The sequence below is a fragment of the Megascapheus bottae genome, chromosome 22 (assembly GCF_031878675.1).
Source record: "Megascapheus bottae isolate mThoBot1 chromosome 22, mThoBot2.hap1, whole genome shotgun sequence".
NCBI classification, from domain to species: Eukaryota; Metazoa; Chordata; class Mammalia; order Rodentia; family Geomyidae; genus Megascapheus; species Megascapheus bottae.
The window spans coordinates 17,444,166-17,732,523 of NC_143530.1; the positions used below are offsets into that span (position 1 = coordinate 17,444,166).

The 288,358-nt window shown below is 41.1% G+C and overlaps 2 protein-coding genes and 1 pseudogene across 7 annotated transcripts in view; 2 read left to right on the forward strand and 1 right to left on the reverse strand.

Annotated features, from left to right (window-relative positions):
- Positions 1-79,289, reverse strand: part of Carmil1 (capping protein regulator and myosin 1 linker 1) — a 270,455-nt gene extending 191,166 nt beyond the window's left edge. For all 6 annotated transcript variants that reach the window (XM_090356285.1, XM_090356284.1, XM_090356283.1 and 3 more), the window contains exons 1-2: positions 78,888-79,289; positions 73,699-73,796 (exon numbers count right to left, since the gene is read on the reverse strand). In XM_090356285.1, the coding sequence (XP_090212411.1) occupies positions 73,699-73,796; positions 78,888-78,927 (138 nt within the window). In that variant the 5' untranslated portion in view covers positions 78,928-79,289. The remainder of the gene's footprint in view (positions 1-73,698; positions 73,797-78,887) is intronic.
- A 24,625-nt stretch (positions 79,290-103,914) lies between these two features.
- Positions 103,915-241,078, forward strand: LOC150048318 (cytidine monophosphate-N-acetylneuraminic acid hydroxylase-like). The gene is given in 15 exon segments (XM_090355276.1): positions 103,915-104,148; positions 151,656-151,897; positions 155,555-155,646; positions 165,344-165,453; positions 167,979-168,169; positions 172,423-172,570; positions 173,028-173,109; positions 173,823-173,960; positions 176,152-176,287; positions 187,784-187,924; positions 189,043-189,217; positions 189,982-190,098; positions 193,921-194,036; positions 198,048-198,151; positions 240,912-241,078. Coding segments are annotated over 15 exon segments (2,193 nt in total).
- LOC150048319 (myosin light polypeptide 6 pseudogene) lies at positions 161,623-162,068 on the forward strand (annotated as a pseudogene).
- Positions 241,079-288,358: the final 47,280 nt, after the last annotated feature.

Consider the following 288,358-nt stretch of genomic DNA (forward strand, 5'->3'; position numbering starts at 1 on the left):
TAGTAAACCTAAATATTTGCTATTTGCCTCTTGAGAGGAAAAGTTTACCCTGTCTATTCCTTTAATACACACATCAATAAGAACACTCACACCAAAGCAGCACTGGGCTAGTCATTGTACACACCATCTAATTCTCACAGAAATCTCATCGGTTCAAAGGATCACCATTTTTCCAATTTAACTGATGTGGAAACTGATAGATACAAATGTGAAATCTGCTGGAGAAAATAGCTTATCTAGGACTGCTACCAAAGTTAGCTTGATTCCCAAGGCTAATGTCTTCGGGTGCACAGTGCCTCTCCCTCAGAAGGCAGAGTCACACCAACAAAAAGGCATAAAGTGACACAAAATACTACCTCCCCACTTCTCACTGGCCTGTTAAGTCTTTCCATGTCTGAACTTAGAACAATTCCCAAGGAGGCAGAGCTTAAGACAAACAAATCCATAACATTCTATTAGTTCCCACAAATACTATGGCTGTAAGACTCCATTGGGGCAGTGTAAATAACAAAAATATTCCTGTACTTTACCCCCAGGAGCAAGCTCATCACACAGGCAGCTTACAATTCCCTTCCATCCAAGCCTTTTCTATTTGACAACTGACCACACCCCTTCAGAAGTAGACATTGTGAAGACAGGCTGGCCAATTCCCTGCTAAGTCATGCAACAAAGCTGCTCTTAAAGAAGTTTGGTTCTGTGTTCACAACAACCCCCTCCCTCTCTCTTCTTTATATCCCCCACCCAATGAAGGACATGAGGAGAAAAGGTGGGGGAAGGGGAAATAAGCCCCACAGATCCCAGGTCTGAAATGAAAACAACTACTTATAAATGCATTAAGATCCCCTATTGCGCTCATTTCCAATGTTTAATTGTTGTAATTATGCTCATACATACTTTATCACTGTTTTCTAATGAGGTTAGCCAGGGAATAGAAGCTTGGTGTTTTAGTCCTCTTTTTAAGGTGCTTGTTTTTATGCTTCTGTAACAGCTGGCTAGGCGTACCAGGAGGTACAAATACACAACAGACAGACAAGGAGACAAGGTGACAAGGACCCAGCTGCCTGTGGATATTGGTGGATATTACACACACGTGGGAAAAAAGGCCAAGAGTGGAGACAAACACCTCCTGCTCTTAGGAAGAGATATTATCCAAGGTAAGCATCATCATTCAGAAACAAGAAAGCTTAGAGCATAACCCAGGTAAAATTGGAGTTCAAATCAAGTGGTTGGTGTTGTGGGGGGGGGGAGGGGGGAGGGAGTGAGGTTAGCCACAGCTGCTTAATCTGAAAGCACCTTTTCAGTTGCTTTGCAAATGTTTCCATCTGAAGGCATGAAAGCACACACCAGAGGCAACTGGGTACCTCTGAGAGCCATGATACACCCCAAACTGGTCTCTACTTAGGAGAGCTCTGCCCATGAAAGCAGCTCCTTTGAGCCCTCTCTCCAGGGCACAAAGTACACAGCTTATCTGGGAATTTGCCACCTCAATGCATTAGTCAGTGAGGAGGCCCTGAGAAGGGACAGATGGAAGAGGGTGGGGGGGGGGGGACAGGAGGCAAGCCCCACAGCTGGGGTGTTATAAAAACCCAGCAGACAAGCAGTGTAGAAACAGGAGTCTTAAGCATCTGATTAGCGGACAAGCAGCTGTGGTTAATTTCTAAAATAACTTGAAAATCAAAATACAGCTTTATATTCAACTGCAAGAATGATCAATGGATTGGAGAATCTAACCAAAAGCCAGAGGCACTGGGCCTTGCTCTAATGGTGTCTATGGCATAGGGCCATGCTATGTGGGTAAAACCAAGTTATAATGAGTTCCCTGTCTGAGATTTCTAAAAAGCAGTCCCCTATGCCCTACAACAGGATTCAAGTCTGAGCCAAAATCCAGTCTCCCATGAAGGCCCTGGAAAATAACATACTAACTAATCTGAGCCTAAGAGTAGATGCTTTAAGAATTTAGATACACTTCATTGCTCTTTCTTTAGTGCAAAAAAAAAAATATTTTTTAAATGAAAGACCTATAATGTAAAGGGGTTGAAGTTTAGCCAAAATAACTGGCAAATATGACCATGTAGACTTTTCCATGCTAAAATTGCCAAGAAACCAACCACTGCTCAGAGAATGGCTTCACTGAATTCATAATTCTTCACTGTAAATCAATAAATGCATCAATATGTATATCCATACAGTATTAGTCAATCCAACGTATTTTGACCAATTAAATAGTTTCTTTTTTTAAAAAAAATCAGAGGAGGCTGGGAGTTTGGCCTAGTGGTTAAAGTGCTTGCCTAGCATGCATGAAGACCCGGGTTCGATTCCTCAGTACCACATACATAGAAAAAAGCCAGAAGTGGTGCTGAGGCTCAAGTGGTAGAGCTCTAGCCTTGAGAAAGTCCAAGGACAGTGCTCAGGCCCTGAGCCCAAGCCCAGGACTGGCAAAAAAAAAAAAAAAAAAAAATCAGAGGAATCAGAGATAAAAGGCAATGTCATTAGTGGCTCAGATAATGATAGCTGGACACTAGTGGCTCACCTCTGTAATCCTAGCTACTCAGAAAGCTAAGGTCTGATTATTAGGGTTCAAAGCCAGAATGGGCAGAAAAGTTACATGGGAAAAAGCAAGAAAGAGCATGAGGATTTGATACCTACACCCCAAAAACAACAACAACAAAACAAAAAATAAAACAAAAAATACAAAACTAAAAGTCTCATTCATTCTACATCTATCTGCTTTGATCATCTACTTCTGGAGTATGGAAAGAAGCTATATAGAATAATGTAAGATTAGGACATTTTCACCAGAAAATTCCCAAAACTGGCATTATCAGTTCATTATCAGTTTTCCCTTATCATTTTATATCCTCATGTCCCTTCAGATTATTGACTCTGTCTGTTTTGTTGACTGCCCATGTTTGGTATCATTTGAACACACTGATCTATATGTAGTTGGTGCTTATTAGAAGGTGTGAGTTGTCTGCTCAATAAGTTCTCAGTGATGTAAAAGGCTAATTTAGCCCAAATGGCATTGTAATTCTTTCTCAACCATTCCATAACTGCCTATTTTTCTAGGGCAGGAAAATGGAAATTATTTCAATAAATGGAGAAAGTGTGACTTAAGTAACTCCACTGAGCTTATTTCCCCTGGGAGAAGGACAACTAATGACTACACTCCGAAATTAAATAAGTCCTGTCTGACCCCATTCATTATTTAAGTTTAGCAGTATCTTTAACTAAGAGGAGATGTCCCAGACAACTTCAATGAGCATCAGGGAGTACTGAATGATTGAACTGTCTGAATCTCCTTCACAGTTGTGTTCAGAATTTTCAGTACAGTTCCAGCTGACACATAAAAGCCTGAAGCCAGCCAGCATAGAAGAGGTGGTTTAAGGATACATAATGGAAACGTGCCTTCATTTTGGAAGTCAGGTATTGACATAGTCCAACCTACTCCAAAATATACATTCCTTCTTTGTTGCATTAATATTGTCCCTTAACTCTCTCCAAGTCTTATCTTTCTGGTCATTTGTAATTCAGATAGGACCTAGTGACAAGGAGGGCATATACATAGCTACATCATAAACATCTGTGCATCCTAGATGTCACTGGGAGAGGAGGAGTCTTTCTCAGGAGTACCCTGCAGCTGCTTCCTATAGCTACCTCTCAGAGCACTCTGCAAGAACCAAACCACATAGAGGCCCAACTTTATCAAAGGCAATATTGTTCTTTATAGCCCAAGTATATGTGACCTAAAATATCCCTAGAGCAATATTTATTTCCTTTTTCCTTCCTGGCACTAACAAAACCAGCCCAAACATGAGAAGTGGAAACCAAAAGTGTATTTCCACACAGATCTCCCTTCACCAAGAAAGTAAATGTTATATGGCTCCTCACCACACCCACAAATCAAACAGCAGCAGACTTCCCGAACACAGGAGACAAACCAATTTTCACAGTAGCAGCCAACATGTGAAAATACTTTTATTGCAAGATTGAAGAGTGTAGCTCAGCAAATACATGCTGGAATGCTAATATGAGTAATTACACAGGTGGTTATGCAAACACCAAACTCATGCTTCAATTTGGCAGAAATATAAACATTTGCAGGAGAGTATGTGAGATTCAATTACCTACATCTGCTGGTTAATTTCTTTCACATCTCAGAGTCACCAAAATTCAAGCATTTTCCACCAACCCCCCCCCCAAAAGTCCATGTTAGAAGCAGGGCTGAAAAATGGAGAAGAAAAATAAAGCACAATTGTACTAAACTGACTAGACCATTTTTAAGAGAACTGACACACTCAAACATGATTATTCTCTTGTATCCTGCTGTTGTTAATTATCTGCTCTTAAAAACATTCATTACGCAAATAGTATTCTCATTGGCACTGAGTATGTGTTAGGCACTATTCTAAGATGCTAAAGATACAGTAGTGATCAAAACAAGACTGCCTGTCCTCAGGAGGTTTATAATCTAGCTGGAAATAGAACACAGGACATTTTTTTTTTTTTTTTTTTTTTTGCCAATCCTGGGCTTGAGCTCAGGGCCTGAGCACTGTCCTTGGACTTTCTCAAGGCTAGAGCTCTACCACTTGAGCCTCAGCACCACTTCCGGCTTTTTTCTATGTATGTGGTACTGAGGAATTAAACCCGGGTCTTTGTGCATGCTAGGCAAGCACTCTATCACTAGGCCAAACTCCCAGCCCCCACAGGACATATTTAATGCTAACAGAATGTGATGTTAAACCAGGCACTGGTGGCTCATGCTTATAATCCTACCTATTCAGGATACTGAGATCTGAGGACCAAGATTTGAAGCCAACCAGGCAGAAAAGTCCATAAGAGTTTTATTTTCCAGCAAAAAGCTAGACATGAAGGTGTGGTTCAAGTGACAGAACACCAGCGTTGGACAAAAAAGCTAAGCAAGAAAAGTGAGGTTCTGAGTTCAAGCCCCAGTTACTGGCACCAAAAAACAGGAAGAACATGATGGAGAAAAACAGTAAGAAAGACATGGAAAGGGTGAAATATTTTTCTCCACGGAGACCTTAGGAAAGGTTAAGTGAGTAGGCCAACCTATATTGAAATTTTAAAAAGAATTTTCCAGGCAGAGAGTTTAAATGTCTGGGAGGTTCCAGTATTATCTACAAAAACCTACATTTAGCTGTCTCTTAATCTTCTTTTATTTGAAAAAAAAACTATCTCAAAAAACATATTACTTTCTAGTTGTGAAGTTTTCTCTTAAATATATAACATCTGGCACTAGGATGATTCATAGAAACGTATGTGTTCCCTCCACCCACTCTATTCCTAAGAGTGCTGACAGCTTCTTACTTGCAGTGGTGAAATCCCAAGGGCTTCTGGGAGTGAGTTTAGCACTACAGCGACCAAAGCTAGCAGGCCAACTACTACAGATAGATATATGGAGGGGCGGGGGGGAGAAGAAAAGGAAAAAGAAAAGAAAATGCTTGTGTATGAATTCAAGAAACACAGACAAGATGCTGAAGGATCAGCCCAGAAAACCATGAAAACCATTAACAAGGCACTCGAACTAGAGCAGCTGGACTGAAAACAGACCACCAGTCTCTATAACCTCCAAAGCAACATAATCCAATCCTCTTTCTCGAAAGTTAAGATTAAAAGAGGGAGAATTAAAAAGAGAGAGAGAGAGAGAGAGAGAGAGAGAGAGAGAGAGAGAGAGAGAGAGAGAGAGAGAGAGTATAAATGGTAGCCTTGAACATGCCACTACCCTTTAGAGGCTCACTTCCTCCTGGTTTATAAGATTAATGCAAAGACTGCTCAGGTATCAATTGAAGATCTCAGGAGGCTGAGATCTGAGGACTATGGCTCAAAGCTATCAGGTATCAATTGAAGATCTCAGGAGGCTGAGATCTGAGGACTATGGCTCAAAGCTATCAGGTACCAATTGAAGATCTCAGGAGGACTATGGTTCAAAGCTAACCTAAAGCTAACCCAAAGTTAACCTCCAGTTAACCAGCGAAAAGCCACAGTGGATATGTGGCTCAAATGGCAGAGTGCTAGTCTTGAACAACAACAACAACACAAGATTATGGACAGCACTTAGGCCCTGAGTTTAAGCCCCAGTACAGGAAGGAAGGAAGGAAGGAAGGAAGGAAGGAAGGAAGGAAGGAAGGAAGGAAGGAAGGAAGGAAGGAAGGAAGGAAATAAGGAAGGAAGGAAGGAAGGAAGGAAGGAAGGAAGGAAGGAAGGAAGGAAGGAAGGAAGGAAGGAAGGGAGTGCGCCTAGTGCAAGGTAAACCCATGGAGTCTGAGAGAAGGTTGATAACACATCCATGCTAATTTCCTGATTACAACACAGTAGGTGGGTAGTATGTTATCACAGGGGGCAGTGAGTGAAAGGTGCACAGCATTTCTCTGCTACTACTTACATGTGTACATTAATGTACAGTTATCTCAAGTAAGTGTTCTTTAAAAACAAGTGTTTGGTATGTTGTGAACCCCTGTAAGTGGCATATTGGCCAGGGTATCCTCTCACCTACAAAACAAACTGCTAACACCCACTTCCCACCGATGAAATTCCCTTCCACCCTCCTAAGGGTAATTCACATTCCTTATATAACTCATTGGGAAACTTACAGATGCAGATCTGTTATCACAATATTAAATACATATAAATATAGCAAATATATAGCCATCGATATATTAAAAGAGTTCAGATGAAGAATTAATTTCATGGTCTACAGTAGCATTTATGAAAATATTCTCCATGAAGCAGTAATCCCCTACAATGTTCCAACACAGGTAAATTTGATAAATACTACTCACATCATCTCCAACAAAAAGGAAATTACCCATGCAACTTCACTTAATCCATCTTTTTTTCCAAATTTTCCTATCCAAAAATCATTTTTCACTCATACTGTTATCCTGAGAAATGCTCCCAATAAAGAATTTTATGTCATTCTTACAGCAGTCAGATACTCAGGACCAACCATGATATTATATTTCCTCATCTCTGCATGGTACAAAACAACCTGGTAGTTTTTTAGTGGCTAGTGCAATGGCTTTTAAGTCCATGTGGTTGGTCTTCGGTAAATGTTTGCTAAGTTGGATTTAATGCAGTACAATTCCAACATGAAAATTCTACATAATGCCAATGATCCTAGCTACTTAGAAGTCTGAGATCTGAGGATTAAAGTCAGTCCAAACAGAAAATTGGATTCATCTCCAATTATCCAGCAAAAAGCCTAAGTAGAGGTTTGGCTCAAGAAGGCGAACTCCAACCTTGAGCAGAAAAAAAAAAACTAAGGATGAGTGTAAGACCCTGAACTTAAGCCCCAGTAATGCACACACAGAGGAAGGCAAAAGGAGAAGGAAGGAGGGAGGGAGGAGGGAATAAAGGAGGGAGAGAGGGAAGGACAGAGGGAAGGAGGGAGGGAAAGGAAGGAAAAAATGAGAAAAGGGGATTTGGGGTGTTTTTCTTATGTAGTTCATTTGGAGCAAATTTCAATGACACACATCTTTCATATAAAGTTTTAGAAGAAGTATTTATCCTGAGTCTCTACATTTTGAAAAACAGTCCCATTCACTAAAGGATGGGAAATTACAGGCACTAAACACCCCACCCTAAATCATTCCCATGTATTCCTAGGGAAACTTCCAATGCATTTGAAAATAATATGTTCTTCAGGTTTCAAGATAAATTTAAAAAATACAAAAACCCCACATGCAGTCAGGAGAGCCTGACCTCCTGAGCATTCCAGTACATCAAAGTTGCTGTGGAAAATAGAGTGATGCTTTGGATATTCTGTTGGAAGTTCTTAAGTCCTAAATCACATGTATATGGCTGACAACACATCCATGCTTCAATATGAATGAAGACAGGTTTAATGACATGACTTCAAATGAAGTAACATGCCAAGGGGAAAATCTAGGCTACCAACTTCCCAATGTGATTCTCTGATCAGCTTTCTGCTGAGGACCTTGACATTCTTCCTCACACTTCTCCCCCCTCCCCACTCCCCTCTTTCCCTCCATCCCCTAGCTGGTCTTGGGGCTTGAACTCGGGCCTGTGTACTAAGCTTTCTTTGCTCAAGGCTAGTGCTCTGTTTCCAGATTTTTCTGCATAGTTTATAGGTGATAAGAGTTTCATGAATTTTTCCTGCCTGGGCTGGCTTAGGACCCTGATCCACAGATCTCAGCCTCCTGAGCAGCTAGTATTACAGGTGTGAGTCACCAGTACCTGACTGACCTTCTCTTCTTATTGTCTTTTAAAAATATAACGAAACAATATATAGATATTTCGGCAAAGAAATATGTTCCAGTCATTCAGATAAATCTGACATAATTTTAAAAAAAAACATCTGTGGTCTAGCAGAGATCTAGCTCAGTAAGTGTTTATAAATCAAGGACTCTACAAATTAAACTAGTTGGGAATGTGGGAGATCCTGGGATCCATACCCACCCCTACCAAAAGAAAAAAAAAATCAACAGAAGATTAATAACCTGCCTGCTGAATCTCTTGAGTGGCAAAGGGGAGTTTTGTTTGCAAGATTTCCAACATCATTTAAATTCCCACTCCTCTACTGTAAGATGCTCTTTTCTTTCTTTTCTTTTTCTAAAGACTGGCACTTTACTACTTCAGTCACACCCACTTCTGGGTTTTCGCTTGCTAACTAGATAAGTCTCCTGGACCTTCCTGCTGACAAGGCTTTGAATTGCAATCCTCAGATCTCAGCTTCCTTAGCAGCAAACCTAATAGGCATGAGACATCAGCACCCAGCTTCTATGTCTTTAATTTGATTTTTTGATTACCTTTAAATAGTTGTACAAAGGAGTTACCATTCAACAAGTCAGTTAATGAGTACAAATGACCTTAGTCGATATCACCCCTTTCATCATTTTCCCCTATCTCTCCAAACCCAACCTCTCCCTAAATTGTTCTTTTTTTTTCTACTGGCAAGACAGAAAATCATTGTCTCTCCTTCCTTCTCTCCCTCCTCGACTCATACACACACAGAAAAGAGTGGCTTCCTGAAATTTCTCTTGAAACTGATGGAAAGAGGAAAATGCATAGATACTGGCGTTCCTAATCCAGTAGTGTTCTAGTAATAGCAGTTTAAATGCAGTGCCGCCTCAGAACACATTAAGTGGGAAGACAATGAACAATGGCTGCACTGTGCCTCACCTGCTCCCTCATCCCTAGGGAGGCTGACTGATGTCTTCTTTGGCAACCTCCATTTGGACACCCATGCACCTGCCAAGTGACAGGCCCTGCTAAGGAGCAGTGAAAAAGTTCTCTCTTTTACTCCTTTTCCATATCTGAGTACACTTAGCCCAAAAAGGTCTGGTTCAAAAATAAAACTAACCCTCATTTTCCCCCTCTTTTTAAAGAGTTCTTTACATTTTCTTGTGTGTGTGTGTGTGTGTGTGTGTGTGTGTGTGTGTGTGTGTGTATTTGTGTGTGTGGTGTGGACTTTTTTTTTTTCCTAAGACTAAACCATTCAGCTAGACTTGGCCAAACCTTTCATTTACACAGTGGGAAACACTATAACAACTGACTTGAATACTCCAAAGGGAAGAGCCAGACTTAAGACTCAGAAATGAGAAAAATGCCCCTGTATTGGCCTCCTGGTACCCCATGGTGCACACAGGGGGGCCCCATAAGACATTATTCCTATTTCAGTTCCTCTGCTGAAATAGTCAAGAAAAGGCAATCTCAGTTTCTGAAAAGAAAAGCATACAAATTAGCATGCCACTGGAGCGCAGAGGCTGCTGGATTTTGAGACTGAGGGCCTCCTCTCAAATTCCAAACACAAACCCACATGCTTGAAAAACTAGACTGAGCCAGAGTCTGGGTGCCAGCCTCCCCAGTCTAACTCTGCTGTGTCTCTTCTTTACCTCTGAGTTCTGGGCTACCTTACACGCTGATACTTTGACCTTCGTGAGTCCAGTGTCAAATCTGCCTGGATGACCTGATCGATAGTATGAGCCTGGGTGAGCTGAGGGAAGCCAGAAAACAGAAAAGCATACATCTGGGAAAGCTGCCTGCCCTGTCACGCCATTCTAAAACACCAGCTCACTGCAGACCACATTAAAGGCCTCCAGAAGCGGGACTGGATGGGTGTCAGCTCCAATCAGCCAGTTCACATCTTTTTGGCTACACTTTTTAGCCAATGCAGGAGATCCTTAGCCATTGTGCCGTTCTGTGTCCATCCTAGTGGAACAAGGACAATTCATGATTCTAATCATAACTGCACAAACATCAGTAAACACATCATACATAGCATGATTAGACATGGGCATATGGCTTCCAAAACTGTGCTTAGATGATCAGTATTCTTGGCCACAATGATCACATAATAAAACTGCTGTCATAAGCTATTTCTATAGTGCAATGCTTTTATAAATATATGATCACTGTTTCCATCTGTGGTTCCTTCTTGAGTCATTTTATTTCTGAAATGGCACTCATCCTAAGTTCCCCTGTGCCGCTGTACACTGCCAGGCATCAGCTCTCAGAAATGCATGATGCACACTGCTTCTGCTGGCTAGCGTAGCAACCTTGAACATGTGATATACTCCCATACAAGCAGCTAGAGATGACTTAGTCCTTATTTGAGAGATGTATCACTTCTTTATATCAGGATGGTTCACCCAGGATCAGCTTTATAAATTACATATGTGTATATATAGTACGTTTTTTTGGGGGGAGTAGGGGGTCATAGGGCTTGAACTCAGGGCCTGGGTACAGTCCCTGAGCTCTTTTTGCTCAAGGTCAGTGCTCTACCACTCTGAGCCACAGCACCACTTCTGGTTTTGGGGTAGTTAAGTGGAGATAAGTCTCACAGGGACTTTACTGGCCCAGCAGGATTAGAACCCTGATCCTCAGATCTCAGCTTCCTGACCAGCTAGGATTACAGACATAAGACACGGGCACCCAGTTTAGTTGGTAATATCTTAATGGTAGTGTTATAATAAAATGCCTGAAACTGAGTAATCATTTAAAAAAAAAAAAAGACATTTTCTCAGTTTCTAAGGCTGGTAGGTCCAGTATTAAGGTGCTAGCGCTGGGTCTCTCACTACATTCCCACATGGCAGGTGAAAGGGGAAGACAGTGGGAGAGTAGCTCTAGCCAGAAGCTTCTTTATAAAAGCCTCAGTCCCATTAGCAAAGGAGAGTCTTTGTAATCTGGTCCCTTTCTAAAGGTATCACCTTTAGAGCACTATCATACTAGTACCACCCAAATTTTGGAGGGTACACATACAAACAATAGGAGATGACACCTACTCTAAACAATGAGTTTTCTTATTTTACCTCTTCTTTATTAATAATGTCTGTTCTACCTCTCGGCAAATAACAGAAAACCACATAAATTTTTATAGGTCACACTAAAATAATACTTCCATGACCTTCATGGTTCCATCTCTTTTCTACTCAATTTTTTTTTTTAATTTTTTTGCCAGTCCTGGGCCTTGAGCTCAGTGCCTGGGCACTGTCCTTGGGCTTTCTCAAGGCCAGAGCTCTACCACTTGAGCCACAGCACCATTTCTGGCTTTTTTCTATGTATGTGGTACCAAGGAATCGAACCCAGGTCTTTGTGCATGCTAGGCAAGCACCACTAGGCTAAACTCCTGGCCCCTCTACTGAAATTTTAACATGACCAGAAACAGAAGGCCACAAACAATTGAGAAAACCCAAAGACAGTGCTCAAGCCCTGAGTTCAAGCTCTAGGACTCACACACACACACACACACACACAAATGCATTTTAGTTGAGAAACAATGTGTATACTGGATTGGCTAAGCTTTTTAAATTAATATTTATTTTTACTTCCACAAAGATCTCTTTAAAGATATATAAGGTACTTCTGCCATGCAAAACTCAGGAAAAATAAGACAAGATAGACCATGTTTTCATGCTGAAAGCTTACAACCAAGTTAATTAAACTAGTAAAGCTCAACTTTGTACCAATATAGAACGATAAAGAATATAATTTCAAATTCTTTTTTTTTTTTTCCAGTTCTGGAGCTTGAACTCAGGGTGCCTGAGCACTGTCGTTGGGCTTTCTCAAAGCTAGTGCTCTATCACTTGAGCCACAGCACCACTTCTGGCTTCGTCTGTGTATATGGTATCAAGATATTAAACCCAGGGATTCATGCATGCTAGGCAAGCACTCTATCACTAGGACATGCTCCTAGCCCCTTATTTCAAATTCTGAGATGATCACACCTTGAAAAGTAATAGTACTCATGGCTGGAAGTTTGGCCTAGTGGTAGAGTGCTTGCCTAGCATGCACGAAGACCCGGGTTCGATTCCTTGGTACCACATACTTAGAAAAAGCCAGAAGTGGTGCTGAGGCTCAAGTGGTAGAGCTCTAGCCTTGAGAAAAATCCAAGAACAGTCCTCAGGCCCTGAGCTTAAGCCCAAGACTGGCAAAAAAAAAACAAAAAAACAGTAATAGTACTCATAACTATTCCATCAAAATAATATGCCTGTCACATTCTATCAGTCCATCCCTAGTAAGCCAATGGAACAACTGTTCCTTTGCTTCATTACTACCTACCTGTCAGAGCAAGGTATATCTGCAGAAAATAGTTCATTGCTTGAGTCCTTGATCAAAATTACTCAAAATTATCCTGGCCTAAACCATTACAAACAGATAAATGAGGCTCCTAAATATTAAATAGCATCATCATAGATAACTATGTACTCTTACACTATTTATATTTTCATCATTGGTACTGTTCAACCAATTGTTTTTTTTTTTAAAGAGACAATTTGAAAACCACTACCCCACGAGGAAATTTCCATTACTCAATTTAATTTAGTTCATTCTAGTGGTGATTCTCCCTGAAAAGGAAGTGGGGGAGACAAGAAACTGAGCTTCCTTAACCCTATGGACTACCACATACAACTCTAAGAACAAAACACCTACCCCACCCTGGTGGATAACTCCACTGAAATTATTCCTAAGAAATACCCCTTAAACCCTCCTGTAAAAGTAAGAGTTGGAAGTAAAGGCTGCAATTAAAGGGTATCTGAAGAGGAATCTATTTTCCTGCCATCTTTTACTAAAGCTTGCACACACACACATACACAAATATGCTTCACAGTACTGACCTGTATACTTAAACACAAGTAAGGAGCTAAGAGTGTAGAGTAAGTAGAGTGTGTGTTTCACATATGCCAAACCTCCGGATTGATACAAAGCATTAAATAAGTAAGTCTGAATGGTTTGAATATGAAATGTTGTCCATAGACTCATGTGAGGAATGGTTGGTCACCAATTTGTGATGTTATTTTGGGGAGCTTCTGAAAACCTGTGGAGGTAGGAGGAGCCTAGTAAGAGGAAGAAGGGCACTGAGGACATGTCTTTGAAGGTCCGTCTGTCACTTCCTCGTTCTGCTTCCTGTCCACCATGAGGTGAAGAACATCCTCTACCATGTTCTCCTGAAGCTATGATGATGTTCTACCTAAACATGAGGCACATGGCATCAAGTGACTATAGATTAAACCCTCTAAGATTAGAATCCACCTTCAACCTTACCTCCCTTTAATTGTTTGTCAGGTACTTTGGTCACCACTATTACAAAAGCTAACTAACAGATATAGTGAATTTATGTGCATTTGGGGGGGGGGTTGTTTAGTTGGTTGATTTTTTTTCCCCATAATTAAGAAAATACTTTAAGAATCAGCAGCATTAGCCTCCTCTATTGCACCTCCTACAACAGGTCAAGATGGTAGTGCTCCAACACGTCCTCTCAGAGGTTGTAAGGAACTCAAAACCTTATGTATGGACTTGTGCATACAATGGATCAACAAGAAATGCAATCAAGGAGAAAGCAGTCATCTTGGCACCTGACCCAACACAGGAAGGACAGAATAAGTGCAGTTAAGATACTCCTTCCTCAGCCCTCTTCATATGACCACAACATCAGAAGCATCTATAGGATATCTGTGCTGATTCTGAAGTCCTAGAAAGGAAACTAAAGTGCTGGTGGTCCCGGAGATGACATACTCTGTTCTTGCTGGTGACTCTGGCTTCAGACTCCACTGTGTGAGCTCTGGTCAAGCTAAGGGTGTTCTTCCAGAATGTGTTCCTGTAGAAAGCATATCATTCCAGAATATGTGAAAGAGACCATCTATCAGCTAACTTGGCAACTTGATCAGGACAGCTTTTCACTGACATTTCTGAATGTCCAGGCTATAAAAGACTGCCCAAGTAAATCCCAAGTGAGTGCGCAAGCAGTTCATGAGCAGACACTTCACGGGTCAAATTCTGCTTGTGGTAAGGGAGGAGGTATGAATGCTTTGGAATAATTATAAATCTACAACTTGTTACTATTTCCCTAAGCAGAAGATTACTTACGTTGGAGTAGACATCCTTGATTAGATGAGATACTGGGCTTTAATTCTTGTTTCTATGGTATGGTATGGTATCATACAATTTCCTATCTTTCTTTCACTCCACTATCCTTAATTTGCTGAGTTTTATCTTTTCAAATGTTATCATTTGATAAGAAGATAATATTTCTTATCCCCAGGCAGAAGAAGCTGAAAACAGAGGCAGCAAATTTTTTTCATTAATTTGTATACCAACACTGATATTTCATTAGCTAGAACTTTTCACCTAAGTACCTCTAGACTAGAATTTCTCAGCCTCAGTACTACTGATATATAGGGACAGATAATTCCTTTAAAACTGTGCATGCTAAATGTTTATGGGTAGCCTCTACAGACTAGCCACTACCCCTAGCATCTCAACCCAATTAAAATGATCAAAAATATCTCCAGACATTGACTCATGGCCCCCACAGGGCAAAATTGCCCTTAATGGAGACTCACTCTTAGGATTAAGTCCCAACTCCATAAGCTAAGATAAACAGCCTGGTGAATAAATGTGATGGGCTCAGTTACAAATTGTCTACACTTATTTTCAAAAGCTTACTCACTATTAAGCTAAGTATTTTAGAAAATTTAAGAAAAAATATACCAAGAATTCCCATGTTCAAAGTACTGTCAATGAAATGTGAAAACTCAAAATTAATTCAGACTAGCTAAAACATAGTGGCAAGCAGGACATCATTCAACTGGCTCACATCAGGGTAATAAAAAGTCCCCTAAATCCAACCTAGAGTCCTTAATGAAAATGCCACTTCAAAGTACAACTTGTGTTTGAAGACAAGAAACACTTAAGACAGTAAGCACGGTGGAAGGAAAACAACAAAAACAAAGATCAGAAAGTGAACGCAGATAAGAGCTCAGGATCTCAGAGGCTCAAGTCAGAGACTGAGTCAGCTGACCTCTCTGCACCTCAGTTCCAACTCTGAATAACTGGGATAACAATATCTATTTCCAACTAGCATTTACAGGATATAGCATATCATATATAATCAGTTACTTTCTATATTATGACTAGTTACATATATGTTATTTAATATAATAAATACTCGAAGCTGGGCATGGTGCCTCATACCTATAGTCCTAGCTACTCAAGAGATTGAGATTTGAGGATGCAGTTCAAAGCCAGCCTGGGCACTAAAGTCTGTGAGACTGTTATCTCCAATTAAACAGCAGAAAACTGGAAGGGGTAGGGTGGTAGCCTTGAGCTGAAGCACTCAGGGACAACACCCTGGACCAGAGTTCAAGTCCTAGGACCGAAAATAAATAAATATAAATAAATACTAAATACTCCAACCACTATTACTATCAGCCAGCTGGCACACCATATACAATCAGCTACCCTCTATATTAAGACTAGTTACATGTTATTTAAGGTAATAATAATTCAGGAAGAGAGGTCCAGGTATCAGGAAACAGGATTCTTACAAGAGAGGAGTTGTCACATCCTGGCAATCTATCCCATCAAATACTGATCAGAACAGCTAGAACCTATCATTATATGGTAGCCACGAAATTCCAGCTCAGATTCAGGCAGGGCAGCTGAAGGAGCAAAACAAGAAATATCTAGCTCTACTAAGAAGTGGTGGTCAAGTAAGCTTAGCTGGAATCTAGATAATCTCAAGTGAGCTGATAGTCAACATTATGGGCAGATTAGTCATAAGACTCTGCCTGTCATACAGGACTGTTGGTCAGAAGGCATTTCTACACATACCATCTGATTAATGTGGATATAACATATGATAAAAGTATGCAGATAACTTAAAGTTTGAAGGCACATAACCAAAGTTTGGCTTTGTCCCATTATGCCTGAAAAGTCACAAATGAAGAAGGAATAATAGCCAGAGATTGTGTCTAGGCCTCAGTGACTAGGCCTTTCCTCCTTGTCTGTTTTCTGGACTAACATATTAACTAATGGATGCATGCACACGCGCGTGCACACACGCACACGCGAGCGCACACACACACACACACATACACACACATTACTATAACTAATATCTATGTTTGAACCTTCTGTAAAATTTCCAGTGTTCAAAACATTCTTGCCCACTACTGGGAACATGGAGCAACATCAAGGAAAGATACTAATATACTTGGAATACTAACCTGTGCCATGAATACCATAAAGAAGAAAACAATCCACTTATTGAGTGTAATTTCTTTTGTTTCTCTTTTGGTTCCAGTACTGAGGTTGGAACTTGGGTCTTGATGTTTGCTATCTCTTAGCTTTTTTTGCTCTCAGGTAATATGCTTAAGTTACAACTCCACTTCCAGCTTTTTGATGATCAGTTGTAACTGAGTATCATGGACTTCGCTACCCAGGCAAGCTTTGAACCACAGTCTTCAGATCTCAGCCTCCTAAGTAGCAAGGATTACAGACCTAAGCCACCCATGCCTGACGTTGAGTGTGCTTTGTAGCTGACTCAGTATCACATAAAATAGGCAAGAAGAAGATGTACTCCTATTACATAAAAGTGATATATAAGGATTTTTTTAATGCTACTGTTCTAAACGGCAATTACAACAAAAATAAAAGTTATTGTGCTAATACTGATTCCTTAAACATGACACTGGAAGTGCGTCATTTTCCTCAATCTTCACATAATAAGGCGACCCATCATTGCCCCTAATGTACAAGGACAGACTATGAGACACAGAGGTTAAAATCATTAACCTAAGGTTAATTATCTGAGCTGGAATTCAAACTAGCATGTGTCTGACTTCAAGTTCCTTTCTCTTAAGGACTGCATATCAGTGCCACACCACAAACACTATGCAGTAACTTCAAATAAAAAACGATTTAAACATTTTTAAAGGAACTTCAAAACAAACTACCCCCAAACACTGAAGATAACAGTTAGGAAAACTATTTGCCATTCTCAGTCTATGTTTGACCTTCATGGTTGACCAGGGCCTAGAGGACAGGCTGCTAGCTGTTTTCCCTTCCTCATCATCAAATAGAGTACAGATGGGAACAGTTTGGTCCAACTGAAACCCAATGTGAGCTGGACATTTATACTGCAATTTTCTTATAGAACATTTTTTAAAAAATAAGATGAAACAAATCTTAATAATATTGTATTTCACCTCACATCTCAAACATTATCAGTTAAATTCATAATCAACTTTAAATGACTAATACAGCATTTTACATTCTTCCAGAGGAAACCTTTGAAATCTAGTCTGTTTTTGTTGCTTTGTTGCTTGGCTGATTTTGTTTGGTTTTTGGCAGTACTGGGATCTAAATTTAAGTTTACTAGGCAGATGATCTACCAGTTCTCTTGTTTTTTTTTTGTTTTTTGTTTTTTGTTGTTGTTGTTTTTGCCAGTCCTGGGCTTGAACTCAGGGCCTGAGCCCTGTCCTTGGACTTTCTCAAGGCTAGAGCTCTACCACTTGAGCCTCAGCACCACTTCTGGCTTTTTTTTTCTATGTTTGTGGTACGGAGGAACCCAAACAGATCTTCGTGCATGCTAGGCAAACACTTTTACCACTAGGCCAAAATCTCAGCACCCCTGTTTTGGTTTTTTTTTTCATTGTTTTGTTTTTTGCCAGTCCTGGGGCGTGAACAAGGGCCTGAGCACTGTCCTTGGGTTTTCCTCAAGGCTAGTGCTCTACCACTTGAGCCACAGCATCACTTTTGGCTTTTCTATGTATGTGGTATCGAGGAATTGAACCCGGGTCTTCGTGCATGCTAGTCAAGCACTCTACCACTAGGCCAAATTCCCAGCCCCTGTTTTTGTTATTTTTAAAGTAGGTATACATTTGTTGCTCCAGCCAAGCTTATATTTTTTATATACTTGAGATCACAGGTATAAATTAGCATGCTGCCTCTTTTTGTCACCAACTCTTGGTTCAAACTGGCCTGGAATCTTGATCCTCTCAATGTCAACCTTCCAAACAGCTGGGATTATAGATGGGCGCCATCACACTCAGCCAAAATCCAGTGTGTATCTTATACTTATGGTGCATCTGAGACTAGCCTATTTTTAAGTTCAATAGTTACATATGACTAACAGCAGTTTGGAGCTAGGACTCCAAAAGTAAGGCTCTAACATCACGCCCATGTAGAGCATGAACTTAACTAGAAATTCTGGCGTTCTAATGCTGCTTGAAGTTATGAGGCTGTCTAGGTTTAAGGCAGAGAAAAAAATGACAAGCATATGGACAGGTCACTATGGGCTAAATTTGGTTCACACAGGGATAAAAAATATGATGCAACTAGGCACTGGTGGCTCACATCTGTAAATCCTAGCTTCTCAGGAGGTTGAGGTCTGAGGACTGTAGTTCAAAACCAACTCAGGCAGGAAAGTCTACAATACTCTTATCTCCTGTTCACCACCAGAAAACTAGAAAGGGTATTGTGGGTCAAAGTAGTAGAGTGCTAGTAAAAGAGATCAGAGACAGCATCCAGGCCCTAAGTTTAAAAGGAAGGAAGGAAGGAAGGAAGGAAGGAAGGAAGGAAGGAGAAGGGAAGGGAGGGAGGGATAAAAGGTATAAATTATCTTCCAAATATTAATGAATAGAATCATTTATTTCACACTGCTCTAGTGATCCCTAGTGTTTCTATGCTTATTCATCCCAGAATGAAATTACAGAGATCCAACTGTGAATAGCTGAAATTCAACAACTATAGCTTCCACGTAATTCCTTCAAAACAATGCTTTGAGTTGTGATCAAACAAAAACAGACCCTGAAAACATTCTAAGCTGTCATTAAGCCTTAAGTTCCATAAAGGGAAGCGACAGTACTTCCAGGGAGAAATGGTAGGGACAAAGACAACAAAGTTCTAAAACTACTTTAAGCAAGCCTCAATTTGGAATCCTATCACAAATCTATGGCTGGAGTTTCCTTTTGCTTCAAGAACTTGAAGGAGTTCAATAACTCCTTGTCCAGAATAACTACAGTCAAGAAACACAAAAAGATAACTACTGGGATTCCTGTGCCTTCTGATCTAATAATCTCAAGCAAACACTTCAAACTCAAAAGCCAAAAGGGGTCTCCATAGAAGAGGCCAAGTAAGCATGTGTCTGACAGAGGGGCTAACCGCCACCTGGAAATCATACCAGTCAAGGCCAACTAATTTCTCAAAGGAAATTAGTCATAAATATGGATTTCTTATTATCCTTTTTTTTATCATGAGGGTTTGAACTCAGGGCCCCAAATTTATTTGCTAGGCAAACACTCTACCCTTGAGCCATAGATCCACCTGTCTGTGGGACCAAAGTGCCTCCCCCTCCAACAATGCTCCTGTTTTAATTACCCTAATTTGTCTTCATCCTGGTAGTCTACATGACTACAAAGTAACAGGAAAAGATGGAGAGGAACCAAAATGTTCACTCCTTTGCTATACAGTTCATATGCCATAGCCAGTAGGGCATGGAATCAATAGACTCTTAGTAAAATATCAGATGGCTCCTTTTAGGTAATTATGATTAATCTGACATGAAGTAAGAAAGTTGCCAAGCACTCCATTGCCTTTTCGCTTTAGAATATAAATGAGCTTACATTTGGAGGAGTGGAGACATCATTACCCAAACAAGAGAGGCAGAAACAAAGTAATAAATACAAAAGCACTGGCATGGACTATTGAAAACTGCACCACAGGCAGATACCAGTACCTCCTGGAGATGAAGTGACTGGCATAAATAATGTACAGCCCATTCAAAACACCCAGCATGGGAAATAGCAAATTAACTCACAACATCCTGACATCATCACATTTCTAATCAACTCTCTTAAGTCTTTTCTTTTGCTTTTATAATAAGGGAGAAAACATATAAATAAACAAGCTGCCACATTTCCAAATCTATGTAGAGAAAGCTGTACCGTGAATGGCTCTTACTTAACTGAAGCAGTATTCATCAGAAAAAAAAAAATTCTCTTGTGTTCTATCTACCACCCTTGTTATTATGGTCTTCAATCAATCTGGCCTAGATAGTAAATAGACTTTAAGCGGATACATGAAGTAAAATAATTAGCTTTATTAATGCTTTGTGAAAAGATTTACAATGACTTTAACCAAAAAAAAAAAAAAAAGAATGCTCAGAGCAAGAAAATAGTTATTTTGCTGTTTAAGAAATATTTAGGAGACTCTAGTCATAGGAGCTGTGCAGGGAGCAAAAACCAAGGGCCTAGGGCCCCATGGAATTTATACTCTAGTGAAGAAAATTGAAAAAGGAGACAAAAGTTATACTGTTAGGTTACAATACATGCCAAGGAATAAACAAGTATACTAGGGACAGAAAATGTCAAGAGGGTATCAGGATTTAGATGCATAGACCAGGGCGGGCTTCATGGAAATTGATACCTGAGGAAGGACCTGAAGGAGAAATGAGGAAGCCCACCACATGGGGAAATGGCAGAAAGTGCCAGGGAATTCCAGGCGATGAGAGGAGCATGCCTGAGCTTGGAGGCCAAAGCAGGCCTGGACTGTTTCCCTTACCACTGAGGAGACAAGAGCATGACATAAAGAAAACCTACTGGAAGGACAGGGAGGAGTCAGGCAGTGATGGAGGGATGGATCATGTGTAGGTCACAGTCATAATGATGGCTTTATGAGTTTGATAGGAAAGGGAAAGGAACCATATACCTCCACCTGATCATAGACTCAAGGAAATAAAGCCAGTTAGAACACGTTACAGCAAGTGAAAATGTTTGGGTGGTACAAGTGACAAACTGATAGTGGCTAGGTGATAAGAAACAGTCTCTGATATATTCTAAAGCAGAGCCAACTCAGGCACTGGTGGTTCACATCTATAATCCTTTGCTACTCAGGTGGCTGAGATATAAGGATTGTAGTTCCAAAGCTAGTCTTGACAGAAAAGTCCATCAGACTCCTAGCTCCAATAACCAACAAAATGCCAGGTAGAGCAGTGGCTCAAGTGGTAGGGGCACCCTAAGGTCAAGCCCTAGTATGAGGGGGAAATGCTTAATACATTTCCAGATAGAGTATGTGAAAAAGATAACTCAAGAATCATTCCAAATGTCTTCTCCTAAGCTGAGGTGTGAGAAAAGTAGGAAGGATATAAACAGAGTAGAGGTGAGTGGAGAGTACAATTTCCCTTTGGGATGTGTTACAGTTGAAATGCCCATTAGACACATCCCGGTGGAGATTTCCAGCGAGTCTGGAGCTCAGCAGGGAGACCTAGGAAGATATGAATGTAGAAGCCTTCATCCTATATTTGCAATTTTAATACTGAACATAAATGGAGTAGTAGAACAATTACCCTGTAGTGCTCTGCCCTAGTAGGGGCTGGGGAGATTGAGGACCTCATTTCTAAAAAAAAAAAAAAAGCTTAAAAAGACCAGCCAGAGAGAAAAAAGGAAAGCCAGGAGTATGTCAAGTGAAAAATATATTGCATGGAGAACAATTTGTGTTAAGTGCTGTTGGTAGGCAAAGTAACAGTACAGAGCTCTTGACCATGATTTCAGCAAGAAATGCCACTGACAGCCTGGTAAAAGCAATGCCAGGGGAGGGGGGGAGGGAGGGAGGGAGGGAGGGAGGGAGGGAGGGAGGGAGGGAGGGAGGGAGGGAGGGAGGGAGGGAGGTGCATACCCAACTACAGGGCTTTCAGGATAGAGTGGGAGGGCAAGATACCAGACATGACAAACACAGATTCAAATGTTCCATTTTTTAAAAGGAAGAAAAGAAACTGGCTGGTAGCTGGAAGGGAAATCAGAGCCAAGAGAGGATGTTTTATTTAATGGGAGAAATAATAACTATGTGCCAGGGGGAATTCAGTAGAAGGAAGAAAACTTGTGACACTTGTGCAGCAATGTCCTTGAAAAGTGTGTGGAGATGGTTAGAAGATACAGACCAGTGGTAGGAGAGAAGAAAGAGGAAGAAGGGAGAGAAGAAAGAAAAAAAGAAAGGAAGGAGAGAAAATGGAGGAGGGGGAGGTGGTGGTGGTGGAAGGAAGGTAGGGAGGGAGAAGGCGGGAGAGAGGGAGAAGGAGGGAAAGAGAGAGAAGGAGGGAAGGAGGCAGAGAGGGAAGGATTAAGGAAGGGTGAGTCCAAGGGTGTCTAACCAAGTACAAAGTAGGCACCAATTGTCAAAATTGAGAGAATGAATGGATAGCAGAAACAGAGTATGATATCCAGGCAGTCACAGGGCCCGCTTAGGATCTGTGTTCAAGTTACAGTGAGTCAACCAATCTGATGCTATAATTTTTTTTCCCAGGCACATTCAGTCACATGGGTATAAGTGCAGGGAAAGAGATGCATTTACCTAAAAAGTGGGTTCATCAAAAAAGAAAACAAAGAGGAAGGGGGAAGGGAATACACAGCACGGTGAAGAGGATAGTAGTTGACCACAGACTTCAAGCTGGGGAGGAAAGGAGGAGAATGTGGATAAAGATGGGAGCTATGGAAAAATGGTGGAGTCAGTGAAGCAAGTCCTAGTCAACCCAAGTGTGCTGAGAGTGGAGGTTCCACATACAACAAGCAGAAGAGAGAAGGCAGAGGTCAGCTGGGATGGAGCCTCTGGGGTTACTGGTAATGAGAGGATCAAGAACTGACCCCAGGATGGCATGAACCTGGTTAGGGGAACTTACAATAAGTTCAAAGGACAACCTAGAGACCTGAGATTCAAAGTCTGGAGAACACAACCCCATCTCCACTGTAGGTCAAAAATAGAGTGATGCGTATCACCATCTTTGAGGCTGCAACAGATACAATACTATCAGGGGAGACTGCAGTGTTCAAGAGGCACTGAGGGAGTCTAGGAGGGTTAGGGGAGGTGCCCCAGGCAACAAGGGAGGTTGCTGAGAACTGACATTAGGGCTTGGAGTTCACAAGGAAGAGTCTGGGAAGGAGCAAATGGACTAAAGTAAACAGCCAAACCCCATCTTAGAGATGATTTCCGACTTCCTGTGGTGACTCATGCAGACAGGAATAAGAGGGTGATATACAGTCAAGGTGGGTATTAGGAGCGGGGCTACGAGTATAAATGGGTCTTGCCTGGAACAGAGTGCTTAAAGTAGAGTAACATGGGTATGGGAAGGTTCTAACATACACTTCATTCATGGACCAGCCAGGGACATTTTGTAAAATTAGGCTCTAAAAAAAAATTAATCAATTTAAAAAAGTTGAACAGACTTGGGTTAACTATCTTAGCACCTGCTAAGATAGTTGGATTGGCTAAGATAGTTGCCTTGGATTCTTTTGGTGGAGCCATATCTTTTAACTTTTCTTTTTTCTTTTTTTTTTTTTTAGTTATCTGTAAATAGTTGTACAAGGAGTTTCAATTCAACATGTCAGTTTACGATACATCTTGATCAATGCCATCTCTTTCATGGTTTTCTCTATCTCTACTCAGCCTAGGATTCTTTATATCCAAAGTAAATTTAAATCCTTATTGGCTGGGTGTAGTGGTATACATCAGTAATCCCCGCCACTCAGCAGGCAGGTCTAGACCAGTGCAGGAAAATTAAGGAGACTTAATCTCCAAAACAAGCAAGGATAGTTGAGGATTAAAATGCTTCCTTAGGCAAGTACCAGACCCTGAATATATATGTCCCTTAGCACCCACTCTTCTGCATTTCCTAATGCGACAGTTCAAATTTTTCAAAATGTCATCATCAACTCCAGAAAGAACATGAAAGCACACAATTTTTGTTGCAATGCAGTGGTCACTGACGTTTGCAAACATTGCAAGTTCAAGACACACCCACACAGACTGTTACAATCTCATAAAACAGCAGAGCAAGAAGGATCACATGCACAGTCAAGCCAGACACTTGGAAGAATTCTTAGAAGGAAGCTGTTTGCTTGTTTCCTGTCTGGAAAATCAGATGAGGCAGATCATTGCATCATTTTTCCTGACAGAATTATTGGAGTGTGGTTACCATGGTGATCAGTAAACTACAAGCACAGCTGGAGAAGGAGGAGGGTTAGAAGGTATCTTTTTCAAAAAGAGTTAAGCCTCCTCATTTCAGAGCTAGAAAACATTGCTGAAAGTGTTTTGGGGAATGGGTCAATCCCTTTCACCCTAGAAATTATATAATTATATCATTTTTTTTATATACATAGTGATAGTGGGCTTGCTTAGCATGCGGGAAGCCCTGGGTTTGATTCCTCAGTACCTAATACACAGAAAAATGTTGGAAGTGGTGTTGTGGCTCAAGTGGTAGAGCACTAGACTTGAGAAAGCCCAAGGACAGTGCCCAGACCCCGAGTTTATCACTTTTTAAAAACAACACTTTCACCAGGCACATGTGGCCCAGGAAGCTGAGATCAGGGTTCAAAGCTAGCCCAAGCAGTTTTAAGTATCAGAGACTCTCCAATTAACCAGCAAAAAGCTGGAAGAAAAGGTGTGGCTCAAGTGGTAGAGTATCCATCTTGAATGGAAAAGCCAATGGAGAGTTCAAGCCCCCGTACCAGCACAATACAAAACCAAAGGAAAAAACAACAACAACACCTTCCTTAACGGTTTCCCCAGTAGTCATCTTTGAGGCTGGCTCTCACACTAACCCCACAAACACTGACACAGGGGCTCTCCACTTAGTTGGGGGGGTCCATAGCCTTCTGATGATCCATTCCGTCCCTTCACCAATGACGACCACCCAGTAGCGAATGGCCTAGGTTTCAAAGATACAATGCCAATGTTTGGAGTTCAATCTGAACTTGTAGGACAAATGTAGATTAATTGGCCTACGTGGGAATTAAACCTCTGGTCTTTGGCCTCGTGAAGTATCAGCAGTATAACCAAATGAGCCGATATGCTTGGTCTCCAGCCAAAAGCAATATATTCTAATCAGTCGGTGCCTAGTCATTTATGAAGTCCTCCAAGTCGAAGGTTGTCAAATAATGAACACTCTATACTCAAAATGTTGTGACATAACCAACTGCTCAAAAACATAATCATTTCAAAAGACATTAAGGTATACTCTGAACACTGAAGATATTAATGGAAATTGACTTGGGAAGAAACAGGAAATCTCTGTTTCTTTACCATGTGACTTGAAAATTAAATAACAGTTCTGAGGAAGGTCTGCCCACCTGGGTTAATTGGAGGAGACAGTCACAGTACCGATGCTTAGTCAAAGTCCTATTTTAGTGCTACTTTAAACATGTCTGTCAGGCATGCTAGTGCATAGCTATAATCAGCACTCAGGAGGCAGAGGCAAGAGGACTGTGAGTTCAAAGCCAGCCTGGGTTACACATCTTGGGGAAGAAGGGGAAAAGGAAGAGGAGGAGGAAGAGGAGGAGGAGGAGGAGGAGGAGGAGGAGAAGGAGGAGAAGGAGGAGGAGGAGGAGGAGGAGGAGGGGAAGGAGGAGGAGGGGAAGGAAGAGAAGGAGGAGGGGAAGGAGGAAGAGGAGGAAGAGGAGGAGGATCTCTATAGTAAGGCTAAAGAAAAACAATACAAATACAGTGTGTTTGTAAAGTGGGAAACATAATACAGGCTAAATAGATCGTGAATTTGACATCTTGGGGGGGAGGGGGGAGTTGCACCAATACTAGGGCTTGAGCTGAGGGCTGGAGCACTCTTGTCACTGTTTCTCTCAAGGCTGCTGCTCTCCCACTTGAGCCACACTTGCACTTCTAGCTTTTGGTGATTACTTGGAGATAAGAGTCTTATGGACTTTCCTGTTTAGGCTGGCTTCAAACCACTATCCTCAGATCTCAGCCTCATGAGTATCTAGGATTATAGGCCTATGCCACTGTTACCCAGCATTTACGGTTTCTGTAAGTTCAACAAACAAGCTGAACAAAAATGATGCTAGGATCTCAGAGAGTGGGCAAAGAGGGCATCTACAGACAATTCTGTTTTAATAAAACTACCACATTCTGTGCCACTTACTGACCACATGCTAATAAACAGCCCCATAAGAGGGCTTTACCCTCTAGTCACTGATATTTATAACCCGCTATGGCATAGGTACTAAAGTTTTGACAAGAGCAAGGAACTTGTCAAAGGTCACAGGAGAGCAAGGTTGGAAACTGGGATTCAAACAGAAAGCTCCCAAGCCCTGTACCAGCACCAGCATCCCTGAGCTGGATACCCCGTCCCTGCCCATAGCAGACCTGACGCTGCTGGGACCTGAAGCTTCTGCTTGGGTAATTTGTCCACTGTGGACATGGCAGTGGCTGAAAAGACTAAAAATCTGCTATTGTGAGAGTTGCTATTATACTCAAGTAAGAATATCTGCAGTGTTCAGCCAGGTACCGGTGTTTCACACCTGTAACCCTAGCTACTTTGGAGGCTGAGCTCTGAGGACAGGGATTCAAAGCCAGACCAGGCAGGGAAGTTCACGACACTCATTATCTCCAATGAATCACCCAAAAGAAAGAAAGTGGAACTGAGGCTCAAGTGGTAGAGCACTAGAGTTGACCAGAAAGCTCATGGAGAGAGCCAGCCCAGACCCTGAATTCAAGCCCAGGACCAACACACAGACCACACACAGACACAGACAGACAGACAGACAGACAGACACACACATACACACACACACACACACACACACACACACACAATATCCTTAAATATCTACTATCTGAATATGGCCACATATAAAAGAATACTGAAAACTGGATAGACTTCATAACAAGATAATCAAGTAACCCCAGGAAACAACCAGGCAGGAATCAAGAAAGCATCTCCTTCCTGATGCTACACTGAGTGACTGATTATCTTGTGCTAGGAGGACTTCCCTCCACAAACCTCATGGGGAAGGAGAAGAAGGACAAGGAAAGTGGAGGTGGGAAAAGGTCACCTTTATGCGCTAACTAGAAGCCCATCACTTATCCACCAGGTCCAATGACTTCCCGAGAGGATTCAAATACACATATAGGAAAATACTTTCCAGGCTTAGACACTGTGGATTTTATAACATAATACAAGTAACAACTACTCAGGAAATGCTCGAGTTTGTTGTGGTCATTCTAATTTATTCTTTTTTGTTGTTGTTTTTTTGGTTTTTGGTTTTGGGGGTTTTTTTGCCAGTCCTGGGCTTGAGCTCAGGGCCTGCGCAATGTCCTTGGACTTTCTCAAGGATAGAACTCTAACACTTCAGCCTCAGCACTACTTCCAGCTTTTTCTACATATGTGGTACCAAGGAATCAAACCCGGGTCTTTGTGCATGCTAGGCAAGCACTTTAACCACTAGGCCAAACTCCCAGCCTCTAATTTATTCTGATTGGCAAGGGAACACAAAAGAATTTGGATAGAAAAAAAATAATGAATTCTGCAATATTTGAATTTTTCTCATTTATTTATGTATAAATTGAATCAAAACCCTATTGTAGCCTTCATGGGAGACTGACTCACAGGGGGCAGAGACTAACTCAGAAGCAATGGGGTCATCCTTCTCATTGTATCGCAGAAAGCTTATGTGCCAATGTCTTTTCATTTTAAATAGCTTTCAAAGGAGAAAAATGGTATAATCCAAGAAGTACTACTTGGGAGTGTAAAATCATCTCTTCAACAGAACTCATCTGTCAAAATAGTTGTTAAAACCCAATCAAAGGATCACTTATTGAGAAACAGCTGAAGAATTTCATAGGGACGAAATTCACTGAGCTGAGATTTACATTTGTTCATAGGTAATGACTTCATTTTAAAACTACAGATTCTCCTAATAAAACCAGTTAAGAAACAGAAAAGGTAGGAAGAGCAGGTATCAATAAAATGAACATGTAAAGATATAACTTCCATTGAATTCTTGCAATTCTGGGTGGAACTAAGGGCTTCACACTTGCTAGGCAAGCACTCTGAGCCACGCTACCAGTCCTTTTTCGTTGTTTTTGGGGGGGGGGGATTTTTTGTTTGTTTTGTTTTACTACTCTGGTTATTTTTGAAATAGGGTCTTACTTTTTACCCAAGCTGGCCTGCAACACAATCTTTGTTGCCATAGCTAGGGTGGCAGGTATGTATCACCATGCCCAGCTACTGATTGAGATGGTGATCTCATGGACTTTTTTACTGGGGCTGGACTGTGATGGTTCCAACCTCAGCCTCCTGAGATAATAAGCGGGTCTTAATATGAGCGAGAACCACCTGTCAGTCCCAGCTAAAACCTGTGAAATAACTTGCTTGCTGTCTCCATGTAACAGTTGGAATCTCAGGGCAGTGAACCACCAAGTAACCTGTACAAGGCAGACCAGCTGCGGACTAAAGTCAAAGAGACCAGCGTACAGTTACAGAAGTGGAACACTGCTTTTCCTGTCATATGAAACACAACTGAATCTTCACAACTATAATAGCACCCTTTTATACATAATGAGACTTTGCAATTCACTGTCTTTTATACCTTACTGAACCAAAATATTGGTCACAAAATGAAAGTTTGCCAATATTCTCCATGAGGTCAAGTCATCTTTGACAGGAGTACTCTTTTTTTTTTTTTTGGTGGGTCATGGGGCTTGTACTCTGGACCTGGACACTGTCCCTGCGCTTTTCAGCACCAGGCTACTGCACTATCCCTTGAGCCTTAGCCCCACTTCCCGTTTTCTAGTGATTAATTGGAGATAAGAGTCTCATGTTCTTCAGTGCCTAGCTGGCTTTGAACTATAATCCTCAGATCTCAGCCTCCTAAGTAGCCAGGATGACAGATGTGTGTGCTCTTAAGTTTCTCATGTTCTTCTCTATATAGACTCTTTCATGACAGGATCCCACTTGTAGCTGGTCCTGTTCACTGAACGAGCAGTCTCTGACCCATAGCCACCATAGTCACACTCATACTTGTATGAGTGCCTCTCTGATAACAGATCTACTCAGTTGAGTCAGTGATATTACTGTAGACAGGACTCTTTCCGATGACACTGGCTGCTTACATCATGGTGTGAGAAGACAACTAACCTCACAATCCATTTCTTATGCCTGATCCTGATCTTGTTTTTCTAACCCAACATCTTGATGTTACACAGAGAGAAGACCATTGGAATCTGAAGAAACCTGCCCCATTAGTGACTGTCCTATAAACATAGAACCAGAAATATTCAAATTAAGGCCAAGGGCTGGCAGTGTGACTCAGTGTGCAAGGCCCTGGCTTCGATCCTCAGTACCCCAAAATAAAGTGGGGTCAGATGCTAGGAACTGAACCCCACATACGGATTTTGAACAGATAAAGAAATGGTTGAGGGCCGGGAGTTTGGCCTAGTGGTTAAAGTGCTTGCCTAGCATGCACGAAGACCCGGGTTCGATTCCTCGGTACCACATACCTAGAAAAAAGCCAGAAGTGGTACTGAGGCTCAAGTGGCAGAGCTCTAGCCTTGAGAAAGTCCAAGGACAGTGCTCAGGCCCTGAGCTCAAGCCCAGGACTGGCAAAAAAAAAAAAAAAAAAGAAGAAATGGTTGACTTGCTATAAGACATTTATTAACTTGGAAGTTGAGACAGATGACAATAAGGAAGTAGAAAAAATGTACTTGGATATCTCTATATTTTTTAAAGCACAAATAAATGATAAGTATTTAATCTCCTTAAGCTTCATGATACCATAATCTAACACAAACTGCCCCCAGAGATAAGTACTTCACTCATTAGACCAGACCAAGAGTTTATTTAAATCTAATGTATTTATGTTCAAGCAACAGACTGTCTTTTAAATGCAACTAGACCAAAATCCTAAGTCTGTTAGTGAAAAGAGAATTTTCAAATGCAATTCTAAACAGCTCCTTGTCTCTAAGGAAGACAGGGATAGTCAAGCTAATATTATGTGTTATTATTCAGAAAGCACATCTAACATGATCCTTTTCTACAACTAAGTAGAGAACAACTTGACAGTAAGATAAGTGCTGTTTAATGATCATTTTGATTCACTTATTCATTTAGGCAACATTTATTGAGTGTCTACAAAAATGTGTGAGGGTATGAAAATCGAAGATAGAAAAAAAATCAAAAAGGAGGATTAGAATGTAGTTCAATAGAAAAGGATGTGCTTAGTATGCAGAAAACCCAGTTCCAATCCCCAACACCCAACAACATCAAAATAAAATAAATAAAAGTGAGACAAAGCTAGGTTTTTTGGCTTACTAAAAGTTAATCATATGCAAAATATGGTGATATAGGCCTATAATCCTAATCCTTAGGAATTCTATCCCAGCCTGAGATACATAGCAAGAATCTGCCAAGAAAAAAGTAAAACACTAATCAAACATTAACATCAAAATAACTAACAAAAGGCCAAACACAGTGGCTCACACCTGTAATAACAGTTATTCCTGAGGTGGAGATTGGAAGTACAAAGTTTTGAGGCCAGCCCAGGCATGAAGCTACCAAGACACAAGCTCAACTAATTAGCCAAGTGTAATGTCTCAGGTCTGTAATCCTAGCTGCATTAGTGACTGAAGGTAAGATGATCATGGTGTGAGACCAAAAGCAAGACCCTATCTTATAAAGAACTAAAGCAAAAATGGCTGAGGATGAGGCATGAATGTAAGAGTGCTTACTTAGCAAGTTCAAGGCCTTGACTTCAAACTCTAGTACATAGATAGATAGATAGATAGATAGATAGATAGATAGATAGATAGGGCACTTTCATGAATGCTTAAACTCCTTCTATCTATCATAACCACCTCCTTAGACATAAATACTATTATTCGGCCGGGAGTTTGGCCTAGTGGTTAAAGTGCTTGCCTAGCATGCATGAAGACCCGGGTTCGATTCCTTGGTACCACATACATAGAAAAAAGCCAGAAGTGGTGCTGAGGCTCAAGTGGTAGAGCTCTATCCTGGAGAAAGTCCAAGGACAGTGCTCAGGCCCTGAGCTCAAGCCCAGGACTGGCAAAATAAATAAATAAATAAATACTATTATTCATAGATGAGAAAGCTGAAGGTTATGTGACTCATCCAATAACACACAGCCCATATTCCTCACTCCAGATATTGTAGTAAGCCCCTCACAGGTTGGAAGCCCTTCCCAGAAAAATATTCAAGAAATGTGTAGATGAGCAAGTAAGTGGGGGTGGGGGGAGATTATGTGCAGTCACTGGCAGGAACAGTAAGTGTGGGAAAGGAGGGACAGGAGAAATGGATAAGAAGGCAAGGCCATAAAGTAGTCCCTGGAAGCTAAAGTAGGAGGAGCTTCTCCTGAGGACATGAAGGGTAGACAGAAGTGGGTGAGGTGGAAGTGACAGGTTGGCAAGGGACAAATCACCCTGGTGGAAATGGTCAAGAGACTGATAATTATAGTCACAGAACAGAACAGAGTCCACCAGGAAGGAATAATTTAGATATACTAGGTATAATGGAGCAAGCCTGTAATTCTAGATAGGATGGAGGCGTAAGTAGGAGGATGGCAGTCCAGGAGAGGCAGGAAAAAAGAATGTGAGATCCTATCTGAAAAATAAATAAAGCCTAAGCATGGGAGGAGGCAGGAATGGAGCCATGGCTCAAGTAGTAAAATGCCTTCCTAGCAAACTCAAGGTCATAAATTGAAAACCACAACACCAGTAATAATAATAATTATGTTATTATTATTGTTATTATTGCATGCACACCCTTCATATAAAAGACACACAATATTCCACATAAATGAATTTATCTGCCTGCAGAGGATTCAGTATCTAGAGATAATAAGCAAAAGCGATGCTTATCACAGAGTAAGAAAAACCCCATGGGCCAGGAACACAAGCACATTCCCAGAAAACATACTTTTTTATTTTGCCAGTCCTGGGGCTTGAACTTGGGGCCTAAACACTTGAGATTTCTCAAGGCTAGAGTTCTACCAACTGAGCCACAGCATCACTTTAAGCTTTTTTCTTTGTACATGGTACCAAGGAATCAAAATGGGGTCTTTGTGCATGCTAGGCAAGCACCCTACCACTAAGCCAAACTCCTGGCCCACAAAACACACTTTAATAAACACTGCATCAAAATGAAAAGTGTCTCATACCATTTTCAGAACCAAGAATTTTCAGAGACCTTATTTCATTTTCACAGTTTAACACATCTATATAATTTAAAGCCAGGAAGCCTGTGTTATTATACATCCCTTACCTGATAACAAAAATAATAGAACTACATGTGTTCACAAATTTTCCAGGATTAACTGCCCTTCTACAGAGAAGACCTGAGTAATAGAAGAACAACCAGAATTGTAAGTTGTGAGACACACACACACACACACACTCATGCTTGCAAGACAATGAAACAAATGAGAAAGACAGGAAACCTGAGTTTATCCTTCACCCACCATTTACTTGGAAGACCACAGGCAGATACTGTGCCCTAGATGTAACTCCCGTAGGACTCTAGTGAAGACTGGACAGATGAAAGAATTTTGAGGGTCTGTGATTTCAGATCGCTACTACTTGGGCTTCAAAAACTGTCCTATCTTCACCTGGTCCCTGCAGGGCTTGGGTCAGGCGAGGACATGATTAAGACCTGCAGCTTTGCCAGCAAACCTGTACTCAGACCAACAGGCAGCTTCCTTGCTCTCAAAATACACCACAAAACCCAGGTCCTTGCTGAAGTTAGTCAACTGTCCCCCAGTAGGGCTAGTGATATCTCAGAGCAGAGGGAAGAGAGGGAGGAGGAGGGGGGAGAAAAAAGGGCAGAGAAAGAATGCTAGAGAAAGGGAGAGGGAGAGGAGGAAGAAGGGGAAGTGGCAGAGCTGGAGAGGGAGGGAGGGAGGGAGGGAGGGAGGGAGGGAGGGATAAATTGCAAACAGCCTGGAGCTGATGACTCATGCCTATACTCCTAGCTAGTCAGGAAGCAGGATTTGAGGACAGCTGATTTTAAGCCAGGCCAAGCAGAAAAGTGAATTTTTATGAGGCTGGGGAAAACCAGGTACTCTGTAACCAAAATCCCCTAGAGCAGAAAGGCCACTGGTCTTTGGTCCTCTGTCTTGGACCCCTCAGCCTGAGGCAGCTGCCACCACAGGCTGTGAGGAATCTCACCTGTGACTCTAGTATCATGACTCCACACTGAGATGCATCAACCAACCCTGTATGACATAGCCTTTAAAGAAAGAGGAACTGCTTTATGTGTTCACACGCACATATACACAAACTCAACAATACTAGCAGAGTAGAAAGAATATGGAGAAAGCATTGTAAGGCCAGTTCTGTGACTCATCATTGGTGTGATTCTGAGCAAATCTCTGAGCCAAAGTGACTAACCAAAGTGTAGAGACAGTTTGGTACAAATAGGAAAAATGAAGAGAAAGGCTGTGATGGCTGTGATCTCCTTTATAAATCTACCAAACATCCCAACGTGACAAAGGGAATAGTGCCGGCTTCCCCAGAAAGAAAGAGCAACCACCATCAAGAAAATGGCTGTTGCCTTTGGAGCAGTATTCAAACTGTTCCCACTGACAGTTTAACTCACAGACAGCTCATAGAAACAAACCAAAACCTGCACCAGCAGACATTCAGGAAGTACTTTTCCCAAGCAACATACTAGACCCCTCCCCCTCCACTTTTCTCCAATCTCTGCTTTCCTGGAGAAGGGCCTTGATCTTCTATGTAGTAGGCTTCTCTAAGGAGGTCCAGCATGGTGGCTCTGAGCATGTGCCACTTGGTTTCTCCAGCAAACAGAATGGCCTCTTTCTCACCAAGGTACTTTCAAAAACCTCAGTGAAGGACCCTGGCTTGTGTCACATGGACAAGCATGGCCAGAAAAGTAGGGCACAGGAATGGGCAGGCATCACAACAGTGGATTGTCTGCAGCTGTCAACATGAAGCCACACACAGTAGCCAAGAGAAGTTCCTGTTCCTTTTTTTAAAATATATTTTTATTGTAATTAATAAAAGGGTAACATTATATTCGCCAGATAGAAGGTGCATTACTTAACAATCATTGCTACCATTTCTCATGTTTTTGACCCCTTCCCCTCCCCTCCCCCTCCCCTCATCTTGTTTTCCCCTCTTCCCTATCCTATTTCAAATAAACAAATAAACATGTATGCAATATATCAGATAACAAGGTAAGATACTGTAACAATATAAGAAACCAAGGGACAACAAAAGAGATGAGAAACATCAATACATTAAGAACAACAGACACATATTATATGGCTCTTGTTTCTATATCCTGAGAAGTTCCTGTTCCTTTTAAAAGTAAGTGTGTGTGTGTACTTAGCTATTCAGGATGCTGAAATCTGAGGATCATGGTTCAAAGCCAGCCCAGACACTAAAGCCCATGAGACTCTTATCTTCAATTAACCACCAGAAAACCGGGAGTGGGGAGTGGCGCCAGTGGCTCAAGCTAAAGATTTCAGGGACAGCACTCAGGCCCAGAGTTCAAGGACCACAACGAGGACTTAAAAAAAAAAAATCTCCACCTTAAAGTCCAGGGCTAGAGATACAAATGCATAATAAGATCTTAAACTAAGGCTGGGAGGTGGCTCACACCTGTAATCCCAGCAACTCAGGCTAAGATCTGAGGATCAAAGTTCAAAGTTGGAGGGGAGAGGGGTGGTACAAAAGGACCTGAGAGTCTTATCTCCAATTAACCTCTAGAAAATGGGAAGTGGGGCTTGTCTCAAGGGTAGGGCAGCAGCCTTGAGCTAAAATGCTCAAGGACAGTGTCCAGGCCCAGTTAAAAGTGCCACAACCCACAAAATAAAAAAAATCTTAAATTATAAAATGTTCAGCTCTTCCTCTACACCCCCCCCACACACAATTTCTTTTCCAATAACTCAGCAGTCATCATCAAAGTCTCAAATTCACAATTAAGTCTCCTTTTTCCCTTACCTTCAACCACATTTCAGCCCCAACTAATCCATCTATCTTAAAAACACATCTGGCCTGCTTCACTTCTCATTTCTGCCCATCTTCCCAGTCAACACTCATCCAGTCCCCATCGTGTGCCTACTGATACCCAACCATCTCATTCCTTTCTTTGTTCTCAATAAACACCTGAAGAATCCAAGGTACTCTGCATGAGTAGCATCCTGGATGGATAAAGAAATGGATAAATAGCAAATGGGCTGAGGAGCTGGGCAGACAAAACAAAAACAGCAGATTACCAATCCACTAATGGATTTTTCTGATTATTATCACTGAAATCTTTAGCTCTGATTTAGCTTTGAGGCTACTGGCAACAAAAGCAAAAAGTAAACACAGGCTAGGCTCCGGTGGCTCCTGCCTATAATCCTAGCTACTCAGAGGCTGATCTCAGGATTGTCATTAAAGCCAGACCATGTAGGAAAGACTGTGAGATGCTAATCTCTAATTAACCACCAAAACAAAAAACAAAACACACACACACACACACACACACACACACACACACACACACACACAAAACAAAAAAAAAAAAACAAACCAGAAGTAGAGGTCTGGCTCAAGTAGTTCAGTGACAGTCCTGATCAAAAGAGCCAAGTGAGACTAAGAAGCTCTAAATTGAAGCCCCAGACACGCACGCACACGCGCGCGCACGCACACACACACACGCACACACACACTTAAAAGAATTTTAAATAATGGAAGCAATAAGTTTATTCTGCATTCACTTCTTAATGAGAAAAGATATTGTTTTCTGGCACTAAAAGCCATTATAAGACTATTTCACTCAATAAATATTCCACAGGTCCTTTGAGCATTTCACTGCAAAAGAGACCACAGCTTCCTTTAATTATACATAGATACCGTCTTCATGCTAAGATTCTCCTATCAACTTTTGCTAAAGGCCAAAGGGAAACATTAAAAATTAAAGTAATGGGCTTGGGAGGGTAAGATAATGGGGTCCAGACAGGTAGCTCTCTCTAATAATGTAAGAATAGAAGAGCTCGGTGTTGACTGTTGGAGATGGAAGCCCCTTAGGTCCCACAGGGGGCAGTGAGGCAGAGGAAAAAGATGGCCATAAGGGTGCATTTCCCCTGATTTGTTTGGGGGAACTGTTGAAGTATTTGAGGCAGGAAAAATGATGCACTTAGACTTACTCTTCAGAAATCACTTTTGAGCAGCTGTGCTAGGAATGAGGCCACAGGCCAGAAAGGGGCCAGTTGAGAGGCTGTTGAAGTTTGAGAGCAATGATGACAAGTTAAAACTAAATTTTAATGGAACAGAATACTCACAAAATCTCTTTAACCTCCCACAAGAGACCGTATCAGTAGAGTGTACTGGAGTAGCAAGGCCCAAAAGCATACAAATCGTTTTCGGGAGAAGGGTTATTCCCCCAGCCACTACTAAAGCTCTTACAGAGCAAGTATTTGGATCTGTGCACCTTCTATCTGAAAAAAAAATAGAAGAATCATTTTGACAGCAAGCAAACCATTCCAGAATATGATAGACGGAGATGCCGTGCCTTCTCCCAGTAAGTCTGCTGGTTCTTCTTAAAAGGGATTTCCCAGAGAAACAATGTTATCACCTTTCTTGGGCAATTTATCTTGATTGGTAGATACACTTCATGTCTGTAAAACTTAATCAAAATTACATACAATAAATCCTCTCCTCTTCAAAAAAAGAAAGAAAGAAAAGAAAACCCCTTGAAATCTATGTAAGCAAAAGGATAAAACTGATCAAATGGCCTGAATCTGTCTAAGCCCATAATAGGGGATTTAAGCCAGATCTTCAAAATGGCTAAGACCCAGCACTTCTGAACAGTATCATACCTAATGTAGCAGCCAATTGGCCCTTTAGACATACCACATCCCTTTCTCTAATGTCTCATGAAACAGAAGTTTTCTAACTGGATTACAATTTTCTGGTCTACCTAGCCTCCCATCTATGCCACACAATGATCAGGTTACCACATTGCAGTCAAAATGGAAATGTGATCGTGTCGCCTTCACACCCTCCCTCTACGCTAGCCCATCCAGCATCCTATCCCTCCATCCACTCCCCAAACTGAACCATACTCTTTATGTTCTTCTCCTACCTGTCATCATCACTTAAGATTCTACAGGAGCAATATTCTACTCCAAATTCAAGCACATGCCAGTCTATAATCCCACAGAAACACGGGTACCTCTCTGTACTGTACTAAAATTCTTTATGAGTTTTGTTTAGGAAAAACTTGATGAATGAAAAGTGATCACCAAAGCTCAATAGTCTTGAGAGATGGGAGAAAGAGGTAGGGCTGTGCAACTGATTGGGGACTTATGAGTAGGAATGTGCCCTGGCTGATACTAATACAGTACAGGAAGATTCCACATTCTAAGGCAGAAAGACAGGGCTTACATGTTAAGCTATACAAAGGTGGATGGTACTCAACCAGACTTGGAATTTCTCAAAAAGTACTGAAAAGAGACCAGGGGCTAGTTTCCCATCACTCATGTCTACAATTCTAGCTGAGGCTGAGATCTGAACATCTCAGTTCAATACTAGCACAGACAAGAACGTCTGTGAGATTTCTTTCTCCAATGAACAACCAAAACATTGAAATTAGAGCTGTGGTTCAAGTGGTAGAACACAGCCCTGAGTGAAAAAGCTAAAAGGCAACACTCCAGTCCTAAGCCCTAGTAATGGCATAAAAATACAAGAGGGAGGGAAGACACAGAAAAAAAGAGGAGGGAGAGTAGGGGCATACTTCAATGTAGAAACAGTACTTACCATGTGCAAGGCTCTGGGTTCAATCTCCAGCACCAAAAACTATTAATATCCCTTAAAAGAGCCCAGGAATAGCACAAAAATGCTCAGCTACCTTAGTAACTAATGTTTGTCGTAAAGAGTTAGAATACCAGCAGTATTGCTTAGCAAGCAAAATGGTAGTTACAACCAAGAAGGCTGTACTCAGGTAAGGATGGATTCATAGAAGTAAGCCTGTTCACTAACCTTATCTTCCTATTCTTAGTAACAACAAAAGGCTAGCCCCATCAATTGATCTTACTAAACTAACTGCAGCACAAAACTCTATTCTCCTGCTTCCCCCTCTACTCCCTATCTTTAATTTCCTGACACATTACAGTGGACCTCAGTGGGTTTAAATGCCATATTTTATCCCAGAGTCCCCTCTGCTGAACAGGATCATATGATTCTCACAAGTTCATTATGACACAACTCATCTAAGAAGATCTAAGATCTGTCTGGATCAATGGCGTAAACAAATGTCCACACTAGAAAAGGAGACTTTGCAAGTACCTTTTATGTGGAACATCTTGAACAACCATTTAGGAAGAAGATATCTCTGCCTCTCTTCTTTCAAACCACATGTACCAAAGCAGCTGAGACATGGTGAGGATTAAGTGGGAGGAGGGGGGGAGAGGTGTGCAAACTGTGGGCCAAAAATGGCTCATGTCTGTAATCCTAACTACTCAAGAGACAAATGGGGGATCATAGTTTGAAGCTGGCATGGGCATGAGATTTTTACCTCTAGTTAACCACCAAAAAGCTGGAAGTAGAGGTATGACTTAAGTGTAGAGCACCAGGCTTGAGTGGAAAAAGCCAAGGGAGATGGCAAAGCCCTGAGTTCAAGCCCCAGTAGCAGCATTACAAAATAAAAAGGAAAAAAAAAATCTGGATTTGGATTTAGATATGATCGAACATAATCAGATTCTCTCAGTCAACTTCTCCACCACATCCCTTGAGCATTACACTTAAGTAATATGTGTGTCTTCTCACTCACACTTCTTGATGTGAATAGCAGCAATGCCTCTTGTAGGTACAGGAAGACTGCGCTGATCCTGGGCTTTGAAAGAGTAACAATCAGCCTTCAGTATCTGTGAAAGATTGTCTCCAGGAAATATCAGAGATACAAAAATCTGAAAATGCTCAAGGCATTTTCTCACATACTTAAGATCGCTGGAAATACTTACTACAATAAGAATGCTGCATAGCTGTTATAGTGTGTTATTCAGGGAATAAAGAGTGGGAGGGGGAGTCTATACAAGTTCATGAAAGGCAAACATTTCTCTGGCAAACATTTCTTCTACTTTGAGCAACAGTGTCACTTCTGGCTTTTTCTGAGTAGTTTATTGGAGATAAGAGGCTCATGAACTTTTCTTCCCCGAGTTAGCTTAGAACCATGATCCTCAGATCTCGGGATCTCAGCCTCCTGAGTAGCTAGGATTGCAGGCTTGAGCCTCCAGTACCCGGCTCTCTGAATATTTCCGATCTGTGGTTGTTGTACCCAAAAATGCAGAGGGCTGACTATGCAGACTTCAGAACATGCCATATCTTTACCATTTAGGCTAAACTTTGGCAAACACAAAGGTATAAAGGAAGCCAGAGGGCCTTTATAGAACCAAGCAAAAAAAGAGCAAACAGATGAAAGAGAAACCATTGCTGGATGAAAGGGACAGCATTATCTTAAGGAAAATGACAAAAAAAGAAAAGGCTAGCATTGGGGGTTTGGGGACCAAGGAGAAGCTCTAGGGTACCTGGGCTCAGAGTATTGGAAGAGAGCATATTATTTCTTCCAATCTTTGTAAGAAGCAGTTGTAAGGCTAATGTTACTAGGTCTGGTTTTTGTTTGTTTTGTTTTGTTTGTAGAGGATAGACTCTAGGTTTACAGCTGAAATCTCCCAATTTGTCAAAGTTGGGCACCAATTTCTATTTTTTAAACACTATATTCAAAGTACAGTAGAACCGCCTGCAATCCTATACCAATGAGGCCTGTGGCCTCTTTTGTTTTGTTTCGCATTGTTTATCAAGGCAAGGACTCACTCTGCAGCCCCACCTAGTCTCAACATCACAGTCCTCTAACCTCACAAGTGTTGGGATTACAGTGGAACACCACAACGCTCAGCTTCACTCTCATTTTAAATGGCCCCACTGCCACTAACGAACGTTGTCACAGAAAGACCTTCTATGAAGAAAAGAGAGGAAATGAGATGAGAGAAGGAAATTTACACATTAAATCAAGCATATATATACACACACAAACACTTTAATTATCTGGATCACTGTTTTTGCAAGGAGCCAGGGAAGAAGAGGTGAAAGCAAATAGATGGGTCTCCAAAGCCCACATGACAAAAGAACTGTGGCCAAAAAAGGAGAGAATGATCCCGTCTGCATAGCCTAACTTGTGAAAGACGAGGTGATGAAGGGTAACATGTGAACTCTGAGAAACATAACTTCTGTAGGAAAGAGCAGCCTTGTGGCTCTACAGGGAAGAAAAGGTAAATAAATTAAACATGCACCCAAGGAGGAAAGAAATGGCATCAAAGTAGAAAGGAAGCTTTTAATGGCCTGCCCACAGAGCACAAGGTCTGTGGCCACTTTAATGTAAGATTCATGGCACTACCTAGGGAACTCCAAGGTCAGTCTATCAGGACTAAGCCTGATGCTGAGCATACTATTTGTGAGGAAAACTAAATGTTGAGGGCCTGGCCAGGATTCCATCTCCTTTAAAGAATCTTATGAGTCCTAGATGCTTTCACATACCTCTGCTGGTCTTGCTGGACAGAGTTTTCTGAGTCCTGTTCCCACAACTCCTCCATAGTCAAGAGCTTGCCATACAAACAAGATTCATGTTAGACCCAGATTTAAGTAAGAGCTCTCTGGGGATATAGCTCAGTGGCAGCACTTTACCTGGCATACCTATGCACGCATGCGCGTGCACACACAAATACACAAATACACACACACACACACACATAATATTAAAAGCTTTCTACTAACTCATTTCCTAATCACTATATTTTCACATTGAAGTTAAATGAAATAATAAGTCTAAAGACCCTAGCTAGCTCCATGGATCAAACAGTGTTTATTCATCCATCTCTCCCAGCTCACAAACTCCTACCTGAGCCCCAATAGGTTACATAGTTTATGCCCCCAAATGTCAAAATTTCTAACAAAATGTCCACACTAAGCAGAAACCTGAAGAGATCTACAAGACATAAACCTCTTTTTTTTTCTTGTTATCATTCATCAATACGAATTTGTGGAGTTACCTGATTAACTTGAAGACTGTCAGTTCCAAGAAACAGGATTTAATAAGGACATGAGATACACAATAATCCCATCAAGAGCCAGCAGTGATTTTTTATTGCAGCCTGTTATGCTCCCTGCCAGAATTTTTTTTCCTCTTGAATGTTGTTTCTAATATAGTAATAAAAGAAAACATGACCGGCTGGTGAAGCCCATATGCTCCTCCTCTGCAGGACGACAAAATGCTCATTCAGAGTTGGTTTACACTCAGTTAAGTGGCAAGCCAGAGGGGAGCTAGGGAAATGAATGAAAACTCACTATTTCTAAAACCAGGCAATAGAACATTGGAGCTCTTTTTCTCTTATTTCTTCTAATTTCAAACTCCTCTTTACATCAAGTAGATCTTATATTTTAGTTTTAACTGTGTGTGTGTGTGTGTGTGTGTGTGTGTGTGTGTGTGTGGTGTGTTTTAACTGGAGATAAGACTGGAGATAAGAGTCTCCAGGACTTTCTTGCCTGCTGGGGCTGACTTCAAATCATGATCCACTGATCTGAGCCCTCAGAGTAGCTAGGATTACTGGCATGAGCCACATGAGCCACAGGCGCCTGGCTTTCTTTTCTCCATGAGTATCCTTCTTGTTCCTGATCTCAGTGGGTCTGAGATAAGGCTGGGAATCTGGTTTTCTGGAGAGTTCCTGGGTGATTCCAATGAGACTCTACACCGTAAGACTATATTCTGAAAGGCCACTGTCTTTGTGAGAATGTAATAAGCAAGGTTATGTAGCACAATCTTGCTTTTAACTTGTTTTCTACTTTGAAGACCTCAATCATTTTTTGACATATCAGACTGTGTTATTTTCTGTTAGAAAAAAAAAATAGGGGCCAGGAGTGTGGCCAATTGGTATCCTTGGTTCCATTTCACAGCACTACATACATAGAAAAGGCCAGAAATGTCACTATGGCTCAAGTGGTATAGCGCTAGCCTTGAGAAAGCCCAAGGACAGTGTCCAGGCCCTAAGGTCAAGCTTCAGGACAGGCAAAAAAAAAAAAAAAGTCTGTGATCCAGCAAGATTTCCTTGATCTATTATGCCCTAAACTCATTATTCTTTTCCCCTAAAACTCTAAAACAATAATTAAAAAAAACCCTAAAGAGAAGTTTAACACACACACACACACACACACACACACACACACACACACACGCTTCCTTAGGACCTTTGCAGATTGATAAATCTGCCTGGAGTGTGAGGGAGACTTTGTCTTCACTCCTGGAAGACTTGGCTTTCCCTTTTTAAGCCTTATCTCAAAGGCCTAAAAATTATGTCATCTGACCTTCATATCTACTCTGATTCTACTCCAAATTCCAGGTACAGTACTGAGTATTTTCGGTGTTTATGTGCACACATTGCCATGCCTTAAACATGATTTGTCCCTCCAAAGCTCATGGCTACAAGTCTGGTCCCCTTCACATGGTCCTAACTAAGACAAAGAAACCTTTAAGATGGCAATGCTGGACTTAGAAAAGATTAGTATAGTTCTCAGAAAACCACAATTAGTTCCCAAGAGAATGAATGCATTGGTATACAGAGCAGGCCTGGCCCCTGAGTCTCTCTGCCTCCCTGTCTCATCATGTGATCTCCCCACTCTGCCACATGTTCTCAACTATCCAATAGAAGTCCTCAGGACAGCCTGATCTTAGCCCTTTTGGCTTCCATGGCTAAATAAACCTCTTTCCTTTAAGAAGTACCCAGGCTTCTAGGAGCTTATTATAGCAACAGGAAATAGAACAAGACATATAGAGGTGCTGTTCTCTCTTGCTGCCTACCTAGATTACTAATCAAAACCTGGTAGATTGCCGCCTACCCACAATAGGGCTTGCTTCTTACTACCCGCTGAACAAATTTCTATTGTGGCTACATGAATAATGAATCTTACAATAAAAGAAAATAACATCAAATTTCAACCTAATATAATTAAGCAACCTTACCAGACTATTTCAATCAGCCTCTTTAAGATAACACATCATCTAAACAAGTCAAAACACCACCATATGAGAACGGTGGGCGAACAGACCCACAACAGAACCCTAAAATCTGGAAGTTGATTATCTTTCTCATTTTTAAAGTAATTAAATATCAGCCTTCACACCAGATGACACTTCCATAAATACTTGCAGATTAAATGGCTCATGGTATATGACAATATGTCAACACCCTTTTGCAGAATGAATATGCACTCCTGCCTCATATAATGGAAAATATTCAAGTTTCAACAAATTCTTCACCAGGTGCACAATGGAAACCTCATTTCAGATTTGCTCCACAGAAATACTCAGTTACCTTCAAGCACATTAACACAATGATCAAGCAAGGTGCACCACCAGCCATAGTTAGAATTGTCTATTCATCTAAGCTCCCAGGGAAACAAGACTACTGCTTTGTTTTCATTAAACAAATATTTGTAGAGCATGGAATAAATAAAACAATATGTCATGGGGCATTCTCAGCAATATTCTATAATGACCCTACTGCCAATATACACCACTGAAAACCTGATATCAGTTCCTCTAATGGCTCCTCCAATGGTTCCCAGGGTTTCTTGCAAGAAAAACTCTGTTCTTGGGAATGAGACTGTTCTGTCTTCCCTGGATGTTTTTTAAGCTCCCAGCTGCATTTCTCCTCCCTCCCTTCCTGCCCTTCTCTCTGCAGGCTGATCTGCTCTAATCCCGTATCTCAATTTATTTTCCTTCAGATCAAGACCTCTGCACATACCATGTCCCCTGCTATCAGACCCACTGTAGTTTCCTTCCAAAGTGTAGTAAGTAGGTGAACTGAACACAGACCAAATGCCAATGTCTGTTGACTTCCAGCAGTCTGTTCAGAGAGTATGTATGGAATCTGCCTTTCTTTTCAAATGCACTATCACAATCTTTTAGGGTCACATCTGAACTACATTGATTTCTTTTCCTAGCACCAAGTACAGTGTCTGATAAAAGCCAAACTCAAAAAGAAGTCCTTACAGGCAGGTGCCAGTGGATCACGCCTATAATCCTGAGATCTGAGGATCGCAGTGGGAAGCCAGGGCAGGAAAGTCTATGAGACTCTTATCTCCAAATAACTGCCAAAAAAGCCTTAAGTGGAGCTGTGGCCCCAGTGGCAGAGTGCTAGCCTTGAACACCAAAGTACAGAGACAGCACTGAGGCCCTGAGTTCAAGCCCCAGGGCCAGTACAATAAAAGAAGGAAAGAAAGAAGGGAGGGAGGGTGGGAGGGAGGGAAAGAAGTAACTACAGAGGGGAAGCCATCCCAAGATCTATCCACAGTGAATGACAATTACACTTAGTGAATGATTATTCAGACTTCCAAGCCCCTGTGCATGGCCATGTGATTGCTACATAGATAACAAACCAGTGGAAGTTTAGGGAGAGTAGAACAATTTTAACTCTCCCTCTCCTCTCCTCTTACAGGGAAAAGCCTACTCTCCCACAAATGCCTCCCCTGGGACACTGAGACAAAATAATATGTTGAGTACTGGGAATGAAAGAGATGTCCCTTGAGGGGTCCACAGTCCAGAAGGTCAAATCAACCCGCTTAGAATTTAACTTCCCACACTCCACCAGAGACAATCTACTAATCAATGTTAATGCCTGGCTGTGGACATCTCTTTCTGTGAGAAGAAATGTCTGTCAACACAGACCTGATGTGAGGTTGGCATCACAGAAAACACAAGGAAGCCAGGAGGGCTCCTTCTCACTGGAGAAGCCATCAGTCACATTCTTTTTCTCTTCTATTTCATTGCCTCCTTGGTCAGATCTTCATGGTTCTTCCTTCTTAGGGTCTTAGCTGCTCTGTAGCACATTCTGACATTTATAACAATTATCTGTAGGCTGTAAGCACTTCATCTCATATTGATATGCAATCCCCACAGAAGGAGTGAGTGATACAAATTATGCACAGCATTCACTGACACACATTTTGCTACCTAAACAGTGTGTGTGTATGTAGGTGTGTGTGTGTGTGACACAGAGAGAGAAAAAGAGAGGTGGCTTTAACAACTGCTTTTATTCCTCTACATTAAATAAACTGAAAGAATGAAAGGTACAAAACAATGCCAAATGCTTAAATTTCATTCCAAAAGAGAAGGCATAAATTCATGCTGTTTTGTTGATTCAGCTATCACCATTTTTACAAGGCATTTCTGTTCTTTCACTTGGAAACTCACATTAACCCTTCTATTTGCATGAGGAATTAACATTCCTGAGCCTTAGAGTAACAGTTTATATTTTCCATGAATCTTATTCATTCAAATTCCTCTCCACACACCCACAACACCCCCTCCCCACAACACATACATACACACTTACACGCGCACACGCGCGCACACACGCGCACACACACACACACACACACACACACACACACACACATCTCTCCCCTTTAGATTCTAGGAGCATCTTCTGTGGCCTGTATCTCTGCCACTTCTCATATCAGAACCCTTTATCACCCTCATAGACCTGGATCAAATCAAATATAAATTCTTCTATTCTTGTGTTATTGAGTTTGCTCACTTGTTTGCTGGTGCTAGGGATTGAACCCGGAGCCCAGCACATGCTAAGCATGCACTTGGCCTCTGACCTATGCCTCCAGCCACCGAACCTCCTAAACTCCTGCAGCATAGAAAAGAGGGTCTCAACAATGACTGAAAAATATGAAACAATTATAGTATATGCACCTTACTAGCCAACTACCATATACCATGTTATGAGGTTATAAATCCCTTCTGGAATAATGTCAGAGGAAAAAAAAAACAGTAGGAAGCTAATTAAGGAGCAGCCAGGTGACCATTGTGTGCAGAATGATGAAAGACTGTTGAGGTTCACACATGGAGGAGACAGGCAAGTTGTTTCCATTCCTGAGTCTTTGGAACAGCCAGTGCTGGTCCCTTCAGGTAGGGCTCCAGAGCCACTAGAAGCAGCTGTGGGCTAACCCCTCACCTATATCAGGAATGCCCAACACCAGAATGAATGTCTTATCCACCCTGCCTGTCTGTAGGAAAGAGATCTGCTTTGTTTCCTTTTATATCTGCATAAGGCCTGTTCGAAGGATGAAACTGGAGAGTGGGGAGCAAAGGGTCGTTTAAATGAGTTTTTATGTGTAAAAAGCCTCAAAACATTCCTAGCTAAAGGAAAGCAGTCATAATTATTACTGTTAATGCTAATTTTTTATATTTAATAAAAGTAAAGCATGACATTTCAATGACAGATATTGTCCTTCCCTCCAAAAAGCCTAGCTTCATTATTCAGATACATATGCAAATGAAAACCCTGGGAAATGACTATTCTAAAGCAAGCACACACATCTTCCTCTGCAAGTGGAAGGCAGTGTCTTTCCTGAACCCTGTGAGAAATCTTTCCCCACGGTGACCCCCAACCCCTAACACTCTTGAGAGTGTTAACACAGTTACTACCTCCTGATCTGAAGAGGAGCTAGGTAGTCTTCATCACATAACCTTCACTAACTTGAACATAATCTCTGCAGGTCCCTTTGTGAATGGATACCCAGGCAGGGTAAGCAGCTTTTAACTAATCTGGGAGACATCCTCCCCGCCACTCTCTATTTTTAAAGAGGTGAAAATATTTGAAGATTCCGTATTTCTCAAATATGAAACAGTGCTCTCTCACCCGAGAAAATATTTTGCAAAGATCCCTAGCTTTTAGGAGTCATCCACTGTTAGAAAAATCTCACTGAAGCAATAGGTTTCAGAAGAAATGAATATATAGTACATTTCAGGAGGTTAATGGGCCCTAGATTAGGATAGTTAGAAAGAGACTAAGACTAAACTCTCTGTGTAGACCCTGCTCCCTACTGCAGGCTATCATCTTCCCTTAATTAGCTGCTGCCAGATTTATATTCTCTTCCTTTTAAGGAAATCCAGTCCTTTGAAATTAGCATAGCTTTTGATATCAAAGGGCATAGATTAGAAGAATGCATGCTAATATACCTTGTAAAAACCTGTCCTAAATTATACTAAATCACTACAAAGTAAAAAAATTATAAAAAGTCATTTTCTTATAAACAAATAGAAAATCAGAATAAAATAAGACAGCGAAGTGAACCCCAATAAGGGCTACAAATAGTGTGATTTCTTTGATTAATAAACTGAAACAAATCACAATAAAGTCTAAATTAATTTACTCCATAAGCAAACTTAGTCCTCCCTAGTTTAGTGAGGGACCCATTTTTAAAGATCTGATGTCCTTTGCTGTCTTAAACAAGGAAACCCTACCTATTTGATTTAGCTTGCCATGGTCATAGTAAATAGAGTAATTCATGACTGAAAAGTTAATGCAAGTTAAAGAATCCAGTCTCAGAGCCGGAAAGGAACTAGTATAGTGGCTCATGCCTATAATCCTAGCTACTCTGGAGGTTGAGATCTAAGGATCAAGGTTTGAAGCCAGACTGGTCAGATAAATCAGAGAGTCTTATCTACAATTAACTAGAAAGAAAAAAAATGAAGCTGGGAACCAGTGGCTCATGCTTGTAATCCTAGCTACTCAGGAGGCTGAGATCTGAGGATCACAGTTCAAAGCTAGCCCAGGCAGGAAAGTCTCTAAGATTCTTATCTCAAATGATTTACAAAAAGCCAGAAGTAGGACTATGGCTCAAGTACTGGAGCAAAACAAGTTCAGGGAAAGTGTCCAGGCCTTGAGTTCAAGCCCAAAGCCAGCCAAAGAAAAGGCCAGAGGCAGAGTTGTAGCATTCTACTCTCAGATAAATGCAATTTTCAAATGTTGATATTCACTGTATAAATATGTCAGGCTTCAGTGACAGGTCTAACAACAATAACAAAAAGCATTTTTACTCTTCTCTGATTGTACTGGTGCATGTGGTAAGCATCATACAAACCACAGCACACAATGACCTAGAGGGGGTGAAGCTCAGGTTCTTCTTTGGCCGTAAGACCAGATTCATATACCTGGCACCCCAGCACAGCCTTCTGAACTCGTCTTAGCTCCCACATAGGGTGCCCTGGGTGGGTTCCACACTGTAACTGTGGATCAAATGCCCAAAGAAGAATGAGGAGCTTTGTGGGGAAGTTCAGTTTACCTCTACTCCAGTGGTGGCAAAGGAGAAAGAAACACGAAAAGTAAAGCAATGTCAATCTCTCATGGTGGGGATTTATGACAAAGAACTCAAAAAATTTAAAGAAAAAGAAAGAAAGAAAGAAAGAAAGAAAGAAAGAAAGAAAGAAAGAAAGAAAGAAAGAAAGAAAGAAAGAAAGAAAGAGGGAGAGAGGGGGAGAGAGGGGGAGGGAGGGAGGGAGGGAGGGAGGGAGGGAGGGAGGGAGGGAGGGAGGGAGGGAGGGAGAAGAAAAGAAAACACATAAAAAGTAACTGCTGGCCCAAAGTTTGGTTTCTCAAGTTCTCTAGATGCAAAAAAAAAAAAAAAAAAAGAGTATCAACATTGAGATAGGATTTTCCCACGAGCACATCAAGAGTACAAGTGATAGGAAAAAAAAAAAAAGCAAATTACAGATCTGGATTCAAAGCCAGCCCAGGCAGTAAAGTCCAAGAGACTCCATCTTCAATTAACCAGCAAAACTACTGGACTGGAGGCATGGGTCAAGTGGTAGAGTACCAGCAGTGAGCAAGAAAGACAAACGACAATATACAGGGCCCCAGCAATATTTTAAAAAAAAATGAAGAGGCTAGGCTAGTCAGAAAAAAGGAAAAGCACACATGAGAACTGGGCCCCATCTTGCACTTTATACCACAGATGGGGCACTTGAGAATGCTACCATTTAAACCTGAGCAGCTCTTGTTCTCAGTGATCTACTTAAAACAGAAGATGCCATCAAAACAAAGGACTGAAGCTGGCTCTATAACTGAGCATCACCTCACCACAATAGACAGGGAAAAAGTCCTCAAGGGCAATAGGTACCATCCTTATCACCTGAGGCATCAATCTTGATCCATTCTGACTCTCAAACCTGGGAAACCGCCTGAGGCCTCAAGCTTCCACACAAAGAAGATAATGACAGGACTCACCTCAAATAGTCACTGAGACACTTAAAATAGTTAAGAATGTATGTGAGCCTATGGGCTCACATCTCCTGTTCCTGCTTCCATTCTACAAACAGGGTGTGGCTCCCAGCCAGCACCCTCCCTTGCTATTCTTACTATACAGTCTATGACTCAGTGACACCTTTCCAGCCCCCTCTCAGAGTCACTGCTATTTTTTTTTCTGAGTCTAAAAGCAAAGTAGTATATACAGTAAAAACTGAACATGTAGGCAAAAGTTAAGCATCCTAAAAATAAAAGCATTTGCACATACGACTTCTGTTTCTGTTGGGCTGCCAGTACACATCTGAAGGAAAGATGGGGTTTCGATAAGGGAAATGAAGATGGACTGAGCAGAAAACAGCATGGAGAGACCAGATATAACCGTAGGGAAGAGATGTAAAAATAGCTTAACTATGACTGTGTGTCAGCCTCCTGATTCACTGCGATTACAGGAATGAGCCACCAGCACCTGGCTTTTTTCAGATTTTAGTAGTTTTTTTTCTCTCAATGATTCCCACACACATGAAGATTAGTACGTTGACTGTGGGTGGGGTAGAGAGGTATTTCCTAACTAAATTGATGGGAGGAAACTCCACTCACACACAGTTTTGTGGAGATCCGACATACTGCTTTGGAAAAGGGTTTCTTGGAATCCATCACATGCCTTTATCCACTAGAGGCCACACAATCTTCACAAAAGTCTTTTGCAAGTCAGAAAGGGAAATAAGGATTTCTTCTTCCCACACTGACTCCACTGCCCTGGTGTTTTTTGGTTTTTTATTTTGTTTTGGTGTTTTGGTGTTGTTGCGTATGTGTGTGTGTTTAAATCATGCAAAGGAAATTTGAGGCTCTGCCAGGAACAGAGGTGGGATATTATAGAGGATTTACTGACTATTTCCCTAAGTAATGAAAAATCTCCTTACAATCTGATAACAATCCAAACTGTTCTCAGTCATTTCTTGGGGAGAAAAAAAATGTTAAAAGTAATTTAAATGCTACCCCAATAAGACTGAATGACAAATTTTTTTAAAAAGACACCAATTATAAAAAATAAATGTGGGGCCGGGAGTTTGGCCTAGTGGTTAAAGTGCTTGCCTAGCATGCATGAAGACCCGGGTTCGATTCCTTGGTACCACATACATAGAAAAAAGCTGGAAGTGGTGCTGAGGCTCAAGTGGTAGAGCTCTAGCCTTGAGAAAGTCCAAAGACAGTGCTCAGGCCCTGAGCTCAAGCCCAGGACTGGAAAAAAAATAATAAAAAAATTAAAAAATAAAAAATAAATGTGATCCTCAACTAAAGACACATATAGAACATCTAAAAATAAAGAATTGGGATTTGATATTAAAATGGCTAATTTTTTTAATGGGTGTTGGCTTTCAAGACAATTCACTTTCTTATACTGGTAGAATTTTGCCTTTTTATATTTTGCAGTCATCCTGGCTGTTTTCCCAGGAAAGAGGGATTGGGGAATTGGTAGAACAAAAGGAAGGATGCCCTAAAATTTGGAAAACATCCTTGGCATCTTAACCACTGAAAGCTCTAAGGTCTCTTGTCTAGGAATATATACTACTGTGTATCACAACCAGATTCCAACAAGGCTATTTTCAAACAGGAAGCCCAGCCTTTTGGCTAGACTGCTGTAAAGAGCACTGGGGTTAGAGCTTATGAGTTTGGACAAAACGAGAGAGAGGTTTATTCACCTTGACAAGATGTCTTATTGTGTACTTAATTCAGAATTAATATAATAATTTATAGCAATCTGAAGTTGCAAAAGCATAGGGCAATATTTTATCCCCTCACCCTCCCATCACCTTCCTCCCACCCTCCCTCCCTTTTCTCCCTTTCCCCTTTCCACCTTTCCTCAAGGTGTAAACTCATGGCCTTATGCTTGCTCTACCACTTGAACCACACACCTGACCACCCAATATTTGGACTTTTCTTTGTTTACAATTTTGCATGTGGCCAGGCACACATATACACTAGGGATGATCTTATTAGCTAAAAGGAAACTACAGGTGTAATAACCTGTCAAGCTTAGCAAATTCTGTTTTTGTTGTAAAAATGCTTAACGTGCCTGTGGCATTTCCCTTGTGATTATGATCACTTGTGTGTGGTGCTTTTCTTTAAAAGCCCAGTTCCATCATAGCTATTCTCTATCAGCCCGAAGGCAGGGAACAATCATCACTTGGTCCTCTACCAGCCAGCCCTATGTACCTACCTCTCTATCAGCCAGAAGGTAGGTAGAGAGTAGTCCTTGAGTTCTGTCTCCCAGGCACTATCTCCCGCTGAGAGTCCCTCAGTGGGGGTAGACCTTATCTTTTAGGTGTGTGCTTTAGGAGAGTGAAGGGAACTGGTGACTAATGATTTACAGCTTCACAATATAACATAGTGACCTCAGGGGGAAATGTCACCTGGGTCCGAAGGTGGAGTAGAGACACAGGTTTAACGGCTTTTACAGACCTTCACTTAGAGCCCTTCCTTCCAGCTCCACAATCCTACAACCCTCTGCAAGACCTCAGGTTTCTAACTCCTGGGACTCAGCAGGGTCTAAGACTGGCTTCTTGTGTCACACAGTGGTTGAGTTTCCTCTAGCCTGGCATGGTGACTTGAGTCTGTACTTATTTTTAAGTCTATTGCCTTCACAAATCTTTTGGAGTTGCCTCTACTTTGTTCCTATCTTTACTGTGCTCATATCTTTCTTGTTTCATTTTTGTTATTTTTGTGCTGATACTGGGACTTGAATTCAGGACTGTTTGTTCTCGATGGGCTTCTTCGCTCAAGTCTAGAGCTCTACCACTTGAGCTACACCCTCCTCTTCTGGCTTTTTGCTGGAGATTACAGTCTCACAGACTTTTCTACCCAGGACAGTTTCATATTGGGATTCTGAAGAGATCTGGGCCTCCTGGATAGCTAGGATTTCAGGTGTGAGCCACCAGGGCCCAGCTTATACCCAGCTCAAGTATCTTGTTACAGTAACAGGAAATGGACTGGTACAGGAACAGAGCTGGGAAGCTGGACTAACTTATGGGCAGCAGAACCAGAATCTGGCTCATGTATTTTCATTTCTGCATTTTCACACCGGGCAGGAAAGGTCCATATTTATTTCCTGAATTAATGATTACTGATTTCCTGAATGAATGATTATTGGAACTATGAGGATGACTGAAATGTTCTGAGTCAAGTGTAAGCTTCCACTTCACAGAGCATCCAATCACTTGAAGCAGGAAAAGGGTGTGACTTTTATGAACTGACCTCTACCTCATCAATAAAATACTCCAGATTCCAATACCCTAAAAAATGTACATTTCAGGATTTGTTTGGAGAGTGGAAAAAATATTGTTTTTCCATACCCCACTATTTAAATTTAAAAATGGGACAATAATTCTGTTCCACAGAACCTTCCATGGAATTCTACTATTAAAAGCTTTCTCAGCCACAGTTGAGGGAAAAGCAGTGCTGGAAACCACATTAACTCAAAGCTCTGCAAGTACTCCCACAGCTGACTACAACCTCCAAATGCCTATTTTAAGCTGAATTCCAGCAAATAACAGGTCGGTCATGATCAACACTTGACCACCAAAAGAGACAAGAATACAGGCTTGGATTTCCTTGAGGAAATATAAGGTCCCCAAAGCAAGGCACTACTCTTCTTGTAAATAGTTGCACTTTTATTAACATCAGTGTAATGCACACGGCTAAATCCGCAGGCAGCTTAATCAGCTGGGCATCAGTAGGCAGCTACCTCATTTAGCTTCTCATTCTGTGTTTTGATGCCAACATCCACAGCCACCTGCTATAACAATCCATGCTTGCTATAACTAAGTACCTCACATTCTGACCCACGAGAGATTAAAACTCTGGGCATTCAATAAAAACAAAACTATCAATCACTCTTCAACTAGTGAAAGAAATGTTTTAATTAACTTTGAAATTTCAGATTTAGATTCCAAAGGAAAAGTGGTATCTAAACAAAATGACTAATTTAAATAGAATTAAGCCAACACTATAATTCCCTTGCCATTCAATTTTTAACTCGGAGCAAAGCTAACCCTCCTTCCCCACTGGCTATTTTTCTATTTACTGTATTCTTCTTTTTCAACCTTTTGTTTTTGTTTTTGGGGTTTTTTTTTTTTTTTTTTTTGCCAGTCTTGGGCTTAAGCTCAGGGCCTGAGGACTGTCCTTGGATTTTTCTCAAGGCTAAAACTCTACACTTGAGCCGCAGCACCACTTCTGGGTTTTGTTGTTGTTGTTGTTGTTGTTTTTCTAAGTATGTGGTACCAAGGAATCGAACCCGGCTAGGCAAGCACTCTACCACTAGGCCAAACTCCCGGCCCTCAACCTTTATTTTTAACAGCAGTAATACTTATTCTGCAACCAAGAGAAATTAACCAGTGAAGATTGTTTTTGGTGCCAGTCCTGAGGTTTGAACTCAGGGGCTTGTACTCCTACTTAGCTTTTTTTTTCCCTCTCCAGGCTCGTATTCTAACACTTGAGCCACATCTAGATTTCCAGGTTTTGGTGGTTAATTGAAGAGTCTCAAGTAAGCTGGGCGCAGTGGCTCACTCCTGTAATCCTAGCTAGTCAGGAGGCTGAGATCTGAGGATCTTGGTTCAAAGCCAGCCAGGGCACTAAGGTCCGTGAGACTCTTCAATTAATCACCAGAAAACCAGAATGGCACTGTGGCTCAAGGGATAGGGTGGTAGCCTTGAACTGAAGAGCTCAGGGACAGTGCCCAGGCCCAGAGTTCAAGCCCCAAGACTGCCAAAGAAAAAGCCTTATGGATGTTGTCTGGGCTAGCTTTGAGCCGTGATCATCAAATCTCAGTTTCCTAAGTTATTACTATTACAGGCATGAGTCACCAGTGCCCAGTGATAGCCCTGTATCTTTCTTCAGTGAGATGAAAGATATCCTTTGTCTTCTGCTACTAGAACAGGAAGGAGAGAATTCTTGCAGTAAAATTCAGAAATGCTTAAAACAAACCCTGCCAAACATGTCTAAAACAGCTTCTCACATATCCAATTGAACTAAAAGCAGCAAACAGCAGCAGGAAGCCAAAAGGCCAGACTTCCTAATTTGATTTTAACTCCATCAAAGTAAGTCTATGTATTCAACCCTAAAATACAGAACCCCGTCTTACCCTCACTGTGAGACCCAACTGTCCTTGGCAACTGTTTGGTCAAATACCACTAAGAGACATTTTTTAAGTGTTGGCCATAAAATCATGACATTTAGTAAGCTTTAACTAGCATAGATGATTCAATACCAGCCGTGAAAATTATGAATCCTATAATCTTACATCAAAGGAAGTATTTTCCTACTTGAATATGTTACAGGACTTCTTAGCAATCTAGACTTGAACTTTCCCAGCTGCTGGGAACCAACCCCTTCTCTCCCACTCATGGGCATATTCCATTATTGGGCAGCTCGGATTGCTGGGGAGATTCTTCCGGGTTTTCATCCATTGCTCCAGATCCAGCCCAGAGATAAATTTAAGTCCTGTTCTCTGTGGCAGCCCCCTCCCCTGTGTGGCTACAGATTAGCCTTGCTAGCTATGGAGGAGTCTCAAAATAGCAACTGTACAACAAAAGCAAATGTCTTCAAAGAGGCTGAAGAGGAAGACTGCAAGTTCAAGGCCAGCCTGGGCTAAATAGCAAGACTATTTAATCAAATGCCAGTGGTTCACGCCTGGGAAGCTGAGATTTTTGCCCAGGCAAAAAAAATCCCAAGAAACAAGAGCTTTATTTTGTATGGTTGTTGTTCTTAATGTACTAAGTTATTTCTCTTCTCTTTTGTTGCCCTTTGTTTAATTTCATATTGTTACTGTATTGGACTTTGTTACCTGGTATATTGTATATACGTTTATGATTATTTAAAATAGGAAAGGGAAGGGGGGAAAACAAGATGATTGGGAGGGGGTGGGAGGAGGGAAACAGGGACAAAAACATGAGAAGGGGTATCAATGTGTGAGAAGTAATGCACCTACTACCTGGAGAATGTAACTGTAACCCCTCTATACATTACAAGAAAAAAAATTAATTAATTAAAAAAAGAAACAATGATAATAAATATAACAAAGGAAAAAAAATCCCAAGAGATTTCATCTCAGTGGGGAAATTGGGTGTGGTAGCTTGGGCAAGGTGGCTCAAGCCTGTTATTATCTCAACTAAGATAAGAAACAAAACACAGGAGGATCTTAGTCCATACAACTATTCAAGCATCTAAGAGGCTTTCCAAAATTAATCTGTGTAAAACAATGCCAAGAAGCATGGCTTATCAGAATGCCTAAGTTCAAGTGTGGGTGTGGAGGGTGTTTTTAGTGAATTTTTCCCAAACCTAATTTCCCAATACTTTTTTTTTGTCTGTTTGTGAGTCATGGGGCTTGAACTCCTCCTGGCCTGGGCATTGTTCCTGAGCTCTTCAGCTCAAGGCTATCATCCTACCCTTCAGCCAAGCTCTACTTCCCTTTTTCTAGTGATTAACTGGTGATACAAGTCTCAGGTTTGTTAGTGCCAGGGCTAGCTTTGAACCACGATCCTCAGATCTCAGCCTCCTAAGTAGCTAAGATTACAGGTGTGAGCCACCATGCCCAGCCCCAATACTTTTCAAAGCAAAGTGATCTCAGATTCTGTGAGTGTGGACTTGCTAATACTAGAGCTTGAAGTCAGGGCCTTGAGCTCTCACTTGGCTTTTTCATTAAAGGTTGGTGCTCTACCCACTGAGCCACAGTTTCATTTCTAGCTTTTTTCTGGTTAGTTGCAGATGAGTCTTTTTTTTTTTTTTTTTTTGCCCAGGATAGCTATGAACCACAATCCTTGGATGTCAGCCACCAGGTAGCTAGGAGCACAAACCCAGGAGCCACTGGTGCCCAGTTCAAGATTATCCTCAGCAGTTTTAATATGCAGACTACAGTCTTAACCAATTTGTTCCCAAGCCAAATCTAATAAAGAAAGGTCCTTAAAAGTTGGGCTTCATCCTTGATTAACCAAAGTCAATTCTCAAGTCACAGCATCTTTCTTTTGATATATAGCATCTTTATGCACCTTATACACATGATTTATTAGATAAAACAGCTCAATAATCTTAAAAATAGGATGAACAAATGTGTGTTCTTAACATATTTCCCCACACTTGCTATTTTATAAATTATCAGAGACAACTATGGTGACAGTCTAAAGGGTTATGCACATCTGAATCTGTGTAAGGTTCACTTGTATGGAAGATTAAACACTGAAATAGCTAACTTGTCAGCTTCTCTGTGGTCCCTAGAACACTGACAAGTGCTAGATATTAATTGATGCTTCAAGAAATGTACAACCCGGGTTAAGTCAGAATAGCTAAAAGTTCTGGGGATAGAGAGGTGGAGTCACCTATGTACATTTGGGAAATGCAAAGTCAAAATCCCATGAACAATGGGGATCCACGGGAACGGGTCTTAGGAAATCACAGATCAAGAGCTATGAAAGGCTTTCTTGTTTTTTTCCAATAATTTACATAAACATTAGATAACAGTTTTGCTTGCTAAAAATAATAAGAACACACCTTGTAATGTTATCACACAAAAGAAATGAAGTGTCATCTTTGAAAACATAAGAAAATAATTTTTTTCCTTTGAGTTGACATAAACAATATTCCCAATGGGGGGATGAACTCTCCCTTCAAGCAAGGGAGAACCTTGTCAGTAGCCAAAAGGTGAAAGGACATCCAATTTCTTCTCCCATAGGACTAATGGCATCCAGGAAATAAAGCGCGTGCCCTCTCTCTCTCTCTCTCTCTCTCTCTCTCTCTCTCTCTCTCTCTCTCTCTCTCTCTCTCTCTCTCTCTCTTTCTCTCTCTCTCTCTGAAATGACAGGCAGAAGAGGAAATGGCTCATCTGCACTATGATTCACATTCCCAAGACAGAGACACACACACTGCTCAGTACCACAAGAGGGGGATGTGACAACCTTTCTCCTCAAGCATCCTGTAATCTCCCAGTTGAGGAGCTGGGTGCAACACCAAACAGAGCTCAAATTCACAAATCAGAGAGCACTTAATAGCTTTCCTGACTGCACTTATGCTGACCAAGGCGGGGTCCAGTTCAAGTGCTGTCAATGAGCAGATGCTTGCAGCTGGCCAGTCTCCTTCATCTCCAGTGCTTTTATTGATCCCAAAGAGGCACAGTAAAGATGGGTTACATCAGATAAGGCTGTGAAATCAGTTTGAGCCTGAACTCTGAACACCAGACCCAAGTTATATTCAGAACAAAAAATCTGAATACTATGAAAAGACTATGATTAGGGTTAGAAGCACTTAATACAAAATACAGTAAAGAAAAATATCTTGGGCAAACTCAAGAATGTTTGGGATTCTCGTAATGAACAAGAGAATCGGCTAAGTACCAATGGATCCGACTCAGCTTTCTACTCACAAAGCTAAGATATGGAGGACCACAGTTCAAAGCCAGCCCAGGCTGGGGCAGGGAGTTTGGCCTAGTGTTAAGAGTGCTTACCTAGCATGCATGAAGACCTGGGTTCGATTCCTCGGTACCACATACATAGAAAAAGCTGGAAGTGGTGCTGTGGCTCAAGTGGCTGAGTGCTAGCTATGAGAATAGCCCAAGGACAGTGCTCAGGCCCTGAGTTCAAGCCCCACCATTAGCAAAAAAAAAAAGAAAGAAAGAAAGAGCCAGCCCAGTCAAAAAAAGAGTCCACTAAATTCCATCTCCAAAATAACCAGCAAAAAGCACAGTTGGAGGTAGGATTCAGGTGGAAAAGTACCAGCTAAACAAGCAAATGTGAAGCTCTGAGTTCAAACCTTAGAACTGGCAAGAATAACAGAGAGAGACAGAGGCAGAGACAGAGAATTAATTCTGGTTATGCTTTCAATTGGATCCCAGATCCTTTAAGCTAATCTTGGAAGCAAGCACTGGAATACATTCCTAGAAGCTCTTACCTATGTAGAAAGAACTCAGCCAACCATCTAAGCAATGATGTAAAATAGTCTGCATCTCTACCTATTCCTCTTTGGATTGATAGGATCCTTTCTAAGCATGGTGTAAGATCAGCTACACCAGAAGCAAAGATGAGAGGATTGAGGTTTGAGTCTAGATAGAGGAAAAAGTATGAGACCCTAAATCAAAATAACCAAAACCGAAAAGGACTGAAGTATTGTTCAAGTGGTAGAGGGCCTACCTAGACCTACAGTCTTGAGTGTAAACCTCTGTGTAATACACACACAAACACAAACATACACATACACACACACACACACACACACCAATAACTTGCTTCATTAAAGATAAAAGTACTTGTACATTTTCCCTGCTTTCAATGGGAAAGAGATGGAGGAAGAGATGACAGGAAAAATGAAAACACTACCCCACTGGCTGGAGTCAATGCCAAAAATTCAAACTAGAAATTCTATAGGCTCATTGGTCTATGAGAAGATGATTCCCAATTTCCACACTCTATTTCCAATAGAGTTTTTAATGTACTAACTTTCAGCACTTTCCTCCAGAGATGCCACTAAGATGCCTAAAGAAGAGATAACATAAACAATAGGGACTGGAAGTGAGCAATTACTTGCCTAGTAGACAGAGGCAGGCCCTGATTTTATCCCCCAGAACCTCCCTCCAAAACCCCCAAATAAAATGTAACTGGAATCAAATCAATAAATATCTAGAACAAATATGGTAACCTGGCCTCTTGGTTTCAATGTAAGCAAGTGAAACACAGTAGGAAGACTTCTGAAATATATGCCTTAGACAAGCCTCATGCTAATCATACCCATTTGTTAAAATAAATAGCTGCTGTCTCCCAATGTTATCAGTAGTGTATACTTCCACTAACTGTCAAAATCACAAGTGAAAAGCAGGGTGTGGTGGTTCACACCTGTAATCCAAGCCACCCAGGAGGCTGAGATCTGAGGATCCAGGTTCAAAGCCATCCCAGCACTAAAGTCTATGAGACTCTTATCTCCAATTAACCACTAGAAAACCAGATCTGAGACACAGGTAGACTAGGAATCACTGCATTAAGAAAGTAGCATGCCATGAAACCTATCTGTAGAGAATACCTGTTTTATAATAGGTATCTACATATAAGCTCTTCAAGTCCAGACACTAAGACTTTCTTCTCTCTAATGTAACATTATCAAGAAGAGTAAAGGAAAGAAGGAAGTGATCAAGACAAGAAACCTCTCTATCAGCAGCTGCCTAGCAGGGCCTTGCAAACTATTCATGGGATATATTGAGATCAACTTCAACTTGAGCATCATCCTTTCTGAAGTGGCACCCTGTTGTGAACAGTAGTGAGAATGGGATGACAGACAAGTGGCTCATGAACAGCCTCCTCTTCTCCTCATGGCTTCTGTTTATCCAAAGATTTTTTTTTAACACATTCTGATTATGCTATCGTCAAGATTGTGTCCATTCCTGTGTTTCAAAGACCCAAGAGAGGAAAGATCCTTCTGCAGTACTGATCAACTCAGGTGGGCTGTGCTATGAGGTACAGGCAGCTGGTTAGTCGTCCAAAGATGCTCACCTTGGGGTCAAGGTCAAATACAACCATTCCTAGGTCACTGAAGCTCTAGGCAAAATGTGGAATTTCATGGTCAAAGTTCAAGGACACTGTCAAAAGGAACCCATCAAAAGAAAGTTATGGACAGGGAAGGTTATTCAAAGGACAATGACCAAAGCTCTCTATATAAGTCATGGTTACTTCTCAAGCTTATTTTACAGGTCTCTAACTGGAGTTTCCCTGTGTAACTAACTCACTTTATTTCAAACTAGAGTGTGCATCCAAATTACCTGAAAGGCTTTTTAAACACATTGCTACTTAGGTGTGCTAATGTGCACCTGCATCCCAGCACTCAATCCAATCTAGCTAAGAGTTCTAGGACAGCCTGAGTAAGTTGTCAAAAACCCACCTTTTTAAACAAATGTATTTCTGGGTCCTACTACCAGAATGTAACTTAATAGGTCTGCACAGGAATCCTATGAATTTGCATCTTTTTTATTTTTTCCAGCCTGTCCCAGACTTGACCTCTGGGCCTGAGCACTGACCTTTTTTTTGTACTCAAAGCTAGTGTTCTACTACACCTCCACTTCTGGATTTTTGTGGTTACCTGAAGATCAGAGTTTTATGGACTTTCTTGCTGGGGCTGGCTTTGAAGCTCTCAGCTTCCTTATAGGCATAAGCCATAGGTACCAGGCTTGAATTTGCATTTTTAACAAGTTCTTAAGTGATGTTAACACTGCTTTTCCAAAAAAAAATCACATATTAAGAACCACTGGTCTAACTTCTTAAGCATTTAAGAGATAGAGACATGGTGGGATTCATGGCTCAAGTGGTAGAACGTCTGCCTGAGAAGCACAAAGCCATGAGTTCAAATCATAATACCTCCAAAAAGAAAAAGAAAAAAAGATTACAGCACCACAAAACCAGCCCCGGGTGACGAATACCTCTAATCCAAGCTACTCAGGAGGCTCATGTGTCAAAGCCAACCTGGAATGAATAATCCACAAGACTCCACCTTCAAAATATGCAAGGCTGGAGGCATGGCTCCAGTATCAAAGTACCAGCCAAACAAGGAAGTGGAGAAAGTATGAGGGCCTGAGTTCTAACTCCAGTACCAAAAACAAAAACCAAACACAAAACAAAACAACTCCTAAATGGATGGAGAGCTGCCAACAAATAGGGGTAATTATTAGTATTACTAATAATCTTACTAGGTAACTTGAAAGGGAAAGAGATTCATGCATATTTCTGACTGCAATCATTTATAGTAAAACCAAGATACAACGTTACAGAAAGTTCGCAGAAACGTCTTCTTTTTAAGGAAGACTGCTCAAAGGTAACACATCTTCCTACAAAGCAGCAGAAAGGAAAACATGCTAAACACTTTACCACAGACAGCCTGGAGGAAAACAGCTCTGCACAGAAAATAAATCACAACAAACATCATGCAAAGCCAGAAAGAGATGCAGAGTAGAAGTTCATTCTGGAAATATTTACATAACATATACCTAAATAATTTGTGGTGAGGAATGGGTAAACAGATCCTCTTTCTGAGAGCATTTAGTCTACACCAATAGGCAAGATTTACAGTAATTACAGCCAATATACTCATAGCTATGCATATTTAGATCTCATTTAATTTTCAAATCAAACCTACAAAGTAGGTTCTGTTATTACCTCCATTTTACAGGTAAAGAAAGTCAGGCCAGAGAGGTTACAGCAACTTACCTATCTATGGCCAAGAGATAGCAAATGGCAGTTTCCAGATTCAAATCCACGCAGACTACTCAAGAACAGAAAAGGGCACTTAAAGGAATGCAAAGGCTAAAACACCCATGATCACACTGAAAAAAAAAAAAAACCCACTGTTCCTCTATTCAAAGAAAAGACACACGGAATCTCTCTCTCTCTGGAATTCCAAGATTGAATAAGGAAACCTGTTTAAAAAAAAAAAAAAAACAGCAAGGCAGGCAAGAAGCCCTTTTGTCTATTACATGGCATGGCTATTCAGCTCTGCAGATGACCGGCTTACATGTGTCAGACGTAACAACAGATGCCACTTTCATTACATCTCTGCAGTAAAACCACACAAATGACTTAATACTAACGAATCCTTAAGTGACAAGGTGTTAACAGCCTCTCCTTTGCTTCAGATGCTTTGCTAACAAGCAAAGCTAGACAGCAAAAACTGGACCATCTCCTGGCTTCCTGCCTTGTCACAAAAGAGTGAAAGGCCGGAGTGCAAGTGCCAGCCCTGTATCCAGACCCCAGGACTCTCAAAAACAGAGAGCAAGATGAAGCTCTGTATGGTGGTGCACATCTCTAATCCCAACACTGGAGGGACAAAGGCAGAAGGATTAAGAGTTCGAGCCAGGCTGACTATCTTAGCAAGCACTTGTCTCAAAAGAGTATTTTGTTAAGGCTGGAGATTTAGCACAGCAGTATGCTGTTTGCCTGAGTTCTCAGTACTGTGACAAGGAAGGAAAGAAGAAAGAGACAGAGAGAGGAGGGAAGACAAGAGCAAAAGAGGGAAGGAGGGAGAGAAGGGAAAGGAAAAGGGAGGGGGAAGGGGAGGGGGAAAGGGGAAGGGGAGAAGGAAGGAGAAGGAGAAGGGGAGAGAAGGGAAGGGAAGGGGAACAAAGGGGTGGAGGAAGGAAAATAGAGAAAGGGAGAGAGGCAAGAAGGCAAGGAGGCAGGCTAGGGGCACAGTTCAGTGGTACACCTAGAATGTAAAAAGCTCTAGGTAGATGTCTAGTATGGCCACTGAGGGGAAGGGTAGGAGAGAATGGAGGAAAGGAGAAAAGAATGGATGATAGAGACAAAGAAATAATGGATGAAGAAGACCCAATGAGCACAGACCACTTTGGAGAAAATAAAATGGTAAGAGTCAAGGGTAACCTAAACTGCAACATGTTTTCTATTGCCCTAGGGGAGAGGTGGGGAAAGGAGGGGAGAGAGCCTGAGGGAGTAAGAGAAACTAGCTAGTAGCTAATTCACTATGAACATGGAGGAGGTAAAAGTTCTCTGATAAGGAGCAGGGCCCAAAGAGTCTTAAATGGCCACATCAGAACAAACCCACCACACAGGAGACTGCAATAACCCTACAGCTAGTGTTATCACCAGAACAAACAGTGCTTCAGTGCCTGTGACTCAATGCACAAAGCTGGACACAATGTTTCCCTAAACCACAACACAGAGGCTATCCTGCTTGCAGGCACAGAGAAGAAACCTCACAGGGATTTTGAAAGGGGAAGGAGCTGGATGCTAGAAATGCCAAACTAAGAGACAAAACACATAGCCCAGCTGCTTCTCTCCCTGTCCTGATGATAGGAGGTGATAAGAGCTGTATTTGGTGACTACTGACAATTGATTTAGAACAGATGGAGTCAGGAAAACAAAAAGGGTCCAGTGATATTAACATTTCTCCCAAGCAACTTGACCTTCTAACTAGCCTTTCACCAGCACAGATTCAATGAGAGAGAGAGAGAGAGACAGAGAGAGAGAGAGAGAGACAGAGAGACACAGAGACAGAGAGACAGAGAGACAGAGAGACAGAGAGACAGAGAGACAGAGTGGGTTGCTTCAGCCCATAGGAATCAAGGAGTGGAAAGAATATCAAAAGAACCTTGAAAGGATCCTGAAACATCATGTGCTTCCAACCACATCTGGCTCTTATTTCTCCCTCATCTTCTCCACAGTAACTAAGACTGTTTCTGACACTGGAAAGGGTCCTGTGTGTTTTGTGTTCTGAGGTAGCAAATAAGGGGCCCCTGCGCAGTGGCAGTCTTAGAAGAAAGGACAATTTTCAACTCTCCGAAACAACTCTCCTGAACCCAGGAGAGTCTCAGAAAGGAAGAAGGCTCTCCAAGAGGAGCTGCTAGCAGCAGATGCAGGGCCACAAGTACTTCTCACCTAGGACTCCCTTACCACTACCACCACAGACCCCCACCCTCACCCCCAGCCCAAAGGCATGGCATCAGGGAAAAGGTCAGGGAAGTGAGGAAGGTCACTGATGAGAAGAGAAGGAAGGAAAGTCCTGTTTCTGGTAGGCTAAGGAAATTGACCACTGCATTTAGATTTGTTTCTATTTACATTTATAGCTACACATGCTAAGTTCAAATCAACCGCCTTTGGAACTGTCTGGGAAGAAAAGCAAGGCTAAGATATCCCAATGCTAAGATGCATTAGCTATGGTTTTCATTAAGTTCATTCTGTAAGCTGAGCACCAGTAGCTCATGCCTATGGTCCCAGCTACTCAGGTCAATAAGACCTGAAGTAACCAAAAAAGCCAGAAGTGGAGCTGTGGCCCAAGTGGTACAGTGCCAAGCTTGAGCAAAATAAGCTAAAGGACACCACCCAGACTCTGGGTTCAAGCCTCAGTACCAGCGCACGCATGTACATGCACACACAGGCGCACGCAATTTCTATATCAAACAGAAGTGAAATCCATGTGTCATCCATTTGTACATCTACTATCAGAGTTCAAAGACTTAAGGAAAGAAAGTTCCACTGCAAAGACAAAAACCTATGTCATTAATCAGGAAGCTGAGGGCTATAAATTACAGTTCTAAGCCAGCCCAGGCAGGAAAGGTCATGAGATTCTTATCTCCAGGCCCTAAGTTCAAACCCCACAGATAACAACAATTATGTCACATAAATTCTCACACCTCGCCAAAAGAAAAAACTGGGGGTTGATTCTACCATGAGTGGCACCACGGCTCTGTGATTCCAGAGCCATATTGGCTGTCATCAGTAACGCCACCCAGGACTTCACCATCTCTGCAAACATACCATAGTAACAACGTGCCCATATAGGCAGACCAGAAAGGGTCAGAAATGCCCTGAAAGAGCAGTGAATCATGCCTGTAATCCTAGCTACACAGGAGGCTGAGATCCAAGGGTCTCTGTTCAAAGCAGAACAGCCATCCAGATAATACAAAGCTGTGAGACTCATCACCAATTAATCACTACAAAATGGGAAGTAGGGCTATGGCAAAAGGGTAGGGTGATAGCCTTGAGCTGAAGAGTTCGGGGACAGCACCCAAGCCACACGCAGGGCAGTAGCCTTGAGCTGTAGAGCTTAGTGACAGTGCCCAGGCCCAAAGTTCAAGTTCCATGACGCGCCCCCTCCCCCAAAAAAAAATGGCATGAAAGAAACTTGCCTCAGGAGCTAGGGTCCAGGGAACACTGCCCTAAGAAATACTAGGACAGGGGCTGGGAGTTTGGCCTAGTGGTAGAGTGCTTGCCTAGCATGCATGAAGACCCGGGTTCGCTTCCTCGGTACCACATACATAGAAAAAAGCCAGAAGTGGTGCTGAGGCTCAAGTAGTAGAGCTCTAGCCTTGAGAAAGTCCAAGGACAGTGCTCAGGCCCTGAGCTCAAGCCCAGGACTGGCAAAAAAAAAAAAAAACTTTTATATCTAAGATTAGAGGATACCTCATTTTTGCTTTCCTATTTCATTTGTTTCACTACTGAAAATGTCACAGATAGGAGCCTAGTAATGGAGTGCTCGCCTAGTATGCACAAAGCCCTGGGTCAATTCATTGGTACCACATGTGTAGAAAAAGCCAAAGCGGTGCTGTGGTCCAAGTGGCAGTGCACTAGCCTTGAGCAAAAAGTGTCCAAGAACGGTGCCCAGGCCCTGAATTCAAGCACCAGAACTGACTGGCAAAAAGAGAAAAGAAAATGTCACAGATACTTTCAAAATTCAAAAACCACCAATACCCAATCACTATACATACCTAGTATTTGTCCAGTACAGAGAATCCCTATATCATACTCCATATACTGTCTGCAGGAATGCAAATTCTGGGCTGTCCAATTAAATTCCCCAACTTCAGGAGACATTATTAACTGGAGATGCAGCTCAAGGAGTTTGCCTAGCAAACACAAAGCACTGAGTTCAAACCTTAGCACCAAAAAGAACAATAACTTTTTAAAGTGAAGAAGCAGCATTTGTTTAAGACAATTCAAGACTATTTTCCAAGCACGTAGCACCCTAAACACCTACCGTGTCAAAGTCTCACTGATAAAATAAGTGTTAAGATACCAAAGCAAAGTGATGAGAATAGGGACAAACTTGAAACCGATATTGTCTAGGGAATGAAATGAGACATCAGGAAATGAGGTTGCTTTAGCCTGAGGATTACAAGACCTAGCAAAAAACAAAACACTGGAACACATTCATGGATAAAAGACAGCAAAACTGCCATGTTCCTGAAGAGCATGTCAAAAAAAATAGGAAAAAAATATTGAGAAGCTGAGCCCAATTCAAATAAAGAAAGGATTTCCTGAGACTCATCACAAGTGGAAGCTTCTCCTAGGCTAGGAGGCATAGTGGAATGGCCACCAGGCGTTCTTTTGGCAGCAATCAAAGAGGGAGGACACAGTCTGAATAAACCACCACCAACCCTTCCCCCTATACAAGTCCATGTGTCTACAGAAGATCCTATCTGGAGGAAATGTCTACTAATTCCATAAATGCAGAATCTGTAATTACTGCTTGGGGACATTTGTACATACTGGCTTCCAACTTCAAAGAGGACTTCCGCACCAACTCCTACCTGAAAACAAAACCAAGATATCTGCTGACCAAGGTTCAGTAAGACATGGTGTGGGGGAAAGGAGAAGTGGGGAGGGGTGTGCCACTTAATTGTCTAGCATGCAAGAGGCACTAAGTTCTATGTCCAGCACCATAACACAAGAAGCAACAGAAAAGCCAAGTGAGGTGGCTCACACCTGTAATCCTAGCTATTCAGGAGGCTGAGATCTGATTATCCTGGTTCAAACCCAGCCAGGGCACTAAAATCCATGAGACTCTTTGTTTGTTTTTGTTTTTTGTTTTTGTTTTTGTTTTTTTTGCCAGTCCTGGGCTTGAGCTCAGGGCCTGAGCACTGTCCTTGGATTTTTCTCAAGGCTAGAGCTCTACCACTTGAGCCTCAGCACCACTTCTGGCTTTTTTCTATGTATGTGGTACCGAGGAATCGAACCCAGGTCTTCGTGCATGCTAGGCAAGCACTTTAACCACTAGGCCAAACTCCGGCCCCTCCATGAGACTCTTATCTACAATTAACCACCAGAAATCCAGAAGTGGCACTGTGACTCAAGGGGTAGGGCAGTAGCCTTGAGCTGAAGAGCGCAAGGACAATGCCAGGCCCAAAGTTCAAGTCCCATGACTGACAAAAAAAAAAATCCTTCACTCAACTGAAGTGGGGAGGCCTCCATAACTGTTTGATACTAATTCTCATCCTTCCCCACAATGCATGTTCCAAGCGTCTTTTTCTCCCTTTTCAGGTCTTAGTAAGTTTTAGAAAGTGAGTCCGAGAGAGAAACAAAAACGAAGCTCAGAAAAAAAGACAGGCCAAGCAGTAAAGTTTTTGAGACAGTCTCACTATCTAGCTCAGACTACCTTTAAACTCACTTTGTAATCCAGACTAGTTTCAAGCTTTGGTTTGTCCAGCAACTGTTTCCCAAAGAGCTGCAATTACAGGTCTATACCATGACACCTTGCCTAAATTGGTGTACTCTGTTACTACACCCTCAAGCACCTTAGAAAAAGGGACATAACTGTAGAGGGAAAAAAAAAAAACCTTTTAAGCTCAAATATTTAACCACAGTGCATAACTGGGCAACATGAGAGAGCTTACTTCAATATGAAAAAAAAATAGAAAAGGAGGGAGGAGGAGTGAGAGAGACAGAACAGGTTGCAGTTTTCAATCTACTTTGACAATAAATTCACAGTGTTGCCAATTCAATGACACCCAGAAGTACTACAGTAAAGTTTTATTAATGTCTGTTTTATTTCCTCTGTAACTATTTTACAACCATGAAAAAAAAAAAGAAAGAGTTCTCCCTATTTCATATTTTGGTTAGCTATCCTGTCGCCTCAATTAATACAATGCCCCTTTCATGCTCCCACCCTCCTATCTCTTTCTGTTCCCCCCCCCCCCCCCAGTGCTCCTTTCCCAGGGAGGCTAAATCCCAGAGGCTGGAAAAAGAGTATCTTTTTAAGAACAATGTAAAGTTACACCCAGGCTGGTATATGTACAAGGGCTTCCTTGCCCAAGGTCATTTGACTCGCCTCATCTAACTACTGAAGAAAGTGGGGCAGTTGCAGGTGAGAAGAATGTAGCTGCAGCTCAGGTAACAAGTTCAAGCGAGCCAGAACAGTCTCCTGGAAATGTATGCCAGGAGACAGAACCAGTACTACCCCCAAAGATCAAGGGGAACAAGTGGGAGATGACCCTAGGTATGAGTTCAAGTACATTCTGAAGCATTCAAATACAGATTCTTTTCTTGTGACTTTCCCAAGCTTTTGCCAGGATTCTTGGCAACAGTGCATGGTACGATACTCACTCCTGAAGATGGTTTCCACATAGTTGCTGTTTTCTAAAGCTCAATTTTCTACAGCCATGTAACTTCACCCAGGTGCTTTGAAAATCACCTATGCTCTGAATTGTAAGTGATCCTTAAAAGTTGAGACTCCTAATGGTACCACAAAGGAAACTGTTCAAATTACCTGACAAGTGGTACAAGAGCCTTGCACAGAAGGACAGAGGCCTTAATGGGGATTTTCTAACAGGCTGCTCTAGAAGCCATAGTAGTTTACAAACCTTTCTTGTGACTTAAGAACTAGAGCTTGAAGTCAGGGCCTGGGTGCTGACCCTTAGTTTTCTCCACTCAAGGCTAGTACTTTACCATTTAAGGCACACTTCCACTTCTGGCACTTTGGTTAACTGGAAACAAGAGTCTCCAAGACTTTTCTGTCCTGACTGGTTTTGAAACTTGACCATCAGATCTCAACCTCCTAAATATCTAGGGTTACGGGCAAAGGTCACCGGAGCCTGGCTTCTTTTATCTATTTTAACTACTACAACAAAATGCCTACACACCCTTGAATGTGTTACACTATATTTAACCTGTCAGAGATCAGACACCGGGTTAAGTTATGTTGTTGGCATCAACCATTTGGGAGCAGAGATTTCAGGAAGATTTTCCTGCCACCATACTTGGAAAGTCCTGTGATTGAAAACCTAGCTATTTCCAGGACTGTGAAATTCACACTGCCCCCATGGGGCCTCCATAGCATGAAACAAAACAGAAACTGACTCCCATCCCATGCATTTATAACTTGTGCACAGCAACAGCCTCACTGTACGACCAGGTTCACTACTTGGGTTTAAGATATACCCTTAAATAATCCCCATTTCATAGGCCATTGGGAGGAAAAAAGTATTTTCAATTTCCAAAAATTACTACTAGAAACAAGATCCTGTCTCAAAAAGAGAAGGGCGAGAGGAAGAAAGAAGAGAAAAACTTCAATCCTACTATTAGGCTTTTTTTTTTTTTTTTTTTGTCAATCATAGAGAGCTTAAACTCTAAGCCTGAGCACTGTTCTGGAGCTCTTCAGCTGAAGGCTATCGTTGTACCACTTGAGACACAGCACCACTTTCAGTTTCTGGAGATGAATGCCTCACGGACTTTAGTGCCCTGGCTGGCTTTGAACCATGATCCTCAGATCTCAGCCTCCTGAGTAGCTAGGATTACAGGCATGAGTGACCAGCACCTAGCAAAGCTTTTTGATGGTCTAAAAACCACTAGCTAAAACAATGATCCCACTGCACAAAACATTTCCCAACATGGAAAATAAAGCTGTTGCAGTGTTAGGCATTAAGCTGGGGAATTAGAAAATATAAATGCCTTAGCCAGGCAAAATGTACAACAAGGCCTAAGCTTGATGTGGTGGCACACAACTATAATCCCTGCACTCAGGGGACTAGGCAGGTGCATCTCAAGCTCAAGGCCAATCTGGGCTATGTAGTAAACTACACACCAGTATGTAAACTACATAGTGAAGTCTTGTCCCAAAAAAATTAAGTAAAAAGAGAGGCTGAGAGCTTTGCCTAGCATGCATGAAGACCAGGTTTTGATTCCTTGGCACGACATATATAGAAAAAGCTGAAAGTGGTGCTATGGTTCAAGTGGTAGAGCTCAAGCCTTGAGAAAGCCCAAGGACAATGTTCACACCCTGAGTTCAAGCCCCAATACTGGCCAAAAAAAAAGAAAGAAAAAAAGAAAAACTAAATTAAGTAAAAAGAAGCATGGCAAGTTTATAGAAACCATTCCCAGGCAGGAATATATCTGAAATCTATAAGAAGTGATGCCTAATTGAACCAAATGCTTAAAAAAATTTTATCTCAACTATTTCTCCTTATTTAGAAAAATTATATTAAAAGGTAATAGAATGTTTATTTTGAATTTATGAGAAGTAGCACTGACACCAAAATATTTTAGAACATGTCATCTAAAATCACATCCCTTTTTTTTCAACATGTTTAAAGTTAGCTTACAGTCAATTCAATCAAATCTAATTAAGATGTGCAAAAGGCATAACAATATCCAAATAAAATATTGTTAAAGACATTCCAAGTAAGTTTTTGCTTTTGTTAGTCATGAGGTTTGATCTCAGGGCCTGGGTGCTGTCCCTGAGCTCTTTTGCCCAAGGCTAGCATGCTACCATTTTGAGCCCACAGCTCCACTTCCCCATGTTATCATTTGAAAATAAAACAAATGGACAATGAATACCTTAAAATGTATTTGTCTCATTTATTTATTATTTGTTTCTTCATCCATTCATTCATTTCTTGTGCAATATCAGAGTTTGAACTCATGGCTACTGGTACTTGCTAGGCAGTTGCTTTTTCATCTGAGCCATGGTCCCAGCCCTACATGGGGAGGGGGAGTGTTACATTGTTTTTTGTTGTTGTTGTTTGGGATCTTTAAGGATACATTTGTGTAGGTACTGGGATTTCAACTTAAGGCCTTATGCTTTCATTCAGGTTACTTGCTCAAGGCTGGCCCGCTCTAATACTTGAGCCATGGCCCCACTTCTGGCTTTTTGCTAGTTAATTGGAGATAGAGTCTCATAGATTCCTCTGCCCAGGCTGACTTAGAACCACAATTTTCAGATCCCAGCCTTGTCAGGTGTGAACCATTGGCCTGGCTACAATGAACAGTTTCAAAGAGGAGAGTTCCACTTGCAGGCTACTTACTTGTGATGCATTTTATGAGGAGTACAGAAGAACAAGGACTTACCCCAAAAAAAGTTACAGACTAAATTGCAAGCAAACACACACACACACACACACACACACACACACACACAGAAGTGGGTCTCCCACACACTTCTGAGCCACCATCCTGCAGAGAAAGGATACCACCACATTTCTCCCTGTAGCAAGCAAGAAAATAGCAGCTATGTGGATGGAGAGGGGCCCTTGCTCCTTCCTTTCTTCCAACCATCAGTCCAAAAAAATGTCCAGACCATACCACATGCTGCCGAGGCTATAGAGAGGTTGGATGGTTAAGGCACTGTTTGGTAGGGCTACATAATGAATACTACTGCCACTCTGGGAAAGCTTGCCAGTCTGACTACATACCATTGCCAGTTTGAAAAAAAAATGCAATTCCCATGCAAACCAGCAACTGAAATCCTTTGCACAGTATCACAGAGAAATAGAGACGTATGTTCACTCCAAATTCTGTATGTGAATGTTTATATCAGTTGTATTCCTAATAGCCAAAGGCTGGAAACAACCCAGCTGTCTATCCGTGATGAATGAATAAACAAATGGTGGTACATCCATGTGGAAGAATTCTCAGGACAAAAAGAAGGGAGATGGTCACACTTGGTTCTTTAAAACCTCTAATGCACAGAGGCATGTTAATGTTTTGGAAAAGGCATGCAGAAAAGAAACTGATTCATCAATAACAATCTGAAGGCCAAATTTATTTCCACATAGAACACTCTTCTTCCATGAGACCCTAGCACTTCTTTTTTCTTTTTTTGATGTAAGAGTTTATTTTTTTTCAATTTTTTATTGTAATTAATAGAGGGGTTACAGTTATATTCACCAGATAGAAGGAGCATAAATTCACACACACACTGGTACCTCTTCTCAAGTTTTTGTTCCCGTTTCCCTCCCCTTACCTCCTCCCATCAGCTTTTCCCCCCTTTCCCTTTCCTATTTCGGATAAACAAATAATCGTATACACTATATACCAGATAACAAGGTAAGATACTGTAATAATATGAGAATAACCAAGGGACAACAAAAGAGATGAGAAATAACATAGTACATTAAGAACAACAATCACATATTTTATGGCTCGTTTCCATATCCTGGAGGTCCTTTCATTTAGCCTCATCCTATATGGCCTTATGTATCTAGGTTTTGAGCTACTGTAATCCTCTGCTAGGAGAATCCAAGGTTTGTACTAATTATTACAAATGAGAGAAACCATTCAGCCTATGTTCCTTAGGAATTTAAGACCTTGTTTGTTGGCTTATATCCTGGTCCTATGGTTTCACAAAGAATGAACAAACCCTCTGGACCCTAGGACATGTGGCAGATTCTTGAGATCCAGAAGCAATGACATTTTCTATGAGCAAACAGAATACAGGATCCCTTAGTTCCTGATGAGTAGTCACTTACTAGATGTTACCATGTGCTAGGTAATGGGGAACCCATATTTAAATAGGTCCCACTTATTATCCCTGAAATCAAGTTGTACACAAATATTCACTGTTACTATGTCCGTTTCATTAGAAAATGGAAGTAACATTTGTTGCAAGGTAAAAATCCCCCATGTTTTCCCATTTCAATATATCTGCCATCTTGACCTGTGCCCATAGATAGGAGATTTAAAAACTATCTATCAATTCTTCCAGACCTTAAAAATAAATGACAATCATACATATCCTGGAATTAGAAATTCTAAAAAAATTCTAAAAACATGTGTTACTAGGCAGATACTTCAGATTCTGTAGCAAATTCAATGGAAACCAATGAAATACTAGAAATATTCTTTCAATAGAATATGCTTGTGATTTATTTTAAACACTCCAAAAAAAATAGGAGTGTTAGGTGAAGAAATATTGATTGGCAAAACAGTAAGAAACGTTGGAGCTAAATGATAAATTTGCAGGATTCAGTATTATTCTCTAATGGTGAGTGCATTTTGAAGTTTCTATGATGCAGACTTAAACAGTGTTCTCTCAATCATGCATGGTAACTGGTAGAAACCCAGCTGCTTGGGAGGCATTAGTATGGGAATTATATAGGTAAAACAACCATGGTCTGTGACAGCCTGAGAAAAAAATAAGTGAGAGCCTATCTGTAAAGTAACTAAAACCAAATGTGTTGGAGGAATGGCTCAATAGTAGAGCATTTGGCCCTGGGTTCAAACCCAGACACCCAGGCACGAGCACGCGCACACACGCACGCACGCGCGCACGCGCGCGCACACACACACACACACACACACACACACACACCTCTCCACTCACATTCAATTTTGATTTGCCATAACCTCAACCTAGAAACACCACAAAAGGCTTTCACACTATACTAGTAAGCCATTATAGACTCCCTAAAAATTTGTTCACGTGGGTCCAATTCTTCAGCCCCTAACAATTCATTTCACGAACTGAATGCCCAAGTCCAATGGCCACACCAGCAAATACTACCACCAAACATTTATCCAGGAACAGCAGAGCCTGGTAGAACCTGACAAACACCTTATTCACATCCTCTACTCATTACCCTTCAAGAAAGTTTAAACAATTAAGCCAGAATCACTTGAAACATTTTAAACTCCTCCCTAAACTGTAGTAAGTAAGTCATATGATCAGCTACCACATCAAAGATGATGTCATAGATAAATGCCACAAGATGGGGGCATGGCTCAAGTGTAAGAAAGCCTGTCTAGTCAGTGCAAAACCCAGTGTAATCCCCCAAAAAAGCACTGTTGCAACTTGAAGAAAAACAACTTAAAAATTCCATCTCTAAGTGATCTTTTAATCCCAACTTTAAATAATCATACTTTTTAACTTTTTCAACAAAGATTCCCATTAATTTAACAATAAAAAAGAGTGCCAGACTTTTTAATGAAATACAAAATACCAGATCTAATGCTGTGCTAAAATTACACAATCAAAACAGTGGAGGAAAAAGACATTTTCACTTCCAAATATTTCAATTAAAAAATAAAATGGCAGTACTTACCAGCACTTTATTTTCAACTTTGTCTCCCTTCAGTTCCAACTTTACTTTCTTCTTCACTGCAATTTTTATCTTTCTGCCAATCACATCTTTGATGCTTTCTGAAAGAAGGAAATAATTTCATTATATTCCTTTATTAGTAAGAGAAAAAAGCATTGGAGAAGCTGTTTTTGTCATCTGTCTTTTTTTCTTTTCTTTTTTTTTTTGTTGTTGTTGTTGTTGTTGTTGGTCATGGGACTTGAGCATAGTCCCTGAGCTCTTCAGCTCAAGGCTAGCACTCCACCACTTGAGCCACAGAATCACTTCTGGTTTTCTGGTGGTTAATTAGAGTTAAGTCTCATGGACTTTAGTACTAGAACCATGGCTCTGAACTGTGATCCTCAGATCTCAACCTCCAGAATAGCTAGGATTACAGGCTTGCGCCACTAGTGCCTGGCCTCTTTCTTTTTTCTTTTGTCAGTTTGTTGGGCATGCTAGGCAGAGTTCTACCATTGAGCTATATCCCCAGACCATTTCCAGCAAGAAATGCATCACTTTATACACTGGTGGCTCACACCTGTAATCCTACCTATTTAAGAGGCTGAGATCTGAGGATCACAGTTCAAAGCCAGCCTGGGCGGGAAAGTCCAAGAGATTTCTTATCTCTAGTTAAACAACAAAAAGTCAGAAGTAGAGCCTTGGCTCAAGTGTAGAACACCAGCCTTGATGGGGGGTGTGGGGCGGGGAGGGAAATGGGTACCAAGACATGTGAAAGGGTATTAATGTATGTGAATTAATGCACCTTCTATCTGGCAAATATCATGTAACCCTTTTACTAATTACAATTTTAAAAAAAGTGGAAATGGGAAAAAAAAAAAAGAACACCAGCCTTGAGCAAAAAAAAAAGCTAAGGGACAGTACCCAGGTCCTGAGTTCAAGCCCCAGTACCGACCCGGCTTTCCCCTCACACATACACAGAAGTAGTTTATCAACAACTACTTTGGGCCTTGTCCTGTGGAAAAAATACAACAGCTCATGAAGAGCATTGCGTAATTCTGCTGGGAAAACAGGCTACACACACACACACACACACACACACACACACACACATTGAGCTATGCAGGGCAGTATGGTGGAGCACGATGTTGGATAATGAAGCACTATCTACATGCAAAACATAAACACAAAGGGAATTCCAAAGGTCTTTCAGTATTAAGTTGGATATGTCTGACTCCAACCAACCAGCCTCTGAGTTGACCACAGTGACATATAAATAAATATCACTTTCTACAAGTGGCTTGCCAGAAAGGTTAAGAAACCTGGCAAGAACCAGAACTGGACCAAATGATTTATCCAAAGAAGGGCACACCATCTGTTCTAAAATCACCAGAGCACAATATCCAAAAGGTGGTTTAAAAAAAAAAAAAAAAAAAAAAAACAGCAAGGAAAAAGGAAGGAGGAGAGGAAAGACTTCAAAATTCAGAGGAAGAGAGTACAAAAGTCTTCCTGACACTCCCATGAGTATCTAAACCTGAACTAGCCCCACATCAGATTCATCCTCTCCTCTGCTGCCTACTATATTGCTCAGCTCCAGATTATCCTCTCAAGACACCATGTTTTTTAACCTATCTGTAAAACAGCTCCCCCTTCTCTGGGCATAACTGCATTCAAGGCCTTAGATTCCATCACAGAAAGTAAACCATGGCATCTAAGGCTCTGCCTTCATAACCTGAGGGGCCCTTCTAAATCCAAAAGTCCCATCCTATCACTCCTGGTCTGAGTGTCATTTTTTTTGGCTCAGCCCAAATCTCATAGTATGTCACTGTGGTCTTTCACAATTTTCTACTTATCTCCTCAGTACATTCAACCAATCCAATCATCCGAGGCATTTCCACCTTTTATACCTCTAGATTATGTGCATATTCTTCTTGCTGGGATGTCCCTCTCCTATTCTCCTGCTGGTTATACTCTACCCATCTTTCCAAACATAGCTTCCTCCTCTAGGTTTTCATAGGTAATCATTTTGGCTTATCCACACATTTTATTTATTTATTTTTTTTTGCCAGTCCTGGGCTTGAGCTCAGGGCCTGAGCACTGTCCTTGGACTTTCTCAAGGCTAGTGCTCTACCACTTGAGCTTCAGCACCACTTCTGGCTTTTTTCTATGTATGTGGTACCAGGGACTCGAACCCAGGTCTTCATGCATGCTAGGCAAGCACTTTAACCACTAGGCCAAACTCCCGGCCCCTTATCCACACATTTAACAAATATGTATACATACCCCAACTGTGTACTAGACAAAGATGGTCCCTGCTTTTCAAAGCTTACCATCTACTAGAGGATGGGAAGGTGTCATTAAAACAAGTCTAGCCAAGTGCTAGTGGTTCATGCCTGTAAGCCCAGCTACTTAGGAGGCTGAGATCTGAAGATCAGAGTTCAAAGATAGTTGGGGGCAGGAAAGTCCATGAGATTCTCTTAATTCCAATTAACAACCAAAAAGCCAGAAATGGAATCATGGCTAAAGTAGTAGACCTCCAGCTTTGAGTGGAAAAAAAAAAACAAAAAACCCAAATGAGAGAATGAGACCCTGAATTCAAACCCTAATGGAAGGAAGGAAAGAAGGAAATTTATGCATACCACATATGATAACAGATTACCGAGCACCTACAGGTTTCATTGAGGAAAGGCCCCTTGAGCTAAAGATGTAGGAAATAGCCCACTGGTTTTCAAAGTGGAGTGTACCATACAATCTATTCAGTACACAGGAAAATGTTTACTTCTAATTTGCAAAGTGCTATTGTTGTTTCAAATTATACATACTAAAGAAGATGTGTTGAGTGGTTCAATGACTATGTTTATTAAAGAGTAATCAAAACTACTTCAAAAGTTTAGCACCATTAATTTGACTGGTAATTAAAGAGTAAAGAAAGGCAATTGTCAGCATAGAGTAGGGCAGGGAAGTTTGCAGAAGTACAGCCTGTTCAACAAGCCAGATGATGTAGAATGAGGGACAGTGGGAAATGTAGGGGAGGTCCCAGTACTCCAAGTTTTCTGGGCAGCTCCTATCTCCCCAGAACTCATAAAAACAAGTACAGGCTACTCCCTCCTTAAGAAAAATCTGTGGGAAATGGACATGTGAAGTGCACATAAGAATATCTGCATATAGAAAAGGAAGTCACAAACTCAAAATTTAAAAATAGGTATCTCTGAGTAGTTATGTGAGTTATATATTCTCTGTATTAAAAACAAAACAAAAATGTAATGGAACTCCTGTGTTACTTTCATAGTCAGAAAGATACAGTGTAAATGCCCTGGAGAATTAGTTGAAAGTAATAGAGGTCTTCCTCTGGCCACCATATTGAATTGATGATCAGAGCAGAGCTCTTGCAAGAGCCTGAAATCAGAATTTAGATGATGGTACTGTTTCATCCTAGCCTCCAGTCTGGTCAGAACACTTCAAGGCCTAGACAAATCATAGCAGAAATATCACAAAACCATGTCACTTGGCCAAAAGATACATATAAGACAGATGCCTGATAAATACAAAGATTCCATTTCAAGATAGGGGTCAAATTCAACTTTTCAAATCTGCCCAAGTATTTATTTTGACAGAGATTAATATAAACCAGATATCTTATTTCCACCCTATCCCTCACCTTTCCCATGAGTCAAAGTAATCCCTTAAACTCCTCACATCTGGGCAAGAACAACCATTTACACAAATTAAAAACTGCTACTCTTTGGAGGCTTCTTCAAAGCCTCCAGAATTAGCTTCTTCTTCCCGTGGGATGTTAGAAACACCCAGAACTGGACTGGCTACTCACTCCAGCAAAGACTGATGCTTTTATCTCAGGAACTGATTGCACTGAGCTGAGAAGGAGGGCCAGAAATAAGCAAGGGGACGTGGGGGTACGTGTACAGTTGGAGCTGTCTTCACACTCTGGACTCCCTAAATGCACAGGCTGTTTTGTTCCTTGTGCATTTCAAAAAAAAAAAAAAAAGCAGAGTATAGCAACAGCTTCCACCTGCTGAATCTACAGTCACTCATGGAAAGGGGAAGGCATACACAAATTCCTCTCGAGTAGTCTTCCTCCAAGGAGCAAAACAGAAGGGCCAATTCCACAGACAGAGATGAACTGGACGCTGGGAGCTTCTGCCAGTTGTCAGCCGGGCTTAAACATCCTTCTTTCCACTCAGATGTGCAATCATGCCAAGGAAGGAAGGATGGAACAGTTGGGAATATAGGTCACTGGGGCTCAAAGCTCACCCGCAGAGACGCTCACCTTGTTGCAACACCACCTGCTACACACACACACACACACACACACACACACACACACACACACACACACACACACACACACACACACACACACACCTTAAAGGCTAGGTTTTTGGAACACTCCCCCAACCTGTTTTAGGCCTTGCCATTTAACCCGCCAGATAACTCAAACTCCACGAATTCCCCAATCCAGGTTTCCCTCAACCTCTTCCTCCGAAACGAAAAAAGCTTGTTCAAGGGCTTCAAACAATGAGTCACCTTGCACCAGGGTACCACACATGGGTTCCTTAAGTGAGGGGGGGGAGGGAGAGAAGGATCAGTGGGTTAATCATTATTAAAATAAGAAGTGGATTTTTTTTTATCATTAACCCTTAAATGTCCTGGCCAGAGTTTGCGTCAATCCTAAAACCCTCTCCCTCCCCAGCTCCTGGCTACACCAAACCACGCCTTGCCAGGCCCGGCTTCCAACCAGTTCACAGCACCCCCTCCGCCCCTCCCGATGTGCCCCACAGGGCTGGGGCTGGAGGCGCTCGATCTACAGGGGCTTCGGCCAGCCATCCTTCCGCGAGGCCGCCCCCGACTTTCCAGAGTTGTGGGCATGAGGGATGGTCCCTCATCTCCAGAACTCCCAAAGCCGGGGCAGCCCGTCCCCTCCTCCTCCCCCAGAACGGCGCCACCGCCACGGGGCGCGGGCTCGCCGGGGACCCTGCCTTCCCGAGGCTCCCGATCCGTCCCCCCACCTCCCTCCCCCCCCCCCGGCCCTCTGCCCTCCCGTTCCGAACCGGGCTCTGCAGGCAGTCAGGTGGGAGCAAACTTCCCGGCTGCCCCCCAGTCCGCCCCCGACCCACGCCGCCCTCAGGTCCCCGGGCCTGGCGGCGGGAAGGGCGGAGGAGGTGAGGACCCGACCCGGCCAGCCACGGCGCCGAGCTTACCTATCAACTCCCGGGGCACGTCGGCGCTCTCCTCGGTCATGGTGGCCCCCGAGGTGCGGGGAGGATGGCAGGTCCGACTCAGATTCTCGACCCCGGCGCCCTTTCCCGACGCCCTCCAGATGTGTTGTTTTCGGGAGGTGTGGGGACTGGAGAGGTGGAAGGGAGGGGAAAAAAAAAAGTGGTGCAAATCCGAGGTGGGTTTGCGGCTGCGGCTGCGGCTCCTACATGACGCCGCTCCGCCACGGCCGGCGGCGGCGGGACGCAGAGCGGGCAGATTCCGCGCGGGGCGCGGGGCGAGGGGCGCGGGGTACCGCGCGGCTGCGGATCGGGGTTCCCGGGGCTCCCCCTCTCCGCTCGCGGACCCACCGCTCGGCTCCGGCAGGCGCCCAACCTCCGCGCCGCACCTACGGCCCTAGGTGAAAGCGGAAGGCGTGGGGAGGGGGCGGGGAGAGCGGGGCGGGGCGGGAGCGAGGGGTGGGGCGAGAGGGGCGGGGCGGGAGACTGGGGCGGGGCCGGGGAGGATAGAAGGGAGGGGAGAGGGGGCGTGGAAACGGCTGGGGCGGAGCGAGAGGGGCGGGGAGGGAGGAGTGGCACAGGGGTGGGGCGGGACTGGAGGAGTCGAACGAAGCGAATGGGACGGAACGGGAGAGAGTCGGGTGGGTGAAGGGAGGCGGAGCGGGCAGAATGGGAGCCGGGCGCGGGCGGAATGCGGGGCCGGAGCTGGAGCTGGAGCTGGAAATGGACAGCTCTGGCTGTCCTCCTCCTGCTGTTCCTTCTCCACCTCTCCACCTCCTCACGCTCCTCCTCTCCCTCCTCTTTCTCCTCCTCCTTCTCCTCCTTTTCCTCTTCCTTCTCTTCTCCCCCTCCTCCTTCTCCTCCGCCTCGCGAGAGCCGGCCCCCGCACGCCTCCCGGGTCGCCCTCCCTGGCCTGCGCCCCCGGTGCCTGGCAGGGGGCGGAGACGGGCGACGCTGGGTGCTGCGGCGGGCGGGGGCGGACGCGGCGCCCCCTTCTCGCGGTCTCTCCGTGCTCCTGGGGAGGGTCCGAGCGAGCGCGGGGAGAAAGGGAGGGAGCGAGGAGAGCGAGCCCGGGAGCCACCTGCTGGCGGCGGGGAGGACAGCCGAGCGAGCCCGGCCTCCCCGATTCCCGGGCCTCCGGGGACGGGAGGCTGCCTTCCCCACGCGCCTGCTGGCCCCGGAGCTGGTTCTCCTCGGGCCTCGGACTCACTGTTTTTAAATCTGTCCTTCCCCGGGGTCGTCTCGTCACATCCTGAGTGCTGTTAATTTTGCATTTCTGCTGAGCAAGAGCTCGACGCCCCCGGTAAACCGTGACCAGACGCCCCGGGGAAGCAAGCGCCCTTCTCCCGCACCCGGCCCCTCAGCCCCCGGGGTCCTCCCGGGCCACCATTCACCTGCTGCTTAACCTGGTACTCCCGGCCCAGCTCCCGCCGACTTCCCCCCGAGTTCCGTCCCCCTGGCGGCCAGCGACAGGGCCAAGATCTGAGCTTGCTTCGCCCACGGTGGGGGGGGGAGGCGGGGGGGGGCAGGGAATGTCCGGGGACTGTGGAATCAAGGTCCGTATATTAAGGATTTCCATCGGGGAAAACCAAATAAGAAAAGGAATCTCGAGTATTTGGTATTTTACTTTTAAACATTCCTGAGGACCTAGCTTTCTACGAGAATAAACTTGAGGGGGGGGCTAGGAACGTGGCTTAGTGGTTAGAGTGCTTGCCTAGCATGCACAAAGCCCTGGGTTCGATTTCTCAGAACCTCATAAACAGAAAAGGCCAGAGGTGGCGCTTATGGCTCAAGTGGTCAGAGTGCTAGCCTTGAGCAAAAGAAGCTTGGGCATAGTGCCCGGTCCCTGAGTTCAAGCCCCAGGGCTGGTTTATAATAATCATAATAAATAATGGCCCAGGAGTTTGGCCTTGCATGCACGAAGACCCTGGTTCGATTCCTTGATACCACATACTTAGAAAATGCCAGAAGTGGTGCTGTGGCTCAAGTGGTAGCCTAGCCTTGAGAAAGTCCAAGGACAGTGTCAGGCCCTGAGTTCAAGCCCAGGACTGGCAATAATAACAATAACAACGATAATAATAAATCTTCAGCCTCTTAACCCTACATTGCCTCTTGGACATATGCAAGCCAGTCTTTATCCTGCTAACCTATGCCACTCCACCCTCCTTTTCTCATCCCCAACCCCTGCTTTTACAGCCAGACTGCATTCTCCTCTACAGCCTTTTCAAGAATCTCACTTCTGAAGGTTATCTCTTTCTTACCTATGTCAAGTTCTTTGTAAAAACTTTCCAAGAGTTTTCAAGTCACTGGGATCCCTAGGTCTTAAACACTCCTGTTTTGTTGCTTGTATATATGTCTACATTTGCTATTTAACTCTTGAAATGTTTCCTGGCCATCTTTCATTTTGTTGTTGTTACTGTTGATTTTACTTTTTAGTGGGTACTGGGATTTGAAGTTGGCCTCTCACCTTAGGCAGTTGTTCTACCACTTAAGCCACCACCCCAAGCTCTTCATCTTTATTTTGGGGGTTTTCTTTGGCAGTTCTGGAGTTTGAACTCAATGTCTTATGCTAAATAGGTGTTCTAACGCTGAGCCACACCTCCATCCCTTTTTGGAGGAATTGTTTTGGAGCTAGGATCTTGCTTTCTATCTAGGTGGGCTCCTGGATTATGCTCTCCCTATTTGAGGCTTCTTGTGACAATTCTGGGATAATAGGCACTGGTCTCGATGCCCAGCTTCCTTCACTGCAATGACTATTTAGATTTTTTCTGCATGGGATGGCCTTGAACTGTGATCATTCCATTCTCAGCCTCCCAGCATAGCTAGGATGACAAGCACAGCCATCAGGGCTGGGCTATGTTATTTTTTTAGGTAAGGGATCATGTTTTGTTTTGGTTTGCACTGGCCTGCACCAAGATCCTTCTACTAAGGTATCCTGCACATTACTAGGATCACAGGCAACTGCCACCAGGCCAAGGGTGACATAATGGCTCCGTAACTTTTCGTTTGCCTTGCCTCTCCTGGAACTGTAACCCTCCCTCATCTTGGCCTCAGCATTACTTAGATTATGGGCTTGAGCCACTAGTCCCAAACCTTGTTCTTATTTTGTTTTTGAGCAACCTAATTGTGGGTGAATTAAAGACTGTGTGTGTGTGTGTGTGTGTGTGTGTGTGTGTGTGTGTGTTTAAGGCATTAAGGATTTTTAGCCGAAGGTACTGCTTATGCATGCACTTTACCTCTAGGCCATACTCACTGCTTCAACAACCTCTGGAAAAGTAGGTGCCTAATAAACATTTGGTAACTCATTATGAATTTGTACCTCATGTCTTCCACCATTTCTTTCAAGATGTGGACATTTCTTTAAGCTATATGTAATTCCTAAATGTATTAAATAGATTGGCTAATAATAAAGATAAATTTAACACCTCAAAACTGCCTTCCGAGTTTGTGTATTCAGGAGGACTTTTCTGCCACATACCAAGAAAGTTTCAAGAAATAGCCCTGTAGGTTCCAAACCATGTGGTAACTTGTGAAAATAAGGACAAAGATGTTTTTCTTTGCCTAGAGAGGAGGAGATGATAAAAAGGAGGCTGTCTGGCAACACTGTAACTCTGAACTCCTTCCTCCTTTTAAAGAAAGCTGCAGTTGTTTCCACCCTAGAGATGACCCACTTTCAGTCTATTGAAAGTATATTCTTTTGAATAAACTTGGTATCACTTTCTCTAAGAGAGAGGGACAGGGGGAAAGAAGAAGGAAGGAAAAGGGGGGAAAAAACTAAGTTTGGTTTCATTTTTTTAATATATTTTTATCCCTACAACCAATTCCCGAATCACTCCAGAATCTGACAGAATAGATCCAAATCAGTGTACTATCACCACACTTGTAATTGACTGGCTGACTGAAAATGATAGCCAGTCATGTTTTGGATACAAAGCTCAGATGTGCTGCAGAAGAAAGTGGAAAACTTGAAGGAGCACTGCCTATGAAACTGTAAAACTCAACCAGTAGTAAGCATCCCAGAACAGGGAAACACATGTTTTCTGCCTAGAAAAAAAAAAAAAAAAAGTTTGCAATGTGAACTGAAATCTGCCCACCTCTGCTAAAGCTGCAGAAAAATAACTTCTTCAGTCTACCTGTGAAATGGATTAAAAATAAAAATTTATAGGAATTGTCAGCATAAGCTAACTTCAAGAGCAACAGTTATTAAAAACTTAACAAATTGATCAGAGAATCCTCCAGCAAACAGTAAACTTATCAGAAAACCCCAAGGCAAGTAGTGCCGGGAATGAAGTTCAGGCCAAGGTTATGTGGGCAACTTCCATGTCCTGCTTGCTTGCTTGCATGTGTGTGTCAATTTTGACTTTAACAATGGTAGGTTTTACAATGTATGGTTGCCATACAGCCATTGGCCATCTGAAACTGGGATGATGGTGGGTATAAAATCATTGGCCACCTGTGTGTGGCTGTGTGTGTGTATGTTTGCCTTTATAACCCCCCTCCCTGGCTTTTTGAATTCAGGGCTGCTCACTCCCAAGTTGAGTTAGCCCCATCCACTCAGTGAAATAAACTTCAGACTTTTTACAACATCAGTCAGAGTTTGTGATTTTAACAGGGTCCCAACCCACTTCACCTGCCCTCCAGCCTAAGCTCATCCATGCTTATCTGGTCATAATTAAAAGACTGTCCAAATCTCTACATGAAACAGATTGTCATTACATATGTGATTAGCTATAGTCTGCTTCAGCCGATTAAGTATTTATAAGAGGCTATGTTTAAGCCTTACAACTAGGAGAGATTATCTGAGACACAAAGTCATAGAAAACTGTTTTTTCCAAGGATAAAGCTCTTTTAAAATGTAGAACACAGAGATGAGAATTGCTTAGTCTGTCCAAGGACCTAGGTTTGATAATCTACAATGTGACCCACTCCAAAAGTTAAATAATGACAAATAGTGATACATTTAGCGTGCACTAGATGACAAAGTTACTTCAGAAAAATTATGCATAATTTTTTTAAATTTTAAAGTTATGGTGTAAGCTTTTGTCTCAGTAGTACATTCTGAAATTCATTTACTCTCTAAAGTAATTTGATTTTTAAAAACTCTAATGTTTCTTTAATGACCTTAGATACTATCATTAGAACAGAACATACAATGATTAAACTCATAAAAACAAAATAGTCAAGAAAAAGAAAGCAGAAAACTAATAAAAATCCCACAAACTTATCTAGGTCAGTCTCTGGTCTTGCCTTTAATGTGAAAAATCAACAATTCCGAGAACCTTGTTCTCTGCCATGCTAGGGATGGGCTTTGCATGTCGCAGGAAAACACTGAGCTATTGAGCTCTATCCCAAAGTTCTCTCTCCCAAGCCATGATTTTAACTCTTACTTCCCATCCTGACATTTACTGTTACAAACTTCTTAAGGAAGTGTGTATTTCTCACCTAGATGAATGTGGATCTTTCAGAAATATACAATGCAAACTGTGATTGCACACAGCTCTTAAAAAACGTATTTTATTTATATTAGAAGACGATAGGAGTAAGTAAATGGTGATTTAACAATATTTCTTTGAGGTATTTATGTTAAGCTCGAGTTCAGGAAGACTTGTCCCAAAAGACCATCAGAGACTGTCACCAGTAAAAGCAAGGGAGTCTTTATTGCAAGCTCGAGCTTGGATCTCCCACTACAACCAGTTACGCTGAGAGGCCCAGAACTCAGGGGTACAGTATCTTTTATACTTTCTTTTTGGGGAGACAGGGGCTAAGCACACATCATAGAACCTTGTAACAAATCATCACACACTGCGGGAAATTCATAAAACAACTCAATAGTGTGATTGGCATGCTACCAAGCGGGAAAGGATCAGAAACAAATTATTGGTGAGGTTCGAGGGTTGACATACTTTGAACTGGTTGGGTGACTCTAGGGGGTACCAACTAAACTTCACGGTTTCTGGTCTAGACAGTGATTACCAGACTCCAGAAGGGGCTGTTCTGGTATTATAGAGACTGACATCTTTGTTGCCATCTATGGTTCCTGGAGTTGCTTTCCACTAAGCTTTTCTTGGTATTAGGGCAAAAGTGGGTGAAGGGTCACAGCACAACTTAGGGCCTCAGCAATAAGGCAGTGAAGTGGGTTACAAAAGCAGAATTAGCACAGTTAATTAGTGACTACAAAATGATGGTTACAATTTTTAGCCTCTCAATTTACATATGAAATAATATGACATCTAAATTTTGCTTGAATAATCACTGAGGGATGTTGGATGTTAGGATCAAATGAGGAGGTAAATAAGCCCAGTGATGGCACAGCTCCTGTCTGCAATCCTAGCTCTTCAGGAGGTTGAGATGTGAGGATCCAGGTTGGAAGCGAACCAGGGCAGATTTTTTTTAAATAATATTTTTATTTTATTGTAAAGGTGCTGTACAGAGGTGTTACATTTACAAAAAGTAAGGTAATGAGTACATTCCTTGTCAAACAGTCTTACCCCCTCCCTCATTTCTGCCACTTTCCCTCCCCCCAAGTTGTAAAATTCATTGCCAACATAGTGTCTGATGAGTATCCCTGTTGCACTGGTTCATCCTTTGTCCTTTGTCTCACCATTTTGTTATTCCCCTTCCCTTCCCCAGATCAGATAAACATAAATACAAGACACTAAGTACCAAAATCAATAACAATGACAATGGGGTATAAACCAAAGGCAGATTCTTATCTCCAATTAACCACCAAAAAGCAAAAGTGGAGCTTTTTTTACATGGGAGTTCCTCCATGGATACATGGGAGTTTAGCTTCTGTGTATTTTGAAAATTTTCCTAACAACATGAATACAGCGCAAATCCTGAGCCATTATCACTGAGCAAAAAGTGGAAAATCAACCTACTGATTAATTCAGGAGTCATCTACCTGAACAAGCCATAATCAGAGCCCACAATTACACAATGGCTTTCCATTTTCAGAACACTTGAACACATCAGTAGACACATATTGTCTCGATTCAAAAACATGTTTTCTCATTATAATGTTAATAGAATCAATGCATTTTATAATCTGTGGAGACAATGAACATCATGTTTTCCCCTCCCCATTCCAATGTAAATGCAAAGTCTGATATTGAGTCAATTGTTCATATGGTAATATGAGTCACTCAGTTGTTCCTTGGGTTAGAAGGTGTAATTACTGTACCTTTACCACTATAAGGAAAGAAGGCCAGATTTGTGGAGGAACTTGCTCAAAGTCACAAAGCTTTCAAAAATCAAAGACTAAGTCAGGCATGGTGGCTCACACCTGTAATCCTAGCTATTCAGGACGCTGAGAACTTCAAAATCAGTTCAGGCACTAAAGAACCTGAGACTCTTATCTCCAATTAGCCACTAGAAAACCAGAAATGGCACTGTGGCTTAAGGGGTAGGGCAGTAGCTTTTAGCTGAAGATCTCAGCGATAGCAGCCAAGCCTAGAGTGCAAGCCTCATGACCAACCCCCCCCCAAAAAAGTCAAAGACTAAACCTAGAATTTGATGTTTCCAGACTAAAGTTCATGTGATTAGTTTTTATGCAACTCTACTAGGCTTTTGAGGTAGGTTGGATGGAAAATGTAGTATAACCCAATAAAATATTTTGCTTCGTATTATCTGCCTATTGGTGAATTACTTTGCCTGCACACAACACTTCTAAATAAAAACCAACCCCTAACAAAGGGATTATCGAAAGAATGTCTCAAACTCAGTGTCTGTGGATCATGCCTATAATCCTGGTTACTCAGGAAGCTGAGATCTACGGATCACACTTTAAATCTAGTCTGGGCAGGAAAGTCCATGACACTCTAACCTCTAATTAGCCACTAAAAAGCCAGAAGTGGAACTGTACTTAAGTGATCTGATGACCATTTGTGTGGACAGAGTGTACAATTTGTTTGTAACACTAGGTCTATAATATCAGATCACTTAAGTATGAAGAACTGTGAGAGAGAGAGAGAGAGAGAGAGAGAGAGAGAGAGAGAGAGAGAGAGAGAGAGAGAGATAGACAGAGAGAGAGACATAGACAGAGAGAGACAGACAGAGAGACAGAGAGAGAGAGAGAGAGAGAGAGAGAGAGAGAGAGAGAGAGAGAGAGAGAGAGAGAGAGAGAGAGAGAGAGAGAGAGAGAGAGAATGTGCAAAGACAGGGTGGGGGAGAGATGAATGTCTAAAGCAAAAACAGCTCAGCAATACCATCCAGATACTAAATTCAAGCCCAAATCCCTTTCCACCGAAATTCTCATTCTATGGGAGGTCAAAATAACCACGTTAGTTGTCATTTCATGGTTTTAAGTTATGGATGTATCTCATCAGCATTACATACCTACTTTCCTCTTGCTCAATTTTATCTCATGCATCCTCACAAATATGAGATGATTGTTTCTCAGTCACTCAGCCTTCAGACTGTGGTAATCTACCCAGAAGGCTAACCTTCCATATAAGGTCCTTCAATTTGTTACTAAGGAGACCAGTGAGAAGTTTGGGGTTGCATGTGGAAACCATTTGTCTCTACTGCAATCATCCATGCCCTGAAGCATTATCATTATTCCCATGTGGATGAATCCATTCAATAAATTTATATCTGCTTATCTAAATTATTTCTAGAAAATTTCCTGCCTTAATGGCATATAAAAAGACCCAAGTTTTCTCTCCTCTCAACCCCAACACTGTCCCCTAGTTTTGTTGCCCCCAGTCTTTTCAAGAAGAGAGGTAAATTGACTCAGCTTTCCAATTTCTGAATTCTGGCTCTTTTTAAGTAACTGAGTCATTCCGGAGGTTCAAGTCTTAAAACAACTGTCTCCTTTGTCCAAGGAACAATAACCTTAGCTTCCTAATAGCTCTGTAATTGCCTTGGCTGTGTACCCCAGAGCTCCCATGCAAGCCAACTACTTTGTCAAAAGAAAGATCTACAAAGAATCCACAATTCCTTCTGCAACTAGGGAGTTACCATCAGACAAGCAAAGTATTTTAACAGTAATCTGTGGGGCAAATGCAGTCATTTAAAAAGCTTCTCAATTCTTTGCTCTTTCAAATGATTTTCTAAAGTTTGTATTTTCCCTTTGTTGCATTTGTAAAAACAAAACTATTTGCATTTCCTTTTCCTCTATTGCTAATATCATTATTGCACTGGGATGCAATGCTACTTTTTGCCACCTGATTTTTATTCCTCTTATGGCAAGTTGACATTTTATCAAATGGCATGAGAACAATATTAACCATGCCAAGTATTAACTATTAATTTATGAGCCATACATGGCAAAGGCTTTAAATGTCTTATTTTGTTTAATTCTCAAGACGACTTTTGAGTCGATTATTTTACATTTCAGTTATTCAGGTAAGAAAGCGTCACCCCAGAGAGGTGATGTAACTGTTTTTAGGTCACAGTAGTTCTGATTACAGGTTCCATTACGGAAGTTGTGGTTTGGGAAACCAAAATGCTTAAGAAATGAATGCTACTGCCATCTGTTGGTAGTCTACAAAGTTGTTTTGTTCTTGTTTAGAAGGAGGCTATGGGCACAGATTAAACCTTTGCAAGTAGAATTTTGTTGCATGTACTTTAGTGCTGTTTTGTGAGTTTCAGAAGGTGTTTGACACATTTTCATATATATATATCAGAACAGGTAGGTCAAAACATGGGTTTTCATATGGTTTTTAAAAACTCCTGAACTTAGGTGATCTTTCGGTCTCAACTTCCTGCATAGCTGGTACCATGGGTTCTAGCTAGCTTACCTGGCTTTCAGAAGAATTTCTGTAGGCAAAAGTTCACTAGGTATTCATAAAGGAGGAAGGGACTGAAAGGGGGCGGGGAGGGAAGAGGAGAGTGTTCTTACAATGACACCAATTCTTCTGGGTCAGGTCTTTGTGATCTCATTTAACCTCAGTTAACCTTAATTAACCTTAATTAACCTAAAGGCTCTACCTTCAAATACAGCCAGACTGGAGGTTAGGGATTTTAGTATATGAGGGAGAGGGGAACATGAACAGTCAATAACAGCACTTTCCAAATTTACTGAATTATAGAATTCTAAGAGATGCTAATGTTTTGTGGAACTCAATTTGGAAATTTCCAGTAACAAATGCAATTATTACTTATAGAAGGAGCCTATTGAGAATAATTTCCCTAATTTTACACAGTTATTGGCTAGGGTAGACTCTGATTTTTAAGTGCTCTTCAAGATATCATACTTGCCCTACTTTATTTCTTCCACTATAAACTGTGCTACATGGACAAGTCATACATGTAGCTTTGGTTTCCCTTTGCACAAGTTTCTCAGGATAAAAACTCCAGAAGTTGGACCAAAGGTAGGAAGTTGCTTACTGGCTTTCTACTGGGTGTTTCAAACGGATACTATTTTATATTGAGTTCAGCAACTTCAGAGACTACTAGTTTTGCCACAGCCCTGCTGGCTTAGAATGCCACAACTCTGTATGTTTTTGTTATTGTCATTTCTGTGATGATGGGGATGGATCTAGGGCTTTGTGCATGCTAGGCAGGTAATCTAACACTGAGCCACACCGCAGCCAATGGTTTATGGTTTTTGCTAAGCCATACTAGTCCCTGACTCTTGGCATTTGTTTACAGCATACAAGACAACACCATAATTAGCAGTGGGTCTAATTTACCATTTCACCAGTTCTGAGTAAGATGTTTAACTACTTAAAGCGATCTTAACAACAAGTATTCTCATGAAATGCTGACCTATCAGCCTATTATTTGGTATAGAAATGGAGACCCCTGGCATTTCCAAGTGCCAGCCTCTAATGCACAATTTTGCAGTTTAATCTAAGCCTATCTTATGTATGTATCCATGCATATAGGTATATACATATATTTGTCTATTATTTGGCAGTCAGTACTAAGGTTTGAACTCTGCTTCACTCTTTTCTGGGTCAATTTTGGGGCTTGAACTCAGGACCTAGGCACTGTCTTTGAGCTTTCTCAAGGCTAGAGTTCTACCACCTGATCCATAGCACCACTTCTAACTTTTTATGTGGTATAAAGGAATTGAACCTAAGGCTTCATACACACTAGGCGAGCATTCTACCACTCCTGTCCTCTCTGCTTCACTCTTGTTAGGCTGGTAGGATATTGCTGAGAAATGCCTCTATCCTTGATTTTCACCTATTATTTTTAATATAGGGTCTCACTTTTCACTCAAATGTGTAGTGAAACTGGACACTAGTGGCTCACTCCTGTAATCCTAGCTACTCAGGGGGCTGGGATTCAAGCCACTCCAGGCAGGAAAGTCGATGAGACTCTCACATTCAATTAAACACACACACACACACACACACACACACACACACACACACACACACAGAGTGATAACATGCTCCTGAGCAGCTCTCTGCCCATTGTCTTCCCATAATCTCTGGGATTGCAGGTGTGTGCCACTCTGTCCAGCTTCCCGGTTGTGGCGATGGAATCTAGTGAAATGCTCTTCTTAGGTCAGCTTAGCACCTTGATTCCTTGGTTCTCAGTCTCCTCTGTCGCTGAGATGACAAGGATACATCAAGCTTATAGCTATGGGTTGAGAAGTAGCCTTGTGAACTTTTCTGCCTAGGTTGACCTCAAATTATGATTTCCTCTCTCAGCCTTCCAGGGTGTCTCTACATTATAGGAGTGAGCCCCTGGGGCCTGGGTAGTTTGCTAATGTTTTAAATTGCTTGAAATTAAGTCTCACAGACTTTTCTGCCAGCTGGCTTTGAACCTTCCTCCTTCAGGTCTTACTTATTTCAGCCACTAAAGTAGCAAGAATTACAGGTGTGAGCCTCCAGTAGCTGGAAATTCATAGCCTTTAGAAACAGCTCATGCCTCTAATGTGGAACAGTTGCTTGGCCTCTGCATTGTAGTGAATAATGAAACAAAATAAAAAGTAGGCATTTAGGATTACAGCTGTGAATCATGGATATCTGGCACATGTACTGATTTGAATGATTTAATTTAAACATCTATGCTTTTATTGGTATAACATCCAAGCCATTTGGGGGGGACATGAACCCCCCCCAAGAATGAAGTCACCAGCACTCAGTAAACAGAGCTACGAGTCTTTTTTTTTTTTTCAGTCGTGGGGCTTGAACTCTGGACCTGAGTCTTGTTCCTAAGCTCTTCAGCTCAATGCTACCACCCTACCCCTGAGCCTGGGCATTGTCCCTGAGCTCTTCAGCTCAAGGCTACCATCCTTGAGCTACAGCACCACTTCTGGTTTTCTAGTGGTTAACTGGATCTAAGAGTCTCATGGTCTTTAGTGCCTGGGCTGGCTTTGAACCATAGCCCTCAGATCTCAGCCTCCTGAGTAGCTAGGATTACAGGCATGAGCCACTGCGCCCAGCTCTAGGAGTCATTTTTAATAGCAGCCCAACAGCTACTCTCCACTGTTGGGGCTGATAGAGGGCAGCCCTGAGCTTCAGTGGGGCTGCATGTGGGGTTTACCATCCACAGGTGATCATCATGGATGATGTCACCTTATGCTGACCACAGTCAATAAACACAAGCATGACACCACACACAGGTGATCATAACTACACACAGGTGATTGAGCAGGTTAATCATTTTTACAAAAATGCTTTACAGAATTTGGCAGCTGAGCTTGCCAGGTTATTACAGTTGGCTTTCAGGAACTATTTCTTGCTAGAATACAATAGTCATTGTTAGGTTTTCTAAATAGAATATATCCATAACCAGTTGGTACTGGCAAGCATTACCTAGTTATATGCCAAATATACCTGGCTAAAGATTTCAGAACTGGGTTTCTCTGATTTGTATAGAAGAAGGAGCAGAAAGTATTGTCATAATAATATAGTTCTGTTCAGACAGAGTTTGCATGCTTCCCTCATCTATGGAAACTAGAATTAGATTGTAAACTTATAAGTAAATCTGGGGTTGGGGGAGGAGAATATGCATGCATATATAAATGTGTTAACTAAAATATAGTAGATTCAAGGGAGAACTCAAATAGTGTATTTGTTTAGAAAGGCCAGGGCCAGGAGTGTGGCCTAGTGGTAGAGTGTTTCCCTAGAGTGCATGAAACCCTGGGCTTGGTTCCTTGGTACCATATACACAGAAAAAGCTGGAAGTGGTGCAATGGCTCAAGTGGCAAGCCCCAGGACTGGCAAAAAGAAAGAAAGAAAGAAAGAGAAAGAAAAGCCCAAGTTTAATAACATAAACACCAAAAAACAGGTTTTGGAAGGGGCAGGTTGGAGTCAAAGGAGCGAGGTAGATGGATGTAGAGAAGTAAAGGAGAATGTATTCTGTGTATATAAATGAATTCTGTGTATATCCTACAGAATTAAGAAAGTTGAAGGAAGCTGGGACTGGTGGCTCACACCTGCAATCCTAGCTACTCAGGAGGTTGAGATATGAGGATTCAGGTTCAAAGCCAGCTCAGGCACTAAAGTCCTGAGAGCTCAGGGATAGCGCCTAGGCCCAGAGTTCAAGCCCACAGATAACAAAAAGAAAAAAATAAATATAAAATACAAAAAAAGAAAGAATGAATAGAGAAGGAAGGGGTGGGCTGGGAGGGGTGGATGAGAATATGGAAAGGGGTAACACTGATCAAGATGCATTGTATTCATAAACTGATGGCTAAACAGCCACTTCTTTGTAAACCTCCTTAAAGGTAATAAAAATAAATAAACAACGAAAACCACTACAGAGTTGCACTTGGGTGGCTCACTCCGGTAATCCTAGCTACTCAGAGGCTGAGATCTGAGAATCACAGAATGAAGCCAGCCCAGGCAAGAAAGTCTGTGATACTCTTATCTCCAATTAATCATTTAAAAGCCAGATGTGGAGCTGTGAATCAAGTGGTAGAGTACCAGCCTTGAGTGGATAAGCCTTAAGGGATTGTAAGGCCCTGAGTTCAAATCAGCACAAAAACAAAATAGGGCCGGGAGTTTGGTAGAGTGGTTGCCTAGCATGCATGAAGACCCGGGTTCGATTACCTAGTACCAGATACACAGAAAAAAAGTTGGAAGTGGGGCTGAGGCTCAAGTGGTAGAGCTGTAGCCTTGAGAGAGCCCAAGGACAGTGCTCAAGCCCTGAGTTCAATAAAACAAATAAACAAAAATAATAAAAGTAAAATAAATAAATAAAACAAAATAAACAAATGCCCCCACAAAAAAATAAACAACCAAAAAACTCAACAATCCCTGTCCAACCACTATTTATATTGAGGCTATTTTTAGCATATATTGTTGCTCTAGATTGAATGTTACTTTGGCAGAGATGAGCAAATATGATTTATATATTGACTAAATAAACGTTCAGTTCTTGTGTCTTTGGGTTACACATGCCCCATTAACTGTTTTCAAATAAACAAAGGGTTAACAGTGTGAAAAGAACATAGAATAAAAAAAGAAAACATTTATTTCTACTTGTTCTCTTAGGCTCCTGAGTTTGACATCAAAACCAAATTGAGCTTTGTATTTTTCTTTTTGAGATATAAAATATAGGTTGTCAGTTTTCTAGACAGGATAAGAACACAATTAGAATCTCACCCAAATGAAGTTTCAAGTTACTCTCACACAATGCATTCCATTGAAAGCCTCACAAAGAGAACTTTTCCCCTACTTGTTCCTAGTTTTTTTTTTTTTTTTAAACAGGGAATTTGAAACAAGCCTACTATTCACTGTTTTAAAAAAAATCTAAGTCAGGGGCCCACTGGCTCACACCTAGCTAGCTACTCAGGAGGCTGAGATCTGTAAGTTACAATTCAAAGCCAGCCTGGGCAAGAAAGTCAATGAGACTCTTATTTTTAATTAATCACCCCCCCAAAAAAGAGCTAGAAGTAGAGCCCTGGCTCAAGCATTAAGAACCTCTGACCAGGTGCCCCTTTTTGCTTAGGACACTAATCTTAAGCAAAAAAGGTAGAGGAGAGTGCCAGACCCAGAGTGCAAGCCCTAGGACTAGCTTCTCTCCTCTAGTAAAAGTAAAAATTAATGAATTAACTTTTTTTCTGCCAGTCCTGTGCTTGGGCTCAGCGCCTGAGCACTGTCCTTGGGTTTTCTCAAGGCTAGAGCTCTACCACTTGAGCCACAGCGCCTCTTCTGGCTTTTTTCTTTGTACGTGGTACCAAGGAATCGAAACCGGGTCTTCATGCATTCTAGGCAAGCACTCTACCAGTAGGCCAAACTCGTGAGCAGTAAAAGTGAAATTCTAAGCATAGTAAACATTACTCTAATTTCTCCTTCCCCCAGCCCTAGCCAGTAGTACTCTATTTTCTGTCTCTATGAAATTGGAGACTTTGGCTGCCTCTTATTAGAGAAATTGTGCATAGTTGTTGTCTTTCATAAATGGGTCATTACACTCAGCACATGTGCTATGTGTGTGTGTGCGTGTGCACGTGCATTTTTACAAAAACTAAAACAATCTGGCAGCTAAGCCTGCCAGATTTCACTTAAACATCCTTCACTCTTTTGTCTTTCCTAGGTCTTTTGCTTTACATTACAGCTCAGGACTGCCACCCAGTGGCCCTTTCATATAATGCCCTCAAAATGCTGTTTTTCTTCTACAAAAGAGAACAAAAAAAAGCCTTTGCTTCCTTGTCAGGGAAGGTAAAATGTCAAACTTCCTCTCCATCAAACAATGAAATAAGGAATGCATCATCTCAAGGGCACAGAGAAATGTCAGTTAATAAGAAAGGCATTTTTTACATGCTTCTCTGAAAGATGAGTTTGGTCAGATGGGGAAACAATCAGGTTGAGATTTTGGAGAGAATATCCCTTAGATGGGGAGAGTTGGGGGAAAAAGCTATGGGATGTAAAGTCATTTGGGGAAGTATTTTACTCCCTTCCTCACACTTTAATTCATAAAAGAGAGGTTCCTACATATTGTAAGTCAGAGGGCAGCTATCAGACTGTAGCTGTTTAAATTTGGTCCAGGACCTATGGATGTGATGGGGCTGCAGACTAAGTTTAGATTCAGCCAGCCTACTCTTGGAGGGTTAAGAATTATCCTTTATGGGATGTGGCTCAATGTGGTAGAGAGCTAGCTTTGAGCTGAAGAGTTCAGGGACAGTCCCAGACCCCAGAGTTCAAGCCCCACCACTGACCCACCCCAAATTATCCTTTATGAACCACATTTTGTCATTGAACACTCATTTTTAAAAGATCCTAAATGTTAATGGTGTGTGTGTGTGTGTGTGTGTGTGTGTGTGTGTGTGTGTGTGTGTGTGTGTGTGTGTGTGTGTTGGTTCTGAGGCTAGTATTCAAAACCTTCAGCTCTCTTTTGGCTTTTTCACTCAAGGTTGATGCTCTAGCATGTAAACCAAATCTCCAATTCCAGTTTTTTGGTGGTTATTTGGAAATAAGAGTTTCATAGTTTTCTGCCTTAGTGAGCTTCAAATTATGATCCTCAGATCTCAGCCTCCAGAGTAGCTAGAACTACAGGTATAAGCCACTGGCATCTCACCCCTACTTCCTATTATGTCTGAGCCCAGCCTTGCTTTATCTATTGGAAAACTGATGATTTAGAGACTTGAAAAAAAGATACATGCAAGAATTGGGGACTGGGATTGGGAGTTTAGCCTAGTGGTAGAGTGCTTGCCTAGCATGCATGAAGACCTGGGTTCGATTCCTAGGTACCACATACATAGAAAAAAGCCAAAAGTGATTATGTGGCTCAAGGGGTAGAGCTCTAGCCTCAGGAAAGCCCAAGGACAGTGCTCAGGCCCTGAGTTCAAGCCCCACAACTGGCAAAAAAAAAAGAGAATTGGGGACTGTGTCATATCAGTAAGATTTTGTATATCTGTGACAGCTGAAATAAACATCTAAAAGGGTGAAAAGACCTATTTCCAGGGGACCCAGTCTGTGGTACCCTAGCTCCATTACATTGGTCCTGAGACAAGGCAGAAAGTAATGGGAGGAGAGAGATAAGAAAGAAAGGAGCAGGAGAGAGAAAGAGAAGGCAGGAAAACAGGAGAGAGGTTGCAGACAGAGGGGCTGGGAACAAGGTGAATCTTTCCAGGATGTGTCCCTCAGGATGCTTTTCCTGTAAGTAGGCCTCACTTTCCAATATAGCTATCATATCATGAATCCATAAGATTTTATCCATTTCTTAGGAAGAGCCCTGAGGACCCAATCACTTCCCCAAAGCCTATCAGCTGACTATGAAGCTTTATAGCATATGAACCTTTTGGGGGAATGCTTTACATCCAAACCATAGCTATAGAGCCTAACTGTATTGTAAACAATTAAAAACAGCTGGTACCAATGGGTCACTCTGATGATCCTAGCTACTCAGGAGGCAGATATCTGAGGATTGTGGTTTGAAGCCAGCCCTTGGCAGAAAAGTCTGTGAGACTTTATCTCAAATTAACCACCAAAAAACCAAAAGTAGAACTGTGAGTGTCAGCTTTGGGCGACGGAGGTAGGACACAGCACTCAGGCCTTGAGCTCAAGCCCTAGGAATGGCACACACACAGTAAAAAAGTTCTTCAGTCCTTATAACACGATTCTCAGAACTAGGGGAAATGAATGCATTGCTTCTTGTTACTGCCATAGGTTCTACTTTAGGGACTGCTATGTACACATGCACATTTTATTTTATATTTTAATTAGTGAATTATTTTCAAGCTGGCTTCTTACTGTTACCCATCATAAGTGATATTCCTACATCAGCCTTTTAAGTAGCTTGAACTATAAGTGTGTTCAACCACACCTAGATATATAAGCTTCATTTGAAAATCCATCTTCTAAGATTAAAAAAATGACAATTTTGTTTGGAATAGCAGTGCAAATAGTATATGTAAATATTTCAATATGAAATTTCAGATGTGGGACTTTTAGAGCTTGGGGTTTTTTGTTTGTTTTTGTCATCGTTTGTGGGACTTGAACACTTGGGCATTGTCCCTGAGCTCTTCAGCTCAAGGTTACTACCCTACTCCTGGAGCCACAGTGCCACTTCTGGTTTTCTGGTGATTAACTGGAGAGTCTCACTGACTTCAGTTGCTGGAGTAGCTTTGAACCGAGATCCTCAGATCTTAGCCTTCTGAGTATTTAGGATTAGAGGTGTGAGCCACTATGCCTGGATTTTTAGAATTGTATTTTTTCAGTCCTGGGGCTTGAACTCAGGGCCTGAACACTGTCCTCTGGCTTTCTCAAGGCTAGAGCTCTGCCACTTGACCCACAGTACCACTTCCAGCTTTTTCTGTGTATGTGGTACTAAAGAATTGAACCTGGGTCTTTGTGCATACAAGGCAAACACTCTACCACTAGGCCAAACTCCCAGCCCACAGTTTTTTATCACTCTTCACCTAATTTGCTCACCATCAAAAACCAAGGTGCAAACCTGTCTTAGAGGTAGAGGCAGGCATTATATTGTGGGAAAGTTCTGGTAGCTGATTAATCAAGCAAAGATGTGACAGTCTCAGTGTTGTTTATACTTAACTCAGCTGATATTTCATTTTAAGCACCTGCATTCTGAAACTGGTTTGAAAACATCTGTAAATTTGGAGTTGTCATGCTGGTAGGTACCAGCCATGGTGTTAGTTTTTCAAAATTTCTAAATAATTGGCTGGATTTTAAAAATTAGTAGTTAATGTGGTAATGATTAAAAGTGGCTATAGGGTGTACTTAGAACACTATTGTGATATACATTATAGCCAAGGCATGGAGTTAAAATAATTTAAGTCAAATCTGATTGGGTGTCAGAAGTAATTGCAAAAGGTTCACCCTGGTTTAGGTCTTTCCCCAAATGATGGCCAAGTGAGAATTACCACCTGCAGGCTGACATTAGTTTGCGGTGCTTGTTCTTCTTTTCCATCTGCTACTGTGAGCACTCATACTAAGGGCTCTAGCATGGCAGACAAGGGCTCTCAGCTGTCACAGCAGGAAGCATACTTGACAGTTGGATGCTGACTTGGGGAATGCTCAGATTGGGAAGAGGTCTTGAATGGCACTGATGAAATCTACTCTGCCATTTAAAGAACCAAGTCTGTGTTTGATGGAGCCCAAGCACATGGGCTTCTCTGGCGTGAAGAGGTGCACACTACTATGTATGAAGGAAGTCTCCAGCCGTCATCTTGTAAGTAGGGCTCTTTCCCCAAGCAAGCCTATCAGCAGCCTAATCCTCACAGCACAATATTGCTTCAGTCTCTCCTAGATCAGATTTTCCTTTTGCATGTCAGACAGCACTTGCCAAGTCTAAGTCTGTGTTTAGTGTTTGAGATACACATTTTTGTTTTGATTTCTATGAGGGGAAAATGAAGTGTGGCTGGCTCAGCCACCACAACAAAGCCAAGGGAGATGGAAATAAAGATCCATCTCTCCCTCGCCTGGGTGCTTCACCAAGCACCCAGGAATTTCTCCTTGAAATTCATTGTCAGGAACTGGAATGAACTATCCAGCATGGGCAGTGTGTGTGGGGTGTGTGTGTGTGCACGTGCGCGCATGTGTAGGCACGCATGTGCTGTGTGTGCTGTATTTTATATATTTACATACACTTACATATTTAAATATATATTTATATATATATGCTGTAAAAGAATAGTGGAGATGAGGGAAATGATTTGTGTAAGAAAAGAAAAAAAGGGGCAGACTTCAACAGACCAACAGATTATTTGTCAGCGAAGCCTGGGAAGGGCAAACAAGTCCTCTTCAGCTGGACTGAAAGGCCCCCCAGCCTCTTCCCCAGCCCTTACAACTAGGGTCTTGAAGAGTGAAGTCCGATGGGACAGATGGAAGCAGGATGAGCTGGAGGCTGGGCAGGTGTATAATGTTATTGGATGGGGGGAGGAGTTTCAAGGTCTCAATAGCACCCGGGTCCATCAGTAGCATTGTGGCCTTGGCCTCAGGCACTCATCCAAATCCTCTGGGTGCATTTCTTCAGGGGGATGAGGAGGGGAGGTGATTCAGTGGGAAGGGCAACAAGGACTGTTCTAAGATAAGGCTGTCACAGGGGGAGTGCTTTCAGTTCAAGTCGTTTTCCATCAGTCTGGACTATAAGAGATGATGCCTTGGAAGGCATTGGCTCTGTCAGTTCTTCCCGGAGACAGAGTACCCAGGTCCTAGGCCTGGGGGAGCTGCAGATGGAGCTTAGCTTTGTCTCTTATGTGGTTACTGAATGACCCCCAGGGACTCTTGCATAGCAGAAGCACACAGGCCTCTACTAATAACTAATGATGCTGAGTTTGAGATATGAGGTTTCCTTTCCTTTTGAAGCCTTCTCTGAGTTTAGTTTAAAGCTATCCTGGCCTCCATTTCTTTTAGTGGGGGTAGATCTCAATGCAACCTATAAAAACTCTTAGGTATTTGAATGAAAGCCTATAAGCTGCAGACTCATCCAGAGTATGAGGGAGATCTTTTGGGGGAAGATGGCAAGCTATCCAAGAAGGCAAACTCCATAACAGTTGGGTTTGATCCTTGCTCTCTGGGTCCCAGTGGTTCAGGCTAAGGCCAATCTGCTGTGGGTGCTTCCCCTCCTGAGACTTGTAGAGCCTGCATCTCAGAACCCTCTGGGCAGAAGAAAGGTGGGAATGCTTCCATTTGCCTCATTCTCCCTCTGTCAAAGATTTCCTCAGAGGGAGCTGACCCCTGCTCCTCACACTTTTGGACTGTCTCTGTGTGAGCACTGTTGAGCTAACTCCTTAATTGTAAGAAAAGTTCCCAGGGCGGAGCGACATACAATCAGGATATACTGGGACGAAATTGAACAGAGACCAGAAGTGGTGAAGAGGAGCTACCTAGGGTGTACAAGAAGGAACAAAATAAGCCACCTAATTTGCACAAATCTGGTAAAATAAATACCAAAGTGATGTTATAGCCAGGTTTGGGTGGTTCATGTCTGTAACCCTAGGAACTTAGGAGGCTGAGATCTGAGGATCAAGGTTCAAAGCCAACTTCTAACTCCATGTATTTCTTCAACCTATCTGAATTTAAAACTATATTATGTTGGGCCGGGAGTTTGGCCTAGTGGTTAAAGTGCTTGCCTAGCATGCATGAAGACCCGGGTTCAATTCCTCAGTATCACATACATAGAAAAAAGCCGGAATTGGTGCTGAGGCTCAAGTGGTAGAGCTCTAGCCTTGAGAAAGTCCAAGGACAGTGCTCAAGCCCTGAGCTCAAGCCCAGGACTGGCAAAAAAAAAAACTATATTATGTTAATAATAAAACTATATTACATTAATAGCTGAAATATAGTTAGCATTTTTTTTGTTTGGTGTAAGATTTTATTACTATTACTTAAAACTGGATAAAGCCTAAGCACTAAGGAGTAACAAAATGAACTAGAATATAGCTATTAATAATGACAGATTTTACCCTTAATATTTTCAAAGCTTGAAAATCACTTAGCAGTGATGTTCATCTGGTGGTTATCAGTTTATATAGTCAATGGCATACTTAAATTCTAACTCTGTTATGTAATGCACCATATGAATAATCAAGGAAGTACTGGTGTGTGTGTGCACACATGAGCACAGCCATGCTGGTCCTGGGGCTTGAACTCACAGCCTAGGTGCTGTCCCTAAAAGGCTAGCACTTTATCACTTGAGCTCCACTGCAGGCTTTTTGCTGGTAAATTGGAGAAAAATGTCACACAGGTTTGCCTGACTGAGCTGGCTTCAAACTGTGATCCTCAGATTTCTGCCTCCCAAGTAGTTGGGATAACAGGCCCGAGCTGCCACTGCTCAGCTCTTGTTTTATTGATGCATGAGTAGAAGTGGAGGAATGCTTTTGGGCAGTATTTGATTGTGAGAAATACAATAACTGTGGAGTGTGTGTGCACATGCATGCATACACTTGCGTGCCAGTATTGGGTATTGAACTTAGGCTGGGGTATAGTTCCTTAGCTTTTCCATTTAAGCCTCTACCACTTGGACCATAGCGCTACTTCCAGCTACTGGATGTAGTGTATGTGATGGTTAATTGGAGATAAAACTCTCACAGACCTTCCTGCCTAGGCTGGCTTTGAACCATGATTCTTAGATCCCTTTAGCCTCTTGAGTAGCTAGGATTTCAGGAATAAGCCAGAAGTATCAGGCTTAATAACTGTGTTTTATTAAAAAATTATCCTAGAGATAATGTGCAGAAATGGTTTTCTGGTGAAGATGGTTGGGCTTGAGTGAGTGCTGAATTTATTAAGAAGGAATGAGGAGCTGGGAGTGTAACCTAGTGGTAGAGCACTTGTCTAGCACACACAAAGACCTGGGTTCAATTCCTCGGTACCAGATTCACAGAAAAAAAACCCGAAGTGGTACTGTGGCTCAAGTGGTAGAGTGCTAGCCTTGGGGAAGCTAAAGGACATTGCCCAGGCCCCAAGACTGGCAAATATAAGATGGAAGGAAGGAAGAAAGGAAAGAAGGAAAGAGAGAGAGAGAGCTGGTTGGAGTAACTCAGTGGGTGAGCAGCTGCTCAAAATTCATGAGGTCCTGGGTTTGGGTTTTACACACACACACACACACACACACACACACAGAGAGAGAGAGAGAGAGAGAGAGAGAGAGAGAGAGAGAGAGAGAGAGAGAGAGAGACAGAGAGACAGAGAGACAGAGAGAGAGAGAGACAGAGAGAGAGAGACAGAGAGAGAGAGACAGAGAGAGAGAGACAGAGAGAGAGAGAGACAGAGAGAGAGACAGAGAGAGAGAGACAGAGAGAGAGAGACAGAGAGAGAGAGACAGAGAGAGAGACAGAGAGAGAGAGAGAGAGAGAGAGAGAGAGAGCGAGAGCGCAAGGGAAAGAGACAGTAACAGAAGTCAAGGAAGGAAAAGGAGGAGGAAAGGAGAAACAAAGAAGGAAAACTCATTTACCATTCTGATCTACTAGCCTATTTCTCCATCCTAGTGAAGGAACAACTGTCATTTTTTTTCTCCCAGTGTACTACATTCTTGTCTTTATTTTTATTTGACTTATATTCATCTGACAAACAGCTAAATAACACAGTAAAATTTTCCCATGAAGTAATGGATGGAACCACTGGACAACATTCTGAATTCCTTATTTTGATAGATTCTATGTTGGCTTGATTTTCCTCTTATTTTCTTCTAGGTAATGAGAATAATCAGAATATACTTGTTCTGTAACAGTTCTAAAATCTCTTGCGAGTCCCATTATGGGTTAGCTTTTAAAGCCTTAACAGACATGTGAGGCAGTTCTCTTTTGATTTTTCTCTTTTAGTCTACAATAGGCTATTTCTTTTCTTCTTTTTTTTCCAGTCCTGGGCATGAGTTCAGGACATGAGCAATGTCCTTGGGCTTTCTAAAGCTAGAGCTCTACCACTTGAGCTCCCAGCTTTTTCTATGTATGTGGTAATGAGGAAGTGAACCCAGGTCTTTGTGCATGCTAGGCAAAGCATTCTACCACTAGGCCAAACTACAGGCCTACCACAGGCTATTTCTGCATCCTCTTTAGATTATTCATGAGCAAAAAGCCAGATTGTGGGTGTGGCTCAAGTGGTAGAGAACCAGCCAAGCTGGCAAGATGAATGAATGCAAGGCCCTGCATTCAAATGCTCTACTACCCCTGCTACACCTATGCCTTCTGGCAGCTTTTTAAGGTGGAATGTGCTCTTGCTGCAAGTGTATCATAGCACTGTGTATATCTTTATAAATTATCTAAAACATGAATAGAAACATTAATATAAACGTTTCATTGTTTTATTCCAGTACTAGGCTTGAACTCAGAGCCTAGGGGCTGCCACTTAGTGTTTTTTTTTAATTTAATTTTATTGTTGGAGTGATGTACAGAGGGCTTACATTCATCAGCTGGTGGATACACTACTTCTTGAACATTGTTACCCCTTCCCTGTCTCTTAGTTGTGTGTGTGTGTGTGTGTGTGTTTTCCTTTCATTTTTATTCTCACAATCAGTTATGCACCGTCCCTGAGCTTTTGTACTCAAGGTTAGTGTTCTACTACTTGAGCCACAACTCTGCTTCTGGCTTTTGGGGGATTAATTGGGACACAATTAATTGTTACTAACAATTTACATGTAAGAGGGGTAAGTAATTCTCTCAAAAGTTTAGTGCTGTCTGAATTCCTGTCCTTAAGGACTTCACAAACTATGTGTTCACTCATCCAGCCATCCACTCAGTGAAAGCTTAGGAATTACCAACCTCTTTTCCTGCTCTCAGCTTGCATAGACAAATTAAAAACATAGCCACTATTCTTAGTTGTAATTACTCTCCCCTCCCTCTTTCTTCTCCTTTCTCTTCTCCTTCCCTCTCCACTCCTTTTCTCTTCACCTCTCCATCTTCTCCTTTCCTCTCTTCTTTCTCTTCTCTGTCTCAGTCTCTGTCTCTCTGTGTCTGTCTCTCTCTGTGTCTGTCTCTGTCTCTCTCTCTCTCTGTCTCTTTCTCTCTTCAAACGTTAACATCTTAACCATTACAGTAATGGAAAGATTTGGAAAAAAATCATATTAAATGAAGTAAACCAGACCCAAAGGAACATAGGCTCAGTGGTTTTCTCATTTGTAAAAATTAGTACACATCTAGGGCTCTTCTAGCAGAGGATTACAATAGCTCAAAATCTAGATATGTAAGGTCATATAGGATGAAACTAAATGAAAGGATCTCTAGAATATGGAAACAAGAGCTTTATCTTTTTTTCTTCTTAGTTTTCCTACTGATAAAGATGATACAATAATAAGACATTTCATGGAAAAATAAATTCACCGTATGGCATATCTTTTAGCCAAAGATCATAAAAGAGAATCAGTACACTAATGATCATTTCCCATTTTCTGTTGACATTCTTGAAAGCCAGGTACAGTGATTCACACCTAGAACCTTCTATATGGTGATGCTCAGAGCAGTAGGACCAAGGGTCAAAGACTGCCTTTCATGATTTCTTCAGTCGTTTATTCAGCATACATAAGATTTTCTACAAAGTGTATCTTCTACATACAGTTCATCTCCTGGAAAAAGCTTGATGGTGGAGTTGGCAGTTACCAGCGTGATGGGCATCCATCATTCAGGCGCTTCTAATGCACGATTCGAAGAAAAGTTGTGCAAGGCAGAGAAGGGAAACAAAGTTTTCAGATCTCCTTATTTCATAGAACTGTGGGCATGCCAACCAAATATTTTTGGATGGGAAATTTTCAGTTGCCTCAGATGGAGATAACCACTGGCATTCGGTCACCTCGCTCAGGTCGGGGTCCGCTGGCCATGATTCACACAGGCAGCAGAGAAAGAAGGCGGTGTGGAAGCGGAGGCCGCTCCAGTCCTGCCGGGCCCCCAGGTTCAGGAGCCGGAGGCCTTGGCCCAGAGCTGGAGCTGTCGAGGCGCCCCAGGGCCATAGCAGTAGCACGCCCTCTTCCTCGAAGATTGTTATTCTTAATATACTATATTATTTCTCTTCTCCTTTGTTGCCCTTTGGTTAATCTCATATTGCTACTGTATCGACTTTGTTACCTGGTATATTATATATATTTGCTTGTTTATTTGAAATAGGATATGGAAGGAGGGAAAGCAGAATGATTGGGAAGGGGTGTAGGGGGGAGGAAATGGGGACAAAAACATAAAGGGTATCAATGTGTGAGAAGTAATGCACCCACTATCTGGAAAATGTAACTGTATTCATTACTTTAATAATAAAAAAATGAAAAAAGATAAAGTAACATTATTACATAAAGAATGATGGAATAGTGTTAGTATGAATGTTTATGCTACAAACTCTATGGCTCTCCTCTGATTTGGCCATGCCAAAGAAAAAGATGAGATGGTGAGAATGGCAATCATGTTTTATTCAAAATTCTCGGAATACAGAGTCATCATTAGCAGCTTCAGCACATAGCACAACAGCCTAACAATGTTCAGCTTACATGTTATGCTCCATGGCAGCATAGACTGGCAGACTCCACACATGGTTCTTGACTCACATTCTGTCCACCAAGAGCTTACTGTCCAGCAAAGACAAAAAGCAGCATCTGGCCAAAGTATGGCTTCAAGGTTACCTAAATTAGCACACACATACATGACTTAAGGTTACGTGAAAATGTTGAGGCTCTTGAATCATAATCCTTGGGTAGTGCCAAGCCTAAAGCCCTTTGGATATTACAATAAGAAATAGGACTAACTACTCCACTGAAAGACAATGATATCTACAACATCAAGTTGTTTTTAAGAGGATATGACAAAATATGTGTACGTTGCTAAGAACACCCTTGGTTTATTCCAAGTCTTCAATTCACGTTATATTGCCAAACATAGTGATGGAATTGATGAATACCTGGAACTGGAGATCTTTCTGAGAGTTTGCTACACGGAGGACAGATTGGGAGAACATCGCTGGCTTCAGACAGACTGTGCACGGAGACAGAACACACAAAGAGGAGCGCCTAGCTATTCAGTCAGATTTCTCAAAATCAACAAATATCATTCAGGGTATTTTTTTGCCAGTCATGGGGCTTGAACTCTGGACTTGAGTGCTGTCCCTGAGCTCTTTAGCTCAAGGCTACCACCCTACCCCTGGGCCTGGGCATTGTCCCTGAGCTCTTCAGCTCAAGACTACCATCCTAACCCTTGAGCCACAGCACCACTTCTGGTTTTCTAGTGGTTAATTGGAGATAATAGTCTCACAGAGTTTAGTGCCCAAGCTGGCTTAGAAGTGTGATCTTCATATTTCAACCTCCTGAATATCTAGGAATACAGGCATGAGCCACTGTGCCCAGTTCAGTGTATTTTTAATAATCAATGAAGAGAGAATCCCAGCTTGGTGCCTTAGTAGTAATTCTTTAACTTGTCTGACATTCAGACTACCTAGGAAACTCCTTAAAATTACAAACCCAAGTTCTATACCTTCCAAAATGAGAATTTCCATAGTGGGGAAATTTTGAAGACTACTAGTGAACAAAACCATTTCTTTCTGACTATATCCCCCCCCCCAAACTACTGTGGTACCTGGCACTTTAGTGCTAACTAAATGAACAGTCTTTATTCTCTCCTGCCTTTGATCCCTCTTTTCCCCAAACACATAGGGCATTTTCCCCTATGGAATACTCTATAACTCTGACTTAGTATTCAGTTTAGAGTCTTCCCAAGGAAGGGCTTCCTTGTAAAATGAAATAAACAAAAAGTGAATTTACGTTTGATGGAGAGAAAATAAACTCTCCGCCCCATCAGTTTTGGAGCTTGAACTCAGGGCCTGCAAGCTGTCCCTGAGCTCTTTTGTTCAAGGCTCTGCCACTTTGAGCCACAATTCCACTTCTAGTTTTCTGGTGGATCATTGGAGACAACAATCTTATGGACTTTTCCTGCCTGGACTGGCTTTGAACCATGATCCTTAGATCTCAGCCTCCCGAGTAGCTAGGATTACAAGTGTGAGCCACCAGTACCCAAATTCTTTCTTTCTTTCTGTATCTGTCAAAGTACCAACAATTTCTACCCTGGCATCCATTTCTGTGCTGGAATATCATCTTCCCAGGAAACCTGTACAGCTTTGACATAAGGCATTGCATTAGGTCGGGAAGGGTGTTAGGAAAGGAAAAAGAGGAATGATAGGAATGAAACCACTTTGTAAACCCCTCTATACATCACCTTGCCAAGAAAAGAAAAAAAGAACAAAAACATTTTGGAACTCCTTGCTTATTAGCGTGGAGCGGACTGTGAGAGAACTCGCTGCTACTTCAAGAAGCAAAGAGGGCCAGGTCCTGAGGAAATGACACAGGGGTAAAGCAGTAGCGATGAGAAAAAACAGGAAGAAAAGGTTCCAGTGCTTGGGTCTTGTAGGCCAGGAGGGCATACAGATGATAGAGCAGGAAGATTCTTGGATAGTGGTGGTAGTGGTCGAAAGTGAAGAGTAATGTAAGGTGTTATCACTTAAAGGATGCATTATTTTCCTGTAACACTAGGTCCTAGGGCCAGTTGGGATTTTGGTGCATATTTGGTGTGCTGAAATGTACCACAGTGTTAACAGTCCAGTTTCATTGATAGGATTAGCTTTGGGGTGATACAGAAGCTGACCTGTTATGGTGTCTTCGTGGTGTATTCTGGGAGTCAGCTCACAGATTGACACTCTTCCTACTGCCATGTGTCCTTGATTCTTGTTTCCTTGTCATTTCAGGTGGTTCTGTCCCTTGCCTTTGGCATTTTCTTCACACACATCTTGGGTTGAGGACTCTGAACATCTCCGTGTGCTTTCTCTATGCCTCTTTCTTGTCTAGGGCACTCAGGCTGATGCACTGTTGCCTCTCCTCTTCCTTCTCTGCTTAGAGCCACCTCTAGGCAGGTGGGCCTTCCTCAGTCTCTCACCCGGATACTTCCTCCGAACGTCATAAGAAGTGATTTTTGGCTTTACCGAGTTTATTTCCAGATTTTCAGAGGCCACCATTCTTTGTCTGATTTATTTGAACAGTTATTTCTCATATGTTGTCCTTTTTTTTGCAGGAGGTGGAGGCATGTCTCAAAGAGGAGGGTAGATCTGAATCATGTGCTTCTACATCTTGATGGGAAATGGAAATACATGTCATTCTTCATGACTTTGTTCCAGACCCATTTTTGAGTTTTGGTTTTTTGGTCTTCATTTACATTTCTCATATGACTAAAAATACTAGAAACTATTTCCTGTGATAAATTGTCCTTTGTAAATCTCTATAAATGATTTCCATCATTTGGCTTAAAAAAATTAAGGTGTGCCAGGCGGTGGTGGCTCAGACATGTAATTGGCTGCTCAGGAGGCTGAGATCTGAGGATTGGAGTTTAAAGCCAGCCTGGGCATGAAAGTCTGAGACTCCTACCTCCAATTAACCCACCAGAAAACTAGAAGTGGCACTGCAGCTCAAGGCTACTGCTCTACCACTTGAGCCAAAGAGTTCAGGGGTTGTGGCCAGACCCAGAGTTCAAGCCCCAGGACCACCACCAACAAAATAAATAAAAAAATAAATTGCTCTTCCTTTTGGATTTGAAAGAATTTTTGTATATAGTGGACATGAATGTTTCCTTTGACAGAGGTTTAAATTCTAGAATTATTAGGAACTAAAAAAACTTAATAAAAATTTAATTAAAAATGGACAAATGATTTGAATAGACAATTTTCTAAAAAAGAAATACAAATAGTCAAAAATGTATAAAGTGTCATTACTCATCAGGGAGGGCAAATAAAAATTATGACATAGCAATTTACCCAGTTAGAATGGCTACTTTTTTAAAATAAAGAACTTATTAACATTGATTTTTACATCATATTTCAAATGACAAGTTTAACAAGCAAGTATTCAGGAAGGGAATCTCTATATATAATTACTGTTACTTAGATTTTAGAACATAATTAAAATTAGCCTGAGGGTTTGTATGTCATAGATACATACTAATCTATGTGATAAAACATTATGTCTATAGAGTCATAAATTTTTATGTCTATGTAATTGTATTTATATCTCCAATACCATGTCCATAGCATTGGGTACACAAATATTGAGTCCTCACTCTTATACTGTTTGGATCTAATAGACACATATTAAGGATACCATATGCCTTTTGTTCCTTTGGTCTTGATTTGTCTCACTCAACATGATTCACTCTAGATTTATCTACTTCCCTGTGAATGTAGAATGGCTATTTTTTTTTAAAGAAAATTAACAAGGAGAAGATATAGCTCAGAGGTAGAACACTTGTCTAGCATGTGTGAGGGCTTCAATTTTACCTTCATCACTACACACACACACACACACACACACACACACACACACACACACACACGAGAGAGTGCCTTTGGAAAAAAAGCCCCTAGAAATAGATTTGTTTCTGGGCACAATCCTAAAGGAAATGAGCCACCAGCAGCAAGCTAGAGGACATTATTTTAAGTGAAATAAGCCAGATTCAGAAAGACAAATGTTGTGTGTTCTCTCATATGTAGAAGCTTAAAAAAAAAGTGAATCTAAATGAAGACTAGTAGTGGATGGAGGCTGGGAAGGATAAGTGGAAGGATAGACAAAGACAGAACGGATCTGGTCAGTTCAGCCTGTAGGCAGGTATGAAAATATCATTCAGAACCACATTAATAGATTCAGTTAATGCAAGTTAATTAAAAATTATAAGGCAAAATAGATGAATGCATGCATTGCAGTTCCTTCTGAGCTGGGGAGGCCTTTGGGTTGTATATGGAGTCCATTGCATCCATGAGCCTCTATGTCCTCTTGGTTAGAGGCTGTCACTGGGGGATTTGACTCAGTTCCCAGTGTAACAACTCTTTAGCTCCTTAACAGTGCATTGACTTTTCTTATGATTCTGGCCAGACATGAAAACGCTGTCTTTAAGAACAACGCAGAGATGTAAATGTATCAAGAAGTATTACATCTACACTGGAGATGACTTTATTTAGATTAAGGATCCTAAGATGAGCCAAACCTAGCTTATATATCTTGATAAGCCTCGTTTTCTTGTTTTGCATGGTTTTATTTTGCCAGTTCTAGGGCTTGAACTCAGGGACTGGGCCCTATTCTTGAGCTTTGTCAAGGCTAGACCTCTACCATTTGAGCCATAGCACCACTTCTGGCTTTTACTGTGTATGTGATACTGAGGAATCCAACCCCAGGCTTCCTGCATGCTAGGCAAGCAAGCACCCTACCTACCACTGGGCCATACTCCTGGCCCTTGATGAACCTTAAATCCAATGGCTTTTCTTAGGAAATAATAGACAGAAGAAGAGAAACAGGAAAATACTACATAATGATGGAGGTAGACACTGACTGAAATACTAAGCCATCTATCAGCTATGAGACTGTTGGATAACTGAGACCAACATCAGTTACCTGAACCAGCAAAACACGAGGAAGTTCTATAAAACTTTAGGAAGGAACTTATCCTGTCCACACATCATTCTCATACTTCTAGCTTCTAGAACTGTGAGAATAGACTGTCATTTCAAGGCCTGGGGCTTGTGACAAATTGGCAAACATTCACATATACTCCTCGCCAAGAAAGTATAAAAGCACCATGAAGAGTGGCATTGAGAAAATGGAGCTGGATGGGAATTATTCAGGAAGTCTGTCTGACTTGAAGAGAATTTTGTTGTGATGATAAAATACAATGTATGTGCTTCATGGCTTAGTAAGACCAGAGCCTTCCAAACTGTAACTATCATTTCTTAAAACTCATGGCTAGCATTCAGGCTTGGCATTTGCCACTCACAATTTTCTACTCTTGATTATGGCTGTGTTTTTGATGTTTGGCATTTTCCTCTTATCCTCTCCTTCACCCCTAGCCTCTTATCTCACACACTGAAAGGGACTCTAAAGTTCAGTGAATGAATTTGCCATGCAAATTCTAAACTAACACTCAATTTTGCATATTTTGTTTCTCATCACAGCAGTTCTCAGAGGTAGGTGTTGTGATCATTTTGTAAATGAGGAAAGTTTTCGTAAATAAGGAAAGCTAGACTCAAAGAACTGGAGTTTGACAGAAAACTAAAACGGCAATAAAGAAAAGGTAACCTTTCATACCCATTTTTGGAGTTTATTTTGATAATATTACTTAATATGCACATAGCTATGGACCCTTTGTGAACCTCTCCAACAACTGCATGAGTATCTAGAGATCCATGAGTTTGACAATTTTATTTTTATCATTTTTTTTATTTTGCTAAGCCTAATATTCTTGACTTTCAAATATGAGCATTCTACTTCAGGATGGAAAAAGGTATGACCAGCAAGGGTAGCTATTTTACAGCATTAATGAACTAGATGTGTTACGCAAAATAATTACATGTAGGAGTACTTATAATGTACTCCAAACATGCAAATGAACAGAAATGTGTTCTTGAGTCCTATTTATGATACTTGAACAGATACACAGCTTTGATGCACAGACTCTGACTCTTCTTACAGACTTGGGTACTCACTGTGCCTTCTTTTTTTCTGCTTGTGAGCTCAGAGATGCCTTGGTACAGTTCTCATTACTTAGCCAAAGTATTCCACAGACCTACCTAAGGCCACTTCAGCTTATGCGTGACACAGGGGGAGCGCAAGTCCTTTGTCTTGCAATGCTATTCACTGTGTTCCATCTGCTCATAGAAACCAGATGCCTTTTCTGATGCTGGCCATGGTACATACAGGCCAACTTTGTCTAGGCCAACCTATAGAATGGCAAGAGTTTGAGCCACTCTGTATGCTGTACATTTCTCTGCTAAGTCTTGCTCCAACAGACCCTAGATTATAATTGTCCTCTATAGTGTTCATGGTGTATGTCTGTGATCCTCTAGCACAATAATATCTGTAACATCCCCATTTTGTGCTAATAGGAATCTAAATTATTAACTGAGTAAGATTTTTTTCCACTAATAAAAGCAACCATGGATTATAATCACAGAGACTGGGGCCAATAAAAAGGCAAGGCACAGCAGGAGTACCTGATTTCTACTGTGTGTCCTCTGGGTGACAGCTGGAAGACTCCAGCTGGTGGGATGAAATGAGGAACTTTACTCCCTCACATGTCTGAGGTTACTGGCCCTGAGCCCTAAGCTGGAGTTATTGCCAGATACTTGTGGTTCCTTCACAGGCCCCAGACTTCCTCGTAATGTGGTGCCTGGTTTCCAAAGACAAGTCAATGGAGAAAGGGTCAAGTAGAATCTATGTCTTTTTAGATCCAGCTTCAGAATTCACAGAATATCATTTCTGTGCCAGTCAGCCAATGAAGACAATTACAGGCTCCCACCCAGATACAAGGAGAAGGAAACTACAGACTGTTACCCAAGAGGGAGACTTTCAGTTACAGTGTAAGAAACTTATTTGAAGGGAAAAATATATCAGCATGACCATGTTGGGCAAATACAATCTGCCGTTCTCTTTAATTTTCATGAATTCTTTCTTCTTAATTCCCAAAGAGGAAGCTATTTGGCTAAATATTTATCATCATATGAATGTAGTATGAGATTGGAATTCCTGACATCCTAGAAGGAGAACACATCTATCTCCACAGTCTAGAGACTCATTCTTGCTACTACCCACAAACCCCCTTGTCTTTTGTAGTCACCATGGAAGTGAATTTCCCTTCATTTGCTGGAAATGAACTTTACAACTTGGGGAGGAGAGGAGTCCGGGGGCAGAGGGAGAGAGGGATAAAATGAGGGAGGGGGTAAGCCTGTTCAAAACAAAATGTACTCATTATCTTACTTTGTATATCACCTTTACAAAAAAGAAAGTGAGAATTTCCCTTCATTCTTATTATGACCTTCAAAATTGCTTACCCTACATGGGGTGGACCACACAAAATGGTAGAATACTTCTCTTTATGCTTTCTCAGTAGTTAGGAAGACGTTGACCTCCAATCGCAAACCCTGGATGCAAAAACATTAGCATTCAAGAAGGATATCGGAGTTTCTTTTTAAGTACCACTTGTCAAGATTTTAGTCAATATCATGTTCCCCATTTCGTTTCTGATCTGAGAAATGGAATTCATACTTTATGCATTGTTTGTCCCATTAAATTAAAAGTCTGCATATAGAATTGCATGTTCATAAAGTGCCATAAGGAAGGCAGATACTACCCAGGGACATTGTCTTTTATGGCATAAATGAGGAGGAAGGGATAAGGAAGTTTCTAAACCTGATACATCCTATTCAAATGCTAGACTCTGCCTCAGATTCCGGTTATGGATATCTCTGTCTTTCAACTTAACAGAGAAGAGGAAATAAGAGACCTCAAGCTGCTGTTTCTTGGGACATCAGAAGCTGGAGCACTAACAAAAATTCTTTGCTTAGGAACTTTGCAATTTGTCTGCCTCTCATGTCCCTCACTCCACAGACAATGGAACAGGTCTGTTCTCTCAATTTCCTGTAGCCAGTTATGAACTCCATCTCTAATACACACAAGAATGTTTCTAACCTTAACTCAACTACTGTCTTTATGACTTACAGGAAGAGGACACTGGTGTTTTATGAAGAAGGAAAGTAAATAAGAGAATGTGTTTTATTGAAGTTGGCTTGTTTAGAAAATAGCCTTAGGAGTTCATGTAATCTTTAATACTTACTTTGTTCTACCCATGAATGAGCACTTTATAGTTTGTGTCAAATGAATGTTTCCTAACTGCTTTGGTACTAACATAAGCAAGTCTTTTTTTCCCCCAGTATTGTAAAAATTTAGGGCTGAGCACTGTTCTTGGGTTTTCTCAAGGCTAGAGCTCTACCACTTGAGCCACAACACCATTTCTGGCTTTTTCTATGTATGTGGTACCCGGGTCTTTGTGTATGCTAAGCAAGCACTCTACCACTAGGCCAAACTCCCAGCCCACAAACTTGATCTTATTAAATATGTAATCATAGTCAATTTTTTAAAAAATTATTTTTACATGTTTATATCATATAATTATATATAATTAATTGCACATTAAGTTAAAAATTGAATATAATAAATGCACATGTATGTGGGGGCATAGTACAGTATTTCAGTGCATGCATATGAAAGTGTAGTGATTTTATCAGAGCAATTAAACTCTACCCATTAGACTCTACCCATTCCCATATAATCAATTCAAAATGGATAAAGAGCTGAAACTATGAGGTAGTTAGAAGCAAACATAGGGAAACAATTCAGGATGTTGTTTGATATGACCCTAAAAGCAAGCAACCAAAGGCAAAGTTGAGAAATGGGAATGTATGAATCTTTAAAGCTTCTATACAGCAAAGGCAATAACAGAGCTAAGAGACAATTTAGAAAATGAGAGAAAGTACCTGCCAACTATTTATCTAACAAAGAATTGATATTTAAAATATATGAAGAACTCAAATTTCAACAAAAAATAATCCAGCAAAATGGGAAAATGATCCAAATAGATTTTTCAACAGTAGATAGATAAATGGTTAATAAGTACATGAAAAATATACTTGGTGCCGCTAATCCTCAGGGAAATGCAAATCAAACCACAATGAGACATTATCTAACTCCAGTTGGAATGGCTATTCAACAAAGCTGAAGACAATAACAAGTGCTGGAGAGGGTACAAAAAAGGGAACTTAAAAAAATTTTTTTTTGGCAAATCAATTAATATAATTCTTTTTTTTTTTTTTGCCAGTCCTGGGCTTGAGCTCAGGGCCTGAGCACCACTTCCGGCTTTTTTCTATGTATGTGGTACCGAGGAATCAAACCCGGGTCTTCATGCACGCTAAACAAGCACTTTAACCACTAGGCCAAACTCCTGGCCCCTCAATTAATATAACTCAACACATTAACAGAAGCAAGGACAAAAATCACATGACTGTCTCAATAGATGCGTAAAAGGCATTTGACAAGATCCAACACCCCTTTATGTTAAAAGCTCTGGAGAAACTAGGAATCCATGGAACATTCCTCAATGTAATAAAGGCTGTGTATGACAAACCCACAGCTAGTATTACACTTAATGGTGAAAATCTAAAGCCATTCCCTCTAAAATCAGGAATGAGACAAGGATGGCCACTCTCTCCACTACTCTTTAACATAGTATTAGAATTCCTAGCCAGTGCAATGAGGCAAGAAGCAAGCATAAAGGGGATCCAAGCAGGGAAAGAGGAAGTAAAACTTTCCCTCTTTGCAGATGACATGATTCTGTATTTAAAGATTCCTATAGACTGTACTCCCAAGCTCCTTGAGCTGATTCAAAATTTTGGAAGGGTAGCAGGCTATAAAATTAACCCTCAAAAATCAACTGCCTTCCTTTACGCCAACAGTGAGAGGAACAAGGCAATAATCAGGAAAGAAACTCCTTTCACAATAGCCTCAAAGAAAATAAAGTACCTAGGAATTAGCTTAACTAAGAATGTAAAGGACCTTTTTGATGAAAACTTTAAAACCCTAAAAAAGGAAATTAAAGCAGAACTAAGGAAATGGAAAAACCTCCCATGCTCCTGGATTGGAAGAATCAACATTGTGAAAATGACAATCTTGCCAAGAGCTATCTACAAATTCAATGCAATACCCATCAATATCCCAATGGCATTCTTTAAAGAAATAGAAGAGGCAATTCAAAATTTCATATGGAATAATAAAAGACCCTGTATAGCAAAAACACTTCTTAGCAGAAAGAACAGTACAGGAGGAATTTCAATTTCAAACTTAAGACTCTATTACAGGGCTATAATTATCAAAACAGCTTGGTACTGGCACAAGAACAGGCCTGAAGACCAATGGAATAGAACTGAGGACCCAGATATTAAACCACAGACCTATGGCCACCTAATCTTTGACAAGGGAGCCAAAAAATAGAATAGAAGAAAGACAGCCTCTTCAACAAGTTGTGCTGGCAGAACTGGTTAAGCACCTGCAGAAAACTAAAGTTGGATCCTTCTTTGTCACCCTGCACTAGAATTAACTCTAAATGGATCAAAGACCTGGAGGTAAAAGCTGACACACTGAAAACTTTACAAGAAGGAATAGGAGATACACTAGGCCTCCTTGGCACAGGTCGAAACTTTCTTAATAAGGACCAAGAATCACAACAAATCAGAGAAAGGCTGGAGAAGTGGGACTGCATTAAACTGCAGAGCTTTTGTATGGCAAAGGACATAGCTAGTAAATTAATTAGGAAGCCTACAGAGTGGGAGAAGATCTTCACCAACCATACAACGGACAAAGGCCTCATATCTAAAATATATCAACAGCTCAAAAAATTGAATCACTCCAAAAGTAATCTCCAAAGTAACAACCATCCCATTAAAAAATGGGCCAAAGACTTAGAGAGTCTTCTCTGAAGAAGAAACAAAAATGGCCTATAGATACATGAAGAAATGCTCAACATCTCTGGTCATAAAAGAAATGCAAATCAAAACAACTCTAAGATTCCACCTCACTCCAGTTAGAATGGCCAGGATCAGGAAAACGAATAATAACAGATGCTGGAGGGGATGTGGCCAGGAGGGATTACTACTACACTGTTGGTGGGAGTGCAAACTCGTTCAACCACTATGGAAAGCAGTATGGCAGGTCCTCAAAAGGCTAAACATAGAACTCCCCTATGACCCAGCAATTCCACTACTTGGCATTCACCCAACCATCCAGAAACAAGGGCATACTAAATCCACTAGCACAACAATGTTCATTGCAGCACTATTCACCATAGCAAAGATATGGAACCAACCTAGATGTCCCTCAGTTGATGAGTGGATCAACAAGTTGTGGTATTTGTACACAATGGAATTCTATGCTGCTGTCAGAAAGAATGACATTGCCCCATTTGTTAGGAAATGGAAAGACTTAGAAAAAATCATATTAAGTGAAGTAAGCCAGACTCAAAGGAACTTAGGCTCAATGGTTTCCCTCATTTGTCATAATCAGTAGAAACCTTGGGCTCTACTAACAGAGATCTGCAATAGAGCAAAATCTTGATACATAAGGCCATCTAGTATGAAGCTAATTGAAAGGACCTCCAGGGTATTGAAACAAAAGCCATATAAGGAATGATTTTTGTCCTTAATGTACTCTGTTATCTCTCATCTCCTTTGCTGTCCCTTGGGTACCTCATATTGTTACAGTATCTCACTTTGTTATCTGATATATTGAATTTATTTGTATTTGGTTATTTGAAATTGGATAGGGAAGGGAGGAAAACCAAGGTGGGTGGGGGGATGGGGGGAGGGTAATGGGTACCAGGACATGTGAAAGGGTATCAATGTATGTGAATTAATGCACCTTCTATCTGGCAAATATCATGTAACCCTTTTATTAATTACAATTTAAAAAAAAAGAAAAAAAATTTTTTTTTTTGCTAATCATGGAGCTTGAACTTAGGGCCTGGGCAATGTCCTTTCGTTTTCTCAAGGCTAGTGCTCTACCACTTGAGCCACAGCACCACTTCCAGCTTTTCCTGTGTATGTGTTACCAAGGAATCAAACCCAAGGCCTTATTCATGCTAGGCAAGCACTCTACTACTAGGCCACATTCACAGCCCAAAAAGGAACTCTTAACTACTCGAGAATGACTAGTACAGCCACTGAAAAAGTTTGGCGTTTCCTCAAAAAATTATGATTCAGCCATTCCATAACTGAGTATATAGCCAAAAGAAAAACATTGTTTTGCTCTTTAAAAAAAAATCAATGTAACACAGGTTGTCTTTTTTCATCCTTTTACTTTCAACCATTCTATGTTTACAACCAATGAATTTCTTAGCAAGCACATTATTGGATCTTAACTTTATTTTGGTCATTCCTGTAGGTTCCTGTCTTTCAAGTTAGATCTTTGACACTTCAGGAAATTGTAAATATGATATATTTATCACTCTGGTTTTGTTTTTGTTTCTTATTGCTTGTTTCTGTTTTTGTACTTTCCTGTAAGTTAGTGGGCCATGTTCAGAAATCTGTCTTGATCTATTGGTTTTATCTGATTTTTAGTTGTAAGAAGCATCTTGGTGAAATGAGACCATTCCATCTTGGATGAAACTGGTTCAGTGAATTTTTTATGATAAAATATACACAGCTTTATACAACTTTAACTGTCTAAAATCTATTTGTGTCTCCCAACAGAGGGTCCTTGATTTCGATCATAGAATAAGAATTTCTGGACAAGTCACAATGGTACAAAAACTTGGCAGAGCTTTATTAAGTCAATAAAGAGGCAGACAAAAAGCATACCAAGGCAGGAACCCACTCAAACAGATTGTGTGTGCTCTCATAGGGAGATAGAGAGAGGTACAGAGTGACAAATAGGCATGCTTGCATGCACATGTGCTAACACACACACACACACACAGGGAGACAGACACATACACAAGGAGACAACAGGAGAGAGGCACAGCTTCTGGGGCTGATGGGTTATTTATAGGGTAAAGGCAGGGGGTCTGTTGTTAAAGTTATACAAAGCTAGGTGTTTTGTCTTTTGATCTTACCACACCTGGTGTTGCTTTTCCAGTTTCTAGGTGAGAATGCATCCTGCCATAAAACATATTCTTATCCTTGAGATAAGGAAAGAACCCTGTTGCCTGCATTTTGGACAAGAGGCAGCTCAAGTTTGGGGGAAGCATTTTTCTCAGGAAGGCACACATCTGGTCAGACAAGTGTTGATTCTTGGGATGAGGAATGTATCCCTCAGGAAGGAATGCATCCTATTGTCTCTCTTTGAAACAAAGATGGCACTTCTATGTTTCTAAATACCATATTTCTGAGTAGCCCTCAGCAGGCCTCAGTTTCCATAAGTTATCCTGCTTCATTTGGAAGGTTCTATAACCATTTCGTTGATCTCATTCCAAAACCTCTTTGTTGTCTCAAACAGAACCTGTGTATACATTACTTAGTCAATTTCCATTTACCCTTACCTCCAGCCCTTAGTAACACCTATTTTGCTTCCTGTTCTCATTTACTTATTGAAGTACTTCATGTAAAGGGAATTATGTCCTTTTGTGTCTTACTGATTTAATTCATATTTTTTAAGATCCATCCATGTCGAGAAATTTTATTCCTTTTTGTGGCTGAATGATATTCTATTGTTTGTATATACATAATATGCTGGGTTTATTCATTCCACAATTAACAGAAACTTGAGATGTTTCTTCCTTTTGGCTGACGTGCATGCGGCTCTATGTACACCAATGTACATTTATCCATTTGAATCTTTGGAGTGTGTGTGTGTGTGTGTGTGTGTGTGTGTGTGTGTGTGTATGTATGCCAGTTTTGAGGATTGAACTCAGGGCCTGGGCACTGTCTTTTAGCTTTTTTGCTGAAGGTTAATGTTCTACCACTTGAGTGGTAGAACACTTCTAGCTTTTTTTTTTTTTTTTTCTTTTCTGGTCAGTTGTGAGAGGAATTCAGGGCCTGGGCATGGTTCATAAGCTCTTTAGCTCAAGGCTACCATCTACTACTTTGAGCCACAGTGCCACTTCCAGTTTTCTGGTGGTTAATTGGAGATAAAATCTCACAGACTTTCGTGCCTGAGCTGGCTTTGAACTGTGATCCTCAGATTTCAACCTCCTGAGTAGCTAGGATTATAGGTTCATTTCTAGCTTTTTTGGTGGTTAGTTGTATATAAGAGCCTCAAGGACAATCCTGTTTGGGCTGACTTTGAACCATGCACCTCAGATTTTAACCTTTTAAGTAGCTAGTATTACAGGCGTAAGCCACTAGCATGTGGCTAAATCTTACTTTTAATTATTTGGAAGTATGGATCATCTTTAGTAAATCTTGTTTTGGTTACTTATGGTGCTTGAACTGTGGACCTGGGCATTGTCCCTGAGCTCTTCAGCTCAAGGCTACCATTCTACACCTTGAGCCACAGTGCCACTTCTGGTTTTCTGATGAGTAATTGGAGATAAGAGTCTCAGGTCCTTTTATACCCAGGGCTGGCTTTGAACCTTGATCCTCAGATCTCAGCCTCCTGAGTAGCTAGGATTATAGGCGTGAGCCCCTGCGCCTGGCAGTAAGTTCTTTTAAGCAGAAGAATTTCCCCAAATATACTATGTGAGCAAGAGGACTGATTTGCCCAAAACCCACAGACAAGAGCAAGCCTAATACTGCTATAGAACAGAATAGCATCTTGAGGAGTTATTCAAAGTTCTTCAGCTACTCTGTTTCATCTCCTAAGCCTTTCCAGTATGTGATGACAGGACCCAAAGACTTCTTCTATGCAAAATATGCTATCTGGCACACTAGATGTCCTGAATTTAGGATTTCTGCAGAATATATCTTATCTTATGAAAGTTTTGACAAAATAAACATAAGAAGAGCTGAGTATGCAGTCATAGTATTCAATGCACATCCTGTAAAATTAAGAAAATCAAGGGGAGGGGTTGGATTGGAAAGAATGGGGGAGAATGATGAAGAGTGACATCAATCTAGCTGCACTGTATACATAAACTGAGTTATTTAATGGTAACTCCTTTGTAAAACTACTCAAAGATAACAAAAATACAATTAAAAGTGAGAAAAGTTTTGTTTTAGAATATTGGGTACACTTCTGGTTAAGCACAGATACCTTGAAAGTCAGACTGGTAGGGCTTTAAATTCCAATCCCACATTTTTTTCATACATTTTTATTGTAATTAATAGAAGGGTTACATTATATTCATCAGATAGGAGGTACATTACTTCACAAATATTGATACCCTTTCTCATGTCATGGTCCCCATTTCCCTACCACCCTCTACCTGCACAACTTGATTTCCCCCCTTCCCTCTCCCACTTCAAATAACCAATTAAGCATATATAAAATGTATCAGATAACAAGGTAAAATATTGTAACAATATGAGATAACCAAGGGATGGCAAGAGAGATGAGAAGTAAGACAGTACATTATGGACAACAATCACTCATTACATGGCTTTTGTTTCTATATCCTGGAGGACCATACATTTAGCGTCATACTATATGGCCTTATGTATCTAGATTTTGTTCTATTGTAGATCTCTGCTAGGAAAGCCCAAGGTGTTTACTGATTATAACAAATGAGGGAAACCATTGATCCTATGTTCCTTAATATGATTTTTTCTAAGTCTTTCCATTTCCTTACAAATGGAGCAATATTGTTCTGACAGCAGCATAGAATTCTGTTGTGTATAAAAATACCACATCTTGTTGATCCACTCACTGACTGAGGGACATCTGGGTTGGTTCCATATTTTTGCTATGGTAAATAGTGCTGCAATAAACACAATTGTGCTAGTGGCTTTAGTAAATCCTTGTTTCTGGACATTTGGGTAAATGCCACATAGTGGGATTGCTGGGTCATAGGGGAGCTCTATGTTTAGCCTTTTGAGGAACTGCCATACTGCTTTCCATAGTGGTTGGACAAGTTTGCACTTCCATCAACATTGTAGTAGCGATCCCTCCTGGCCACATCCCCTCCAGCATCTGTTATTAGATTTCTTGATCCTGACCATTCTGATTGGAGTGAGGTTGATCCTGGCCATTCTAATTGGAGTGAGATGGAATCTTAGAGTTGTTTTGATTTGCATTTCTCTTATGACCAGAGATGTCGAGCATTTCATGTGTCTATAGGCCATTCTTATTTCTTCTTCAGAGAAGACTCTGTTTAAGTCTTTGGCCCATCTTTTAATGGGATGGTTGTTTCTTTGAAGATTAGTTTTGGAGGGATTCAATTTTTTGAGCTTTTGATTTTAGATATTAGGTCTTTGTCCATTATATGGTTAGTGAAGACCTTCTCCTATTCTGTAGGCTTTCTAGTTAATTTGCTAGCTATGTCCTTTGCCATATAGAAGCTCCAATCCCACATTTTTTAACTAATGTCATTTTTAAAAAAAGGAAAAATGAATGTACTGTGGAAGTGAATCCAAACTGGAGATGGAAAAAGGTAAAGGTTTCCAGAGATCTTTCTTCCTTAATGGGTTGGAGCAGTCTCTTTGGAGTTTATGCAGTCAAAAAGCACAAAGAATTTAAACATAGCAATGGCTTCTATTAGAAAATGTGCTGATAAAGAACACGTAGACCAGGAGTGTGGCCTAGTGGTAGAGTGCTTGCCTAGCATGCACAAAGCCCTGGGTTCGATTCCTCGGTACCACATACACAGAAAAAGCCAGAAGTGGTGTTGTGGCTCAATTGGTAGAATGCTAGCCTTGAGAAAGCCCAGGGACAGTGCTCAGGCCCTAAGTTCAAGCCCCAGGACTGGCAAAAAAAGAAAAAAGAAAAAAAAGTCATTCAAACAAGAAAATGATTTAACATCTTGGAGCCTCAACTTGCTATATTATACAATATGTGAGAGGGAATGGGAGATGTGACAGGATATTATAAGGTCCCTTTCAGAGCTAGTTCTCAACAATTCAAAATATTTTTGATTGATTTCTTTTTAAGATTAAATTCAGAGGCCGAGAGCATGGCCTAGTGGTAGAGTACTTGCCTAGAATGCACGAAGACCGGGGTTTGATTCCTTGGTACCACATATAGAAAAAGGCCAGAAGTGGTGCTGTGGCTCAAGTGGTAGAGCTCTAGCCTTGAGAAAGCCCAAAGACAGTGCTCAGGCCATGAGTTCAAGCCCTAGGTCCGGCAAAAACAAAACAAAACATTAAATTTGTATTTGCATGAAACTATGATTCATTAAATGGGAAGGAGCTAACCTGAAATGTCTCATCGTAGAAGCCATTGTTTCTTTCTACCTGGCTATATACTTACTTAGCTAAAATAATGCCAACACAAACTTCCCCAATATAACAAATATTTTCTCAAGATATGAACTATCCTTCTTGGCAGAATTGTTGGGTGTTGCCACACCATAAATTCTTCTTCTTCTTTTTTTTTAATGTTTCAGAATAACAATAGTTCTCTTAAAACCTACCTCCTGGGAGGATTCTGGGAAGATGGCAGAGGTTCAGGGTGAGTCTTTCTGAGCTCTCACTGAGATACCAGTTTTAGCATTATAGCGGAAAGTTTATAGCTATATTGTTACTTGTTATAGTTACTTATTCTTTTTTTTGGCCATTTTTTTCTCCATCATTTTTCCCCTTTTTTTCATATATTTTTTATTATCATGTAACCCTTCTATTAATGACATTTGCCAGATAGAAGGTGCATTAATTCATGTATATTGATACCCTTTCACATGTCTTGGTGTTTTTTTTCCCTTTTTTTCTTTCTTCTGTCATTGTGGTCATTCCTCAAAACATAGTAACAACAATTAATAGTAGTTCTCCTTCATTGTGTGCAGACTTGCTTCAAATTATATTTTTATTGACTTGGTCCCATGCTTTTTTTTTTTTTTTTTTGCCAGTCCTGGGCTTGAGCTCAGGGCCTGAGCACTGTCAGACTTTTTCTCTCAAGGCTAGAGCTCTACAACTTGAGCCTCAGCACCACTTCCGGCTTTTTTCTATATATGTGATACCGAGGAATTGAACCCAGGTCTTCGTGCATGCTAGGCAAACACTCTACCACTAGGCCAAACTCCCAACCCCAGACCCCTGCTTTTTAATCTTTTAGTTTTTTTTTTTTTTTTTTTTTTTGCCAGTCTTGGGCTTGCGCTCAGGGCCTGAGCACTGTCCTTGGACTTTCTCAAGGCTAGAGCTCTACCACTTGAGCCTCAGCACCACTTCCAGCTTTTCTTTATGTATGTGGTACCAAGGGATCGAACCCAGGACTTCATGCATGCTAGGCAAGCACTCTACCACTAGGCCAAACTCCCAGCCCAATCTTGTAGTTTTTTTTAAAAAAATTTTTTGTTGTGATTAATAGAAGGGTTACATTATATTCACCAGATAGAAGGTGCATAACTTCACAAACATTAATACTCTTTCTCATGACATGGTCCCCATTTTCCTCCCACCCTCCCCCTGTTTATCTTGATTTCCCCCCTTCCCTATCCAATTTCAAATAACCAATTAAGCACATATAAAATATATCAGATAACAAGGTGAAAAGTTGTAACAAAATTCTTGTTTAAGAACTCATAATTGTGAGGTGTCTTTTTTTATCATTGACCTTTTTATATGTATTTTTCTCTTATATATTCTTTCTAATCTTTTTATTTTTTTAATTTAATTTAAAAATTTTTTATTCATTTATTTTCCCTTCCTATCACTTTAGGTCACATTTATCTTCACTCTCTTCCTTTCCTTCATTACTATATTATTCTTACATTCCTACATTACTCTTCTCTTATTTCCCCCTCTTGTCTTTCATAATATCTTTCCATCTCTGGTCCTTTGTTCCTTCTTCAATTTCTATAATGCATGGATCTACAGTTGATTGTTATTGACCCAGGCTGTATATGTATTTGTTCAATTATACTGTAGGTAAAGGGTGATTCAAATATCATAGTGATTGGACAGTGGGTTTTTTTTGGTCATAAAACTGTGTTCAGTGATGGTGTACCAAAGGGGAGAGAGAGAGAGAGAGAATGAAAATACCAGTCTAAAATTATGAACCTTTATAGTCTGGGCAGCTATAGAGCCCTAGATCGGTTATTATCTTAAAATTGTAATTTTGTGTGGTATTATTCTTGCTCCCATTTTTAAATGGGCAGAACAAGAAACTCAAGAAAAATGACAAATCAAGGAATAGCATCTCCCACTCAAATTAAATGGGCAACAGAGCAGTCAATGGGAAACCTAGAGGGAGTCCTCTAAATGCTCTACAAATGCCAACTGGTAAACATGATCAATAAAAAAGATTGAAAGCATAAAGAAGGATATATGTGAATGTGGGGAAGGCAATCAAAGACTAATGGAGAAATTCATAGAATCCACAAACAGAAAGCTGAATGAATTCCAACAAAAATCCAATGAGAGTAAAGCCTCTGAGCTAAAGGACTTCAAAGAGAGCACTCAAATAAAAATCAAGGAGGTATAGAAGTCCATACAAGTTCTAAAACAAGAGATACAAGACATCAAAAATAACCAACTAGAAGGAAGGGAGAGGAAGAACAAAATAGAAAGTATTGATAGCAGGATAGACAATGAAGAAGAGAGAATCTCTGGAGTTGAAGATAACCTAGAATTAGATAGGAAAGGGGGGAAAACAAGATGAAGGTGGGGGTGGGAGGGAGGGAAATGGGGACCAAGACATGAGAAAGGGTATCAATGTATGTGAAGTAATTCACCTTCCATCTGGCGAATGTAATATAACCCTTCTATTAATTACAATAAAAATATATGGGAAAAAAGATAACCTAGAATTTATAGAGAAAGACTGAAAACAATTCAAACCAAGTCTAAGAAATATGACAGATCTTTTCAGGAACTCCAAGATACAATTAGGAAGTCTAATTTAAGGCTAATCAGTACTAAAGAAGGCCTGGATAAGGATGTTAATGGAATTGGAAATATACATCAGGGAATCATCTCAGAGACCCAAGTATCCAGAAGGACAGGCCCATCCAAATACAAGAAGCTTTTAGTGCCCCAAACAGACCTGACCATAAAAGGACATCCCACTGCCACATTATATTCATACAGGATCAATACAGATCAAGGAAAAGATCCTTGGTCAGGGAGAAGAGAATGATCACCTACAAAGGAAAACCAATCAGAATAACCACAGATTTCTCAGTAGACACCATGCAAGCAAAAAGAGCTTGGAATGCTGTATGTCATGCCCTAAAGAAAATGACTACCAACTAAGAATACTGTACCCAGCTATGCTCTCATTCATAGCTGAGGGAATCTTAAAAACCTTTCATACCAAGGAAAAGTTGAAACAGTATGTAATGACCAAACCAGCATTACAGAAAATTCTCAAAGATGTTCTACACATTGAAACTCAACACAAACATGTTACTGACAGAGAAATGGCATCTAAAAGTCATACCAGCTAATTACAACAAGAATTCACAAGTCACAAGCCCTAATGAAATAAAAAAATGTCAGGAACTAGTAAATACTTTTCAATTCTAACCCTCTATATCAATGGGCTTAGCTCTCCAATTAAATGGCATAGACTGTCTAGTTGTATCAAAAAGCAAGATCCTATTTTCTGTGGTCTTCAAGAGACACATCTTGCCCAAACACACATTTTGAGAGTGAGAGGCTAATGGTCCCCATAAACAGGCTAGAGTTGCCATTTTCATCAGATAAAATAGACTCCAAACTAAAATTAGTGAGAAGAGACAAAGAAGGCCATTACATACTACTAAAGGGATCTCTTCTTCGAAGAGGATATAATTACCCTAAATATCTACATACCTATTGCCAGAGTACCCAACTTCATCAGACAAACTTTACTTACACTAAAACCACACATAGATCCAAACACAATGATTGTTAGTAACTTTAAGACACCACTGTCACTTCTGGATAGATGAACCAGGCAAAAATTCAACAGAGAAACCTCAGAATTGAACAACTGCATAGACCAACTAGACCTAATAGACAAGAATCACATGATTCTCAACAGATGCAGAAAAGGCATTTGATAAGATCCAACACATCTTTGTGCTAAAAGTTCTGGAGAAACTAGGAATCCATGGAATATGCCTCAGTATAATAAAAGCTGTGTATGACAAACCTACAGATAGGATTATACTTAATGGTGAAAAGCCAAAGCCATTTCCTCTAAAATCAAAAATTAGATAAAGAGTAGAGAGAGTGGGCATCCTTAATATAGTATTAGAATTCCTAGCCAGAGCAATAAGGCAAGAAGCAAGCATAAAGGGGATCCAAATAGGGAAAGAGGAAGTGAAACTTTCCCTCTTTGCAGATGACATGATTCTGTATTTAAAAAACCATATAGACCCCACTCCCAAGCTGCTTGAGCTGATTCAAAACTTTGGTGAGGTAGCAGGGTATAAAATTCACCCTTAAAAATCAACTGCTTTCATAGCATGCCAACAATGAAAGGAGCGAGGCAATAATCAGGAAAGCAACTCCTTTTGCAATAGCCTTAAAAAAAAGTACTTAGGAATTAACTGAATTAAGAATGTAAAGGACCTTTATGATGAAAGCTTTAAAAACCTGAAAAAGGAAATTAAAGCAGAACTGAGGAAGTGAAAAACCTCCCATGCGCCTGGATTGGAAGAATTAACATTGTGAAAATGGCAATCTTGCCAAGGGCTATCTACAAATTCAATGCAATACCCATCAATATTCCAATGTCATTCTTTAAAGAAATAGAAGAGGCAATCCAAAATTTCATATGGAATAATAAAAGAGCCTGCACAGGAAAAACAGTCATTAGCAGAAAAAACAGCTTTGGAGGAATATCAAAACTAAACTTTAGACTCTATTACAGAGCTATAATATAACAGTTTGGTACTGATACAAGAATGGGCCTAAGGATCAATGGAATAGAATTGAAGACCCAAAAATCAGCCCGCAGACCTATGGCCACCTAATCTTTGACAAGGGAGCCAAAAAAAAAATAGGATGGAGGAAAGACAGCCTCTTCAAGAGGTGCTGGCAGAATTGGTTAAGTACCTGCAGAAAACTAAAGTAGGATCCTTCTATGTCACCCTGCACCAGGATTAATTCCAAATGGATCATAGACCTTGAGGTAAAAGAAGAATACAAAAAGGAATAGGAGATATACTAGGTCTACTTGGCACAGGTTGAAACTTTCTTAATCAAGACCCAGAAACACAACAAATTAAACAAAGTTTGGACAAATGGGATTGCATTAAACTTCAGAGCTTCTGTATGGCAAAGGACATAGCTAGCAAGTTAAATAGAAAGCCCACAGAATGGGAGAAGATCTTCACTAGCCATACAACAGACAATGGGCCTTATATCTAAAATATATCTATAGCTAAAAAAGAAAATTAATCACTGCAAAATAAATCTTCAAAGAAACAACCATCCCATTAAAAGATGGACTAAAGCCTTAATGTACGATGTCATGTCTCATCTCTTTTGCTGTCCCTTGGTTATCTCATGTTGTTACAGTATCTCACTTTGTTATCTGATATATTGGATATATTTGTATTTGGTTATTTCAAATTGGATAGGGAAGGGGGGAAAACAAGATGAGGAGTGGGGATGGGGGAAGGGAAATGGGGACCAAGACATGAGAAAGGGTATCAATGTATGTGAACTAATGCACCTTCTATCTGGCGAATGTAATGTAACCCTTCTATTAATAACAATAAAAATATATTAAAAAAAGATGGACTAAAGACGTAAAGAGAGACTTCTCTGAAGAGGAAATAAAAATGGCCTACAGACACATGAAGACATGCTTGACATCTCGGGCCACAAAAGACATGCAAATCAAAATAACTTTGCAATTCCACCTCACTCCAGTTAGAATGGCCATATTCAAGAAATCTAATAACAGATGCTGGTGGGGATGTGACCAGGAGGGATTGCTACTACACTGTTCGGAGTGTAAACTCATTCAACCACCATGGAAAGCAGCATGGTGATTCCTCAAAAAACTAAACATAGAGCTCCCTTGTGAGCCAGCAATTCCATTCCTTGGCATTTACCCAAATGTCCAGAAACAAGGACATACTAAAGCCACTAGGACAATTATGTTTATTGCAGCACTATTTACCATAGTGAAGATATGGAACCAACCCAGATGCCCCTCAGTAGATGGAATTCTATGCTGCCATCAGAAAGAATGACATTGCCCCATTTGTAAGGAAATGGAAAAAATCATATTAAGTGAAGTAAACCAGACCCAAAGGAACATAGGTTCAGTGGTTTTCTCATTTGTAATGATTAGTACACATCTAGGGCTCTCCTAGCAGAGGATTACAATAGCTCAAAACCTAGATACATAAGGTCATATAGGATGAAACTAAATGAAAGGATCTCTAGGATATGGAAACAAGAACTTTATTTTGTGTGATTGTTGTTCTTAATGTACTATGTTATTTCTCTTTTCTTTGCCCTTTGGTTAATCTCATATTGTTACTGTATCTGATTTTGTTACCTGGTATTTTGTATATATGTTTATTTGAAATAGGAAAGAGAAGGGGGGAAAACAAGATGATATGGAGGGGGTGGGGGAAGAAATGGGGTCAAAAACCATGAGAAGGGGTATCAATGTGTGAAAAGTAATGCACCTACTACCTGGTAAATGTAACTGTAACCCTTCTGTATATTACCCTGACAATAAAAATAAAAAAAATGAAAAAACTTACTCCCTTAGTTCTTTCTGTTCATGTACCTGTGTTTTACAAGTATTCTGACTTTGCTATACATTCTTCCCACTCTGATGAAATTCTGCATTGAAATTATGTACTTGGAAATTGCTTAGCCCTTACTTTTCTTTGAAAGGATAGCATAAGTCTCCTTTCTTTCTTTCTTTCTTTCTTATTTTGTTTAGTTGTGCAAGGGAGACCCATAGTTTGTAGCACACACTGAATGAAGAATCATTCCATTGACTAAGTACTTGGATATTCAAGGTCATTGATAGGATTTTGGAGATATAAATATAACAGACATAAAAATCTATGATGTGATATATACTCTATAGACATAATGATATGTAGATTGATATCTATCTATGACACACAAACTCTCAGCTTAATTTTAATTTTGTTCTTAAATTTATGTGATTGCATATAGGGATCCCATCTTGAATACTTATTTGTTACTTGACATTTGAAATATGACATGAAAAAATCAGGGTTAACTAGGTGCAGTGGTTCATGCCTATAATCCTAGCTACTCAGGAGGATCTGAGGATCACAGTTCAAAGCCAGCCCGGGGAACTAAAGCCTGTGAGACTCTTATCTCCTATTAACCACTAGAAAAATGGCAGTGGTGCTGTGGCTCCTGGTATAGGGTAGTAGCCTTGAACTGAAGAGCTCAGAGTCAGTGCTCAGGCCCAGAGTTCAAGCCTCAACACCAACCAAAAAAAAATCAGCGTTAATAAAATCTTTTAATTAAAAAAAAAAAAGAATCAAAGGCTCATGCCTGTAATCTTAGCTATTCAGGAGGCTGGGATCTGAGATTCAAGGTTCAAAGCCAGCTCTGGGCACAAAAGGAGACTCTTTATCTCCAATTAACCTCTAGAAAACTGTAAGTGGGGCTTGGCTCAAGGGTAGGGTGGTGGCCTTGAGCTGAAAAGCTCAGGGTCAGCGCCCAGGCTGAATTCATGCCCCATGACCCACAAAAAAAAAAAAAAAAAAAAGAATCATTCCATGAAGTCCAAAAGGAGACTTTCCAAAAAAGAGAATATTAACAATTGTTCCAGAGAGAACCAAGATGTCCAGTTAGGAGTGGACTGAAGTAAATTGTTTGTGTATTATGAAATGGAAGGCACTCTTGATTGGTATCATCTTTCCAAGCAGAATACATTTGGTGGTATGCTGGGAGTGAAATCCATATATGGAAAGTCCTTACTAAAGAACTAAAGTGAATAAAGAAACAACCATACTTTACAGTCACTACCCTGGGGCAGGCATGTGCATATTAAAATTTAAAGGAGGAGCCAGATAGAGAGGGGAGCTACAAGAACTGAGACAGAAAAAGAGACAAAAGCTGAAGCTTCCTGAGACTATGGGTTGAAAGATGGTATTTCCAGTCATGGTGTTGGTGAGCTAGCCATTTGTCAAGTGTTTCTTGCATTTTACTCACATTTTTCTAGGTTCCCATATGTGTCGATCACTGGGCTATACATTCCTGAAAATGAGAGCTATAGTAGTAGTATTTGTTTCAGTAGTATTATTTGATACAGTAGCATTATTTGATTCCACATCCTAGAACTTAATATCAGATCCTGTGAGTTGGCTAAATAAATGTATAATTTATGGTAGGAAGGTCTCAGAAGGTTTTCTTAAGAATACTATAGTCCCAGCTGCAAGGACAACTGAGGAAGGATCTAAAAGCAAAACAGGTATGGAGGCATCCTGGTTCAGCAGTAAGGCACATGCCCAGCAAGCACAAGACCCTGACTTCAAATCCCATTACTGCCAAGGAAAAACAAAAACAATGACTACTGGTAAACTAGAACAAGTGTAATAAACTCTGCCACAAATATTGTGAACACCCCTCTCAACTGCCATGGAGTGGATATTGAATACACTGGACAAAGGGCGAATTTACATCCCAGGCAGGGTAACAGGAGATTTTATTCCATGACTTGGGGTAGCAGTTTAAAATTTATGAAGTTTTTATCTGCGTTGACAAGTGAGATAAATGATCTTTTTGTGCTTTTGGCAAAGGGAAATGAAAAACAGACAAACCGGTGTTACAAACAGGTGAAGCAAATTAGTTTCACACTAGTAAGAACCAAGATAAGCTGAATGTTTGGCGAGCAATAATTATTAAGCACATGCTTTCAACATTAAGCATATATTCTCAACGTCTGGTTAGAACTCTGCTACCTTGTACCTCAATGGTAGTTCACATGAGGTCAAGTTTTAGAAGTTAGGCATCAGCAGACACATGAAGAGCCACTTGAAATCAGGTGGAAAGAGTGATTTTTAATTAATTGCTACAGCATTCTATATATCCAGGGCTGGGCTTATTTGGTAATAGATTAGAGAGTGGGGGCTCTATGATTCCCTTTCTGGGTTTCTGCACACATCTGGTACCTAAAGGAGATGATTGGCCTTTGCAGAGATGATCTGAATCCGACCAGTGCCTGTTTAAGGAGCTCTAGGCCTGCTCTTCTCAGGGTCCCCACAGATAGGAGGATAGGTGTTCTCTTCAGAGATTCTGCCCTAGAAGCACCAGTGGCTGGCCATTCAGATTGGTCCTGCCTGTCTCTACTCAACATCCATAGGAACCCAAGAGAAAAAGGAATGAGGACTTTGCCCTATTACTAACACAAGAGGAGCCCAAGTGAATTGGTGCTCTCACTCTTAGATTCTTTGTCATTTCCCTGAACCCTTCCAACATCCTCAATCCTTTTTTTAAAATTGAATTAAATTAATGGAAAATTTTATCTCTGGAAGTAAATGAGACAAATATGACCAACCAACATAGGCTCTCTAATAAGATTAGAGAATTGAGTTAAAGAAGCCTAGGAAATGACAGCATCGAAGGTCCAGCAGGAGAGAAAGAAAACAAAACAGAAACAGAGCCATGGAGATGAGGGAGAGAGGCACCTCTGGTTTCTACCGAAGAGCAGTCTCAAAGGAAGGGAGCAGTGTGCTGGGTGGAACAAGGACACCTGGAAAGGTCAGTGAGACTCTGGGGTTCCCAGTAGGGAAGTCCACGTGGAGAGGTAAGATGGCATTTTCGGTGGATTGGGAAAGCTCAGTCTGGGGAATCAAATAAGATGTGGAAAAAGTAGAAAAGCAACTAGAAAATGTGGCAGCTGAAAAGGAAGGAGATAGAAAATAGTAGCCAGCAGAGGCTACTGTGTCAGGGAGGTCTAGAAAAAAAGGCTGTTTTGTGGGAAAGTGTGTAAGAATCCTCTAGCAGATGGCCAGGCGCGGTGGCTCACACTTGTAATCCTAGCTGCTCAGATCTGAGGATTGAGATTCAAAGCCAGCCAGGGCACAAAAGAACTTGAGACTTTTATCTCCAATTAATCACTAGAAAAGGAGAAGTGGGGCTGTAGTCCAAAGTGTAGGATGATAGCCTTGAGCTGAAGAGCTCAGGGACAGCGCCCAGGCCCAGAGTTCAAGGCCCATGACACTCTCCCCCCCTCAAAAAAAAAAGAATCTTCTAGCAGAGAAGGCATCTGTTATGGAGGACTTTCACTATGGAGAGTAAAAAGCAGTTTTAGAAACCCTTACAGGGGTATCAAGATGCTTCTGGATCTGATTTCCTGAGGGGACAATGGGTGTGTCCTAGGTCCTCCAAAGTCTCAAAAAGCCTTTACAACCCACTCTAGAGCCACTGTAGGGGTCTACAGAATTCTCCCTAGGGAATGCTGTGATTCTCTTGTCACTTGCTTTGTTCCCACTGTCTACCTCGTTACAGGTGAGGAGGGAGGTGTGAGCACCAACAGCTCTTTTCTTTGTCATTTATAAATTTCATAAGGATGTGGTATGGCTTTTGTCCTCTCTCCTGTTCCTGTCCCACAATGATTATATCTTTCAGATATGAATTCAAGATTTTCCTTAGCTAAGAAAAATGTTTTTTTTTTAATTATTTTCTTGATTCTTTCTTCATTTGTTCTCTTTGCTCCTTCAGGATATATTGTTATATAGATGTTAGTTATTACATGATGTTCTTCCTGTTTCTTAAGTCTTCCTGTCTCCTCTGTCTGTCTCTCTATCTCCCCTCTCTCTATTTTCTTTCTGTCTAATGTTTCTATTTCACAGATCCTAAGTTTGGTTTTTGGCAATTATTCTGCTACTGTCAATATTTCATTTTAGTTTGGAACTTGAGCTTTTGTTTAAAAATCTTTATCTTCTTGGGGCCAGAAGTTTGGCCTAGTGGTAGAGTGCTTGCCTAGCATGCATGAAGACATGGGTTTGATTCATTGGTACTACATACATAGAAAAAAGCCAGAAGTGCTGCTGAGGCTCAAGTGGTCAAGTTCTAGCCTTGAGAAAGCCCAGTGCTCAGGCTCTCAGCTCAAGCCCAGGAATAGCAAAAAAATAAAATTTAAAAAATCTTTATCTTCTCCATTTTAGCCCTATTTCATAGCAGAGCTTTTGTCTATGCAACACCCTGTCCCTTTAAACAAAATGTTTCATTCTAAATTCCACTCCTTGTGGAAATTGTAATTTTTCCTTTTTAGTTTTGAGGGGCTTTTGGACTTCCAGTGTTCTAGGTTTTGCTTTGACTAGTAATCTTCTAATCACACCCCCCTTTTTTTTTCCTTTTTTTTTTTGTCAGTCCTGGGGCTTAACTCAAAGCCTGGGTGCTGTACCTGAGCTTTTGTTCAAGGCTAGCACTCTACTACTTGAGCCAAAGTGTCACTTACAGCTTTTTCTGGTTATGTGGTCCTGAAGAATCAAACCAAGGGCTTCATGAGTGTTAGGCAGGCACTCTACCACTAAGCCACATTCCCAATCCCACACCCTTTCTTACAAGTCAAACCTAGAGACCCATTTCTTTCTGTTGGGTCCCCCAAATGGCCCTCATACCATCCACTTTTAGGGCACACATTGCTAAGCCTTGAAGTGGGGAAAAGGACAGTATTATAGCCATGCCCAGAATATAAAGTAGCTGTTAAAGATCTTTTATCCAAGCTGGCATTGGTGACTTGTAATCCTTTCTCGTCAAGAGGCCAGCCCAGGCAGAAAAGCCTCCAGCCTGCAAAAAGCTGGAGTGGATGTGTGGCTCAAGTAGTAGAACACCAGACTTTTCTCAGGGCAGCTTCTCTCTGCCCTGTCTTACCATCCTGTTGGCTCTGTCAACTCTCTGGAATTAAATTCTAAGGTCAGCTTTGTTTCTTTCTTGATACTTTAAGTCAAAAGAATGTTTCCAAACCTATTCTCTTGTTAAGAGAACTGGGGTTTCTACTACTAAGATGATCATTTTTTTTCATGTTTTGCTCAGCTAATTAAATATGTTTTGGAAAGTTCTCTCTTATTTCTTTTATTAAATTCTTGGGGACAGATAATGTTGCTTTCATAGCTCAGCTTCCATTTCTTCCTGGTAGCTAATTTTCCTCCCACACTGGATGCTCCTTGTATGTAATAGAAAATACATTGCTTTTACTTAGAAAGACGCATGGATCTCTCAGCAAGGGCAATGAACCAGGTCCCCTCTGAAGTTGTACCCACCTTGGCTCTGTGCCTTTGGGTGGTTTCTTTGCTTCCTCTTTAAAAGTGAGACTCATGTAGAACCCATAAACCTTGTATCAATATGGAACTTCCGGCAATAAAATATGGGCTCTGCAGAGTTTCATTCTAATAATAACTGACAAATTTTCCTTTCTCAGAAACTCGAACTGCTCCTGGTTGGGGGTAGATTGTACTGTCAATTGCCTTTGTTCATCTGATCTGGGCTGTATGTCAGAATCTGCATGCCAGTATTAGAGTTCAGACTCAGGGCCTCATGCTCTTGCTCAGCTCTGAGTGGAAAAAAAGCCATCCCTCTATACCTTGAGTTCTAACGCTACTTCCTGGGTTCACTTTCATAATGTGTCTGGTTTTCACCCTATCTCTGGGTGAAAACCAATCCTAACTCTCAATATCAATTGACTTAACTCTCCAATTAAATGGCATAGTCTGTCTAGTTGGATCAAAAAGCAAGATCCATCATTCTGCTGTCGTCAAGTGACACATCTTATCTAAAAAAACAAACATTTTTTTGAAAGTGAGAGGTTGGAATAAACTCTATCAAGCTAACGGCCCCCATAAACAGGCTGGAGTTGCCATCCTCATATCAGATAAAATAGACTTCAAACTAAAATTAGTGAGAAAAGACAAAGTACTACATACTACCAAAGGGATCTTTCCTCCAGGAAGACATAAGGATCGTAAATATCTACACACCCAATCCCGGAGCTCCAAACTTCATCAAGCAAACTTTACTTTCACTGAAACCATACATAGATCGAAACACAGTGATTGTTGGTAACTTTATCACACCACTCTCACCTATGGACAGATCAACAAGGCAAAAACTCAACAGAGAAACCTTAGAATTGAACAACTATATAGACTAACTAGATCTAACAGACACCTGCAGAATATTCCACCCAGCAACAACACAATATATGTTTTTTTCAGCAGCACATGGAACATTTTCCAAAATAGACCACATCTTAGGCCATAAAACAAACCTGGACAGATTCAGAAACACTGAAATTATTCCCTCACGCTCTCAGACCACAAAGGCATCAAATTAGAACTGAACACACATCTCCACCAACGAAAACCCTGTAACTCATGGAGATTGTTGGGAGCCAGAGTGGAATCAAACTGTACCTTGACTTCCATCAGACGATGGCTTTATTGTCTTATTGTTTTCTGGCCCTATTCTATGTAAATGACCTGAGAATTACCATATGAATGTAACACCTGGAGGTTCCCTGGGTCTGGAGGAGGGAAGAAGGGGGAGTGGAAAATAAACGCGGCAGTCTTTACCTGGACTGCGGACATCCCGGACCCGGTGTGTCTGTCTCTCTTCTATTTCTTCCTAGTCCTTGCCCCCGATTTCAGGAACCCCAATCTGAGAACCCTGGTTTGCTGCCGGTTGGCCCCGGCAGGACATTGAACAACACATTGTTGAATCACCAATGGGTCATCAAAGAGATCAGAACAGAATCCAACAGTTTATGAAATTTAACAATAAGGAGCACACAAAATACCAGCTCCTTTGGGACATGGCAAAGGCAGTATTCAGAGGAAAATTTATAGCTCTGAGTGCCTATAAAAACAAGTTGGAAAAATTGCAAACCAACAAGTTAATGTGTCACCTTAAGCTCCTGGAAAAAGAGCAACAAACCAACCCTAATCCCACTAGAAGGAAGCAAATTATTAAAATCAAAGCAGAATTAAATGATTTGGAAACCAAAAAAACTATAGAAAGAATCAACAAAACAAGGAGTTAGTTGGTTCTTTGAAAGAATTAACAAAATTGACAAACTCTTAGCAAATCTTACCAAAAAAAGAAGAGAGCATAGTGAAATAAAAAAAAAAATCACAAACGAAAATGGTAATATCACGACAGAAATTACCAAGATCCAGAGTATCATGAGGGAATACTTCTCAAACCTTTATGCCAACAAATTTGAGAATCTAGAAGAAATAGATGAATTCCTAGCCAATATTAACATACCCACACTGAACCAAGAAGAACTATCCCAACTAAACAGGCCTATTTCAAGCACTGAAATAGAAATGGCAATAAGAGACCTTCCACCTAAGAAAAGCCCAGGGCCAGATGGATTCACAGCTGAATTCTGTAAGGTCTTCAAAGCAGAGCTCACACCAATGCTCTTCAAGCTCTTCAACGAAATTGAAAATGAAGGTTCTTTATCAAACTCATTCTATGAAGCCAGTATAACCCTCATCCCCAAACCAGACAGAGATTCATCAAAGAAAGAACTATAGACCCATTTCTTTGATGAATATTGATGCAAAACTTCAACAAAATACTGGCCAACCATCTACAACAACTTATCAAAAAAATTATATACTATGATCAAACAGGATACATCACAGGGAGGCAAAGCTGGTTCAACATACGCAAGTCAATTAATATAATTCAACACATCAACAGGAGCAAGGACAAAAACCACATGATTGTCTCAATAGATGCAGAAAAGCATTTGACAAGATCCAACACCCCTTTATGTTAAAAGCTCTGGAGAAACTAGGAATCCATGGAACATTTCTCAATATAATAAAGGCTGTGTATGACAAACCCACAGCTAGTATTACACTTAATGGCGAAAAGCTAAAGCCATTCCCTCTAAAATCAGGAACGAGACAAGGATACTCACTCTCTCCACTCCTCTTTAACATAGTATTAGAATTCCTAGCCAGTGCAATAAGGCAAGAAGCAAGCATACAGGGGATCCAAGTAGGGAAAGAGGAAGTAAAACTATCCCTCTTTGCAGATGACATGATTCTGTATTTAAAGAATCCTATAGACTCTACTCCCAAGCTCCTTGAGCTGATTCAAAACTTTGGAAGGGTAGCAGGCTATAAAATTAACCCTCAAGATCACTACTACACTGTTGGTGGGAGTGCAAACTCGTTCAACCACTATGGAAAGCAGTGTGGCAGTGCCTCAAAAGGCTAAACATAGAACTCCCCTATGACCCAGCAATTCCACTACTTGGCATTTACCCAACCAACCAGAAACAAGGACATACTAAACCCACTAGCACAACAATGTTCATTGCAGCACTATTCACCATAGCAAAGATATGGAACCAACCTAGATGTCCCTCAGTTGATGAGTGGATCAACAAGTTGTGGTATTTGTACACAATGGAATTCTATGCTGCTGTCAGAAAGAATGACATCGCCCCATTTGTTAGGAAATGGAAAGACTTAGAAAAAATCATATTAAGTGAAGTAAGCCAGACTCAAAGGAACTTAGGCTCAATGGTTTCCCTCATTTGTCATAATCAGTAGAAACCTTGGGCTCTACTAGCAGGGATCTGCAATAGAGCAAAATCTTGATACATAAGGCTATATAATGTGAAGCTAATTGAAAGGACCTCCAGGATATTGAAACAAAAGCCATGCAATGAATGATTGTTGTCCTTAATGTACTATGTTGTCTCTCATCTCCTTTGCTGTCCCTTGGTTATCTCATATTGGTATAGTATCTCACTTTGTTATCTGATATATTGAATTTATTTGTATTTGGATATTTGAAATTTGATAGGGAAGGGGGGAAAACCAAGACGGGTGGGGGGTGGGGGGAGGGAAATGGGTACCAAGACATGTGAAAGGGTATCAATGTATGTGAATTAATGCACCTTCTATCTGGCAAATACCATGTAACCCTTTTACTAATTACAATAAAAAAAATTAAAAAAAATTAACCCTCAAAAATCAACTGCCTTGCTATATGCCAACAGTGAGAGAACGAGGCAACAATCAGGAAAGCAACTCCTTTCACAATAGCCTCAAAGAAAATAAAGTACCTAGGAATTGGCTGAACTAAGAATGTAAAGGACCTTTTTGATGAAAACTTTAAAACCCTGAAAAAGGAAATTAAAGCAGAACTAAAGAAATGGAAAAACCTCCCATGCTCCTGGATTGGAAGAATCAACATCATGAAAATGGCAATCTTGCCAAGGGCTATCTACAAATTCAATGCAATACCCATCAATATCCCAATGTCATTTTTTTTTGCCAGTCCTGGGCTTGAGCTCAGGGCCTGAGCACTGTCCTTGGACTTTCTCAAGGCTAGAGCTCTACCACTTGAGCCTCAGCAGCACTCCCGGCTTTTTGCTGTGTATGTGGTACAGAGGAATTGAACCCGGGTCTTCGTGCATGCCAGGCAAGCACTTTAACCACTAGGCCGAACTCCCGGCCCCCAATGTCATTCTTTAAAGAAATAGAAGAGGCAATCCAAAATTTCATATGGAATAATAAAAGACCTTGTATAGCAAAAACACTTCTTAGCAGAAAGAACAGTGCAGGAGGAATTTGAATACCAAACTTTAGACTCTATTACAGAGCTATAATTATCAAAACAGCTTGGTACTGGCACAAGAACAGGCCTGAAGACCAATGGAATAGAACTGAGGACCCAGATATTAAACCACAGACCTATGGCCACCTAATCTTTGACAAGGGAGCCAAAAAAAAATAGAATGGAAGAAAGATAGCCTCTTCAACAAGTTGTGCTGGCAGAACTGGTTAAGCACCTGCAGAAAACTAAAGTTGGATCCTTCTTTGTCACCCTGCACTAGAATTAACTCCAAATGGATCAAAGACATGGAGGTAAAAGCTGACACACTGAAAACGTTACAAGAAGGAATAGGAGATACACTAGGCCTCCTTGGCACAGGTCGAAACTTTCTTAATAAGGACCAAGAATCACAACAAATCAGAGAAAGGCTGGAGAAGTGGGACTGCATTAAACTGCAGAGCTTTTGTATGGCAAAGGACATAGCTAGTAAATTAATTAGGAAGCCTACAGAGTGGGAGAAGATCTTCACCAACCATACAGCCGACAAAGGCCTCATATCTAAAATATATCAACAGCTCAAAAAATTGAATCACTCCAAAAGTAATCTCCAAAGTAACAACCATCCCATTAAAAAATGGGCCAAAGTCTTAAAGAGAGTCTTCTCTGAAGAAGAAACAAAAATGGCCTATAGATACATGAAGAAATGCTCAACATCTCTGGTCATAAAAGAAATGCAAATCAAAACAACTCTAAGATTCCACCTCACTCCAGGTAGAATGGCCAGGATCAGGAAAACTAATAACAGAAGCTGGAGGGGATGTGGCCAGGAGGGATCACTACTACACTGTTGGTGGGAGTGCAAACTCATTCAACCACTATGGAAAGCAGTGTGGTAGTGCCTCAAAAGGTTAAACATAGAACTCCCCTATGACCCAGCAATTCCACTACTAGGCATTTACCCAACTGTCCGGAAAGGAGGACATTCTTAATCCACTAGCACAACTATGTTCATTGCAGCATTATTCACCATAGCAAAGATATGGAACCAAACCTAGATGCCCCTCAGTTGATGAGTGGATCAACAAGTTGTGGTATTTGTACACAATGGAGTTCTATGCTGCTGTCAGAAAAAAATGACATCAACCCATTTGTTAGGAAATGGAAAGACTTAGAAAAAATCATATTAAGTGAAGTAAGCCAGACTCAAAGGAACTTAGGCTCAATGGTTTCCCTCATTTGTCATAATCAGTAGAAACCTTGGGCTCAACTAGCAGAGATTTGCAATAGAGCAAAACCTTGATACATAAGGCCATATAGTATGACGCTAATTGAGAGGACCTCCAGGATATTGACACAAAAGCCATATAATGAATGATTTTTGTCCTTAATATACTATGTTATCTCTCATCTCTTTTGCTGTCCCTTGGTTATATCATATTGTTACAGTATCTCACTTTGTTATCTGATATATTGGATATATTTGTATTTGGTTATTTGAAATTGGATAGGGAAGGGGGGAAAACCAAGATGGGGGGATGGAGGGGAGGGTAATGGGGACCAAGACATGTGAAAGGGTATCGATATATGTGAATTAATGCACCTTCTATGTGGCAAATATCATGTAACCCTTTTATTAATTACAATAAAAGTATTTTAAAAAGTCCTGTCCATATGATTGCATTATGACTGATCACATTTGTAGTTGGTTAATGTCTAGTCAACTAATTGCACACTAAAAAAAAAAAACTCTGCAAAAGTGCAAAAGGCCTGTAGTGTTGTATCAGGAATGCTATGCATGTGCTGGTAAGAGTGTAAATTGATATAACACCTTTGGAAAACTGGTTGCTAATACCTATCAAAGCTAAAAGTACAAGAAATTCTACCCCTGAATTTATTACTAACATAAAGGAATGCTTATGGCTATCAAAACTTACATACCAGGATGTAGTATTTGTAATCACGATAGTCAAAAGCAAACATCAACCCTAAGTACCCAAAAATAGAGTAGAAAAAGGAAATACATATTTACAAAACAGAATGCTATGCAGCAATGAAAAAACAAGCCACTGTTATTCATAAGAATATGAATGTATACCCCAGCTGTAATGATGATAAAGGGTCCAGATAGGAGTTCATGTAATTATATGATGACGTCTGTGAGAATTCAAGAGTAGACACAGGTCACATATGGTAATGAGATTTAAGATAATAAGAGTAATGTAATTATATGATGATGTCTGTGAGAATTCAAGAGTAGACACAGGTAACATATGGTAATGAGGTTTAAGATAATAAGTTAGAAAAGTAGTTACTATTTGGATAGAAACTAACTGGGGATGGGAGAGAACTTTCATAGAGACTTTGAGATGATTTTTTTCTTGACATGGGAGATTACAAGGATTTATATCTTTGTAAAAGAATATTCTAAAACTGCTAGGGGTTGATGGATCACACCCAGAATCCTAGCTACTCAGCAGGCTGAGATCTGAGGATCATAGTTTGAAGCCAGCTCAGGCAGGAAAGCGCATAAGACTCTTTATTTCCTATTAGCTACCAACATTTTTTTTAAAGCTGGAAATGGATGGCAGAGTGCTAACCTTCAACAAAAATGCTCAGGACCAGTGCCCAAGCCTTCAGTTCAAGCCCTAGGCCTGGCACACATATACTCACAGATACTTGGATCCTTTCTTTATACTAAAACACTATTGCTGTACTAAAGAAAACAGAACGTGTTTATAGAAGGCTGACTTAATTTTCAAAGCACACATGACATCATTGTGGATGCATTACGTGTCACTTTGTGCTCTCTTCTCTTGAACTTCATTTATGTATCTACTCCACAACTCGCTCCTTTCTTCCCTCCTCCCTCCTCCCTCCTCCCTTTTCCCTTCTCTTTCTCTCTCTCTCTCTCACACACACTCACAATTTTCTAATTCTGATGTTGGCAGGGAACTCAGCTTATCAAAAGTTCCCATCTACTTGCTAGGTGCTGATGGGTAGAGTTGGAAGGGAAATAAAAGGCTGTAGACTGTTAGTTGCAATTAACTTATAGTCACCTTAGCTGGTGAGGGCTCCCTCACCTCAACACAAAACAGACACTCCTGCTGTATTCTTGCTGGCTGGGGGTCTGTAGTTGTTTCTGAAAAGACTGTCTGGCAACAGGAAAATCAAAACAAATTTACCATGTGAATTGAAATTTTCAGGCTGCATCCATGCTAGAAGTTTCAAACATCAGTCAAAGGAGACTTCAAATTTTACTTTTTTTTTTTTTTGGCTTTCCCTAAACAAGAACTGTTTGTGCCATTTGGCCCTTTTCTACTTGGAAGGAACAAAGGCATGGTTTAAATATATTTTTCCATTAAATGAAAGTTTATATTCTTAGTAGCTTGCCTTTACTTCTGCCATTAAGTGCAAAGACTGAGAGGGTCTTGGAGATAGAGAAGGTGGGGTTCATGATGTTAAAATGAAGTAGGGAGGTCAGATCTGACCGGTCCCATATTGTCCACGGGGTGAATTGTAGGGTCTGGCATCTTGTCTTCATTTTGTGGGCACTTGGCTGATAGGTTACTAGACCTGTCAAGTGCGTGGGGCTGGGAGTTTTCCTGTGACCCTGCCTCCTGACCTGACAGGCTCAGATCAGCTCAGGTTCCATTACACTATGCCACATGTCTCCATGTTCACTTCCTGTGTCCTTTTTTTCCTGGCTGTTCTTCAGGCCCCTGGCATCCAAATTCAGCTATTCATTGGAGCTGAATTTGGCTTGTTGGTATCATTTTTGTTCTTTCTTTCCTCTGGTCTGTTTCCTAAATGTGTTAAGTGTATTTTCTGGCTCATGGTTTTTGAGACAGGCGTCCACCATGAAGTCATTGGCCTCTTAATAAAGACTCTAAAATTTGAGCTCTCAAAATGTGACTACTCAGTATTCTTTCTTTGCTTTCTCACCTTACAACAAAGGTAATTTTGAACATAGAGCAGTGACCACTCCAAAGTGGAACCTGTGATTTGTATTCACCCACTTATTTGGGTACAGAAGTTTTGCTACCCCATTGCTTACCATGACATTCTGCCTTCCAGAGAATGCTTCTGGAAACCATGGTCACTTGTTTCAGCGTCCTCACCTCCTTCTCAGTGGACTTCCTCTAGTTTTCTATGGCTGTTAACCACAGGAAAGGATTAGCCAAAGTTCCCTTCTTTTAATATATTATTTATTACTTGGTTAGAAACCAGCAGACAAAGAGATACTTAAATATAAGGAATAAAAAAGTGCAAGATTCAGGGTCTAAACTTGAAAGTGTTCTGGATTCAATGTCCCATTGCATTCATAACTCCAAAATAGAATCAGACATAGTATAATGATTGAAGTTGAGTCTGGTGGCTCATGCCTGTAATCCCAGAACTCAGGAGGTGTAGGGCTATATAACAATAATCTGTCTCAAAAAATAAACACACTGGGCTGGGAGCATAGCTTAGTGGTAGAGTGCTCACCTAGCATGCACAAAGTCCTGGGTTCAATTTCTTGGTAACACATATACTGAAAAAGCCAGAAGTGGCACTGTGGCTGAAGTGGCAGAACACTAGCCTTGAGCAAAATATGTCTGAGGACAGTGACCAAGCCCTGAGTTCAAGCTCCAGGACTGGCAAAAAATAAAAATAAATAAACACAACAAACTCAAAGTATAGGCAGTCTTAAAGCTTCTCTCAAGAAAACATTGATTAGTTGATGGGTACATAAAACCTTGTGGGCTGGATTGGAACCATTTGTCATCTGCAATCTCTTTCTATGGAAAATATCAACTACAATACAAGCAAACCGCTAGAGTACCTGGTCATAATTTGGGGCACTGTGCTATCATTTGTTTTTAAAATGTCATCTAATTAATATTTCTTTTTTGGTCTGTTTTGGGGCTTGAACTCTGGCCCTGGCCACTGTCCCTGAGCTCTTCAGCTCAAGGATACCATCCCACCCTTAAGCCAAAGATCCACTTTTGGTTTCTAGTGGCTAATTGGAGATAAGAGTCTCACAGTTTTTCGTGCCAAGGCTGGCTTTGAACTGTATTCCTCAGATCTCAGGCTCCTGAGTAGCTAGGATTACAGGAGTGAGCCACTGTGCCTGGCAACATTTTTTTTTTAAATTCTGGCTCTCAAATAAATGTGATTATAAATATGTTCCAGGAATGAATGACATGTTTAATTTCTAGGCTCCTAAGGCGTATTTTATACAAATCACTGCTATGCAATATTAATCAAAATGTTAATTTATTTTCTTCAACAAACATTTATTAAAATTCTCCTGTGCTAGGCTGTGGAAATGCAAGCTCCTGTAGACATGTTTTTGTTTTTTCTCATGTGACTTACAGTTTTCTGGGGAACAGAGGAGTGAAGAAATCTATTAGTCAAAAAATTGCAAGCTTTGGCAAGTCAATTAAAGAAAAGTACATAGCACCATAACCATACCATATCTGCAGTGGGATTTGACCTTATCTGGGAAGTCTCACTTGAAGAGTTGCAGTAGAACTATAATGTAATGAATAAAGATAATTAAATATATGGAGAAGGGATCAAAGAACATTCTTGTCATAGGGTTGAACTACGAAAAAAAAGAAAGACCAAAAGTCATTAGGAGAAAGAGGATAGTTTAAAATGAGGTGAAGGAAGTGCTAGGGATAATAATATAAAATCTGTATTTTTGGATTTCATCCATTTTTCCTGTCTCATAAATCTCTCCCCAAAGCAGGCCACAGAAACAAGAATGTCTTTTCTCCCAAGCAAGTCGGAGACATGAGTATCATTTTCCTGCCTTGGATTTGATCATAAAGTCTTCTGATGTACCTTGTCTATGATAACACTCATCTCAGAATACATCTTCTCTCTGCGAGAGGTCAAGATGGATCTCAATAGACAGGCTTCACAGGGAATCCATCTGTTGGCTTTAGATTAGCTAATTAGTTTGCTGTTAGTTGGTTAGTTTGTTGTTCTATCACTTTTTTTTTTTCCTGATCCTGGGTCTGGACACTGTCCCTGAGTTTCTTTTGCTCAAGGTTACTGTTCTACTGCTTGAACTACAGTAGCACTTCCAGCTTTTTCTGAGTAGTTGATTGGAGATAAAGTGTCTCACAGACTTTCTTGCCCAGACTGGGCTTTGAACCCCAATTCTCAGATCCCAGCTTTCTGAGTAGCTGGGATTACAGGCCTGAGCCACTGGCCCCCAGCTGTCCTATAATATTCTGATCTAGTTGTCTATGCTTCAGTCATGCCTATGCAATGAAGTCTTCATAAAACCCAGAGAGCTTCATGTGTGAATTCCCCAAGGGTAGACCATCTGGAGAGGGGGAAGTTCCAGGTGGCTTGTATACTTTGCCATATGCATCTCTCATTTGTATCTTTTGTGATAACCTATTGTCACAGTATTGCAATCTTTGACCTGTGGCTCACCAGCCTCAGAGCCATTTCCCTGGGGGAAATTACTCAGGGACATGTGGAAGCTGGCCACTGTGGGGAAAAAGTTCAAGCTAGGACATGGTTGAACCTAGATGCTATGGTGAGAAGAAATGGACTCATTTTAGATAACTGTTATTGGCCTTCTTGAGGAAACTTTGCTAAAAACTGGGAGAGTACTTTAGAGTCATTGTTTTTGATTTTAAATGTTGAAGAACTTGTGAACAACTTGTGTGAGTTGCTGCAGGACACAACTGTCTCTGGAAATAGAATCAACACAAATGGCTATGTGTTGACCATTTTCCTATTTAATGTCTGTGCATAATTTCCTCTTGGGGAACTGAATAGACAGAAGTCATATCAAAATTTCTGGGTCACTAAACCCAATCACATAACACAAAAACTGTGCCTTGGCCAGAGTATCTACTATGAGCTTTTATCCCCCAGAAACCTATTTAAAGACATTCCCTCCCTCCCTCCCTCCCTTCCTTCTCTCTCTCCCTCCTTCCTTCCTCCTTCCTTTCTTCTTTCTTTCCATCCATCCTTCCTTTCTCTCTTCCATTCTTTCTTTTAACTTCTCAGACTTCCTCTAAGTATCGCTGATCAACCTCCCCTTGAAGATGAAGACAGTTCCCTGACATTAGGCTGAGTGAAGGTTATCTTTTCAACTTTCCCCTATCTCAAGACCAAATTGCAATCTTTGACCTATGGCTCACCCAGTCATCTTTCAAATCTCTGTTAGCAGACTCAAGGGCCCAGGACCATCTACTGATGTGTGTAACTCACCTATTATCACAGTGGCATTGCAGGATGGATAAGTTAGGACTCAAGAAGACATTCCCTTTACAAGTTCAGGAACTACTTCCAGCAAGCGAACATTGATAAGATTAAGATAAAAGCTTACTGGGCCTGGAGTTTGGCTGAGTAATAGAGTGTTTGCCTAGCACACATGAAGACTCAGGTTTGATTCTTTGATACTACCTACATGGTGTCAGGCTGGGATTAATTTTTAGTTTTCTGCATGCCGCTGCTCAATTTTCCCAGCACCAATAATAAGCTATTTTTATTCCACTGTATATCTCTGTCTCCTTTGTCGAATATAAGTTGACTATACGTATGTGGTTTTATTTCTGGGTTTTCTGTTCCATTGATTTTCTGGTCTATTTTTTTTTTTTTGCCAATACCATGCTCCTTTTGTTATTATGGCTCTAGAATAGAGTTTGAAGTCTGGTATTATAATACCACCTGCATTGCTCTTTTTGTCTAGGATTGCTTTGGCTATTCTAAGTCTTTTCTTGTTCCATATGAACAAGATTGTATCTTCTATTTCAGTAAAGAATGTCCTTGGGATTTTGATGAGGATTGCATTGAATTTGTATATCAATTTGGGCAGTATGCTCACTTTCACTATGTTGGTTCTCCCTATCCATGAGCATGGGATGTCTTTCCATTTCCTGGTGTCCTCTTTGATTTTTTTCTTTAGGCTTTTATAGTTTTCATTAAATAATTCCTTTTATCTTTGGTTAGGTTAATTCCTAAATATTTTATTCTTTTGGGGGTTATTGCAAATGGGATCATTTTCTTGATTTCTCCTTCTGTTTGTGCACAGATGTTAAGAATTGTTATTTCTTCTTAATATGGCAAATTTATTAACATAGAATTACCATTTTAATCTCTTCTAATGTTAATTTGAAATCTACTTTGTCAGATCTGAGTATAGTTACTCCTGCTTGATTTGGGGATCTGTTTGCTTGGCAGTCTTTTTTCAGCCTTTCACTCTAAACCAGTCTTTGTTTTGTCAGTTAGCTGCTTTTTTTCTTTTCTTGTAGTCAACAGATGGCTGACTTCTAATGCAACTCTCCATTTATTGGAGAACTGAGTTTATTGAATGTTAAAATTGATAGTCTGTATTTGTTCCTGCCATAAAAAGTGTCATATTCTTTTTTACTCCCCATATTCCTGTCTATTCTTTTGGTAGTATTTGTTTTTCTCTACCTCTTTCAAGTTTACATTGGTGTTTCTCTTCTGTGAGCAGGTTGTCTTTGTGTGTCTGTTGTAGTTCTGGTGTAGTGACTATAAATAGCTTTAGTTATTATAAAATATTTTTATTTTCCCTTCAGAGCTTCAATGAGTGCTTTGTTAGAGTATTCTGGGTGAGCAGTTGTTTACTTTCAGTGTTTTAAATACAAAATTCTAAGCCCTTTTTGCTTTTCTGGTTCTGTTGAGAAATCTGCTAGTATTCTGATGGAATTTTCCCATACAGGTGATCTGCCTTTTTCTCTCTTAGAGCTTTTAGTAATTTTTGTTTTCTGTGTTTGATGTTTTAACTATGATATGTCATGGAGAATCTCTTTTTCTTGTCTACTCTCCTAAGTGTTGTAAAAGCTTCTTTCTATAGAGGCTTTTCTTAAGATTTGAGAAATTTTCTATTATTCTGTTGAATATATTTTCTATGTCTTTAGCAATCCTCTCCTCTCAGTCCTCAATACCCATAAGACATAAATTTGGTCTTTTAACTGAGCCTTGATGTTCTTGTAAACTTCTTTCGTATTTCTTTTATCTCTTTCCCCCCATATTTTCTTCTGACCTTTCTGCTATACCTATCCTATCTTCAAGCTTCGAAATTCTATCTTCTGTATCATGTACTCTGCTAGATCGTCTTTTTTTTTTTTAATCTCTTCCTTCAGTTTGGTTTTTCAAAAATATCTCTCTCTCTCCCCCTCTCTCTCTCTCTCTCTCTCTCTCTCTCTCTCTCTCTCTCTCTCTCTCTCTCTCTCTCTCTCTCTTCCATCATGGGACTTGAACTCTGGGCCTGGGCATTTTCCGTGAGCTCTTCATCCCTACCCCTTGAGCCACAGAGCCACTTCTGGTTTTTCTGGTGGTTAATTGGAGATAAGCAACTCACGGACTTCAGTGCCTGGGATGGCTTTGAACCTTGAGCCTCAGATCTCAGCCTCCTGAATAGCTAGGATTACTTGTGTGAGCCACCGTGGCCCAGCAGATTTCTCTTTATTGAGATCTCTTTTTCATGTTTTGCATTGACTTCCTTACTTCACTAATTTATTGGTATCTTCTTTTATTTCTTTTTTTATTGTAATTAGTAAAAGGGTTACATGATATTTGCCAGATAGAAGGTGCATTAATTCACATACATTGATACCCTTTCACATGTCTTGGTACCCATTACCCTCCCCCCCACTCTTCTTTTATTTCTTTTAGCTGTTTGGCTGTAGTATCTTGAGCTCATTTAGCTACCTATTTATATTTATATTTAACTTAGCTTTTTCTCTGTGTTCTTATTGAATTGCCTTAACCCTTTGCATATTCTGTGTTTATGTAGCTGCTTGTTTTAAGTCCTCTTTCATTTCATTGAACATCCTTATTGACAGCCCTTTGAATTTTACTTCATTGTCACTCTGTTCCTTTGTTCTATAATTGTTATTTTCTGGCAGTGTTATGTTTTCCTGCTTTCTTATATTTATTATAGCTCTGTGTTGGGTTTTATTTATTTATGGACCCTTTGTGATTTGGTCTTTTCCATTGCCTGATGTTTTGCTGGTGGAATGTTCTTTATATTCTTACTAGACTAAGTGTGTTAGGTATGTTGTTAGGTGTGTCTACAAGCCATTTCACACTGCTGGTATGGGAGTGTATCTTACCTCTAACAATTTCTCTACTTCAAAACCCAGCAAAATAAGTAAATATAGTAGGATACCACTGGTAGCTTTATCTGTACATCCGGTTGTGCTATATATACTGGGGGATGGATTTTTGTATAGTTCTATAAGAGTTACAACTATATTGTAAAGAAGGTGTGAGAAGAGATGTGGAATAAAGATGGTGAGATAGAGAATGGGATGTGATGGTTGGCAATGTTTGCCACTAGGACTCATTGAATCCGACTATATTGGAATCCTGTGTATGTTAGAGGGCCTTCTGGCAGCCCTTTTCCTTGCTCACATGGAGCTTAGGACAAGTTATTCATTGGATCTGAAAACCAATGTTGGCTTCTTATCTGGTTTCCTCTTGTGGAGCTGCTTTTCCTTTGAATGGAGATAACTTCTTTATGCCTTCAGGAAATCGCTGCCACAGAGTATCACTCAGGGTGTGTCGGACTTTTCTCATTTTCTTTCCTCTAAACCAGTCATACAGCTTTCTATATAGTTGAAGTGTTCTACTGGTGTATCAGATGTGTGGTCATATATGGAGATAAAAGAAAGAAGAAGCCGGGTGCAAAAATTAAGCTGGGTGCGGTGGCCTATACCTGTAATCCTAACTACTCAGGAGGCTGAGTTCTAAGAATCAAGGTTCAAAGCCAGCCCAGGCACTGAAGAATGTGAGACTCTTATCTCCAATTAACCACTAGAAAACCAGAAATGGTGCTGAGGCTCAAGGGGCAGGGCAGTAGCCTTGAGCTGAAGAGCTAAGGGTCAGTGCTCAGGCCCAGAGTTCAAGCCCCAAGACCCACAATAAATAAATAAATAAATAATAAAAATTAAGGCCCAAAACACCACAGATAACATGCAAAAACTTACATGTTTAGTTTGCCAGGACAAACTATCAAATCAGATAAAAGAAAAATGCATGATTCTCTGAAGTTTGGTCTAGTTATTTGTTATTTTAAAAGAACATCAAACTATTTTTTAAAAATATTAAAACATTGAAAAATAGGCATATTAAGCCTTAATTTAGTTTAAATATTTTCATATCAAACTAGAATTTATAATTTCATTTTTCTGATTTATTTTATTTTATTTTGTGTCAATACTGGGGCTTGAATTCAGGGATTTATACTTTCACTTGACTTTTTTTTTTTTTTTTTTGGCCAGTCCTGGGCTTGAGCTCAGGGCCTGAGACTTTCTCAAGGCTAGAGCTCTACCACTTGAGCCTCAGCACCACTTCCGGCTTTTTTGTATGTATGTGGTACCAAGGAATCAAACCTGGGTCTTCGTGCATGCTAGGCAAGCACTTTAACCACTAGGCCAAACTCCCGGCCCTGACTTTTTTTTTTTTTATGGCAGTCCTGGGCTTGGGCTCAGGGTCTGAGCACTGTCCTTGGAGTTTCTCAAGGCTAGAGCTCTACCACTTGAGCCTCAGCACCACCTCCTGCTTTTTTCTATGTACGTGGTACCAAGGAATTAAACCCAGGTTTTCCTGCATGGTAGGCAAGCACTCTACCACTAGGCCAAACTCCCGGCCCCACTTGGCTTTTTTTGTTGTTGTTCAAGACTAACCTTCTACAACTTGAGCCACAGCCATCCTTATATGTTTTTAGTGTTTTGTTTTGTTATTTTTGCCAGTCTTGAGGCTTAACCTCAAGGCCTGGACACTGTTCTTGAACTTCTTTTGTTCAAGGCTAGCGCTCTACCACTTGAGCTACAGAGCCAGTTCTGGCTTTGTCTGTGTATGTGGTACCAAGGAGTAGAACCCAGGTCTTCATGCATGCTAGGCAAACACTCTATCACCAAGTCACATTCCCAGCTCCTTATATGTTTTTTGTTGGTTTGCTTTTTGACTGTTTAATTGGAAATAAAGATCTCTTAGACATTTCTGCTTGGATTTGCTTTAGATTTTGATGTTCAGATCTTAGCCTCCTGAGTAGCTAGGATTAGGATTACAAGAGTGAGCCACCAGTGCCCCAGATATTTTCCTTATTTTAATGGAAGTTCATCAGTGCTCTCTTATAATAAAAAATATGTTCATCAATACTATCACCTATAATACTTTTGATGAAACTATTATTTAAAAAATACACACAAAGGGCTGGGAGTGTGGCTTAATGGTAGAGTACTTGCCTAGCATGTATGAAGCCCTGGGTTCGAGTCCTCGGTACCATATACACAAGCCAGAAGTGGTGCTGTGGCTCAAGTGGTAGAGTGCTAGCCTTGAGAAAGCCCAAGGACAGGGTACCGGCCCTGAGTTCAAGCCCCGGGACTGGCAAAAAACAAATATACACAAAGGCATATTTATAGGAGTAGATCTTATTCTTATGCCGTAGGCTTCATCGTGACTTCACATAGAGCATTAACCAGGTAGGTAGTACTTCCTGCTTTCTTCAGGGTGTGGCTTGCATTAGAATCTCACACAGAGCTTAGGCTGTTGTAATCTTGATAAACAGGTTCGATTATGATTCAGAATTGTATAATTTTTTTAAGTTTTGGTCAGAAATAGGGGTTTGAAAATCGTAAGATTTATAACTTTCTTGAGGGGAAAAAAACCCCCAAAGCTTCATTGGCTGTTGGAGCTTTCTATAAATTGCTCAAATTGAGTAATTTGGAAATTACTCAGATTGAGTGTAAAGGGAGGGCAAAGGCAGATTGCTGAGTGGTATAAGAGAGATAAAACTCCAGGGGGTGGGGGGAGGGAAATGGGGACCAAGACATGTGAAAGGGTATCAACGTATGGGAATTAATGCACCATCTATCTGGCAAATATCATGTAACCTTCTATTAATTACAATAAAAATATATGAAAAAAAGAGATAAAACTCCAGAGCTAGTGAGTGCTTTACAAGTGGCCACGTGGAAGTGAGCAGGCAGTAAGCCCTGGTCTATTATTAATGACATTCTTCAGGGTAGGGATGCACACACACTCACTAAGATTGTGAACTTGGTCTGGGAGGCGTCCTTAGCAAATGAGGGATATGATTGGGAGGCAACCAAGGGGAGGGACTACATCTTAAGCAGAAGAAAAGCCCAGATGCAAAAGCAAAGGGTTTGGGGCAAAAAGCACAGATGCTTTCTAAACCTGGAGCTGGGAGTCAGGCTTGTAAAAGAGGTGTGCAGAGAGAGGAAACATTGTGAACGGAAATAGTAAAGTGGGGTAAATATTTTTCTCACCAGGCAGACTCAAGCCTTGCGGGAACAAGTGTGCACTAGAAGCGGAAGGAGCAACTGTCATTTTTTTCTACACACCCAGGAGCCAGCACACTATGGACAGGCAAGTGAAGAGACGCCCCAGCTCTCTAGGAAAGAGGAGAGAGGAAACTTCCTTCCTTAGGATGCCACATTTCATTGTGTCCAGGGGTTGGGAGAAAGTGTGCTACTGAGGGGCTTCAAGTCTGAAATTTCTGGAGGGAAGGGTTTTGGAAATGAACTCTTGAGAGGTCCGATCCTAATGATTGTGCCTTAAAACCTAACAGATCTTAATGTTCCCTGCAAAACATTTGCCTGTTTATAGGGTGAAACAGACAACTGAAATCCTGCTGCATTTGTTACCTGCTGAAGTTGCTAACCTGAAGGAAGGCATCAATTTTTTTCGAAATAAGAGTACAGGGAAAGACTACATCTTCTACAAGAATAAGAATCACCTGAAGGCATGCAAGAACTTGTGCAAGCATCAAGGAGGTCTATTTATAAAAGACATCGAGGATTTAGATGGAAGGTATTGAAAAATCCTTTGCTTTCTGACAGACTTGGTATTATTAGGTTTGGGCAGGAAAGGGGTTCACCTCATTTTATTTTTCCTTATTTATAACTTTGAAAAATTATCTTTAGGTTTGTTGCACAAAGGGCTTGCAATTCAACCAATCAGTTTATAAGTACCATGCACCTTAAGCAGTGTCACCCCTTCTATCATTCTCCCTGGTCTTTCCCAGCCCCACCCCCCCTGAAGTTACCCCTTCCATTTCACATACCTACATTGAATATTACGACTGTAATTACTCTCCCTTCCTCTCTCCATTTGCCCACTCTTCCCTGGAAATTCCCCTTCAACAAAATAAATTTCAGTTTCCTGATATTTGATTCAGCTGTTCGTTAGGTTTTCAGAGGAGTTAGCTGTTCAGAGGAGTTTCCTGTTGATTTGAAAGGGAAAAAAAAAATCAGCTGATTGCTTCCCATAATAAGTTTTTTTGTTTTTGTTTGTTTGTTACCAGTCTTGGGCTTGTCCTTGGACTTTCTCAAGGCTAGAGCTCTACCACTTGAGCCTCAGCACCACTTTTGGCTTTTTTTTTTTTTCTATGTATGCGGTACCGAGAATCGAACCTGGGTCTTCATGCATGCTAGGCAAACACTCTACCACTGGGCCAAACTCTCACCCCCCATAGTAAGTTTTGTTAAGCTTTACTTGTACTTGTTTAAACTCTCTAAACCTCAATGTTGTATGTTTTACTTACATTTCCTCTCTTTCCAAGAAGTTTAGTTGCAAAGTTATCTTCAGCTTGTTAAAGAGTAAAACGTGTCGTTTTACAAGTCTCTCTCTGAATGGTTAGGGTTATATTATGTTTACAGATTTAAGCTTCCTGTATATTTCCTTCAGGCCTATGTAGGTGACAGGAAGGTAGCTTTCCTTCTGGACAGCAGAAAGGATTTTCTTGGCAACTTAGGTGTAATTACAAAACACAAATGGCAGAGACCTAGGTAGGTGTTCCTGCCCAGAACAGTGGTTCTTTTTATTTCTTAGAAGACCATTTGCTACCCTTCCCCCAACCCTCATGTAGAACACTGCAGAACTATTTTCAGCAACTGCTAAAAGGATAGTGGCACTGCCTGCCAGAGCCAGTAGGGTTCTTGTAATGCTGTGGGATTTTAGTCATTTGATGTAGGGCTTTAAAAAAATCTTCTATGTGTGTTGTCTGCCTTATTTCTTAAGTCCTGCGTAGGCATATCAGTGCTAGTGTACTTACAGGAAGCCAAACAGCCCAAGAGTTTCCTTCAATAATTGTTCAGAAATCATTTACTCAAGTCTAAAACGTTCACACACCTACACACAAGTGTGCTTTACCACATGTGTAATTTCACAACCCAGCCTCACATCTTGTTAGATTTTTTTTTTAAATAGCTGACCTGTGTCAGCTGACCTGAGTTTGTTTGGCTCCTCAGACGACAACTCAGTTAAATTTGCACTGGAGATAAACAATTGTATTGGTTAGGTTAGATAAGTTCATTTCAGGAGATTTCTTTGCTGGTTTGGTGCCTTACCATCTCCCCAGGGGACTGGGGCACTGGGGCCTCACATCCTTCACCCCGTCTAGGCTTCATTGCACTTTGGAGATTTCATGTTTCCTTTTCTCACTCCAATGTGCTCTTGGCTTACCAGTTAAAGAGGCAGTCAAGTAGATCTCCCCTGAACTGCCTGCCCCACCACCCACTAGCTGGACAATAAGCTTGGCAAGATTTATACCCTTCTGGGGATCAGTCTGTTGATCTATTTTTATTTATTTTTTTATTGGTCATGGGACTTCAACTCTGGGCCTGGACCCTGTCCTTGAGCTTTTCAGCTCAAGGACACAATCATACCCCTGGAGTCCCCTGAGTAGCTCAGAATACAGGCATGATTCACCACGCCCAGCTGTTGCTTCATTAAAAAAACAAAAACAAAAACCGTCTTGTCAGGTTCCTCAGCGGATAAGATCATGTCAAGCACGTTAAAAATATCTAAGAAAGGGGGCTTGGAGCATAGCCTAGTGGTAGAATGCTTGCCTCGCATGCACGAAGCCCAGGGTTCAATTCTTCACTACCACATACACAGAAAAAGCTGGAAGTGGCATCATAGCTCAGAGTGCTAATCTTGAACAAAAAGCGATCAAGGACAGTGCCTAGGCCCTGAGTTCAAGTCTCAGGACGGGCAAAAAAACCTATTATATATATACATATATATTCAAATATATATGTATATATGAGAATTTCATCTGATGGTATGTAATGAGCAAGTACCCAATAAATACTTAATTGTTCTTATGATGACAAGAGTTTCTTGTGTTGCTTGTGTTTAGCCTTGAGTTGAAAAAGCCAAGCAAGTATGTGAAGACTTGAATTCAAGGCCCAGTACACTCACTCTCTCTCTCTCTCTCTCTCTCTCTCTCTCTCTCTCTCTCTCTCTCTCTCTCACACACACACACACACACACACACACACACACACACACACACACACACACACACACACGAAAGCTGGAGTGGAGGAAGTTTTGCCACCTGTCCTGCTGTCTTTTCCTGTTAATCTGCCAGTAAAGAGCAGTGTGTTATTCTAGTCTAGCATGCTGAGTGAAATATTCTATCTAAATACCTGAAAGGCTGTTGGGTATTCATTAATGAGAAAGAATGGCATCAAGTAATCCTTGCTAAATTGATGTGTAGAATATACTTCCTGCCTTGTAAGTAAAGAGAACATTAAAAACTTGTTGATATAGCCAGGTGCTGGTGGCTCACACCTATAATCCTAGCTACTCAGTAGGCTAAGACCTGAGGATTGTGGTTCAAAGCCAGTTGAGGTAAGAAAGTCTGTGAGACCCTTCTTTCTGATTAACCACCTGCAATCCAGAAGTAGAGATACAGTTCAAAGTAGTGGAGCACTAGCCCTGAACAGAAGCGCTCAGGGTCAGAGCTCAGGCTTGAGTTCAAGCCCCACGACCACCACAACCACCAACAAACTTCTGGATATAGTCAAGCTTGGAAATGTCAGTATGATTTGCATATATGTTAAAGTAGATAGTTTCAGTTTTAGAAATTTGATGTTTCAGTGACTGGGCATGATGCATGCCTGAAATCCCAGCTCTGTCTCCAGCAGAGATGGGAAGATGGGAGAGATGAGAGGGATTTGAGGCCAATTTAGGCAAATCACGGAGTCATCTTGAAATAAAAACAAGCAGGGTGTAGCCAAGTAGACCTTTGGTCCCAGTTACATGGGAGGCAGAGGTCTAGAAAGATCATGCTCTGAGCCCAGCCCCAAACAAAAGCAAGATCCTACTTGAAGAATAAAGTAAAAATAGCATTTATCTAGCAAGTACAATGCCTTAAGTTCAAACTCTAGTGTGGAAAGAACAGAGAGAGAGAGAGAGAGAGAGAGAGAGAGAGAGAGAGAGAGAGAGAGAGAGAGAGAGAGAGAGAGAGAGAGAGAGAGAGAGAGAGCCCATACACAGTTCTTTTTCTGGCCTTTTCTGTGGTTAATTGGAGATGAGGCTCCTAGACTGGCTTTGAATCATGATCTGCAGATCTCAGCTTCCTGAATAACTAGGATTACATGTGTGAACAGCCAGAGCCTGACTACTTTTTACATTGACTGCTTTGTGAATTTAAGTATAATTTTTCTCCCTATCCAGGTATGTTAAATGCACCAAGCACAACTGGAAATTAGATGTAAGCACCATGAAATATATTAATCCTCCAGGAAGCTTCTGCCAGGATGAGCTGGGCAAGTATTATCAATACTGATCAATGTACTGTGCATCAGCACAGGGTATGGGGATCCTTTTCGTTGACTTCTGATTTCATGTGAAGCTTTGAATAGACTCTGATTTTAAATGGTTGGATCTTTCTATGTAGTTAACATAGAAAAATCCAAGAGGGTTTATTCACACATGCTTTCATTTTTTCATTCGTTTGATTAGCATTTATCGAGACCTTACTTTATGGAAACATATTGGATATAGGTGGATAAGAAAGTCATTGTCAATAACGTATCCATGCTGTGATGACCAAGAAAGTAAATAAGTAAAAATGATAATCTAATTTATATGAGTCTCAAGAGAAATATAGTGTGCTAGGGAATGGTGGGCTTTTTCATGTATTTTTATTGTAATTAATAGAAGGGTTTCATCAGATAAAAGGTGCATTACTTCACATACATTGATACCCTTTCTCATGTCTTAGTCCCCATTTCCTTCCCCCCACCCTCACCCCTCATCTTGTTTTCCCCCTTCCCCATCTTATTTAAAAAAAAACCAAATAAGCATATATACAATATATCAGATAACAAAGTGAGATACTGTAACAATGAGATAACCAAGGGACAGCAAAAGAGATGAGAAATAACATAGTACATTAAGGACAACAATCACTCGTTATTACGGCTTTTGTTTCTATATCCTGGAGGTCCTTTCATTTAGGGTCATCCTATATGGCCTCATGTATATAGGTTTTGCTCTATTGTAAGTTTCTGCTAGGAGAGACCAAGATTTCTACTGATTATGACAAATGAGAAATCATTGAGCCTATATTCCTTTGAGTCTGGCTTACTTCACTTAATATGATTTTTCCTTTTTTTCATATATATTTATTGTAATTAATAGAAGGGTTACATTATATTCTCCAGATAGAAGGTGCATTATTTCACAATATTGATACCCTTTTCCATGTCTTGGTCCCCATTTCCCTTCCCCAACCCCCTAATATTTTTTCTAAGTATTTCTATTGCCTTACAAATGGGATGATGTTGTTCTTTCTGACAGCAGCATAGAATTCCATTGTGTATAAATACCACATCTTGTTGATCCACTCATCAACTGAGGGACATCTGGGTTGGTTCCATATCTTTGCTATGGTAAATAGTGCTGCAGTGAACATTGTTGTGCTAGTGGATTCAATATGTCCTTGTTTCTGGACATTTGGGTAAATGCCAAGGAGTGGAATTGCTGGGTCATAGGGGAGCTCTATGTTTAGTCTTTTGAGGAACTGCCATACTGCTTTCCATAGTGGTTGAACGAGTTTGCACTCCCACCAACAGTGTAGTAGTGATCCCTCCTGGCCACATCCCCACCATCATCTGTTGTTATTAGATTTCTTGATCATGGCCATTCTAACTGGGGTGAGGTGAAATCTTAGAGTTATTTTGATTTGCAATTTTTTTATGGCCAGAGATGTAGAGCATTTCTTCATGTGTCTATAGGCCATTCTTATTTCTTTTTCAGAGAAGACTCTTTTAAGTCTTTGGCCCATCTTTTAATGGGATGGTTGTTTCTTTGGAGATTAGTTTTGGAGTGATTCAATTTTTTGAGCTATTGATATATTTTAGATATGAGGCCTTTGTCCGCTGTATGGTTGGTGAAGATCTTCTCCCACTCTGTAGGCTTCCTAATTAATTTACTAGCTATGTCCTTTGCCATACAGAAGCTCTGCAGTTTAATGCAGTCCCACTTCTCCAGACTTTCTCTGATTTGTTGTGTTTCTGGGTCCTTATTAAGAAAGTTTCAATTCATGCCAAAGAGATCTAATGTATCTCCTATTCCTTCTTGTAAAGTTTTCAGTGTATCTTCTTTTACCTCAAGGTCTTTGATCCATTTGGAGTTAATCCTGGTGCAGGGTGACAAAGAAGGATCCAACTTTAGTTTTCTGCAGGCGCTTAGCCTCTTCAACAAGTGTTGCTGGCAGAACTGGCTTTCTTTCTTCTATTTTTTTGGCTCCCTTATCAAAGATTAGGTGGCCATAGGTCTGTGGGTTAATATCTGGATCCTCAGTTCTATTCCACTGGTCTTCAGGCCTGTTCTTGTGCCAGTACCAAGCAGTTTTGGTTACTATAGCTCTGTAACAGTCTAAAGTTTGGTATTGATATTCCTCCTGCGCTGTTCTTTCTGCTGAGAATTGTTTTTGTTATACAGGGTCTTTTATTATTCCATATGAAAGTTTGGATTGCCTCTTCTTTCTTTAAAGAATGACATTGGGATATTGATGGGTATTGCATTGAATTTGTAGATAGCCCTTGGCAAGATTGTCATTTTCATGATGTTGATTCTTCCAATCCAGGAGCATGGGAGGTTTTTCACTTCCTCAGTTCTGCTTTAATTTCCTTTTTCAGGGTTTTAAAGTTTTCATCAAAAAGGTCCTTTACATTCTTAGTTCAGCTAATTCCTAGGTACTTTATTTTCTTTGAGGCTATTACAAAAGGAGTTGCTTTCCTGATTGTTGCCTCACTCCTCTCATTGTTGGCATATAGGAAGGCAGTTGATTTTTGAGGGTTAATTTTATACCCTGCTACCTCAGCAAAGTTTTGAATCAGCTCAAGCAGCTTGGGAGTGGAGTTTCTAGGGTCTTTAAATAACAGAATCATGTCATCTGCAAAGAGGGAAAGTTTCACTTCCTCTTTCCCTATTTGAATCCCCTTTGTGCTTGCTTCTTGCCTTATTGCTCTGGCTAGGAATTCTAATACTAGGAACAGTAGGTTTTATCTGTGGATAGTAATTTTGTCATGAGTCATAAAATATGACTAGTACTATGTTCATATACACAATCATCCCAACAATTTGAGGAAACTACAGTTTGGATAAAGAATGATGTACATGAAATTAGACAATACTTTGGGGGCAGGGTTAAGGGTATAGAGCTGATATATAATTCTCAGAATATTGGGTCTCTTTCTACTCCAAGCCTTCCTACTTAATGAGGACTAGAAATATGAGTATTGATCAACTCAGCACTATTGTCTCTATTTGATTAAAAGGTAAATTAGAACAAATCTCATTTTGAAGATGTTAATCAACTTCAATTATTCTAGATAATATATCCACCACATGTGCAGGTTTCATTTATATCCAGAGAGGGGGGAAGTGATGTAAACAAAAGTCCTTGATTTCTTTCAGTAAGAATTTGCCTTAAACAATCAGGTATTGGGTGTTTTTGGCCTCTGATTGAGCAAAGGATCACTTTTTATGATGGGCTGGGAGTCAGTTGCTTGGTTCCAAGGGTATGTTCTGTATTGGGTTATAATTTGTTTATAGATCAACCTAGGGTATAATTCCTATGTATTGGGTTGATTTGGGCCAAACTTTTATCACCAAAATATAATTTTAAGATATATTTTACTTAGTTTTTAAGCACTATAACTTGTTAAAATTTTCTTCTATCAGTAGAAAATGTTACTTTTTAGACACGTGTTGAGTTCTGCAAGATGATCAGAACTTCCCCAGACATAGAAGAAAGAGAAAGGCTTTCATCATGGAACAGCCTAAGCAGTGTGCTATGTGAATAAACAGGGTATAGTTTAATTGACTGGAGAGTAGGGTATGTACATTGAAGTAGTAAAATACCCGCATGGTTCCTTGGCAAAGGCCCATGGAAGCATTTGGCACATAACAGGATACGTGTGCTTCTCACGGACTCCCTTCATCTACCAATGGCCTGGATGCCTATCTTGATCATTTTTTGTGACCTGCAAATAATGTAATAAATATCCAATGACCCTTGCAGAACAAAGTTTTCCTGCCCTCGGTCTAAGTGATCACATCTATTCCTATGCTCTAAAGATCTCTATTCAAACTACATGGATGGTGATAGCACCATGGATGGCGATGCCCACCGTTTTTGATCAAATCCCTCAGCTCCAGAGGCTGATAGACAACGTATGCTTGATTTTAACAGATTTCTAAAGACATTCAAGCCCACAACCAAAAAAGACCATTTCTCCCTCTAGCCTATAAACAGCATCATATCTACTCAACTGACAAGAATCTGGGAGTTATCCTCAAGTGGTCTTTTTCCTTAAAATCCCTGTATTTAAATGATTAAGAAGTGGCATTTGCTCTATACAAAACACCTTACGGAGACTGTCTACTTCTTCTATCTGAGCATCTGAGCCTGAGTCATTGCCCACTTCTGCCTAGGCAACTGGCCTCCCTACATCACCCAATAAATCTCTCTCTGTCTCTCTCTCAGCAGTTTTGGGATTTGAACTTGCCAGGCAGGTGTTCTACCACTTGAGCCACCCCACTAGTGTATATCCATCCCTTTAAAGATCCAAACCAATTCACATCACTTTTCAACTCATCCAAACCCCTCCTTTCCAATGGCCTCCTATTATGCTTAAGAATATAAGTTACTGTAAGGGAACTGTGGGAGAAAATGAGGGAGGGGTTAACACTGTTCAAAAAAAGCCCTCATTACTGGATTTGTGTAACTCTCACCCCTCTGTACATCACATTTACAATAAAATTTAAAGAAAATAAATTATGGCAATTTAAGATGTTGAACCATTAGGCCATTAAAGATCGCTGTAAATTCTAAAAGAGAGAGAGAAAAAGAGAGGGGGGCGGGGGGGAGAGGAGAGAGAATATAGGTATTATTTGGCTCAGCAATCCCATAGCCAAGACCATATTCCAAGGAGACAGTTGCTGGCATATCAAAAAGACACTGCTGGCGGGCCCCAGTGGCTCATGACTATAATCTTAGCTATTCATTAGGCTGAGAATTGAGATTACTGATTCAAAGCCAACATGGAAAGAAAAGTTCCTGTGAGACTATCTCCACTTAACCACTCAAAAATCAGAAGTGGCACTGTGGCTCAAGTGGTAGAATACTAGCCTTGAACACAAAAAGGCTCAGGGAATATGCCTAGGCCCTGAGTTCAAGCTCCACAACTGACAAAAAAAGGACAGAGCATTAGGAATGTTCATTTGCAAGAATTTGTAAAGATAATGTTGAAGGAAATTAAAAGAATATTTTGGCATATAAAGCCAAAAATTAATTAATAAACATTCCATAGAGTATAGTTCATTTATGAAAAAGTGCATGTGGACAGTCTTGGCACTACTTACCTATGAGGTAGTTGAGCAAGGGTATACTCTGTTTTTAACATTATTTTGATATACTAAATGATAAGTATCTAGGCTATCCTCACCCACATGTCTGTTGTACCAACTGGAAATTATTTTGAAAAGAACCTTTCCCAGACCATCTCCACATTCCCTTAAAGACAGAGCAACCTCGGTCACACACTCCTGGAGACAAAATCCTACCCATTCTGCCTACCCAATCCCTCAGGGATACCAGGACTAGTAATTATTTTCTCCAGTAATTCCTAACCCTCAGTCTGTGGACCTAGCCCAGAAAGCACATGTTATTATCATGTTCATAGGAACTGATTGCAAAGCTATATAGATACCATTAACTTTATTTGGCACAATACTGATAAGAAACATAGGTTTAGCCATAACCATTTAGTAAATTAAAGAGTGATAAACTGTAACCTTTATGAATAGATAACACAGAACTATAGTTACTTAGGGCTTTATGAGACTATCCTCACTGTCTATTAGATAAGACCTGTATAAAGACACTATAACAAAGCGATGAAGGGTAAGGGTGATGGAACTTTCCGGTTCAGATTCTAGTCCTGGTTGTGTGGAGTTTGGTGCATTAATAAATCTCTTCATGCTTTACTTTCCTGAAATGTGGAGTTTATATTGTTGGGAGTCATCTGACTGCGTTGCTTTAAGAATGCCTAAGTTTAATACTTGTTGCAGTCTTACTACCTGAAACACAGAACATAGGATTCATTTGGATGTGTTTGTCTGCAATGATGATGTTCGCTGAGACTGAGCCTACAGGAGCAGGAAAGAGGGTTTCCCTTTCAGAAAAAAAATTGATTCGAGGAAAGGTCCCGGAGAGCCAAGCAGCCAAGATGTGTGACTTCACCGAAGACTAGACTGCAGAGTTCAAGGAGGCTTTCCAGCTGTTTGACCGAACAGGTGATGACAAGATCTTATACAGCCAGTGTGGGGATGTGATGAGAGCTCTGGGCTGGAACCCCACCAACGCTGAGGTACTCAAGGTCCTGGGGAACCCCAAGAGTGATGAGATGAATGTAAAGGTGCTCGACTTTGAACACTTCCTGCCCATGCTACAAACTGTGGCCAAGAACAAGGACCCGGGAACTTATGAGGACTATGTAGAAGGCCTTCCGGTGTTTGACAAGGAAGGGAATGGTGGGTGCTGAAATTCATCATGTGCTCATCACACTGGGTGAGAAGATAACTGAGGAAGAAGTGAGATGCTGGTTGCTGGGCATGAGGACACCAATGGCTGTATAACTATGAAGAGCTCATCTGGATGGTGCTGAATGGCTGAAGACCATCCCAGTATCCCCAAGCCTGTGCCTTGCCCCATGGGAGATTTTTATGTGGCCCTTGAAGCTTCCTAGGCTCCCTTGCCACAGCACACCTTTCCCATCTGGACTCTTGGATGTTTGGCATCAGCATTCACCTCAACAAATAAATTAGCTCTCTTTGCCCCCCCCCTGCAAAAATTGATTCATCTGGGAAATAGATTAAGGCTGAGAAATGATGCAGAGAGCATTATTATTATTATTATTATTATTATTATTATTATTATTGTCATGGGACTTGAACTCTGGGCCTGGGCCCTGTCCCTGAGCACTTCAGCTCAAGGCTACCACCCTACCCCTGGAGCCACAGCCCCACTTCCAGTTTCCTGATGGTTAATTGGAGATAAGAGTCTCATGAACTTTTGTGCCCTGGCTGCTTTTGAACCATGATCCTCAGATCACAGCCTCCTGAGTAGCTATGATTACAGGTGTGAGCCATCTCACCCAGCCTCTGGCATTAACTACTATGTCAGGTGAAGGGAAAGGGCAAAGATGGCAGAAAGGCCTCTGAGAGAGAGGAAATAAAAATCCCACTGAAGTCCAGCCATCTCAATGGAACAACTGCCTTAAGAATGTGCAATTGGTTGAAGCAATCTAGAGGTGAGGCTCACCTAATAAAGAACACATGTATAGCATGCACAAGACCTGAATTTAAGGGGCTGGGAGTTTGCCCTCTTGTAGAGTGCTTGCCTAGCACGCACAAAGACTAGTGTTTTTCCTCGGAAACATACACAAAAAGCCAGAAATGGTGCTGTGGTTCAAGTGGTAGAGAGCTTGCCTTGAGAAAGCTCAAAGACAGTGCTCAGGCCAAGTTCAAGCCCCAGGACTGAAAAAAAATGCCAGGAAGAGGGACTATTAAAAAATTGGAAGGGGAGAGTTAGAAGCGTAGGTGAATTTGGTAAATGCTTGCTGTTTGTCTATGGAAATACCACTGTGAGTCTCGTTTTGTCCAAATTTGTTTGAATAAAACTATGAAACAAAGAATGTGCAATTGTGTTAACAGAGTTCGCTTTCAGTTCAGTGCTGCTAACATTGAAATTATTTCATACCATACCTAAGGAAGAGAAGAAGCTAGGTGCCAATGGTTCATGCCTGTGATCCTAGCTACCCAGGAGGCTGAGATCTGAGGAGTAGGATTCAAAGAATACCTGTGAGACTTAATTCCAATTAGGTACTCAAAAACCAGTAGTGGAGCTGTGGCTCAAAGTGCTAGAGTGCTAGCCTTGAGCAAAATCGCTCAGAGGCAGTACCCAAGCCCTGAGTTTAAACCCATGATTGATCAAAATTAAAAGAGTGAGCAAAAGAGAGAGAGAGAGAGAGAGAGAGAGAGAGAGAGAGAGAGAGAGAGAGAGAGAGAAAGAGAGAGAGAGAGAGAGAGAGAAGAAGAAGAAGAAGAAGAAGAAGAAGGAGGAGGAGGAGGAGGAGGAGGAGGAGGAGGAGGAGGAAGAAGAAGAAGAAGAAGAAGAAGAAGAAGAAGAAGAAGAAGAAGAAGAAGAAGAAGAAGAAGAAAGAAGAAGAGAGAAAAGAAAGGAGAGAAAATGAAGAGAGAAGAGAAGAAGGGAAGAAGAGAAGAGAAGGAAGGCAGGGTCCATCTAGCTAATATGTTATCAACCAGGAGTAATTAGTTGTTTTGTTATTATGCAAAATATGTACCCATAATTAGAAACCTGGAAATCAGAAAAGTAAAAGGAAGAACCTTACCTATTCTCTCATCATTTAAATAGCTTTGATATATTTTATTACAGTCTTTCACACTGTTCTAATTCTCCTCCTCCACTTCTATCTCTAGCTTCTCCTCTCTTTTCTTCCTTCCCCTTCACCTGGCTCTTCCTTTAGTGCTCCTCCATCTGTTCCTTCTCCCCCTTGAGAAATAACTGATGAACCATTTAAGTCGCTCTTTAGAAAGTGTGTATCTTAATGATTTGTATTAAAGTCAGTTATACAACCATAACTGAATTTCTAAAACATTTCTACTACTCCAACAAGAACTCTTGTAACTTTTACTCATCACTTCGCATCCTTCAATTTCTTCTAGCCTCTGGCAATCAGGGATCCACCTTCTATATTTATGGATTTTCCTTTTTTGGATATTTCATTCTTAGTGTGTAGATTTTTTTCTCCTCAGGGTCTCAAGATGGTTGCTGCATCTGTAGATGCAAATAAGAAAGGGAAAAGTTGAAAGGTAAATGGTGCAGACACCTTTTTGTTTTATTCCAGTTTGTCAGGTACTGGTGGCTCAAGCCTGTAATCCTATTTTAGAGGCTGAGATCTGAGGATTGTGGCTCTAAGCCAACCAGGGCAACAAAATCCATGAGACTTTTATCTCCATTTAGCTACTGAAAGGCCAGAAGTAGAACTGTGATTCAAATGGTAGAGAGCTAGGCTTCAGGGATTGTTCAGGGACAATTCTAGGCCCTGAGTTCAAGTCCCAGAACCAACACAGACACACACACAGCATTCCTTTAAATACCACTAGAATTCATGTACTTTCTGGGACCCTAGAAATGCATGATAAGCATGTCATAGATGGACCTATCACCACCCTTAATAAGATTAGAATGGTAAGGACAAGGGCTGGATGTCTGCAGCTCCCTGCCGTGTTTTTCACCATTTGTTTAAGATTCTCTGTGGATCTTTCATTGCTGTAAAAAAAAAAACTCCCAGACCATTTGGCATGGTTAACTAGTGTTCTTCATGACCAACTCAGATGAGTCTGTTTATTGTGCCTGATGGAACACAGATTTCCTAGGCTACAAATTACCAGACATTTTGTGATACTCAACTACCCTCCGCCCGTTTGCCTTTGACTATGTGGTCTCTCACCCTTTTTGATCCATTATCGTATATCTGTATTCCCCCCCACCAAACAACTCCTTTTGCATGTTTAACTAGAGGACTGTTTTTATTTAAAATCTGCTTGGTGTTTGTAGGCAGATCAGATATTCCTTTCTGTGCTCTCAGAGCACCACACATTCGTCTCTTTTACTTTATTACAATAAAGATTGTGTGTTTGTGTGTGCCTGTGTTTTTTTCCTTATATGACTGAGATTCCTGTGTTGCTTAAAGTGTAATGTGAATAAGGGAAGTGATTGGTATTTGCCAAATGTGTCTCAGGATTGACTCAAGTGAATGTTTCCTTTGATTTTTGGCACCATACTCAAGACCATATGTGGCTGTTTCAGTGATACCCTACTAATGCTTTCATTACAACTCTTGATTTATTTCTCTTTGGTTCCAGTTGTTGAAATGGATGAAAACACTGGTCTTTTACTTCTAGAACTGAACCCTCCTAATCCTTGGGATTCAGATCCTAGGTGTCCTGAAGATTTGGCATTTGGGGAAGTACAGGTAAGTAACATAAAAATGATCATATTCTTAATAACACAACAATAAAATATAGCATAAATAAAGTACTAAACTTCAGTGTCAAATTCTCTCCCAATAGAGAGTCGTGTAAAACTATTATAAGATGTTTAGAAATTATCCTTTATATCACATTCCTGTCAGGCAGAATTATGCATTTAGTTTGTTTGCTTATAACAAAATACCCAAGGTTAGGTACCTTGTAGAAGAAAAAGAGGTTGATCCAACTCACATTGCTATAGCTTCAAGATTATGGCACTGGCTTCAGTTCAGCCCTGGAGAATGTTCACATTGGAGACTATTGTAATGGCTGGAGTGGGTGGGAATGTCACATACGGCATAAAGAAAAGAGAACCAAACATGGCCAGGAGGAATCCCTACTACACTGTTGGTGGGAGTGCAAACTCATTCAACCACTGTGGAAAGCAGTATGGCAGCTCCTCAAAACATAGAGCTCCCCTATAACCCTGCAATTCCACTACTTGGCACTTACCCACTTGTCCAGAAACAAGGACATATTGAATCCACTAGCACAACGATGTTCATTGCAGCACTATTTACTATAGCAAAGATATGGAACCAACCCAGATGCACCTCAGTTGATGAGTGGATCAACAAGATGTGGTATTTATACACAATGGAATTCTATGCTGCTGTCAGAATGATATCACCCCATTTGTAAGGAAATGGAGTTAGAAAAAAATCATGTTAAGTGAAGTAAGCCAGACTCAAAGGAACATAGGATCAATGGTTTCCCTCACTTGTCATAATCAGTAGAAACCTTGGGCTCTCCTAGAAGAGATTTACAATAGAACAAAACCTAGATCATAAGGCTATATAGAATGACACTAAATGAAAGGACCTTCAGGATATAGAAACAAAAGCCATATAACGAGTGATTATTGTCCTTAATGTACTATGTTATCTCTCATCTCTTTTGCTGCCCCTTGGTTCTCTCATATTGTTATAGTATTTTACCTTGGTATCTGATATATTGTATATATGCTTATTTGGTTATTTGAAATAGGATAGGGAAGGAGGGAAAATAAGATGAGAGGCAGGGGTGGGGGGGACGAAAATGGGGACCAAGACATGAGAAAGCCTATCAATGTATGTGAAGTAATGCACCTTCTATCTGGTGAATATAATGTAACCCTTCTAATAATAAAAATATATGAAAAAAAGAGAACCAAGAGAGGTCACTGTAATAGCACATTCTGTACAATAGCACATCCTCAAGGGAACTAAATGGATCTAACAAGAACTGCAGTCATCTTTTCTGAGAGGACAATGTCTCAAGTGACATACTTGATCTCCCAGTAGGCTCCGTCTCTTGAAGGTCCCATCACTTCTGGACAGTATTCTGGACACTAAGCATCCATCACAAAACATTTAAGGAACAGCCACACTCAAATCACAACATCTTTGCATCTTACTATCCAATCTTCTACAAATATTCGTGTACTTTTTCCCCTAATGCTAGAAGAGAGTTTCCTTTAGAAGAAATACTTTAGTACTTTGGAAAAGGCAAGTAAGCAAACATTTATCTTTCCACGTTTCAGAAGCTTGTGTATATTTGAACAGGTGCTTTTGAAAAGAAACAAATGGGAACACATCCAAAATTGACATACAGAAAATAACTTGCTTCCTTGACCTCTCCTCAATTTTTGTTGACTTTCCACACCAGTATTCCTGTTCCTTAGCTGCTTTTCCATGCATTCTTTCCTACAGAATGCATTGAGCTGAGGGAGGCAAAGGAATGAGGACTGGGTTTGGAATTCTCCCTTCTGCATCTTTCTATAAGTCATGGCAGCCATTCCCAGAAAATGATCAGGTCATGAGACTGGTCATTTAGAAGAGAACACCAGACAGCTCTCTTTAGCTGGTTAACAGTCCAGTCTGACAACATCTACCCACCTAACTCATTGGAAATCATTCATTTCTGTTTTCCCTTGTGAGTATGATTTGAAGAATTGGTCACAAAATGTTCTCTTATGTGAATAAGTGTTTAGGAACTAATTTAAATAGATTCAAACTAGATAAGCCAACTGGTTTGACACTGAAAACCAGACATGAGAATTTCCATTTTAAGAAGGTCATGACCCGCACTGGGAGTTGTATTCTTTTTTTTTTTTTTTTAATTTTTTTTTTTTGCCAGTCATGGGCTTGAGCTCAGGGCTTGAGCACTGTCCTTGGACTTTCTCAAGGTTAGAGCTCTACCACTTGAGCCTCAGCACCATTTCTGGCTTTTTTTTTTCTATGTATGTGGTACCGAGGAATTGAACCCGGGTCTTCGTGCATGCTAGGCAAGCACTCTACCACTAGGCCAAACTCCCGGCCCCTGGGAGTTGTATTCTGTTTAAGGATCCTGTCAAATTGTAGTAAAGCCTAAGATCAAATTGCTTCACAACAAAGTTCTTTACTTGACATACTGAAGTAGCCAATTCTTGCACTTAGCATTAATGATTACTAATAATTTTAATCATAGGAATCTTGCTTACTTCTAACAGATAACATATCTCACTCATGCCTGCATGGACCTCAAGTTGGGAGACAAGAGAATGATATTTGATCCTTGGCTAATTGGTCCTGCTTTTGCCCGAGGATGGTGGTTGCTCCATGAGCCTCCATCTGATTGGCTGGAGCGGCTGTGCAAAGCAGACCTAATTTACATCAGCCATATGCACTCAGATCACCTGAGGTAATAAACCCTGAACACCCAACTCCTAAGATACTGTTACAGCAAAGGCATCATCTTTGGAAGTAGATTGGTTTTGAGATAATGAAAAGAGGACCCATTAAAGAATAATATCTACATTTATCTAGTAATTTACACCACTGGTAGTAAGAAAGGTACTATTCTGAGAAGGGTAAGGTTAAAAATCTCACTTTGCATCCTCAGGTCACTTGGCACAAACCCGGCTTAAGGGTCATCAAAGCTAGCACATTAAAATGCCAGTGTCCCCAGGCATGCTGATACATGTCCTCAATTCCAACACTAAGGAGGCTGAGGCAGGAGGATCATGAGTTCAGCCTGAGGTATACAGTGAGATCCCAGCCCAAAGAAAACCCAATAGCATAAACAAAACAAAAATAAAAACTGAATGAAAGTGTTAATGAACCAGTGCAAATATCTGGGGCTTTGTCAGTGTTATATCTCACTGGACTTTACCATTACAGTCTAAGAGCAGCTATAATCTTAAAATGAGAATAAGACCTATAATTTAATATGACATTTAAATACCATATTTTTCCTATACCATTAAAATTATTGTCCCTTTGATTTTCTTTACAATCATATAGAAAAGTAAAAATCATCCTCAATTTGGCTCACACACTGTAATTTGCCAAGCTTATTGTGCCTCTAGATTTTATTTATCACTATTGAATGAAAACAGTGTGATATTGATCATCAATCAGGAACTTCTGTAACTCAGGCAATCAAAAGAAGAACTTTTCATTTAACACATTTTTTTTGAATGAACCAAATTAGAAGAGCAAAGATTACATATCTAAAATCTTTGCTTAAATACAGGGTCATTTTTCTTCATCAAGGTTTAGAAGTTAAGTGCTTTTCTGGGTTACCAATATATGCACATAGCAACCCCCACAATGTACTAATAATGTAACTTCACTTATCCCAGGGTCCGACATGACAAAGTTTTTATGTAGAACACATTGTGATAGAAATGTCCATTGGTTAAGGATAATACATTGGTGAGTGGTTGACTGGACTTTGATTTGCTATTCCCAACCATATGAGAACTCTAAGTCATAAATGTGCTCTGAAATGTTTTCAGAGGGAGCAGTTTAAGTTATAGTAGAAGTATAATAATAGTGTGTACATGAAGAGATTGATTCATAGAGTCTGTTATAAGATGTAATTGCCTAAAGTCTTAATGAGTTACATTCTGTAGGAAGGCTGAATTGTTTTTTGTTGGGGGGGGCGAGTTTAAGAAAATGTCATATATAGGCTTCATTTGAAATGGTCCCTCACTTCTAAAGAAATGAGCTGGGGAGGTGGTTAACTACCCAAGTTCCTGTGTAGATAGTGATGTGAAGCAGCAGCTGGATTCTATTTCTGGTCTGGTGCTATGGTTTGGTTGCATCCAAAATAACTGTTCTAAAATTTGATTTCCCTTTTGTAACCTAGCCATGAGGTATGTACAGTTTTTCCCAGGGTTACCTCCATGAGAGATTTTCCTCATGGATAAAAGCAAGTTCTAAGTATAGACACAAGCAAGCAAAAGTATAATAAAACTTTTGTATAGGTCACCGGACCTATGTTCACTTACAATACTGTTCATATTTTACAACCCTTTTTCTTAGTTACATGTATGTATATACACAACTATATGTATCTATGTATATATGTATGTATGCTTGTTATTCCACTCTTATTTCAACAGGATTCTCTTAGGAATAATGTTCTATATGACAGTACTGTTCTCATAGCTACAAAGTAAGTTCATTGTTAGCATTAAGAAAAATTTTATTAAAATTACTATCTCAAAAACAAAGGTCATATAGTTAGGAGTGTTTTAACCACTGGCCTAAAAAACAGTTTGTTTTCAGGTCCTTATACAAAGCCACCAAGTGCTAGAACACCTGTATTTACCTACAGTGTCATAATAGGTTGTGTAATATATTGTGTTGACAGGAGTTTATCACAGTAATATTCACAAAGCTTGCAACTTTTACTCTGTATTATTTCCTTGTCAAGTCGTTAGTTTTAGACTCAATAGGATTGAGCTAGTAAGTTCTGAGGTCTTTTGGCTCTAATTCTACTTATTCCCAAATCATAGTAACAAAGGAAGAGTCAAGGGGCTTCAGTGACTAATCTTTATTCAAAGAAATGTGATTTTATTAGGTAAATATATGACAAAAGAGAAATTAGTAGATTTGAAAAAGAATCACCAATGATTAGAAAACCCATAGTAAGTGTCTATTTTAGAATAATTTATCCTAATTGTCAAGTCTATGTCCAGAGATTTGGTATGCTCCAAGAATTGTTGAGGTTTTGGTTTTTTTTTTTTTTTTTTTTTGCCAGTCTGGTGCTTGAATTCTGGGCCTAAACACTGTTCTTGGCTTTCTCAAGGCTAGAGCTCTACCACTTGAGCCACAGCACCACTTCCAGCATTTTTTCTATGTATGTGGAACCAAGGAATCAAACTCCAGTCTTCATGCATGTTAGGGAAGCACTCTACCACTAGGCCAAACTCCCAGCCCCAAGGTTTTAAATGTTTTGGAAGAGAAAACTTATCTCCCCCTATACCAGATAACAGTGTTGATACAAGGTACTAATACAGTTGATATGTGCTGGTATGTTGATGTTTTTCATACATTTCATTTCACCTGACATCATTCCATTATTCTCCAACTGCTAGCCTGATTGTTTTGTTTTGTTGACTGTGGGCTTGAACTCTAGGCCTGGGTGCTGTCCTTGGGCTCTTCAGCTTGTCTACCACCCTACCATTGGGCCTGGGCATTGTCCCTGAGTTCTTAAGCTCAAGGGTACCACCCTACCCCTTGAGTCATAGCACCACTTCCAGTTGTCTAGTGGTTAATTGGAGATAAGAATCTCATGATATTTAGTGTCCAGGCTGGCTTTGAACCGTGATCCTCAGATTTCAGCCTCTCAGACTCCTGAGTGGTTAGGATTATAGGTTTGAGCCACTTCACCTGGCTGTGATTCTTAATGTAAGCAGCACAGTGATTCAAGTTAGAAACTGTCTTTTGATAGAAACACAGCTTTAGAATGAGGAAACCCAAATTTGAGTACCAATTATTTGTCTATCGCATATTTTTGAAAATGTTCTCTCACCTACAGAAACAAAAAAAAAAACATGAGTTTATGAGTCTTTTGTTTTAATAAGAATGAAAAAAGCCAGGTGCCAGTGGCTCATTCCACTCAGATCTTGAGGCTAAGATCTGAGGATTACATTTCAAGCCAGCTCAGGTAGAAAACTTTGAGACTCTTACCTTCAATTAACTATGAAAAAGCTGGAAGTGGAGGTATGGTTTAAGTGGTAGAGCCCCAGCCTTCAGTGAAAAAGCTAAGTGACAGTACCCAAGCCCCGAGTTCAAACCTTAGTAGCATAAAAAAGGAAGGAAGGAAGGAAGGAAGGAAGGAAGGAAGGAAGGAAGGAAGGAAAACATGTGAAATGCCTGGCAGTGGATGTGGAAATGTTTGAAATGTAATAGCTAATAAACCATTTATTTATTATTATCCTCTACCTTAACCCACAGTAGTATGTAATAAGCCATGTGAGAATTATTACATATGCATATTTGATCAGCTTCATGTATATAGATATGTAAAACTATTTGTATGATTATATGCAGGGTTGAAATTACTACCAATTTAATTTTCTTGCCCTTCTCAAGTATAACTTGAATCCCCTTAATTAATCCAATCTGGGTACAGTGGCTCACGCCTGTAATCCTAGCTACTCAGGAGGCTGAGAGCTGAGGATCGCGGTTCAAAGCCAGTCCAGGCACTAAAGAACCAATTATCATTAGAGAAGGGGAAGTGGTGCTGTGGCTCAAGGGGTAGGGGAGTAGCCTTGATCTGAAGAGCTCAAGGACAGTGCCCAAACCAGAGTCCAAGCCCTATGGCCCACCCCCACCTCCACACACAAATCAATTCATTCTTCACATCCAAGTGTGTCTGCTGAACTTGAAAGGTTATAAAATGCCCTATTTCCAAATGGTGTTGACCTCCCTGTTCCTCGTGTCCTGTAGTGTGACTATTTCTTTTAGGGGGAGCCCTATTGGGAGAAGATTTAAAGATTTGCTTGCATTCTGATTTCTACTAAAACTTCCCCTACTGAAAGAAGCCTTGTAGTGGAATCTGAAAACTTGCACAACTGGCTGGTGCACACTGGCTGCTCTGTTGGTTTAGTCAGGAAGCTCTCAAAGTAAATAACCCCCTTTCCATTCATCTGATCATAGTTATCCTACCCTGAGGAATCTTTCTGTGAGAAGACCAGATATCCCCATTTATGTTGGTGATACAGAAAGACCTGTATTTTGGAATCTAGATCAGAGTGATGTCCAGTTGACAAATATCAATGTGGTGCCATTTGGAATATGGCAGCAGGTAAGAGAACTATTCTCTTTCCACACTTCTAGTCATGCTTTCTGAGGTGAGTTTTAGATGAGTTAAGTCACCTAGAGATTAAACAAGAAAATGACCCACACTGTTTCTACATGGTACTTGATAAATACTACCTTTATTTAAATTTTCCAATGTAAGTCATAACTAGGTTTATTTCCTTTGACCAATAGTATAACTGTATAAAACAAACTAAGAATCCATTTATCCAAGAAGAATTTTCTGAAGTTCTGATGTACCAGTCTTTCCAGAAGTGACAAATTCCTCAAATACTGAATTAAACGAAGCAGACAGAGGGATTGAAATATAGTGTGAACATGTGATATAACAATGAACCCTCCTCATCTAGCTAAGAGTCTAAGAAAATTTTTTTGTCTAAGAAAATTTTGACAAACATTGAAGCACATGGCCAAATATAGTTGTTTCTATGATTCAATTCCAGGTAGACAAAAATCTTCGATTTATGATCTTGATGGATGGAGTTCATCCTGAGATGGATACTTGCATTATTGTGGAATACAAAGGTATTTTATCTTCCTTAAGAATGAAAAATGGAAAGTGCTGTGGATAGGAAAGATGGAAATAAAATCTAATGTATCATCCAGTATTCGTCTTCTTATCCCTTTGTTTGAGAGAATACAGTACATTCTGGACTTATACTAGAAAGATGATCAATCTTCAGATACTCTCTCCAATCAAATTTCCAATAATGAACATAATCATTAGTGTAAAACCTTTAGCATAGAGTATTAGTTCATACCTTTCTAATAATTATATCTGTAATAATGTCTTTGAAACTATTTTTAGTGAATAAATCCACTTAGCTGCAATTATCCTGAAACATCTTTTAAGTGAACATATACCTCTCCTTTTCTTGTGAGAACATGGTTTTACTGCCCAATAATCATTTGAAATATGAACATGGTAAAAGGCATGTGTTCTAACCCTTTTCCCTTGCATCCTTTGGGCTCAAACCTAGAGACAGTCAAGGAAAGTTATCTATGATGCAGAATAAAGTTATCTCCACGAGGTACTCAGAAGAATGTACCAAGTCAACTGGGATGAATGTATCCACTTGAAAAGTTAAAATATACTATGGAAGACTTTGGACTTTGAAATCAAATTTAAAATCCATTATTTTATCATCAAATAAGTCAGATTATACATACAGTTTGGCAATTCAAAATGATACTCAAGATTTTACTTTGAGCGCCCTTCCTGTTTTGTCTCTTCACAGGTCATAAAATACTCAACACAGTGGACTGCACCAGGCCCAACGGAGGAAGGCTGCCTGAGAAAGTTGCTCTCATGATGAGCGATTTTGCAGGAGGCGCATCTGGCTTTCCAATGACTTTCAGTGGTGGAAAATTTACTGGTAATATTTTATATCAATATGTTTCCAATCATCAATGATGGTACTTCACTCAATGCTTTGAGAATGAGTGCAAAGAATTGACATGCGACTCCTCCTCCCCACAAGAAGCTGACAGTCTTATAGGGAAACCTGACTTGCAAATTGTACAGATTATACACTGAAGTTTCCAGCTCAAATGCAATGATGAAACAAGAGAGACAGTGAGATCAGGGAACACCTCAAGAACAGCCAAGAGAAAGAATCGTTAGGACTTAGTGTGTGGACCATGATGCAGGACAGGAAAGGCCCTTCATAGTGAAATGTAGTCCAGAATGGGGTGTGAAACTCAGCATAGGCACATCCTGTTGCCCCAAAAGAGAAGTGATACAGCCAGCTGGGACATTCTAATGTGTGGCGTTCCCACACATGCTCTGGACCCAAAACATGGTGCTACAGTTGGCTTGTGGAAATGTAAGTAAGATTCTATTCATTTTGGTATCTCAGAACTAGCATTTATAAGTATTCAATATTTCCATTTAATCAATTGTGATGTTTGTGATCCCTACCCAACAGTGGCAGAAAAATGCCCTAACTTGTGAAATGAAGATTGTCTCGATATTGTCCCATTTTTCCCACTAGAGATCAATACTCATAGCTTTCCAGAGTATATAGCTCTGTAAAGACAGAGAAGGCTCTTTCAGGAGATCACAGTGTGATTTAGGGATGTAAAAGTATTCTTGTGGAATATTAACTATCACAATCCCACAAGTACAGAGATGTACACTTAAAATGATTAATAGTTGTATCTGGGTTATGAGTAACTTTGATTTTTCTCCCCTATGGCCTTATCTTTGTTTGTTAAATTTTCATAGCAATAGCAACGATTTCCTGATCCTGGGGACTGTGACTTTAGATCTTTTCTTCCTAATTCCATGCCTTCCTTTCCTTCCTGTTTCCAATATGCTCTCAATTATATGCTCTCAATTAGCCCACACCAGCCTGCCTATGATTCCCAGACTCAACTTCTGCAGTACCTTCTTGTCTCGTGACTTTGTCTACTCCCTGGAGCCCTCCTTCCCTTAAATTCATGCGGCGAGCAACTTGTTGCCATGTGTTCTCTGGCCATCTTATCTATTGATGGCCCTCAGTTTCTGCCCTCTTGCCCCAGACACTCTATCCTGCTGGTCTGTTTTACTCTATTTGTAACATATTACTCTCTGCAAGGATCATGTTGTTACACTTCTCTCAAAGAAGCAAATGATCCACAAAAAGCAGGAAGGATCTGCTTTGTCTTGTTCACTATCTTTATATTCCTAGTGCCCAGAGCCGCATTTGACATACTGTGTAGTATGTACACAGTAAGTCTTGGGTGAAAGAAATGAAGGAGTGGATGGATATATGATCTGGTGAGGTGGCTACTCTGCCTCCATTTACAAAGGAGGAAAACGTGTAGAAACAGGTTGTTTTCTCATTATTATACAACCATTAAGTGGGTGGAGGTGGAGAGGGAATATTGACCACAAATGTGACCCTACCTCTGGGCTCGTCACTGTGCATTGACAAGTTATGACAAATATGTTTTATCTTTTATCATGCACTTGTTAAAGGCTAATTGTTAGAGCATTCTTAAAATATACTTGCAGCCAGGTGCTGGTGGCTCACACCAGCTACTCAGGAGGCTGAGATCTCAGATTGTGGTTCAAAGCCAGAGAGAAAGTTCATGGTGATTCTTTTCTCCAGTTAACCACTCAAAAACCAGAAATGGAGCTGTAACTCAAAATGGTAGTATACTAGCCTTGAGCAAAATAGCTCAGGGACAGTGCTTAGGCCCCGAGTTCAAGCCCTATGACTGAGTGCCTCCCCCCAAAATACATACATATACATATATATGTATGTAGTTATACATTATATATGCATGTGTGTTGCACATACTTGAAGATATGAATAAATGTCCTGACCTGTGTATTGAGTTAGGATCCAAACCAAAGGATCACAAACATGGAAATTCACCTTTGGCTGGTCTGGTAACATTTTTGTAATAGCCAAGTATGAGTAAAATTTGCAGAATAAAGATATCCCAAACTCATAAGAGAATTTCTTCCATTTGTTATCCATCAATTTTCTCTCCTGAACAAGTTCCAGACCATTAGAACATTGGTTTTTCAGTGATTTCTGAACAGAAATGATTCTAACCCAAATCATGTCATTTCAGAGGAATGGAAAGCCCAGTTCATTAAGACAGAAAGGAAGAAGTTATTGAACTACAAGGCTCAGCTGGTGAAGGACCTGCAACCCCGAATTTATTGTCCTTTTGCTGGCTATTTTGTGGAGTCCCACCCATCAGACAAGTATGGCTAGATATTTTATATAGTATCTCTAATATCTGTACATATAATTGTGGAAGAATGAGTGATTTGGCTGTAATTCAAGGTGAAAGAAGTTGAGCGAAAGTAAAAGTCTTAAACTTTATAATCAGTTACTGGAGAGCCCCGAGATAATTCAGATTGCCAATCAAGTGACATTTATGATCCAGGAAGTACATTACTACACAGAAACATTTATCTGAATGAATCTCGTCATGATAAGGTGGCTTATGTCTTAGCTGTAGAAGGGAAATTCAAAACTTGAGAGGCTGAAGGATTACCTCAAAGTACCCCTGTAGGGAGAGTGGAGTTGAGAAGTAAACCTAGTAGCTAGCTCTCCATATCTTGCTGCATCCCAGAATAGAGCTGTATTGATTTTATTGTATTTGGGGATCCTGATGTGATTCTTGAAGGAGTAATAATTCTATGATTGCTATGCATCAATTCATAGAATTTCTGAAAGAAATACAATAGTAAATTTGATGGTCTTGAGTGCTTTGCAATGCATGTTGATTCATTGAAGACCTGGACTGTTAATTCCAACACAAGACTTTATGGAGACAAAGAAATGCTTGTCAGATATTCAGGAATCAAAGGCAAACCCTAGCAGTCTTTTCTCGTCAATAACATAGCACATATGGAATAACAATCTGAACTTATAAAAGGAAAAGCTAACCTTGACTTCAAGATACAAATATTATGTAAATTTTTGTGGCTGTCAAAAGATACTAAAATTGAGGTAGATTAGAACAACCAGAAATTTAATTTTCTCATTGATATAGAAGCCAGACATTCAAAAATTCAGGTGTGGGCAGGGCCTACCAAGTCAAAGAGAGTTGAAGTGGCTCAGGTCAGACAATGTAGGCTTCAGGGCAAGGAAAGTGCCAAGGATAAAGAAACACTTTAACAAGGATCAGTTTGCTAAGGAGATCTAACAGTCCTGGATGGATCCGTGCCAAACATTAGAACCTTAAACATTTAAAGCAATAAATAATATAATATAATGGACAGACAGAAGCCCACAGTTGTAGTTGGATGCTTCAACATTGTTCACTTAATAACTGGTAGAACAAGAAAACAGGAATCAGCAAGGATGTAGAAGTCTTTACACCCACCATAAACCATGCAGTACTGATTGAAATTTATGGAGACTTCACTCACATAATTTTCAAGGTTGGCATAAAACAAAACTTAACTGAGCTGAAATAGAAATTTCATGAAGTATGTGTATTCTAATCGTAATGAAATACAACTGAAAGCTACCAAGAGTGTAACTAGTATTGAATACTCACAATAGAATAAAGATGATTATGTACAAAGGTGTGGATTCAAGCCCCAGAACCCCTACCCCTTCAAAAGAAAATAAAAAAGCATGAGGGGGAAATTACCCGAGTCAGCAATCTAAATTTCCACTTAATAAAGCTGGGCATGGTGCCTCACACCTGCAATCCTAGCTACACAGGAGACTGAGATCTGATGATGGAGGTTCAAAGCCAGCCCAGGCACTAAAGACCGTGAGATTCTTATCTCCAAATAATCACTAGAAAATGAAGTGGGGCTGTGGCTCAGGGGTAAGGCAGTAGCCTTGAACTGAAGAGCCCAAGAACAATGCCCAGGCCCAGAGTTCAAGTCCCACAACCAACAATAAATAAAATTAAAAGTAGGACAAAACAAACCCACAGCAAAGATGAAAGAAACAAAGAGTAGATATGAATAGTAATTAAAACCCACAAGCTTCCAAATGTCACTCAGAAAAAATAGATCACCCTGTACTGAGAACAGAATTCAACTCATGTTAAAACATTTCAAGGGGGCCAGGAGCATGGCCTAGTGGTAAAGTGCTTGCCTAGCATGCACAAAAACCTGGGTTCGATTCCTTGGTACCACATACATAGAAAAAGCCGGAAGTGGTGCTGTGGCCAAGAGTAGAGTGCTAGCCTTGAGAAAGCCCAAGGACAGTGCTTAGGCCCTGAGTTTAAACCCAGGACTGTTGGGGTCCTTCGTCCCCAGTTCCTCTCGACTAGTAGGAGGGATGGGGAAAAACACGCCCTGTCCAGGACGAGCTGCAATAGGAGAGGGCCCACGACCTCCCACACCAGCCTTCCTTCCCCGGAGCACAGAGACACCACACAGCTCCATCAAGGCAGGAAAATCTCCAAAAAACCCCCCTCCTGAGGAAGTCCCTCCAGCTAATATACCCTCACTCTAGGTCCCAGCAGAGAGTGATAAACACATTTGTAATCAAGTCTTGCGCCCTGCCTCTTGCGCCTTGCCTTGTCTCAGCAGAAAGTTATTAGACATGGTGTTACTCACAGCCCCCAACATCTCCCCCGTTTTTATTTTAGAAAAAAGGAAAAACCTAGGATATGTGGGGCTACCATCATGTCAGATCGACTGTGCCTGTCTTAGGTGTCTCCAAGCTCGCTAGTCTTCTTACCCGTCATGGGATCACCAAGTCCTTTTTACTTGGCTCCTGTCTTAGGTTCATAGGCTACCAGCCATCCATTTAAGCAAATCAGACCTGAGGGGATGCACCTATTTCCATGGGAGCAGATGCCTGTTGCATTAGCATTCACTTTCTGTGTTGACTTTGTAGGCAAGCAATATAGACATATTACACTTATAGCACATAAAAATAAATCCAAAACGATCACTCCTGCCCATCTTTGATCAAGTCCCAAAATACTTAACCAATCACCCACTTAGAATATTAACATGTGTCATTTGTGCACATAACAATTCCAGTCCTCACATGCTGATTAATGGCTTATTCAAAGCATTCTCTGTAGGAACTGCAGTGGCAAGGGCAATACTCGTGGCAGTAATGGCAGCTACAGATGTGGCAATGGACACCACCACGGCCAGGAAAATACCAAAGTCTTTTTTACTGATGAGCAGAAAAGCATTCTCCTCTGCCTGTACAGGCACTGGTATATACTGAGGGGCTCTGACTACAACAGCCAGAGAAAACAGGGAAGCATTCCAACATTAAGAAAACATTACTAATAATTAGAGATTGAAACCAATAGAAAAAAGACTATCACACAAGCCATAGCAAGGCAATGGAAGAATTAGAAGAGTCTTCCAATCTCCCCCCCTTTTTGTTTTAAACTACTGGCCTATCTCACCTTCCAAAAATAACCCTGGTCCCTTCATTTTAAGGGGGTTATGGGTGAAGATCCATTTTCTGTAACTTCTTCAAGCTGACTCAGGGGCGTTGTCTTTATATTTTGCCAGGGACCCTCAAAAGCTTTAGCCTGTTTTCAACTGTGGGCAGTGGCTCTGTTTTGCAATTCTGCACCTGAGCACAGGCTTTCTAAACCACTACCACTTAATTCTCTTTCTCAAGTATTTTTCCAAGCATCTGGACTTCGTTTCACCTGTTCTTAAACTGTTTACTCCTGTATAAGTTGCCACATAGTTTAGACTTAGATTTACCCAATTGCCTTTGTTTTTCAAGTATAAATTATTTAGCATGGTACTCGTGCAAAATTAATATCAGTCGTTCCGTTCTGAACCCATTTCGGTTCTAAAATCCCTTATTCCAGTTCTTTTTCCTAACCCCTTATTGCCTCGCCCTTATATCGCTCTGGCCAGAGACTCCGGCGAGGTTCCTCAGTGACTCCCTACCATGCCGAAGTGACCTGCGCTTCGGAGGTGGACTGGGAATGATTATTAAAATCTTTTACTGTTAAAACACCTAGCTGCTTCTGCTGTGTTTGCCTCTCCGCTTTCACACAGCTGCAGCTTCTTTGCCTTTTTCTCAGCTTTGGGAGGAGTTTTTTGGGGGGTTTTTTGACCTTTTTTTATGGGTTTTTCTTTTTCTTTGTGAGCAACTTTAGTTTATATTTTCCTTTCAGGTTTCTCTGGTTTTTCAGTCTTTGAGGAGTTTTTACTTCTTTGACTTTTGCAGGTAGTTGCTTCCCTTTCTCTTGTTTACCACCTTTTTTCTTTTTCTTTCGTTGTCCCTCTCTTTCTTCTTGTCTTCCTCCCTGTCTTTTTCTTTTTCCCTGTGAGCAATTTCAGCCTGTATTTTACCTTCAGGTGTCCCTGGCCCTTCAGTCCCTTCTCCATGTATCTCTCTCTTGGCTCAACTCGCTGTCGTGCCCCTTTCGTGCCCCACGTTGGGCGCCAGTATGCTGGGGTCCTTTGTCCCCGGTCCCTCTAGACTAGTAGGAGGTATGGGGAAAAAGATGCCCCGACCAGGAGGAGCTGGAGAGGAGAGGGCCCACAGCCTCCCACACCAGCCTTCCTTCCCCGGAGCACAAACAGAAACACCACACAGCTTCAAGACAGGAAAATCTCTCTCTAAAAAACCCCCCTCCTGCGGAAGTCCCTCCAGCTAATATACCCTCACTCTAGGTCCCAGCAGAGAGTGATAAACAATAACACATTTGGAGCCAATGGTAATCAAGTCTTGGGCCCTGCCTCTTGCGCCTTGCCTTGTCTCAGCAGAAAGTTATTAGACATGGTGTTACTCTGCCCCCAACACAGGATTAACAAAAACAATTTCAAAAATGAAAGGTCCAAGCCTAGATTACTTTCTGGAATACTAAAGAAAAGTAATACTAGAGGTTTATATTATTTTCTAAAAACAATAGGAGGAAAACACTATTAAAAAGTTATTAGCGGCCGGGAGTTTGGCCTAGCGATAAGAGTGCTTGCCTAGAATGCATGAAGACCCGGGTTCGATTCCTCAGTACCATATACATAGAAAAACCTGGAAATGGTGTTAGGGCTTAAGTGGTAGAGCTCTTGCCTTGAGAAAGTCCAAGGACCCTGAGTTCAAGCCCCAGGAATGGCAAAAAAAAAAAGTTAATAGCACTAAAAACAGGTGTTATTTATTTATGTCAGTCATGGGGCTTGAACTTTGGGCCTGGGCCTTGAGTTCTTCAGCTTAAGGCTACTTCCCTATCCCTTGAGTCAATGCTTCACTTCCAATTTTCTAGTGGTTAATTGGAAATGAGTCTCACGTCTTCAGTGCCTGGACTGGCTTTGAACCACAGTCCTCAGATTTCAGCCTCCTGAGTAGCCAGGATTACAGGTGTGAGCCACAGTGCCTGGCCTGTGTTATTATTCTTTTTTTAAGTCCAGCATTATCCTGATACCAAAAGGGAGACCAAGTTCTTATGAGAAAAGTATAGATTAGCATGAAATAGAAGAAAAATCCTTAAAAACAACAAAGAAAATCCAACAATAACATATAACCAAATAATAGATTTATTAGATTTTAAATATTTAAAACAGTGAATATAGGGGCCAGGAGTTTGGCCTACTGGCAGAGTACTTGCCCATCATGCACAAAGACCAGGTTCGATTCCTTAGTACCACATACATGGAAAAAAAGCCAGAAGTGGTGCTGTGGCTCAAGTAGTAGAGTTCTAGCCCTGAGAAAGCCCAAGGACAGTGCTCAGGCCCTGTGTTCAAGCCTAGGACTGGAAAAAAACAAAAACAAAAACAAAACAGTAAATACAAAAACACCAAGGATGCTTTAGAATGATTTTCAAAGGCTTCAAACAAGTAGTTACAAATCTGACAAAACGTGCAGAGTCTGTAGCATGATCCAAAATTAAAACATTGATAAATTGTACATTATTGAAAAAAATTAAATTTGCTACATAAAGGAAACAAGAGAATGAAAAGTTAATTACAAACTTGGAGAATATATTCCCAAGACTTATTTGACATGGAACTAGTTTTCATTGTATTTGATGAACAATCAAAATTCAATAATAAGAACACAATTTAATAATACAAAAATCAGGAGTAAGAAAAATTTAAAGATTGGCAAAGAATTTCAATAGACAATTTATATAAAGAAGAGAGAGAGTAAATGGTACATATACCCTTGAAAATAGTTTGGCAGGGGCCAGGAGTTTGGCTTAGCAGTAGAGTGCTTACCTAGCATTCATGAAGAACCAGGTTTAATTCCTCAGTATCACATACTTAGAAAAGGGCCGGGAGTTTGGCCTCGTAGTAGAGTGCTTGCCTAGCATACACAAAGATCTGGGTTCAATTCCATGTTTCCACATACATAGAAAAAAGCCAAAAGTGGTGCTGAGGCTCAAGTGGTAGAGCTCTAGCCTTAAGAAAGTCCAAGGACAGTGCTCAGGCCCTGAGCTCAAGCCCAGGACTGGCCAGAATGAATGAATGAATGAATGAATGAATGAATAAATAAATAGAAAAAAACAGATATGGTACTATGGTTCAAATAGTAAAGCTCTAGCCTTGAGAAAGCCCAAAGAGAGTACTCAAGCACTGAGTTCAAGCCCCAGGACTGCCAAGAAAGAAATAAAGAGAGAGAGAGAGAGAGGAAGAAGAAGAAAAAGAAGAAGAAGAAGAAGAAGAAGAAGAAGAAGAAGAAGAAGAAGAAGAAGAAGAAGAAGAAGAAGAAAAGGAAGGAAGGAAGGAAGGAAGGAAGGAAGGAAGGAAGGAAGGAAGGAAGGAAAAGAAAGAAATTAGTTCAACACCTTCTTTAAAGTTAATCTTTACTGTGTGACTGAAAAATTTGACTCAATCTTACTCTAAGGAAATTAACACTTATTAATATTATGAAAATGTTAGTAGCAGCCTTATTCATAATCACCAGTTCAACCCAAATGGCCTTTCCTCAGAGAATGGATGAACTACAGCCTATCATATTGTTACATAACAATAAGAAACAACGGTTGCCCCATGGATGAAATGGCATCATTGAGTGTGTAAAAGCCATCTTCAAAATGATTCTGTTTGTGTGATGTTCTAGAAAAAGCCAAGCTGCAGAAATAAATGACAGAGCAGTGCTTGCCAGAGCTGAGGGGCTAGGGGAAGATTTAACTACAAACACAGAAAGTGTGAGGAGAATGAATTCCCCTATTTGTGGTGGCGGTTACATACATCACTATGTGTGTTTTAACTCGCAAATGAATTCAAATAATTGTAAGTAAATACCATAAAAAGAACAAAAAGAACTATTCTTACAGAATACCTTACATCATAGTGGATAAAGAGGGTATATTTAAATCATATTCATAATACAAGCAAATTGTGTTACAAGCATTTTTTTGTTGTTGTTGTTGTTTTTTTCTTTTTTTTGTCAGTTGTGGGGCTTGAACTCTGGGCCTGGGATCTGTCCCTGACCTCTTCAACTCAAGGCTATCACTCTACCACTTGTGCCACAGCACCACTTATGGTTTTCTGGTGGTTCACTGGAGATAATAGTCTCACAGACTTGATGTCTGGGCTGACTTTGAACAGCAATCCTCAGATCTCAGCCTCCTGAATAGCTAGGATTACAGACGCGAGCCACTGGCGCCCAGCTACATGCATATTTTGTAGTCCACAACCTTTTGGGGGGCGGGGGAAGCAACAAACACAAGGTATCTACCCCATTTTGTAGTATTAAAAGCACAAATTTTATTTTTCATTTTATTGTTTAATATTGGGAACTTGAACTCAAGTCTTTATGCTTATAGTCACTCCAACTTGAGTCATACTCAGTCCCTTTGCTTTTAAGATCAAATAAGGTCACCTACTAAGTTTCACAGGATACCCCTCAACAGTGATTCTCCTACCCCGGCCTCCTGTGTAGCAGATAATAGACATGCACCACCATAGCAGGCCTGTTTGCTTGCTTATTTATTTTTGAGGCAGAGCTTCATGATGTAAGCTAGGCTGAATTCCAAGTTGTGATCCTCCTGCCTCATCTTCTTAACACTTAGGAATACAGGCTGGTACCACCACAACTAGCTTAACTTTACCTTTTTATTTTATTTTATTTTAGATGATACTAAAGTTAGAACTCAGGGCCCTGTGTTTGCTAGGTAGGTGTAGCACACCACTGGCCCTTATCTTAATCATTCTAAAAAAATTTTATCAATGTTTAAATTTTCCTTTCATAAACTTTCCTCTCTATACAGAATTACTGTATCATAAAATTCTATATACAAAATCATTCGATACAGAATTTATTGGATCTCAGACAGTGATACAGCTTCTCACTATAAAAGTTTTTATGAGTGGGTGCCATAGGCTTCACAGAAATAGGTTTACTGAGGGAGTAAATGAACAAAGGCCAAAGATACCTGTATTTCTTTATTATGGGAGGGTACTTACTTGTACTTAATCAAACTTATTGAGTAACAAAGTTTTCTGGGTTCATGATGGCAGTTATGGAAGAATGACCCGTAATTAGTAGTTCAACAGGAGGAGCAGTGTACATGGAATTGAAGTTCTGGTTTAATCATTGTTTATTGGGACCAACAACCCACCTCCCTGGACTTCATTTGTCTTGTTAGAAAAACATAACTTGCTTTAAAGTTAATTTTCATCTACCCACAGGATAGTGACTTAAGGTAGTCAGCTGCTGACCTCTTTTCTTCTTATCTTTCTTATTGATAGTAGCTGCCTACCATCTTCTAAATCTTTCCAGTAAAACTGATACAATTTTGCCTCTAATCCTAGCTACTCAGGAAGCTGAAATCTGAGGACCAAGGTTCCAAGCCAGCCCAGACAAGAAAGTCTGTAACACTCTTACTTAAACTAGCAAAAAAAAAGCTAGACGTGGAGGTGTTGCTCAGGTGGTAGAGCACCAACCTTGAGCCAAAACACTAAACAAGAACTCTAGGTCCTGAGTTCAAGCCCCAGTGTGTGCACATGTTTGTGTGTATGCATACACACACCTCATTCCTTTAGATCAGTATTGTTCCTGATTTATTTCTTACTTTTTATTTAGCACAACAGCATCATGTGCCAGGTGCTGGAGAAGTAGAGATAAAATTATTGCCCCATTTATAGTTTATTGGAAGAGAACTATAATTATAGAGTAAGCAAGTGATGATAGACCAGCGATATAAGGGTAATGAATAAACAGTCCTTGAGTTAAGGCTGTAAAATCTGAATTCAAAAGATATTAAGAGACCAAAGTGAGGTACAACTGGGCACAGGTGATGGGGCGGGGAGAGGCTATGTGGAATGGAGGAGCAAGTACTATAGATGCCATCCTACCGGATCTGAGTTTTGTCCCGAAATGCTAGAATGCTCCTATTGAACCGAAAGCCATGGACCATGATAAACGAATCCAGTGAGGACCAGGATTGGGACTAGAGAACAGTCCTAATGCTACTTTGTCTGTCTTGCATGGTGGGAAGGGAAAAAAGGAATGCTGTATACCTGGAGACCAATCTGAAGATCATTACAGGAAAGGGATGATGGCTGGCCCTAGGGCATGAGAAAAAAAATCAGATAAAAGAAATATTGAGAAGGTTGAATTGTAGGGCTTGGGATAGAATTGGAGGTGGTGGGTACATATTTCTAGGCTACTTGACCCTTTAATGTGATGACGTCTCTGGAAGTAATTGAAAGATACAGTGGGGCCTGAGACAGTAGCTCAAGCCTAATCCTAGCTACTCGGGAAGTGAAGATCTGAGGGTTGTGGTTTGAAACCAGCCCAGGTAGGAAAGTCCATGAAACTGTTCTCTCCAATAAATTACTCAACAAAAATAAATCAAAACCAAAAAAACAAAAACCAGTAGTGCTACGACTCAAATGGCAGAAGCCTCAGGACTGGCAGAAAGGGGAAAAAAAATCCTTTAGAGGATGGCATTAATATATTGATTCAATTACTAGAGAAAGAGATTACTAGAGAGTAGAGAAAGAAACCAACATGAGCATTTATAGATCTTAATGTATACTACACACTGTTTTAGGAAGAATGGTTGACATTAATTAGCGTGGCTCAGGAGGAGAATAGCGGGGCAGGAAAACCAGTTAGTGCCCATTTTTAGACTAGTGGTAGTTAAGAAAAGTTGGTGGCATTATTTTAAATTAAGGGCTGCTGCATCAGGACATTCACAGGGATAGGAAGGGAAAAACTGATACTCTCAGTACAGTGACAATATTCTCACTTGTATCTGGAAAATTAATTCCTGGGTCATCTGAGTGCTATAGAAATACAAATTCTTTGGGGTTTGTTTTTGTTTTTGTTTTTGTTTTGCCAGTCCTGGGCTTGAGCTCAGGGCCTGAGCACTGTCCTTGGACTTTCTCAAGGCTAGAGCTCTACCACTTGAGCCTCAGCACCACTTCTGGCTTTTTTCTATGTATGTGGTGCCGAGGAATTGAACCCGGGTCTTTGTCCATGCTAGGCAAGCACTCTACCACTAGGCCAAACTCCCAGCCCAGAAATACAAATTCTTATATGTGTTTTATTTATTTACTTGACTAGACATATCAAGGGCAGGAAACCAATCTATACTTCAATAAAATAGAATTTCCTTTAACAGAATTACCTGTCTTGGTAGTTCATGTCAGATGAACCTGAAAGAAAATCCTTTTTCACAGGTTCTCCTTTTTCTGCCCTTATACCATCCAGTCACTTGCTAGGATGCCATTGAAATTGATAAGTTATAGCATTTTGAGAAATAGTATGGCTTAGAGATGAACTTGGAAGATAACTGGCCTGATCAATGATATAGTTAGGAAACAGATCATAGGCTTGAGATATAGCTCACTGGTAGAGCAGTTGCCTAATATGTGTGACGTCTTGAGTTCAATTTCTAACACCACACACACACACACACACACACACACATACACACACACACACCAGAAGAGATCTCATAGTAGGGGTACATGAGGTCTACCAAAGACCTGTATACTTTATTTTTTTTGTAACCAGTATATTTTTAATGGTTTTGAATGAAAACTTTTAAGTTTTTACTCCAAAAGCTCATAGGCAAGCTTAGCTTACTCTGGAATCAAAAATTGGCCAAAGAATTTGCCAAAAAGAGAAACAAATGTTTATTAGGACATCATTAAAGGAAAATGATGGGCAGATAGACAGTATGGTATAACACCACTGTGCTTAACACCACTGCTGTGCAGATATGGAGTTGTAGTATCATATGCTGTGCTTTTATGGGGTGCTACTGATTGCATGCTTCTCTTCTGTGCACCTTGATGATTAATTATTTCAGAACATGGTTTGAATTAGGCAGGGGTGGGGACATCACACCAGTTTGGCTTCTATTTTTACATTCTATCCAGGCCATTTCTGTGCTTGGCCTCACCTTCACAAGTGGTCCTTGGTATTTCCTTATCTATCATGTCTTTTTAAAAGACATTGGATTAGTTTCCTTCTTTACAAAATAGACACAAGAGGAGTAGCTAACTCATGATATATTGTAAAGATAAAGCAAACTATTTCTTATTAAGCAACTAATATGTCTGCCAAATAATAGCTAATCAGTTGATATCATTACTATTAAACATGAGAGTAAGTCTCCTCTAGTTATATAATACTTGTCTTTGTACATCAAACTTCAAAACTAATCATCGTAGAAACAAAAGCTATGCACAACTTCCTTGGCTGAGAATTCTTCTCTACAAGGCACCCTAGTCAAAGTTTAGCTTTTATTTTTTCCATGGTGGGAATAGGGAATACAAAAAAAAAAAACACAAAAAATATTCTCCTTGTAATCAACTTGGAATGCTTTTCTTCCTCAGGTATATTAAGGAAACAAACATCAAAAATGACCCAAATGAACTCAACAATCTTATCAAGAAAAACTCTGATGTGGTGACCTGGACCCCACAGCCTGGAGCTGTTCTTGATTTGGGCAGGATACTGAAGGATCCAGCAGACAGGTTTGACTTAAGTATTTGTAAAGGATACAGAAGTGTTAATGAGTTGTTTTTCGATATTGTGATAAGGGGCTCACCTCATTACTCTTGACAGGTCTGTGATTTGCAGTAATTTTTATACTAACACTAACTGCTTTTGTGAAACTTACATTCTTATCAGGATAGGGAGGCAGGCCTATGGAAACACTCGTGAAGTTAATACAAACCAGGTTAATCTAATATTTTGAGTTATTTTGGACATAAGGTTCTAAATCAATGGCTTTTTTCTCTCCAAGCATGAATTTTATTTTATCATTCATTCATTCATTCATTCATGTTTTTGCAAGTCCCGGGGCTTGAACTCTGAACCTGGGTGCTGTCCCTGAACTCCTTTGCCTCAAGACTAGTTAGTGCTCTACCACTTGAGTCATAGTACTTCTTCCAGCTTTTTCTATGATTAGTTGGAGATAAGAGTCTCACAGTCTTTCTTGCCCAATCTGGCTTTGAACTTCAATCCTTAGACCTTAGCCTCCTGAGTAGTTAGGATTACAGATGTGAGCCACTGCACCTGGAAATTTTTAAGAGGAGGGGAACTGAAGTTGGAGCCTTGAGCTTGTTACATAAGCACTCGTACTACAGGAACAATATGCTCAATTTGGCATTCGGGTTGTGTTTTTATCCGATAGACCAGCCAGAGACCCAGATTCTCTTAGCTTTACCTCCTGCATAGCTGGGACCATGCCTTGCTTTGTTAGCTTATTTTTGTGACAGTCTTGCTAACTTTCTCCCCTTCCGAAGGAGGCAGGGGGTGGGGGTGGTTGTTGCTGACCTCAAACCCCAGTCCTCCTATCTTCTTCTCTGGAATGACTTGGATTACATGTTTGTGTATCATGTCTGACCCTAGACACGAACTTTATTATTCAAATAAAATCTGAGTTAGAAACCATCCAGGTAAATGCTATATGGAGCTGCTCTGGTTTAGCCTGAAGTGAGGCTGATGAGACATTTCAGGGACACCCTGTGAATCATTGGCCCAGTTTCAGGGCTACTAGTCTAGTTGACTTTTGTCAGTCAAGTGCTATCTTTTACCTCCTCATTTGCTGCTTGCATCTTTCACTTATTTCTCACCTTTGTGTTTTAAGCAAGGGCATTACAAATCCTCCAGAAGGAACTAAAATTTACAAGGATTCCTGGGACTTTGGACCATATCTGAATACCTTGAAGGCTGCTGTAGGAGATGAAATTTTTCTTCACTCATCCTGGATAAAAGAATACTTCACCTGGGCTGGATTTAAGAATTATAACCTGGTTGTCAGGGTATGTTGCTAACTATTACCTGTCTATCAGAGAAGCAGATTTGACCACGTGATAATGTCTCCTCAAAAATTTTGTGACTTCGCTGGGCACCAGTGGCTCGTGCCTGTAATCCTAGTTACTCAGGAGTCTGAGATCTGAGGATTGCTGTTCAAAGCCAAGCTAGGGTACTAAAGACTGTGAGACTCTTATCTCCAATTAAACACCAGAAAACCAGAAGTGGGGCTGTGGCTCAAGGGGTAGAGTCTAGCCTTGAGCTGAAGAGCTCAGGGATAGCACCCAGGCACTGAGTTCAAGTCCCATGACTGAGCCATAAATAACAACAACAACAAAATGTTTAGGGACTTCTCTGAAATCTAGCTTAAATTTTCTTTTAGAATATCTGACATCTCCTTTCACTACATGGTTATTACTTGTTTTTGTGTTTGTGGGTGTTTTGACTTACTGTTTGACATAGCAGCAAGAATTATTTAAACAGCTATTAAACAGCCAAAAGGTAGAATGCATCCACAGGGAGGTAACACAAAAAAGGTGAGACAAGTGCAGGCTGGGAATTGAATGGCACAAACCAAAAAAGCCACTTCTACCAAAAACATATGCCTATTCCCACAGAGCAACATGATAGCATTCAGAGAAGAGAGAAATACTAGATATATTAATTTCCTAGTACCCTTTAAGAACCTTTGTGTTATACATTCTTAGAAAATTTTGAAGACTTTTGCCATTGGATTTATGTTCTCCCATTTCCTGTGATGTCATTTTCATAGATGATTGAGACAGATGAGGACTTCAACCCTTTTCCTGGAGGATATGACTATTTGGTTGACTTTCTAGATTTGTCCTTCCCCAAAGAAAGACCGAGCCGGGAACACCCCTATGAGGAAGTAAGCAGCAATATTGGTGGAAGTTCCTCTTTCCCTCCCTCTGATCTTCCTCCTCTTCTTTTCTCTCTTCCTTCTTTCTTTAATTGACAGAGAAATTACAAGACAATACAGAGTATTGTGTGTATCTTACTTTACTACTGTGTTATTTTATTAGTTGTGATTTTTGTCATCATTAACCGACCGATATTGAAATATATTGAAACACTGTGATTAACTAAAATCTATATTTGCCTCTTTTTGAGCCATTGGTCAAGACTGACTTTCCTATCTGCTTCCTTCCAAACATTGCCTAACCTCACTTGTCTTTAGAACCAAGCATCAGGCTTCTTTTACTTTTGGCCAGCAGTGTCTTTATGTCAAACCAGTGAATGTCTCTCTAAGGGGAGCTGAATCAACATATACTCGGGGTGTGTGTGTGTATGTGTGTGTGTGTGTGTGTGTGTGTGTGTGTGTGTGTGTGTGTGTGTATTAGAATTTGAATTCAGCTCCTGGGATCTATCCCATAGCATTTTCCAATCAATGTTGGCTCTCTACCACTTGAGCCACAGCTCCACTTCCATCTTTTTGGTGGCTAGTTGGAATAAAAATCACAGACTTTTCTGTGCTGGCTGGCTTTGAACCATGGTCCTCAGGATTCAACATACTGAGTAGCTAGGATTACAGATGTGAGCCATCCTGGGCCTCATTTTTTCTGACTACCCTTTGTCTGCATTTATTCAGTAGAATGCTTCTTTAGCTGTGGACTTAAGTTTCCTCTTTCCCTCAAAAACTCTCTACTTGCTGGGTACGGTGGCTCACGCCTATAATCCTAGCTACTCAGGAGGCTGAGATCTGAGGATTGTAGTTCAAATCCAGCTTGGGCACTAAAACCCATGTGACTCTTATCTCCAACGAACCACAAGAAAACCAAAAGTGGTGCTGTGACTCAAATGGTAGAGTGGTAGCCTTGAGCTGAAGAGCTCAGGGACAGTGCTCAGGCCCAGAGTTCAAGCCCATGACCAGAAAAAATAAAAGACAACAAAAATGTCTGTACTTAAAACACTATTTTTTGCTAGTCTCTTCCTGGTTGGGTTCCTCTGCTAGCCATCATTCTTCAACAAATAACTCCAAAACTTCAAACATCTAGCCCAGGCTTTTTTTCTGACTCTCTCTGATTTGGTCAGGTTTTGCATCCTTGTCAACTGCTTGCTGGAAGCAGCATAGATTGCTATATCCTTGTCACCTCATTCTCAACTTCAGCCAAGTGCTGCCTTCCATCTTCATTTCTTTAAACTGATCTGTGTCCTTTTCTGTATAATTTGTTGGCAATCCATCCACCCAGCCAGCCAAGCTAGAAACAAGGAAGCAATCTGCAAACCCTATTTTTCTTGTCATCAAATCCAATCACCCAAACCTTCTCATGTGACACCTTAAATATCTCCCAGGTTTGCCCCCCACTTTTCCCTCTGTGTTTCTCTAGATTAGAAGTCAAGAAAGTCCACTCTCCTCTTCTGGACAAAAGCAAATTCTCCTACTGCTTTCTTAGCCTGATTAAGCTACAGAAGCATACCTTTAAATCCCAGTTGGCAAATAAAAGATTTCTGATCACAATGGGTAGAACTGTCTTACAGGAACTGTGTGGGAAATGAATTTATAAAATCCCAATCTTGTCATTGTTCTTTAAATAACTAGCCTGTGCTTTCTGAGAGTTTTTCTTTACTGGCATTGGCATGATTTTTATCAGAAAAAAAAAGATGTGGAATATTTATTGGAAATGCTTGCATGTGCTTGAAACAGGCAATAGTGGGTTGTTAAACCATGCTATATCATCCTTTCATGCTCTTTTTATTTTTGCTGGTCCTGGGGCTTGAACTCCGGGCCTGCCCACTGTCTCTGAGCATCTTTTGCTCAAGGCTATTGCTTTACTACTTGCACCACTTCTGGCTTTTTCTGAATAATTTATTAGAGTCTCACTGATTTTCCTGCCCAGGTTGACTTTGAACCAAGATCTTCGGACCTCAGCCTCCTAAGTAGCTAGGATTGTAGGCATGAGCTACCGGTGCTTGGCTCCCTTCATGTTCTTTAGAGAACTTCATCATTCTCTGAAGAGACCCATGATACAGAAACCACAGCTTAGCAAGCTTAAGGTCATATAACCAGTCAGCACAGGGCTGAGACTCAAGACGCATCAGCTTACATCTAATTTTGTGCCCCTTTGCCAGTCTAGCAGCTCCACTGTCCCCAGCCTAGATCACCTGATTTAAGGCAGTCCTGCTCCAGTGCCAGGAGGACACACACTGCTGCTGTGAACTTGCAGACTTGCTTGGCTTGTGAAGCAGGTGGAGACTTGGACTCTTGCTTTTGGAATGATGTTGATAGTAAACATTTATTGAACATGTATTGAACACTCACAGCATGCCAAGCCTTTTACTTTTTTTGGTGGTGGGGGCACTGTAGTAAAGTTTGAACTCAGAGCTTTGCACTTACAAGGAAGGTGTTCTGCCACTTGAAACTCAACTCCAGCCCTTTCTACTCTGGTTACTTTTGAGATAAGGTCTCACTATTTTTTTTTATTTTGCCATGGTCAGCATGCATGACAATTTTACTTTTTTATGTTTTTCACAGTAGCTAGGACGACAGACATATACCACTGTGCCTAGTTTTTTTTTTTTTTTCTCTTGAGGGGAAAGTTTGCAACTTTTTACTTGGCTGTCATACTCCTCATCTCTAATTCCTGAGTAGCTGATGTTACAGGTATGATCTATTTGTTAAAAAAGTGTTTAACAGCTGGGCTCTGGTGGCTCATGCCTGCAATCCTAGCTACTCAAGAGACTGAGATCTGAGGATTGAAGTTCAAAGCCAGCTCAGGCAGAAAAGTCTGTGAGACTCTTATCTCCAATAAATTACTCAGAAAAGACTGGAAGTGGTGCTGTAGCTCAAGTGATAGAGGACTAACTAGGAGCAACAGAGAGGCTCGGGGACAGTGTCCAGACCCTGAGTTCAAGCCTCAGGACTGGTTTTTTTTTTTAAAAAAAAGTATTTCAAATACCATGACACACTAGGGCCAGGAGTTTGGCCTAGTGTAAAGTGCTTGCCTAGCATGCTTGAAAACCCGTGTTCAATTCCTTGGTACCACATACATAGAAAAATCCAGAAGTGGTGCGGTGGCTCAAGTGGCAGAACTCTAGCCTTAAAGAAAAAGCCCAAAGTCAGTGCTCAGGCCCTGAGTTCAAGCTCCAGGACTGGCAAAAAAAAAAAAATACCGGAGCCGGGAGTTTAACCTAGTGGTAGAATGCTTGCCTAGCATGCATTGGTACCACATACATAGAAAAGAAGCCGGAAGTGGTACCGAGGTTCAAGTGGTAGAGCTCTAACCTTGAGAAAGCCCAAGGACAGTGCTCAGGCCCTGAGCTCAAGCCCACAACTGGCCAAAAAAAAAAAAAAAAAAAAAAACAAGCACACACACACACACACACACACACACACACAAATACCATGACATATTTCATTTTCACAACAATCCCATGAGGAATGCTCCATTATCTGTTTTATGGATGAGGAGGCTGAGGCACAGAAGGACAGCAAAATTACCCAGAAAGATTTGAACCAAGTGTTCAAAACTAAGTCACTGCTCAACTGCTATTCTCATTGGATTCTTGAACCATGTCCTTTTCCTTTCCCTGATGTCCCTATACTGTATTTCCCTCCTTTTCCCCTCAGCCTTGTCTCTTCTGTTTCCCCCATGGCCCTAAACACCAGCCTCTGCATGGGTGAGGGATAGAGATTGCCTCTCCTGTGCTATGCAGGCCACCCCTGTGAGAAAATCTACATTATCTGTTGCAGATTCGTAGCCGGGTAGACGTCATCCGATACGTGGTGAAGAACGGTCTACTCTGGGACGATTTGTACATAGGATTCCAGACACGGCTCCAGCGGGACCCTGATATCTACCACCACTTGTAAGTGTGAAAAAACACCTGTCATTCCCTGGAAAGCTGCTGGGGACGCAGGCTGTGCAAGTAGAGTTAGGATCGTCTGTGTCCCCAAATTCTCACAGGTACAATCTTCCACTCCCCTCATAGCTTCACTTCTTTGTTTATTCAACATGAAATCTGGTCAGGAAAAATAACATGTTTGCTTGCTTCATTCATCATGGAAATGCCTTCCTCATGACTTTCAGAAATGGGATTTTTGGGTATAGGAAAGAGAAAGACATTAACAAGAAGGAAAGATGATGTTTGCCAAGGGAATAATGAAAAGGTGTGTGTGTGTGTGTGTGTGTGTGTGTGTGTGTGTGTGTGTGTGTGTGTGTGTGTGTGTATGTATGTATGTGTGTGAATGTCAGTACTAGGACTTAAACTCAGGACCTAGGCATTATCCTTTAACTTTTGCTACTCAAGTCTAGTGCTATACAACTTGAGTCACAGCTCCATTTCTGGCTTCTTGTGACTAACTGAAGGCAAGAGTCTCAAGGACTTTACTGCCCAGCCTGATTTTAAACATCAAACATCAGATCTCAGCTTCCTAATTCACTAGGACCAGAACTGTGAGCCACCAGCACATGTCAATTTTTCACTTTTGAATCTACAGCCTCAGCAAGGAGAGAGCATTCTTTCTAATCATCCCCATTAAACCTCTGGGGAAAAAAGAAGAAGCTTAAATTTAAAATTTTCAATTCCACTCACTTAAAGGGCAAAATCTATCTAGTTTCTGTCCAAAGCTTGCAACTATAAGCATTAATTAAAATACTCTTTTCATCTATTTTGGGGGTTGAATATTTTGAAATTATATTTGGAAAATGTGAAGAATATGAGATATATAAAATACAAAGTCAATAGCCCCTCCCAGGAAATGTCATCTGCTCCTGGCTCTCCCTCTGCCCACTCTCAGGGGAATTACCACAATGCAACAGAACACCAGAGCTTTAGTTCTTGTCCTACATCAGGCCACATCCACATTTCTCAAGATACATGCATTTTCAATGAAACGCCTTGTGTTGTTGGGAGGTGGGAGGGTTTCCGCTATTGTTTTTCAGGATAGTCCTTGTGCCTATATTCTGTAGCTCGATCTCAAACATCCCAAAAAGCACCCCGTCAGTTTGGTCTTAATCTCCTTGGAATCCCTCAGGGTTGGCACTCCAACGGTAGTCACTGAAGATTTCTTTCTTTGTAAAAAAATAATGATTCAGGGCCCAAGAGTTTGGCCCAGTGGTAGAGTGCTTGCCTAGCATGCATGAAGACCCAGATTCGATTCCTCCGTACCACATACATAGAAAAAAGCCGGAAGTGGTGCTGAGGCTCAAGTGGTAGAGCTCTAGCCTTGAGAAAGTCCAAGGACAGTGCTCAGGCCCTGAACTCAAGCCCAGGACTGGCAAAAAAAAACAAACAACCAAAAAAACCCCAATGATTCAACTTGGAAACTTCCAGGAGATTCATGTTGGGTAGATTGCATTTCACTCACAAAATAAAAGGATGTTGTAATGACTCTTGGAAAATGACCCAATTTAGTTTTGTTGTTCTTCAAATGGAATATATGGGCTTATGAGCCATTTTCCTCCAAAGAAAGTCGTATGTCTCCACTATGGAAAATTTGAAAAAAAATATTAAAATAGACACACATAAATGAAAAGCACAAATAATCAGGTCATCTAGACAGAACAATTTATGTTTTGGTGTCTAGCTAATTTTTTTTTCTACCTAGAAGCACATACCAATGTATTTGCCATAAAATAGGACCATCCCCTTGCATCTGAGTGTTTAGCATAGTGACTTTCCACATTACTGTATAGCTTCCCACATCATCATGTTTAATGCTTGCCTAAAGCCATGACAGAGAAAACAGCATCACCATCCATCTCCTTTAGTCCTCATGTCCATTGAGAGAAGACTGCAGGCCAGACTTATGGCATAGTGAAATGGACAGGGACATTTATTAGGAAAGAAATAGTATTACAGAGAAAGGAGACTGATTACTTGGCTCCATACCCTGGAAAGCCAAAGCTTTCATTCATCTTCAGCCATCCTAAGATGGCTGAACTAAGATGAGGGGACAAAGGAATGTATAACACACCCCAGTAACAGGTATGGTCTAGTTGATCCTTATCTCAGTTCTGGTTCTTCTGAGCTCCAGAGAAATTGTTATCACTGTCATCAACTTGAGGGGAAGAATCTGCTTCCTATGAGATGACTCTTCCCACTCAGAGTGCAGCCTGATCATTAGAGGCAATTATTCTCATTTAGGGTTGATCTGTCCTGTGAGGATCTGCTGTTCCTTAGGGAGTAGTTTCAGTCCCTTTCATAAAGATGTTATGGGTGGGTCCTGTCTTTCCTGGAACCCAAAGTGATTGCAAAGTTCCTTGAGGGAGAGAATGACTTAGAACAATGACCAACACAAAAGGAAGCACCAAAGCCTTTTTTTTCTATTTTCAATTAATTCCTAGCCTCAGAAACAGAGAAAAGTATCTGTTACAATGGGCCAAAAATTGGTTGTCTCCTGCATTAGTCTCCTGCATTTTAGTCTTTGGAATGAGAGTATTTATTGTGCGTTATTGAATATTTCCTGTGAGACATTCCTGTCTCGAGATCCAGCCTGAAGTCATGTGATCTCACCTTACATCCCAACATTCCTTTGCATGTCCCCGTAGTCCATGGCTAGCTGTGACTAGCTACACCAGATACCAAGAGTCAGACTTCATTGGATCAGTCTTTGGCTTTTGAGTTGTTTCAAACATTTTACAGATGGAAGCAATCACTGTGTCTTGCACACTTTTTTAGTGGTTTCCTTAGGTTGGGTGCAGTGTGCACAGCTTAGGCCTTTGACCCACTGTCCTCAATTCTTTGGTCCCTTCTCTTCCATTCTTCAGGAAACCTGTCTACTTGCCACTAGTAATGTCTGACTTAGCTAATGGCAGGTTCCGAGGCTTGTGTATAGTGATAGAAGTCTAGATTTTTTACCTATGAGGATTCTTTAACAGAAATGTATCATCATATTTATTTATTTTTCTGCTGATCCTGGGGCTTCAACTCAGGGCCTAGACTCTGTCTCTGAGCTTCCTTTGCTCAAGGCTAAAACTCTACCACTTGAGCTATAGCTCCACTTCTGTTTGGTAGTTTATTGGAGACTAATGTCTCATGGACTTTACAGCCTGGGCTGGCTTTGAACCATGATCTTCATATCTCAGCCTCCTGAGTAGCTAGGATTACAGACATGAGCCACTGGCACCTGGAATGTCATCATGTTTAATGGACTATCTACATCTGTGAAGCCTAAATTAATTTTGAAGTTTAATTAATTTCAATAAAAAGTTATTTTTAAGCAGGCCCTGCCAAAAGGTCACTCTGAACTAATTCTAAACCAGCAGAGATAGCAACTTCAAAGAAAATAGTAAATTTCAGACTACTCCCTGTGTAAAAGCCACCCTCAGTGATTAAAGGCTCCGGCATAAGATAACCATTGTGGTATCCTTACCAGCTGCCCTTCAGCTGCCCTACAGTTCAGCATGTATCCCCCTAGCATGAACCTCATGTATCCCCTAGCACGAGCCAATCAATTCATAAAATATCAACCCTTTGAGCTAACAAATCAACTTTGTTCTTTGATTTTTCCCATGGTGTGTTATGATTTGCTCAAACTTCTGACTAAAGTTCCCAAAACCCTATTAAAAAAAAAAAAACAACCCTGTACAAAAGGTAGTCAGGACTCTCTACTTAGACACGCTGTGTTGGTGTCGGTTGTGAGTCCAGGCTCAAGCTTGCCATAAAGACTCTAATACTCTTACATCGGATTCAGCTCCTTGGTGGTCTTTGGGGACCCCAAAATCTGGGCACAACACACCCAACATCTGGAAATTCTAGGCTACATGAATAGCTGAGCAGTATAGCAACACTCTCTCTTTGGGAGAGCTGAGTACCAGAAACCAAAAATATCCTGGTCCTGCAAAAGATAGAAATTTCTCATTTTATCTCTTACAGGTTTTGGAATCATTTTCAAATTAAACTCCCCCTAACACCACCCAACTGGAGATCATTTCTGATGCACTGCAGCTAGAACAAGAACGGACCTCAGATTCCCCCAGGTGAGCCTCCCTGGGGACTGGCACACACACTGGCACACAACCCATGATGCTCCTTGCCACCTGCATTGCAGAAAATCTGACTTTCAGAGAGTTGGGAAAGAGGAAATAGTACAAGAAGAACATTGGAGCTTAAGAAACAAGTAAGCCGGGTGCTGGTGGCTCACACCAGTAATCTTAGCTTCTCAAAAGGTTGAGATCTGAGGACTGCAGTTCAAAACCAGCTTAGGCAGGAAAGTCATTGAGACACTTATCTCCAATTAACAACCAAAAAGCCAGAAGCGGAGGAACCCTAGACTTGAACAAAAGCTTAGGGACAGTGCCCAGGCTCCTAAGTTCAAGCCCTAGTGCTAGAAGAATTAATTAATTAATTAAGAAAAACAGTGAGTGCCTCTGGCCCAAACCCAAACAACTTTTGATATGGTTGAGATAAATAGACAACTTATTGCTAAACAGTAAAAACCTCTCCCAAGATGCCAATGAGTGTTTAGAACACAGTCCCAATCATGTGAGGAAAAGCAGCCGCAGAAATGGGAGAGAAAAACTGACAGCATGTCTCTCTCTTCACCTGGACTGAGAGAGTTCTCATTCTTTGGCACATATCAGATCCTTCAGCATTCTGTTTGGTGATTTGAGACATGATGTTATCAGCTGAATTATAAAATCGATTTCCATGTGTAAAGAAAAGAATCATACAGTATTATTACAATGATAAAAAGTTTATATGTTTATATTCCTTTACTGTACAAATGGCTAACACATTTTATTTTACTTTGAAAAGACAGTATCTCTCCTAGTAGTTGTTGACTTTCTGTTTCTCTTGCTGTTTCTATGGGTCGTGTGATCTCTTTATGTTGCATTTTCTTACATAAATGCTCTCTCTCTCATTCTCTCTGGTCTCATTCTTTTTCTTTTTTCTTTTCTTTTCTTTTTCTTTTGCCAGTCCTGGCCTTGGTCTGAGCATTGTTCTTGGGCTTTCTCAAGGCTAGAGCTCTACCACTTGAGCCTCAGTACCACTTCTGGCTTTTTTGTTTCTATGTATGTGATACCGAGGAATCGAACCCAGTCTTCGTGCATGCTAGGCAAGCACTCTACCACTAGGCCACACTCCCGGCTCTCATGTCATTTTGTACTATAGGCTAGCCTTAAACTCATAGTCTTCCTTACCCAGCCTCCTGAGTCCTGGGATTACAGGCATGCTCCACTATGTCTTACAATACCAAGTTTCTTGAAAACCAAGGTGATTGCTTGGATAGCCTTCATTCTTAGCACAGAGCCTAATATACACATGACTAGGTTGGCAATTTATATTCAGGAGCTGGGAGTTTGGCCTAGTGGCAGAGTGTTTGCTTAGCATGCATGAAGACCCAGGTTCAATTCCTCAGTACCACATATACATATTAAAAAAAAAAAAAAGCTGGAAATGGTGCTGTGTCTCAAGTAGTAGAGCTCTAGCCTTGAGAAAGCCCAAGGACAGTGTCAGGCCCTGAGTTTAAGATCCAGGACTGGCAAAAAAAAAAGATAGTATACACTCAAAAAAATCTGTTTCCCACTGTTGATGTGACCTGCTCCTTAATATAAACATTTACCAGCATTCTATTCAGTTACTAAGTTCTTGGTTTCATCCTGTAGTCTAGCTCAGGACATTGGGCTAGATCTTCTTTCTGAGTTATGATTATGAGCTAGTGGGTTTAGTGAGGAAACCCACATACTACCATGTCACTAGGAGACTCTCATAAGCGCTATACTTGTATAAATGAAGAGTTGGGAATACTGAGCAAAAAATAACTGCATCTCATGTTGGGAGAGAACCAGGAAGAGTGCTGTAAAGAGGTAATATTTCAGAGTTAGAGGTTGGGGAGATTGAGAGAGGGGCTTAAAAACTCAGTAAAGGGGGCCAGGAGTATGGTCTAGTGGTAGAATGCTTGCCTAGAATTCATGAAGGCCTGGATTCAATTCCTCGGTATCACATAGACAGAAAAAAAAGCCAGGAGTGGTGCTGTGGCTCAAGTGGTAGAGCGCTAGCCTTGAGAAAGCCAAAGGACAATGCCCAGGCCCCAAGTTTAAGCCCGAGGACTGGCAAAAAAAAAAAAAAAAACCCTCAGTAAAGTACTAGGTGTGGTGGCCCAAGCCAGTAATCCCAGCATGTAGAAGCAGATGCAAGATATTGTGAATTCTGGGATGACTACAATTAAGACTGTCTCAAAAAACCAAGGGCTATGAATGTAGGTCAGTGGTAGCACATTTTTCTAGTGTGCACAAAACACTGAGTTCTGACTCCAGCAACACACACACACACACACACACACACACACACACACACACACGAAAGAAAAGTGCTTAATAAACTGTTAAAGAAGAGATGGCTAGAAAAATATTCTAGACAGAAAGGGTGAGCAAAACCCAAGGTAGAAATAAATGCAAGTGAATTGGAGTAATGGTGCATCCTGTCCTAAAAGGGCTTGGTGGTGACAGAAACTAGGAAAGGGCAAGAGTGGGGGTTGAGAGGAAAAAGAATGTCAGGAGAGCTCAGGGCAGGTGCTCTGTGGGTTCTGTCATGGTGACAAGGCAGAAGGCATGGAAGGTAAGGTGGCAGATGACAGAGCACAGAGCTCAAGGTCATGGAGGTGAACGAAGCTCTGGCAAAAGATGGGTTAAAGGTGCATCTGTGAGTGTGTGAATGAATGAAAGGGAACAGAGATAAGGTTAACAGGAATGAAGAAGTTCACATATATATTGGTAAGTTGCCTGAAGGAAGTGGGCGGTCGGCACTCACACTGGAAATGCCAGTTTCTGAGTTCAAGTTTGGGGCAGATTGCTGGACTTCTTTATGTTGAAGTTTCCCTCTTTGAGATGATTAGCATGTCTACCTTTCCTCACAGGACCATGTGAGGGGCATAAAGCATACATATGAGAAGGAAAGGCTCATGATGAGTGAATAATAGAGGTTAAATGCACCCACCTCTCATGAACCAGAGGCGAGAGCCACATGAGCGAGCCACAGGCAGTTCAAGAGTCACCAGAAGCTGGAAAGATTGCTTCCTTTCCTTGAAGCAACTATATAGCTTGAGACCAAGAATAAGAATTAAAATGTTGGCCAGGTGTCCCTGGCTCACACCTGTAATTCTAGCTACTCAGGAGGCTGAGATAGGAGGATCACAATTGAAAACCAGCCCCGGGAGGCAAGTCTGTGAGACTCGTATCTCCAATAAACTACTCAGAAAACACTAGATGTGGTGATGTGGTTCAAGTGATATAATGCTAGCCTTGAACACAAAGAAGCTCAGGGACAGTGGCCAGGCCCTGAGTTCAACCCCCAGGACCAGAAAAAAAAATAAAAGAATAAAATTTGTCCTAATACCACACAAAACTGATACACATTTAAAAATATGTGCCAACTAAAAATATGATCCAGCAATTTCTTTTGTTTACAGAGATGCCAAACATGAACAATGCAAAAATTTACCAATGCTACTACATCTTGAATGCAAGACATTGATACCAAAGAGACAACGACACAATGCACTATGGGCTGGGCAGCAGATGATTACAGGTTGTACTTTTGTAACGGTCACATATTTTTTGTTGGCAATCACAATATAGATTAATTCAGGTTTTTTGTTTTGTGCCAATCATGGCACAAAAGAACTCAGGGCCTGGGCACTGTCCTTGGGTTTCTTTTGCTCAAGGCCAGCAAGCACTCTACCACTTGAACCCTGGCTCCATTTCTGGAACTTTTTTTTTTTTTCTGAGTAGTTTATGGGAAATAAAAGTCTCACAGCCTGGGCTGGCTTCAAACTGTGATCCTCAGATCTCAGCCTCCTGAGTAGCTAGGATTACAGGCATGAGCCATCCGCACCCAGGCTTGGGATGTAGCTAGAAGTAGAGCATGTGTTTAACATATGAGGCCCTGGGTTCCATCATAAGAACACTACCACCAAAAAAGTTTCTACCCATAATTGTCTGAAAAAGGAACTGATAAATTCCACAGGAACAAGCTCTTTATGGAAAAGGAAGTCTAAGGAAGGAAGACATGGTTCCAGCATAGAAGAAACAGGAAGAGCAAACATTTCCAGACTATGAGGAGAACATGGAAAGGCTAAAGAAGCAGATGGTAGATTAGAAGGAAAAGGGAGACATGGATCATGAGAAATAGGGAGAAGAAAACTGAGGAGGAAAGATACTCAACATGGAATTTTAAAAAGGAAAGTATAAAAACACATCTTTTTCGCTTTAATAGACTGATTCCAGAGTCATGAGGAACCTGGGGAAGAAGGGGAAATGAGTTGTTTTAAGTTTCTCAAAAAGCTTTTTTAAAAGCCTGTACTGGAGCCGTGAGTTTGGCCTAGTGGTAGAGTGCTCGCCTAGCATGCAGGAAGACTCGGGTTTGATTCCTTGATACCACATATGAGAAAAAGCCAGAAATGGTTCTGTGGCTCAAAGGGTTGAGCTCTAGCTTTGAGAAAGCCCAAGGACAGTGTTCAGGCCCTGAGTTCAAGCTACAGAACTGGCAAAAGAAAAGAAAAACATCTATTTACCCAGATGAACCTACAAAAGCTGCTCAAAAAGCTCGCACTTCAACTTGACTCAAAATGATCTTGATTCATTTACAAAATTTATTATTTCATGTAGCTAATTTAACTCTGTGAACTAGGTAGATCTTTAATTAATGCAAGATATGAACACTAGACAGTAAATTGTACCAACGAAAAATTGTTTAAAATTTTAGAAAACAAAAACTAAGATCTCTATCTTAAAAAAGATGAGGAGCCCCTTTTGTGATCTCCTAAAATATTGTGGTTAAAATAAATGATGGGGTTGGAGGCGTGGCTCCATTGGTAGAGTGCTAGACAATGAACAAACACATCAGGTACCAAGTTCAAGTCTTGGGCCAAAATAAATACACATCTATATGTGTATATATACATATATAGACATACATACATACATACATACATACATACATACATACATGTATATATATGGAGCTGGGAGTTTAGCCTAGTGGTAGAGTGCTTGCCTAGCATGCATGAAGACCCAGGCTTAATTCCTCAGTACCACATACATAAAAAAAAGCCAGAAGTGGTGCTGTGGCTCAAGTGGTAGAGCTCTAGCCTTGAGAAAGCCCAAGGACAGTGCTCAGGCCCTGAGTCCAAGCCCTAGGACTGGCAAAAAAATAATATATATATATATACAACAAAATTGAGTAACTTATCTAAATTTTGCTGATATCTATGGGTTTCCTATGATATTTTTGTAATTATTTAGGTCATACAAGCTTTATTTCTCAGAAAACATCATTGTTGACTATGTTTCTCTTCATGTTTCCAATACACACCACTGACTGGAACATCAAATTCTAATTTCTGGGTATAATCTACCTCTTTGCTTTTGAAGATCAGAGACTCTCATGGTATTTCTTCCCTTTAAATATCTTAAGTTATACTGGTAATTGAAACACCAATTATCTACTACAATCAACACCCAAAAATGATTCTTTGCCTTGTTTTACCTCACACAATCTGTTAAACAGAAATGTTCAGAGTTTAGGAATTATATACTGTGATTCATACTACTTGTTATTTACTTATTATTAAACATAAATATAATGTGTATTAGAGTATATGTTAAAATGCTTATAAAAAGTAAATAAAATCTTTTAAACTATGAATTGGCTTTTTTACCACCAAGTTGATTTTCATGTTACCTATGAGCATCTTTTCTCCTGAAATCCTAACGCCAACAATTCCTCCTCATCACTGGGTCCTCCAACTTCTTCTTTCACACTCTCACTTCCTCCATTGCTCTCCTTCTTGCATGTACCTCGGTCACCTGCCCTCTTCCCCTCCACCAGTGCCTCACATCTTGTTCCTCCTACTGTGCCTCTGATCCCCTTCTCCTTCCTTCATGGACCCCACCTCTGCTCCTCCCTCTCCTCATCCAGATCTCAGATTCCATTCTTTTACTCTGATGGAAGCCACAACACTCAATCAGACATCCCCTTTGTCACCTCCACCTTCATTCACATCCTACCCAGCTCTGACCACTTGGCCCACTTTTACTGCTACAAAGATCAAGAGAGGAAGGAATGCAGAAAGGTAATCTTAGCACAAGGGCTGATTTTCTTTCCCACCCCCCAAAGAAATCTGACAACCTCAGAAAAGAACAAGACACTAAAGGTCATGAAACTTGTTCCAAGCCATCCAACTGGGAAGTGGTTCATGGACTCCAGCCAGAGTATGCGGGGAAAGCTGTCAGTTGTGGGGTATGGCTGGAGGCCAGGTCTGGAAAATCCATGGGTTCCTTAAAGGAAAGGGAAAAAGGATGGCACTAGCTCAGGAAAGAAATTCCTTTGCCTAATGCTTCTCTAGAGCTTACCTTCTGACCAACTGGCAGACGAGATGGATTTCTCTCTTGCATGCAAACAATGAAAGGTGGATTCAGAGCTGAGAAGCAACAAGTTAGTAACAACCAGGGTCTTGGTAAGAATACACACTGTGTTCCAGGGAGAACACTATAGGAAAAAAAGTATATCAAGAGGAGGGGGACAAGGAGACCACTGGGAAATAACAATAGAAGAAGCCAGCAAATGAGAGGGTTATTTGGGAAATTTTAAAAAATCAAGCTGTTGTGATTTGAATGTCGCCACCAGAACTCACACCGAATTTAATTCCCTATGTGAAGTAGTAGGAAGTAGGACTCTGAGGTGACATAGTCATGGGTAAATGGCTTAGTAGATGAATGGGTTGTTATAGCACACCTATTTTGGGGTCCTTTTGTTGTGATAGAACTCTTAAGGCTAAACGAAAGGATATGAACATTTGTGGCTTTTATTAGCATCCTCCCAATCTCCCAGTGAATGGACAGTCTTACACACTGTATTTAAATATATTGATTCCTTCATAAGCTCCATAGCAACACCTCCCTCCACTATTTGTAAATATTAGTAACAAAAATTTTAAGTATATATATATGTAGATACACATATGAACTCTACCTTTCTGTTATGCCCATGTATTCTTTAGCAGTTAACACATGAAGGCTAATTAACCCAATAAAATAGATAATCCAGATCTGATGGAGTAAATACTTTCCCCTGTGGATCTGAATAGAGAAATCTGAATAAAGAAAAGGGACCATGAACCATCAAGTATGGCGATTCCGAAATTGCAATGAGCCAATGCTGTCAGCAGGTGGCAGAAGAACCCTGCATGGCAAGCTTGTTCCCTTTGGTGCCCTGGAGCAGTGACTGGATTTAATGACCATGTCAAAGCAACCATCCGTTGCCACCAAGTCGTCAGTATCTTGTGGCTAAAGGTATAGCAGCTTCAGAGAGTGATGAGGCCACTCAAGACACTGCTGAGAAATGCTTTCACTTATGGGGATCTTCTCTTATTTTAATGGACCTAACACCTAAGTCATCAGACATTTTACAAGACACTGCCTTGGAGGGTTTAAACTTCCTGCTCATTTTTCCATGTTCTCCAATTCATGCAGCTGGATGTTGTTTTGCCACTATTGTTATTGTTATTATTTTAACTCCCCTGTCTCATCCAGTTTCACAGGACCTGATCTCAGGGCTTTTGTTTCCCTATGAATTGCATTTCCTCCAGGATAATCCTTCAAGGACCTCATGGCTTTGTTCTGTCATAGTCCTTCTCACTCCAAGTCCCAGACCCTGGCTGAGAGGGAAGCCCAAGACCTGTGTGTGGCCTGGAGTATGTGGCAGTGTGCAGGGCAGGCAGCATACTCAGTAGGCCTTTGTTAGAGAGTCTTCCACTGCGAAATCCGCAGAGAGCAACTGCATCATCAGACCCTCAGATTCTCGGCCAATGTTTTTCTTCCTCAGAGAGTGGTCTCAGATTTTTAAGAAGGTAGGAAGGTTTTCCAAACTTGCCTAAATATTTGGATTTGGGCATTTGGATTTTGCTTCATTTACCAAGCTGTGTTGCATCTTGTCCTTTGAAATCATTCTTTCCTTTCAGTCTCTGTCTTTCCTTAACTGTGCATTGTCGGGCCAAAGAGGAATGAGAAAGGAACCCCATAACTAGGGCTTCCATCTCTATGGACTTTCCCTGAAGTATATACATACTAGATTTCCTTATCACTAGCTATCAACTTGTAATAAGGGGTGATTCTTTGTTTCCTACTCAGCCTCAAGCCTATGAACAGGTAGAAACCTGGGAGTTTTGCTTTTCCTTTGACCTGAGTCAAACAAGATGTGAAGATTGAACTGTTACATGTAACCATAAATATCACAGCACTGAAGGATGCCATAAATATCACAGCACTGAAGGATGTAGTCTTGATGCCAGTGCAATGGTCTGCTACTCAGAATGACAGCCAGGGTCAATAACCCAGCACAGAACCAAAGAGAAGTGGATTTTTTTTTGTTTTGTTCTTGTTTCTTTTTGAGTTATAGACCTACACAATCAGCCTATAAAGATCTTGTATCCATAAATGTAACCATTCAGAACTGATCATGTCCAAGCCTGTAGCTGACTGATACCCAAACCTTCATTTATTCCTTTTGCAGGAAGAAATAAAAATAAAAAAGAATTCTAGAACCACAGTCAATTTGCCTGCATAAAATAGGTCACATTTTTACAAGACCAGGCAATGAAACAATGTTTCCAGGGGCCTCAGGCTAGTATTTCCCTTAGAAAAAAATTAAATTAAAATATCAGTGCCCTCCAAAGCTAAGAACAAATATTCAAGTGCCCGCTGGGTACACAGATGCTGTTAAGGATTAAGTTCAAGTGGACATTTGAAACCCCGTGAGCAAGACATTTGTGACTGTTGTAGTGATGAGTCTGCATTGTCCTGAGTCCTGCCAGCACAGGTCCTGTAGGCTCTGGCCTATCCCTGCAGTAGACTGTGAGAATGGCACATGCCTAATAATAATTCCTAGTGTTAGGTTATCCTTGTATACATGTTACATTGCGTTTAAGAAGCCAGACTTGCTTCACTACCATGACCCAACAAATGGGTCCTGTTGAGCTTGAACCTCAACTGGAATTTATTTTCTTCTCCAGAGGAGAGAACCCCATACCTCATGTTTATCTCTCCATAGTAACTTGAGGTGGGGGGGGGGGAGGCAACAGGGAGAAAAAAATGTTCAGAGTAAAGAGAAAGTATAATAGTGAGCCACCAGCACCCAGGCTGGGGATGTAGCTCAGGGGTAGAAGCTATGGCATCTGATAGGTCAGATATAATAAATGTATGTTCAAAGATAGATCTTTAGCTTCCAACTGGTTTCTTGGACTGTAATTCCATCATAAGCCATAAACCATCTGTATCAAATTCAAGGATTCTCCTTCTAAAGAGTGGATTCAGTCGTTGCCAGCTCCTGTGCTTGTTTTATGGGCTCAGGACCTAAACTGTGGGTGGAGGGAGATGTGATGATTTCTTTAGGGAAGCTGCCTCACCGTGGAGCCAAGGACTCTGAGTCTCAACATTGATATAAACCAGAAATGAATAGCAAAATCTTTCCCTTCTAAAATATTCTATGCCCATTAACCCAGCATATCTTCCGCAGGCTTGATCTAGCTTCCGTGGAACTTCTTTCTTAGCCTCTATGGAGACATAATGGTCCTCAGCACTGGCCCCTTGTACCTCTCTCACCTATACCCGTCTTTCCTTGTCAAAGCCCATCCCAAGCTGGGCTCGGTGACTCATACCTGTAATCCTGGCTACTCAGGAGGCCGAGACCTGAGGATAGCTGTTCAAAGCCAGCCTAAGGAACTAAAGACTGGGAGACTCCTATCTCTAATTAATCACTAGAAAAGGGGAAGTAGGGCTGTAGTTCAAGGGGTAGGGTGGTAACCTTGAGCTAAAGAGCTCAGGAATGGCGCCCAGGCCCAGAGTTCAAGCCCCAGGACCCACCAAAAAGACCCAAAAAACAAAAAAACAGAACATCCCACTGCACAACTGGGCATCCACTCCAGGGCCAGTCATTTCTGATGAGCTGATATGACCTCCTGTGAAAGGACTGAAGGTCAGCTCATGTATTCTGTGGTCACAGGACCCTCCCACTGTGACATGGTCAACTAATATGTATCAGGCAATCTGCCAAAGTCCAATACACACTGCTACTTTTAAGACAGGAATGTTATTATCCCTATTTTAGTGATGAGGGAAACCAAATCTCAAAAAGTAGTTGCTTAACTTGTCCAAGGCCACACTCTGCACATGGATTCAGGAATTTACCCTGAATATCTTCCTACACACAAAGTAGGTTTACCTTGAGCTCCCTCTATCAGCACCTGATCAGAGGCTTTAGGCACTGGCCTCCGGTGATCCGATCTGTCCTAGGACTTTCACAAAGATTGGGAGGCAAGTTTGTGAGATGTTTCCCGTGGGGTTAGAAAACCTGGCTTTATCATTGTATGGGGGCAGAAGGACCTGGGATGCCAGCGAAGGAACCTCCAGTACCCCAGTCTTGGTTTTCAAGAATGTGGGGCAGATGATAATTATTAGATGCTACATCTACATTAATAATTGATACAACTATTCTCTCTAACCCTGTGTCCCCATTCTGTATTTGCTGCCTTCTCTGCAGCGAGGACACTTCCTGCCTCTCAGCACTGTCTGAGTTTAAGGACCCATGGGGATATTTTATTTTCCCAGCTGCAACAAAAAACAGCCTGGATGCTTCACATTCTTTGGGTCTTCAGAGGTGGGTCATGTCAACAATGTTGCCTCTTCAGACATTGCAGAGTATCCAGGGGTTTTACTTAGAGGCTCCTCCTGAAATATGATAGATTGAAGCAATCTAAAATAGCATCTTCAAAATACAAATATAAAGGATTTTTTTTTTGCTAGTTCTGTGGCTGGAACTGTCCAGGGCCTGGCACTGTCCTTGAACTTTCTCAGGGCTAGCACTCTACCTCTTGAACCACAGAACCACTTCTGGCAGTTAGTAGCCATAGTTAGGGTGATCCTATTTCCTTGAGTGGCTGCTCAAGCCATCCTTGGCTTCTTCAAGTGTCCCCATATCGTAATTTACAGTGCCTTCTGGGTCTCATATCTCTTGGTTCAGACAGTAACATCACTGTGTTAGCCACAGTGGCATTGTATGGATCAAGTAAAGGGCAGTGTGCTCTCATCTGTTCCCTCCTTACCCCTCTGCCACAGCTATACAGCCGTATTCCTGATGGCTTTCATTCCTGGTTTACTTCAGTCTTTTCTCCTTGGTAATCTCCCCTTCCTACATCCTTAATTTCCCCTATTTTCAAATATACCACTGTAATATGGGATTTGAAGGAGTAGGGCCTAAAGTTTCATAACTGGGGTCATTGGTCTGGCTCATTCCTCCCACCCCACCCCCACCCCCATCCATCCTTCGAGCTAGCAAATCCTAACACCTCTACTTAAGCCATTGTGTGTTCATAGGCAGAGTGGAAGAATAGACTACATGCCATGGGCTTACTAGAGTCTTGTTTGTAGAATGGCCCCATCTATAGGCTTTTTCAGTATGTACCCCTAACTCTGGACCAGTCTTTGTGCAATCTCTACTATGCTTCCTCTTATAGAACTCTCTCTCTCTCTCTCTCTCTCTCTCTCTCTCTCTCTCTCTCTCTCTCTCTCTCTCTCTCTCTCTCTCTCTCTGATAGTTGACAGTGGTATGAAAAATGGTAAGTATCGTGGCATCATGTTGCTTTTACCAGTACGTGTGGTTCTCCTTCCATCTGTTGACGCATAACAGACACTTATTCTATCAAAGTCACAATGATTGGTTCAGACAAGTCCACAGGACTCATGAACCAAAGAAAAGTGGTCCTGAGATTGGGGCTGTGATCACCATTAAAGAGCCTCACTTTCCTTTGAATTTGTTAAGTATGTATAGACTCCTAGAGGCCATCTTTGCCCAGCACCCCCAATGAAACCAATTCAAAGTTAAGAAGACCTAACCCAAAGCTAAAAGATGTCTGGTGACCATATATCAACACATGACTTGGCTGTGTTTGAAGCCAGGATATTGCAATTGTATAAACCAAATTCAATTTTATTTCTATTTTTCTATTCACGTCTATTATTTTATTTCTGTTATTGTGAGTTAAGTTTCTGTCATTCACAATGAAAGCTCTCTGATCAGCGCAACAAGAAAATGTATTATCCCTCTTGAAAGATTTACATTTGAACAATGAACACATCTTCAAATCCAAAGAAATGAATTTTCATGATAGAATTTCAATCTTCAGGGTCAGGCAGAGGTGGTTGGAGTATTTTTGAAGTAGGATTAGGAACTCAAGAGGTTCCCTACTCATTTTCCTGTGTCTGTCTCACATGCCTACAACTGAGACCAGCCTGGCTCAAAGGTCTGTCGCTACTGACCCAAAGGCAGCTCCCTGGTTGATCCTTAGTATACTGCCAACACCTATGGTCTCTTTACCTGAGAACAGTTCTCATTGTGAACCATTCAAAAATCTCCCCCTTAAAGCCAGCTATAGCAACCCCTGCAATTAGAATTAAGAACATCATTAAGAGAAATTAGCCACAGGTCAGCGTGTCCCAGAAATGACATCTCTCGTTCCACCTCTGTTTACTGTGGCCTGCCTGTGCCGAGATTGCAGTCAGGCAGCTAAACTTGGCAGGACGTGTCTATTTTTCTAAACCCTGAAATAGCTCTTTGGTTATAAGATGAATGCATTCTGGAGAGCTAATGTACAGCATGGGGACTTGAGTTAACAATCATCAGCAAATAATGATGTGTCAAGAGAGTAGATCTGAAATGGTCTCACCATACACAAACAGAAAAACGGTCATTTTGTCTGGTGCTGGATGCCCTAGGTGACTTGCTGGCAATCATTTCACAATGTGGAAGTATATCAAGTCACATTGTACATCTCCAACTTAAACAATATTGCTTGTCACCTTAACAAAACGAAGAGGGAAAACAAAATAGGTATAGTGCCAATAATATATAATTAAGCAGCAAAAGTGCTCAGAGAAATATTTGCAAAGGGATTACATCATTGTAAGCATATGTGTATCTTTGTAATTCATATACATATAGTATGAATAAAGTTGGGGAATAAATATATGGATGCAAAAGCAATTATGCTCCAGGTAGGAAGTCAGAGGAGTATAGATGACAGGGGATCAAGTGACATACCAGAAGAGCCATTCTTCTCTCCTGTTCCTAAAGCATGTCCTTGTCAGACATAGATAGCTCATGCCTGTAATCCTAGCTTCTCAGGAGACTGAGATCTGAGGACTGGTTCAAAGCCAGAATGGAGAGAAAAGTCCATGAGACTCTTTATCTTCCGTTAACCAGCTCAGAAGTGGAGGTGTGGCTCAAGTGGTAGAACACTGACCTCAAGCAAGAGTACAAGGCCCAGAGTCCAAACCCTAGTACTAGCATGTATGTACACACACACTCACACACACATGCCCGCACTCAGTCACGCACTCACGCACACACGCAAAGAGGAACTGTCTTTGGGGTTTCTTTGAGAGATCATTTTCTGCAAGCCAAGATATCAGGGTCCCCAGGAGTACTTTGTCAATAGTGAAGACTCGCTGAAGAACACAGAATCAAGTCACAGAGGACTGGAAGAATCCCTCCACAGGACATCCAATCTGTTCATTCCTGGCTTACAAAGGAATGCAGGTTCATCTTCGGAGATGTGAGTTTGTTTTCAACGAAGCTGCAGAAACAGACACTGGGACCAGACTTCTTGGATGAGTGACTAAGGTAATCTTCCTTAGGAAGCAGTAAGGGGTGTGTGTGTGTGTGTGTGTGTGTGTGTGTGTGTGTGTGTGTGTGTGTGTGTGTGTTGGGGCTGGGGAGGGGGGGTAGACCAAGTAGGGGGACACGGAGGGAAACAACACACAGTTGGGACAGGATGTGTCTCAGGTGAATGCAAAGAGATGACCTCAGAATCAATGGATGGAAACAAGATTTATGATGAAGGATTGACTCCTGTGGTCTCACCATAGAGGACTTCTGAGTGGAAGAGTCAGGGAAGCCACGGACACAGCCAAAAGGTCCAAGAACCAGGAGTTTTGATGTCTAAGAATGGTGTCTCGGATTAAACAGCATGCCTCCTCCTTCCTCTATCTTCTTGATCCAGGAAGGCTCTCCATGGCTTGGACCACGTCAATCTTCTCCCCGTGGGTGAGGATGGATCTTCTTCCCTCCCCAGGTTCAAGTACCAATCTTTTCTGAGAACATCTTCACAGACACACCCTAGAAATAACGTCTTACCAGGCTATTATTCAGGCTGATGTATAAAATCAGCCACCATAAATGCTTATCAGAGACTTGCCACCAAAGAACGGAAAAGAAGCACTGCTGGGCTCCCATATCTTGGAGGAATAAGCTGCTCATAAAGATAACTTTGTTGTTTTTACCCCTAGCATGTGCGCATGTGTGGACACGTGTGTGAGTGTGTGTGTGTGCGCAGTCCTCACAGCTGAGTTCATCTTCTCCATGACCAAATATAACCAAGGTGATTTCCTTCCTCCAATTGGGTTTGCGAACTGAGAGCATCACACATCCAACCTGGCTGAGGCCTTAAACTGGAGTAGTGTGAATTACAATGTGAGGTTTCCACTGTGAGGTGGCCAGGATTTGTAGTAGAGCAAAACCAAGCCATGTAGAGAAAAAGAGAGATAGGACTAGGATGTAGTTCAGTGACAGAGCCCTTGTCTTGTATATACAAGGCCCCATGGTTCAATCCCCAAGACTGACAAATAAATAAACAAACAAACATTCTCCTCTGGGAGAATAATGACCGTAGAAGCAAATTAATAGCTAATAATTAAGTGCTGGCTATTCTGCAGGCACCATTTCCACATGGATGAAGCCCCCTGGCTCCTTTCCAAATCCCATGGAGTAGAAACTAGAGTGATTTTCACCCAAGGTACAGGACACTCAAGCCTGAGGTGGTTTCACAAATCACTCAAGATCACGCACTTTGAAAGGGTTCAGTCAAGAGTCAGTCTCTTGGCTGAACCCCACAGCTCAGTGCTACCCACAAGGCTACAAAGATTAGATGTGTACTTAGAAACTAAGGTTGGACTTTGTGGCTTCTGGGAGTTATGCGAGGCCTGGAAGACCTGGATTCTTCACAGATTGCTTCCTGAATTTTGGTGATGGACAAGGGGTGGGAGGGCTGTCATCCTACTTCACCTTGTCCCTCCCTACTTTATTTTTTGGAATGATGTTATATTTTCATTGTCCATTCCCATTTACTTAATGCTAAAATGAAAGTGACCAGCTTTTAGCTATTAACCATGTTCCCCTGCTATAATCACTTATTGGTTCTAGAAAAGTTGTCTTTCTTTCCTTGTTTTGTTTTGGTTTTTTTTTTTTTGGAGGGGGGTTGGTCATGGGGTTTGAACTTGGGACCTGGGTGCTGTCCCTGAGCTATTTTACTCAAGAAGAGCATTCTACCACTTGAGCCACAGCTCCATTTCTGACTTTTTTAGTGCTTGATTGGAGATAAGAGTCTTATAGACTTTCTTGCCTGGGCTGGCTTTGAACCACAATCTTAAGATCTCAACCTCCTGGGTAGCTAGGATCACAGGCAGGAGACACCAGTGCCCAGATATAAGTATTTTTTTTTGCCAGTCCTGGGTTTGAGCTCAGGGCCTGAGCACTGTCCTTGGACTTTTCTCAAGGCTAGAGCTCTACCACTTGAGCCTCAACACCACTTCTGGATTTTTTCTATGTATGTGGTACTGAGGAATCGAACCTGGGTCTTCGTGCATGCGAGGCAAGCACTCTACCACTAGGCCAAACTCCCGGCCCCAGATATAAGTATTTTTAACTCTATTTTTTGCTGATAAAATCAACACTTTAGCAGAAGAATCCTTCCAATAATAACGTGGTTATGAAAGAGAAGGAAAAACTATAGTTTTGTTGACTATCATTGCCATAGATAACAAAGCTCTGATGTAAATATAGTCACTCTCCCTGGCACCATAGTAGAGGTTCCTAGCCCATCAGGTCAGCCTTTCTTCCAGAGCTGGATACACCCGGAAGAACTCCAGGAAACCATCACCAAGCTGTTAGTGTAGGCATCCTGTTTACCATCTCTATCACCCTGTGGGGTTTGTTATCAATGACACGATCCTCTCATTAATCTGTGTGAAAGGAGAGGTATGTTTAGGCTGTGTGAACTTGGATTTGTTTCCTAATCTCTCAAGCGTTGGGCTCATTTTCTAAAATGAAACACTTGGACATGATGCTATCTATAATAATTCTCTACTAGCTGTCCAATTTTCTCATTTTTTAATAATTCAATAATTATCTTTGTCAAAGCTACATAGTACATAGTTTTTAAATAGAATGGTACTATCAAATATAAGAAGCACTAACCACATGGACAGGATATACAGTTAACATTATTTTTGTTTGTTAAACTTAACTTGAAGAGCTACTTAAATTATTGTCCTCTTCAGTCAGAATATTCAAGTTCAAATCCTATCTCAGCCACTTGCTAGCTATGGTGACTACGGCAAGTTACTGAATTTCTGTGTGCCACACCCATTTCCTTCACCCCCAAAAAAGGGGCACAGGAGTAATAAATTATATGAATTATAAGTAATATGAATTATATGTTATAAAAATTAACATATATAATTTGTTGTTTTAGGTCATTATGCTTTAGACAAACTGCTCTTTTTTATTATTATCTTTAGGTAGCTGTATAAATGAGCTTCCAACCAACACGTCGATTTCTGAGTACAAGGCCTCTTACTCAATGTCCTTCCTTCCATCTTTCTCCCTGATCTCTAAACTCTTCCCATCCCCTCCAGCTACCTGGATCTATTTTCACACATGTACATTGAATATTTACCCATTCTTCCTCTCTCTATTTGTCTGGAGAGAAACTACTCTTTAACCTCCACTTTTTTTTTTTTACATAAAAATGTGATGGCTAATAAGTTGCCAATTACATGAGGAAATGATATAAAATCTACCTACACCAAGTATGGAAACACACAGCCCATTTCTTCCTAAGTACTCGAGTAGCTAACTGGATCACCAGAACTGGCCCGAGTCCCAATCCTCATAATTTCCAGAGCAAAATCTGAGTTCTCCTATTGTTTTTGTGGATATTGGTAACAGGAGAGAAAAATAACTCTGGGTTCTGTGATATCATCTTCCTTCTGGTGTTTGGTAAGTTTTTATTTTCCAATAATACTAAGTTTTCCAGCATGCTTTGCCAGCAAGTTCAGTTCTCCACTGAGTAATTAAAGGCCTGTCTCTCCCCACACTGAGTTTCAAGTGGAAACAGCCTTGCTGGTATTTTCTCCCGAGCCCAACAGCTCACTTCCATTTACTGAGAATGAGTTGGAGGAGAGGAGAGAAAATGATCGTATAATTATGGAGGTTTTTTTTTCACATATCACCCTTAGTGGGGTCTGTGTGTTTCAATCACTTATGAAAATGTAATAGCATTGTGGGCCCAAACAAGACAATCAATTACTTGATGAAGTAGACAATAAAAGAGTCCTCACAAAAGACACACACACACACACACACACACACACACACACGGGCCCAGAGCCAGTGTCCTGTAACTGGAACAACAGGCCAAGAAGAGGGTAGGACAGCTAAGCATCTTGATAATAATGGGAAAACTGGCACTATTCATATTTAAATTCACAAGACAAGCCTTGTCATTGCTAAGCTTGTATGTCAGACTCTCCCTCAGCTTGTATATAGCTGGTGCTCTACCACTTGCCCCATGCCTCCAGCCTAGATTTTTTTGCTGGACAATTAAAGAAGGAATCTCATGGATTTCTCTGGTCAGGCTGATGACAAATCACAATCCTACAGGTCTCAGCCTTCTGAGCAGCCAGGATTATAGGTGTGAACCACCAGTGCTCAGCAAATGCAAACGTTTCAGTGTCCTCTCATTTACCTCTGACTGTACTGGCCAGCACCCCAGTCAATGTTCTCACTCATCCTTCACATCAGGACAGTGAGTGTCCAGCCATGCATGCAATGGAAACATTTAAAGAATGGCCATCTTAATGGAGAGGAAAGAGAGTCTGCTATTTAAAAACACAACAAGGTTGACTGCATGCTGGACACAGGTGGCTTGTGGTTGTGATCCTAGCTACTCAGGAAGCTGAGCTGAAGGATCAGGGTTCTAAGCCAGTTCAGGAGTTTATCTCCAATTAGCTACCAAAAAGTCAGAAGCAGAGCTGTGACTTAAGAGGTAGAGAGCCAGCCTTGAATAATAAAGCTTTGGAACAGTGCCCTGACCCTGAATTCAAGCCCTGGTACTAGCACCACACACACACACACACAGTATTTATTGTTCACTTCCCAAGTGCTAGACACTATCATAAGCTTTAAGGACCTGTGCTTTCAGATGTAAGGGGTGTCTGTCCAATGGGCTCCAGCCGTGCTAGCCTGAGATCCTGGCAACAGAGCTCTGCTGCCCCTTCGGCTTGCAGCGGATTCCCATTTCAGGCCACTCCTGAGCCAGCGCAGCACAGACACCTGCCCTCCCCCTGTGGCTGCTGGGCTCCTCTGACACATGGGCTGCTGCGGACACAGGAGCCCGGTGATCTCTGCTGGAATACATTACCTCCCCATCGAGTTCATGCATAAAACATCTCACAGGCGGCCAGAAAGTCTGGGCCTGGGCAGTTCAGCGTGGCAGCTGCCTTCCAGCCAGGCAGGAGTTAGGGGAAGGAAAGACAAGGCCGAGCTACAAGATAAAAGTTAGCGGAAACCTCAAATTAAAAAAAAAAAAATCAAAAAACAAAGAGAAGGGGGGCTTTCTCTTTTCTTTTTTTAGTCCTTTTTAAATTGTATGAGCATGTGAACTTGACTTCTGGGATTGCTACCAGACCCTTTCGCAGCCCTGTCATGACAAAGTCCTAAGCCACGGCCTGCACGTCTGACCATGGTGCTACCTTCAAGATTACACTGGATCCGAAACAGGCCATGGAGGAACAGGATTCGGAGGCGACGGCTCAACCGTGAGTGTCCCCCAAGGCTGTCGCGACGCCTCTGGCCCCCTATTTCTCTCCCAGGACCCTCATTTCCTCACCCCAGCTCCTTTCTCTCCTCCGTACCCTCTTCCAATGAATGGGCCCCTCTTTTCACCCACCCTCTCCCTCTTCCTGTTTCCTTCCCATAGCAGCTCCTTTGTTGCAACTAGATAGGCTTTGCTCGCCGTGCAGGCCTCTGTGTTTCTCTATCTATATGGAAAATAGAAACGAATGCTTGTATCCATCCAGGAGTCCCGTAAGTCAGAAACTTTGAAAACGTGGCATGTGTCCATCACACAGGCATAGGACGAATGAGTGAATTTCGAAGGGTCCGTTTCTTTTAAAGTGTATGTGTTTCTTAATCAAACTCATGGCAATGTTTCTCTTAGCTCCACTAGAGCTCTGACCCAAATGGACAGTTGAACAGTAAAATAATAATCGGAGACAGAGAAAGCATTCCCCCATCCATGCCAAATCCATTTCCCACCAACAGGTAATGCCTTAGTGCATTGCTGGAGAGGTTCATGAGCGTTGGGTGTCAGCAAATTCAAGGCCGCTGATGGGGTGGGGGAGACTGAGGAGGACTGAATGAAAGAAAGCTGTCTTCAACTCTTGTCAGGAAGGAAAATAACCATGAAACCACAATGATAGATTACAGCTGGCATTTGGCCTCAGTATGTTGAGGCAGGTGAAAATGGTAGAGAGTGTGGTAAATGAGAAAAACCAGGGAGCTGGGTGGGGAAAATCACCGTTTGATTATACTAAGGCATGGCTTTTATCAAGGAACATGTCTAGTTGCTGGGTTGTCCCAACCGTTCAAGAAAAAATAAATAAATAAAATGAATTTTTAAATGAAAGCTCTCAAGTCAAAATGTTGGCAGTTAAATCTCTCACATTTACATACTGTGATACCCAAAGTTGTGATATGCACAATATAACCACTGCGGGTCACCAGTTAGCAAGCCTGTGTTTCTGTGTGTGGGTGTTGTCATTAAAGGGCTGTCATGCTCTTTTATTTATGCCTAGTTACATGTCGGGGCGTCCAAGACAGTTAAATTAAGAGGAATGAGTGGTTTGGGAATGCAAATGTCAAACATAGTCCGGGTTCAGAAGTGCAGTAGCCATGGGAAGTTAGTCCTAAATGGCAGCCTGCATATAGGGAAAGAGTTTGCATCAAAAAAAAAATTAGTTTTCTTTAATGTAACTGAAGAGTGCATCAGTAAGTTCTCAGAGCCTTCACTGATTAACAGCTACTTCCCTCAGAGATTTCCATTTCCTGTAACCACCCTGAGTTTAAACTCCAGGTTTTGTGCCGCCTGGTCCTGTGCCCAGGCTGGTTTTGAACCGAGATCCTCAGATTTCAGCCTCCTGAGAGGATTACAGGTGTGAGCCACCATGCCGGCTAGCTCATTCATCAAGTCCTGCCCACATTAACAATGAGGCATACCCAAGGCATGTGTACTGGGGCAAGCCTCAGGGATCTTCTTAGAATTCTGCCAATCACAAAACCCCAGTATGACTCTCTCAACAGAACCTAGACTTTGGGGACTATTAAAAAACTTTATTAGTAGTAGTAGTATTTATCTGCTAGTCCTGGAGCTTAAACTCAGGGCCTGAGCACTGTCCTTAGGCTTTCTCAAGGACAGAACTCCGGCTTTCTTTTCTATGTGGTACCAAGGAATCAAACCCAGAGTGCATGCTAGGCAAGCACTCTGCCACTGGGCCAAACTCCTGGCCTGGAATACTTTTTTTTTTTAACTTTTCATTATGAAAAAATTTCCAGCAGTATGATGATCCAGTGATGCCATCACTTCAATATAGAAGGTTATCTTTTTTTTTTTTTACATTTACTTTATTTCTTTTCCTGCTAAAATAGCAGGGCTCTAGTGGCTCATGCTTATAACCCTAGCGACTCAGGAGGAGGCTGAGATCTGTGGGTTTTGTTTCAAAGCCAAACTCCAGGAATCTTTTATCTCCAGTTAATCACCAAAAGAAAACAAAACCCCAGAAAGCCAGAACTGGAGCTGTGGCTCCACTAGCCTTGAGCAAAAAAGCTCAAGGACAGCATACCCCCAGGCCCTGAGTTCAAGTCCTGGGACTGGAACAAAAACAAATAAATTATAGATATGACATTTCAACTTTAAATGTATTGGCAAGAGCATCTAACAATGACATTTTTCTCATTGAACAATGTCCTTCTAACATTATTTAATAAGCAGTTCATATTGAGATCCCTCGTTCTTAATGTAATGAGGTCTGTAACCACTAGTAAAATGCCCATCACATAGTGTGCTCAATAAGGGTTTGAGTCTAGTCAAAACTATCTTCAGGCTGGGTTGGAGCTCAGTGATAGAGTTGGCCTGGCATGCCCAAGGCACTGAGTTCCATCCACAGTGGGAAAACAAGCAAACCCAACCATCCTCTATTCCCACTTAAGTTGTGGTCCCTAAAGTCCATTTCCCTTTTGTGTTCCTCACCTTTCCATTCATTCATGGAGTCTGCAATAAAATACTTTTTTTTTTCCAGTCCAGTGCAGGGGTAATGTGACTTAGCATAGGATAGAATCGGGGTATCAGAGTCACAATGTGTTATCCTCCTTCGAGAAGTTTGCATTTTAAGAAGATTCAATAGAAAAAGAGATCCTGGATCATCCCAAAGGCCCAGACACCCGAGGGACATGTTGGGTACCCACACCAAGCTGCTTTCCTGGGACCTTCCCAGATAAAGAGATGTCCAGGCAGGACAATTGTCTGTGTGTGCTAGGACTTTCCAGGTGATGAGGGATGGCAGAATTGGAGCAGGCTGTGGGAGAAAGGGTGGGAAGAGATGGCTGGGTGCCCAGATGTCTCTGTTCTTGATGTCTCACTTAGGGGAAGTCAAAGGAAAGACATCCTGAGAAATGTCCAAGCTTTGACACCAGGGAGATTTGTCTTCAAATCCTGATTTACAACTGAGCTGTCAGCCTGTGGGAAATTCATCTTCCTTCCTTCCCATCTACTACTTGAATGGTAAAATGGAATTGTCCTGGTGTTAGTGTAACAGTGACTGGGGGATAGAAATGAAAAAATACAACATGGCAGCCATCTAGCACAGTGTCTACGGATGGGATCTGGGAGCCTAAACCAATGACAGTGGATTTGGGGTGATAGGAAGTGCTTCCATTGTGGAAGGTGCCATGTTGGAAAATGCAGCCTTTTCCTCTTAGCTTCCCCACCTGCACAAAGCAGGAGGCACCATATCTGTGCAAGGGAAAAGCCACCATTAGCCTCTGAGAGCATGACCCCCCATTCCTCTGGGAAATAGGGTGACTGCCCCCACAGTGGCTACCCAGGCAATTTGCCTTGCAAGCAAGTTTGAGCCGGCCATGGAGTTCATGCAGACCTCTTGCTTCACCTCCTTAAAAAGCTAAATCCTGGGGCCTAGTGGTAGAGTGCTCGCCTCACATGCACAAAGCCCTGGGTTCTATTCCTCAGTACCACATACACAGAAAAAGCTAGAAGTGGTACTGTGGCTCAAGTGGCAGAGCACTAGACTTGAGCAAAAAATATCCTAGGACAATGCCCAGGTCCTGAGTTCAAGGCTCAGGACTAGTGGAAAAAAAAGAAAAGTTAAATTCTGCCAGTTGCTGGTAGCCCACACCTATAATCCAAGCTGCTGAGGTCTGAGGATTGTGACATGAAACCAGCTAGGGTAGAAAAGTTTGAAGTCTTATTTCAATTAACCAACAATTGGAGCTGTGGCTCAAGTGATAGAGTACCAGCATTGAAAAAAGTGCGAGGTCCTAAGTCCAAGCCCCAGTACCAGCTCAGTGTAGACAGAGCTCAGACAGAGTGGCACTGCCTGCAGGCCCCAGTGAAAGGAATAGAAATAAGTCCTCTCAGTCCCATCCAAAAACACCTCAGCAAAGCAGACCAGTGCTGGAGTTTAGGGATGCTTGCTAAGGTTACTGAGGTCAGATATACTGGCAATTTCTTTCCCAAGGTAGTTGGAGCTTGACAGGTGTTGCTTCACCAGCTTTCTCCTGCTCAACATGGTGACATTCTTGATTGAGAGCAGGTGAGAAGAGGGTGTAGTTGGGGAGCATTCACTACACTGTGGTTGGGGTGCAGGAAGGATTTTTGAAGGGGCGGGGCTTTTCTGACTGCAGTTGCTCTGGGCTGACAATTCTATTTAGGCACTAAGAACCTACCTAGCGGTCTACAAACCACACAGCCTCTAGAAGGCACTGGGCTTGCATGGGAAGAGTTCTAGAGCCTCTCCTAACCACCTGTCTCCAGATGAGACACTGAGAAGAAAGACTGGCTCTGAGCAGGCTCCAAGTAGGCAGAGGGGCCTGGATAGGAGTAGTGTGTGGGGACTCTTCTCCCAGCAGCCTGAATGCACAGGGCCACCAACTGTGCAGATGGCCCCTGCTTGAGCAGATCCAGCATCAACTTACAGAGTGGACCAGCTTCACTCTGCTCTCTGTCTGCCTCTGGGAGGTCTGGCAAGAGTAGGAGACTCATGGATCATGCTCAGATTTCTCCCCTAGGGTCCTCATTGCTGGGATTTTGTACAACATGAGGAAGCCGTGGCTGCAGATTTAGCTTTCTGACCTGCATAAAGACACGCAAACATTCTAGAGGCCATAGCAGATGTCAGATGGCTGCCTCTCCATTGCCTGCTGATTTGGTATCCTGCTGTGCTGGGGCATAGAGAGTTGTTCCTGGCTCGCTGCGGATGCACGACACAGCTGCACTATTTTCTTGGACCTGTTTTCTTTGAAGACCAAATGTTTTGGCCAAATGTTTACAATGAGGAAGTTGACATTCTTTGGAAGGATCATAATTTGATGCAAACTGGGTAAAAAATTATCAAGATCTCAGGGCTGGGAGTTTGGTCTAGTGGTAGAGCGTTTGCCTAGCATGCACAAAGAACCAGGTTCAAGTCCTTGGTACCACATACATAGAAAAAAGCCAGAAGTGGTGCTGTGGCTCAAGTGGAAGAGCTCTAGCTTTGAGAAAAGTCTAGGGACAGTGCTCAGGCCCTGAGTTCAAGCCTAGAACTGGCAAAAATAAGAAATTTATCAAGATCTCATCTCAACAAATAAGCCAGGGACGGTGGCATATATCTGTAAGCCTATCTACCTGGGAAGCCAAAGTAGGAAGGTCAAGGTATAAGGCTAGCCTAGCCTAGGCAAAAATGTGAGACTCTATGTGAAAAATAGCAACATGTATAAGGTTGGGAATATAAGATGTGATGGAGCACGCCCCTAACAAATATGAAGCCCTGAGTTCAAACCCCAGGAATAGAAAAGTGAATAGCATAAACTTAAAAGATTTGGGGATAAGTGAAGGGATCATTGCAAATAGTAAAAGAAAAGAAAAAACATGAAGAAAGAAACCCTTTAGAAAAATCTCTGAAATAGTTCCTGGGTTCCAGGTGAGCCATTTGCAAACTGTGGCTCTTATGGGCTTTAGTGCCTTACACCAGTATGAATCAGTGATTCATACTGGTGTAAGGATTATACCTACAAACGTGACATTTCCTATTTTCTCATCATCCAAAAGAATAATTGCTTCATATGCCCTTACCTTCCACCCTCCTGAATGATTTAATCCTTCGGTCCCATTGCCAAATAAAACAAGCCACACAAACAAAAAAAAATTAGAAGAAAAGGAAATGGGAGAATAAGATATTTTAAGTACTCCAAGGTGCTTCTGTTGGTTAGAAAGTACTTTCCATAGATATAGCTAGAGATAGATTTTTTATTTTTTTATTTTTTGTCAGTCATGGGACTTGAACTCTGGGACTGGGTGCTGTCCCTGAGCTCTTCAGCTCAAGGCTACCACCCTACTCCTTGAGCCATAGCACCACTTCTGGTTTTCTAATGGTTAATTGGAGATAAGGGTCTCATGGACTTTAGTGCCCAGGCTGGTTTTGAACCATGATCCTCAGATCTCAGCCTCCTGAGTAGCTAGGATTATAGCTTCTTTTTTATAATTTTTAAAAATTATATTTAAATAGTTATGCAAAAGAATTGGCAAAAAGCAAAGCAGTATATGAATACAATGCATTTTGCTCAATGTCATCCCTTCAACATTCTCACTCTCCTTTCAACCCACCCCATTTTATAACTTTTCTTAGGTTTGTGGTATGTACCATAAATTATCGACTGCATTCTGCCCCTTTTCTCTCTTCATTGGTCCATGCCTCTCCCTTTGCCCTCCCCCACCCCGAAACCTATTTCTTAGTGTTGATTTTGTTGGGCTTTGATCTACTCATTCTAAAAAATTATACTATTTAAGCACTCCATAGAGTCTATTGTACTTCAGTTAACTCTTTTGTAACCATTTGCACATACCACCCAATGTATTTCAATATCATTCTTTCTAACAGATGAATAAATTCCATTGGGTTTATATACCACATTTTCTTGATCCATTCATTCACTGAGGGGCATCTGGCTGATTCCATACCTTGGCTATGCTAAATATTACTGTAATGAACATAGCTGCCCTGGTAGCTTTACTGTAACTGTGAGTATATTCTATTGGATAAATGCCCAGGGGTGAGATTGCTGGGTCATTAAAAAAAAAAAAAAAAAAAAAAAAAACTGGATATCCACATGCAGAAAACTGAAACTAGATCCTCACCTATTACCTTGCACTAGCATTGTTGAAATTGATCAGAGACTTCAATATAAGACTGAAAATGCTACAATTATTATAGGAATGGGCAAGGGAAACACTGGAGCTCCTGGACAATGTCAAAACTCTGTAAGAAAAATTCAGGAACACAACAAATCAAAGAAATACTTGCTAAATAAGGTTGCATCAAACTTAAAAGTCTGTCACAAAGGACATAGCTAACAAGCTAAATAGAAATCCCTCAGAATGGGAGAAGATTTTTATCAACTATACATCAGACAATATCCACAATCAGCCTAATATCCACAATATACTTAGAGCTCAAACAAATGCTCAGAAATTAAGCCTCAAAAACAACAACCCATTTAATAAATAGGCTAATGACTTAAAAACAGACTTCTCAGAAAAAGAACTAAAAATGGCCAATAGACACATGAGGAAATGCTCACATCTCTGGCCATACAGGAAATGCAAATCAAAACAGTACTGAGATTCTACCTAACACAAGTTAGAATAGCCACTGTCAAGAAAATAAACAACAAATGCTGGTGAGAATGCAGCCAAAAGGAAACTACCACACTGTTGGTAGGTATGTAAACTTGTTCAACCATTCTGGAAAGCAGTGTAGAAATTCCTCCAAAAACCAAACGTAGACCTACCCTTTGACCCAGCAATCCCACTCCTGGGCATTTATCCAATAGAAAATGCTCTCTTTATATGAACATTAATCTGGCCAGATATTAGCTAGGTCTAGCCAAGGACAGACAAAAGGAAGGGCGTAGGAGCAAGGAGGAGAGGAAAAGGCAGCAAATTTTCAAATAAGAATAAAGAGAGAAAATGGCAGGGGGATTAGAGAACTCAGAACTTGGTGGGATCTTCTGGCCTTTTATTTTCAGATTAGTTCTTTATAGAAGGAGTTCAAGAGTCTAATAGTTAATCACAAGCATGAGAACTTGGTCTCTGGTTGGCAGAAAATGGCCTGAAATGCACATTCTCAGAAGCATTAGCTAGTGTAGTGAGTTAAGAGTGAGAAGCTCTTAGGGATGGGAAGCATCTTGATACATGTTCCCCTTGGCTCAAGCCACAGAGTGAGGATCTGTTTTTTCGTCTGACATATCAAAATCCAAGGAATTTCTTCACTAAATAGAACAATGTTTAATTACGCACACACACACACACACACACACACACACACACGCATACATCAGCTGTCAAAATTGTGATTTTGAGTAGTTTTGATTTTGTTTTGATCTGGCACAAAGCTAATATATCTTTATTGTTGTATAAAAATGTGAAAATAGAGTGATTGGAGCTGTGAGTATAGCTTAATGGTAGAGTATGTAGTTAGAATGCATGAGGCCTGGGGTTCAATCTTCAACACCAAAGAGAGCATGGCTAGAGAAAGCAAGGATGGAAGGGAGAGAGGAAGAGAGGAAAGGAGAAAGGGAAAGGAGGGAGGGAAGAAGGAAGGAAGGGAGGAAGGAGGGAGGGAGGAAGGGAGGGAGGGAGGGCACGGTGGAGAACGGAGGAGAGGAGAGGGGAAGGGAGGAGAGGGAAGGAAGGGAAAGGGAAGGAGAAAGGGAGAAATAAAGAAGGAATGGTGGGAAGTCATCTAGAGCTCCTAGGAACCACACTGTACCACAAATACTCACATTAGAATATATTCGAAATATACTCTTTTCATAGTACCATGTTCTGCAACTTACTGTGTCATTTGAAAACATAAGCTGAGTACCTTTTTATGTTTGTCAATTACAATAAATATTTTCAGATCAGGTATGTGCAGCCAAATTCAAATGAAAACTGATGAGTTGGGGAGAATTTCACTATCTAATCTGGTTCATTTAAATACACACAGATGGTTATAACTGTAAAGTGGATTGTGTCGGGTAGTAAATGAAACTTCCACGTAAGTAACTCATCATAGAGGCCATGCCCAGCTACCCTCTGTCCCCAGACAATAATTTGGCTGTTGAAAAGATCAGGGCAATCTGGAGAAGGTTTGTATATCTATTTTCAGAAAATGATTGCTCATACCCTCTTTGAAGGAACTTTTCAGCCCTTAGGAAACAAAGGGTGATTGAGAAACAAGGTTGTTCTCAGTTCCTTCAAGGGTGGTTTCTGAAACACCAGATATGTTCGTGCACCTGGAGGCAAGTGTCTTGGCATTGATGTTTCTTTCCATTCCATTCTATGATGGACATTTTTGTTAGTCAGCTTTCCATTGCTGTAGAAAAACATGAGACAATCACCTTATAAGAGAAAAAGAATGAGAAAGGGACTGGGATCCTACAGTCTTCTTTAGGACAGAGCCTCCATGGACTTAAAGACCTCTCACTAGGCTCCACCTCTTGAAGGTTCCACTATCAGCCAGTAATGCCACTTTGTGAACCAATTCTTTTGCATGTGGACCTTTGGAGAACATGAGAAGAATCTTAGCATCTAAGACATAAGGTTAAAAGAAGTAGAGCCAGGCAAGACTAAGGAAGACAGGACCTTTTCCATTCCTGTGGCCCCACATTTATTCTCAGAGATTTGTAGCAAATAAGCCAAAAGGGACCACTCCTAGTTTGCCATTTATGGCCTGGCCACCCCAGAGTTGAGCTATTTCCTGCTGGTGCTAGAACCATGAACATATGTCCTTCTGCTTTACACATGGAGAAGTAGAAATCACCCTACAATAGTACATCCATAATTAAGTCCTGGACTTGATTCTTGGCAAACAAAACAAAACACCAAAAAACAAACAAAAAACCTCTTCTTAGTAAGTTCGGGGATGAATTCATCCTTCATTCTGGAGTTCCTTTAAGATCCTCCACAGGTTTAACCCTTCACTACGCCCTATGATTCTGAATACTTTGCTTCTTCTGAGCTCAAGTTGTCATGAATAAAGTTCATAAGGACTTCCATCAAATCTGCCCATATAATAATCACGGCATTAGGAGAATGCATATGGAAATACATCACTAGCTGTACAGACCATTAAAATGTTATTTGTTTATTTAGCAGGTGTTCTGGTACTAGGGCTTGCGTTTAGAGCCTGAACACTATCCTTTCATTTCTTTTTTTGTGGTGGGTCATGGGGCTTGAACTCTGGGCCTGGGTGCTGTCCCTGAGCTCTTCAGCTCAAGGCTACTGCCCTACCCCTTGAGCCACAGCCCCACTTAAGGGTGAAAGAGCTAGTCTCTCAGATGTGCCTCTTTTTAGGCAGTCCCCAATCTACAGGAGAACACATGGCATTTATTTCCTCTAGGCCTTCAGCCTCTTATCTCCTGCCAGCATCCTTTCAGATACAACCCTGGTTTCAGATCCTTCAAGATGTTTTAAGACAACCTTCTGACTTTCCCTTCATCTGGTCCTTGACTTGCATTTAAGACCACAGTAATCTTCATGTTCCAGAAGAAGGCCACCAATTCAAAGAAAACTCAATTCACAATTCAAAATAATTCATACTCTGGAATTCATATAAATAATTTCTTGAAAAGTATGCATACATGTTTCCACTTTAAAAAATACAGAAGCACTTAGTGTGTGTGTGTGTGTGTGTGTGTGTGTGTGTGTGTGTGTGTGTGTGTGTGCATAAGCTGATTTCAAACTGGAATCCTCAGATCTCAGTGTTCTGAGTAGCTTAGGATTATAGGCACAAGCTATCAGTGCCTGGATTTGACCCTTCTTTGAAGGTGCTGCTGCTGTTGGAGTAGAAGTGGAGGAGGGAGGTGGAAAGGCAGAAACTGGGGAATGAATTTTCTTTCGGTCCTTGTCTTTTTTTTTTTTTTTAGAATGTGAGACTCTTTTTTTTTTTTTTGCCAGTCCTGGGCTTGAGCTCAGGGCCTGAGCACTATCCTTGGACTTTCTCAAGGCTAGAGCTCTACCACCTGAGCCTCAGCACCATTTCCGGCTTTTTTCTATGTATGTGGTACCGAGGAATCGAACCCAGGTCTTCGTGCATGCTAGGCAAGCACTCTACCACTAGGCCAAACTCCCGGCCTCCCTTGTCATTTTTTGAAGTCTTGTTTTCACATTTCTAACCACTTTCCTCCAAAATAAAAAATAAATAAATTAAAAAAAAAAACCCTCCTCATCAGGGTACTCTGGGTTCCTCAGTCCCCCGCTTTCAAAGCACTCAGTGCTCTTGTTCCATACAGAGCTTCTACAGAACTCTAAGGTATTATCTCCCAGTAGCACACAATTTAAACACCACAGGCATTTCCATTTCTTTGTCTAGAGGCATCCTAAAGTGAAATAAGTAGCAGCTTTTAAATCACCTTCTCTCCTTGCCTGTGTCTTAATCCATTTCTCAACATTCTTACCACCCACAGAGACACCGGGACCTGGGTGGGAGTGGGTGTGAGGCATTGGGGAAGCTGCTGATCTGGTACAGACCCAGGTAACTCCCACCTCTGCCACCCTCTCCCCGTGCTTCTCAACCCCCCATCACTCTTGCCTTTGAGGCTCTTCCTTTCTGCCTTTAAGAAGATTACTTGAAGGTTAGCTTGTGACTTGAAGAATGACTGGGTCAGAGATCAGGCAAACTTGGCCTTGGAGAATGAATGCTATTGGCAACTTGGGTGCTCAAATAAGTGACTTGAAAACAGAGAATACCCATGTGGGTGAGGGAGGCCAATAGACATAAGAAGGAAAACTGAAACCAGGCATTGACAACACAGAGAAGCAAGGTTGGCTGATGCTTTACAGGCTCTGGGAGGTCATGGCATAGGACCGTTTTGGGATAGCATGACAGAACTACGGTAGTGTCACTTACAGGAACCAAGTCAAGCTCCTGAGGTCTTTTGGGGGATACATTCAGGACACAGAAATAGAAGGTGCTCACTATTTTCTTGGCTGCCCTACAATTGCAATCACTGCAAGTAGTGCTTTGTTGTGTTTCTCTGCTGCCTTTCTTCAGTCTTCAACTAGAAAGTTAGCAGGTAAATCCCAACAGACTAAAACTATTCTTTTGGCTAATTGAAGTTATGTGTTAAGTTGGGTGCCAATGGCTTGTGGCTATAATCCTAGTTATTAAGGAGGCTGACATCTGAGGATCACAGTTAAGAGCCAGCCCAAGCAGACAAAACCTGGAGACTCAGATCTCCAATTAACCAGCAAAAAGTGAGACACGGAGTCATGATTCAAGTGATGGAGTTCCAGGCTTGAGCTCAACAGCTGATAAGGACAAGGCCCTGAGTTCAAGCTCCAGTACTAACAACACATAAAGAAAGGCATCATCTGGTCATTGTGAATGGTTAAGGAAAAAACAACTATATCTCCATACAAGAAGATACTACTCAAGGGCGGGAAACATGGCCTAGTAGTGGTGAGCTCACCTAGCAGGCACGAAGCCCTGGGTTCCAGTCCCCAGAACCACATACACAGGAAAAGCCAGAAGTGGCACTGTGGCTCATGTGGCAGAGTACTACTAGCCTTGAGCAAAAAATGTCCAAGGACAGTGCTCAGGCCCTGAGTTCAAGCTCCAGGACTGCCCCCCCCAAAAGATACTACTCAATAAGAAAAGGAAATGAGTCTCAAATGCATATTAAGTGCACCATACCAAGAGAAAAGCCAGACTCAACAAGTTCAATTTCCAGAAAATGAATAATTGGCTTTCAAGGGCTATGTAGAAAGGTTGATTACAGAGGGTCACAGGGGAACTTTTGTATCTTGACTGTGGTGATATTTACCCTGTGTGCAAGTGTCAGAGCTCTTAGGACTATTCCATAAAAGAATGAATTTCATCCCATGTAAATTATACTTCAAAGGAAATATATCCCATCCTAGCCAATGAATATGCTTTTTTTTCTATATAGTATTGCGAGAATTTTTTTGTTAGTTTTGCTTTGTTTAGTTTGGTTTGTTCTGTTTGTTTGTTTGTTGGAGACAAGGTCTTGCTAGCTAGCTAGCCTCAGCTGGCCTCTAATTCAGGGTTCTTCTGCCTTAGCCTCCAGAGTGTATGATTATAGACATGTAGCACCACTCCCAGTTGGGTTTTTTGGGTTTTGTTTTTTTTGCTTTTTGTAAGTCATTTTTTTTTACTCCCCCAGATCACCAAATCTGCAGTTATTTGACTGAAAGAATTAAGAAATTAGGGCTAGGGTGGGAATGTAGTTCAGTGGTAGAATGCTTGCCTAGCATATAAAGTCCCGTGTTTGATTCCCAGCCACTGCTGAGAATTTTTTAAAGGGAAAACAAAAAAATAATAGGGTTGAATTTAGTCTGGTATCTTGTCAACTCATGCTATAACCAAACTCTTCAGCCAATGTAGGAATCCCCCAGAGCCCCACCTCATTTGTCATTACCCAATCCCACAATCCCTTGCCCCAGACTCACCTGGTCCTCTGCCTCCCTCACACTCAGAGCCCAACTCCTTTCATGGAGTCGCTTACAGGAATGCTTCCTTTTCCCTTTCTTCCTCCTCCCCCTCAACTCAATCCATCAGCAGCCAACACCAGGAAATTAGCAAAGCCCTGGGCTGAAAGCAATCCAGGAATAAAGCAGGTATGAATCTTGCCCCCAAAGAGCTTACAAGTTCCACAACTGTGAATTTCATTTCATTCTATTGTTTCATCAGGGCTAGCTAAGCCTTGGACTTTGGTAATCGAAGAGGAAGCAGAGATTAAAGGTTTAATAAGTGGTTTGGACAAGAGGTTGTCAGACTTCGAGAAAGGACAAGTCGATATTAGCTTGTCAAAAGTTGGAATTTGTCACTTTCAGAAAGGAATTGGTGGTGAGAAATGCCTGTGGACCCCTGTTACAAATGACTGACACATCCATCTTAATCTATGGTGACACTCCTAGTAAGAATGGAACCACAATTTCACGTGGATTCATTGGGCAGTGGAGCAGAAGGCTGATTAATTACAATTAGCAGTCTTTTATATGTTTTATTCCAAATCCTCCTGTATTGTATTTTCATTTTTTTAAGACCAAAGAATGTTCTGGTTAGGGAAAAAAAGTGTCCCTGCTTGTATACACTTCTACACTTCACTAACAGAAAAGGAAATATCTTATTGGGTTTATTATTTCAATAATAATCAAAATTATTGACCGGATACTAATGGCTCATGTCTGTAATCTTAGCTATTCAGGGGGCTGAGATCTAAGGATTGTGGTTGAAAGCCAGCTGAGGCAGGGAAGTTTGTGAGACTCTTATTTCCAATTAACTGCCAGAAAACTGAAAATGGTGTTGTGGCTCAGAGTGGTAGAGAGATAGCCTTGAACAGAATTGCTCAAGGACAGTGCCCAGGCCCTGAATTCAAGCCCTATGACCAACAACAGCAAAAAATTATCCAACGAATGTCAACTAACTGATCCTAATAAGATAATTTATAAAATAAAAATACAAAAGAGGAATTAAAATACTCAATAACCCTGCTCTCTAGATATTACTATTTTCATTTTCTTCTACATATGTGGTATCGAGGAATCGACCCCAGGTCTTCGTGCATGCTAGACAAGCACTCTACCACTAGACCAAACTCCCAGCCCAATTACTATTTTGAAGACTGTCTTCCTAATGCTTCATTTCAATGCATCTTTATATATATAATAACTAAGAGAATGGCATATAAAAAGCTTTGGTAGTATGCTTCTTTCAACTACCATATTACAGAACTATTCACATCGCAGTAAAAATTCTTCCAAAACTGGGTTTTTAAATATGGTAGCTATCATATGTATCCAATCTATTGATATCACTAGAACTTACATCGTTATGCCATCTCTTTTGCAAAAAAGATTTCTTTCTGTGTGACACTAGGTATAAACCAAAGGGCCTTCATATTTTAAGGCTTCTGATACATCTTGCCAAATCACACTTAGTAAAAATAGTAACAATTGGTCCAGAGAATGTATATAGATGATAAAGGAATCTTATAAACAGCAATGAAGTGTATATAGTCACTAAATTGCAATGTTCATAAAAACAATGAGTAGAACAGTGATCATAGATATCCAGATTATAGATGAAGGGTTAGTTGGGGAATTATACAATAGAATCATCCAGCTTACATCATAGGAATCTACCCATCAACCATAGCACAAACAAACCATCATGGGCCTTAGGATTTGACTTGGCCTCTCCTATGAAATAGTCCAGCCAGAAAACTGATCTGAAATCTAATCAAGATATATTCTAATCTAGATATTACTACTAGATAATAGAGAACACAAAGAACAGAGGAACAAGTGAATTCTGTGTGGAAGTAATGAGCACAAAGTAGAATCTGGAAAGTTCTGAACAAGTGATTAAAATTTTCAAATGCATTTGTTAGATAGGCTATGGAGGGCATCAAGCAACTGGGAAAGAAATTTCTATCTAAAACAATTCCTTTTCTTTCACAAATGGGAAAACAAAAACAGGATTTAAAAATCTTGTTTCTTATATAAAGGAAAAGAATGTTTTCAATAGTGCTGGAGATTGAATCCAGGGCCTGGCACATGTGTTCTATTTTTTGAGCCCGCCCTTTTGTTTTGTATTTTGTTTTTGCCATAGAATCTTAGAGCTAACTTTTATCTGGATTGAACTTGCCATCCTTTTTCCTATCTCCCTAGTAGCTGGGTTTATATGTAACCATGACTACATGTGGCCATTATGACAGAAATCCAATGGGGAGCATGTACAAACTTCTTTTAGTAGTTCAGTATTATGAATCGTCCCTAAATTTGCTTCAGTAAAATTTAAAATGTGTCCTCTCTGTTCCTAATTTTCCAAGAAGAATGAAGTCTGATTCATTCCTTTAATGTAAAGACCCTATTAGGAGTGTTCTGGACTAGCCAAAATCAGCCATTATGTTTGAAATTTCAAGGTTAATTTAGGCATTCTGGGTAGTGACCACCAGGGGGCCCCATGTCATAGCTTTTCTAAACCTAACAAAATACTGCTCACTGAAGTAGGAAAAGGACATCCTAACATTTACAGGACATTAATATGGTCACCATTACTTAAACTCAAGCCTCTGGTTTCTCTGCATAATAATAAATATCTTGTATTTTCAGGCTACTTATAGACAACACTCATTACTTGCAAGTTTTAAGCAGAAACATGTATTTAAAATATTGTCATACATGTACACACACACACACACACACACACACACACACACACAGAACTTGATTTGACTACCCACCAGAAAGGAGAAAACTAAAAAACATGACAAATATTTGCATGGGTTTTGAACTCAAAGACTTTGAACAAGTAATAATAATTATAACAACAACAACCCCAAGCAGTCTAAATGTAAGATGGAAGGGAATGGAAAAGCGTGGGAAACTTCAGAGCTTGGGTACCAGTTTGCAATATGTATACAAGGCAGGGAAGTTTACTTTCTTTAGCTCTTTTCCTATTCATCTTATCAGTCTGCTATATCTAAGTCTAGTAAGTTCGAGATCAATTATCAACAAGATATGTACAATGAACTGGCACCAGTGGCTCACATCTATAATCCCAGTCACTCAGGAGGGTAATATCTGAGGATCATCGTTCACAGTGAGACCAGGCAAAAAAAGTCCATGAGATTCTTATCTCCAACTAATCAGCCAAAAGCTGGAAGCAGAGCTTTTATTCAAGCTGTAGAGCACTAGTCGTGAGCAGAAAAAAAGCCCAGCAATAACAAGAGGCCCTGAGTTCAAATCCCACTACTGCCACCAGACATCCAGAATTAACAAACTTTTGTAATTACAAGATATAAAAGTAGAACTAAAGAGTTGGAAGCTTTCGTGTCAGAGCTTATTTGATGAAGGTTCATGATTCAAATAATGGAAACTGTGATGAATCAAGTTTGTTGTCGACAGACGTAGGACTTGAACGCCTGTGGTGTGTAATGCTGACTCCTTCTCTGGGAACTAAGTGTTCCCAGATTCGTCGGTACTTTGTCATTTAACCATCAAGCAATTTATTTTCCTTCTTTCTTGTTCCTCTTAGGTGTTTTAGCAGCAATTAAGTCATGCTGAGGAATGCTTATTGCAATCGCACATGTCATGAAAATTGAGCATAAAGCTAATTTTGTTTCTCATGAATAGAGTTCCTGTGGTTTCGCTTCAGGCCTAATGGAAGGGGATACATTCCTTGCTTATTCTTGATTTTAAACCACTGAGATTTACCTTCAGGGATCCACCTTCTGCTCAGTCTACATTTCTCAACAATTGAAGGCTTTTTTTCCATATTCAAATTCCATTCTATTATTGTTGTCCTTTGCCTCCCCGGACTGCTAGAGTGAACAGCTACATGTGACTCACTTTTAGAACTATATTTTTAAGAGAAAGCTTTCCCCCTATGATTGACTTCGTTCTGTACTGCCTGTGAAAGTCTTTCTGTTCCTTCTTCTTTGTTTCCCATGTAAGAGTGCCCCCACCCCCGCACCATAAAGCCTCCATGGAAAACTAAGGAAATCTACTCTGAGGATCAATCAGGAGAGGAACTTGCTGACTATAATATAGTTTGTCATCAATTTGACAGTATTTGAAATGAAAATTTGGTGAAAAATGATTTGCTGAATTAGCCTGAAGTTTATCCGGAGTAGGGAGGGAGCTACTTTGTGAATGTTCTCCCCGGATTAGAAATATTGCACAACCCAAAGGCAACATGCCTGGTAGAGCTCCATGGAAAACCAAAAAAATGCCATTTGAGGGGGCTACATGGATGATCTAACTCTTCCCTTCTCATCCCATGGCATTTTGTGCTCATTTCAGAAACTATGTGAAAGTAGAGGGTGTGTATGTCTGTTGCCATGGCAACCCAGCACCATTCACTTGGGCTTCTTACCCAAACATAAAGATGCTCTTGAAGCCATGCTTGTCACATTTTGCTGGGCTGTTTGTTCCCCTCCTGGATTTGCACACAGGAAGTTTGGAAGGTACATCACTGCATTTGGAGGAGGAACAGGCTGAAATTTATCCCTTGGCTCATACAGTAAATGATCAAACCCAAACGCTTGGACCCCTGTGGAAGAGACGATGTTGCAGTCTATCATTTCAATACTTTGGAGAGTGATTGTATATAATTAAAGAAAAGGATTTTTTTAAAGAGGGAAAGAGAGAGAACTTGATGATTACCAGAACTGAGGCTTCTGTTGACATGTTCTGTGATTCATGACTATCTCCGCATGATGAGAGGTCATTATCACTGCCAGGGTTCTTATTCCTATTTTGGCTCATCAAATTCACAAGTAGGTGCTCTTACCAATAGAAAACACTAAAAGAAAAATTCAACAATATAATCCCAACACAAAACTCCTCAGGCTCTTCTGGGTTCCATTTTGTCTGTGTCTCTAGTGGCCAAAAGGATTGAGGCTCTTGATATTTTGTGCCAAGATACAAGCTCCTTTCAATTATTTAAGGACAGACTGTGTAAGTGTGAGGGCTGCATGATCCCTCCATTTTTCTTCCTTGTCCTTCTCACCATCTGTCATTTTGTCATTAGAGCGGAACAAAAAGACAAAACACATATGGGATAATCCAGCACTTGTTAGCAGCTGTAAGAGGGATTTTATTGGAAGATGGAAGCTAGTGAACGTGTTGTAGAAATTACCTGGGAATAATGACAGCAATGAAGACTCACTACCTGGCTCTATTTAGAAATAACTTCTTAGTTACCTTGTAATTCCATTAATGTACTTCAGAAACTTAAACTAATGCTAGCCCCTTTTAATTTGTTTCCCTGTCTTCATATCCCTCAGGAAATGTATACTTTTGAGAAAAGTGTGCACTCTTGAGGCTTACAAAGAAAACTATGTCATAATCCAGTCAGAAAAATTCAGCATGTTTTCAAATGAATACTTTAAGGCTTGTAGATTTTATTCCCCTTATCTGTAAAATTATTGAATTGGGCAATATTGGTGTGTGTGCGTGTGTGTGTGTGTGCACGCTGGGGCTTGAATTTTGGGTCTGGTTGCTGTCATTAACTTTTCCACTCAAGTCTGGAACTCTTCTACTTGAGTCACAGCTTCATTTCCAGCTATTTGATGGTTAATTAGAAATAAGGGTCTCATGGATTTTCTTGCTTAGGCTGGCTTTAATCCATGATCCTCAAATCTCAACCTCATGAGTAGCCAGAATTACAGGCATGAGCCATGGTTTCTAACTTGATAACTTTCATTCTGAGCCCTGATCCAAGTTTAAAGTTCTGTCTTTTCTAGGAATTCTGGGAAATATAAGTTCCAACTTTGCAGATTCATTTGAACAAATTGGGGCTGTAAAACATTGTAACTAGCTTCAAAAAAACCATCCAGAAGCCAGTTGTGGTGGCTCATACCTGTAATCCTAGTGACTCAGGAGGCTGAGATCTGAGCATTGCAGTTCAAAGCCAGACCCACACTAAAGTCCATGAAACTCTTATCTCTAATTAACCGCTAGAAAACTGGAAGTGGTGCTGTGGTTTGGAAGGTAGGGAAGTAGCCTTGAGCTGAAAGCTCAAGGACAGTACCCAGGCCCAAAGTTCAAGCCCCACAACAAAATAAAATAAAATAAGTCCAGAAGTCAACAGTTAACAGTGAAGCCCCTTCCAGTTCCTATCTTTGGCCTGCCCTCTGGACCTTTCTCTTCATCTCCCTACCCAACTCCCAACCCTGCAATTGGAAAGAGGAAGGGAAGGGAAAGAGAAAGGGAAAGGGAAAGAGAAGCAAAGGGAAGGGAGGGAGGAAGGAAGCAGGAAGGAAGAAAACAAGGGAGGGAAGGAAGAAAAGAAGAGAAAAGAAAGAAAGATGCCAAAAGAAACTGCAAGTTTCTGGCTTGAATTATTAACCTCCTTAAATTCTGAGTGCCTGTCTGTTATAGAAGGCAATTTAACACAGAGTGGGAGGTTAAATGAGAGGAACTCTTAAGTCCTATTTCAGAACTAGCTTTCCCATCTGAAATTTTGACATTAATTGTGCAAAAGAAACCAGGGCAGAGACCACCTACAAAACAGGTCACACGCTTGTGGCCTGTGGTTGGAACTCGGCCCTCCATTGTTTTGTTTGGCTCCCACACATGATTTTAATTTCTCTCTTAAGTTGGATTGCCAGCATTTAGGAAATAAAGTGGGTTTGTTTTTTTAACAAAAAAATCCACATGTCCAGATGCTTTGCATAAAACTGGAAAGGGCTGACAAAGATGGGCTCTCATCCCTGCGTGGGCTCCTTCCCCTGGTGTGGACAGAGCTGCCTTCCGGAAGGGCGGATGGCACCCCAGTCACCTCCATTCACCACCCTCCACTCCCCACTCCAGCCTCCATCATCCTCCCTTCTACCTAAGCACAGGGCAGTCACAGACATTTGCTTTCTTGGCTACTCCAGGACCACCTCGCCATCTTCAGACCACCACTGAAGCAAGTCTAAGAAGCAAGTCACAAGCCTTCCAGAGAACAGACCCGAGAATTGTCTAGCCCAAAGAAAGATCTTCCTTTTGAGGATCTATACTTTAAAAAAAAATTTTTTTTAAAGAAAAGAAAGAAGTTAAGAAGCCATCTTGAGCCTGGTGACAGCTCTGCAGTAGGTGGGATACTATTTTCACTTATTCTAATGAACATCCTCCCTTGTGCCAGAGAGCATGCTCCAGCTGCTCACATCTGGGGAAAGAGAAGCAAAGGAAAATCAGAGGGTTTCAGTGCTTGACAGTGGAAGGTGATTTCATTGTCATATTCCATGATAAGAGAAGTATTGGTGATAGTCGTAGAATTGTCCCTCCGTGGATGCAAGAACATGCAATCTGTTTTTCTAAATTAAAAAAAAATTTCATTAAGACACCAGTCACACATCACAAACTTTGCTTTTAAAATATATATGATTCAGTGGTTTCTGCATATTCAGATTGTGTTGTCATCATCAGTATCTAATTGTTGAATACAGTCATCATCCCCCAAAGAAATTCTTATTAATAGCTACTCTTTACTCTCTATTTCTCACTCCCATAAACCACAGGCTACCACTAATCAAAAAGAAATCTTATTTTTTTTTTGGTTGGCCGTGGGCCTTGAACTCTGGGCCTGGGCACTGTCCCTGAGCTCTTCAGCTCTAGGCTACCACCCTATCCCTGGAGCCACAGCACCACTTCTGGTTTTCTAGTGGCTAATTGGAGATAAAAGTCTCACATTCTTTAGTTCCCAGGCTGGCTTTGAACTGAAGTCCTCAGATCTCAGCCTCCTGAGTAGCTAGGATTACAGGCATGAGCCACCCTGCCCGGCTCAACTTCCTATTTCTATGCATTTGCACATTATGGACACTTCATTTAAATGAAAGCATCAACTAAATAGCAGTTCATGTCTGACTTCTTTCATTTAGCATCATGCTTTCAGAGCGTATCTGTGTTGTAGTATGTGTCAGTATGTCTATCATTTTTTTTCCTATGTATGTGGTACTGAGGAATTGAACCCGGGTCTTTGTGCATGCTAGGCACGTGATAGTCCACATGCCAATTTTAACTTTTTGAGGGATGGCAGGTTGTCCCCCTGGTGGCTTCACTATTTTATATTCCCACTAGGAGGGTAGGAGGGTTCTAATTTTTCTGCACTCCTGCCAGCCCTTGCATTGTCTTTTTTTAATTTAGCTATCCTAGTGACTGTCAACTGGTATCTCATTATGGATTTGATTTGCATTTCTTTGATTCGCCATAGACTTTGAACATCTTCCCATGTGGCTTTTGGCTTTGTTTATTTGCTTTGCTTTGCAGTGCTGGTATGTACTCGGGATCTCATGTGTGCTATCTACACATGGTGGTGACGTATGTAGTCTTTATCCTTGCTTCATCTCCAAATCACAGCTAAGACTGGATCTTCGGAACTGGTCTTTTCTGAGAGCTTCTGAGAGGTCCAAAGTCTATCTGATTTCTATCTTGTCTGTCCATTTGCTGACCCTGTAATGGAATACATTAGACTGAGTAATTTATAAAGAATTGATCTCTTATCCATATGCCCTCTGAAGCCCTAACTTACCACACCCCCTTTCATGGTAACAGAGGCTCCCAGTGCCTTTTTTTCCTCACCTGCCTGGTGCCAGCTGGGCTTCCCAGCCCATTCCCAGGAATCCTATTCTTTCCTCAGGCTGCTTGTCTCCTGGAAAATAATCATGCGGAATTTCTGGAATGTTCCACTCTGCTAATACTTCTTGTTATCTGAGTTCCACAGACTTTACGGGAGAGCTGCGTAATTTCACCAGCACTCAAACCATGGTGTCTGTGGGAAGGTTTATTCTACATTCTGAGCAGCAGATTTTCAAACCTTTTGGAATGCAACTGATTCATAAGCTAGGAACTATCTGGGTGTTTATGTTTTCTTGTCTCCCCCTTCACCCACCCACCCCGCAGGCCTTCTTGATTTCTTACTTTTTTCTCTCTCTCTCTTCAGTACTAGGGCTTGAACTTAGAGATTTGTGGTGGCTGGATTTACTTATTTTATTGATGCTTGAACTGTTTCCAGCCCTGTTCTTTTACTACTTATTTTGAAGATGGAGTCTAGTGAACTTTTCTGCCTAGGCTAGTTTTGAACTACAATCAAAGAGGGTGTTCCAGAACACACCCTCTTGAGACACGATAGGGTGACTTGTGGAAGATTTTAGAGGCCATTGTAGTGACAGTGGACTGGAAGTAGAGTGATGGAGACAGAGAGACTCAGTAGCACCATGCAGGCCTGCCTCAGAAGAAGACAGGAGCCTGTGGTAGAAAAAGGCAGAGATGGGGCTGACAGTTCAGAGCACCATGGTTGGGGTGGGGGGGGAGAGGGGGAGATATGAGGAATGAGTAAGAACTGTGGCTGGCACACAAGTGTTGCTCTGGGTTGGTTTACTTTTTCCCTCTCCTCTTGTCCTTTGGAACTTCACTGGGAGTAGGCAGAGCAAGCTCTTTCTTGTCCCTGCTTGCAGTTTGTGACTTCCCCAGTGTGGGTAAAGCACATTCTCTACAGTAGTAGGATCAGACCCAGCCTCAGATTTTCAGCCTTTGCAAGAATGGGTCAAAAAACAAACAAACAAACAAACAAACAACAACAACAAAAAAAAAAACCAACATGCTTTAACAGCAGGAAATTCCCCAGTGAGTGCCCGGGAAGCCCCTTTAACAGAAATTACATCCTTATCCCCCTGTGGGAAGAAATCCCCAAATGCCAGGTTTCCAGACTCACTGCTTTATCCTACTCCTCACCAAATCAGTCTACATCTTGATTCATTTAGACAGCCCTGGCCCTTGGAGCAGACACCGCAGGCCACTTCTTCGTGGAACCCCATCTCCCTCTCACTGTGGTTTTTCAGCTCTTGGATTAGTGCCTGCTGCTGCTAAAATCAAGTCCCAAATACAGAGTACCTAGGAAAATATAGTCATTTTATGCCACAGTTCCACAGAAGAGGCACAAAAATGGGTCTTGTGGGGCTCACTCAGACGCTGCTTTTTCTTGGTTTTATTTGTTTGTTTGTTTAATTTATTTATGTATTTATTTTGGGGGGCCGGGAGCATAGCCTAGTGGTAGTGTACTGCCTAACAACACAAAGCCCTAGATTCAATTCCTTGGTACCACATGCTCAGAAAAAGCTAGAAATGGCACTGTGGCTCAAGTGGCAGAGAACTAGCTTTGAGAAAGGAAAAAAAAAAAAAAAAGAAAGTGTCCAAGGACAGTGCCGTGCCAGCCCCTTAGTTCAAGCCCCAGGACTGGAGAAAAAAAAAAAAAGAGGGCTGGGAGTTTGGCCTAGTGGTAGAGTGCTTGCCTAGCATGCACGAAGACCCGGGTTCAATTCCTTGGTACCATATACTTAGAAAAAGCCAGAAGTGGTGCTAAGGCTCAAGTGGTAGAGTTCTATCCTAGAGAAAGTCCAAGGACAGTGCTCAGGCCCTGAGCTCAAGCCCAGGACTGGCAAAAAAAAAAAAAAAAAGAAAGCTGTTTGTTTGTTTCTTTTCCCCTCTAAGGAAGGGGGGAGCCTGTTTCTTGGCCATTTCTAGTGTCGTCTAGAATCACCTTGAATTGTGTGACCATCATTGCGGTCTCTGCCGCTCTCCTGCCATCTTCTTTGAACAACCCCTTTCCATAAGGACCCTGGTAATGATATCAACCCTGCCAGGAATTTCCTGGACAGTCTCTGCTTCAGATCGAGCATAGTCCACCAAGGCAAAGTTCCTTTGGCCATGTAAGTTTTGGCATTTCTAGAAATCTGGATGAAGACAATTAGGTCTTCCATTCTTTGGCCTACCATACTTACTGTTGGCACTTCTGCCCAAAGGGAGGCAGGAGCAAGTCCCGCTTGACATTCGCACACAAGGCATTTTCAGCCTTGTGTTTCCAGCACCGAGGGCCCAAAGTGACGTAATGATCGTGACAGGAAGTGGCACGGAGGAGCACACTGGAGATGAGGACATAATGTGCTCATCTGATGTCTCGCTGTATTGAGGTCCCCCGGGATACTGATGTAAAAATGTCTACAGGGACAGGGAAAAAAAAACAAGTCTGGGTTCTGGAAAAAAGTCACAGTATGGAGACGTAGGAGTCACTGGTAGAGGGTGACATTGGAGCCCAGAGATGTCAAAATCATTAAGAAAAGAGATGGGCAAGATGGTGGTATGGCTCAAATAGTGGAGAGCTGGCTATGAGTGAAAAAGCCTAGTAAGTGTGAGAGGTCCTGAGTTCAAGCCCCAGTACCAGGGGAAAAAATTCGATGGAGAAGATAGGAATAAAAGGTCAAAAGTGTGTAGGAAAGCATACAGAAAACAGGGAATTCCTAGAAAAGCAACATAAAAATAAAATGATGATTAAAAATAACAGAGTGACTGCTAAAATGCACGCTGGATTATGTCTTCTTCCTTTTCTTTTCTGTGGCAGTGGTGGGATTTGAACTCAGGGCCTCTATCACTTGAGCCACACCCCCCAGCTCATTTTGCTTTAGTTATTTTTCAGAGAGAGTCTCCCTCTTCCTGCTGAGGCCTCCTGCATACCACAGTCCTCCCAAGTAGCTAGGACTACAGGAATACACCACTGGACTTGATTTTATGTGTGTGTGGGTGCCAACCATTCACTTCATCTTCTGTGTTGAGTCCTCTAACCTCCAGGGAAAGGCAAGAGTGCCCAAATGAGTCACTTCTTTCCTTGAAGAGCAGGTTCAGAAAGACTAAAGACTCAGTTTTGCATCGCGAACAAGGGATTCCCTCTCCCTGATGTTTCACATTTAGTGGTCTCGTCCCTATCCACTGTAAATGTTAAAAGATATGGTTATTGGTCAAGCAGACCAAACCATCATAATAAGAAGTCTCTGTCTCTGTAGCCGAAACAGTGGAGAAACCAGTGGAAGTTCATTAAATAACCATCCTGGGGCCTCAGTATTGGAGATTTCTACCTGGCTTCTGGTTCATACACTGGTTCATACACAGTTTCTCTAAGCCAAGGTCCAATTTGTTTGCCCCTAAAGTGCTGCTAGCAACCAAAAAAAAAGGGGATTGTAAGGTGTTTCCTCTTTCTTGTCTCACTTTCTTATATAGCGGTGCTATTTTCAAGAGTTCCTCTTGACTTCCTGTTCCAGATGTGTCTTCCGGCCAGTAGGGTTTGTGGAACTCTTGTTGCTCTAGTTGGTGGCACCTTTTACTTGTGCAAGACGACTGCCTCTGAGCTGGGGTGACTCACATGTCCTTAGAGGTGTATGTGCATGTGCATGTACATGTGCGTGTGTGTGTGTCTGTGTGTGTGTGTGCGTGTGCGTGTTCATGCACGTGTGTGTGTAAATTGTGTGGAAAGAAACTTCCAGGTCAACTCTCATTTGAATTGTGGCAAAGGCTTTTCAGTAGATCAAAGAATAGAGGGAGGTTGGAATTGGTAGAGTGAAGTTGTAGGTGAGATTGGAAAGGCAAATGAAACCTTAAAGGAAGAAAAATAAAATTTATTTCTGAAAGAAAATTTGGGATTATCAGAAAGAATGGCATCGCCCCATTTGTAAGGAAATGGAAAGACTTGGAAAAAAAACATATTAAGTGAAGTAAGTCAGACCCAAAGGAACATAGGCTCAATGATGTCCCTCATTTGTAATAATTAGTACAAACCTTGGACTCTCCTAGCAGAGGATTATAATAGCTCAAAACCTAGATACACAAGGCCATATAGGATGAGGCTAAATGAAAGGACCTCTAGGATATGGAAATAAGAGCCATATAATGTGTGATTGTTGTTCTTAATGTACTGTGTTACTTCTCATCTCTTTTGTTGTCCCTTGGTTATTCTCATATTGTTACAGCATAAGACCTAAGAAATATGAACAAGATAAGAACCTCCCCCCCTTTTCCTCCCTCCCCCCTGCCAGATGAAGCAAGTGAACTTGACTCCTGTGCTCCGCCCCTCACTCCTCTTGCCTGGCTTTAGTTTCTCTTGTGGCTGCTCCTTGTAGGTCCCCTGCCTGTCTCCCTCCCTCATTCACAGCACAAAGCTCACCTGTCTACTAGCCTTCTAGAATCTGCTTCCTTCCTGATGATGTCTAACTATGATGACAATAAAGAGCCTATGCTTAGTTGTCGCCATTTCAGGCAAACCTTATACAAGGAATTGTCTTGAAGAACTGATTTCTTCATTTCTTGGGGCAGTGGTAGCATCTGAAGGTTGCTTTGCCCCTGGGTAGGAAAAGGGAGTGGGAAGAATCACTAAAATATTTTATCCATCTTCTCACGCTTGCTAGTCCTCCATCTCTCACAGTGATAATCTATTCAAGGATTTCAGTACTGGGGTTCAAACTCAGGACTTCACAATGCTAGGCAGATGTTCTATCACTTAAGCCATACCTCTAGCCCTGTTTTGTTTTGCTGTTTTGTTTTGTTTTGTTTTCAGTGGGTTTTTGTTTTTAAAGATGGAATATTGCATCCTTCTAGGTTTGTGCCAGCATCACAATCCATCTGCTTCAGGCTTCCTGTGGTTGCTGGTTGGTACTTGCTACTGCATCCACCTTTCCACCATTGAGATAGAGTCTTGTGAGCTTTTCTGCCTGGGCTGGTCTCAAAGACAGATTCTTCCCTCCTCACCTTCCATCTAGCTGGGATTACAGGCAGGGTCCACAAACACCCAGCCTTGAGAGATTCTTATTGCAGGTGTTTTAAAATAAAGATCCTCACTTTGTAGCATGTTGCTTGGCTCAGAGGAAACTTCAATTTGAATGGTTTGTCATTGTTTAAAAATAGATGTCAGGATTGGAAATATAGCTCAGTGAAAAAAGCACTTGCCTAGCATGTCAAGATCATAAGTTTGCTCCCCCAGCACTGAAAATAGTAATTGTGTCTTTTAAAAAAAATTATGAAGTTTCCCTTGTAAGTCTAGATTCAGGTATCTCTTTAAAACTATAAAAGATCTAGTAATCCAGGCTACCCAGGGTCTTGACTGGTTCCAGTGGAGTTGAGTGCGCTGTCTTGTTTATGTATCCATTCATTTATTTATTCATTCGTGTATGATGTGGTCTTTGTGCCTTGTAAATGAGATCTCTGCCACTGAGCCAGGCCCCAAGCTCTAGGCCTCCATAGTTAGGCAGTACTTAGCTTTCCACAGCACAGCCTCCACAGTTGGCCCAAAGGCTGAGCAAGTTGTGGACACTAACAGTTCATATCTGGAATGTTTCTTCCATTGATCTTAACTTTGTGGCTCCTAAAGATGACCCATAGGGCTCGTGTTACAGGACTTTGCAAAAATATGTACAGGCTAAACCATGGAAAGTGTCTTCAAAATCAGTAGGAAAACAGTGATTCACACAGGAACTTCACGAATGCTTATCAAAACATGGAATGCTTTTGTATTATGGGCTACAAATACACAGGAAAATGGAAAAATAGTAATGGTTTATTTAATCCCTGTAATGTAAAACATTGGAAATATTGAGGATTAAAATGCTAGTTTTTAAATTTTTTTTAAATCAATCAAGAGTAACTTGAACTGGGCTGGGAGTTTGGTCTAGTGGTAGAGTGCCTGCCTAGCATTCACAAAGACCCGGGTTCGATTCCTCAGTACTGCATACACTGAAAAAAGCCGGAAGTGGTGCTGTGGCTCAAGTGGTTGAGCGCTGGCCTTGAGGAAAGCCTAAGAACAGTGCTCAGGCCCTGAGTTCAAGCCCCAGGACTGGCAAAAAAAAAGTAACTTAAACTTTGCTTCTCTTCTATGTAATGTACTATATGGAACAAGCATCTTTTCTACACTTTAGCAAAGAATCATTTTCATTTCATAGCATGGATTGGCTTCCACCATTTTATCCTGTATGCTTGTAATGTTATAAAATACATTGGAAATAACTTTTTTTTCTTTTATTTGTGCTGGTACTGAAACTTGAATTGAGGGCCTTTTGATCTTGCTTAGCTTTTTCACTCAAGGCTGACACTCTACCATTTAACCACACCTCCACTTTCTTCTTTTGCTGGTTAATTGGAAATTAAAAGTCCCTCAGCTATCCATGCTGGTTTCCATCCACAAATCTCAGCCTCCTGAATAATAGGATTATAGGCATAAGCTACCAGCACTCAACCTTATCTTGTTTTGCTTTGAGATAGAGTCTCTTTACAAAATCCAGCTAGCCTTGAACTTTTCTGATCATCCTGCTTCCCCCTCTTCAGGGCTAGGGTTACAAATGGCACAGTGTTTTTTTAATATAAAGTTCTGCTAGTGTCATTTCCTTTGAGATGTCTTTGTCTTTTTACTCTTTGGTGTCAGTAAGTTCTGCTTCACCAAGTTCCTTTCAGGGTGCTTCTAGAGTGTCTCCTGTGTGTCAGAGAGGCAGGGTCAAAATCCACCCAGCCAGTGTTCCCTTCATTAACACCACTGATGCTCACTTCAAATGATCATTTCCAGCATTATTCTGTATTTGATCTTCTTCTTTTTTACTCTCAGCTTTGTAGCCTGAATCCCTCCTGCAGTGTCCATTTTTATAAGCTGTCATCTTTAGAAGATAAGAAGGCAAAAGAACCACATACTTTGTTATCTGTGCCCAAACTGAGTCACACATACACAGGAACCAGTCACCAACAGACTTTGAAAGAAGCGATGTGATTGGTCACTGGTTACGATGCACAGCTGCCATTTCTGTGAGGGATCTGTGAACGGAACAGCTGTCAGTCAAATTTGTATTTCACAATGCTACTCACCATTATTTTAACATTGTAACTGAGCTTAGAGGTATGTTAAAAAGGGTTGTGTTACTCAGCTTAGGTTCTAGAAATCGGAATTCCTATGTTTTAATATGGTGCAAAGCTAGATAGGCCTGTAATGTCTCTTCGGTAACAAGACAAATTACAAAAACTTCATACAAGATCTAAGCTTTAGGATAAATAGCAGAGATCACCTAGGCCAAGTGGACTCCAAAGGAAGAGTATTCTCATATAGAATCCCACTGGGATTGCAGAGCCCTTGAGAAAGAAACAAGAATCAAGTGCTTTCCTAATTCTTAATAAACTGATGCTTAGCAAAAAACCTGTTCATAGAACACTCTGACCACCAGGGGGCGTGTCAGGCTCCCTGTTACTTTCTGCCCCCTCCACCCCCCCACAGGCTTCACAACTATTGGTGCTAAGAGTTGGAGTTCATAATATGGGAAGATTGATTGTGCTTACAGAAGGAATTGAAACTCTGGATCCACATGCTGAATTTTCTCTATGGGGAGAAATCAGGAACCAGAAAATGGATGTAGGGCTATTTCCTGCTTGGATAGAAATCACTTCCCTAATTTTTTCTTTGTCCAGCTGTCTCTAAGATGCTAAGATGGCAAACATCAATGGATTATGAACATTGAAGTTCAGTTGCATTTTGTGTATCTTACATTCCTTGCATATTTAAATGGAGCATATATATTTAAATACTCAATATTTATTTAGCACCAATGCACCTTGTAAATAATTATTAGGATCTGCCTGGTTTGGCCATTTTTTTCCTATCTGTATTTAACATGCATATGCTTTAGCTTGTCAACTTCATTGGATATATTTCTTCTGCAGCAAAATTGAGTTAAGCAAATTCCATTAGAGGATACAATGCTGGCATTCTATATCATTATCATTCTAAGTCTTATTATTTGTATGAAAAATGAGTCATGATATCATCTGCATTACACAAATAAGTTTAAACTACACGCTACCACTTATTATAGTAAAATCCATGGAGATAGCATCAACTTACCCATTTTTACAGGTAAATTGGACCAGCCAGTCTGGTCTTTCCAAAAGCTCAAGGTTGTGACTCACTTTTCTTCTTTTTTACCAGATGAAGTTCCTAGCACTAAAAGATCACATTTTATCACCAACATTACATGACTACAGTGACCACATACCTCTTTTGCCAATTACTTCTCATTTGTTGGCTTATTGTTTGTGCATCCTCATAGAAATGATAGCAGTCATATTTGAAAACATTCCCTTCATTAGATTTTATCTGATCTTATTTTCTGGTGGGACCATAAAGACAGACTTATTTTTTTTAGCACCGTGACTCACTGTAGTTTAAAAGTACATGTTATAAGTGTACTCAGGGTATAGCTCTCTTGTATAGTGCTTGCCTAGCATAGATGAGGCACTGGATTTGATCTCAAAACAAAATATATGTGCATGAGCTTCATGAATTTTTTAGTAAGCCAACCTGTTCATCATGAGAAAATGCCCTGAAACCCAGAGTAAAGGTTTTGTTTCTGACATTGTATATGTTGACATGCTTGGTCTGTTTTATTTGCAAGAGGAGGTACTACGAGTCTGTGCAAATTTCTTTTTTATAAGATAAAGTATACAAGTAAAGACACGTAGTACACATAGTACTTACTGCTGTTATTTAAAATAGGAAATCAATTGATATGAGACAAATTTTCTATATAATCGCTATTCACTGAGGGAGGTTGACAAGTTTTTTTTTAACGCATCTCTAAGATATTTCTCTGGAATCTAAGGGGTCAGTGGAACCAAGACACCAATTGCAAACATATTCAGCTGAGAGATAGAGACAGATGGAGAAGCTACTCATGAAGGGACATTAACCACAATCAAATCAATGTTCAGTCCTAGCTAATCAGTTCTTGAGTTGTATTCTCAGAACTCTCTGGCTGCCAAGGAAACAGCTGACTAGAATGTAAGCTATGTATTAGGAAGCTGAACTGAGATGTTTTCTCCCAACAACCTTCTCATCAGACCACACAGACACCATGACCATACCAGCCAGCCATAATCCCTGTTCAAATGTTCTCAGCCAGGCGCTCAAGACTGAAACCCTGCCAGCCTGCACAGCTCTATAATGGTCTCCTTTATCCTGAGTTTAAAAAATTGCTTCCTGGCAACTTTTAACTGTGGATTGTATTTCTGTCTTCTCCAAATCATATAACCTCACACCATCAGACATTCCTCACAGGACAGTGACAATCTCCAGTCCTAGACAGAATATTCTAGGTGATGTCAGGCATACTCAGCACACAGTAGGACAACCACCTCTGAACAAAACAGTTCTTCTGTTGCCAAACAACAGGGTTTCAATTTTCCCCTGACAACTGTGCTGTTTTGTTTGTCTTCACTGGGGTCAGCTCACCTGCCAAGTTGTTTCATGAAACACAAGTCACATATGTACTGTTGCATGCACCAACCACATCTGGTAGACCCATGTCCATGTATTGTTGGTGTGTTTTGGTTTTGAGAACAGGGTGTTATTATAAAGCCGGACTGGTCTCAAACTCACAATCCTCTTGCCCATAGCCTCCAGGATTCTGAGAGGGATTACAGGATTACAGGTGTGTACCACATCCAGCTCACATTGAACTGTTACCAAGACTGTTATCAATTACATTACATATGTAATTGATACCCAGAGCCCAAAATACTCATGGGGCTTCAACTCTGGGCCTGGGTGCTATCCCTGAGCTTTTCAGCTCAAGGCTATCACTCTATCCCTTGAGCCACAGTGCCATTTCTGGTTTTCTGATAATTAATTGGAGATCAAAGCCTCACTGACTTTAGTGCCCAGGCTGGCTTTGAACCGTGATCCTCAGATCTCAGCCTCCTGAGTAACTAGGATTACAGGCGTAAGCCACCATGCCTAGCTCCTTCCTATGTCTTTTGCTGGTTCACTTGGCCCTGGATTATATTAACTATGATTCTGAACCATATAACATAAAATAGAGATCTCCCAGCATGACTGCTGCTATTCAACAGGCGGGTTAGAGAAAGCCCTCTGTCATCAACCTCTGCATCAACCATGTGGTCTGTGGACACTTTATTCTAAATGTGTGCTACTGGGAGTCCTGGTGCTCCCAGAATACCCTGCTTCTCCTTCTCAAGCCTTCTCTAGGGGGCAGAGTGAGGTGGGGAGGTAGCATAGGCCATCTCTGATGGTCCATTCATCACCAAGGGAAAGCGCTTGTGTGGCATGAGGAATAATTTCCTTCCATTCCTGGGTTTGTAACCTGGGGATAATGACAAATTCTAGAGACAATGACTCTGTTGACATATTTAGGCCAGTCCCAATTCATTATAGCCATGAGCTCCTCCCCCCTGTAGCATCTCCGTTATTTTTAGTGTTAAAAACAAAACAAACAAAAAACCTGTGGCCCACACAGCTCCTGACCCCACTTCTCACCTCTCTGGTGACTTTTGAGCATCTGGCCACCAGCTATGGTCCCTGGCTGGTTTCCATCAGCGTTGGCAGAGTGACCTCTAGAATTGTAAGCAGCCACTGAACCCCTTTGCTCACAGCAAGATTGCTCTCTATCCTGTCCTGTGAACACAGCCCTGATTACAGAATCACAGATTAACCATGCATGGAATGCTAATACTGAAAAGCTGGTGAACAGCTTAAGGACTTACTTCCTTGAGGGGGCTGCCCAATTCTCCACTGGCAGTGGGGGATTAAAAAAAAAAGTTTCCTTACAAATGGGGCAATGTCATTCTTTCTGACAGCAGCATAAAATTCCATTGTTTCTCATCTCTTTTGCCATCCCTTGATTATCTCATATTGTTACAATATTTCACCTTGTTATCTGATATATTTTACATGTGCTTAATTGGTTATTTGAAATTGGATAGGGAAGGGGGGAAATCAAGATAAGCGAGGGGAGGGTGGGAGGGAAATGGGGACCATGTCATAAGAAAAGGTATCGATGTTTGTGAAGTTATGCACCTTCTATCTGGTGAATATAATGCAACCCTTCTATTAATCACAATAAAAAAAAGAAAAAACAAAAACAAACAAAAAAAGTTGAGGCCTGTCTAATTTAGAAATGTTCGTGCAAAGGGCATTTCCAGCCATTTACATTGTGCACAGGAGTTAGCCTCTGAGAAGGGGGCTGTGTCAGAGCTTTGTTCAAGCACTGAGCCTGTTTCATTGATTGGACTGGTGGCAGTGCCACTGGAAGGCCTTCCTGCGACATGGATAGGACACTCAGGGAATGGAGAGGAACACGGATCAACCTTGGAAGGTGTCTAAGTGCCAAGGCAGAGACTAGAGGAGGACCTGTGTAGCCTCTTTTCCTTCATCACCCCAGCATTGCTCCAGGCTCTGGTGTGGAATTGTGGACCCATTCATGTGGGTAATCATGTGACTGGAAGCTTGTCTTATTGAGCATGTACTATGGGGTGGAGCATTTGAAATGCATCTCTCCTACAGTGTTGCAACTCATTAAGAAACAATCACTGGCATATAGAGATCCCATTCTTGAATGCTTATTTGTTCAATTTCACATTTGAAATACGATGTAAAAAAAGTCTTAAAAAAAAGGAAAGAAAATGGGTACCAAGACATGTGAAAGGGTATCAATGTATGTGAATTAATGCACCTTCTATCTGGCAAATATCATGTAACCCTTTTCCTAATTACAATAAAAAAAAAGAAAGAATCACTGCCATTTTATAGCTTAGATAAGTGCAGTCATTTGTCAATTGTTTCTATTTAAATTAGTCCCAGTGCTACACATTGGAAAACAGAGAGATAACACACAGAAGCTCCTTTCCTTTTCTTTATCATTAATAGAAAGACTTAGAATAAAGCATGCAAAGTTGATACAGTGCTCCAATGTCCCAGTGTCTGGAGGTCCTTTTGTGTGTTGATTTCTAGCTGTTCATATAGCTTCTTCCTCGTGGTCTGCAAAAGATACCAGGGTTCCAGTTGTCACATCTTCATTCCACCCAACAGAAAGATGGTAAACCAAACAACTTAATGTTCTTGCCTTCCAGGAAATTTCACAGAAGTCACACAAAATAGTTCTGCTTGGACAAAAATTGATGGCTGTACTTAGCTGCCTCGAAGGTCAGAAAAGTATAATGTGTATTTTCAGGCAGCTGTGTGCTTAACTAATATGAAATAGCTTCACGAATGAGAATCAGTCTTGGGGACGACTAGCCATTTTTGCAGTATTAGAACCCAGATAATCAGATTTCCCAAAACTTATATGATATGATACAAGTGTTTATATGTGGGGGGAATATTAGTCTATCATATCTCCATAAAGTTAATGATGACAAAGTTCTGGAAATATTGCCCCAGACATACAGTCACACACACACACACACACACACACACACACACACACACTACCTTTGAATACAGACACTTCCTCCTAACGGGGCCCTTATTATGACCATGTAACAAGCTAACAGGTTATACCCATTTTCTACCAAGAGAAGTAGGGGAACACATTCATTAGCAGGAAATCACAAAGCAAGCCTCTGGCTGGGCTGGAGTTTTATGGGGGAGAATCTTGGGCCTTAATAGATAGCTAGTGCCTGAATAAGTGATCATCTCAGTTGGCCTCAGAAATGGCAACGCCAGCAGGCATGAGCCTTCCTGGGGAAGAATAAGGAAGCGACAGCTGAGTCACTGAGAAATGCAATCCTCCACTAAATGCGTTTCCTTGGCTTGGTGATGTTACTCACGCTGACTGCTGAATAATTCATCTTGCTTGAATGGAGAGCAGAGATGAAAGAACTGGGATCCTGGAAGTAGCAACCACCAAACAAAAACCATTATTCCTTCCCTTTCTTTCTTTGTACAGAGCTATTAATGATGAACACATCTTAGATGATGGGATTTCTTAAGGAAGACATTTTGATCTAAACTTCATGAGAATTTTGATCACAAACAAGTTTCCTTTAGCTCCTTGGGAAAGAAGCTCTTATAGAAGTTGGCTAAGATATTACTACCTTGAAAAGTTTGACCTTGTGGTGTATACCCTTGACAAACATCTTTACTCACCAGTCCTTTCTTCCCAAGTCAAGAAACGGCTGACACCAGGAACTGAGGGTAGAATCCTGTAATCTTAGCTACTCAGGAGGCTGAGATCAGAATATCCATGCTCAAAGCCCACCCAGGTAGGAAAGTCTTAACCAGAGCAAAGCTGGAAACGGAGCTGTGGCTTAAATCACAGCATGTCAGTCCTGAGTGAAAAAGCTAAAAGAGCAGCACTGAGGCCCTGAGTTCAAGCCCCAGAACCAGTACCCAAAACAAAACTGAGGCCTAAACAGATCATATGTCTGAAGCCAGGTTTTTCTGTCACCTAGAATCATTGGCATTAAGTGAGCATTCAGTAAGTGCCAAGAATTATGCATCTTACCATTATGACCTCTTTGAGTCTCCTCAGTGGGGTGGGTATGGCTATAATCAGTTCACTGCTGACTAAATGTGGCACAGAGAGGTTATATGACTCTTTCAAGGTCGTCACACAGTTCTTTAGAGACAGAGGCAGGGCTTAGACCTCCAGGTGACAGGGCTGCTAACTCCAAGATGAAACACTCCAGGATGCAAGTGATGCATCCTGGGTAAACTGGAGGTGGGGGTATGGCAGAGGGCTCTGAGCCGCTCAGTACAGATTTATGTTTCTAGCTGGCAATCAGAGCAAACGCAGTGAAGGCTGAAGGTGGCACTGGCTAGCCCTGGGGTACTGACTAGGAAAGATCTAGAAGTACAATGGGTCTGTCAGGTTTCATAGGTTGTCAAACAGCCTTATCTGTTTCCTTCCCAACTTCAGGATTCCTTCCACATCAGAGGAGAAACTACAATTGTGCCTGCCTAGCAAGAATTGATGCTTGTCACTTTCCTTATAAAATCCGTTGTGGCTCTGCAGGGAAGAGAACCTGGGAAAATATTTGTCAAGGCGATAAGTTCTTTCTCCTAGTCCCTCGGGACATAGAAAGCAGCTATTGAATGCCTTATCCAAAGATAAAACTCTTTATAACCCAGTTGGTGTGCATCCAAACTCTACACTCTTTTGTGCAAAGGGAAGAGAGCAAAAGCAGAGGCAAAATAGAGAAGAATTTCAACTATTTGAGACCCAACCCTGTTTCTATAACTCACACTGTGCACTGGAAAGCAGATCTCACAGAGGAATTTGAGATAGAAGACTGGAACCATGAATGAATGTGTGGATTCAGAGGATTGGAGAGAGTCTATGGGCCCGATTTCCTTGGCCAATTCAGGCTGCTACTCTGCTCCCATCCTGGCTGGCTTCGTTTACTCCTTGAGCTCAGTAGAGTGGTGCCAAAGAGAAGGCTCTGTGTTGAAGATAGGGAAAAAAGTGAAGACCTATGGGTTCTCCACTGTGACCCCCTGTGCCAAGCTCTTTGGGGCACCTGTATTTTCCCACCACTTTTCATTCATACTTTATCAGTAAGAGAAGCCACCTGTTCCCTTCATTCAATACTTAGATCAGAGATGGGCAATGGAGGGAAAATACAGGTTTCCAATTACTTATTTTCATGTCAAGGAGAACCTGCTTCATCTTCTTCTCATTCTTCTTGATAGGATTGGTTATGAATTCCAAGCTGGCCTCAAATTTTCTATCCTCTTGTGTCAGCCTCGGAAGTGCTAGGATTACATGTCCTCTCACCTTCAGTCATAATGCTAATTTTTTAAATTTTATTATAAAATAGCCAGAAGCTGGTGGCTCATACCTATAATCTTAGCTATTCAGGAGGCTGAGCTGATAATCACAGTTTAACTGTCTTCAATTAACCATCAGAAAACCAGAAGTGGGTGCTGTGACTCAAAGTGGTAGAGTGCTAGTAGGAGTAGAACCCAGGGCCTGAATTCAAGCACCTCCTCCCCCCTTCCATAAAAGTATATATGTAGGCAAAATAGTATGTTACTGGTTCATATTTAATTTAATCAGTTATCCTGGTTTCACTTAGATTGGGGGCCATATGAAAGGAATTTAGCTTTCCTACTATAATAGACACTATTCAAATTGTTCCCATACGTAGGAGAGGAAATGCCCGACTGGGTTTGTAGTCTGGGCAAAACTGATGGGAGAGTAATTCGCAGTAGCTCATGGTGCTGATTGTGATTCTGAGCAGCTTCTCAATCAAGGGCTTTAGTATCCTCAGTGTTGAGACTGTAGAATTAGCAAAAAGAAAACTTGGATTGCACTAGACATTCAGGGCCCAGGAGTTTATCTGGGATGAGATTTTCCAGAACATTTTAGGAGAGGGAGTTAGCCTGGGATTGGAGTTCCTTATGTAAGTACCTGCTTTTCCTCTTTTACTTTTTCCCTCTCTAAAGTGCTGTATTACATGGTCATTTGTTCATCTATAGCTCTATTATTTATTTATTGAGTCCCCATGAATGACAAATGCTTTATTTACATACTTCATTTCTGAGGGTTATATTTTCTATCCTCATTATGCAGAGGAAAAAGGATCGCTAAGAGACTGGTTGTCTACAAAGCTATAAAAAGGTAGCTCAATAGAGGAGGCCCAGATTTTTCAGTTTTAGAAGCCTGGACTTCTAATCACCATGCTACCACCTACCTGCTTCCTGTACTCACAGCTAGACTTGTAATTTTCCAATCGAAACTCATCATGGGGGTAGTAAATGGGCCACTTCTTTGGCTCTGGGGCTTAAGATGGAATAGGGAAGTCATGAGAGCTGGCCTTTCCCTTCTCCAGCATCATATTTCTACAAAAGTCCTTTTTAAAAATCCACCTAGTTGGTTATAGAAGGGAGAATATAATCCCATTAGTCCTCTCAGGGTAGTTGTCTGGGAGTTTGAATTCAGGGTCTCATGCTGGCTTGGCTGGCCCACTACCACAAAATCACTCCTCTATGCTTATTTTTCACTGATAATTTTTGTTGTTGTTTTTGTGGATCATGGGGCTTGAACTCTGGGCCTGAGCACTGTCCCTGAGCTCTTCAGCAAAAGGCTACTGCCCTACCCTTTGAGCTACAGCCCCACTTCCTGTTTTCTAGTGATTAATTGGAGATAAGAGTCTCAGTTTTTAGTGCCTGGGCTGACTTTGAACCATGATCCTCAGATCTCAGCCTCCTGAGTAGCCAGGATTACAGGCATGAGCCACCGCTCTGGCTTTCACTGATAATTTTTAAGGTAGCATCTCACTTCCTGTCAGGACATGCATCTGAGCTTCCATACACCTATCTTAGGCGTTCGATTGTCATTGGCATCATAGGTACATGCCACCATGTCTAGTATCCCTCTGTGGATATGGAGGCTCACAGTCTACCCTGTGCAGGCTAGTTTGGCATCTCAGTCCTCCCAGTCTCAGCCTCTGAAGTAATTAAGATTGCAGGGATGAGCTTCCAGTGCCCAGCTCCTTTCAGGATCTTTGCAGAATCTGGGTCAGGTGGTAGAAGACACTCGTTGGCCTCTGGAAGTCCGGCTAATGTGGTGTGGGAGGATTTCTGAGTGAGAACCTCAGGGAAAGATGGAAATGGTGATGGAATGAATCTGGAATAAACCTGTGGACAAGGTGCATGTGTTTGGGGGGAAAAATGTTTAATAAGATTTTCTCTTTGTGAACTAAGTCATTCTCTTCCCTACTCCTATTTATTTATTTATTTTTGTGGGTCATAAGGCTTGAACTTGGCCTGGGCACTGTCCCTGAGCTCTTCAGCTCAAGGCTACCACCCTACCCTTGAGCCAAGCCCCACTTCTCATTTTCTAGAGGTTATCTGGAGATAAGAGTCCTTTCTTTTGTGCCTGGGCTGGCTTTGAAGCTAGATCATCAAATCTCAGCCTACTGAGTAGCTAGGATTATAGGCATGAGCCACCACGCGCCTGCCCTACTCCCTTTTAGAACTGACATCTCCCCCAAATTTTTTTCACTACTACTTTGTTTATTTATTTTTATTTATCTTAGCATTAGTTTGAACTCAGGGCTTTGTGCTTTGCTAGACAGATACTTTACCATTTGAACCACTGCAGCAGCTCTTTTTGTGCTGGTTATTTTGTTCTTCCCTATGTTGTTAGGACAACAGGCATACCAACCACTGTGCGCAGCCATTGTGCTTTCCTCATAGCTGGGGTGATAAAAATGCTCTATTGCACCAGGCCGTTGGTCAAGATGGTGTCTCATGAACTTTTTTTTATATTGCATCTTAGCTTCCAAGCACAATCCTCCAATTTCTGCCTCCTAAGTATCTTGAGCCTCTGTGCTCACTAAAGAATAATCATGTTAAACTGAATTTAGTTTGACCTAACACTACCTTTTAGCACTTGATGCAAATGTTTCCCTTCAATAATAAACTGTAACCTAACAATGAATAAACAGGTTTAACTTTTGTCACAAATCACTTTCAACCAAACACAAGTGGCCAATGATTCAAATCATGTTGAAATAAGACAGATTTGAGTTGTCAACTAATTGAGCTATCTCTGTACCTCACTTCCATTTTCTATAGTTTTTTCTTACTTCCTTATTTCTGTCTATCAATACCACCTGCCTGTGTGATGGGGGAACATTCTGAACTATATTAAGTCCCCACTGCTGTTTGACATTAAAACCACATGCAAAGCCAACTCAGATCAGCAAAACTGGATGTACAGTCATTTTGTCTTTTAAAAGCTTGAAATGATGGGCATAATTTTCCTTTTTGAGCAGTTATAATCCCATCTATAGTTGTAAAGATCCTCTTTCTGCTATGCTCACACTGGGTTTTTTGCCAGGGCGAACCAAAGTTCATCGCTGGAACTTGCTCTGGTGGGCTTCTGGTTTGATTTTGCCTGGTTTCTTAGCTCTCTTATGAATTTTGTTATAATCAGCATTCATTTATTTGCATTTATTCTATGCTAAATTTATTCTCTACCGTAAGTTTTTGTTTCTTCAGTTTCTTTTGGGATACCTTTTTCTTCTGGGCAACTTCCTCTTCTGGTTTAGGAATCATTTGTTCCTTTACACTAAGAACCATCTCAATGTGGCTTGGGGAGCTCATATATGGGTTAATCCTACCATGGGCTCTGCACATCTTGGGTGCTTTGTTCACCTGGACGTGTTCAATGACCAGGGAGTCTACATCTAAACCTTTCAGCATCACTCTCTGCATTCTTAAGCATGTGCAGCAGAAACTCAGCACTCTTTTTGGGCCACTATCCCTGTGTCCAACCCCACTGTTTGGCCTGGGCACACTGTTTGGCCACCTCCACCATTGTAACACTGGAATGGCACACATTGCTTCTTGGATATGCATACCCTTGATGGCCTGGGCTGTTTCTCTGGTGTTCTTAAAGTAAATCCTAAGATTTGAGCCTCTTGACTTGCATGATTTTATGAGGTTTTCTGGGTCTAGAGAGTAATGAACTGTTTTCACAGGTCACCTCGGGCTGCTTACAGGAAGAGGAAAAGCAGGGCTTCTGTCTATCATGAAATTCTTACTTTTAAAACAAACACTGTATATTGTCCTGTGGAAAAGATCATGACCTCTCCCAAGGCATTCCCAAGAAGAAATAACAATGACCATGTATGGAGGATTTGCCTGGACATTTAATTCTCACAGCAATCCTATGACAGAGATAGTAATATTGTTAGCTTATGGATGAGAACACTAAAGAGACTATCTCCCCCAAGTCTGCAGAATTGAATGGAGTTAGGATTTAAACCTAAGTTCTATAGCTCCAAGAACATGCTCCTATCCTTCATTCATCAACAATGGATCGCACTTATTTCTTAGTAGCAAATTTCTGGAGCTAGAAGTTCTGAAATCGTGCTTTCTGCTATGCAAAGGCACATGAAGGGTGGAGAAGAGAGGGGACTTTTTTTGTTTTTGGTCTTTTGGTTAAGTCCATTGGATTCAGAGAAGATCTTTAGAATAAAGATCTTAATTCTAAGCTATGCAGTCAGCTGGACGTGGTGGTACATGCTTGTAATCCCAGAACTCAGGAGGCAAAGACCAGAGAGTTGTGAGATTTTGAATTCAAGGTCAACCTAGGCTACATAGTGAGTTCAAGGGCAGGCTGGGCTACCTACAAACAAAGTATGTAGTCACTACAAGTATATGTTTATATAGTCATGTGAGGAAACAGGGAAAGAGACAGAGAGAGGAGGAAAAAACCTAAGAATAAAAACCATTAACACTTGGAAGCTCCCTCATATTGAAAAGGAGGAGGTGGAAGCTTAGAGTTTAGGAATGTGTCTAAAACCACATAGGTGTGTTGCCTTCCCAATTATAAAAAGTCTTCTGGAACTTCAGTATGCAGTCTGAAATACAGAGTAGATAAAAAGAAAACTTACATTGGATCACATTTGGGTGACATGATTGTTTCAAGCTTTTTTTTTTTCCACTTTAAAAGGTTTTCTTATCATAGTGAGATATGAAAACCTCACTTGAGCAGTTTCTGGATGAAGTAGTTCTTAACAGCGTAGCACTGACTTCCGCTTTGCCCACAAAGACTCATTTCAATATAAACAGCCAGCCAACTGCCCACAGCAGCCCTGGAGTTTTGACTGACAGTCAAGGTATGCACTCCAAACCTAATGTTATTTCCACACTTCAGATTCGTAAGTGAGAATGAGAAGGAAAACAGTTAAATAAACACTTCTACTGTTTTTTGAAATGCTAATAACTTTAGTTCTAAAAACATTTATATTCAGAATAATTAGGTTTCAAGAGTGAGATGATTATAAAAACCAACTAACTCTTCCCCCAGGGGAAAAAAAAAATCAAGGCCACCTTTCTCTGAAAGTGGTGCCTACTCCCTGCCAAAAATGTACCAGGGACAGGACCTTCCTATTTTCTTCTATCAAGCTTTTTAAAAATCAAAACTAGAAGATTCTCCTGAATTTTCATATGTTTTGAACATAAATATGAAATGACTCTGCTTCATTTCAATATTAAAGACAAATATTTGGTTTCAGTTTCCTCTAATTTCAGGCAAATCTGGCTCTTAAATGATGTTAAAAATGTCTTGCCTCCTGGCTCAGATTTCTTTTCTCTTTTTGTTGTTGTTGTTGGCAGTAGGGCTTGAACTCTGGGCCTGGGTGCTATTACAGAGTTCTTTAGCTCAAGGCTAGCACTCTACCACTTGAGCCACAGCATCACTTCTGGCTCTGTCCCAGATTTCTTTAAGTAAATCCCTGACCTTTATTGTAATCAGTAATGAAGACATGAAATAGAGGAGCGTGTGGTCATTGTAGAATTTTTGGAATGTTTTCAGAGAAATTTCAAGCAGGAAATAGAACCCATTGGTAATTCTACACTCAGGAGAACATTTATTTTTTCAGTGTCTCTTGGTTTAGGAACCAGAAAATCAATATCATACATAATACAAATAAACACTTTCACTTCCTAACATTGTATTTTTCTGGTCATCTTTCATAATAATATTGTCATCATTAAAAACATCAGTTAGGCTAGATGAGATGGGTCATCAGCTGAAGGACATGCATTAAAGAAATGTCACTCATCTCATCTCTTCCTAATCCATCCTCAGTGGGGCAGAGTATCATGCTATGAGCATGCTCCAATCAACCCCTTTCCCTCTGGGGCCCCTCCTCTCTGGCCATGTATCCTGAGATCTTCCACATGATGAGTTGTGTTAGGGGGAAAACCTGTGGAGATACAGTTTGCTCTGAGAGTGGGAGATGTCTGCCTAATTCCAGGAGTTCAAGATTCACTGGTTACTTGGCTAATATCTTAAGCCATACTATATAATCTGAACTTTATCTGCATGTTTGTAGTTCTGCCTACCTACTCATTTAAGTTTCAATCAGTTCCAAGTTCAAGGAGAGGAAAAAACAAAAAAGAATATTTCTCTAGATTGCCTTGGACTTCCAAAAACAAAAAAGGCTTCAGTTAGCTCATTTTTAGAAGTGATAGACATTTTAAGAACCAAGTATAGAGTGGGCATAAAGAAAAATCTTATTGTAAGCTGAGTGCTGGTATCTGAGGCCTGTAATCCTAGCTACTCAGAAGGCTTAGGTCTGAGGATCATGGTTCAAAGCCAGCCTGGGCACAGAAAAATCCCTGAGATTCTTATGTCCAATTAACCCCCAGAAAACTGGAAATGTCACTGTAGATCAAGTGGTAAAGCTCTAGCCTTGAACAAAAGAGCTCAGAGACAGAGCCCAAACCCTGAATTCAAGCCCCATGATTGGCAAAAAGAACAGTCTTATTGTCCTTGTGAGTTTGTGCTGCAGCAACAAACATCTAAGACTGAGTACAATAATTGCTCATAGTTCTGAAGGCTGGAAAAGTTCAAGATTAAGAAGGTTGGATGGATGTCTGGGGAAAGCCTGGCCACTGCTTCCAAGATGACATCTTCGATACTGTCATTCTCTCAGGGCAGAAAGGATAGAGTCACAACTTCCCTCCAGCCCTTTTATGAGGCACCATCAATCCATTCATAACGGCAGAACCTTCAGTGCTGAATCATCATAAAGGCCTCCCATCATGATACTGTTGCATTGGGACTTGAGTTGCAACATAAATTTCAGAGGATCACTTGTAAGCCATAATCCTGGTTATTTACCTCCTGCTCCCAAGACTGTCTTGGGAGCGGTGAGGGTAAAGATGGGGGTGGAACATGTTACAGCAGAAAGAGGCAACAGTGAGAATCAGGATATTTCATCCATTTCTAGCTGCTTTCCTGACTGCCCATCCATCACCAGACCTCTGAAGGAAGTCTTCTCCGGGTGAAATGCCCCTACCAGTTCCTACTGAGAACATAAAAAATTGTAAGGCAAACCAGGTCCACCCTCAATACTTGCTGGCAAAAGATGGCCCATTAAAAAAAAAAAAAAAAGACAAGTTCCACAATACAAGATAGGATCTGAACAGCACCACTGTGTTTTACAGGCAGTTAAGAGTGCTGTAAAAAGTTAGAGGAGGAGAGAGAGATGGGGGACAGTTTGAACTGATAAGAAACTGGGAGGATAGTGGTCAGAAGAAATATTCCAGGCCAACAGAAAAGTATGTGAAAGGGACCTGGACTAGAATGCTCAAGATATTTTCGTGAACAATTTGAGCGTTGTTGGTCTTGGGGGTGGGTTCAGAGCCAAACCTGTAGAGTAGGATTCCAATTCAGCTTGTTTTAACTATAAAAAGCTTCCAGGAAGATTCCCTGAATCTCTCTCTGCAAGCCTCAGTTTCCTTTACTGTGAATGAGGACAGTACAGGAAGAAAAGTCCGTGTGTGTGTGTGTGTGTGTGTGTGTGTGTGTGTGTGTGTGTGTGTGCGCGCTAATTATAGAGGAAACAGATCCTGAGGCTTGAACTCAGGGCCTCACACTCTCGCTTAGCTTTTTCTGCTCAAGGATGGCTTTCTACCACTGTAGCCATGCTTCTAACTTCTTGTTGGTAAATTGGAGATGAGAATCTCACAATCTTGTCTTTCTGGGCTAGCTTTCAACCCCAATCCTTAGATCTCAACCTCCTGAGTAGCTAGAAATATAAGCATTAGCCACCAGTACTCAGCCTCATATAAGTGTTATTCTAAGAACTCTGTGTTTTGTGTGTGTGTGTGTGTGTGTGTGTGTGTGTGTGTGTGTGTGCATGCGCGCGCATGCGTATTGTTGTTGTTGATGATGATGATGATGTTAGTGGTGGGGCTTGAACTCAGGGCCTGGGCACTGTCCCTGAGTTCTTCTGCTAAGGCTAGCACTGTACCGCTTTGAGCCACAGCCCCACTTCTGGTTTTCTAGTGGCTAATTGGAAATAAGAATCTCACACTTTCCTGCTTGGGCTGGTTTTGAACCACAATTCTCAGATCTCAGCCTCCTAAGTAGCTAGGATTACAGATGAGACCCACCTGCGCCTGTCTTCTAAAAACTTTATAATAAACGTATCCCTAGGTAGGTGACCTCACTGTACCAACAAAGAATACACAGTCCAGAGAGACTGAGTACCTCGTCTAAGTCTCCCAGCTACAACTAAGTAGCAGCGGCTGACCCTGTGCTCAGAACTGACAGTCTTACCCCCACACTAGGATTCCAAAGAGCTGTGGCTGTAGGAGACACAATCACCGAGGCTAGGGTGACCTTGAACACCACAGAAAAAAATACTTGGCAAGTGCAGTTCTTCTGGGTTTACTGCTGAGCTTCTTGAACAAGTTGTTTGGACTTGAAATTATAGGTTTTTGTGTGGCCACAGAAGGTCTTGCAGTAAAGTGAAATAGGCTATTTTAAGAAAATTATTCATCCTGTGACATAAATTATGGTTTGAGGAGGAGAGAGTTTGGAGGTATAAAAGGCTAATTAGAAAGAGATGATAATGAAACCTACCTGCATTGCGTGCAGGGAGCAGAACAGAAGGGACAAATCTGAAAGATAATACTAAAGGAGGCATCTCAGCTTTGTTAAACATGTTTACATGATCTTTTAGGAGAGGTGGGATAAAAGAAATGTCTTGTTTACTGTGGTAGATTTTGAGCATTTAGTTACTTCAAGAATAGGAAAAAAGATAGAGGGGTGACATTGATCAAGATGCATTATACCCATAAATTGGCATGCTGTATTGAAACATCTATGTACAACTGCATAACTTGAATAATAATAAGAGAATAGCAATTTAGAGTCTGGTACTGTAGCTTAGTGGTAGAGCTCTTGTCCAGCCTTAGTGAGTCCTGGCTCTCATCCCCCGCACTTCAGTGGTAAGGGTAGAGGAGAAAAATTGACAGCTATCAGAGAAGGGTACCTTGAAGGTAAGACAGGAGATTATAGACTGCTGTGCAAAAAAGTGATATAAAGCACTCTTGGACAAATTAATCCCATGCAAATCTCAATGCCAAGAATGAGGTATGTCTTCTCATCTTGATCTTTCAGACAGCTGCCTTTGAGGGTGGTCTCCACTTGAGCTTCAATATTCTGGAAATGAGAAGATTATCTTTGGTCTAGTGGAGGCCAGGTTGGGCAGGACTAAACCATCAAATCCCATGGGGGCAGGGTGATCGGGTCCTTTGGCTCTTCCCCTTCCTTGAGGGCTTTGAGGACCACAGCCCAGAATACCTGCATTTCAACCCTTAGCACAGATGACTGTACTTAGCAAATATGCCACACCTTTCAATTAGCAGTAAAAATGATGTTGGGACTTTACATAAAAATTTTGATATTGTTGCCAATCTCCAGAAGTTACCTAAGAGCAAATTTAAAATAAAATGGAATACAGCCATTCATGAAATACACAGACATCATATATCATATGTCCATAAGCATGCACTCATAACTGTACACTAATAAATCAGACATTTTTCTAGGAAAACAATGACAAAAAAAACCCTAGATCCCTCATGGAATTAGCATTCTGAGGGGAAAAGAAAGCTCCAGAAGCTAGATATAGTACAATCCTATTTCAGTTTTTAAAATGTTTGTGTGTGTGTGTGTGTGTGTGTATGTGTACATGTATATGGACATGCTGTTTTTCAGCTTCCTTGAAAGCCAGTTGGTTTCCTGGACAAAATATGTGTTCTTCATCCACTGAGCCAAATTCTCTTATCTTATGATTTATTTATCTATTTTCATTTTAAAGCAATTACATACTTATAGGCTGATGTTAAGTTCATACAAAGAGGTCCCATGTACGCATTCTGTTTTCTACTTGATATATATATATATATTCTATTCTACTTGATATATATATATTTTTTTTTGTGGGGGTTATGGGGCTTGAACTCCGCCTGGCCACTGTCCCTGAGCTCTTCAGCTTTGAACCTTGATCTTCTGATCTCAGCCTCCTGAGTAGCTAGGATTACAGGCGTGAGCCACCGCACCCAGCACTAGTAGTTGTATCTTATATAACTACAGCACAGGATCAAAGCCAAGAAGTAAAGGCTGGGAGTGTGGCTTAAGTCACAGGGCGGCTACCTAGCAAGCATAAGACCCTGAGTTCAATCTCAACACTTCCCCACAAAACCCAAGAAATTGACACTGGTGAAGAATGTGTATGTATGTTCATTAGTGTGTACATGGACTGGTTCCTGTGAACATTGCATTCAAAATGCCAAACAGCTCCTTCCCCACCAAGAATTCTTCCCGCTACCCTTTCAAAGTGACTCTCACCTCCCTGCATCCCCCATTAGTGCTTTAATCTCTGATAACTACTATTCAGTCAAAAAATGTTTAATAACATTTGAGGGTGGTCTAAAAAGACTAGCTTTATAAAAATTATAACTAGTGAATTGTTATAAGACAAACACCACTGTTACTTTCACCTAGGTTTAGAAGTTGAACTTCGAGGTAGGCTCGGTAGCTCACACCTGTAATCCTAGCTACACAGGAGGCTGAGATCTGAGGATCAAGGCTCAAAGCCAGCCCAGGCACAAAAGGCCCTGAGATTTTTATCTCCAATTTAACCTCTAGAAAATGGGAAGTGGGGCTTGGCTCAAGGGTAGGGCAGTAGCCTTGAGCAGAAGAGCTCAGAGACAGTGGCCAGGCCAAGTTCAAGCTTCATGACCACCCCCCCCCAAAAAAAATGTATATATATAACAACTAGAAAACAGAGTGAGTACATGGAACCTCTTTTGTATGAACTTAACAACAGCCTATAAGTATGTAATTACTTTAAAATGAAAATAGATAAATAAATCATAAGGTAAGAGAATTTGGCTCAGTGGATAAAGTGGAGGCTGAGATCTGAGGGTCAAGGTTCAAAGCCAGCCCGGGCACAAAAGGACCTGAGACTCTTATCTCCAATTAACCTCTAGAAAGTGGGGTTTGGCTCAAGGGTAGGGTGGAGCTCAGGGACAGCTCCCAGGCCTAGTTCAAGCCCCATGACCCACAAAAAAAAAAAAAAAAAAAAGTTGAAGTTCAACATCTACCACAGAAGTTTTTCTACATGCCTCATCTCAGTCCAAACAGTAATTTCCACATTACTTAACCACCTACTAGATGGGACTGTGGATAGATTTAATTTCCTGTTTCTCAAGGGTCTCAAAGTCTAATCTGTAGAATCTCAGATAATTACAACGGAATGAACGGAGCACTCTAAAATGTGTACAAAGGCAATTGCTGCATGAAACTGGATGAACCTCCTAGAGAAATGGAACAGGATTGGGCAAAAGCAAACAAGGAAACATCTAATCTCTCTTCTTCCTTCTTTTGCTTTGCAGAGATGGAACAGAGGCTGTGCAAACAAGCCTCCTATCTGAGCCTCTCTTCACTTTAAACATGATGTTGAAAATGCTCAACTTTCAACCCCAGGGACAATACCCAACAATACATACATACATGCATACATACACACACACATATGTATGTTCATACGTACATCATGCAGGAACAGAGCCAGGCTATATTGTATAGATGCTTACATAACTATAACTATCTATCTGAAATTTTATAGTGTCTGTGCTTTTAAAAGATCTTTAAATGACAGCATTTGTTTTTTGTTTGGGGGTTTTTTGTTTTTTGAGGTAACTCTCTCAGCTGAAACAAACCTTTGCTGGTATATGGAATTGACTGGATCATTTGTCCATAAAATAAAGCATTCATTGGAAGAAAATGGAAATAATGAAACAAATACTTCCCTAACATATGACAAAATTTTCACAGAGTATTCTTAAGTCTCATCATCTTTATTAATAAAATATTACGTTGACAAAATTATTTAGCCCTCTCCACCTTCCTCTCCAGTGTTTCTGTTTCCTATTGGGGTTTTTGATTCCTATATCAAGACAGCTGGGATGGCACGTGTAGAGACCCTGCCGAGTCAGGGAAATTATGCATTGGATGATTATGAAATTGAGCTTGATTGATTTAATCACTGTAATCATTGGCATTGTGCAGCTATGCAACCTGGAGGTTTTCATTCCAACAATTATACATGATGAAGTCACATTACATGAAAGGCTTATCCCAGTGTTTATTTCTGTCTCAATGGGAGGGAGGATGGAGAGGGAGGCAAACCCACATAATACAGCCAGGGAGAGAACGAGGTCAGGTCATGAGCTTAATGAAGTCTGTGCTGTACCTGGCTCCCTCTGGACTTGACCATGAAAATAATTTATGTCCAATTAAACATATTCCTATGGCATTAAACTTCAAAGAGGGTTAGAAAGCAGAGTATCTGGTACATGGTAAGAGCAGGATAGTTATCAGAGTGTGTGTGTGTGTGTGTGTGTGTGTGTGTGTGTGTGTGTTCCTGGATATTCAATTCAGGACCTGTGCTAGTGTTTGCTACCAAACACTTTACCACTGAAGCCACATCACCATCACTTTCACTTTGTTTTTGAGATACCATCTCAATCTACTTTTCCCCAGGTGGCCTCGAACCATAATCCTCCTATTTTCACCTCCTAAGGCTTAGGAACTGCCACATCCAGTCTCCTTTTTTTTTTTTCTTGCAAATCTTTTGAAGGAGTCTCCAGAGGGTAAACGAGGTTGCTGCTGCTGCTGCCCCTACCTGCAAGGTAGATGACTCGAGAGAGTGAGTGATTCAGTGAGCTTCCATTAGGAAGTCAGTCTTCCAGATGTTTAAAGAAAGCTAGAAGAGCCTGAACAGTTTCCACTCTCACCAGATCTCAGAACTCTGGCTGGGGAAGGCACCGCTATGGCTTGGGAAATCAGTGAGCTCATTTTCACAGAGCTCTGAAGGTGTGGAGGGTGGAGGGAAAGGAGGCTGCGTGGGTGCGCGTGGAAGTGAAGAATGGAAAGGATTTCAAGGCAAGTTTGGTCTAAGAGACCGTCAAAGCTCACAGGAAGTTTAGAGGTGTGTTTGCTGGAGCCATGGAGTCAGTCTGGTGGAAGGAAGCAGGACCTTAGAAATCAACTGCTCCCAAGCCCTTCATTTTGCAGATGAGGAAATTGAGAGTGGAGAGAGCGGTCAAAATCACACAGCCAGTGAAGTCAAGTGGTCCTTATGGCTCAGTCACCCCAGTGTGACTCACTCACGGTGCCTGAGAAATCTGCTTATGATACAGGATTGGCTCCTCTTCTAAATGACCTAAAACTTTCATGGGCAGAAGTTACTGGACGAATTAAGGAATACCTCAGTTACTTTTTTGTGAGAGAACACATGATCTAAAGTACACTTCAGAGCAGCCCTATAAGGGAAGACATTTCAGCTCTTGTCCTCTGTTGATGAGGAGATTAAAGATAAGCAAGGTTAAGTGGCCATGACTTAGAGTCCAGGTCCATCAAACCTGGACATTAGTTCTCATGTCTCATACTGGGCACAGGATGCCAGCCCTTTGTGCAGTGACCTCTCTACCCCATCTTTTCTTTTTTTTTTTTTCTTTGCCAGTCATGGGCTTGAGCTCAGGGCCTGAGCACTGTCCTTGGACTTTCTCAAGGTTAGAGCTCTACCACTTGAGCCTCAGCACCACTTCCGGCTTTTTTCTATGTATGTGGTACCGAGGAATCGAACCCGGGTCTTCATGCATGCTAGGCAAGCACTTTAACCACTAGGCCAAACTCCCGGCCCCCATCTTTTCTTAATTGGTCTCTTAATTGGCTTGATTGGTCAATGGCCAGTACTGGGCTTTGAATTTGCTAGGCCAATGTTCTACCACTTGAGCCACTTCCCAGACCTCGGCTCCATCTTTTCTGTGCAGACTTTGAGTGCCTTACGTGTCTTTAGCAGTGATTAAGACAGGGCTTCTCCCTTCTCCAGGAGTATCTGCTGCTCTTGGTGGTGTCTCTCTGCGCTGAATAGAGGCGTTCTCTTGCCCTGTGATGAGAGCTTGAAATCCTCGCCAAAGCCTCATGTTTTCTACTACACTGGTTATTTTCAACTGGGGTGATTTTGCTCTCCAGGGGATATTTAGCAGTGTCTAAATGATTATCCATTTTCAAAATGTGGGGAGAGGGACCAAGGGTCACTGCTAGTAGGTGATTTCCTGTGAAACAGAATCAGGACTAGGGTGAGGTACTGGGAAAGTTGAGGTAAGGAAGTACTTTCAGAGATGAGCAAATACCAAACTCATACTTACACGGTCCTGTGATAGATGGTTTCTTATGTGCTGGCAGCCTCGTGGCCTCCCCCAAGAGGTCTCCAGCCTGCTGCTAAATAAATATCCTACAAAACACAGGGCAGCCTCCAGCAGCAAAGAACGCTGCAGCTTGAAATGTCAAAAGAAAGGCTGCACTACACAGTGCGCTCAGCTCCCAGAACTACACCAAACTGGCTGCACCAGGACTGTACCTTGGCCTTCTTACTGCTGAGCTGCTCCTTTGCCTTCTCTTCTCTGTTTATTGCCTCCCTATCCCTCCCATCTGCAGAGAGGTTAAATAAAACATCTGTGAGCCAGCACTGAGGAGATCTAAAGCATGGTTCAGAGAGCTTTAGCTTGTTTCAGAAACACCTCGTTGGCTGGCTGAACCATAGCTCTCTGGATCCCATTCTGGTGTTTCTGATTGATAGGTGTGGGTGGGGTCTAGGAATCTGCCTTTTGCTTCTGATCCCAGATGATGGCATTGATTCCCAGGGGCTTGGTCCCCAGGGAGATTTTCAGAAGTGCACACTGTTGGGGCCACTGTTGATCCACTGTGGATAAGAATTAGACTTCACTGGTTAGCAAGATGCCCAGGTGATTCCTCTGTGTTACATTTTTGAGGAGCTGAGTTCTCAATCAGTGGCTCTCCATTTTGATTCCACAGTTTTTAAAAAAATTGGGTGGTGGAGGGAGAACTATGGATGGGCTCAAAGGACAGATTGCTTGCCTAGCAGCCGCAAAGTACTGAGCACAAACCCTAGTACTAATACACACAAGCTTTGATTATATGTCTGTCATCCTAGCTACTTAGGAGTCTGAGACTTGAAGATCTTGGTTCAAAGCCAGCCCTGGCAGGAAAGTTCATGAGATTCTTATCTCCAGTAAACTACCAAAAACAAGCCAAAAATGGAGCTGTGGCTTACATAATAGAGCGGTAGCCTTGTGCAAGAAATAAAATTAATTATAAAGTGAAAGCAATATGAAATTTGGGGCCGGAAGTATGGCTCAAATGTGTGATCACAAGCATATGGCTTTGAGTTAAAATGTTTTATCCATTTCTCTTTCTCGGGGAATGTACTTTTGTAAGTCACATGGTAGAGGCGGGATGGGAGAGCACAAAAGCACACTCAAGTGTGTTTGAACACTAAGTCCCAGAACCAAAGTGGAGGGTCTCTAGGGAAGAGTACCAGGATAAGATGGGCAGGCAACTTCCCCCAGAATGCCCTTTTCTCCCTCTCTAACTTTATTTACTTCCTTCCCTATACTTGTTGGCCTGACATCCAGTTACCACCCTCCCTTACTATTCTTCCAAGTTGTTGAGCTCAAACTCAGGACCTTTACTTTCTCTGTCTCTTCATCCTCATCTGGTGGGCTCTTTGTTGGTAATTCAGTTTCAGTTAATGCCACACCTCCTAGAGTGAATTTTCCAGAGCCCTCTCACACCTATATAGAACCATAGAGAAGCATACAGAATGGCTTCCTATCACTGTCTCACCACCCTATTTTATCTTCTTCAAAGGGCCCGCCCTCTCACTCTTTGACATTGTCTATTGGTGTATGTGCTTATCATCTGTCTCATCTACCAAGGGGAACAGAGACTTAGTTTGCCTATACATTGCTCTCTCCCCAGTGCCTACAGACTCACTCTGTAATAGTATACATTCAATAAAGAGTTGTAGATAAACTCAGTTGCAATGATTTGAAGAGTACTCATAGTTTTCCTAGAAGACAAGACAAGAGGACTTTGAAGTTCCTGAGGAGAAGTCTGAGCAAGGGGAAGAAATAACTGAAGGGCTGAGAGCATGGCTTGGGAGTCAGGGGAGGTAGAGGTAAGGAATAAATTTCTGTCAGTCACAGCCCAAGTGACCATATAAAGCAGGGATATCCAGTTTGGAACCTGCCCCTTCACATGTGTTGTAAAGCTCTTATTCCTGCCTTGCAATATAAACAGAAGAGTTTACATCACTCTAACAAGGAGCACAGAGGTTATTGAAGAGAAACTCAAAGAGGTGTTGAATTCTGTATACAAGGCTAAAAACAGAGGGGCAAGTTTAGAGCAGGATTCCCTAATCCTGGGAGGGTCCCCAAGTGGGTGATTTCCCACATAGATTTCAGCACTTCCTTCTGCTCTAGACGATGACCTGAATCGTCTAGAGGAGGAGCTCAAGGAAACATTTAACTAAAACATATAACTAAAATAATCAATGAATAACCTGCAGGCCTGTGGGTAGGATATCACAGTATGTTCAGAGAGACCCTGGGGTCTCTGATGTATGGAGGGCATCTCTATGGGTATGAAGTTAAAGGATATAGGAGTAGGGAGGAAGTCAGAACAATAATAATAAAGAGCAAAAGAGACACAGACACACAAACACACAGACACAGAAACAGGGAGGCCAATGCCATCTTATGCCTTGTGACTTGGAAAATTTGCACTAGACACATTCCTCAACAGTTGACAACTCTTAACTCAAAGTCATACTCCTGCACTGCAGAGAAATAAGGGTATTGGATCACTCCGAGGAGATGTGAAAGTGATGTAAAGAAACCATTATATGCGAGGAGCAGATGGACGCATTATGGTATTTATTCTAAAGCTGAGAAATCTCAGAGGAGGGTAATAGGATAGAGCTACTTAGACATGCGTATAGACCTGAGGGTTTTATGACATCTCAAAGGGATACAGTATGCCTCCTGGGAGAACCAGACAAAGACCTCTCCAGGAATTAAGATCTTTGTCCAGCAAGACAATGCACTGCTTCGAAAGGTAATACTTCTCCACAATCACTGGATATGTGCATAATTTGACAGAATGTGTTATAGATAGAACTCCTGGGAGGTTAGACCTGGGTAATTTTTTAAAAGTTCTTATAAAATCTTATTTTACTAATAAATTATATAATGTTGAGTAATGACTTCATTTTGTGAGTGGAGACAGGGACAGGATTTCTTTCTAGAAAACATCTGTTATTGTGAATCATGGACTACAGTACCCATGCTAGAAATGGGTTGGCTTCACTAGAAGGAAGAAGGAGGGAAATAACCAAGAAGGAAGTGAGGAAGAAAAGGAAGAGGGAGAGAGGGAAGAAAAGAGAAAGGGAAAATGGAGACATGTCAACATGTATTCATTTGATCTGTCTTGACGTTTCTCCAAAGATTTTTTTTTTGTAAGGAGCCAATTAAGCACATGAAAAGATGTTCACCATGATTACTCATCAGGAGAAATGGAAATCAAAACCACAAGAGAGTACTCGACACCCATCAGGATGGCTATATCACGCCAACAGATAGGACAGGATTGAGGACGGTGTGGAGAACTGGGACCTCCCCCCCTCCATCTGTGCTTGGCTGCTAGAGATGTAAAATAGTGCAGCAGCTTCAGAAAACAGTTTGGCGGTTCTTCAAACATGGTTATAAGACTTGGCTACCCCATACTTAGAGTCAATGTCCAAGTAAAACAAAAACAACTGTCCACACAAAAACTTGTATGTGTTATGCATAATGACTTAGAATGGAAACAATTCAAATGTCCATGACCTAAGAATGGTAATAAAATGTGATATATAGGGCAAGGTTTGGGGGAAAAAAAATGAAAGCATGACTGGCCCATGCTGCAGTGTGGAGAAGTTTCCAAGACTATTATTGTAAATGAAGGGAGCTGGCCATGAGAGAGACTACATGTTACTAGATTCTACTGAATCCAAAATGTAAAGATTAAGCAAACCTACAGAGACAGAAAAGAGGTTAATAGCCGTCAGGGCAATGGAAGTGACTGCTAATGGGTAAGGAGTTTTGTTTGGGGGGTCATGGATATATTCTAAAATTGATTGTGGCAGTCAGCAACTTTGCAAACATACCAAAAAGCATTAAATTGTATACTTAGACTTTACATGACCACATCTCAAAAAAAAAGCTAAAATAAATGAATCTCTTTCATCCATCTAACCATGCATATTCCACAATTTTTATTCTAACCATTTATATTTGAGTGTAATAATCCAAACAGAATGAACTTGGAGATATGTAGGGTCAGGATAACAGAGGGTGGGAAATACTTTTCCCATAAAGAATTTTTCCAAATAAAAGAAACATTAAAAACTATGGGAAAAGATGAATAGCACAGTGAAAAATAAAATTAAAAAAACAAACAAAAAAACCCAGAAGAAAGCAAATGATGTGTAAGGGAAATACAAATGAAGATGAAATCCAGAAGAGCTCTGAGTGTGGGGACGTTCTATGGGTCAAAATGTCCTCAGGCCTAGGTGAGTGAGTACTGGATATCTAGTGTACCATACAGAGACCAGAGGTCATAACAGCTATATAATTAGCTAATAGATCCCATATGTTCTCAACACACACACACACACACACACACACACACACACCAACAACCACTACCACCATCACTACCACAAACGAATAATGTGAAACTATCATTTCACAATGTGTACATTTATTGGCATCTGTAAGACATCAGTTCCAAGAGCCCCGGAAGATACCAAAATCCATAAAAAATTCAATTTCCTTATATAAAATGGCATCGTATTTTCATATAACCTACATGTATTCATCTGCAGGCATGTGTGTGTGTGTGTGCGTGTGTGTGTGTTGTATGTGTGTGTTTGTGTGTGTGTGCTGGAATAGTGGCTTGAACTCAGGGCTTTGAGCTCTCCCTCAGCTTTCATGCTTATAGATGGCTCTCTACCATGTGAACCATACTCACAGCTCAGCTTTATGCTGGTTAATTGGAAATAGAGTGTCACAGACTTTTCTGGCGAGGCTGGTTTCCTCTAGGTCTCAGCCTACTGAATAGCCAGTATCATAGATATGAGCCAGCAGCATCTGGTTTGGGAAGGCTGGAAAGCAGGAAGGAAGGAAGGAAGGAAGGAAGGAAGGAAGGAAGGAAGGAAGGAAGGAAGGAAGGAAGGAAGGAAGGAAGGAAGGAAAAAAAAGGAATAGATGATACAGTTTCTAATTTCACCAACATTTGTTATCGAAGGTTTTAGTAGTTTAAAAGTTTAATTTGGCAAATGTATACTTCTAAATGTTATGTAATTCTTCACAAACATAACATTTAAAAATTGGCATTATGGGGCCGGGAGTTTGGCCTAGTGGTTAAAGTGCTTGCCTAGCATGCATGAAGACCCGGGTTCGATTCCTCGGTACCACATACATAGAAAAAAGCCGGAAGTGGTGCTGAGGCTCAAGTGGTAGAGCTCTAGCCTTGAGAAAGTCCAAGGACAGTGCTCAGGCCCTGAGCTCAAGCCCAGGACTGGCAAAAAAAAAAAATTGGCATTATGATCAAATAACTTATGCACCTAAAGGATATTTGTCTCTTGCCCTGGCACAGAAGAAACTTTTCAAATGTATCTGTTTGGCAAACAAGTCTATTGGGAAAATCATTTGCTATTTTTATGAGGCTTTCACTTGTACAGCTAAATGTTGCCAAATAGTACCACTATCACAATCTCCAATGCAGTGGGACTTGAACAGAGATTGGCTCTTATGACACCAGGCTAAAGACATGGGGATGATTTGACTTGGTGTCAGTAAAGAAATCCAGCTGGGCTGGGTGTGTGGATCAGTGCGGCAGCAATGGCCTAGCATGCCCAAGGTCCTGGGTTTGATCTTCAGCACCACAAAAACAAAGAAGAGAAAAGAAAAAAAGAAATGCTGTAGGAAAGAAATCCAACTACATTCAACTCAACTACACCTTTTAATAGATGCCGTGTTTCAAATGATCTACTGCTTTTTGCATTCAAAATAGAGCATAGCACTGACACTTACCTGTCATCCCAGCACTCAGAAGGCTGAGACAGGATGATCATGAATTTGAGGTCAGCCTAAGCTACCTAAACAGCCTGGAAAGCAACCTGGGATATATAATGAGGTCATGAAACAAACGGTATCTCAAATAAAAAGAGAAGAGGAAGGGGAGGGAGGAGGAGAAATGTGAGATTTATTCGTATTTTCTTCTCTTTGTTCTTTCTCTTGGAAGAGCCAGTTTGAAGGGGCAGGGATAAGCACTTATGCTTATCAACACAATTCAACTGGAAAAGAAAAGTATCTTCAATTAATGATAAAGGAACAACTAGATATCCAAATCTGATAGACTGAATCTCGACTCCTTGCTTCACATCACACTCAAAAAGAAACTTGAAACAGATGACAACCTAAATGTAAGAGATGAAGCTACAACATTTCTAGGAGAAAAAAAAATATGTAAATCTTCATGAGTTTTGGTTAGACAATAATTTCTTATATGTGACATTGAAAGCAGAAGAAAAAGAAATAAACAGGATTTCATTTGTGTATCAAGGACATGATCAAGGTGAATATAAACCACAAAAAGCAAGAAAAAAGTTGCAAATCATATTTGACAAGGACTTTTATCTGCAACATATCGAGAATGCTTAAGAAAACTAATTTTAAAATGAACAAAGAATTTGCCCAAAGAGGATAGACAAATGAAAAATAGACACATGAAAAAATGTTCAACATTATTAATCACTAGAGAAATGAATGTCAAAGCTCCAAGGACTGGGAATATGACTTAATGGTTAGGGTGCTTACCTAGCATGCCTGAAGCTCTGGGTTCAATTCCTCAGTACTACATACACAGAAACAGGGGCACTGTGGCTCAAGTGGTAGAGTGCTAGCCCTGAGCAAAAGAAGCTCATCAAAGCTTCAATGAGATGTCACTTCACACATACTTGAATAACTGACAAGTGCTAAGGAGAAATCAGGGACACTATAACCCTCACCCATTGCTAATGGAACTGTGACGGTATAGCCCTTTCAAAAAATATGTATCCATAAAGAAATGTGTACCTGAATACTCATGACAACATTCTTCCATCTTTCCTGGCTCCTGTGACTCGGTAAAATGCTGTTGCGAAACTTTCTCACAGTGTCTTGCATGATACCAACATTTATTGCATAAAACTGCAATTACCTATTAACTTTTCCAGCTCTTCACCAAGCTAAGTGACTTGGGGCCAAATTACTTAACCTCTCCATGTTTCCTGGTCTCAAGTGAGAAATGTGCATAAAAATAGGACCAACGTCACAGCGTTGCTCTGAGCATTATTTAAGACAGTGTTTGTGAGTTGCTGAGAACAGTGTCTGGAACATTGGAAGGGTATTGTATATGGTTTGGGAAAGCGGTGCATGCATTTCTAAAGTGGTGCTTCACTTATAAGTGTTATTGAATGAATATGTTCTCAATCAATTAATTAGGTCTGCATACAGATAACTCAAAGCTAGCCCATATTTTCAAGATCTTATAGAGACAATGGACAGACATGAAGCAAGGCAAGTTTCCAAAGAAAGCAAGAGATGACAGAAGCAAAAAACAAAGGTAGCAATCTAAATTGGTGGAGAACTACTGAGAGATTTTTTAAGAAGAAAATTTCAGTTATTAAACTGCTGAGTGAAAAAGAAAGTAAAGGGACCAGGAGTTTGGCCTAGTGGTAGAGTGCTTGCTTAGCATGCACAAAGACCCGGGTTTGATTCCTCGGTACCACATACATAGAAAAAAGCTGGAAGTGGTGCTGAGGCTCAAGTGGTAGAGTCCAAGCCCAGGACTGGGAAAAAAAAAAAAAGAAAGTGAAGTGAAGTGAGAATCTACTCACAGCAAGAACAAAAGGAGTTCCACGTATAACTAGAATTGAAATAAGTGTTCTTATTTTTTATGATTTATTTGTATTATCTTTAAGTAGTTGCACAAAGAGGTTTCAATATGTAAGTCTGTGAGTACAATGCATTTTAGTCAGTGTAACCCTTTCTTCATTCTCCCCATCTCTCCCAACCCCACCCATCCCCTCAAATTTCCTAGTTCTATTTTCACACATATGCAACGAATATTATGACTGTATTTACCTACTGTTCCTCTCTCTACTCATCTACCTTCCTCTTGTTGACCCCTTCCTTGAGACCACAAGTTTCAGCTTCACAGTATGAAATGAAAGTATCTTAAAACCTCATGTAAGAAAACAAAATGGTAGCTATCTGATTCTGAGATGACATGGATTTGTGCAAGCATAGCACAGTAGCATTGGTTGATGTGGAAGGATATTCTGTGTAAACTAAGTGAGGAATCCAGCCTGTGCGTCACACTTCCTAGATTCAAATCCCACCCTTACACCAAGGCTTTGGACAGGTAAATGAGCCTCTTTGGGTCTTGCTTTTCTCATGTAGAAAATTCAGATTGTCATCATAATAGCAACCACACAGTGTGTCAGGAGGATTATAAGATAATATTGTATTTGTCTATCATGAATGATAGCGAATTCCTGAGTAAACTTCTTGTTTTAGGGTATTGTATATACATTTATTTCAATAGGGAAGGGGAGGGGACCAACAAAATGGTGAGACAAAAGACAAAGCGTGAGCCAATGCAACAGCAATACTTACAAGACAATATATTGGAAATGAACTTTACAACATGGTGGGGGATTGTAGGGGAGGGAAAGTAGTTGAAAAACATGAGAGGGGTAGCAATGTTTGACAAGAAATGTACTCACTACCTTACATATGTAACTCTGTACGTTACTCTGACAATAAAATTAAACTAAAAAGAATCCATATTGATAGACAGCACTGAGTAAACTTATTTTTATAAAAATAGATTTATATAAAAATTGTGTTGGTTACATCTGAGGGGTAAGATTATAGGTTACTTAAGTTTTAAAATGACTACTGACACTTTTTTCCTCTGGTAGTATTAGAGTTGAACTCAGGACCTTATCCAAGCTAGCTAGGCACACACTGTACCACTTGAGTACCCTCCTAGCCGTTTTTGTGTTGTTTATTTTCTTGAGATAGAATCTTGCTTTATGCCTGAGCCAGTCTTGATAGTGAGCTTCCCGTTTGTGCTTCCCTGTGACACTGGAATGACAGGCATATATCACTACGATCAGCCATTGATAGATGGATTCCCAGGAATCTTTTTTTTTTTTTTTGGCCTGGGCTGTCCTTGAACTAACTGCAAACTACTCTCTGTACCTTCCCAGTAGCCAAGATTACACACTTTAGCCACTGTGCCCAGCAAGCTTTTTCCCTTTTAAATGTTACTCTAATTGTTCTAAAATAAGCATGGACTGCTTTTAAAATAAAGAAAAAGTAGTTTGGGTGGTGGTGGGGTTTTGGCAGGGGAAAGAGGGATTAGCAGTCATGGGATTAAACCCAGAGCCCTGGCACTGAGCGATTTTCCTCAAAGCTAGATCTCTACCACTTTGAGCCACAGTACCACTTCCAGTTTCCCGGTGTTGAATTGGAGGTAGGAGTCTTACAGACTTTTCTGCTCAGACTGGCTTTGAATCATGATCCTCAGACCTCAGCCTCCTGAGTAGCTAGGATTACAGGCATGAGCTGTAATATCTATTGTTGAAGACTATTTGTGGCCACGTAAAAAAATTATGCAAAAGAGATTTATTAAGTAGCATATGCAGAATAATTATGGTGTGTGTATGTGTTATCACATCCGTGTGTGTGCGTGCAAGCTCAGCACCTGAGCACTGGCACTTCACTTTTTCAAGCCAGGCTGACATTCTATTACTTGAGCCACAGCTGCACTTCCATATAAATATTTATTTTATGTCTACATACACACAATCATATGCACGTGAAAACAGAGAAATTATAATGCTAGCAACAATTGTCTCAGAGTTCAGTTTTGTGTGATTTTTATCTTTCTTTTTCCTTTTCCTTTTTATTTCTTTTTCTTTTTAGTTCTGGACATGAAACCAAAGGCCTTAAACTTACTAGCAGGGGCTCTACCATCGCCTCACCTCCCCCAGCCACATTCCTAAAATTTTTTAATATATAATATAATTCTTTTCAATGGGGTCAGGAGCATGGCCTAGGGGTAGAATGCTTGCCTAGCATGAACCAAACTCTGGGTTGGATTCCTCAGTACTACATACACAGAAAAGACCAGAAGTGGTGCTGTGGCTCAAGTGGAAGATCACTAGCCTTGAGCAAAATGTGTCCAAGGACAGTGCCCAGGCCCTGAGTAGAAGCCCCAGATCTGGGGGTGTGGGGGGGATGAATATAATTCTTTTCAGTACCAGAAGAGGGTTGGGGGGAAACCTTGTGATTTTTTTTTAAGAAACAACATGTGATTTTTTTATTAGAAGGATTTTTAACAGGGGAAGGAAGGATGAGTGCAGATTAACAAGGCAGAAGAGAAGAAAATGAGTTCTACCTGATGGTTCTTATTTGTCTGAAGTAGGAGATGACATACAGAGAATGGTTTAAGCTTTGAAAAAGGTTGTGAGGAATGAAAATAGCTCATCAAGGGGAGGGTTTTTAAAAACGTAAGCCATGGTGAAGGCCCACTGTGTTGAAAAACCACTTCACAGTGTGTGCTACATGCCTTCCCCTGCCCCCACCCCACCCCAAAACTAAGATCTAGGAAATGGTGACATGAATCACTGTAGGGCTGGTGAGAAACTACAAAGGAGATCCACCTAGCTCAACAGATCTGGGAGACTGCAATCCAGACATTAACAATGGTTATCTTGAGATTCCGTGTGTGTGTGTGTGTGTGTGTGTGTGTGTGTGTGTGTGTATGTGTGTGTGTGTGTGTGGTAGATAGTGGGGTTTAAACTCTGAGCCTGGGCACTATCCCTGAGCTCTTCAGCTCAAGGCCAGCACTCTACCAAATGGATCCACAGCATCACTTCCAGTTTTCTGGTGGTTAATTGGAGATGAGAGTCTCACTGACTTTCATGTCTGAGTTGGATTTGAACTGCGAACCTCAGATCTCAATCTCCTGAGTAGATAGAATTCCAGGTATAGGTCACCATTTCCCAACCCTATTGAGTTTTTAAGTGCCTTCTTTAACCTTACTTAGCTTCTTTTTTTCTTTTTTCTACCATTTAGATCTTAACTATCCCCAAAAGCTTGGTACATGGTATCATGCCGCTAGCAGCTGACAGAATCTTTACGAGGTGGAGCCTCCTGGGAAGTCTTTACATTTTTTTAAACTGTATGTATGCAGAGTTTGGAATCAAACCCATGGCCTCTGCATGCTAGACAAGCACTCTACTATTGATCTGCCTCCCTAACTTTAAAGGGAGCCCTTTCCATGACAGAATTGTAGGGCCACCATCCCTTCCTCTTTCTCTCTTTTGCTTCTCAACCACTGAAGTGTGCAGTTTTACTCACCTATAAAACTGTGAGCCAAAATAAACCTTTTCTCTCGAGATAAGTTATCTCAGGTATTTGTCACAGAAATGGAAAGATGACTGACTAGCCCTGTAGGACTGATTAGTATTTTGGCAGAAAAGGATGAAAATATCAAGAAAGCAAACAACCCAAGCACATATAGAAAAGCAAACTCTCCTCCCAAAACTTATCACCAAAAGATAACCATTCATTGCCATTTTGACCAACATGCTTTTTGCTAAGGGTGTATGTACCTGTTTGGTAGATTAAATCATTTAATGTTCTACCAGTCAGAATAGGAGTAGTCAGAGCTCTGAATATCCTTTTACTGTTTGCCCAAGTCTACATTCATGGTGGTAAGAATCACTCCTTAACTTCCCCAGAGAATGTCTAAGAATATTAAAGACTTTCTAGGGATCAAACTGTTATCAGGATTTTTGAGAACTAGAAACAGTTGTTAGTCTAATTAACATTATACATTAGTATTTAAAACAATGTCATAAGTTGGACACTAGTGGCTCATGCCTATAATTCTAGCTACTCAGTAGGCTGAGATCTGAAGATAGAGGTTCAAAGCCAGCCCAGGCAGGGAAGCCCATGAGATCCTTATCTTCAATTTACCACCAGACACCTAGAAGTGGAGCTGTTGCTCAAGTGGTAGAGGACCAGCCTTGAGCAAAAAGTCCTCCATTAGGAGAGCACCTTGGCCCTGAGTTCAAGCCCCAGGACTGGCACACAAATGCATATGCAAATGTTACACGAGTAAATCTTCAAAATTCATCAATGCTTACTGCACTTTTATCTGTGTCCTGGAGGTGATTTATATCTATTATATCTATATGGTGGAAACAGTATGATTTTGTACTTTTATTTCATAGCTTGAAATTAGCCAGAGATTTTAAACCAGGAAAATCAATAAATACTACAAATCTTTATTCTACCCATGAGCTACTTATTTAGTCCTTACCACCATACCACAACAGTATCTTCAGCAGCCAGCATGGTGGGGAAGAGAACGCAGAATGGATGGATGGGTAGATGAATGATAGAAAATGATCATGGAAGATGAGAGAGAGGTATGGAGTTGGGGGTGGGACCAGGAGAAATGAGAGCATGTTCCTGGGCAGGCATTTGGTTCTACCCCTCACTCACATTGCAGCCTGTATTACCAATGTTCCCCTCAACCTCTCCCCACCACAACCCCAGTCATCCTATTTCCTTCTGCGGCTTTCTGAGGTTGTGTTCTTACACATTGTGCAAAAATGTGCAATATGGTACCGAAAAAGGTGGCCTCCCCATTTCTGAGTTCTACATTGCTTCATCACATTTCAAAAGAGGTGCAAATTTTTTACATTCCGGTTCATTCTGTTAGAGATGGGGTGTGGCAAGGCCAGTGCCCAAGACATGTTTACCATATGCCACATATTTACCACTGGATCCAGCGGAAGGTAAGCAAGGGTGGGGTCCTTCTGTGGCAAGGTCGTCTTTACCACAAGTTCCGTTCCCATGTGCCCTCTTATCCCTGTGTATATAAAGAAAAGGGAACTAAATATTTCTACTCAAGCTGATTACTCTGTATGAGAGACCAGAAAAACTCTACAGAAACACCAGAAACAAAGTCTGAATTTATTTTTTTTCTCATCCAACCATTATAATGTTTCACACCAGGTTTTAGGTGTTTTTCCTCTTATATCTGTTGTTGTAGTAATTTGTTGCTTATCATTTCCTTTTTTTTTTTTTTGCTTGCAAGCCAATCTTTCTATACTGTATAGGATGGCCTCAAACTAGAAATCTTCCTTTCTCAGCCTCCTAGGTATTCAGATTACAGGCATATGTTACCACTCTCAGCTTACAGTTTTCTTTCAAAACTTGAATACACAAGAGGAACTAGGAATGTAAACGATAGTAATAAAACTTGAGAGTGGCAGGTAAACATTTATTATTGTCATAAACATGTTTGGAAGTCTTTATTAAACTGACTTCAAAGAGATCCTTTTATAGACATCTTATCTTTGTCATAAAATTGGAAGACTCTAATTCCATTAGTTGGCAGACAACCCCAAATAAACATCCAGCTACAACATTCATGGGTGAGGTGATTGAGTTACATGAGAATATGTCTGTCTCTTTCACCAGTGCTTTGGGGACTGAGTACAATGGACCCTCTTTATCCATGGTTTCTCATTTTTAGATTTAATCAACTGTGGATGGAAAATATTTGAAAAACAAATTGCATCTGCCTTAACATGGACAATTATATTTTTCTTGTCCTGATTCCCTAAGCAATACAGTAAACAATTATTCACATAGCACTTATATTATATATTCACATAGCACTGACATTGGATTATATGAAACCCACATGCCATGTTATAGACCAGACCTGAGCATCCTTGGATCTTAGATTCCATGGGTATCTTGTATTCAATCCGTACAGACATCCCAGACAGATGATTGTGCTTAGAAGAGACCTCAGATCCTTATAATCATCAACGGCCACCCTGGAAAGGCCCTACAGAGGTTGGCTTTTTCTAGATCCAGGAGAGGGATTAAGCTTACAATAAAGCAAAGAATGTTCCCAACCACCCTCCCCTGTGATCACCCCCTTTTCTTTCAGGCATCATTCTGTCGATCCACCTGGATGCACACCTCCTAAAGTCTGGCTCCGCATGCCTGGAGAACCACTGAGATTAGTTACTCATTTCTTTGAACAGTATCGATGGAGCATTGAGTTGCATCAGGCCTTAAGCAAAGATTCTGCATAATCTTTGCCTTGTACAAGCTCCCTATCAAGCCAGACAGACAGGCTAAAATGGAGACTAAGACTTAGATCCTAGAGCTTCAAGTCTTGCGCCTGGGCCTGACTGCTGAGGTCAGCAGGAAAGGCGAGGTTGGAGAACACAGCACCAATGTAGTAAGCTACTACACACCCAACCACAAGTGCCCCGCCTGTTGACTAGTTGCTCTCTGGGGCTTTTCATGAATATATTTTCTTCTCATTTCAGTGAAGTGGTTCAGTCATGCCTGTAAGAAATCTTTTGTCAGAGGATTTTGCTAGTTGGGCCTAGTCCTTTGAATGCTGGTTTGTTACAATAACCCAGCTATCTCACAAATGCTTTACTGGCTATTCACCTGGTGTCTTAGTCCTTAACGTCAGTAAAGCAAAGACCCCCCCCTGCATAGAGTCCCCTTCCTTACCCCAGAAAGAACTCAGAAAAGCAAAAGACACACATTCCTCAGTTACTTAGAGGGGGAAAAAGTACCTTTAATGATATTCATTCCACCATCCTGAGGGCCAGGAAGCCAGGACTTGGGAAGCTAAAGTAGGAAAATTATGAGTTCAAGGCCAGTCTGGAGATAGATAGATAAGATTATATATATATATATATGTATATAATCCTGATATATATGAGATCCTGTCTCAAAACAACAACAAAATAATAAATAGCCAGTGCCAGTGATCTACACCTGTAATCAAAGCTACTCTGGGGCCTGAGATATGGAGAATCATGGTTGCAAGTCAGTCCTGAGCAGAAAAATTCACTGGAATTCTCCAAAAATAACTAGCAAAAAGCAAGGCTGGAGGCCTGATTCAAGTGGCAGAGTAACAGCTAGACCTTGTGTTCAAACACCAGTACCTCAGAAAAAGATAAATATAATAAATATACACATACACACATACATAACTAAATAAAATACAATGAGATCCCAAGAGTGCAGGAGTTAAATAGAAGACCTATATTTTCCCAAGAGTGGAAGATTGTAGAACACAAGAGGGAAGGGAAGGAGGGAGGCAGAAAAGAGAAATAAGTTGCTTATGCATTACCAGCTATTTCTCCCCTTACTAAGTTACCTAGTGAAAAAATTATTATTATCAGGTAATATCTGCAACCAATCCTAACATGTTCCTTTTGCATATAGTTTTGATTAGATATCATTCAACACAAGACAAACTAATAGGTGTTATACTGGGAACATTTAACATCAGAGCCCTAGCTCATACTAGTACTAACAGCATTTATACTAGTCTATTTAAAACAAAACAATGCACCAGTGGTTCACACTTATAATCTTAGCTTCTCAGGAGGCTGAGATCTGAGAATCACAGTTTGAAGCCAGGCAGGAAAGTCCCTGAGACTCCTTTTTTAAAAAAAAATTATTTTATTGTCAAGGTAATGTACAGAAGGGTTACAGTTACATATATAAGATTGTGAGTACATTTCTTGTCAAACATTGTTACCCACTCCCTCATTTTTCTCCCACTTTCCTTCCCACCCTTCAAGTTGTAAAGTTCATTTCCAGCATACTGTCTTGTGAGCATCACAACTCCTATCTCCAATATACCACCAGAAAACCGGAAGTGGGGGTTGTAGCTCAGGAACAGTGCCCAGGCCCTGTGTTCAATCCCCACCCTGCTCTCCTCTGCCCCCCAAAACACAAGAGAAAACAAAAGAAACAGCCCCTGAACCACATGAACCACACGGCCCCACAGGAAGCTGGAAGTACTGAGTCTTTGTTATTGGATCCTATGTACGTAAAAAGTGAAAACATAGTATAATTCATCACACACACATACTAATGTCTTACTACAATCCTACTTAGGAGATTGAGATCTAAGGAACTCTGTTTGCAGCCAGTCCCAGACAGAAAAGTCTACAAGACTCTCATCTCCAATTAACCAGCAAAACACCAGTCTGGAGGCATGGCTCAAATAGTAGAGCCACAGCTATAAGCAAAAAAGTCATGTTAGAGTTTGAGGCCCTCAGTTCAAGACTCAGTGTATACAGACACACACACACACACACACACACACACACACACACACACACACACACACACACACACAGAGTCCATCAGGCACTTCTTCAGGTGGGCAATGACATTGTGGAAAAATCAGCCTAACAATTCCAAATACTGCTATCCAGTGTCTGGTCTCTGGTGGAGCCTTCTCCTTCCCCTGTGAGCCCCTGTGCCCAGCTCCTGCACAAGTCTCCATGGTAGTAGAAGATGGACAAGTAGGCAACTGATATCTTCCAAGCTTATACTGGAAGAAGGGCATCAGCTCACCTTTATTTAATCCTGTCTCATTTTCTCCAAGTTCCTTTGCTGACACTGCCCCCAGAAAGCCAGCCCAGACTACTTCAGAAAAAAAAAAAGTTGTACTGTATAGTTTTGTATTAAAACTTTATGCAAAATAGCATGCTATGATTAATTGTAGATATCATCTGATATTAATTATCCTACTAAGTACTTGCTTGGACCTGATAATTAATATGGGAAGGAAGTGCCAGCCATGTCTATCTGATACATGAAATTCTCTTTTCTGCCTTCCTCTCTTTCTCCTCTCCTACAATCCTTTCGTGTGTGTGTGTGTGTGCCCACACACGCACGTGCACATGCATACACACCAGTACTGAGGCTTGAACTCAGGGCCCGGGCACTATCCCTTAGCATTTTTGCTCAAGGCTGGTTTTCTACCACTTGAGTCACAGATCTACTTATAGCTTTTTTGTTGATTAACTAAGGACAAAAATTTCACAGACTTTTTTGCCCAGCTTGGCTTCAAACTGTGCTCCTCAGCTCACAGCCTCCTGAGTAGGCAGGATACCGAGAGTGAGCTACTGGTACCCACTGGCCTTTAAGGCATCCTGAGAAACCTCTCCTCCTGCCCTATATGTCCAGTTAGATTTGGAAGAATATGGATTTCTAACCTTTGGGTACCTCGGGTTATGGGAGATGTTTAAAATCTGCAGTGAAAAGGAGTTTGAAAGGCCTGCACAGATAGTTTCATGAGGTTTCAGCGTCTTGCCTTGTTTTGTTTCTAGAGGGCTGAGCACTTTCCGCTCCCCTCCCCTTTTGAGTTGCTCTAGTTCTTTCTTGCTCTCTCCCTCTTGTTATGGCCCCAGCACATTCTTGAGTCTACACCCTTGTTTACAAGCCTTGGTTCAATGTGTTCAGCTGTTTGTGGTCTCATAGGGGTGGGTGGCACTTCTTATTGTTACCACACTCGATTTGGTTCTAGGAAGAGGGGGAAAAAAGTCTTGTTTTGAAGAGCTGAGTAGGGGAGGCTGACATGATGTATAGAGATAAAACTAAGTCTTACATGGTTTTGACACCTCCCAGCTGAATGCAGGGAACATGGAGAGAGAGAAAGAAAAAAACCAGTCCTGGAGACTCCAAGGAAAAGACCAGTTCTATAGGCAACAGGGTACACACAAAGGGAATTTTTATTTTTTTGAAATAGGCCTAATAATTGATACCCATAGGCACTCAGGTGCAACCAGCCAATGGAAACAGAGGGAAAAGAGGAAAGTGAACCTTCTGGCGTGAAAGTTTTCTCCAGTCCAACTCTACATCTAGAAACTAAGCAGTACTTGTGATTTATTCTTGTCTTTTCCTTCCCTTTGTTTCCTCCTTCCGTCCTCTTCCTTCCTCCCTCTTCCCTTTCTTTCCTTTCTTCTTTCCTCCTCTCCTTTTTATTATTTTCTTCTCATCCTCCTTCGGCTAGCTTTTTCTTTTACTTAAAGGAAAGGGGAGGCTGGTGCAGTGGCTCACACCTGTAATCCTAGCTACTGCAGAGGCTGAGATCTGAGGATCACGATGGAAAGCTAGCCTGACAGAAAAGTCTTAGACTTTTCTCCAATTAAACAACAACAACAACAACAAAAACCACAGAAGTAGGGGTATGGTTCAAGTGATAGAGTACCATCTTTGAGGGAAAAAAGCTAAGGGACAATGTCCAGGTCCTATGCTACAGGACTGACCTAAAAATAAAGGAGGAGAAGGAAGGGGAGGGGGACAGAGGAGGGGGGAGGGAGAGGGGGGAGGGGAGAGGGAAAGGGGAGGGGAGGGGAAGAAGAGAAAGAGGAAGAAGAGGAGGAGGAGGAGAGCAGCTTACCTCTTTGCTGAAATTCAAGTCTATAGAAATGTAGAAACCCTACAGAGGACTTGAGCCTCTTTCTCCACCATTTTGGTAATGATCAGGAATATTGCTCTGGGGAGGGAAGGGAAGTAACCATTACTAGATGCTCAGGTTCTTGAGAAACATGGACCATGTTCCAGGCCATAACCATGTGTCTTTTTTTTTTTTTTTTTTTTTTTTGGTGGGTCGTAGGACTTGAACTCTTCTGGGCCTGGGTACTGTCCCTGAGCTCTTCAGCTCAAGGCTATTGCCCTATCCCTTGAGCCACAGCACCACTTCTGCTTTTCAAGTGGTTAATTAAAGACAAGAATCTCATGGTCATTAGTGCTGGGGCTGGCTTTGAACCGCGATCCTCAGATCTCAGCCTCTTGAATAGCTAGGATTACAGATGTGAGCCACAGCGCCAGGCTCCGTGTGTCTTTTTGTTTAGTTTAGTTTAGTTTTAATTTTAGGGTCTTGTTTGTACCTTTGTTTCATAAACACACAAAAGAAGACTAGTGATTTCCAGGTCTTTGAATCTCCATTTCCTCCATCCAAATTGACCCACAAACATTCAAATCTTCCCATATGCCTGACAAAGCAAGTTTGGAGCCAAGAATTAGAGTGTGAGTAAGTGGGTGGGTGGGTTTTATCCAAGGCCTACCTCTGCCCTGCAACTTTGGGCCACAGGGAGATTGAATTTCCAGGAGGGTGGAAATTTCAAAGGAGTGTCTCTGGATAGTCTCCCACGGAACTTTTTCAAAAACAGATGCAATCTGGAAGTATTTTCCTTCCAAATGAGAAATATTCTGCCCTACCCCTTTCCTTAAGGTTTTTTTTTATTATTATTTTCCTATAGTCTCTGAATGACCCTGTTCTCCAATGACTTTTCTTCCCTGTGCACAGTAAATGTCATTGGAAAACATATATTGGAAAGAGCCATAAAGAGTTTTCAAAAACGTGTGGCCACAATCAAAACAATTCAAAATTGCACATCCTGGTCTTATGACTCCTCTGTGGAGGAAGATTTCTGAGGCTGGGAAGAAACAGGGCAGAAGATGACCACCAACAGCCTGAGCATCCATTACCTACAATGCCTGGACCAGAAATGTTTGGGATGTGGGAATTCTTTTCAGATGTAGGGATATTTGTTGTCCTCTGTCATGCCTTCCTGATTCACACCCTCCAGATGTAACTTCCCACAGTGTTTTTAGTGTCCCTGGGTTTGGACTGTAATGGACCTCAGATCAGGTATAGAATTTCCTACCTGTGGTGTCTCATGGGAGTTCAAATAGTTCTGGATTTGGAGGACTTGGGATTCTCCAGATTTGTAAATTAGGTATGTGTAGCCTGAGGTTAAAGGGATGGCACTCCTAGGCCTATAAATCCCCATGACCCCAAGTGTCTTTAGGTTCTGTCTGAGCCAATGTAAGATCTTTGCTAGTCTAGATTTTAGACCCAGAGCTTAATTTGAAAAACTACCTTCCTATATATCCAAAATGTTTTATCCAATGTTGCAAAAATTACAATGATTCTATAATTTATCCACTATAAATGTCAATGTATAAATAAAGCCATAGATTATTGATTGTATTATACACACATTCAAGTCAGGACCTCTACTTGCTAAGCTGCTTGCTCCCATTTGATCCTCATTACCACTCCCTCTCAAATTTGTTTATCTGCCACTCTCTTAACTTTGTTTTTGCTGCTCTGAGTGTGTGTGTGTGTGTGTGTGTGTGTGTGTGTTGGTCTTGGTGTGATGGGGGGGGCCTGGACTCTGGGCCTGGGTACTGTCCCTGATCAATTCAGCTCAAGGCTACCACCCTACCCCTTGAACCACAGCACCACTTTCAGTTTTCTAGTGGTTAATTGGAGATAAAATTCTTATGGACTTTAATGCCCGGGCTGGCTTTGAAGCATAATCCTCAGAGCTCAGCCTCCTGAGTAGCTAGGATTATAGGCTTGAGCCACCACACCAGCTTGCTGGTTATTTTTTGAGATGGGGTCTTGAGATCTTTCTTTTTATGGACTCTGTATTTCTGTGCTGTTTCCTCCACTTTCCTCCTTATTATGCTAGACGTGGTAGCTCACACCTGTAATCCTAGCTACTCAGGAGGTTGAGATCTGATGATCACAGTTCAAAGCCAGCCTGGGCACTAAAGTCCGTGAGACTCTTATCTTCAGTTAACCACTAGAAAACTGGATGTAGTGCTGTGGCTCAAGGGGTAGGGTGGTATCTTTGAGCTGAAGAACTCAGGGACAGTGCTAAGGCCCAGAGTTCAAGCCCCAGGACCAGCTGACAAGGAAAAAAAAATGATACCTTCTTGTTTTCCACGTTGTTTTGCTTTGGTAGTACTGAGGATTTAACCCAAGACTTCCCTCTTCCTAAGCAGATGCCCTGCCATGGCAGCCATATCTCCATTCTTTGCTTTCTTTTTTTTGCTTATTTCATTTTCTTGTTTTATTTGTATGTGTATATGTATGTGCATGTTTGTTCATTTATCTGTTTGTCTTTCCAGTCCTGGGGCTTAACCTCAGGGCCT